This window comes from Lissotriton helveticus, chromosome 11 (genome assembly GCF_964261635.1).
Source record: "Lissotriton helveticus chromosome 11, aLisHel1.1, whole genome shotgun sequence".
NCBI classification, from domain to species: domain Eukaryota; kingdom Metazoa; phylum Chordata; class Amphibia; order Caudata; family Salamandridae; genus Lissotriton; species Lissotriton helveticus.
In genome coordinates, this window is record NC_136072.1 from 533,417,397 (window position 1) to 533,705,754 (window position 288,358).

At 45.9% G+C, this 288,358-nt stretch overlaps 2 protein-coding genes across 2 annotated transcripts; one reads left to right on the forward strand and one right to left on the reverse strand.

The window, feature by feature from the left end:
* The first annotated feature begins 45,943 nt into the window (after positions 1 to 45,943).
* On the forward strand, positions 45,944 to 175,189 carry POLB (DNA polymerase beta). Its single transcript, XM_078666218.1, has 14 exons — positions 45,944 to 46,130; positions 61,527 to 61,584; positions 88,244 to 88,310; positions 89,427 to 89,501; positions 93,806 to 93,864; positions 94,216 to 94,265; positions 103,448 to 103,499; positions 114,976 to 115,030; positions 115,244 to 115,316; positions 120,878 to 120,948; positions 134,322 to 134,408; positions 139,625 to 139,686; positions 163,386 to 163,525; positions 174,889 to 175,189. Exons 1-14 carry the CDS (start codon positions 46,070 to 46,072, stop codon positions 174,981 to 174,983), a joined length of 1,005 nt encoding a protein of 334 aa, XP_078522344.1. The 5' UTR covers positions 45,944 to 46,069; the 3' UTR covers positions 174,984 to 175,189.
* Positions 175,190 to 195,109: 19,920 nt separating this feature from the next.
* On the reverse strand, positions 195,110 to 213,655 carry DKK4 (dickkopf Wnt signaling pathway inhibitor 4). Its single transcript, XM_078665368.1, has 4 exons — positions 213,352 to 213,655; positions 206,930 to 207,080; positions 203,035 to 203,193; positions 195,110 to 196,489 (listed from the first exon to the last, which is right to left on the reverse strand). Exons 1-4 carry the CDS (start codon positions 213,460 to 213,462, stop codon positions 196,239 to 196,241), a joined length of 672 nt encoding a protein of 223 aa, XP_078521494.1. The 5' UTR covers positions 213,463 to 213,655; the 3' UTR covers positions 195,110 to 196,238.
* Positions 213,656 to 288,358: the final 74,703 nt, after the last annotated feature.

Here is a 288,358-nt window from a genome sequence, read left to right on the forward strand (position 1 = left end):
CTTGAACGAAAAGTGGAAGTCACCTATCTGGTGGACCTTGGCACTTCCAGGAGCCCCAATAGGGTTATCCATGTGAATTTCCTTAACTCCTACCATGACAGGGCTGATGGTGCCATGCTGATGGTCACTGGTGAGGATCAGGAAGAAGAGAGTGAACCTCTATCTGACCTCCTCTCCCAGAATCCAAAAGATATGTCAGTTGATGAAGTGGTCTTTTCAAACACCCTCTCTGTCCAACAGTAAACTGGCTGCAGGCAAGTCCTGGAGCAGTATGCTGAGCTCTTTTCCCTTACACCATGCCAGACTAACTGGTGTGTCCGTGATGTGGACATTGGTGACATTATTCTTGTCAAAAGTAAACAGTACGGATAGTCTGACCAAGTGAAGGAAAGCATCAGAGAAGAAGTCAGCAAGATGCTGGAGTTAGGGATGATTGAGCCCTATGAGAGGTACTGGGCCAGTCCAGTGGTCTTAGACCCCCAACCCTCACACAAGGGTGGTAAAACAGAGCTGAGGCTGTGTGTGGACTAAAGAGTTCTCAATGCTGTTACTAAGACAGATGCATACCCTATCCCAAGGGCAGATGCACTTATTGGCAGACATGGGGCAGCCCCATTTCTCAGTAATTGTACTTTAACATCTGGGTACTAGCGGATTGGTCTGACCTCAGGAACAAAAGAAAAATTATCATTCTCAACCCCATATGGGCATTATCGGTTCACTGTTATGACCTTTGGACTAAAAGTATGCCAATGCCACCTTCCAAAGGTTGGTGAACAAAGTCCTTGATGGGTTGGAGTCCTTAAGTGCAGCATATCTTGATGATATCGCTATCTATTACTCCACTTGGCAGGATCACCAGATCCACCTTGGAAAGGTCATTGATTGTCTACAGAGTGCGGTTCTCACTAGCAAGGCAAGCAAGTGCCAGGTAGGGCCTGGCTCTGTTGTATACTTGGGCCACCTTTTAAGTGGGGGCCATGTTCAACCCTTAGAACCCAAGGTCAAGACAATTGTGGACTGGGTAGCTCCAACCACCCAGATTCCAGCCATGACATTCTTTGACTTGACTGGGTAGTGCAGGAGGATTGTGAAGGGGTTTTGTACCATTGTGGCACCCTTCACAGAATTGACCTCCAAGAAAATGCCAAAGAAGGTAATTTGGACAGTGAGCTATCAAAAGGTGTTTGACACTCTGAAGGAAGCAATGTGCTCAGCAACCATTCTAAAAGCTCCACATTATTCTAAGCAGTTCATAGTGCAGCCAGATGCCTCTGGGCATGGGGCAGGAGTGGCCCTACCCCAAACCGTTGATGATGGCCATGACACCTGTTCCTTTAATTAGCAGGAGGTTACTCCTCAGAGGGCAGAGTTGGAAAGCCTTTGCTGTGGTTTGGTCCCTGAAGAAGCTGAGACCATATTTGTTTAGGACTCACTTCCTTGTTAAAACTGACCATAGACCCCTCAGATGGCTGATGCAAATGAAAGGTGAAAACCTCAAACTGTTGAGGTGGTCCAGCTCCATTCAAGGTATGGACTTTACAGCAGAGCACATACCTGGGACTGACCATGCCAATGCAGATGGCCTTTCCAGGTTTTTCAACTTAGAATGATGAAGACTCCATTGGGAAATGTTAGTCTCATTCTCCTTTTGTTTGAGGGGGTAGGAAAATACCCCTTTTTGGCATGGCCACCCCTACTATTTGCCTGATAATTGAGGTGCACTGGGTTGCTGCTAACCATGTCCACAGTGTCAAATCTCTTTCTCAAAAATGTACAATAGTTTCACCAATTGGCAACATCTTTATCACTCCCTGTAAGCCCCTGGTAAATGGTACCCCTTGCACCTAAGTCAAGGAGGCTAAAGAAGCTCCCTAAGGGCTGAAGCACGGATTTTGCCACCCTAAGAGACCCCTCACCAAACTCATGCAAATTGCTATTGCAGGCTGCATGTCTAGGGACAGACAAAAGGGAAAACACAACATGGCAGACACTGCATGCGATATAGGTAAGTCACACCTACAGCATGTCCTACAGTCCTAAGGCAGGGTGCACTATATTACATGTGTGGACTTATATGCATGAGCAGATATGTCCCTGTACTTGTCAGATCAATTACTGCCAGTACAAGTGACCAGGGAAGCCACATTAAATCCATGTGCTGGGCACTGGTCAAAAACAAGTTCCGCAACTATTTGATACCTTCACTGAAACCAACGGTGTTTGGAAACAAGCACTTCATATTATTAGGCTAACAGTGATTCCAGTGATGGATCTATTAATATATGTACCCAGAGAGCACCTTAGAGGTGCCCCCTGAAAACCTACCAACTACAAGTCTGATGGCTGACTGGTGCTATCCAGCCTGCCACAACAGACACATTTCTGACACCTAGAGATGGGGGCACTTGCTCTCAGGAGGTCAGAAACAAAGCCTGCTCGGGCAGAGGTATTTGCACCCCCTCCCACATGATGGATTGTGAATTAGTATTCCAAGGCAAGGAGGCTTCAAAGAGCCCAACACCTTTGGTATCCAAATCTGACTTCCCTCACAGGACAGGAGAGGATATCGTAACCTAAGAGCCCCTCCCCCCCCCCCCAGTCCAGGTCCCATTTGGCACCTGGACAGGTGGGAAAATTAGTAGTCCGAGAGGTGTGTTCATCTTCAGGCTAGTTCCACCCCTAAGATAGGCTACCTGAAGTGAATGCAAAATTTCAGAGTCTAACCACCTTTGTGATGGCAGATTTGGAAACTCTGGGACAGGGTTATGCCCACTTCCCACTGGAAGTTATCATATGAGGGGCATAGTGGCCCCAGGAATAAGTAGACCATTGGCTAATAACCAATAGCCCCCTAAAACCCCTAAATCTAGTATTTAGGGGAGCCCCTGACACCAGGAAATCAGATCCTGCTGACCCAAAAGAAAAAGAATGACTGAACAACCGTGAAGTGCAAGAACTGAAGACAAAGCAACTGGCTTGGCGACAATCCTGCCGGCCTGTTCACCTATTGCCGCCAATTGCACCAAACATATCTCACAATGCAAGATACTGTGCCTCCAAAGCCTGGGAGGAGTGCCAGCAAATACTTAGGAATTCCAGTGGAGCATTGGAGCTGTTCCCCTGCATCCTGCAGGCACCCAAGTAAGAAATGTGAGGACTCCAGACAGTGAAAACTCGACACCAGCCAGCACCACTGAACCCGTCGCTCCAAATTCGAGTTGAAGAGGGCCAATGGTGCCAGCGTGGCCCTCAGCTCTCCAGAGATGAAGCCAACCTTGGATTGCCCAGCTGTGAACTTCTCAACGTACCCTGCAGCCTCTGTGTGCAGGCACCCTCCACAGTGAGTGTCTCTGGAGACGAAAACCCGATGCCTCAAAGTACCTCTGCACCCGTCACCCCTGGCCTGTGGAGAAGCAGATCAGAAGTGTCCCTACATCCCTGAGCATCGCAAGACCCAAGCCACCTGTTGGTTCAGTCTGACTGGTCTCCCAGTCCAAACCTAAAGTCTCTTTTCGACCGGACCAATCACCATAGGCTAACATTGGGCTGGTGCTGCCTTTGACCCTGTACTCACCTTAAGTCCTGAAGATTTGTCTCATAAGTCGCTGTAAAGTACGTGTATGCTGTATTTGATTTTCCTCCATAGGATAACATTTCCGCCTATTAAAATTGCACTAAGTGTCGACTTTTAAAACCTAAAGGTATATCTCTTGCAAAACATACTTACCTGATTGTATTAATTCTAGCATCTAAATATATTTCAAGAGACCTGTTATTTTTATAAATTAGTGTGGATATAGAGTTCTGTGTACCATTTATTGACTAATCTGTGTATTTGCAGATGTCTAACACTCCTATCTGAGAAGCCTCAGGCTGCTCGACTACACTACCTTGGGATTGCTAAAGCAAGCCCCTGTCCACTTATAAGGGAGTACCTGCACTCTTTGCACAGTATACCTCTTTTTGGTATACTATAAAAATAGCCAGCTTCCTACACTAACAATACAGAGTATAGCATCAGCCTCTAGGCAGTTGTATCATACGGGCTGCATTTGTTGAAGGAGAGTGACATTTATTAAATACATGCATACTTGTTTCGAGCGCTGTTGGAAACAGCGCTGTAAATAATATATTTATCTTGATACATTTCTTTAGACAGTGCAGGAAAAAGGTGGCTGCACAACACAATGAATGTCCGGGCGATGGTAATGAATTTGAAGTCTGATTGAGAGACTCCAGTTTATGGATAACAGCAAAGCTGCAAAGTTTTGCCTTGGAGAAGAGAGCTAGAAGTTTGCTATAATGTAACATGTGCACTCCACACATTTCTTTCAGCAATTGTTTCAGATTGATGGGGCATAGCCCATGCTTACTAGTAGTGCTGAAGTCGTATCGCTCATTGTTTGCAATTTTCACAATTGCTGTGCAATGTTCTGGCAATGTGAATAACCTTTTGACCTGCTGATTTTTTAGGTTAGTGGTTATGTCCTAACATTACAGAGTATAGCATCAGCCTTTAGCCAGTTGTATTACTGAGTTCCATTTGTTGAAGAAGAGTGACTTTTCTTAACCCCTTCCATGCTGATGACGGCCCCCGGCCGTCATGCACTACGGTGGGCGTTTGCTGATGACGGCTGGGGGCCGTCATGAACCCGCCCACTCATTAAAAGCGCCGCACAGGCGTAGAATCGCGGCTGCGCCCAAGGGGTTAAATACATGCAAATTGTATAGTGTCTCTGTATTAATTTTTTTAAGTTAACTGACCACTAAAAGAATTCTTAACTACCCCTCAACATGTATCATTTCCTAATAGTGTGGATCCTTTTTAAAATTTAAATTCTGTGAAGTCATGCAATTTATCTAGCTTTAAGGCCGGAGTTCCTTCAGAGAACCACTGCACAGAACCTTTGACATGGGGACGGCAATGTTCATCTTCGAAGGAAGGGATGGTTCTGTTGATGTTATTCCATCTCATTGCACTTTTGGCTGAGGCATGTCCTTAAGCTATCTGTAGTTAAAGTGTGTCAGTCTTTTCTGCCACCAACCGAACTCCTTACCTCCCTATGATATGAAGTTGTAATTGGGAACATTCTGGGAAAGAGATGTGAGCAGTTAACCTGGCATATGATGTCCACTAGTTCTAGTGAGCACCTTGCACCAGTCTAATCGACCCTTATTGATGGGGGTTGTAAAGTCAACTTTATAGAAAGCTATCCTAGTGGTAGCATGAACCAGCAGTCTTCAGGCTAAGACTTCAGTAGGCGAGTTAAGCAAATTGTTTTACCATATATAATCCCTTGAATACCAAATGAAAGGACACCACACAAGGTATATATCAAATATATATGTATTTAATCTAAACAAAACCCTCTGCACTCTTTATGAGGTCAGAGGTAAAAATACAATACAAGTCACACAGTTAATACACAATAAGTTGCACAGTATACGTTATGCCCTAGGGGCCTCACTAACCATATACTAAGAAAGTGGTATAAGTACCACGTGAGAGTTAGAAAGCAGGCCTGGGGCCTGTAGAATCGCTGGGGCAACACTAAACAACCAAAGGATAGGAAGCAGGAGACCCACGGGAGCCGCGTGCAGTGTCTAAACACAGGCGCGGATTCCCATTGACTTTCTATGGAGTTCGTAAAAGTTACAAAGTTACAAGTTAAGGACACTTCCGGATGGACTAGGACGGAACCCTTTTAGACTTAGACACTAGGAGGGCCAATACCCTCGAGACTACCAGAGTACTCGTGTTACCTCACCCATGGAAGCCGGGTGCATAGTTGTCTTTTGATGTCGGGGTTCGTCGTTGTTTTCTATGGAGAGCTGCAAAGAAGTGCTGCAGGCGACCAGAGGAAAAGTGTCCGGGTGGATCCAAGGGTGGATCGGAGATGTGAAGAACCTGAAAGCAGAGGGGACAAAGTCTGGGTCACTAGCCAGTGACCAGGAAGGAACCAGGCGTTGTAGGGTGCTTTAACGTGAAGAAGGTGAGTTTGTCTCTTCAGCAACGAGGTCCAGGAGGCATTGATGATAACCAGGAGCTGGATTCGAGCTGTCCCAGAATGGATCTAGATGACTGCAGCATCGGTATCCAGATTGGATCCAACAAGCCTTGGGAACTGCAACCGCAACCCACATAAGTTGTCAAGATTGGCTCTGTTGCAGACCAGCCAGGTTTGTGGTGCTTCTTCTTTGCAAGGAAGCTGGAGCAAGCCTGGAGCAACCAGGATAACAAGTTAGATTCAAGATGGCGTCTTCAGGGGGCTCACTAGCCAATTAGCAAGGAACCGGGAAGATGCATCAAGCACAAATGTAAAGGCGAGGCCCATGGGACACTCGCAGAGTGTGGGGGCCTGAGCTTCAGTTCAAATGATGCAGGGGCTGGGGCTTCTCATACCCTAATGCACAACTTACTGAGGCTTCAGGAAAGGAGTGCAAGTAGAAAAATGCAGGATGTCCAAGATGTCTGGTCCCACGTCTCTCGTGTCCGGCCATGGGTCTTTGCTGTGGATATGGGTCGGGGTCAGAGAAATCTGGAAGTCCAGTTCTTGAGTTGCAGAGTCTTCAGGTTCCGGCGGGAGCCTTGAAACTGCAGAAAGGCAAAATTGCTGTTGGTGCATTTTTTAACAGGGTGATTACTCCTTGACCACAAGGAAGAAGTCTTCCATCTTCTAGTCAGAATAGAATGTCGTAGGTCCAAGAGTTCTGTATCAAAGTTTCGTTCCAGAATAATCTGAAGTCCTGGGGACACAGCTCCTATACTTATACTAAGGATGGGGGCTGGATTACCTGACTAGGTCCCTCCTATAGGTGGACCTGAGAAGGGGGTGGTTACACCCCTTTCCCTTTGTCCAGTTTCGCGCCAGGGCTGGGGCTGGAGTGCCCCAGCAACTGGTTTGAACCGGGCTATGCATGGAGCACCTTGTGTGCCCCAGGCAGTGTCTAGATGCATTCACTGAATGCAGCCCTCCCTGCCCCAATACACAAAACCCCTGTCTGGGGAGGTGCTGGCACCTCCCTGGACCGGAAACCTATTGTCCAGGCCACCCTTGCTGGAGTTTCCCCCAGCAACAGGAGGTCAGACTCGTGTCTGTGGCAGCAGCATCCATTTTGTGATGCTGAGGCTCTGTTTAACTTTAACGGGGTCGGGAGGAGCTTCGCGCGCAACCAAGATGGCCGCGTGAGCTTAGGGCTCCCGAGACCCTCGTAACCTCCCGCACCTATCCTGTCGTTTATCCTGTCCCTCATTGATGTCTTCGTGAAGACGAACCATGGGTGAGGCGAAACCTGCAGTCAGATTCCGAATCAGACCCCGGGAACCGGTGTTGTGGTGCTCCGAAGATTGCGGCCTACGTCTCCGTGATGCCCGGCTGTGGAGTTGGCATGGTGCCCGAGCTGTAGTTGAATAACATCGGCTCGAGGGGACAGGGACGACCGGTCCAGTTGACTTTCACTTTCGATTTGTCTTCCTGAGAGATCTTCGACTGGGAACGACCCCCCCCCCGGTGCTGAGAGCTGTTATCCTGCGTTGCACTCGAGTGTGCTCTTTCATTGCCTTGCTGGTTTTGGGAAGACACATGGCCAGTGCCCTCTGGCTGAAGCTGGGCCTCCGCTCGGGGGTCCCATGGGCCGCCATCTTTCTCTTTAGTCTAACCGCTCCAAGTCGGTCTACATCCCGTAATGGCGGGGAAACCGGAGGGGGAAAAGCAGAAATTTAAGACCACTCGGCGGGGTGGCTATACCCAGACTAACATCATGGATCGCTATGCCCAGGCTAAGGGATCTCCCGGTGGACCAGGTAGGTCGCTGGAGGACACGAGAGATCCACCGACTTCGGCAACAGAGCTGACCCTGCAGGACGTTATGGCCGCTATCGATGGGATCAAATCCTCCCTTGGGCAACAAATGGAGACTCTCGCCCACAAGCTCGATACTGTGGCGATAGATGTCAACTTGATCCGTACTGACTTGACGAAAACGAACGAGAAAGTTAAGTCGTTGGACATTAGGACTTCCAGTCTGACGGGTGATGTCGCTGACTTGCAGACGGAGGTCCGCAACTTGAGGGCCTCCAGTGACCTCTTTGCGCGTCGTCTGGAGGATTTTGAAGGAAGGGCTAGGCGGAATAATGTCCGTATCATCGGGGTTCCGGAGAAGTCGGAGGATCCGGCAGCTGACCTCTTCGTCGAAGATCTCATTGTTAGCCATCTGGCACCCAAGGGACTGATGAAGTTTTTTACGGTCGAGCGGGCCCATAGAGTTCCGGGCGGTAAACCAAAGTTGGGTGCCCCACCGCGGCCTATAATCGCAAGAATTTTTAAATTCCAAGATAGAGACGCTATCCTGCAGGCCTCACGGATGGGTGGACCTATAAAGTTTGAGAACACTACCATCAGCTTCTACCCGGACTTTACCCAATCGGTCCAGAAGCAGAGACTTGGTTTCCTAGGGGTAAAGAGAAGACTGCGTGACATGGGCCTTAAGTACGCTATGCTTTTCCCGGCCAAGTTGAGGATCGAACATGCGGAGCGGACTTATTTTTTCGATCGACCGGAGGGGGTGGCTGACTGGCTAGACACTCTGCCGAACCAGCGTGCACAGGGGGATCAGTCTGGTGGGGCGGAAGGCGGACCGATGGAACAGGAATAGACACCTGTTGTCTGGTTTCTGGGGTCTCTAGTGGGCCTCGAACTGGGGTTCGCTAATTCTGTTATGTGATTTGATGTGACATTCGGGGGGTTGCGGGGCTATTGGTGGGTCTCTTTCCTCCTCTGATTGACTTTTTGTAGCTTAGTTAGATGTGGGGGCGACAGGCACACTGCAAGTTGGGGTGGCTTTCTAGTCTCACGCAGGGGTGCAGGGTGGGGGGGTTTGTAACGGGATGTTGGTGGGGGGGATGGGGGGTTCTATTGGGGTGTGTGTTTGTTTTTCTGCAAGGCAATGTATTGTTAGACCTTCTGATCGAAGTGCTGGATTCTTACTGGGTTTGGATCGTCTTTCTCTTTCGAGATGGGGGATAGGGGGTTGAAACTGATGAGCAGGAATGTGAATGGGTTGGGGATAGGATAAAACGTGGGGTAGTACTGCAGTTGTTGAAACGTCTCTCCCCTGATGTAGTCCTTCTTCAGGAGACGCACTTGATAGGTAATACTTGTCATGCATAGGAAGGGGTATCGTTTGATCGCCCATGCTGGGTTCTCCTCTGGTTCCAGGGGGGTTGGTATCCTTATTAAGAATTCTCTCCCGCTGGAGATTGACGCCACGGTCCTCGATGATAGAGGGCGCTATGTCGCTCTTACGAGTAGGTGGGAGGGCCGGACCCTTTCCCTGGTTTCTGTGTATGTCCCCCCTGGCCTGCAGTCAACTACTTTTGCGGACTTGGGGCGGGTTATTCTTGCTCTCCCCGAGGGGTCACTGCTATTAGGTGGCGATTTTAACGCTGTGGTTTCTGGTATGGTTGATCGACATCCACCTAGGGATCTTAAGGGGGCACAGCACTGGCTTCAGGATTTCATTGACACTCTGGGCCTGGTAGATTGCTGGAGATTGTTACACCCCGCTCAGCGGCAGTACACGTTCCATTCGGGCGCTCACGGTAGCCTTTCACAGATTGATTATGTTTTGGTGCCTGCCGCACAGGCACTTTCTATTACTGAGGTTAAGCATTTGGCTCGGGGAATTTCCGATCACTCTCCGCTATGGCTTCGAATGGAGTTGAATTCAGGGACCGAGGGACGGGTAGCCCCGATTAATCCCTGGTATCTCCGGAACCCTAAAACGCGTGCTGACCTGGTAAAATCTCTTGACCAATATTTTCTGGAAAACGAGTGTTCTGTTTCGTCTGCGGTATCGCTTTGGGAGGCTTTTAAAGCCGTCCATTGGCGGCCAGGCCCTATCGTTAATTGCGGGCGTTAAGAACCGGAGGGATGAGGAGGTGGTTAAGATCGAGACGGAGATAGCGGACCTAGAGCTTGGCCTAGAGCAGGAGGTTACCCGTGCTAAGACGCATGTTCTGAGACTAAAACAGCTGGAATACAGGGCGTTGGTTACTGACGCAGCTAAGGCCATGAGTAGAGACCAACAGGGACGTCTATATGATGTGGGAGATAAAGCAGGCAAACTGATAGCATGGCTGGATAAGAATGATAGGGCTAGTCGTGTGGTGCCTGTGATTGAGACGCGAGTGGTGCTCGGGTCACCGACCCTGAAGAGATTGTTCAGTGTTTTGCGGATCACTTCCAGACAGTATACTCCTCCGTGTCGGATAGGCCGGAGGAGCACTCACATCTATTGTTGCGTGATATTGCTTTACCGCGCCTTTCTGATGTTGATAGGGAACAAATGGACGCTGCAATAACCACGGATGAGGTGGCTCTTGCGATTCGCTCCCTGCGTTCAGGGAAAGCTATGGGTCCCAACGGTCTGCCTATTGAACTTTACAAGTTGCGACCTGACAAGATGGCTCCCTATTTAAGGGACATGTTTTTGGAGTCTCGTGAGTGTGGTTCTCTCCCCCACGATCAGCGTCTTGCGACCATTGTGGTGATTCATAAGGAGGGGAAACCAAGGGATAGGTGTGCATCGTACCGGCCGATATCTCTTTTGAATGCCGAACCTAAGATCCTCGCAAAATTACTGGCTAACCGATTGATCACCGTTATTAGCGAGTAGGTAAATCCGGATCAATCCGGTTTTATCCCGCATAGAAACACTGCCCTGAATCTTAGGCGTCTGCATGGCGTTCTCGCGAGGGCTGCGACGTTGCGTGAGCCGGCCATCTTGACGTCGTTGGATGCCACGATGGCTATTGATACCGTGGAATGGCCATATTTATGGGCCGCGTTGGCTAAGTTTGGGTTTAGACCCGGTTTTATTGGCTGGGTGCGGCTTCTCTATGAGGACCCCCTTGCGCAAATTGTTGTGAATGGTCGTGTCTCTATTCCGTTTAGTCTTGGGAGAGGTACTCGTCAGGGTTGTCCCTTGTCGCCGCTCCTGTTTGCCTTAGCCCTCGAGCCCCTTGCTGCGTGGATTCGGTGGGAGCCCTCGATGAAGGGTATTCAGTGGTCCTCTGAGTTTGAAGATCGCATCTCGCTTTATGCAGATGACATCTTACTGTATCTGACCTGCCCCGGAAGTCATTGATGGTTTTGCTCGATGTTTTGACCTCTTTTGGTAGGAACTCGGGCCTGATTATTAATTGGACGAAATCCTACCTATACGTTCTTTCTGGTGACGTCCCTCTTCTGCCACGTAACTGTCCCATTCAGGTGACACAAACGGGGTTTAAATACCTCGGTATCTATGTTTCATTGGACCCCGCAACTCGGTATGAACAGAATCTTCTCCCACCCTTGCTTAGATTGAAGCAGGACGTCGCGGGTTGGCGTAAGCTTCCGCTTTCGCCGCTTGGTCGTGCGGCCCTCTTTAAAATGATGTCTCTGCCTCGTTTTCTTTATGCTCTCCAGAACACTCTTGATATAGTCCCTGCTAGCTATTTCCGTGCAGTTGAGGGTCTTCAAAGGAAGTTGATATGGGACGGTAGACCCCGTATTGCACTTGCCAAACTGACGCTCCCGTGGTATGACGGGGGTATTGCTCTCCCTGACATCAAACATTATTATTGGGCATCTCAATTGGGGGCCATTAATCATGGTATGTATGGTCCCAAATTGAACCCCGCTTTTGCTATGGATAGATGGCTGTTGCCTGGGGGTAACTACTATAGGGCACTGTATTCAAAGTCGGTGGCTAAGGCTTTGTCGAGGCCTACGAAGACGGCAGTACGTATGTGGCAGGACGCAACTAGTTCGATGGGATGGAAAGACCGCTTGACTCTAGTGACCCCGCTTTTCGGCTCGGATAAGCTTGGTAAACTGTGGAAGACCAAGGGGTTCGATAAGTGGGACCTCATCGGTATTAGTAAGGTGGGAGACCTCTGGGTCAAGGGTCAGGTGAAATCGTTTGAGATGTTAAAGACAGAGTTTGAATTGGGTGACACAGAGTACTTCCGCTATGTTCAAGTTCGCCATGCCTTGATGTCAGTTTTCCCAGTGGGGGGTGTAATTCCGGAGTCGTCCCCGCTTGAAGATAGATTGTTGGACGGTCATGTACCTGACAGTACCATCTCCCTTGTCTACAAAAAATTAATTAACGATAGGTCGGACCTCCTACTGCATCTACGGGACTTGTGAACCCGTGACGGCCTCGAGTTAGATGACGAGGACTGGCAGTCTGCGATCTCCTCTCCCAAGGAGGTCGCGATTCCAGCTCGACTCCGACTGGTACAACATAAGATCCTCCACAGGATATACGTCACGGGCCCCCGTTTGGTTTGAATGGGCTTTTTTGAGGAGGGCCTGTGCAAGCAGGGGTGTGGGCAGGTAGGAACATTTCTCCATATTATTTGGGAATGTCATGAAGTTGCTGCTTTCTGGAGAGGGGTGCATGAGGTAATGAAGGAAGTGACGGGGGTTGCTCTCTTGCCGGAGGCCAGACGCTGCTTGTTAAATGTCTGGGAACCCACGGATTATAACGCAGCCCAGACTCAGTGGGCGACCCTGGGGGCCATGATTGCCAAGCGAGAAATTGCTCAGTTGTGGGGGTCCCAGTGGCCTCCTACAGTCGAAGTATGGAAGGAAAACATGGACTGGTGTATGTTCAGGGAAAAAATTGTGTATTTGGCCCGGGGCCGTCCCCGGAAATGGTGTAGAGTGTGGGGACCTTGGAATAGTTATCGTGGGTGTGAGAAGGTGGCCTGGTATATGATGCTCACTAGTTCTAGTGATCACCCTGTACCATGCAAAGCAACCCTTGTGATGATTGGTTGTAAGTCAACCTCATAGACCAGCTATCCTAGTAGCGTGGACAAAGCAGTCTTAGGCTAAACTCTGTAAAGGCATGTGAAGCAAGCTGTTTTACCGTACACAATCCCCTTGAATACCAAATGAAAGGACACCACACAGATATATATTGAAAATATATATATATTTATTTACTACAAAATCCCCTATACTCTTTATGAGCACAAAAGCAAATGCGTTAAAACAAAACACAGTTTAAATATACAAAAGTTGCACAATATGGATGAGCCCTAGGGGCCACTTAAACCATATACTAAAATAGTGGTATAAGAACCACCAATTGGAAAGGAAATAGGCCTAGGGCCTGGGGAATCGCTGGAGCTGTTCGGGACTAACAGTGAAGAAGTCGGGAAAGGCCCGCGGGACTCGGGTGCAGCGCTTAAAGCACACGCATGCACCAATGCAATGTCAATGGTGCGTAAAAGTTATAAAGTTACTGTTTAAGGAACCTTCCGACTGACCTAGAACGGCAAAACTTTAGACCTAGGCACTAGAGGTGTGTACCAGTGTAGGAACACCGGCGTTGCTGAGTTACCTCACCCACAGGAAGCGGGTGCACAGGTGCAAAGTTGTGTCGGGTTTCGTCACGCAGGTCGATGGTGCCTGAAGATGAAGATGCTGCAGGCGGGTCGTCGAGGAGAGTTCCGGTGGATCCAAGGGTGGATCTGAAGAGGTGAAGACCTGAAAGCAGAGGGGACAATGTTCAAAGTCACTAGCCAGTGACTACCGTGGAACCAGGATGGAACCAGGCGATGTCGGGTGCAAACAGGCGAAGAGGTGTAGCTTGTCTCTGCAGCCACGTGGACACGAAGAGGTCGAGGATGTCCAGGAGTCGATCACAAGCTGTCCCACAAAGGCTCTAGCTGATGGCGGTGTCGGCAACTTGATTGGAGCAAACAGGCCTTGGCTGATGCAAGCCACGCAGGAAGTGAAGAAAGCTTGTTACTCAGACCAGCAAGGTCAGAGCGGGTGCTCCTTTTCAGGGGAGCGAGGGCCAGTCTGGCGCAACCAGACCAGTGGGGTTGTTCATAGATTTTGTCACCAAGATGGCCACCAGCCAACGGGCTAGCGACCGGGATGACGCGTCGAGTGGCAAAGTGCAAAAGGGCCCCACGCAGATCGTGGAGATGCTGGGCGGCTGATCTTTAGTGCAGATGCTGCTCGGTGGTGGGGCTTCTCAAACCCCAAAGCACAGCATGGAGGAAGCCTCGGGTGCTGCGCAGTCAGCTTTTCAGGGGTCTTTCAAGATGGCCGGTCCCACGTCTCTCGATGCCTCCATGGGTCTCTTCTTTTCAGGGACTGTGGATTGGGCTGTGAGATGTCTGGGAATTCAGGTCTTGTTGGGCTCTGGGCTCGGGCTCCAGCGGGAGGCGGCGGCAAAGCAGATGTCGAGTTGCTGGTTGGTGCCTGTATTCACAGGGTGGTCACTCCTTGGCCACAAGGGAGATTCTCTTCAGTCTTCTGTGCAGCAGAATGTCGAAGTCCAGTTTTCTTCTTAGTTTCAAGTCGAGTTCAGGATGATCTGAAGTCTTGGGACACAGCTCCTACTCTTATTCCAAATCTAGGGGCCAGATTACCTGCTAGGTCCCTCCTCTGGGTGGAACCAGGAAGGGGGGTGGTTACACCCCCTTTCCTTTGTCCATCTCCACGCCAGAACTGGGGCTTGGAAGCCCCAGCACCGGTTTGGACTGGCTTATGCACAGGGACACCTTGTGTGCCCCAGGCATGTCTCATTCTATTCAGCCCTGTCCTACCCAATACACAAAATCCTGTCTGGGGTGGTGCTAGCACCTCCCAAGGCAGGAAACCCTTTGTCCAAGCCTCCCTCGCTGGAAGGACTCCCAGCAGCAGGAGGTCAGACTTGTGTCTGTGGTGGCAGCATCCATTTTGTGATGCTGAGGCTCATGTTTAACTTTAACCGGGGTTCAGGTTATGTACATGTCGTGTCCCTCTAGAAGGGTGGAATGCTACCCCCGTCGCCAGAACTGGCGAGGGGGTAGTATTCCAATTCGTATGACACCTTACTCGACATGTTTTGATGAAGCCAAACCAAAGATAGCATTTAACCGCGAGGTTCATAATGCACTTAAGAGTATATGGTATGGCAGTATCATGGAACAGCTAAAGGACGTGGTTCCGAAAGCTGCAGACAGGCTCAGCTCATGCTAGAGCACCATCTCACATATTTCCAAGCACTCTGCCTCCAGGATTGATGAGGCCTACCATAGGAGTGACTGATAGGAACATATGTGTCCATTTTAAGTTAGGTATAGACATACTATACCTAAGTAAGAGGTGATTACACCAACTTACCCCAGCTGATTGATCAGCCAGTTGTGTCACATATGGAGGCCAGGGGTGGCATAATACATGCTGCAGCCCCTGGTAGGCCTTGGAACCACCTATGCCCTGGGTACCTAGGGTACACTGTTACAGGGGCCAATAAGGTGAACCAGTTCCAATTGTGTATGTACCTAGGGTACATGGAGTCCATTTTAAGGAGAGAGCAATTAGCCTGGGGCCCTGAATAGCAGGATACCAGGCCAACTAAGTCAAAAACCAGCTAAACACTAGGCAAAAAGTTTGGGGGTAACCATAGTCAGATATCCACCTTCCTACACAACCCCCCCAAACGAAAGGAGATAAGGCTATCCTTGACCAGGTAAGCCTATATTGCCTAAGTGGCCATATAAGGAAGTGCCAGCACTGGCTTGGTTACCCCCTGTCTCATGGTCCACTAAGCAATCCCTCACCCTAAGGGTATCTGAGGGTCTCCACCATAGGGAATCTCTACCTGTGGTGTGTCTTGGCAAAGTTAAAGGCTGATGTTGAGATGGAGTACTGAAGTGAGATGCCTCTGTAGGGCTCAGCTTCCTCCAATCACTCTCCACCATGTAGGCCTTTCTTTCTTTGACTGAGTTGCACTGTGCTCTCAGGGTCAACCTCTGGCTACCTAAAGCTGGAGGCTGGGTCCCTTTGGTTGGTTTACTGGAGGGACAGTTCAGGTGTGGGCCCTTTGGGTCCCAGGTTTGGCTGTGCCCAACAGAATCCATCTGTGGGAGGTCCCTAACTAATTTTAAGGGGGATCCCTCAGGAGTTTTTAAAGTTTTCACCTGGCTAGGGCTGCTAGCTTTGGTGCCCCTAATCTGCTGATGGGGGTGCTTTATTTGACAGGGGGCCCTTTGGGGCTCACTGTCCTTCTTGTCCTCTGCAGCCCTGGGCTGACTAAGGCAAGGTAGAGAGGGGCAGGTTACCTGCTCCAGACTGGGTACCACCAGAGAAGGGTCCACTGACATCAGAGGCTCTGTCAGGCTAGGCCTAACCACCTCTGGGGCAGTTCCTTCATCAGGGGTAAGATCAGTTCCCTGAGGAGGCTGATCCTTTCCTAAAGTCTGGTGGGAGGGAGATTGCTCTTCCTCCTCAATGCTCTCTGTTTGTGTGGAGTGATCCATTGTTTCAGGCTTCACAACACATGAATCAGTTTGAGTTTGGGCTGTGGCCATCACAGCCCCACCAACCTTTTCAGGAGGAGACTCAGTTTGGGTATGGGCTGTTACCATCACAGCCCTGCTATTCTGTCTAGGAAGGGAGTTAGCTAAAGATGGGGCTGAGACTTGCACAGCCCTACCAACCTTTTCAGGAAGGACATCTTGGATTGGGGCTGTAGCCATCACAGTCCCACTAACCTTTCCATGGAGATTTACCATTCTAGAATGGATTTCTCGTTCAACCTCAGCCCAGGCTGAGATTTCCAAATCATTCCCCAGTAGACAATCTACAGGCAAGTTTGGGGACACTGCCACTCTCTTTGGGCCAGTGACTCCTCCCCAGCTGAGATTTACCACTGCTATGGGGTGATTTTTCTGAACTCCATCAATGTTTGTCACCTGGTATGTGGCACCAGATAAAAGTTGCCTAGAGGGGACTAGATTCTCAGCCACCATGGTGATACTAGCCCCTGTGTCTCTGTAGGCCTCAACTTTCAAACCATTGATGAGGGGTTCCTGTCTATACTTGCTCAAAGTGTTTGGGTGTTGGAAGGCGATCTCAAGGGAGGGCAGGAAGTGCCCCTGACCACCCTAGGACCCCCCTCCTTAGTTACAAAGACGAGCACTGGCGGGAGACTTCTCAGGGGGAGAGTCTCGAATCTGGGATCGTACACACTACGCAAGCACCACACGACAAAGAGACACCACACCGTAGCTTCTTAAGAACGTTTCTTTATCTCGTGATTCAAGGGATCTTTATGATCGGCAAAAGGCGGGTAGTTACAAATAGAGCAGAGCTCAAAGAGTCTCGGTCAGGGTAGGGGTAGCGGGACAGTCTTACGGGATCAGAGTCAATATCGGTGAGTATCCGGCGCACAGCTCTCAATCCTCGAGCCGGGGGATACGATGCGATCTGTGGGGTCCAGCCGGACCCGGAGAGTCAGGGCGCCGCGAGTCACTCAGCAGGGCTCAGGTGTTTCAAGGTCGCAGGGGAGCCGCGAATCACTCAGCAGGGCTCAGGTGTCCAAGGTTGCAGGGGAGCCGCGAGTCACTCAGCAGGGCTCAGGTGTTCCAAGGTTGCAGGGGAGCCGCGAGTCACTCAGCAGGGCTCAGGTGTACAAGGTGGCAGGGGAGCCCGGAGTCACTCAGCAGGGCTCAGGTGTTCCAAGGTTGCAGGGGAGCCGCGAGTCACTCAGCAGGGCTAAGATGTTCCACGGTTGCAGGGGAGCCGCGAGTCACTCAGCAGGGCTCAGATGTTCCAAGGTTGCAGGGGAGCCGCGAGTCACTCAGCAGGGCTCAGATGTTCCAGCAGAAGTCCTTCTCTGCCAAGTGAGCCGCGACCACGTCAGCAGGGCTCTCATCGTTCCAGAGTCGAATCTGCCTGATAGTCCCGGAGCATCCCTAGTTATAGGACTGCTCCTCTTTGATCTCCGGAGTTCTGGTCGGCAGGGGTCTTAGCACCAGGGGGCTGCTTGTTGGGGTTTCCTGCCACGAGGCCCCTTTGATTCATTCATGTCAGGTTTGGGAGGAGTCCCAGACACACAGCAGGCGTGGAGCCAGCCCTCAGGGGGGGTCGGAGGGCCGATCGACACCCATCTGTCGAGGGGAGGTTAGAGGTGTGAGAGATACTGCTCCTCCCTCTCTTACTGATGGGAAGCGCGCTGTCCTCCAGCCAGGGTGACGCCTCTCGGCCTAGGCCGCGCTGGATCGGGCGCCATCTTAGGTGCCGGGAAGTGGGCACACAGGGCCTACGGGCCGGGGAGATGGAGGTACGGACGGGGAAGTCCGGGGACGGGTGTCGGTAACATTGAGGGAAGGGTCGGCTAGGCGGGGGGACTCAGGGGTCTGTTATGGTGTACAGCTCGGACGGGGGTTGCTACGGGTCAGGGAGGACCACGCCACGAGGCCGGGTCTAACATGCATCCCCCCCAGCTGAAAGTCGGGGAGAACTACCCATCCTCTTGGGGGTTCTCTTCGCTGAGGCGGAAGAACCTGGAGAGGCCGTCAGCGTTGGCGTGGTTGGTACCAGGGCGATGCTCCACAGTGAAATCCATCCCCTGGAGGGAGATCGACCATTGTGGCAGTTTGGGGTTCTCGCCCCTCATCTGCATCAACCACCGCAATGGTTGATGATCCGTCTGGACTCGGAAATGGGTTCCGAACAAGTAGGGCCGTAGTTTCTTTAGGGCCCAGACTACTGCGAACGCTTCTCGTTCGATGGTGCTCCACCTCTGCTCTCTGGGGAGTAGCCTCCGGCTAATGAAGGCTACAGGCTGGTCTAGACCTTTCTCATTCAGTTGGGATAGTACGGCCCCAATGCCGTGCTCCGAAGCATCAGTCTGTACCACAAACTCTTTTGAGTAGTCAGGGGCTCGTAGCACGGGGGAAGTACACATGGCTTTCTTGAGGGTGTCGAACGCCTCTTGGCAGGCTGGGGTCCACTGCACCTTCTTGGGCTGATTTTTGGACGTTAGTTCTGTGAGGGGACCTAGGAGGCTGCCGTAACTCCTGATGAACCTCCAGTAGTAGCCGGTGAGGCCGAGGAAGCCTCGTACCTCTGTTTGGGTGGTTGATGGTTCCCAGGCTAAGATGGCGTCAATCTTAGGCTGTAAAGGGGCGACATGCCCGCTCCCGACCTGGTGTCCCAGGTAGACCACCGATCCTTGCCCAATCTGGCATTTGCTAGCTTTCACTGTGAGGCCGGCCTGGCGCAGGGCCATCAGCACCCTCTGGAGGTGCCGGAGGTGCTCACTCCATTCTGAACTGAAAACCGCGATATCGTCCAGATATGCGGCACTGAACTCTTCCAGCCCGGCCAGGACTCTGTTTACCAGTCTCTGAAAGGTGGCCGGGGCATTTTTCATCCCGAAGGGCGTCACGCGAAAGCGATAGTGCCCCTCCGGGGTGGAGAAGGCGGACCGCTCCTTGGCTCCCTCTGTGAGCGCAATTTGCCAATATCCGCAGGTCAGGTCAAAGGTGCTAAGGAAATTAGCAGACCCCAGGCGGTCAATGAGCTCATCTGCGCGGGGAATAGGGTGAGCGTCGGCTCGGGTGATGGCATTGAGCCCCCGGTAGTCCACGCAGAACCTCAGTTCAGGGGCAACACCAGGGGCCGAGGCTTTCGGGACCAGCATCACTGGGCTGGCCCAGGGGCTGTCTGAGGGTTCGACCACCCCCAAGGACAACATCTTCGAGACCTCGGCCTGGATGCAGGACCGGACTCGATCGGGGACTCGGTAGGCTCGGTGTCGCACCGGCTGGCTGTCTCCGGTGTCCACATCGTGGACACACCAGTCGGTGACCTTGGGGATGAGGGAGAACAGGTCAGAGAACTGCCCCAAGAGCTGGCGGCAGTCTTCGCGTTGCTGGGGAGTGAGGGAGGAAGAGAGGTTCACTCCTTCCACGGAGCCATCTTTCTCTTTGGTGCACAGGAGGTCAGGGAGAGGCTCCGTGTCCTCTTCGGCCCCGTCATCTGTGGCCAACAGTAGGTTCAGCTTCGTCCGCATGAAGTGAGGCTTGAGGCGGTTCACGTGCAGGACCCGCAGGGGGTTCCGGGGGGACTGGACGTCCACCAAGTGCGTGACTTGGCTTTTCCGCTCTATCACCTTGAAGGGCCCCGTCCACTTATCTTGGAGGGCGCAGGGTTTTACTGGGGCCATGACCCATACCTGCTGGCCCGGCTGGAACTCGACCAGAGTGGCATTCTGGTCGTACCAGCGCTTCATTTACTCCTGGCTCGCCTACAGGTTGGCCTCGGCCAGCTCTCGGAACTTCCGAGTCTGGTTTCGGAGGGTCAGAATGTATCGGAACACCTCCTGGGGGGGGTCTCGGGGTGCTGTCTCCCAACCTTCTCGGATCAGGCTGAGGGGCCCCCGGACAGGGTGTCCGTACAGTAATTCGAACGGGCTGAACCCCAAGGATTTCTGGGGGACTTCCCGGTAGGCGAACAATAGGCAGGCGAGCAGGACGTCCCACTTACGCCGGAGGGGCTCCTCTAGGCCCATGATCATCCCCTTTAGAGTCTGGTTAAACCGCTCTACTAGGCCATTTCCTTGGGGGTGGTACGGAGTGGTGAACCGATAGGACACTCCACATTGCTGCCAAAGGGACGTCATGTACCGGGAGATAAAGTTCGTCCCGCGGTCGCTCACGACCTCTCGGGGAAATCCTACACGGGAAAAGATTCCCATCAGCGCCCGGCCCACCACGGGGGCCGTGACAGTGCATAGGGGGATGGCTTCAGGGTATCGAGTGGCATGGTCCACTAGGACGAGGATGAAGCGGTGACCTTGAGAGGTCTTGGGGTCTAGCGGCCCCACGATGTCAATTCTAACCCGCTCAAAGGGGGTACTGACGACAGGGAATGGTTGGAGGGGAGCCTTGCGCTTTCCTCCGCTTTTTCCACTAGCCTGGCATGTGGGACAGGACTTGCAGTGGGCCTCTACGTTCGCTTTCATTTTGGGCCAATAGAAGTGCGTGACCAGGCGGCTATACGTTTTGTCTTGGCCCAAGTGGCCTGCTAGTGGTACATCGTGGGCCAGGCCCAGGAGGAAGTCTCGGAAGCGTAGGGGTACCACCAGCACCCGGGCTGATCCTAGCTCCGCTGACTTCTGTTCGCTGTAAAGGAGGTCATTCTCCCAGTACAGCCAATGCGTTCCTGATTGGTCACCCGCGGTCTGGGCTTTGACCTGTTGTCGGGGTCCGATCAGGGACGGACAGGTAGCTTGCTCCCGGCAGAACTCCTCTCGGGAGGGGCCCCCCTCGTGGCACCACTGCGCCAGCTCGGGCAGATCACCCAGCTCGGTGATCTGTGCGGGGTCGGGGTGTAGGTGTTCGTTGTCGGTGACATCTTCTCCTCGTGGGGAGAGGTCGGAGGTCCTAGCTGGATCGGCCCTGCCGTCATCCACAGGGGGGAGGTTGATAGTTTCCTCCTCGACTTCCCCGTCGGGGGCAGTCGGGCGGCCATGGATCGGGTGGTGGCGCACACCCACTCGGGAAGACCCATCATCCCGAGGTGGGTCCGGTGCTCGACCTGCTGCCATGGAGAACTTTCCAGGTCGTTCCCCAGGAGGCAGTCAACAGGCTGGGAGGTCCGTACTGCTACTTTTAATTTACCTGCTACTCCTTCCCACTCAAATGGTACCAGGGCTACCGGACACAAGCTCTCAGTGTTGTCGGCTGAAATTACAGGGCACAGGACATTGGGGAGGATCTGGTCTTCTCGCACTAAATGGCTACGGACACCTGTGATGCTGGCTCCGGTGTCTCTGAGGGCCTCCACTCGGTGGCCATTCACTGTCACTATCTGGCTGTACTTCTTGGTGTTGGTGGGCAGGGTGTTCCCTGGGACCATCTCCCTATCTCCCAGGGATACTAGGGTCATGGCAGTAGGTTCCCATACCTCGGTGTCCTCAAACTCCTCCCCTAGAGCTACATTCGCTGTCTGCCTCGCCGGGGGAGTTGTGGTCGGGATACGTGGGGCCATGGGACATTGGGGATCACTGGCGTAGTGCCCGGGTTTCTGACATCTAAAACATGTGATGGTTACTCGGTGCTGTCTACCTGGGGGACCAGCAGCAGCTGGTGGGGGTGCGGGGAAACTTGGTGGTGGGTTTCTCGGGGGGCTACGCTGGGGACCGGACTGGGCGTCCCTGGGTCCTCCTGGGTTCCCCCCCCTCTCTGGCGGGGTGGTCCTTGACTGTTACGGGGGTAGTCACCTACGGGGCCCCGGTTGACCCGGGTGTTCACCCAGCGATCCGCCTCGACAGCCAGCTTCCTTGGATCTGCGAGCTTGCTGTCGAGCAGATGCTGGCGTAGCTCCACAAAGCAATTCGTGGACAAATGTTCCCACAGCATGAGGTCAGTTAGTTCTTCCATGGTGGTCACTTTGCTGCCCTTGACCCACCCTTCAAATGCTCTGCTAAAAAAAATCACGTTTTCCACCCAGGTGGTGCCAGGAATCTTTTTGCAATCCCGGAACCGCTGGCGGTACATTTCTGGGGTAAGGCCGTATCTCGTCAGGAGGGCCTCTTTCATGTGGCTGTAGGAAGTCTGCACGGAGGATGGTAGATCGAGCAGGGTGTCTCTCCCCTCGCTCAGGAATCGACCCCACAATCCGGCTCCCCAATCTTTCTGTGGGACTCGGTGGGAGGTCATGGTAACTTCGTAGGCCTTGAACCATTGCTGGATGTCGTCATTTTTGTAATATTCTTTGACCACATCTTTGGGGATGTGGACCTTCGGCTCTGCCGGGGGTCCACTCTCTCGGTTCCCCGGGGGCCGGTTCTCTTCGTTCCTCGCCTTTAGCTCGAGCTCCTTCAAGTTTCGCTCGTGCTCCAGCTGAAGTCTCTTCCCTTCATGCTCCCGCTGGAGTTTCTACTCTTCTAATTCTCCTTGTACTTTCATTTGCTCAATCGCAAGTTTCTTTTCTGCCAACTTTATTTCGCCTTCGATCTTCAGTTTTGCCATCTCCAACACGTGGTGGCAGCTTCTTTCTCGATCCGTGAGCGCTTCCGGGGATAGGCCCCCGTCTGGTACGATGCTTCGTACCTGGCCGTTGCTTTCCGTCTGGTTGCGCGGCCGCCCCTTCTGTGCGGGGGACTCGGACTCCACCCAAGCTTTCAATGCTCTCTGCATGTCTTCCTTTGTGTTGAGGCCAGTGGTAGCGATTCCTAGTTCTTTGCAGAATTCTTTCAGTTCTTTGTGCGTGTACTCCTCCAGTTGTTCTATACGGAATGCCGTACTCGCGTCGGCTTCAATGATACTCATGGTGGTTTCTTCTGTCGTCTTTGCTCGGTAGTACGTTAGTCGTGTACTGTACGATCTCTAGATTGCGGCTCGTATCCCATCGCTTGCCACCAATGTTGGAAGGCGATCTCAAGGGAGCAGGAAGTGCCCCTGACCACCCTAGGACCCCCCTCCTTAGTTACAAAGACGAACACTGGCGGGAGACTTCTCAGGGGGAGAGTCTCGAATCTGGGATCGTACACACTACGCAAGCACCACACGACAAAGAGACACCACACCGCAGCTTCTTAAGAACGCTTCTTTATCTCGTGATTCAAGGGATCTTTATGATCAGCAAAAGGCGGGTAGTTACAAATAGAGCAGAGCTCAAAGAGTCTCGGTCAGGGTAGGGGTAGCGGGACAGTCTTACGGGATCAGAGTCAATATCGGTGCGTATCCGGCGCACAGCTCTCAATCTTTGAGCCGGGGGATACGATGCGATCTGTGGGGTCCAGCCGGACCCGGAGAGTCAGGGCGCCGCGAGTCACTCAGCAGGGCTCAGGTGTTCCAAGGTCGCAGGGGAGCCGCGAGTCACTCAGCAGGGCTCAGGTGTCCAAGATTGCAGGGGAGCCGCGAGTCACTCAGCAGGGCTCAGGTGTCCAAGGTGGCAGGGGAGCCGCGAGTCACTCAGCAGGGCTCAGGTGTTCCAAGGTTGCAGGGGAGCCGCGAGTCACTCAGCAGGGCTCAGATGTTCCAAGGTTGCAGGGGAGCCGCGAGTCACTCAGCAGGGCTCAGATGTTCCACGGTTGCAGGGGAGCCGCGAGTCACTCAGCAGGGCTCAGATGTTCCAGCAGGAGTCCTTCTCTGCCAAGCGAGCCGCGACCACATCAGCAGGGCTCTCGTCGTTCCAGAGTCGAATCTGCCTGATAGTCCCGGAGCATCCCTAGTTATAGGCCACCTCCTCTTTGATCTCCGGAGTTCTGGTCGGCAGGGGTCTTAGCACCTGGGGGCCGCTTGTTGGGGTTTCCTGCCACGCGGCCCCTTTGATTCATTCATGTCAGGTTCGGGAGGAGTCACAGACACACAACAGGCGTGGAGCCAGCTCTCAGGGGGGGTCGGAGGGCCGATCGACACCCATCTCTCGAGGGGAGGTAAGAGGTGTGAGAGATACTGCTCCTCCCTCTCTTACTGACGGGAAGCGCGCTGTCCTCCAGCCAGGGTGGCGCCTCTCGGCCTAGGCCGCGCTGGATCGGGCGGCCATTTTAGGTGCCGGGAAGTGGGCACAGAGGGCCTACGGGCCGGGGAGATGGAGGTACGGACGGGGAAGTCCAGGGACGGGTGTGGGTAAAATTGAGGGAAGGGTCGGCTAGGCCGGGGGACTCAGGGGTCTGTTGTGGTGTACAGCTCGGACGGGGGTTGCTACGGGTCAGGGAGGACCGCGCCACGAGGACGGGTCTAACATTGGGCAATCAGTGAAATTGGCAAACCCCATGCCAGTTTCATAGACAAGATCAGTTGGGGACCTCGTTAGGCCAGAGTCCACCTGTGTTCCAAAAGTAAACCCACCCAATTTCTTGGGGGTGCTCCCACCACCTGGGGCACCACTGCTAACAGTGACAGGAGGTGTTGGAGCTTTACTTGGAGGTATATTTTCCTTATTACTATTCTTTGGACAACAGCTGTCTGCTTTCCAATGGCTAACCTGTTTACAGGCATGGCAGTAAGGCTTTTTCTGTGTAGAGGAAGTGTCCTGGGACCCATCCCCATCCTTGGAGTTTTGGGGCCCTGGGGAAGTCTTCTCTTTGGTTTTATCCCCACCTTTCTCTTGAGGCTTGGTAGTCTCTTTCTTTTGGTCACCACCCTGGTTCTTAGGCCTGATCCTGGTTCTGACCCATTTGTCTGCCCTCTTACCCAATTCTTGTGGAGAGGTCAGATCAGAGTCCACCAGGTGCTGATGTAGAAGCTGGTTTTGACAATTATTTAAGATTTGCTCTCTCATCATCAAATTATACAATCCTGTATAGTCTGTAACCTTACTTCCCAGCAACCAGCCCTCCAGAGCCTTAGTGGCACATTCAACAAATTCAGACCAGTCCTGAGTCTGTGTCTTCTGGGTCTCTCTGAACATTAACCTGTACTGTTCAGTGGTTAAGCCTAACCCATCTATCAGAGCACTCTTCAGGACCAGGTAGTTTCTAGAATTCCCATCACTAACTGTGAGGAGTCTGTCTATGCCTCTATCTTCAAAGGAGAGCCACAAGATTGCTGCCCACTGCTCCTGAGGGATCTGCTGTACTCTGCAGGCTCTCTCAAGTGCAGTCATCCATTTGTGGATATCATCCCCAGCTTTGTAGGGGGGCACAATCTTACTCAGGTTTCTATTGTTATAGGACCTGTCTTTATCCTTAGGGATAATGCTGCCACCAGTGGATCCTAATCCACTCTCTCTAGGCTGTCTTGCTCTAGCAAGTTTCTCTTGGGCCAGGGCAACTTCTAATTCTTGCTTCTGGATCCTAAGCTCAGCCTCTCTCATTTTGGCCTCATGTTCCTTCCTCTGAGGGGTTGTCATTCTCCTTCTGGAGTGACCATGAGAACCTCTAGAAGCATGGGAAGTGTCAGATTCACCTGAGTGATTCCTTCTCCTCCTAGACTCCTGGTTAAGTCCACTTGGGGGTCTGAGTGGGTTTGACCCTGACTCAGTCCCAAATTGGCTTAAGTTAGCCTGGCTAAGTCTCCTGACTGGCACCTGACTAAGTCTTTCATCATCAGAGTCACTTTCTTCTTCCTCCTCTTCCTCCTCCTCATCCTCAGGCGGAGTATCTCCAGTTTTCTGGTTTTCCTCATCTATCTGGACAACAGGGACAGGGGCATCAGTGTTATCATCTTCAGAGGGAGAGCCTCCTTCTCCAGACCCTTTGGGGTTAGGATTGGAGGTCTTTAGAGCTTCAGACTGGTCTAAAAGCTCTCTGAGGTGTGCTGTGGTAGGGGTTGGACCCGTCTTGAGACCTCCTAAGGGACACAGCTGCCTCATTTCTTTAAAGTTTAACATAGCAAATTTGGAAGGTGCCTTTGGAGGGTCACTCTCGACAGGGACAGGTCCAGTGGACCCCTCTGCTCCAGACATTGCTCTAGTGTGGGTGGATATGTTGCAATTTACCTACACTGGTGTTTACCTACTAAACCTATCTAGTAGTTGTAGTCAGGGTGTGCCACTCCCTATCCTCTACAACAACTAAGTTCAGTAGAACTTAAGTATACTAGTCTTGTTTTATATGTACCTAACAGGTACCTGTATGATATTTCAAATGATACTCTCAAAGATTGTAATGGTAAAACAACAGCAAGCTCAAATCCCAACCGCTGCTCACCAATGTGAGAAGTTGGCCTGGTATATGATGCTCACTAGTTCTAGTGATCACCTTGTACCATGCCAAGCAACCCTTATGATGATTGGTTGTAAGTCAACCTTATAGACCAGCTATCCTAGTAGCGTGGACAAAGCAGTCTTAGGCTAAACTCTGTAAAGGCATGTGAAGCAAGCTGTTTTACCATACACAATCCCCTTGAATACCAAATGAAAGGATACCACACAGATATATATTGAAAATATATATATATTTATTTACTACAAACTCCCCTATACTCTTTATGAGCACAGAAGCAAATGCGTTAAAACAAAACACAGTTTAAATATACAAAAGTTGCACAATATGGATGAGCCCTAGGGGCCACTTAAACCATATACTAAAATAGTGGTATAAGAACCACCAATTGGAAAGGAAATAGGCCTAGGGCCTGGGGAATCGCTGGAGCTGTTCGGGACTAACAGTGAAGAAGTCGGGAAAGGCCCGCGGGACTCGGGTGCAGAGCTTAAAGCACACGCATGCACCAATGCAATGTCAATGGTGCGTAAAAGTTATAAAGTTACTGTTTAAGGAACCTTCCGACTGACCTAGAAGGACAAAACTTTAGACCTAGGCACTAGAGGTGTGTACCAGTGTAGGAACACCGGCGTTGCTGAGTTACCTCACCCACAGGAAGCGGGTGCACAGGTGCGAAGTTGTGTCGGGTTTCGTCACGCAGGTCGATGGTGCCTGAAGATGAAGATGCTGCAGGCGGGTCGTCGAGGAGAGTTCCGGTGGATCCAAGGGTGGATCTGAAGAGGTGAAGACCTGAAAGCAGAGGGGACAATGTTCAAAGTCACTAGCCAGTGACTACCGTGGAACCAGGATGGAACCAGGCGATGTTGGGTGCAAATAGGCGAAGAGGTGTAGCTTGTCTCTGCAGCCACGTGGACACGAAGAGGTCGAGGACGTCCAGGAGTCGATCACGAGCTATCCTACAAAGGTTCTAGCTGATGGCGGTGTCGGCAACTTGATTGGAGCAAACAGGCCTTGGCTAATGCAAGCCACACAGGAAGTGAAGAAAGCTTGTTACTCGGACCAGCAAGGTCAGAGCGGGTGCTCATTTTCAGGGGAGCGAGGGCCAGTCTGGAGCAACCAGACCAGCGGGGTTGTTTGTAGATTTTGTCGCCAAGATGGCCACCAGCCAACGGGCTAGCGACCGGGATGACGCGTCGAGTGGCGAAGTGCAAAAGGGCCCCACGCAGATCGTAGAGATGCTGGGGGGCTTATCTTTGGTGCAGATGCTGCTCGGTGGTGGGGCTTCTCAAACCCCAAAGCACAGCATGGAGGGAGCCTTGGGTGCTGCGCAGTCAGCTTCTCGGGGGTCTTTCAAGATGGCCGGTCCCACGTCTCTCGATGCCTCCACGGGTCTCTTCTTTTCAGGGACTGTGGATCGGGCTGTGCCTTGTCTGGGAATCTAGGTCTTGTTGGGCTCTGGGCTCGGGCTCCGGCGGGAGTCGGCGGCAAAGCAGACGTCGAGTTGCTGGTTGGTGCCTGTATTCACAGGGTGGTCACTCCTTGGCCACAAGGGAGATTCTCTTCAGTCTTCTGTGCAGCAGAATGTCGAAGTCCAGTTTTCTTCTTAGTTTCAAGTCGAGTTCAGGATGATCTGAAGTCTTGGGACACAGCTCCTACTCTTATTCCAAATCTAGGGGCCAGTTTACCTGCTAGGTCCCTCCTCTGGGTGGGACCAGGAAGGGGGCTGGTTACACCCCCTTTCCTTTGTCCATCTCCGCGCCAGAACTGGGGCTTGGAAGCCCCAGCACCGGTTTGGACTGGCTTATGCACAGGGACACCTTGTGTGCCCCAGGCATGTCTCATTCTATTCAGCCCTGTCCTACCCAATACACAAAATCCTGTCTGGGGTGGTGCTAGCACCTCCCAAGGCAAGAAACCCTTTGTCCAAGCCTCCCTCGCTGGAAGGACTCCCAGCAGCAGGAGGTCAGACTTGTGTCTGTGGTGGCAGCATCCATTTTGTGATGCTGAGGCTCATGTTTAACTTTAACCGGGGTTCAGGTTATGTACATGTCGTGTCCCTCTAGAAGGGTGGAATGCTACCCCCGTCGCCAGAACTGGCGAGGGGGTAGTATTCCAATTCGTATGACACCTTACTCGACATGTTTTGATAAAGCCAAATCAAAGATAGCATTTAACCGCGAGGTTCATAATGCACTTAAGAGTATATGGTATGGCAGTATCATGGACCAGCTAAAGGACGTGGTTCTGAAAGCTGCAGACAGGCTCAGCTCATGCTAGAGCACCATCTCACATATTTCCAAGCACTCTGCCTCCAGGATTGATGAGGCCTACCATAGGAGTGACTGATAGGAACATATGTGTCCATTTTAAGTTAGGTATAGACATACTATACCTAAGTAAGAGGTGATTACACCAACTTACCCCAGCTGATTGATCAGCCAGTTGTGTCACATATGGAGGCCAGGCCAGGGGTGGCATAATACATGCTGCAGCCCCTGGTAGGCCTTGGAACCACCTATGCCCTGGGTACCTAGGGTACACTGTTACAGGGGCCAATAAGGTGAACCAGTTCCAATTGTGTATGTACCTAGGGTACATGGAGTCCATTTTAAGGAGAGAGCAATTAGCCTGGGGCCCTGAATAGCAGGATACCAGGCCAACTAAGTCAAAAACCAGCTAAACACTAGGCAAAAAGTTTGGGGGTAACCATAGTCAGATATCCACCTTCCTACAGTGGGGACATATGTACACTGCCTGTAGTAGATAACACTGATGTCCCACTCTCCCCCTGACCCCACATTCTGACTACTTCATTGTATGTGTATTGAGTCGGCCCCCAGCCCCCCATCCCTTTCCTTATATTGATTGCTGATTTTGTTGTAATATCTTTTCCTTCCTCGTTTGAACTGGTACTTTGTATAACGATTTTTCTGCCTTGCTTGTTTATATTTTAAATAAAAAGAAACAAAAAAAATTCTACTTTAACCGGGTAAAGCAGTAACATACATGTCTTTTCCCTCTAGAAGGGAGGAATGCTATCCCCGCCACCAGAACTGTCGAGGGGGGGTAGTATTCCAAAGTGATTGACACCTTACATGACATGTTTTGATAAAGCCAAACCAAAGTTAGCATTAACCGCGAGGATTATAATGCACTTAAGAGTATATGGTATGGCTATATCATAGAACATCTATAAGGAGATGGTTCCAAAAGCTGCAGAGGGGCTCAGCTCATGCTAGGGCACCCTCTCACATAAAACCAAGCACTCTGCCTCCAGGATTGTCGCGGCCTACCATAGGAGTGGCTTATAGGTGTATATGTGTCTATATGTAAAGGTAGATATAGGTATACTATATCTAAGTAAGGGGTGATTACACCACCTTACCCAGGCTGTGTAAACAGACCTGTGGTGTCAGTTTGGAAGGCAAACTAGGGGTGGTACAATACATGCTGCAGCCCCTGCTAGGCCTAGGGTACACCTATGCCCTGGGTACCTCAAGGTACACTATACAGGGGCTCACAAGGGTGACCCAGTAGCCAATCTGGTATGTACCTAAAGTACATGGAGTCCATTTTATAGAGAAGGCAGATAGTCTGGGGCCCTGAATAGCAGGGTCCCACGCCAACTAAGTCGAAAACCAGCAAAACACCAGGAAAAAAGTTGGGGTAATCATATAGTCAGATTCAATCTTCCTACACAACCCCCCACCCCCCAAATGAAAGGAGATAAGGCTATCCTTGTCCTTGTAAGCCTATATTGACTAAGGGGCCATATAAGGAAGTACCTGCACTAGCATGGTTACCCCCTGTCTTATGGTACACTAAGCAACCCCTCACCCTAAGGGTATCAGAGGGTCTCCACCATTGGGATTTACTTCCTATGGCGTGTTTTGGCAAAGTAAAAGGCTGGTGCTGTGATGGAGTACTGAAGTGAGGCTCCACTAATGTTGGGCTCAGCTTCCTCCAATCACGATCCACCATATATGCCTTTCTTTCCATGACTAAGTTGCACTGTGCTCTCAGGGTCAACCTTTGTCTACCTATAGCTGGAGGTTGGGTCCCTTTGGTTGGACCACTGGAGGGACAGGTCAGGTTTGGGGCCACTGAATCCCAGGGTTGCCTGTGTCCAACTGAGTCCATCTGGGGGAGTTTCTTACACAAGGGTTGAGGAATTTTCACTTGGCTAGGGCTACTAGACTGGGTGCCCCTAATCTGCTGATGGGGGGGTTCCTCTGGACAGGGGGCCCTTGGGGGTCCACTGGCCTCCCTGACCTCTGCAGCCCTGGGCTGACTGAGGCAGGGTAGAGAGGGGCAGGTTACCTGCTGCAGACTTAGTACCACCTTGGAAGGGTCCACTGACATCAGGGGCTCTGCCAGACAAGGTCTGACTACCTCTGAGGCAGTTCCTTCACAAGGGGTAGGGTCAGTTGCCTGAGGAGGCTGACCCTCACCTAATGTCTGGTGGGAGGGAGACTTTTCTTCCTCCCCAATGCTCTCCGTCTGAGTGGAGTGATCCATAGTTTCAGGCTTCACAACACAAAAATCTGTTTGGGTTTGGGTAGTGGCCATCACAGCCCTACTAACTTTTTCATGAAGGCCTATCATTTTGGAATGGTCCGGTTGCTCTACCTTAGCCCAGGCTGAGATATCAAGATCATTGCCCAGTAAACAATCTACAGGCAAGTTTGTAGACACTGCCACTCTCTTTGGGCCAGTGACACCTCCCCAGCTGAGATGTATTACTGCCATGGCATGATCTGACCTGACTCCATCAGTGTTGGTCACCTGGTATGTAAACCCAGGGAAAAGCTGTTCTGAGGGGACTAGTCTCTCAGTCACCATGGTGATGCTAGCCCCTGTGTCCCTATAGGCCACATCTGTCTGACCATTGATGTGGGGCTCCTGTCTGTACTTGCCCAAGGTATTGGGACAAGCAGTGAAGTTGGCAAACCCCATGCCATTATCGCAGACTAGAGTTGCTGTAGTAGGGGACCTGGTTAGGCCAGAGTCCACCTGAGTTCCCCAAGTAAACCCAGCCAAAGTCTTGGGGGCACTCCCACCACCTGGGGGATTACTACTAGTAGTAACAGGAGATGTTGGAGTATTACTTGGAGGAATATTTTCCTTATTGCTGGCTTTTGGGCAACTGCTGTCAGTTTGCCAGTGGACAGGTTGCTTACATACCTGGCAATAAGGTTTCTTAACATTAGAGGAAGGAGTTTGGACCCACCCCCCTCAGAGGATTTTTGGGGCCCGGTAGTGGATTTGTCCTTAGCTTTATCCCCACCTTTCTCTTGTGGTTTGGTAGAATCTTTCTTCTGGTCACCACCCTGATTTTTAGGGATGTACGTCATTACGACGCACACTTTTACAACGCGTTCCATTACAACGCGGTTGTAACAACGCAAGTCGTTACAACGACTTGCGTTGGGGGGGCGCAAATTAAAACATTTTAATTTACTATTCCAACACCAGTCCCCGTGGATAGTAGGGATGGTGTTGGGATAGTAAATTAAATGATTTACTATCCTTGAGCGCCCCCCAGCGCAATTCGTTGTAACAACTTTCGTTGTTATGACCGCGTCGTAATGGAACGGCGTTGTAATAGTTGCGTTGTAAACATCGCATACCGATTTTTAGGCCTCGCCCTGGTTCTGAGCCATTTGTCTGCCTTCTTACCTAACTCTTGGGGAGAGGTCAGATCAGAGTCCACCAGGTGCTGATGTAGAAGCTGGTTTTGACAATTATTAAGGATCTGCTCCCTCATAATCACATTATACAATCCTGTATAGTCTTCTACTTTGCTGCCCAGTAACCAGCCCTCCGGAGCCTTAGTAGCACAATCTACAAAATCAGTCCAGTCCTGAGTCTGTGTCTTCTGGGTGTCTCTGAACAGCAACCTTTACTGCTCAGTGGTTAAGCCAAACCCATCTATCAGAGCACTCTTCAGGACAGTGTAGTTGTCAGCATCCTTTTCACTAACTGTTAGGAGCTTATCTCTGCCTTTATCTGAAAAGGAGAGCCACAAGATTGCTGCCCACTGCTCCTTGGGGACCTTTTGCACTTTGCAGGCCCTTTCCAAAGCAGTTATCCACTTGTGGATGTCATCCCCAACCTGATAGGGAGGGACAATCTTGTTCACGTTCCTATGGTCATTGGACCTTTCCCTATCTCTAGGAATTATGCTGCCACCAGTGGGTTCTAACCCGCTCAATGTTTTCTCTCTCTCTCTCTCTCTCTCTCAACAGAGAGAGAGAGAGAGAGAGAGAGAGAGAGAGAGAGAGAGAGAGAGAGATAGGGTCTCTTTTGCAAGGGCAACTTCTTGCCTCTTGATCTTAAACTTGGCCTCTCTCGTCCTAGCTTTATGCTCCCTTCTCGGAGGTGAAGGCATTCTCCTCAGAGCAGAGGCATTGGACCCCACTGATGAATCAGAATGGTCAGATGCACTGGAAAGTGATCTGGGTCTTCTGTACTCACCATTAGGCCTCCTTGGGGTTCTGGATTGGATCCTTCCTTCTCCAGTCCCATGTAGTCCTAGGTTAACCTGGTTCAGTTCCCTGACCTCTACCTGGTTAGCATCCACATCATCATCAGAATCCCCTTGGTTCTCACCAGTGGGATCTTCTGTTGAGGGATGGCCCCCCTCTGTACTACCTGGGTGATTTGGGTTGTATGCCCTTTCTGCATCATACTCCACTAAAATATCTACCAAGTGGTTAAAGGTTGGACTCTGTCCTTGTCTTAGTCTTCTGACTGAACACAGACTTCTCAGTTCATGAAAAGTAAATGTGTCATACTTAGAAGGCACCCTCTGGGTTTCTTCTTGAAGAGGTCCACTAGGGCCTGCTTCCAAGGATATTTTCTAGTGAGGTGTGGTGTGTGCACCTACCTACACTAAATGGTTTCCTACTAGAACCTCTCTAGGAGTTGTAGTCAGGGTGTGCTAGGCCCTTACCACCTACAACTATTAAGTTCAGTAGAACTTATGTATATCTAAGACTTGATTTATATGTACCTACAGGTACCTTGATATGATCTTTCAGATGATATTACAAGATTATTTGGTAAAACAAATTGCACACTCTTATCCCAACTGCTGCACACCAATGTGAAAAGTTAGCCTGGCATATGATGTCCCCTAGTTCTAGTGGGCACCTTGTACCAGTCTAATCGACCCATATTGATGGTGGTTGTAGTCAACCTTATAGAAAGCTATCCTAGTGGTAGCATGAACCAGCAGTCTTCAGGCTAAGACTTCAGTAGGCGAGTTAAGCAAGTTGTTTTACCATATATAATCCCTTGAATACCAAATGAAAGGACACCACACAAGGTACATATCAAATATATATGTATTTAATCTAAACACAACCCCTCTGCACTCTTTATGAGGTCAGAGGTAAAAATACAATACAAGTCACACAGTTAATACACAATAAGTTGCACAGTATTCGTTATGCCCTAAGGGCCTCACTAACCACATTCTAAGAAAGTGGTATAAGTACCACGTAAGAGTTAGAAAGCAGGCCTGGGGCCTGTAGAATCGCTGGGGCTACACTAAACAACCAAAGGTTAGGAAGCAGGAGACACACGGGACCCGCATGCAGTGTCTAAATACAGGCGTGGGTTCCCTTTGACTTTCTATGGAGTTCGTAAAAGTTACAAAGTTACAAGTTAAGGACACTTCCAGATGGACTAGGATGGAACCCTTTTAGACTTAGACACTAGGAGGGCCAATACCCTCGAGACTACCAAAGTACTCGTGTTACCTCACCCACGGAAGCCGGGTGCATAGGTGTCTTTTGATGTCGGGTTTCGTCGTCGTTTTCTATGGAGAGCTGCAAAGAAGTGCTTCAGGCGACCAGAGGATAAGTGTCCGGGTGGATCCAAGGGTGGATCGGAGATGTGAAGAACCTTAAAGCAGAGAGGACAGAGTCTGGGTCACTAGCCAGTGACAAGGAAGGAACCATGAAGGAACCAGGCGATGTCGAGTGCTTTAAGGTGAAGAAGGTGAGTTTGTCTCTTCAGCCACGAGGTCCAGGAGGCATCGACGATGACTAGGAGCTGGATTCGAGCTATCCCACAATGGATCTAGATTACTGCAGAATTGGTATCCAGATGGGACCCAACAAACCTTGGTAACCGCAACCCACATAGGATGTCAAGATTGGCTCTGTTGCAGACCAGCAAGGTCTGTGTCACTTCTCCTTTGCAGGAAAGCTGGAGCAAGCCTGGAGCCACCAGGATCACAAGTTAGATTCAAGATGACATCTTCAGGGGGCTCACTAGCCAACAGGCAAGGAACCCGGGAAGACGCATCGATCACAAATATAAAGGCAGAGCCCACGGGACACTTGCAGATTGCGGGGGCCTGAGCTTCGGTTCAAATGATGCTTAGGCTGGGGCTTCTTGTACCCCAATGCACAACTTACTGAGGCTTCAGGAAAGGAGTGCAAGTAGCAAACTGCAGGATGTCCAAGATGTCCGGCCCCACGTCTCTCGTGTCCGCCACGGGTCTCAGCTTCGCTGTGGATGTGGGTCGGGGTCAGAGAAGTCTGGAAGTCCAGTACTTGAGTTGCAGAGTCTTCGGGTTCCGGCGGGAGCCTTGAAACTGCAGACCGGCAAAGTTGCTGTTGGTGCCTGTTTGAACAGGGTGGTCACTCCTTGACCACAAGGGAGCTGTCTTCCGTCTTCTAGTCAGAATACAATGTCGAAGGTCCAAGAGATCTGTATCAAATTTCGTTCGAGGATGATCTGAAGTCCTGGGGACACAGCTCCTATACTTATACTAAGGATGGGGGCTGGATTATCTGACTAGGTCCATCCTATGGGTGGACCTGAAAAGGGGGTGGTTACACCCCTTTCCCTTTGTCCAGTTTCGTGCCAGAGCTGGGGCTGGAGTGCCCTAGCAATTGGTTTGAACCAGGCTATGCATGGAGCACCTTGTGTGCCACAGGCAGTGTCTAGATTAGATGCATTCACTGAATGCAGCACTCACTGAATGCAGTTTCCCCCAGCAACAGGAGGTTAGACTTGTGTCTGTGGCAGCAGCATCCATTTTGTGATGCTGAGGCTCTGTTTAACTTTAACCGGGTAAAGCAGTAACATACATGTCTTTTCCCTCTAGAAGGGTGGAATGCCACCCCTGCCGCTAGAATTGGCAGGGGGGTAGTATTCCAAAGTGTTTGACACCTTACACAACATGTTTTGATGAAGCCAAACCAAAGTTAGCATTAACCGCGAGGATTATAATGCACTTAAGGGTATATGGTATGGCTATATCATAGAACAGCTATAAGGAGATGGTTCCGAAAGCTGCAGAGGGGCTCAGCTCATGCTAGGGCAACCTCTCACATAAAACCAAGCACTCTGCCTCCAGGATTGCCGAGGCCTACCATAGGAGTGGCTTATAGGTGTATATGTGTCTATATGTAAAGGTAGATATAGGTATACTATATCTAAGTAAGGGGTGATTACACCACTTTACCCAGGCTGTGTGAACAGACCTGTGGTGTCAGTTTGGAAGGCAAACCAGGGGTGCCACAATACATGCTGCAGCCCCTGTTACACCTAGGGTACACCTATGCCCTGGGTACCTATGGTAGACTATACAGGGGCTCACAAGGGTGACCCAATAACCTATCTGGTATGTACCTAATGTACATGGAGTCCATTTTATAGAGAAGGCAGAGAGTCTGGGGCCCTGAATAGCAGGATCCCAGGCCAACTAAGTCGAAAACCAGCAAAACACCAGGAAAAAAGTTGGGGTAACCATATAGTCAGATTCCACCTTCCTACAAGAGAGAGCAGGTTTCTCCATTGAGATATTATATTACTAAAGAAGACAAGTAAAACCTACCATCTTGATTCATACAAAAGTCCTATGCTAGGATCCTAGGATATAGGCAACAATTCTGAGCAACCATCCAAAGAGAGAAATGACATCCAACCTGACAATGTATAGATGTATTGGTTTGTATATTTTATTCACAGTATTTAGTTTTTTTAAATATATAAGAAAAATACATATATATATCTGTTACACAAATAGATAAAAATGCAATAATCAAGACCAGTGCACAAATTTATATTCTCCGTGCATAATCGCAAATCCCACAACACTCCGAATATCGCTTAACCAGTCATACTCATACATTCAAATCCCAGACATGCCTCATATTGCACATTCATGTTTAACCACACAAGCATATACAAGCCGCACGATGAATAGACAACTGTTGGAATAGATTTGTCATAGAAGTACAACAGGGGGCTCGAGAGAATTGGTAGGACTGTCCAGATGACACACAATCCTATAGCCCACACTTGCAACGCCAACGTGCGTTTCGTTGTATGGCCCGGCAGGGCCACACCTTCATCAGGGCAGGAAAATTTATATCACGGGGTGGGGGGCAATTCTGAAAAATAAAAACACAGAAATGTATACTTTTGCCATTTTTATGGTCTGTACAAATTCAATCAGACTTTGTCTTTAAAGGATAAACATCAGTGTTCTTCTCTCTATATATCACATTAGAAGGGTGCTCCGAAGACTCAAGTTAGAATAACCATTAAAAACACAGAGCAGTATCTCTAAAGAACAGGCCGGGAAAACAACAGCTAATTCAAAAACATAGATTGATCTCATATAAAAAAAAATTACACAGTTAAACGTGCCTTCTCCCCAGTTGTGCAAAAAAGGTTCAGAACATTCCAAAAAATTGAATATCAGTGACAAAAGTAAGCCATCACCAGAAATCATGTGAAATAGAGGCCCTATATGTAACATCTTCGTCATCAATCGTAAAACCTGGAATGACATCCAACAAGGAAAAATATCCCAAATATATAGAGGCCAAGCCACCAAGATAGTAAGGAATAAGTAGGGATATGTCGTACCAACTCAATAAATCAGGTCCACGCTATGTAGAGTTAGTTTTAGTCAGGGTAGGTTCTGGGTAACTAAAAAACATAAAACAAAACAGGCAATAGGGATCTTACTCGCCTTCAATCACAGACTGTGAATCAGTCCCCTGTTCGGGAGATGTCTAAAGCACTGTCAAGCTTACCAGCGATTGTTTCGACAGGGAGTGTCCCAAATAGATAATAGTTTAGAATTAATTAAATCCGGTTGCGGGTGTAGTATGGAAGGGCAGGGTCCAATGCACGTCACCAACGTTATGTCCTAGATAGATAAGAACAAGATTTAGGCAAGGCTCAGCATTCATATTCTGGAGAATCTCCTACGGCCCCCTAACTATTCTTATCGGAATATCCTCAGATGGGTTTCTGTTAGAAAAGGGCATGGAATTCCAGAGATGACATGCATATAAATATATAGCCTAATCGATACCCCTAAATTACATAAAGGGGGAAAGAGCATCTGAATGAACAATCCCTAAGTAGAGTCGAGGGAGGCGTCAGGTAACACTTTACATGGTGACCCACCTCATATAGACTAATGTAGTCCAACAGGGGAGAGATTCTCAAAGCGCACGGGGGGTCGAAGTCCCGATGGGCGTCAGTAATCGAAAAGACTAGATGTCAGAGCTGCTCCCAGCCTAGTACCAAAATGGCAGGGGCCTGGGGGGAGACAGAGAGATAGAAACATAAGTCTCCGAGACATACACATGTCTCATAAAGTGCCGGAACCTATTCTAGGGTATCATGGGTTCAGGATAGCCGTTTTCCACCGGGAAGCGAAATCTGGCGGCCATCTTGGAATGGATCTCCCAGGGAATCGGGTTCACTATTAAAGCATAGATGCAAACCCTTATTCGTGCGAGTTGTCATAGCGTGAAGAACCGTTCTAAACGTGATATAACTTCATCTACTTTTCACCGCAAAATATCAACAAGGTTATATAACAACATTAGATCTCAAAACACAATAACTGGGAAGATAAACTCATAGATAGACCTATACAAAACAAAAGATATAAAAACATCATTGACAGTCTCTCAAACGTGTGGAGTGGAAATAGCCCAGAATAGAAAGACTGATGGGCCATTCAACCAAAATTATGGTTAATATAGCACTGTCCAAATATACATCTATAGGGGGTCCCAGCCGGGTGCTCCTTGTCAAATTCTATAAATGTATATACGGGACAATCCCCCAGGGATTCATGGACCCAATAACAAACGGTCTAAGGTGGTCCATGGGGTATCAGAGGGATTTTTTTGAAAACATTATAGTATGGCATTGGCCCAAGGGCAATCTTCATTCAGGCCCTTTTTAACCGAATTAAGATAGAAAATCCAAAAGACTTCCCACTTTTTCCGGATAAGTGTACGGTCAGTTCCAGGGCTAGCCCGAATTCTTTCCAAGATAGACCACTTAAGATCTTGTTCTTTGTGTTTAGCCTCTATCCAGTGAGACACTGGGGGGCAGAAATCCTTCCATTGCGAATGTTGGACTTATGTTCGCCTATTCTTAGGCGACATTTTCCTCCAGTTTCGCCAACATATGATCTATTGCATGGGCATATGATGACATATATCACATGAGAAGTACAGCAGTTGGTCATTCTCCTATTGTGGGCCACCGTGATTGTGCGCTCACTGGTGGCGATGGTCTCCCCAGTCAGAGCATTGGGGCAGGCCTGGCAGTTACCACATCGATGGTTGCCAAAGATCGGGTTCAGGTTGTTGACCGCAGTTTGGTGAAGAGTCAGAGTTTCCATTAGCTTGCCTTTGACAAGAAAGTTCTTTGAATTCTTATTTCGTCTAAAGGCGAAAATGGGTTTAGGGATGATATCTTTGCTCTCACCAAGATTTAAAAGATGCAAAAAAGATTTAATGGTCTGCCTTAACTTGTGGTCCATACTCGAGTGCCGCGTAATGCAAACCAGTTTATCCAGGGTCTTCTTTTCCTCGGGTTGGAACATCGCTTCGCGGTTGGAATATCTGGCTCGTTTAAAAGAATCTTTAATTAGTTTCAGGGGGATAACCCCGGTAGGCCAGCTTTTGTTTCAAAATATCCGCTTGTGTCAAGAAATCTTTAATGCCTGAACAATTCCTGCGAATCCGGAGGAATTGGCTAAACGGTATGCTGTCCCTTTGGCAGCGCGGATGGAAGCTGCCATACTGCAACAGCGTGTTTCTGGCAGTGGGCTTGGTGTAAAGGGACACGGATAATTCACCATTCATATGTCCAATCCAAATGTCCAGGAATTCAATCCTGGTATTGCTAGCATGTTTAGTGAACCTAAGGTTGATGTCAGCTGAATTTAGCCACAGGATGTACTCATTGAGTGAGTCGTGGTCCCCCCACCAGATAAAGAAAATGTCATCGATAAAACATGACCATAGTCTGACATTCTCATAAAAGGGGGCCACCTCGTTGTATAGACATGCTACACTAGGGGCGCAGCTGGCACCCATACTCACTCCGCGGATTTGTTTGTAGATCACACTGTCAAACTCAAAGTAGTTCTCATATAGGACCACTTCAAGACATTTTAAGATGAAGGGGGCATTGCTTATGTCAGGTTTGGACATTAGGATCTCTTCAATAACCTTCATCGCTCCTTCTTGGGGAATATTGGAATATAAAGATTCCAAGTCTAGGGTGGTCAATATTTCCCTATCTTCGAAGAAAGGGATTCCTTCGATTTTCCAATAAGATGGCCCGTGTCTCTGACATAGGACTTCAATTCACTGACCAAAGGTTTTAAAAATTGGTCCACATATTGGGATAACGGTTCAGTGGCGGAGCCGATCATTGATACGATGGGTCTCAGATGTGGATCGACACTGTTTTTGTGTGTTTTCGGGACTCCATACATAATGGACATTCTTGTGAAACTGGGGGTCAAAAATTCTGCCTCCTTATCACAGATATGGCCCGTTTGAACTGCTTGCTCAACAATAGATAGAATTTGTTGTTTCAAGGTGGTCTCAGGATTTCTACCAATCCTCTGATAATAGTCAGTGGCGGATAGGAGCATATTCATTTTTTCTACATATGTTGGGGTGTCAAAAAAACCAATTCCGCCTCCTTTGTCGCAGGGCTTGATAGTTACATCCCTGTCTTCCTTGAGACTATTCAAAATGTTGTGTTCCTGTTTGGGGAGGTTGGGGGGCAGCATAGGCACATATTTAATAAGCTTTTCTATTTTCTGAAGAACCGCCTTTTCAAAAATCCCAACCTCAGGACCCAAAGTGTCAATGCTAGGGGTAAAAACCGAGGGCGGGTTCAGGCCCGATCGGTTCTTGGTGGTGTCGGTAATGGGTCTATCTACGAAAAAAAAAATTGTCTAATTTTTCGGAAGAAAAGATGTAAATCTTTAATGAATTCGAATTTGCTAAAATTTGCCGATGGAACAAACGATAAGCCTCGGGTAAGAAGATCACCGGATCCAGGATCGATCTCTTTACTGGATAGGTTGAATAGAGGTATGGTCTTTATGTTCTCCAATATTGTTGGTGCCTGGTATGAATGTACATTTGGGGCTGACCCTGACCCTTATGGTAAATCCTCTGCTGGGGGGTCCAGGTTCTTGGTTGAAAATTGCCCCGGCGATTCCCTAAAAAACGATTCTGTTGGTTATTTCTCTTAAAGGATCCCTGCCTAGCCTGAGGGTTGGAATTATAATTTTCACCGTAATTAGGGTCATATTCTTCCTGTCCTTCTCCTCTTCTGAGTCAGTGGTTTCTGGGAAGGTTGTTATCTGTTTATTACCCCATTTGGGAGTATAACCTCGAGAGGTTGAGTCATCAGAGTGGGTATAAAACCATGTGGACAGAAATGGGTAGGCACGTTCTTGGGAGAACATACGGATATCTTTTTTGAATGTTTCTGTTTTCCTTTTAAAAAGATATTCCGATAAGGAATCCAATTCAATAGCAATTTCCTCCAAAAATTTTTTGCCCAAGTCAACCACATTGCCCTCCTTAACCCCTTCCACGCTCATGACGAGCTGGGCTCGTCATGAGGTAGCCTCCTCGCACGCTCATGACGAGCCCAGCTCGTCATGTAAAGTGCGGTTTTAAAAATCTCAGCGTGCGAGCGGAATTCCGCCCGCACGCATGCGGTTAAGCTTCTCCCCCAATTCTTGGATTTCCTTATTAAGGATGGCATTGACTTCTCTAGCTGTTTCAATGATGAGCATCATCCAGTCCCTGGATCAGCGGTTGGAAATGAGGGCCCACCGCTCCAGGAACTGTCTGAGCTCAACAAAGAGACCTGGGCTATTACGGACCCTGAGTCCAATAGGTATAGTCCCTGCTTTCAGATAGTCAAGCATGAACTGCGCATAAAATTCGGTTCGCTTGGATTTCTTTTTAAGATTGAGCAGTTTGGTCCACTCACCTTCCAACCCTTTGGAGAGGGTGAATTGTTGGTTGCCATCTACTGATGCACCTATCATTTTCGCGAAATCTTCGTCACTGAACCCGAATGTTTTAATGCTTTCCATCTTTCCTAAAGTATTGTCAATGGTGCAAAAAGAAAGAAAAAAGATGATAAGGAGGGAGGAAAACACATACAAAAAATATAAAGTGAAAAGGAGAAACACGTGCAAAATGTGGAATGGTGTGGACTAAGAATATCGCTTACCACTGCCAAAAGAGTGATATCATTCATACAAACAACACTCTGTGTTCATGTATACAAGGCTCTATTCACAATGTAAAAACAATCATGCATTTATTCATTTAACTGTGGTTTCCCGGCCAGAGAACCAAAAAAAAACCCACAGCTCAGGGCTGTGAACAATAGCTAGAAAGAAGGGGACCCCCTATGGCGGATGCGGGCAGGTCAGAGGGGAAGAAACGTTACTAAAGAAGACAAGTAAAACCAGCCACCTTGATTTATACAAAGGTCCTATGCTAAGATCCTAGGATATAGGCAACAATTCTGAGCAACCATCCAAAGAGAGAAATTACATCCAACCTGACAATGTATAGATGTATTGGTTTGTATATTTTATTCACATTATTTAGTTTTTTTTAAATATATAAGAAAAAGACATATATATATATCTGTTACACGAATAGATAAAAATTCAATAATCAAGACCAGTGCACAAATTTATATTCTCAGTGCATAATCGCAAATCCCACAACACTCCGAATATCGCTTAACCAGTCATACTCATACATTCAAATCCCAGACATACCTCATATTGCACATTCATGTTCAACCACACAAGCATATACAAGCCGCACGATCAATAGACAACTGTTGGAATAGAATTGTCATGGAAGTAAAACAGGGGGCTCGAAAGAATTGGTAGGACTGTCCAGATGACACAAAATCCTATAGCCCACACTTGCAACGCCAAAGCGCGTTTCGGTGTATGGCCCGGCAGGGCCGCACCTTCATCAGGGCAGGAAAATTTATATCACGGGGTGGGGGCAATTCTGGAAAATAAAAACACAGAAATGTATACTTTTGCAGTTTTTATGGTCTGTACAAATTCAATCAGACTTTGTCTTTAAAGGATAAACATCAGTGTTCTTCTCTCTATATATCACATTAGAAGGGTGCTCCGAAGACTCAAGTTAGAATAACTGGTAAAAACACAGAGCAGTATCTCTAAAGAACAGGCCGGGAAAACAACAGGTAATTCAAAAACATAGACGGATCTCATATAAAAAATGTTTACACAGTTGAACGTGCCTTCTCCCCAGTTGTGCAAAAAAGGTTCAGAACATTCCAAAAAATTGAATATCAGTGCCAAAAGTAAGCCATCACCAGAAATCAAGTGAAATAGAGGCTCTATATGTAACATCTTCGTCATTAATCGTAAAACTTGGAATGACATCCAACAAGGAAAAATATCCCAAATATATAGAGGCCAAGCCACCAAGATAGTAAGGAATAAGTAGGGAGATGTCGTACCAACTCAATAAATCAGGTCCACGCTATATAGAGTTAGTTTTAGTCAGGGTAGGTTCTGGGTAACGAAAAAACATAAAACAAAACAGGCAATAGGGATCTCACTCGCCTTCAATCACAGACTGTGAATCAGTCCCCTGTTCGGGAGATGTCTAAAGCACTGTCAAGCTTACCAGCGATTGTTTCGACAGGGAGTGTCCCAAATAGATAATAGAGTTAATTAAATACGGCAGCGGGTGTAGTATGGAAGGGCAGGGTCCAATGCACGTCACCAACGTTATGTCCTAGATAAATAAGAACAGGATTTAGTCAAGGCTCAGCATTCATATTCTGGAGAATCTCCTATGGCCCCCTAACTATTCTTATCGGAATATCCTCAGATGGGTTTCTGTTAGAAAAGGGCATGAATTCCAGAGATGACATGCATACAAATATATAGCGTAATCGATACCCCTAAATTACACAAAGGGGGTACATTACACTGAGATACCCTTAACAGAAATGCATCTTGTTCGAAGGACGTTATTGCGCAGTGTCATTAGTTAGATAAAGCTGTCACAATGTTGAATAACTATGACAGTACTTACCTTCGTTATCCTCTCTATTTCTATGTTAAATACAGCCGGACACAGACTGTAAACAATGCATTATTCATAGGGTGCTCTTGGTGCGGTCAGCATACATGACAACCCTCCTGATTCAGGCAAGAGACTACCAATTTCTGGGCCATTCTTCCACCTCCTGATTCCTGCATGCCGAAACCCGGCTCTCAGCAGCTCCAGATGGCTGGGGCTGGTCACTTTATTTCACTGGTCCTGACGAATGCCTGTATAACTACCTTCACATAGGCAGAAACATGTTGACCTCACACTAGGGATAAAACCGGACTTTTAATTGTGATCCTTTATCCTATACCTCTGTTTTTATATATATCCAATTGGCAAAACTAATACATTTCTTTTTTGACACGATTGGGAAATTTTTAAATCACTATATTCACACTTCACGCATCAACAAAAAAAAAAGCTCCGCAGTAACCTGGCGTTGCAGCACACTAGGGTGGCATTCGGCCACTCCAGGTGGGGCCCGATGATGAAGCATGTCACCAACTAGGTTGGTGAGTGAGGGCTTTCTGAACAACCTAATGAGGGTTCTCTCACAGTTGATCCTGGACTGTGAGTGTCGCTACATGCTTGCTCTTTTTCTAATCTTCATTGGCATGACGCTCCTTAGTGTTTTTTCGATTTATCTCGAGGGGAGTAGGAGCGTTGGTTCCGTTCCTTTCCTCTATTGTTGTTACAAGTGGTCTTGTGTGACTCAGATTATGCACTGCCAGTAACCTGCTTCCGCAAATATATGTACAATATTTTTGTCATGCTTCTCTGCCTGCTGTAGCTCCTTCTCTGTGCTCCTGACGGGCCATGATACACACACATTGTAAAAAAAACAGTGTGTAGTAATAGGATGTATGACATTACAACGCATGCTTTTACCATGCATGCATTTACATCGAAAGTTTTACAACGCATGCCTTTACAACGCATAGTGTTGAGGGGTGCTGGATAGTGAATAGTTTAATTTACTATTCCAACTCCAGTCCCCGTGGATAGTAGGGAAGGTGTTGGATAGTAAATTAAATCTATTCCCTATCCTAGAGCGCCCCCCAGCGCAATGCATTGTAATGGTTTGCGTTGTAAAAGTTGCGATGTAAAAGCACTGTGTGGTAAAAGTTGCGTTGTAAAGGATGTTTCCCGTAGTAATAGTATAGCTCTTAAATCCCTGGCGATGTAGCACCCAGGACAATGTGCTGCATGGGACAAAACAGTGACTCGAGAAAATGAGTTAAAAACCCATCCCTGGCAAAACCATAATGTAATGGCTATATTGAGTATACTGTATGTGACTCGCACCTTTCACATGCAATAAGTAACAGTTGTCATTGTTCTTATTATTTTATCACATAGGTAACAAAAGAATCCCTAATAGAATATTTAAATATTGTTTAGTGCCTCTGGCATGTAGCTTCTAAGCACGTTGTGTATTACTATCAGCAGCGCTTTGTGTATTACTATCAGCATTCTCCTATCGATCTATGCATTATGATAACTGCAGAGTGTACACTTTGTTGCTGAGAACTGCAATTATGCACTCTGTCTCAGTTAGTGCTCTTCCATTTATGGTGTTTTGTAGCAGTTTTAAGACCTTAGACATTCCCGTTGCTCAAATGAATGCAATTTCTGGTATGTATGTGTTTCCCTCGTGCTTGATTTTGCTTGCGAGAAAGTGTCACTCATAGTTGTTGAAATGTCACTCATAATTACATTGAAGTTATGAAAATGTCACACATAGCAATTTGACACCTTGGCAGCTATGCATGGCACCAGAGTGACCAGACTAATAACTAAAGGCGAGAACTACTGGCTATGCCAGTGCTTGTTTTTTTTCCCTCTGGTGAACGGTGAATCTCCTGTATGTGGATTGGCGATGTAGCACACGTCAGGATCCAGCAAGCGGCGCTGTTGAGCTGCAGCTCGGCTATTTAGGCCGATCAGAGACGATTTTAGGCTCACGCGGAAACTAAAGTACAGATACTATGCATTACGTTCCGCGTGGTGACGTAAGCACGTAACGCGTCACAGCTTTGTGCGTCCTCCCAACACTGACTGTAGCTTTAACCCTATTTACAGTTAACCCTCTGTTTAGCCTACTGTAGAGTCACATTTCGGCTCAGCTGTGGTTTTTGCCGCAACAGAACGTATCCATGAGCAAGAGGAAGGCACCCGAGCAGAGTCCCAACGAGGGCATCACCGACTTTCTGACGGGTGAGATGATTTGGAGCAAGTAAAAAGGGAATGGGAAGGGTCTGCGAGGCTACATCACAAGTCTATACCACTCCTACTGATTCAGTGAGGACATCGCGGTATTGGGGACCATTACGGGAACAAATTGGGGAAAAGCGATAGTAAAGATGAACTTGTGGAGGCGATGGGATTGAAACCAACAAGGTGGGCAGAAGCAGATGTGTGAAGGAGGGGAGAACGAGGACAATAGGCGACTAGGAGCCAGAGACCGGGATGAGCATGGACGTGGCAGCTTGGGAAGCATAACAAGTGACAAGTAAGGAGAGAGAGAGAAGTCGCATGAGATCTCCCAGGAAAAGTCCAGCTAGAACATTTACTAAATTACAATGTGGCAAATGGGAGGAGGGGGGTGGAGCAAACCACGATGGAGAACTATTCAGTCCGAAGCAGTACACATTGTAGTATAATGTGGGACTAGCATAGGGTTTCCACCTTGCTCCCAACCCTAGACCGTACTCTTCAGCTTTGTTGGTCCACTGGAAACAAAAACTTACATTCCTAGATCGAGCTCTGCGCCTTAAGGCAGAAGCACAGTATGAAGTGTAAAGGTATCCTTTCTGTAGGGACGACAGGACACTGCTCTATGTTTCAAAGATTTATTTATTTCCTTGTAACGTGCTCAGAGAGCGCCGAGCCGATTATCCTCGGGCTCCAGCACTCGCGCTTCTGCCTGTGGATGCGCGCGCATCCACAAAATGGCCGGGGGGCGCGTCGCGTCATCACGCAACGTAAGTCAGCTAGAGCGCTAACATTACATATCTCCCCTTTTTTCCACCAAAGGAACAAACATGAAAACTTACAGTCTATCACTCATGTCATAGTCCTGGAACCTGGATGGTCTCACCACCGCTCTCCCCCTGCGGGTATGCCTTACCGGGGTGGCTGTGGCTTCTCTCTCCTGAGTCTCTCCACTACCTTCTCCATGGCTCAGTTCAGCAGGGCTCCCCGTCGACCTCCTTACACTCCTCTCCATTTCCATTCTGGGGGTACCTCTGCTGCCCTGCTCCTCATTCAAGTCTCCATCTTCCGCGTCCTTTTCCAAGTTGGAGAGTTCATGTCCTACATTAGGCTCCACTGTCCCTTCCATCTCCTGCTCACCTTGTCTCCACTGTAGTACTTTATTGCATCTTGCCATGCGGTCTTGAGACCATACATTGCCATCGCTTAACAAGGCAGCTCTATCATATACTTACTTGACCTGAAGGGGTCTACTGTATTTGCTGTCCCCCTTCCTTTGCATTACCGCCAACTTGACTCTCACCCATTCGTCTTCCTCTAATCCAGTGTCTCTCACATTCCTTCGTAAGTTATAGTACTTGGCATAGACAGCTTGTGCCCTCTCCAAGTTCGCCTGAACCACTGCCGGGGACCATTTGCTGGTTACTGTTTTCTCTTTCCACACTCGGTTGTCCTTCGTGAAAGGATCTCGGCCCCTCAAAATTTGGAAGGGGCTATACCCTGTTCCCGTGGGGGTGATTCTGTACGCCCAGATCATTTGCCATATTTCTTTCTCCCAGTCCTTGTCGCTCATTATCGCCGCTTGCACGGATCCCATCACCACCCGGTTAAAGCGTTCTACTAGTCCGTTACCGGCCGGGTGATATATGTATGTGTGTCTGGAGAGGATGCCATTTCTCTCCATGAATTTAGTCCATTTTTCTGAGGTGAACTGAGGACCGTTATCGCTCAAAATGGATTTGGGAATGCCTTCTCTCACGAACGTATCATCCAGAAACCTCAAAATTTTATCCGTGTCCATTACTTCTTCCACTTTCACTTCTGGCCACTTGGAGTACCTGTCTATGAGGACGCACACATACTTCTGGGTTCCTTGTCCATCCAAGATTGGGCCCAAGATATCAATAGACAGCTCTTCCCACGGGTTCTTCGGGGAGTCGAATTTTCCCAGCGCCGGTCTCAAAGGTTTAAGCGTTTTGTCCGCTCCTTGGCACTGGATGCATTCCCTGACGTATCGTTCAGCTTGCAAGTCCATGCCTGGCCACCAGTATCCCTGTTGTGTCCGTAGTTTCGTTTTTCCGATCCCCAGATGTCCTTCATGGAGTATCGCTAGTAGTCTCGGAACGATTCCTGCTGGGGGGATGACCTTGTCCCCCCTGTATACAAACACTCCCTTGTCGTCCACTGATAGTTCCTCCCTGACCTCATAGTACTTCCGTAGATTCTCGCTAAGGTGTTTCTTTTCTGGCCAGCCATTCACTATGCATTCCTTCACCTCCTTTATGACCTGATCTTCTTTGTAGGCTTCGTCCCACTCTTGGTTGCTAATGACCCTCTCTTGGTCATCCATCAAGGCTACCATTTCCTCCCCACCTTCTTTGTCTTCTTCTTCTTTCTCCATGGCTGCCGCCCTACTCAAGTAGTCTGCCACTTTATTCTGACTGCCCGGGATATATTCCACATCGTATCTGTATTCCAAAAGCTTCAAAGTCATTTTTGAAATTCTGGGTGTGGCACTGGCATGCCCACTGGAGGTGAGTACTTTCACCAGCGGTTTATGATCAGTCTTCAATTGGAAACGTGTTCCCCATAGGAATTGTCGGAATCTTGTCATTGCCCACACCACAGCCAGCATCTCCTTTTCTATGACGCTGAACTTTTTCTCGGTGTCACTCAGTGTGCGGGATGCAAAGCTCAATGTCTCCACCACTCCTTGTCCTCTGTCTTGCTTAAACACGGCACCTAGTCCCTTGTCACTGGCATCTGTCGTGAGCACTGTTCTCCCTTGGGGATCGTACCCTTGTAGGGGTATGGCGCTAACCACATCCATTTTTATGCTTTCAAACTCCCTCTGTGCTTCTTCTGTCCAACTGAACATTGTCTTTTCTCTCGTTAATTGTCTCATGTGGTGGGTTTTTGTTGCGAAATGTTGAACAAATTTACTATAGTATTCTGCCATGCCTAAAAAGGACCTGACATCTTCCTTGCTGGTGGGGGGTGGTGCATCGCAAATCGATTTCACGTTCTCAGTCTTGGGCGTGATTCCTTGCACTCCAATTTCGTGTCCTAAGTAGGTCACTGACTCCATGCCTAGGCGGCACTTTTCCCACTCTGCAGTTAGGCCCTTTTCCGCCAACACCCTCAGCACTTTGGCCAGTTTCGCGTCGTGGTCTATCCTGTCTCGTCCCATCACTAGGATATCATCCTGAAAGTACTGGATGCCGTCCATGTTTTTAAACAACTGTTGCATCAGTTTTTGAAACACCGCTGCCGCTGATGCCAGTCCAAACGGCATGCGGCGGAACTGGTAGCATCCGAAGGGGGTGATGAATGACGTCAGCCTCCTACTCTCCAGGTGTAACGCGATCTGGTGGTATGCTGAGGTTAAGTCAATAGTGGAGTACCACTTTATTCCTCTTGTTTTTGCTAACATTTCTTCAATCCGTGGCAAGGGGAATTTCTCCACTACGATGTTCTTGTTTAATTCGCGCAGGCCTACGCATAGCCTGACCTTCCCGCTGGGTTTCATCACCACCACTAGTGGTGCCAGCCATTCGGCACACGTGATTGGTTCGATTATGCCCTTTTTTTCCAACTCCTGCAATTCTACCTGCACCGCGTCTCTTACAGCAAGGGGCACATTCCTCACCTTGTGGGACACTGGTTCCGCTCCTGCTTTGAGTACAATCTTGTGCGCAAACTTGTCTAGTTTACCCACTTTGCCTCCGAACACCTTAGGGTATTCTCTCTTCCATCTGTCAGGTCTGGCCATCCTTCTGGTTCAGTGAGTAAGATCTGAACTTCACCTCCCGGGTCCAGTTTGATGCCCAGGTCACCCTGGTCCAACCATCCCAGTACCGATGGCCCTTTTTCGGAGACGTACAGCTTGCAGTACGCATTGCGTCCTCTAAATTCGAATTTTAATGGTCTAAACCCCACCATGGGTATGCGGTCTCCATTGTATGTGACAGGCCTTATGTCCAGCCGCTCTAGCTATGAGCCCAAATGTGGCTTGAATGTCTCTTTCCACACTGCCCTCTGGACTATTGTGTAGGGCGAACCCGTATCTGCCACTATGCTTATTGGTACTCCCCCAATCGTCATGTCCAGCACCGGCTTGCTCGATCTCTTGGTATCCACACATAGCACCTGGTCGTAAATGCAGAGTACCGTGTCCTCGTCCTCGTGGTTGCTCTCCTCTGGATCTTCTTGTCCTTGGTCTACATATTTTACCACGCTCCTGGCTGACTTCCTACGGCACACCTTCTCGTAATGCCCTACAATTCCGCAGAACATACATTTGGCGCGAAATGCTGGGCATTTCCTGTCGTAGGCCTCGTGCGCCGTGCTTCCACATCGGTAACAGGCCTTCTTGCTGCCTCCCATTTGTTTTCCCGGTGGGCCTGGATTTCCTTGCCACCTGTTCGGTCCTTTCTGTGGGGTTCCCTTGTACCGGCTGTCTCTTCGGGGCTCCTCCTCTTCTATTCTGTTCACCATAGGTCTGGCCAACGACTCTTTCTTCGCCGCCTCCGCGCATCGTTGTGCCAACTCCGCTTTCTTTACTATTGCCATGACTTCCTTCAGCGTGGCATCCCCACTTGCCCATAATTTGTCTTGCACGGCCTTGCTTGTGGTGTGCATCACAATTTGGTCTTTGATGAACTCATCTTGGAATGTATTGTATCTGCACGTGGATGCTAGTTTCCTTAATGCTGCCACATATTCTTCCACCGATTCCCCAGCTTCTTGCTTTGTCTGTTGAAAATTGTATTCGATCAATTGAGACACATACTGCTGGTCTATAGTGCTCATTTAATTCCTCAATTGCATGGGCATAGACATCGTCGTCGGTGTTTGCCCGCTGTTTAGGCACTAGGTTTTTGAATACTCTGAGCCCTTCCGGGCCTAGGTTGTGTAACAGTATCCGTTTCTTCCTTTTACTTGTGAATTTCTCCTCGTTTTCATCCTCTAGTACCTCAATAAAATTATCAATGTAGTCTCTCCAGTCTTCCCACCTCATGAGGGGTTCCCCTGGCTTGGGTAGGAACGGTATGGGCGCCGTTGCTGAAGACGCCTGTGCGCACATGGTTTCGCGCCTTTCAGGCGGTGAGGTCCCACTTTGGCCCTTTGGACTGCCTGGTGCGCTGTCTTCTTCTTGTTTCTTGGGTTGCAGCTGGGGACTTTTTGTCTCTTCCCCTTCGCTCTTCCCTGAGGTCGCCAGTGCTCCTGCCCCTAGGGTGTATTGTAACTGTGGGGGGTGTCCTTTGCGTTCTTACCCTTCTGCGTGCCTGTTCTGTCCTTGTCTGTGCCCTGTCTGGTTCCCTCTGTGGGTGTTGTAGGCCCTGTCACGCTCTCTGATGTCTCTCTTTTTTTCCGCTTGACTGTGGCTCTCTCAGGCACCATGTGATGGTCTGATGGTTGCACCCACTTGGGTCCGATGCTCGATGTTTCCGTTGTGTCTGTGTATTTTTTTCATCCCGACCTCGTCGCCATTGTAAAGGTATCCTTTCTGTAGGGACGACAGGACACTGCTTTATGTTTCAAAGGATTATTTATTTCCTTGTAATGTGCTCAGAGAGCGCCGAGCCGATTATCCTCTGGCTCCGGCACTCGCGCTTCTGCCTGTGGATGCGTGCGCATCCACAAAATGGCCGGGGGGCGCGTCGCGTCATCACGCAACGTAAGTCAGCTAGAGCGCTAACATTACATGAAGGGCTACTTAAAGAAGCAAGAGTATTAGTACACTGTTTTAAGATATATTTTTATTGATGATGGTATCTATAAAGTACTATCGTAGCTCCAGATTGAAGCAAAGCGCTAAACATAGCAACATAACCGGAGTAAAGAATGACCAGGAACAGTGCTTCCCAAACGTTTTAGAACCACAGCCACTTTTTAGTACGACAAACTTTTGCAACCCATCATGGACATGAGGTAGGCGTTGGTTTTTTTTTTTTTTAGGTCGAGCCTAGCAGCAGCGCACATGAGCTGCTCGCTTTGCAAGGCATGCTGTATTGGTTATGGAAAGCAAGCTCATACATGCTCCGCCCATTTCTTTAATTGGTTCCTGTTACCGTCCTTCCTAAATCGTAGCTTTTCATTGGTAAATAATCTTACTAGTCCCCCTTGGTAAAGCATTGTCTCCATTTGTGACCTTTCACTTGTGATGTTAAACGGTGTGCTTTATATTGCCAGTGAGCACTATCTTTAATGATTTTATCTTATTACACTCACGACATTGCAGCAGGCCACAGCGCCACGCTTGATAGTTTAGCAGGCGCCTACTTTTATAATTGTTTTCTTGTCAATAATTATTACTTCGCATTGTTTTTGAACAGTACGTAACGCCGCATATAATTACGGCTGACCAAGAACTAAGCAAACAGTGGTGGCCACACTGCTCGCCCAACTCTGTCAACATCTTTGCTTTTAATTTCACAACACGGGCGCCGCGATTTAGGTCGCACCACTGCGCCTACTTTTCCACTATTTGCTCCTCTTTGCTGTCCCGCACCAAACTTTAACTATTAACAACACAGGCGATGCGCTTCATATTTTAGCGGGCGCCCGTTATTATATTTGGGGGGGTGGGTAATTGATGTTACTATATATATTTTGAAACCATACTAACGCCGCATGTAATCCCGATTGACTGAGAACCAAGCAAACAATGGTGGCTGCACTCGGCTCACCCAAGTCCATGTTAACATTTCTGCTTTGGTGGGGGGGAGGAGGAGCCACACACAGCCTTCCAGTCTGCACCAATGGCTAACCATACTGCGAGGTGGGCTCTGAGCTACTCCTTCACTGTTCCTGCCGTGGGCTTTGCCAACCTAGGTCTCTGCAGGCGGCAGCAGCAATGCCCCGTCAGTCGCCTGGACTGCCTTCTCTGCCTGCTACGGAGCACGGCGTCCATGCCACCCCCACAGCACGGTCTTCAAGGGCCTCTAACCCCCAGCAGGATGCTTGTTTGTTCTTGCCTTTAGGACAACAGTAGTGGGACAAAGAGCTGTAAAAGGCAGCATTTCTGTTGCAAAAGTGCTTCTACGGACTGCTTTCAGTCCGGCAGGAATTCATCCTGTTCGCTGTTTTGTGAGGGCAATAAAAGGCTGTCTTACTGAAGCAATTTAAAGAGAAAACCAAAAAAAGTCAACAAAGGGCTAAAATACACTACTGTAACAAGGTACACATATAAAAATATTTAGTTTATTGGCACTTCACCGTCTGAGAAAAGTTGCTTCGGTTTTTGCATCTTGGGATGACTTGCTTGATGTTGTTCTTATGTCTGCTAGCTTCCCCTTTCTTTCAAGGAGGGTCCCATCTCTTCATGGAACACTTCACTGGATAATCTATTGTCCGGGCTTTGCCAAACTACCCCTGAGCAATATTACTACTCCTTCCACCACTCATAGACGTGGTAAACGACCTCTGCATGGAATACAGTGTTTTACACATTGCATGAACGTTCTTTTACATCCACGCAGCAACATTTGAAAAACAATGCAGACAACAGCAAAGCTGTAATTCTTAATTAACAGTGTCAACCGTAGACACATTAACAAACATTACCAAATGTTTGTCAACTTTGTCTTAAGTCTACTCTGGTCTCGCCTACGCAGCGCGCATGCGCTTCATATAAGGAGACCTAATGCCATCGGCACAGCTTTCCCAGCAAAGACGTGCATGTGTTGCATTGCTTGCAATGGCAACACGTGCTCGTCTGGCGATTTCCTAGCGGGAGCGCGCAGCGCCATATGGTGGCGCCATATGGTCGCACGCTCCTGCAAGGAAATCGCGCATGCCCCCTCCCCTGCTGCCGAGGCGTGCGCTTGTTATACCTCTGCCATGATTCCCCTCAGTTAGAAGAGTATTTAATGCGTTGTGCTGCCAAGTCTACCTGGTGCATACTATATAAAACCGAAAATTATTTGTGGCAACACATTCACCATAATCAAACTTCTAATGTCAAACTTTTATTCCTGATTGTGCCTCTCGTGTTTAGAAGCCTTATGTTTTTTATCACGTTTTTGTGCGTGAAAAGAATGTGTTGGCTAAGCAGCTGGAACACCCCATTGAGTGATAGCAAAATAATTTTAAAGCAAACGTTTTGGATTTTTGTAACCGCAGCGTTTGCAGTAATAACACGAAGACATGGCAGTAAAAAGAAAAACCCTTTAGGGGTATTATTTATTTGAAAGATTTGTACGCGTCTTCCCCTCACACTTGTCCATGACGATTGCTGTTAAATACGGAATTCAGAGCTCGCCTCTCTGTCCCTATGAAAAAACCCAAAACTGAGGTATTCGTTCCGACCTCCTTGGCTCTCGTAAAACATGGACTGCCGTTCCTGCAAGGCCTTCACAAGAGATCCCAAACTAATGCAGAGCGACATTATTTGTCTCAAAAGCACCTACGTTGTTTGTTGTCCTTTTTGTAAAAAGGGCCGAGCATGAGCCCTTTGTGCGGTGTGGCAGCTGAAGATTCATGGGCTCGGGGGTGACAACCCTGCCAGCGAGCTGTGGGTGTCTGCGAAGGTTGCTTTTTTTGGTTTTGTTACTCAGAATGGGGAAATCAGGTTGGTTCTGCCAGCACCCGGGTTACATTGTTTCCGTCCAGCTGTTCCTGAAGAGTCGGCTGGCCGTGGCGGCGCATGCTGGGAAGAGGGCATGAGCGTCGTCAGGGGTGGGCGTCGTCTTTTTTGAATGCCTCCCGATGGGAAACACTTCAGTGGGAGACTCAACCCATTCCCATTACTCCTCATAATGGTACACTCCTCCTCCATCATCCCTAGGTCTCTTGAGGTTAAGCCTATATTGCGTGGTCAGGAAAGCTGTGATTTTCCGTTCCTCCGCCGCTGTATCATTAATGAATTAGAAGAAAGGAGTTAGTCAGGCATTTATTTATTTATGGCAATGCATTGTTCCATGCAGAATTTAGAATCTTCTTTAGTGCTAAATTCAATTTTTGTGCACTGTATCAGTGAATTGTTTTTGAAAGTCAACGCCCGTAGATAACTTTAAAATAAAAGAGGATTTCTATTTCAGTTAGAAAACATATCTTCATTTTAATATCAAAACCCTTTTACAACATTTATACAAATTGTAAAGAAAATATGTTGCTATTACTCAGCTAAATATCAGTCATTTAATGGACCTCGGAAGGATAAACTGTTGCATTTGTATCCCAGGGATTCAAAACTGTCACCAGAAGGTTGCAGGCGTGTGTTTACAGCAGGTTCATTAATCCACTGTTTCCTTTCTTATATTATTTTTTATATGTTACGAATGTAAGTTCATACTTTGTGATGAATGGTTCTAAGAATGCTTTACTTGAGAGACGGAGAAGCCTAATAAATTATGAGGTGCACAATGGATTTGCTGATTTACACTTTGTTGTTAGTAACATTTGAAGAGGTTTAACAATGCATACTACATAATAGAACCTTGCAATGTGGAGAGCTCCATTGAACATAGTGAAATGGCTCAGAGCGGGCTAATAATATCAGGTAAAGGCATTCTCTTCCAACATTCCAATGTTTATCTTTGTATTTCTACTTTTTTAAGTTGGAAAGTTTGACCCTCAGCGGGTAGATTGTTTGATAGCATTATAGCTCTTCTGCCTCGGGTTATAACAGATAAAAGCACTCTCCTTCATTGTAGTACCTCTTCTGCTACTCAGGCCTATAACTCTGATTCTGGGCTATAGGCCTTTGCAGCTGGCCATACGTCTATAGTTTCATGACAGAAGTACCTTACACAACAGTAAATGCACTATTCATTGGTTATTAGTGTCATTCAACAATCGTACATTTTTAATGAAAAAGTCATTGGACTACATCTGCCGAGCATTATATGGCCAGGTCTAGTGCCAGCAGAAATGCTCGATTGCATAGATAGGTTCTCAGTTCTGTTTGGGATATCATCAGAGAATGTGTTTGTTGGTAAAACTCGGTGCACAAGCAGGGATGTGGAATTCCTATAGCCCGACGCCCAGAACATATTGTTTGGGGTCAAGGGCTACACGTTTTCATGTATATTTTGACCTTGGGACAAGTAGCCCCAACCCCCACAGCACAAACCCTTTGGCTGCCACTTTGCAGTACCACATTGTGGATCAGGGAAGGTCACTGTCTGCAGTTATGGTGATATTTTTGTCCATATGTTAATGCTGTTCAAACTTGTATTTATGGTTCTTGAATTGAAAGCCTTTATTATTAGGGTGAGGGCTTGAAGTAAATGTTGTAAGCTCTGACTGCACTACTGACAGTGGTTCAAGTATAAAAATCTATACACACATTTTCTAAGTTTAGCAATATGCGGCTATGTATAATGCTCCCAGAAGGCTCTCTGATTTGACGCAAATATTTGCAGATGCTTGAAAGCAAGATTGATGATTCTTTGCTTTCAAAATTAAATGTTCATAAATAAATTAAATCAGAAAAATAAACATTTTGCTAAGCTGCTGTAAAATGTCGGGTACCATTTCTTTGCAGCATCATTTAGTAACACTTGTTGATGCATGCTAGTATTTCCCAAACATATTCATATTGGAAAATCAGTGTAACCAGTTTCAGTAAGATTATGGAAAACAAAAAAAAAATAAGCATTGTCAAAGCCAGTAGGTCTGAATTGGTGGTCAGCTTTTTAGTTTTGTCAATGTGTTACTTGGTTTGGCAGGGTTTTTGTAAAAACTTATTGGTGTGGGAGTTGCCCGGCCTTCACCATTGTAACAAACATTGGCAAAAGCAGAAAATGTTTGGTCTCAAAAAGCATACACTGCCACAGTAGTTACTAGCACTGAACAAAACTACTTTGTGTGGCAATATGCTCCTTGTAAAATAGCAGTGTGCTGTCACTTACAGTGAAGCCAGCCGATACAGAGAGAGAGACAGAATTTTAATAAACACAAAAGGTCACGGTCAACACCTGACCAAATTAGGGACCCAATTATTGGAGAAAGTCTCAAAAGTGCACCCATAGTATGTCCTTGCATTAAGTGCAGCTATACAGCTTTCGTGAATTCCCAAGAATTTACAGAAGTAGGACAAGAAATAGTACTCTTAGAAAATATATTTGTGAACTGCATTTTAGCATGAGCAAATATGCACGTGTAGATTTTTTCATGTAAAAATATATTTGCTAGTTCACTTTCCCACCAACCACTTTTTACCCAACTCTGGATGAAGGTTTACATCTACCATTGTCAGGAAGTAAATTTCTAACATTTCTCAGTATGGGAAAAGATTAGAGAAGAGTTGTTGAAAACCCTTAAAACATGCAAGTTAGTAGGTTTGCACAGACTCAAAAGGGCATTATATTCCCAGAACTATTGCTTACGACTACCTTCATTCCCAGTATGCAGATCTGCGGAAACATGGCAAAATAAGGGGATTGCAAATATTCAAACATTACTATGGTATAAACTCTGGCATAATCAGATAGGCTATATCAGATCTCTGATATGAGATTGCTGCCTTAATGTGTTAACGCACTACATGGCACCAAAGGGACAAGTTGATTTTGATACAGGACAAGTAGATTTATAAAGCAGGCTGCCCCATGAACAAGAGGATAGTTTAATAAATTCCACACCCCTGCACAAGGCAGACTGCTTATGTCGGCGGGAACCTTATTTTTGGTGGCCGTCTAATTTTGTTTGTCCTGCTCAAACCTTCCACCACAAGCCAGCTCACAACATTGTGTACACTGCATTGTTCATGATATTTTTGAGTCCACTTAAACGTAACTTTTTCAGTCAGCAAATATGGATCCGAAGGACCAGCATCTGGTGACACATGCATTGTACATACATGTGACCTTTCTCATGAAGGACTGAGGGTCTGACAACCGAAAACGACACTTCAGAGGTCAAAGTGGTTAGATGAGAAATGAGCACCCTGTAGTTTGGACATTAGCCATAATAAAGGGCATTGGTTAATCCAACTCAAATTATCTTACATGAACCAGCATTTAACCTCCATCTTAAAGATTCCTCATCATTTAATTTAAAAAGTCATAAAAGTTCATGAATTTTTCTTGACTCACATTTTAACATTCATAAATAAGTAATTTCTTCCCACAACTAATGCCACGTTAGTGATAAGCTTCCAAGTCTGATTCAGCACTTGAAAGTGTAACTAGCTCCTCGTTGGGACTCACCAGCCATATAAAACAAGCATTTGCAATGCAATAGGTCTCGCATTATTAAAATTTTAGCTATTTGTGTTGCATTATTATTAGCAATGCCAATAACTCAAACTTTAATGATGCGAGACCGATTGCATTGCAAATGCTTGTTTTTCAATGCGACCGTAAATCCGTCAAGTGTGGCTAAAGGGCATCTTAATGATTGTTGCATGAGGGGAGAGAATCATCTTTTTGGCAAACAGCTTTTCGACTAATAAGGCAAGTACTGGCTCCTGTGCGCATTTTTCATGTTGAATCACATTCACGTTTTACTGTGTCTGTGGTGGTTGAATGCACCTGTTTTAGTAAATGACGGATCTACTGAATGTGGCTTGTATATACCTCGCAGGCCGCCACCTACGATTGAATGCTGTAACATGCTATTTTCGGTATTTCGAAATATGTATACACAGAAAACCTCTTACACACACTCACTCTCAGGCCATTACAAGAGGCACTCATCTGTAAATAGCACTAGGTCACACACATTTTGTTCTAGATAGAGATTTTGCTAGTTTTAAACTTGGGAGCAATTACTCAGGTAGGATTGGAAACATTACAGGACAGAATCAATAAATCCCATCTGATCTTCCACAATTTTGAAGTGAGAGGCGTGTTTGATTATGTCAAACGCAGCAGATACGTCGAGAAGAATAATGAGGCAAGGCTTTTCTTTATCCAAGATGCTCCGAAAGTAGTCTATTTTGTGTAGCATTGCTTTTTCTGTACTGCTGCCAGATTTGAAGCCTTACTTAAAGTCAAGGATGTTTTTTTTCCATTGAGTTAGTTCTTCAGTTGCTTTTCTATGCAGCTTTCAAGTATTTTTGTCTTGGGAATGATATGGTAGAGATTGGATGGAAATGATTGCGGTCGCCTGTTTTGAGGCTAGAAGTGAATTTAGGCATCATTCGTTAAGGCAGTCTGGGGCAGTCTTTTGCATTAGTGGTACACGTTCTGGACTTCGAGGTAGATTATTAGCTGTTGCAGAAGAAAGAGCAGGTTTGATCATCGATATTTTTTCTTGAAAGAAATTAGAGCATCTCATAATTTCCCTTTGTGCATGGTATGACTGTGGGTTTATAGAACTTTAATGTTACGATAAACACAGGCATCACATTCGTTTTCTTAATTTACTGTGTTCAATTTCCTTATGATATTGTTCTATATTGATAGTCATCTCTTCCTATGTTTTGTCCATTTGTTGTATTTTGAGTTCACAGTTATTTTTTTTATTTGCACTACCTCAACATTTAGTGTATTTATTTCTTCAGTAAGGTCTTGAATGATTGTGATTATTAAATCAAACGGAAACTTGTTCTGAATCCTATCTAATGTTTCTATTCTTGTAACCTTTTTAATCCTTGCATAGAGGAGGCTTTAACTGAATCCTAAGGCCCCTGGGTTACTTTTATGGTATACCAACAGAGTTACTGTATGTTGTTTTAGCATTATTGTGTGGTGTTTTCATTGTTGATCCTTGTAATTTTACCTTTCAATAGAACCAACAATTAGTCTTACCTGCCCACCAAAGACCTTCTTTATCTCGTCTAAATCTTGAGTTCTCATTTTGTAAGAAAAGGTCTGGGAGCTGAGAGTTATAGAGTGGTGGTATGGGAGAGGTGTGGCGCGGCGGCCAGGGCGACTGACGCTGGAATCTGGGGACCACGGTTCGATCCCCGGCTCCGGCGGCAGGTTAGCCCAGCACCATGTGACTCTGGGCAATAGCTCGCTTAATCTTCCCGACGGCCCCCAGCGCCTAGAGACCCTTACGGGTGATTGTGCGCTTTACAAATGTGGACTTTTACTTTATGTGGATAATTACAATAGTTTTATATTCCTTTACACTTGGTTATATTGAAATATTGTTTCATTACATAAGCTGACACTGCTCTGTTCTGTAAACACATTCGGGTCTAACATAATGCAATATTATGACTGGTATTTTCCAATTCCCTGGACAAGTGTTTCATATCAATACATCTTCATAAAGGACCGGACTTTACCTGGGTAAACGAATCCCATTTGACCAAGAATCAAAAACAAATATTTATATATACATCGAAAAATATTACAGAATAAAATTGACACCCACCAGTTCATAAAAGTGATGGTCAGGGAATCCTCCATCAGCTACTAGTCCAAAGAACCTGAACTTTCTTTTCATAGCCCCCCCCTCCTCTTCCCCCAAGCCACTGCAGTTTAAATTCTTTCTGGGGATGAATATGTACAGCGCTCGCCCCTATTTACCAATCTGTCAGTCTCACTTACTTCATTTACCATCAAACATTTATGTATCCACTATTACTGTGGTGCAAACTTTAATGAAATAATAGAAGATGAACGTAATGTGTTCCACTGCCTCTTGCTCATAACAAGCTCACCAACTCATGGACTTCCGTGTTTGGTACCAAGCCAGGCGACTTCCTACACTGTCTGCTCTCCATTTTGCTGTGTTACAGATTTGCAGTCTGGCCCATCCTTATGGTGACATGGCTGTGCACAGTGAGGATTATCTATAGCACACTACCTCGTGCTGTCTTTGTCTCACTGCTCTGGTGACTACATGCTAATACCTCTAATTGCCAACCTTACTTCTCCCCCACAAGGATTTACAAGAGCGAAGGGGGCTTCAAAGCATTTGCTGCAGCAGCTATCTCTTGTGAGCTGTTGCCTTGGTCCACTTCTTACACACTAACTAAAACTTTGGCAATAGAGTTTCATTACTACCAGAAACTGCTCCCAGGCCACATCAAGCTAAACATAACGTGTATTTGTAAAGCCCACGTTCACCCGTAGGTATCTTGGCGCTGAATAACAGAAGTTTATTGTTACCCAACTCAATGGTACTCATTTTATCGACCTCAAATGGATGAAAGGCTGAGTGGACCTGCCGGGATTTGAACCTGTGACCATGAGGTCGAACACAGGCCCGTGCACTGGATGCATTAGTCCACTGAGCCACTAGACAACTAGACCCGGCTAAACCAGTGTAAGCATTCTGTGACAGCATCCCTACTCCTCACCCCCACCCTCGGCTGCTTGGGTTCCAAGAAGGTCCTGGTTGATTGTTGCTCAGCAATGCTTGTGTGTGGTGGTGTACCAGGGTGTTGGGTCTCCTGCAGCATCCTTGTGTGTAAGGTGACATGATAAAAAGAAAGGCTCATTTTTAGCAATACCTACACCCTTCTCTTGATACATGTTTTCTGCCTTTCAGAACTTGCCAACTATGAGAGGAATGTTAATCGAGCAATCCACAAGTACAACGCATACAGGTAAGCTACTAGCTGTCTTGTAGATGAGAAGCTTCAGACATTGTTGATACATGTCCATTCTTGGGTGAATCTTCATGCCATCTCCATGTGTATTCTTTGGCTCTTACGAAGGCATTTGTGTAATGGACCAAATAAAATGTGAACTGAATGGTATGTAGCAGCTCTCTGGGCCAGTTAGTCGGTCTAACCACAGCAGTGTAGGCCTGGGTGATCATCAGCTTTATCCCCATCGCCTCTTCAACCTCATTTGTTTTCCACATGCCTTTGAGTTTGGTTATTGTGTTTTCTTTTTATTATACCTAAAAGTACTCCTCTCCAGTACTTTTCAGTTTGTCTAAGCTATTTAAGCCTACTGTAAAAATCTGGTTAAAACATAGAAAACATTTGCTCAAATATAAAGCATTCTTTGGCTCACTCGGAATAGTTTGGTCATAGAGTCAAGCGGCGCTACTTGTTAATAGATGGCAGAGATTTAAAACCAGAAACCAGCATTTCACAACAGGTGGTGTGAGTATCAGACATATTCTGCCCCTGGTTATGACTGTGGGAATTTAAGAGACAATTGCCACACCATTTTCTCGAAATGTGCTTATTATATGTTAATAGTAATCATCTATCTGTGACAGCAGATACAGTGGTATCTTATCAAATTCGCCCAACTGAGTAAAAGCCTAGACTATAAATAAGGCTGTTCAAGTCGTCAATGTGTGATTACACCATAAGGTTGGAAAAACATCCAGTGAAGATTACTAACAGTGAGTAAAGTGGCAGGAAGAAGAATATAACCTGATATTGAGCAAAGCAGGAAAAAGGGATGTGTCAACCATTTCACTGGCATCAGAATGCTAATCATGGAAGGTTTCTCAATCGAGCAAAGCAATATTTCTCATACAAACACAGAATTTCCAACTAGATATTAAGAGTAATAGACGTTGTGATAATGCGACAACACACTTCTTCGACTGCTCAGAGGAGGCGTGGAACTGGCTGGAAACCTTTGGACTTATGGCCTCGTGCCCTGCACCCGTTGGCGCGGGGAGAACGGGAGACTCGGTGAGCGGCCGCAGGCGCCACAGAAAGAGAAGTCGCCCTTCTCAGTCTAGAACAGTTGCAGACTTGGAACAAGTAATACTAGAACGACAACAAGCCCTACAAATGGCTTCCATGATGCAAGACCATGACCTGACCTCGGACCAAGTTGCAAACTCCATAAACTCTTCATGCAGCAATGCTCTTCTAGCACATGGCCGTCCAGAATGGACTCCTTGGCCCTACCAGAAGTTACTCCACAAACCACAGATGGCATTTTATGAACTGCCGATGAGGCTTGCTTCAGCGGGACTGTCAAATCCGCTAACACCTGATTCACTTTTGTATTGTTTCGTATCTGTAAAAACAACAGACCACTCGATTACAGTGGCCCCCCAACCACATTCGCCTGACCATGTCGACATATGTAGTGATAGACCCCACTCTTCAAGGCGCCCCTGACTGCTGGGTATTAGCAAATCTTCCTCATGACTAACACTAATATCATCACCTTGAATGTGAAAGGCATGCACACCCCCTTGCTCCGATAATCTTACCTCAAGCATAGGTCCACCCACATAGCCCTGCTGCAAGAGACACATCTGACACTAACCGAAGCTCAAAATACTTCGGTGACGATGGAGAGGCCAGGTATTCACCACTGATGACTACTCCTATAAAAGGGGAGTCCTGGTACGGGTAAGGGCAGAGATCCCCTTTGTGGCAGACAAAGTAACTTTGGACACTGCGGGCATGTTGTCTTAATAAAAGGTCGCCGGCTATTACTAGGGTCAGTATATGTCCTCAACACATACCAGACCGCATGCCTTCAAAAATTATCCAACACATTGTCTGGTTGGAGCTAAGTTCCATGGCTATTAGGGGCGAAAGTTTAACTCTGTTCTACATAGCACACTAGACAGCTCCTTTCTCCCACTACCACACACCCTAGCAACATCAAATGCCCAAGCATTAGGAGACTGTCTACAACAGTGGGGCTAAGTAGACATATGGCATGCCCTGAATCCTGTAACACGTGTCTACTAATTTTACTCCTTATCCCACAAACTACACATCAGAATTGACCGAATAGTGGGATCGGCCAGCCTCTTCCTTATTGATCAACTAACTATTTAGGTCGCACGCTATGAGACCACAATCCTCAATTCATGCACCTTACATGGAAGGCAGACATATCAGCCATATGCATGTGGTGCCTTCAACCCGCAGCAATGGAGGATCCACCATTGAGGGAATCATTGGGAGCAACAACAGCAGAATATTTTGAACTCAACAGCAATTCCGCAACTGATGGGTTGATTGAATGGGATGCCTTTAAAGTGACCATCAGGGGGCATAGCTTGAGATTGACTTGGAACAATCGCAAACCATTAAATGCTAGTATTCCCCACATTGAAAACACGCTCTTGAAACTTGAGACACAATCGGTAACAACTCCAGAGTGTGTCCGTTGTTTGGCGGCAGCACACTGTGAACATAGCTCATTGCTAGAGAACCTGAGATGCCTCAATTATACCTCACCGCATCCTATATCCACTCGACATCCGACCAGGAGCAGCCCCAGCACCCTGTTATTTTTTATGTAGGCCCTTACAGGGCCTCTCCACACTCAAGATGAAATCCAAGCCGAATTAACATGCCACTACACCCCTCTTTACCAGTCGACCATGAGAATTGTGGCTGACCACCTGGATGCATTCTTCTCCACAATCAGATTACCTGTCATCACGCCTGATCAGCTGGGGGAGCTTGATGAGCCAATCACACCATTTCAAATCCGTGAAGCCATCAAGGCCCTGGCGACGGGAAAGTCACTGGGACCTGGCGGCCTACCGGGCGGATACTACGAAGCCTATTGTGATGTATTCCTATAGGTTCTGAATCGATCCCCCTATTCCTGACCCTATTCTGGTTAAACAAACCAACAAGTTAACTAGCAGTCAGCCCATGAGGCAGAAAACCCCCATGATGCAGATACCGTTATCTGACGCAGCCACACTACGGCACAGGAACGTGTTATCTGATTAGGTCATAACGCTTGCGATCTAATTAGACAAGCGATATTCCTCCAGCCCCTGATAAGGCATACGGAGTTCTCATAACAAATCAAACCTATGACAACCTGGGCAAAACCCTGCGGCCATTGTTTTGATTTCACCGAGAACTTCAGCAAAAGAATGTGCTAACGAGCAAGTCGTATGACATCCTTATTGACGTATCTATGTCCATCCTTACGTCAATCTCGGCACCTTAAAGGTATAAATATTACCGATATTGCCCTATGCAAACACACGCGGTGGTGACGAGACGGAGCAGCCATACTTGCCGAAGCCCAGAGCAGAGCAGACCCCGCTGGCGCAGCCCCGCCTTCCTGACGCGCTGAGAACGAGACGCGCTGCTTTCTCCTGCCGAGAAATCCAGCACCGGCGCTTCCGGGTAGCCCTCGCAGGCAGCCTGGAATATCGAGACCAGAGAGAGAGATACCATCCCTCATTCATCCTTAATTCCAGGTACAGAACTGAATAACCCCTCGCAGAGAATTCTTTAGTTATTCACTTGGCAAAAACAAACTTAACTTAAACTGTAACTTTCTATTCCCGCCCACGTATTAGGCTTAGGTCAGGTACACGGGGTAGGCGTATTTAGAAACACCAGTTGAGTACGTTTAGTCAAATGTATATGTGTATATAATATATTTTATTCATTTTAAAACATCTTATGGCTTAGAAACCATATCAATGTTTTTACAGTATTATTTTATACTTCTGCTTTTAATGTATGCACTTTACTTAACTATAAGTATTGCAATAATATCGATCCATTTCTCTTGTATGAGAAAAGAGACTGATCAATAAATAACACCTTTTTATTGAACACGCCCGTCTCTTACTTTTCTCTACATTCTGATGAGACTAAGAATGCACGTACTGACTGAGTAAAATAAATTGCCTTTTGTTCACACGACTCTCGAGATACACTCTTGGTTAGGGGAGAGCAAAGTTGTCATGTTCTATGGTTGTCAGAAACTAAATCCCTTCTTGTCTAATCAGGGAAGTTAATTCCTTCCTGAACATTCGAGAAAGTTTCTAGTGAACTCTGAGCTAGCTGGCAAACCCAAAACTTTAAGTCTAATATCGTCAGTAGTAGACCTAGTTAACGTCTGGTCTAGGCCTTTACTATTGAAGGTATTATTCCAATGCGCAGAGCCTATTGGGATAATAGGAACTACACTACATGGCGCCCAACGCGTTTGGAAAGGGCGATAAAACTAACGTAAGACATTTAAAGTAACTCAGTCGTGCTTTCTCACTCAGATCCCTTTCTCCCATAATACTCCAAAGACGTCTGGAGTGGGTAAAAGGTTATATCCGCCAGACCTCGCAGGAGGGAACTCCTATGTATGGTTCTTGGTATAGTCAACGTTGAAGGATACACTGTTCCAAAATATTGTGCATCTAATCTTTGTTTCCATAAGAAACCTGATCTGCAAACAAACAAAATAACCATCCTGTCGGTAAAATGGTAGACAGTGATGAAGAAAGAGAGGCAGTTAGATTAGCAACTGAACTCGCAGCAGCCGATGCTACCATGCAGGAAGCAGACCAGGATATAATACTCATCCCGGTCATTAAAAGGAAATCTATAACCATAAAACTTATAGAAAATGGACTGACACCTAGAGGTGGTACAGTCATATTCGTAATTGAGGCACACGAATGTCTCCAGATGAATCATCTGGAGACAGTGGACACGAATGAATATCTTCAAGTGGAAACTGCAGACACCAGAGTTAGCAAACCTCACAAAATATACGAAATAACATTACGTATAGAGGGTGATAAGACTAGAAAAATAAGGGGACTATTTTGGGATAATCTCTCCAAGGGCTATGATATCCTTCTAGCTGAAAAAGACTGGCCACCAGAGTTTGTCAGGGATTGCCCTCATGGCGAAGAAGTAATTATGCCTGCCTTCTCAAATCATATCCCAATTCATAAAAAATACACACTTGCTAGAAAGTGGGCAGTGGCTCTAGCTCCTGCTTTATATAAAAATCACGTGGGATGGGATGAGGACTCTCCTCCTCACAAAATCCAGTTAAAATCACAACCTACTGCACAAAGGCAGTACCCAATTAAGCAAGAAGCTAAAAAACAGGTAAAAGAAATACTAGATCAGCTAGAATACCAGGGGGTGATTGAAACTTGCACCTCACAAATGAACAACCCTTTGTTTCCAGTCTCCAAACCAGACAATTCATATCGTCTAGTTTTGGATTACCGACACCTTAACACATGTTGCAAAACTTTTGCAGTGCAAAATTCGCATAGTGCTGCACTAATGAATAACATAGTGCGCAAAAAATACAAAACAACCTTAGACATCTCTAATGGATTCTTTTGTCAAAACATAGCACCAGAGAGCAGATATTTGTCTGCGTTCTCAATAAATGGCACTCAAAAACAATTCTGTCGGTTAGCCCAGGGGTACAAGAACAGCCCGGGAGTATTCTCAGCGAGAGTAACAGAATTACTACAAATATATGATGATGAAGCATTATCTTATGTCGACGACATTTACTTAACAGATGATGACTTGAAGACTCACTTGAAGAGAGTGAACACCATAATACTTGGGTTCGCAGCAGAGGGTTACAAATTCAACTTTAAAAAATCCAGAATTGCACATCTGACAGTCCTGTTCTTAGGATATGAATTATCAAGTGAAGGCAAAAGCCTGGCTGACAATTTCCTAGAGAAATGTGCCGTAATCCAAGCACCTAGAACACTAAAAAACCTACAGTCGATTCTAGGCTTCCTAAATTTCGGAAGAACATACATTGCAAATTACGCAGAAAGGGTCAAACCCCTTTATGATCTGATAAAACCAGATTTTAAAAGATATAATTGGACTCAAATACACACAGAAATTTTGAGATCCTTACAAACAGACATGCTAATTAAAACAAAATTAGAAACACGTGATAACACACGCAATCTTGTGATTCGAGTCATCCCAGGGAGATGCGGATTCACATACCTGACCTCTAATGAGGGAGAAAAGGTACCAATTGCATTCAAATCACACTTGTACACAGAAGCTGAACAGAAATTCGGCAACAAAGAAAACATTGTTCATGCAGTTCAAACCGCAATAGCTAGAGAAAAAGATCAAGCTGACGGTAGACATATCACAGTCAGAACAGCAGAATCAGCCTTTGAGGCACTAACAACACCGTGTAATTTACCAACAACAACATTGAATCCGGAATGGATACAATGGGTGAATTCAATCACAACGGACAAAGTATACTATTACTTTGATCCAGAACTAGAAGAAATGGAAAATTTAGAATATGAAAGAACATTCCCTCTGCCAATCGACATTCTGCCTTTACGACAGTACGCCTGTGTAATTTATACAGACGGACATGCTCAACCCCCCGTTTGGGGAGAACAGGCATACAACCCCACATGTGGGATTACAAAAGAAGTGTGGCGCGGAGGTAAACTAAAACCTCTATTAACAAAAACACACTCAGTAGAAACTAATTCAGAACAACAAACTGAAATACTAGCATTGAAAATGGCGCTAGATAATGCGGATCGCGAATTCCCGACACTTATAGTGTCAGATTCATATTACTGCGTCAAATCATATAATAAGGATTTGCAGACATGGATTCAGAACGGTTACAAAGATGACACAAATGCACCAATAAAGCAGAAACTGCTCTGGGAACAAATAGCTCTTTTACAAAAAGAGCTACCAAAGACTCACGTGACACACTCACTGAGTCATCAGCGTGATGGCGTTCACGTTGCAGGGAATTCATTGGCTGACACAGCCACAGCGGCAGCCACTAAATCGGCTCCCGTTGTTCGAAAAAAGCGTACATTAAAATACATTGACGGTGAAACAGTGCTGGCGGTGAAAACGTCATCAAAAGGCGACTGCTCAGCGCTACCGATCAACTATCCACTCAATTATACATACATAATCGATGCAAACTCCGTCCCTTTTGCTTGAATCCCTGGAGTGGGGGATAGAGTGATTCCAAACATGGACAGGAGAAACTTGTTAATCGCAGACGCACATATGGGCGAGGGTCTCAGACACCTCAAACTAAAAGATTCTCTGGAAGAATTACAATCACGGTACTGGTGGCCAGGCATGAGCCTGCGTCACACCATGTTTGTAAAAAACTGCCCAAACTGCAACAGAGATCGCAGTGGGGAGAGAAACAGTTTAATACCTCGTCGTTTTACTCCAGAAAAAATCAAGAGTAAAAATGAAGGCTTGCGATTAACATATACAGGCTAGTTTCCACTTATAATGTAGATCACCAGCACTCGGCTGACGTCTGGACTGTTATACAAAGATTTGCGAGTCTAAATGGCATATACGCTAAGAGCATGCTACGTTTGACCATTGTTTTCACTCTAGCCCTCCAGCCTGATGGGAAACATGGCCAAATGAGCATAGCACAGCGGGGATCTTCTCACTTCCTTCCTGAGGGATACGGGATGGTGTAAAGAAAAAACCAAGGCATAAAGCAATCTATAACGGAAAGGATATTAGGTTCGGGAGCTGGGTGGGTCAAACATCTAATAAGTGTCCAACGTAGTCTAAATAACTTGCCAAGAAATTCTCTGAAGGGATTCAGTGCGTACTAATTATTATTTGGAACTAGGATGTTGATCTCTGACATTGATAGTCAGACTTCAGTGGTGAAAGAAAAAAGCTTTGATATCAAAGACTGTTTGGCTATTTTGCAGGACTTAAACAAAACAAGAAAAGACCTGAGCAACATAAAGTTTAAACAACAGCCAACAACCACTGAAGAACCACCACCTGTCCCAGCAAGACCTGTCTGGATTCCAAAAGTCGGGGATCTAGTCAGGGAAAAGATCGCGGTAAAGAAGGAATTTGGGCCTTCTTACAGAAAAGCAGTTCCTGTCTTGTCTATCAACGGGACAAGATCAGTTGTACTACCGCCACTTGCTGGTAAAAAGGAGAACCGTGTTGTATCCATCGACCTGGTAAAACCACAATCATGTGGCCGATAACAAACAGTAGGCCAAGTGGACTCCCAATAAGTAGCCGAACACCAAGGTTTGCTACCAGTACAGAGGTCCTAACGAAGAGGCTCATCACATTCGAAAAGCCTACAGAAGAACAACAAGGACTATGCAACAATGCAATAGAACTCAGACCTCTGAAAACCCAAATAAAAACTTTTAGCAGAGACACACCAATCTACAATGAAGTACCAAGTACAAATGCAAGAAACAGTGATCCTGAACCAATTGGAACAATTGACAGAACTGCATCCGGCTACTTCATAAACTTCGATGATTCCTCTGAAGGCTTCAGTGAATCAAAGACACAGACATCATCAAAAACCTTTAAAGATAAAGCTAAAGAACTTTTGAAACAACTGAAAGAAACATATCTGATTTCTCCATGGATCGAATTTTGGGTGGGTTTTGGTGCATTTATCCTCATACTTTGGCTCATCATGGTACTTACTTTGGGACGCTTCATTGAGGGAAAATATGCTAAAATGGACACAGCAAGTCAGAAAATCAACTTGATCCTCAAACCACACACATCGTCACACGTCGAGAAAAGAGAACTTTCTTCAGTCAACTTCACAGCCAATCCTATACCGGGTGGGGTAGCATGGGACAACACAGACTATGAAATTTAGGGTCCGGTCGAAATCCTGAAATATCCACACCAAATTAAGATCTCATTGAGTGACTTTGTAAAACCAAGCTCATTTGCTGATGATTGGGACTTCGAAAGCATTAATAATATGATGTCTGACTTAGTAATGTCTGCTAAATTTACCAAACATGATTATTTGCAGGGTTCTACAAATTATGATAGTATGTACTGTTATAACCACTATGGTAACCATTTTTTACATAGATCTGCACAACCTAGAAATGTTTTAAATTATAATCAATGGGAGCATTGTGCAACCCCTCCAAAAGGGAGCTCAAGAACCGTTTACGACAAATATTCATACTTTTCAGGTTTTAACATAAGTAATGCTGAAACATTTTATTTCAAATTGTCAAATAAGACAGGGACAAAGACCATGATAACAAACACAAATTGATATATTCGGACTCATTCTTTGAAAAAATGAATACTTTTGGTTTTGATTATTGGGACAAAAATGTTGAATTGAAAAGTGTTTGGGGTACAAAAGAATGGCAAGTACAGGGTATAGAATCTTTGTTTAGAGCCTGCATGATCCCAGAACAAATGATATTTTTAAATGACACTGTTCAACAAACTACCTGTCTTGGCCTAGCCAAAATTAAAGACTTAAATAAACCGTCTATTCCAAAACCAACAATGTATAGCAATAGCTCTATAGATGAAGAGATAGACGTAAATGATGTATTAAACCAAAACAGAACACATCCAGATTGGAAACAGTGGTTGATCTGGCCCACAGATACTAATAACTGTCAAGACAGATTCCTGAACAAAACACAGGGGTTCAAAATGACCAGGCCAGACCCTAGATATCCTCAAAGACATCACCCAGGGATAATAACCACCTACAGTGTGGGCAAATTATGCCTTCAATGGCTACAAACTTCCACACTGACAGAAATTAAGCAACACCTAACTTTACTTACTGATGGTGCTGACTTGCGTGATTTCACTATGGGACCACGCAAACAGCGTCACAAGCGATTCATAGCAGCCTCTGTATATGCAGCATACAATGAGGCCTGGAAGGTTACTCAAATTGAAACAGCAGAGAGAATACGGGAAATTGACCGTATTAATTTGGAAAAATCACTTTCTGTAGTGGACAATGGGTTAATGACTCTGTCCTCCAGAATTTTTTCTTTGGACAGCTTTGTGTCTTCAGCAATCGACATATTATCGCAAGACTTACTGTTATTACAACACGGTCAGTCTCAATTGCGTTCTATTGTACAGCTTGGCTGGACGTTACAAAATCTGCGTTCAGGCTATGTGCCTTGGCGTTTAATCAACACAACGTCACTATTCCAAATCTTTAACCTTACTGATAGACAAATCAGTATGGCACAAAAGGGTGCTGATTATACAATCTTGAGCATTGAAAAACTCGAAAGATTACCAGTGACAATGTCAGAACGACCTGTCAGTGAATGGATAATACATGGGATAATAAATATTCCAATCTCAACCTTCAGGTTTCAATACTGCCAAAAATATATACAGGCTGGCATGTACGAGAAATTGGGAAAGGGGTACATCAAAACAACATGGAACCTGCCCTATTCACATGCATGTGTCAGTAATAAAGGACAGAAAGTGTTTCTTAGTGGCAATGATTGTGCGATGTCACTAAGCGGCACGCTTCTGTGTAACGGAATTAGTTTGCATGGAGCCTGTGAAGGGAATTCATACAACCTTTCATGTCACCAGCAAGGCGCACCTGCAACAGAGATAGAACCATTCTTTCAAAGACTCTATAATGGGAGTTACATTCTAATTGTAGATCGCAGATGTTGTAGTCTTATGCCCGGGACACCTTATCTCGTAACTACGACTGCGAAGGTCAAGTGCTGTGGACGCTCATTGTTCCCCAGCTCCTTTCCAGACAGGGAGGCAAGGGCATGGCCCAATTTGAAAATTACTTCTATTCGAATAGATACTTTAAGCAGAATGAAAACAGTGCTTCTTCAGACGCCTACAAGGCTCACGTCATCAAAAGAAACGTATGATCTACAAGTCGCAAGGACGACTGCAGAGATACATTCATTGTTATCAACTAATTCCCCCATACATTTCGCAGAAATCCTGAATGAAATCTTAAATATTTCTGATACCAATGGGGTCTCAAAGGTATTTAAGACAGTATTTTCGATGGCATTAACACCATTCAAAGCCATACTGGGTATTTTTCCAGATTTCGTCCATTCGATTTTTGGCGGACTTCCCCTGATCTTGGGACTAATTGCAGGAATCCTATTCTTAGTCCTTATTTTTCGTTATGGCAACCCATGTCACAGACAAAACTCTTGCGACAAGGGAAGAAACAATCCTAGCCATTGGATACCGGGACCCGATATCAAAAATCCTGGGACTCTCCCGGCTTAGAGACCTGAACATGACTTGGTTTCTATCATTTCGACCAATGTGGCAGAGATGTGTTTTACCTGTATTGAGGTGTATGCTATGCGGAGAAAAATGCGTGTTAGACACCTGTCTAACGCTACAATCGGATGCGCCAATGGATGCAGAAACATTGTTGAGCCCGATCAAGGTTCACGCTTTGTGCTGCCCTCAAAGGCTACCAATCCTGATGACGGCATTCGTGGAAGCTTCACCACTACGATTAAGGGGTAGTGAAGTTCAAGATGAAAGCAGCATCGAACAGGTACGACCTTCTGTCAGCAATGCGAATCAGAATGTCAATGGAGAAAATCATGCGCACGAATGCATGGTTACACCTTTTTCCGAGTTAGTGGAACTTTCCGAGGAAGCTGTTGACAGTTTTTTCGAAAGCCTAAATGATATGATGTTCTCACCAGAGCAGAAATAGAGACTTTTGAGCAAGCTCGCACACGGCGTTCCCTGAATTCGGCCTTCAACTTTAAAAATAAAGTCACATGAACAATTTTTACCTCCAGTTCACGGACAGCAATTTTTCAGCAGCCCCAAAATATTTTTACATATTTTTCGGGACACTATCTTCTGCTTAAAGTAAGAACTATTCTTAGAGAACTAAGGTTTCTAAATTTTAGATAGCTTATAGATATTAGCTGCCCGCTGATATGTTCATAGATATTTTATTGTGTGATGGAATGGTCTCGAACTTTTTTTCTGTATTAAGAGCCATTTCATGTGTAAATTCTCATATACCAAATAGCAATAATGTATACAAAATGCGTGATTACTTTGGCATTATTCTACAGCTTGAGTGCATACAATACAAATGACTGCAATTCTTCCGTATATTTGAAAAATTTCAAAATGCATTTATGTATTTTGGGGTGGTAAGGTATACACTATACTCTATAGTATGTTTTACTATGCATAGATTAGTAAATATGTCCATAGTTAGCGTGGAGTGGGTGTGATGTATTCCTATAGGTTCTGAATCGATCCCCCTATTCCTGACCCTATTCTGGTTAAACAAACCAACAAGTTAACTAGCAGTCAGCCCATGAGGCAGAAAACCCCCATGATGCAGATACCGTTATCTGACGCAGTCACACTACGGCACAGGAACGTGTTATCTGATTAGGTCATAACGCTTGCGATCTAATTAGACAAGCGATATTCCTCCAGCACCGGCGCTTCCGGGTAGCCCTCGCAGGCAGCCTGGAATATCGAGACCAGAGAGAGAGATACCATCCCTCATTCATCCTTAATTCCAGGTACAGAACTGAATAACCCCTCGCAGAGAATTCTTTAGTTATTCACTTGGCAAAAACAAACTTAACTTAAACTGTAACTTTCTATTCCCGCCCACGTATTAGGCTTAGGTCAGGTACACGGGGTAGGCGTATTTAGAAACACCAGTTGAGTACGTTTAGTCAAATGTATATGTGTATATAATATATTTTATTCATTTTAAAACATCTTATGGCTTAGAAACCATAGCAATGTTTTTACAGTATTATTTTATACTTCTGCTTTTAATGTATGCACTTTACTTAACTATAAGTATTGCAATAATATCGATCCATTTCTCTTGTATGAGAAAAGAGACTGATCAATAAATAACACCTTTTTATTGAACACGCCCGTCTCTTCCTTTTCTCTACATTCTGATGAGACTAAGAATGCACGTACTGACTGAGTAAAATAAATTGCCTTTTGTTCACACGACTCTCGAGATACACTCTTGGTTAGGGGAGAGCAAAGTTGTCATGTTCTATGGTTGTCAGAAACTAAATCCCTTCTTGTCTAATCAGGGAAGTTAATTCCTTCCTGAACATTCGAGAAAGTTTCTAGTGAACTCTGAGCTAGCTGGCAAACCCAAAACTTTAAGTCTAATATCGTCAGTAGTAGACCTAGTTAACGTCTGGTCTAGGCCTTTACTATTGAAGGTATTATTCCAATGCGCAGAGCCTATTGGGATAATAGGAACTACACTACACTATGCTCCGACACTGACCCCACCCCCACTTACAAGCTTTATATAATGAGGCGCTTACAGCATCCAATCTCCCTACGTCAATACATGAGGCCCTACTCATATCTCTGCCAAAACCAGACCGAGATACTACTGGTCTGGGTTCCTACCGCCCCCTTGCATCACTAAACATGGACTATAAAATAATTGCCACGGTTCTGGCTGACCGCATGGCTCCCATAGTCCCATCCCTGGTCGACTCAGACCAAAACGGGTTTGTCCCGGCCCGTAATACCTCACTATACTTGCTGCTCTTCTTCCAGGTCTCCAAATACTCGTCCCTTAAGTGGCAACACTCAGGCTGCCTGGTGCTGGACCTGGAGCAGGCCTTTGATTCTCTTGAGTGGGAATTTTACTTGCCACCTTACCTCGCAGTGGTATTGAAAGCTGTTTTCTCCAACCGCTGTATGCTGAGCCAGCAACTAGAGTAAAGACTGACTCCTACATATCTGGCCCAATTGCAGTATGTAGGGGCACCTGGCAGAGTTGCCTACTGTCCCCACTGCTTCTCTCTGTGGCTGTTGCACCACTAGCTGCTGCCATCTGAGCACACGCATGGACTGTGGTATCCCGCTGGGAGATGGGACGGATGCAATTTCACTGTATGCCGATGATATTCTCCTGTACATCTGAAACGTATGTTCGGACTCTACCAAGTTGGCTCAGACTCTAATTGACTTTGCCGCCCTTTATGGCCTGCGGGTCAACTGGACCAAGTCTTATTTATTCCTATTTACTGCAGACTTTCCTGACCTATCACTTATATTTAATGGCGTTCCTATCATGTGGCAACCTAATATGTTCAGCTACTTGGGGATTAGAATCTATCCTCAACCAATCGACCTGTTAGATGGTAATCTTGGAAGATCTAAAACAACTATCGGATCCCATCTGGCATTCTTGCAAACACACCCACTATCTGTCATGGGTCGAGTGGCATTTCTTAAGATGGTAATATTATCACGGCTATTATACTACTGCATAAACATGCTCCTCTACATTGTGCCCCCTAACTTTCATAAGTATGAGAGCACAATGAGAGAATACATCTGGAAAAATAACACTGGTTGCCGAGTGGCACTCTCTAAACTGTATTTACCTATAAACTAAGGAAGGCAGGCTGGTAGTTTGCAACGTGCAACAATATTATCTTGCCTCCCAGCTTCAATGGTGGTAAAATGGGTGGTGGGTAACTGACACTGCCAAGCTGTTACCAGCCTGGGTGCCCTCGGCGCTACTCCAACTATTTTATCCCTGCACTTGTGGGTGCCCACCGCAGCCATTGCTCCTAGGAGTCGCATACCGTTGCTATTGCAGAAGCCTGTACATCACACGTGCTACTGGTCCATATACACCAGCACTGCCTCTGTTCGGCACGCCGAGAGGCCACACCACCACCACATCGTGGAACTCTCCACCTGGCAGGCAGCAGGCATGCAAACATTAGTCAACCTCTATCGAGATGGTGCTCCAATTCCACCCCTCAGGTTCGTTCCTATTCCATGCATCACTAATAGTGGCACTGGGTGACAAATGGAGTGAAATGTCAGAGTAGAACCAGACAGACCTCACTCTCCAATACCAACATGTTATGGGATCAAGTACACACCTCAAGAAGTGGTTTGCTGCATTGTTGCGCCTCCACACAGCGGTATCACTCCTGCCCTTGAGACAGCATTGGGATTCAGATCTGGCCCGTCCCTGTACTGACAAGGAATGGGCTAACATATTAGTAAGTCCAATCCAAATCCCTCACAATGCCCTCTTTCGCCTCATCCAGTATTACCTCACCCAGAGAGTCTACCTCGCCCTCACCAAAATAAACCGATACTTCCACCGTACAGACGCCACTTGCCCCAGATGCCACATGCCAAATGTCGATCTGCTACATGTGATATGGGCCTGCCCACACCTCATCTCTTACTGGCAAGGAGTCATGACCCCGCTATCCGACTGCACTGGACGTACAGTATCAGACACATGGGAGGTATGCCTCTTGACTCTCTTCCATGGAAGTAAATGACTTAAGGTCGCTTCTTAGACCTGGGCATGCTGGTAGCAAAACGTCTAATCACTAGGAGGTGGAAATCGCCAGCGCCTCCCGTGCTGTTGGCCTGGAGGCAATCAATGTTGATATGGGCCAAAGCAGAGATCATTGCATTACACAGAGAAGACACCCTGGGGCTTCACAAGATACCTATTGCCAACAATTTATGCCCAATTTTGCATGACTTCCAAAATGAGCCACACCCGGTATTGAACCATTCAGATGGTGAGGAGAGTCTACATACCCCACAATAGCAAACACGAGTGAGGTTCGTTAAAACTAGCATGTTTTTCTCACATTACAAGCCAGGTTTAATAAAACAATCGCTTAACAATGTGCATTTTGTCACAACTGTACATCATACACAGAGCATACCTTGCACCGGAGAACATTAACAAATACTTTTGCTGCGTCAACGCTAAATGTTTACAATGCCACCTGGTGAACGCAAACCTGTTACATATGCTATGGGACGCCCTTCATTGGTCACTAACTGGCACACTCTCACCACCCAGCTCACAAAATGCACTGAGGGCACGGTGGCAAACACATGGGAGACCTGTATCTTGGGTCTGTATCCAAGATACAAACAGAACAAAGCATTGTCACGCTTCATCGACCTAGGCCTGATCACTGCCAAGCGCCTGGTCACCAGGCATTGGAAACACGCAGATCCCCCTCCCCAGGAAGCCTGGCGCCGTTCTTTCCTTAACTAGGCGCAAGCGAAAGCATAGCATTGCACCGAGAGAATGTGCTAGGCCTCCGCCAGACCCCACTCGCAACAGCCTGAGATGCCATGCTCCGAAACTTACAAAACCCCAGCCAGACACACTGCTCTCTTGCATCAGACATGCGACCTGAAACTAATAACCACTAATATTCCCAATGAGAAGGCCCTCTTGCACCTCCCCTGCGCTTTTAGTTTCATCACACACCAACACATGCGCTCCTCACCTGGGTGAAGGACTAATAACCAACACTCTAACAGCAGACGCAATCAAACAGTGAATAACCTCGCCACACAATTTGATGTGCTCTGAGACTTCGTGACCCCAACTAAATTCCCTAAACCCTCCCCTCATGCACACCTGAGCGGATTAGAGGTAATCAGCACTCAGAATACTATCCCGTCACTACATACAAGCCTCCTCCTGGTCCTGGACAGCATTCTACGTTTGCAGCCACAATCCAATCCATAACAAATGGGAAGGACCTCACATCTGTACTCCTGACATGTTGTCCCCTCGGCCATATGTCTCTTGCTCTTAGCTTAACTCATGGCTGCATATGTGCTGCTAACCCTGTTTGTACCCTTAAGAAATGCGAATAAAGAAATGTAAACAAAAAAAAACAATGTGCATGTTGTCCATACGTTTGGCGGGATATTAGGGCCAGGGAAGATCAGGGTCGGGGGGATCTCAAAGTTGGGCCATGTTATCCCTGTAATCTTTATTTTCCTTTCCTTAACCCCCTCCCCCCGGTATTATTCAGTTCGACCAAAAGGAATGTAATGCCAACATATCAAGTTGAAGCTCCTACAGTCAGCCCCTCCCATATGTGAAGGCACTTATCCTGTTCTCCTACCGAGGGGGGAAAAGTAGAAGTGGACATACGCCTATGTACTAGTGCCAGAAACAACAGTTTAATTTATTTTAATGGTAATATAAAGAGTCCGCTGTAAAACAGCATTGAATGTGAGAAAGCGAAACAAATCGGATAATGTAACTTGTGTTGACATGTAGACCCTTTGTAGGAAGGTGGCTACCTGACTATGGTTACCCCAGATTTTTTGCCTTGTGTTTAGCTGGTTTTTGACTTAGTTGACCTGGTTCCCTGCTAATCAGGGCCCCAGGCCATCTGCTCTCTCTGTAAAATGGATTCCATGTACCCTAGATACATACCACAATTGGAAATGGACTCCTTGTCAGCCCCTGTATAATGTACTATAGGTGCCCAGGGCATAGGGGCCACCAAGGCCTACCAGGGGCTGCAGCATATCTTTTGCCACCCCTGGCTGGTTCTTAAATTGACACAACTGGCTGATCACTCAGCTGGGGTAAGGTGGTGTAATCACCCCTTGCTTAGATATAGTATACCTATATCTAAACCTATATCTGGACACATATAAACCTGTGAGCCACTCCTATGGAAGGCCTCATCAATCCTGGAGGCAGAGTGCGTGGTTTAATGTGAGATGGAGCTCTAGCATGAGCTGAGCCTGTCTGCAGCTGTCGGGAACAACTCCCTAAGCTGTTTCAGGATAATGCCATACCATATACTCTTAAGTGCATTATAATCCTCGCGGTTATATAGCAACTTTGGTTTGGCTTTATCAAAACATGTCGTGTAAGGTGTCATACGATTTGGAATACTATCCCCTCGCCAGTTCTGGCGACGGGTATAGCATTCCACCCCTCTAGAGGGGTAAGACATGTTACTTTGCTTAAATGCGGTTAATTTCTAAAAGGACCATGGATCCACAAAATGGATGCCTCTGCCACAGACACGAGTCTGACCCCCTGAAGCTGACCGAAACTCAGCCAAAGGGGCCTGGACAAAGGGTTTCCTGTCACAGGGAGGTGTTACACCCCCCCAGACAGGAGATAGTGGATTGTAGCAGGGAGGTTTGAAAGAAACCAGACACTGCATGGGGAGCACAAGGCTGCCCCTTGCATAATCCGGCCAAACCGGTTCTGGGGCACTCCAGCCCTCGTGCCAGGGCGGCCTGGATCAAAGGAAGGGAGTGTATCCACCCACTTCCTGGGTCCCACCCATAGGAGGGGACCTAGCAGGTAATCCAGCCCCCAAAATTAGTATAAGACTGGGAGCAGTGCCAATGCACTTCAGATTATCCTGATGAAACATAAGAAACGAAACTCTGGACCCTTCGACATCCTACTCAACGTAGAAGACTGAAGAATCTCCCTTGTGGTCAAGGAGTGACCACCCTGTGCAAACAGGCACCATCCAGCCATCGACGTCTGCTTTGTCGCAGTTCCCGCCGGAACTCGAGCGACAGAGATCGACGAGATCAAGCTTGCCTGCCTTCTAACCGCCCGATCCACAGTCCCTGCAGAGCCGAGACCCGTGGAGGCGACCGGAAGCGTGGGGCAAGCCATCTCGGAAAGACCACGAGACGCTGACCGTGCAGCCCACGAGTGACCCTCGAAGCTGTACACCGGGGTTTGAGAAGCCCCAACCCTGAGCCACTCTTGCACCGAAGTTCAGCCCTCCACGCTCGACGAGTGCTGCGTGGGGCCCTTCTGCTTCTTTTGGCTCAACGCGTTGGCCCGGTCACTTGCCAGCTGGCTTGTGGCCCCTGTGCCGACGAAACTTGAAATTCGACTTGCGATTCTGGTTGCTCCAGATTTGCACCAGCTCCCCTGAAAAGGAGCCCCCACTTGCCTGGTTCCGTCCTGGTTCCACCCTGGTCACTGCTGAGTGACCCAGACTCTGTCCCCTCTGCTTTCAGGTACTTTTCGACTTGAGTCCACCCTTGGACTCCATCGGACACTTCTCTTTCACCCCGCCTGCAGCCCTTTCAGCTCCAAGCACCAAGAGCCTGCGTGACGAAACCCGACTCAACTTCGACCCTGTGCACCCGCTTCCTGTGGGTGAGGTAACATTGCAACGCCGGTGTTCCCACACTGGTACACACCTCTAGGGTCTGTGTCTTATGTTTTGTTCGTCTAGGTTCAGCGGAAGTGTCCTTTAACTCTAACTTTGTAACTTTTACGCACCATTGCCATTTCCCGACTTCAGCATTGCTTGTCCCGACTGCTCCCAGCGATTCCCTAGGCCCTAGGCCTAACCACTGTTCGATTGGTATCTCTTATACCACTTGTTTAGTATATGGTCTGAGTGGCCCCTCGCCCTCATCCATATTTGTGCAACTTTGTATGTTATACTGTGCTTTTGATTTAACGCTTGTGCCCCTTTATTCATAAAGAGTACTGGGGATTATTGTGAGTAATAAATACATATATTTTTATAATATATACTTGTGTGGTGTCCTTTCATTTGATATTACAGGATTGTATGTGGTAAAACAGCTCGCTTAACACGACCTCTTAAGTTAAGCCTTTAGGCTGCTTAGTCCATGCTACCCCTAGGATAGCTTGTCTAATAAGGTTGACTTACAACCAGACACCATAAGGGATTGTTTGGTCTGATAACAGGTGGTTCCAGAATTGGAAACATCACCTATTAGGCCAACTTCTCACACCCTTTCACTCTGTTACTGTTTGAACAATGACAATAAAAACTGATTTAAATAGAAACAAGCATTTACAATGCAACGGTCTCTCCTTTGCAAAAGTTAGAGCTATTGGCATTGTAAATGACATTTTCTTTATTTATGCGTTGGTTTTGAAAACAGATAAATAAATGGCATTGTCATTTACAATGGCAATAGCTGAGCATTGATGTGCGCGTGCTCACACTGCTCACTTCTCACTAGTGGAGAAGTTATGGCATGAGGTCATGCCAGGTGAGCGTTGTAGGGGAAGGGGAATCCTTTAAAGAGAGTCATTTTCTCTCAGGATTTCCCTTCTCTTTTTGAAACTAAGGAGCAGCAATATTGTCTTGGTCATTGTCTTGATGTCGCGATTATACTAAAATAAAAGAAATAGATGTTTTTTCTATTTCTTTCATGTTGGTATAATCGCGGCACCCCCGCTTTACTTGTAACATTTTAAAAGTAAAGCGCGGGTGCCGCGATCATACTAACATGAAAGACATTTCTCTTTTAGCCCCGTTCCTTTCCGACTGGGTGCCCGACTTCCTGCTGTGGTAAAAGGTTCCTTATCTTCTTTATGGGGCCATCTGGACCCATAAAGAAGATAAGAAACCTTTTATGCCAGCAGTAAGTCAAGTAAGCCAGTCTGAAAAGGACAGGACCTAAAGAGAAAGAATAACGTCACTAGGACCTCTCCTCCACTGGCTGGCCACCGTTTAGCATGAACGGTGACGCCAGCCAATGGAAAAGAGGGGCGGGGCTTAACCTCGCTAGTGAAACTCACTCTACATCATTAAATCTCACCAGCTCGACTGCGCATGTGCGCAGTCTTTTGCAGGCCGAGACCTAAAAAGAGGAAGAGACGTTGTGAATATACCAAATTGAAAATGAAATATCTATTAGCATAGAAACATCAGTTAACAAAATCACATTCATAATATGCTTGGTGAATACTTATTGAGTGTCACTGTACATGGGTGTGCACATGCAGGTAAGCGGTACAAAGAGTACATAGCACAAAGCATACACCTTTTACATAAACACATTTGACACCATTGATTAGAAATCATACCCCTGTACTTTCCGTTGTCAGATCAGCCTTGTGATCTTCCCTTAGTTTTAAGCGGAGTCCTTTTGCTGTGTTTTTTCTCAAAAAGTAGCTAAGCTTTTCTGGAGTTTGTCACCTGGAGAACGTGCCCTCTCTCACGATTGGGATACTAGAGCCGCTTGCCTATCGAAAGATTTGAACCAAGTAGCTCTGCCTCTAGCAGAGGTGAAGATACTTGGCAGCACTAAGTATGGTTCACTGCACCTTTAGTTCCATGCTGCTACAGAACAAACCCTTGTTCAACTACACACTTTTTTCAGTTGTGATTTGTTCAAATATATTTTACACATTGCTGTACACCTTTAGAGCTCTGAAAACTAATAATCGCAGCAGTGTACATACTGCCCTTCATTAAGCATGCAGAAAAGGTTAATATGTAGTCTGAACGTTAATCTTTTTTTAAAACCACAAGATTAGAAGATACCCAGTAAGTGGGGGGGCAGCGCTATTTTCCCCAGCCTGACTGTTCGCTGTGCACAGCAGCTTCCTCGGTCGGGAGGGTAGGGTTAGTGTGTTATCGGAGCTCGTGAACGCCGTGAGGGAAACTGCACAAGCGCGCCAGAGACTGTCACCTTGCCGGGCATTCAGCAAGCGCCGTGAGGGAAACGGCAGTAGTCCTTACCAGCAGACTCTATTACCCAGCGGCCACAGAGCGGGCGCCGGCCGTGACGCTGACCACGCGCCCGGAGGCGCAATAAGAACAGTGAGCACCTCCCGCCCCGCGGGACGCACGCGGGACGCGCCGGGCTAAGCCCGGGCAAAGGGCGGGCCCTCTGTGGCCCTCAGAGGCCTGAGGAGACTGGACTGGGCCAGGGACCCTATATCATTTTATCTGGACCTACACTGTATATGACTCACGTGAGACTTTATTTCCTATTGTTTTATTTATTTATTTTAATTCATGAGTAAGTAGTGGTTCTATCTGCGTTCAATATCCTACACTATAGTTATCTAGGATGTCTAAATCAAAAAGCGATAAACCAGCACAAGGTCCTGGCACCATTGATAATTACTTGGTGAAGAAAGTTAGCCAAATAAACAATGAAAGACGTGCCTCTTTAGGAAAGGGCACTGTGGTAGTGGAGTTGCCTGAATTGCCTGATTTGTCCCCCACCAGGATGACTAGAGACGCAGGGGCTAATACAAGTTGTGTCACCATAGTAGAACCACTGACGCCCATTACAGTTAGGGTGGAGGTTCACCCTGAGGTTCACCCAGATCAACATGCCCTGCTAAGTGAGGAAATAGGTGACATTAGTGAAGCTCCGCCTGTTATTAGGCCGATGCGAACTTGTAGGATAGCACATCTAAAACAGGGGGGGGAAACATAACGCTAATACTAAAAATAAGAACGGGAAAGAAGCACATAGCCCTGCCATAAATCCCTTTGTGTTTACAGGAAATAATGCCAATGGCCCTAATCTGAATTCTGATCAGTTTGCTTCTCTCATTAAAAACCTAGAAGCAAAACTCACAATGAAGATAGAGGAGCTAATTAAACCACTAACCAGCCAGATTGAGACCCTGGTCACGGAAGTGGCTAGGCTGGGCGGCCTGATATCTACACATTTGACTGTACCAATTAATGGCAGCGTGAAGGTGGGTGGAAAAGGGCGGGATGTGGTGAAAGCTAAAGACCACCAGAATACCGGAAGCATTGCCGCAGTAGCCACCACTGGGAAGGAGGCATTAAGTACATCAGCCGCCCCAGTGGCAACTGCTCTGCTGACTCAACCCATCATAGCCCCACGAAGTGGTCCACCCCCTAGACCACCCAGGCATAATCGTTTTTTGAATTTACCACCTGACTGTGCCCCGTTCGTAGCAGTTCTGACCAATGTTCCACCTTGTGGGACACATCCCGCCTCACCATATGATGAATCTCATGCATCACTAAAAAATAAGACAGTAGCATGGCTTAATAAAAATTGTGGTTTTCCCACCTCTTATTCAGAACAGATAATGGCAGTAAGGAGGGTGAATTGGGTAGGACCATCCAAAAAGATGGGAAGTGGTGATTGTATTGTGGTAAATTTTAAACATCCTCAGCATGTGGCAACTGTTCTCTTGAGAGCTTCCTCACTAGTTTATAACGAGAACAGCATCTGTGTGCGCCCACTAGGCTACTTTTATGCACATTTATGCAAACTCACACCCCAACAAAGGTTAACCAGGCGGGTGTTTGAACCACAGACGCCAGCTATGGATGCACATTTCATATATAACATCACTAATTCCTGTGGCTCTGGTAGTTTGAATGAAAATTATAACAGGATTAATAGTGTTGGACGCTACCAGCATGGGTCTAATATTAACACACAGAACAGGTATGAAGTCCTGTCTGGATTGGAGATGTGTGATTGACGGGAGGTACCTGCGGCTCAGGGCACTGGGACTTCAGGTGAACCTATACACACAGAGAACCCACAGATTAAAGCATCTGGATGTTATGTTGTTTCATGGAATATTGCAGGCCTGGCTGCCAAATTGACTGATGAAAACTGGGTTCACTACATAAAGCAATTTAAAATCATCTGCTTACAAGAAACTTGGTTGGTGGGGTGTGATCTTCATCTGGAAGGGTACAAGGCCTTCTATGTGCCAGCAACACCATCAATAAGGGGCAGGCCGAAGGGGGGACTTGTAATTATTGTTTCCATTTTATTATCATGTAAGATGCGTAGAATTGATTCACAGCACACAGGAGTGATGGGCCTAGTTTTATATGGAGAAAACTGTCGGGTTGGCTAAGTGAATTTTTACAATGCCATTTATGATAGTGCAGGCACTAATCAAATTTCTGTTTTAAATTCTTTTGTTTCAACTTTTTCGGAAGTTCTTGGTCATAATTTTATGATCATGGGAGATTTTAATGTGCACCCTTGTGGCGACCCACTGAATAAATGCCTAACAGACCTGCATTGTGAACGTATGGGAGGTCTACACATGGAACATACTGTGGAGGGTGAACTATGCAATGACCTGTTGAACAACTTTGACCTCTCATTGGCTATGTCACTTAGGGACCCGTTAAAATGCTTTGATATTCCTACTTTTAAAGGGCACGGTAGGGGCACCTTCATAGATCATATGTTAGTTTCTTTAACGATGCAGACTTTCCTAGACTCGTTTAGTATTGTTCTAAGTGAGTTCAGTGACCATAATCCTCTAATAATCTGTTTAAAAGGATCCTGGGTGAAAAAGGTACCCCAGAGCAGCAGCATAGGTAGGCTGGGTACAACAGATGGGAGGAGGCGACTCAAATGGTCAATGGTTACCCCGGATATTCTCTATAAAAATATTACTGAAAGTTGCGCAGAGGATATCAACAATTGTACTCTTGAGGGGGGAGATCCTAGGCAGGTCCTAGTCGCTTATCAAAACCTATCGGAGAAGGTGTCAAATTTACTGTCAGTCTCCAATAAGAACGTGGGGAAAGTGGGTCCTAGATGGTTTAGCCATGACTGTACTAAAGCTGCACGCAAACTTAGGTCTGCTCTGTCAACCACCCTGAGGATTCGGGAGGAGGTAAAATTGTGCAGAAAGGAATATAAGGCTGTCATTGCATTGCGTAAGGAGTCTCTGAGAAGAGAGGCCTGGGATGAATTACTTGATCCCTCCACCTTAAACTGTAGTTCCAAATTCTGGGCTCTAGTTAAAAAAACGTTCCTGGCAGAAGAACCGGGTGATGGACTAGACTGTTGTATAACCAAGGAGGAATGGGAACTTCATTTTAAAAGACTGTATTATTCAGCTGACCCGGTTATAGTTGACGACGTTCCCTATGTTAGGGGCGGTAATATCAATTTTGATAAACGCGAGGTACTGGACGCCATAGAGGGTCTTACAGCAAAGAAAGCCCCCGGACCTGACGGAATACCACCAGATCTCTATAAATCAGATCCAGGCTTTTGGGCACCCATCCTGGTAGCTGTATTTAATGCTGCTGCTTTACTGGGTTGTCCTGTGTCCTGGGGAGTGTCAACAATTGTCCCTGTCTTCAAGAAAGGAGACAAGGGCAGTCCTCTTTGCTATCGCCCAATATCATTAATAGACTCTATGGTCAAGATCATAGGGAGAATTTTACTGCAGCGTTTAACAAATTGGACAGCTGATAATAACATTCTGTCCAATTCACAATATGGTTTCTGCGAAGGTCGTTCCACTATAACGCAGTGTCTCAACCTGTTTCTCATATTGAGTAAATATACTGTTGTACAGAAGGGAGCTGTCCACCTTGCCTTCATGGATCTGTCATCGGCCTTCGACTGTGTCAACAGGGGAAGGCTGTGGCAGACCATGAGGGAGAAAGGTGTAGACAGTGGGGTTGTGGACTTTCTGGCGGATCTGCACAGTGATACCAGAGCTAACGTCAAGTTCTCAACCAGTGGGGAAACTACGGGTAATTTTAATATTAAAAAGGGTGTGCGGCAGGGTTGTATCCTGGCCCATTTCTTTTTAATTTTTACATTAACGACTTAGATGCTGCACTACAGGAGGTAAAATCAGACTGTCCTAGAGTAGGCAGGCGGGGTATTCCTGTACTTTTATACGCAGATGATGCGGTTTTAATTTCGAGAACGGAAAAGTGTCTCCAGGCACTTCTGAATGCTTTTAACAACTTTATGACTAATAGGGACCTTTTGGTCAACAATTCCAAATCCTATATAATGCATGTTGGCCGTCAATCAAAAAAGAACTTTATTTTTAAACTAGATGATGTCCTGATTCCTATCACTCATACATTCTCATACCTTGGTGTTTTATTTGACTCAAAGCTCAGCTGGGCCCCACATGTGACAAAAAAGAAAGGGGAAATGACTAGGGTAAATGCCTCTATCTTTAATTTTGCCACTAAACTAGGAAAAAAGCCAAATACTGCCATGATGAAACTGTATAATGCTAAATCGATAGCTACTGCAGTTTATGGCAGTGAGATATGGGGCTATGTAAGTGGTGAACAGCTACAGGTTACTGAAAATAATTTTTTTAAGCGTTTGCTCTGTGTCCCAGCCAGTACATCAAACCTGGCGGTACATGAAGAGCTGGGCAGTCAGTACCTATCCGATATTGTTGGGTTAAGACCACTGACATGTTGGGCAAAATTATGGCTAAATGAAGACATTCCGTTAACCCACTTGATAGTGAAAGACCTTGTATCTCAGGAATATTCAATGCGTGTGCCCTGGTTAAAATATTTGAGGTCTCATTTTCTGAAGCTTGGATTTCTGAACTTATTTGAAAACCCGAGTGAGATATTAAAGGGTGATGTGGCAGCAATTAAGCGGGCTTTTTATATGGATAGAATGGCCCAAAGAGAAGAGGTTGAGCTCATGAAACCTAACATTAGGAAATATGTCATGTTAAAATCTTGTGATACTATGGAACCTTACCTAACATGCTCCTTTACTTCTCATGAAAAATTCCTGCTGACAAGGTTCAGGTTTAATATATTTCATCATCTTTTAATTAGACCTAAGTCAGACATTTTTAATAAAATTGCAGCGCCCTGTGGCTGCGACAGGAAGTCTCCACAGGATATGCTGCATTTTATATTTTTATGTAAGCTCTATGAATACCCCCGAAAACGCTATCTTGTCACTCTTTTAAAGAAATTAAATTTTAATCAAATAAGACCTGCACTTTTGTATCTACAGCTTTTGCACAGTGATAGTGTTCTTCAGGTGATAGAATTTCTAAAATTGACTGTTAAAATGAGAAAGTGCCTAGATGAGTGATTATATACCCCTGTAGGATGTTGAATTTATCCATTTTGTTGTAAATTCTGTATTATTCGCACTTTAGTCTTGATCTTGCCTACTTACTCATTAATGTGATTTGTATTATATGTCTTTTAGTAACTGTGATTTTAACTATGAATTGTTTCATGAATTTTTGTGCTTTTATGGATTGAAATATATCCGAAATAAAGTCTTATTGAATAGTGTGTTGTATATCATAGTAGTGGCTTTTGTAATATGAGCAGTCTGCCTCTAAGCCTAACGAACACACAGAACAGATAAATGTTATTTTTATTTCTTCTCTTCTCAGGAAAGCAGCATCTGTTATTTCCAAATATCCAACTAAGATTAAAAATGGAAATGAAGCAAAGAAACTGGTGAGTTGTTTGATATAGGCTAATAGTTCTGCTATACCACAAGTAGGGTTTTCGGTTTTCAGAAGAGCTGTCTCGTTCCATTATATCGTTAAACCGCCCAGAATATCTGTGCGGACATCTGTACTATTTGAGCTTCTTTAAACAGAACTCCGATTGCAGTGTCCATCCCACCCCATCGCAAAGATGAAATGCTGCAATAATTGGTGCATTGGCACGTTCTATATTTCAGTAGAATACACGTGTGGTCTAGTATAGTTACTAGCATTTAGATTTATAAAAATGATTCCATGCTAATCTGAACATAGCGCTCGATTTATTATATGGAGGAAGTCCGTGTCCCAATAGGGAGCAGTGATGATTTGTACTTGCTCTCAGTGGTTTCTTTTCTGTTGTATTTTTCTTTTTAGATTTTAATAACCTAGTTAGTCTCCATTTTTTTCAGACCTTGTCACAATTCTGTCTTCAATATGATGAGTCACAATAAGTAAAATATTGCAGAGACGCACACAGGCTGTTTTCAACAGGGGCATTTTTTATAAACTCCCCCAAGGTTTATGGTAATCCTGCTCATCTTTACATTTTACCAGCCCATTCAGGTTTTTTCACGAGCACGTTAACAAAATATGTACCTAATGTATCTTCCTGGAATAATTTCCTCAGTATTTTTTTTTATGCCTGTGCGAAGAATGGATTAGACATTTGTCAACGTTTTTATGTGGCATCAGTTGTACTCTTAATTGCCCTTCATTATGAAGTCCTGACCACTTTACTTTAGGTTGGCTGTTTTTTCTCTAATAAACCGCTCTTATCTTTCCTATTTATAACACAGGGATGTGATGGGGAGGTGTTGGGGCTGCTGTGGGTAATCTGTGTATCGTGGGGATCAATCGAATATGTTGTGCTCATGATCTTTTACCCTAGGTGGCTCTAATATATTTGGAATGTATTTTGCTGAACAGTCGTTCAGTAGTGCTTTTCTTGGTGTATACCACTGAGACTGGGCTGCATGGTTTGCTGAGAAGAGATGCCTTTTCAGTTCTAGGTTATTTTCTTACTTGAGATACACCTGTGCACAGGAAAGTGTTTGCCCTATTTGACGTTTTGTGCTTTATTTAGGAAGGAGTTGGTGCCAAAATTGCGGAAAAGATTGATGAGTATTTAACGACTGGAAAATTGCGCAAGCTGGAAAAGGTGATTTTATTTCTCTTTATAAACCTGGCTCATAAACTCTATCACCTGCACTACAATATGTCTCCCTTGTTGCCCTTTGACTAAGCACTTGTTAGGGAAAGATCTAATATTCTTACTCTGGAGTCTCAGTGACCCCTCTGAGAGAGTCCACAGCCTCAAGGGAACCGCGCACAGCTGAGGCATGGTATGGCGCCCCTTACCAAAGCACTCCCTCTCCCCTAGTTGGAGAAGGATCCAGTAGGTAGACCTTGGGAGTCTTAGAGAATCAACCTCGTAAAGCACCCCAGCCTCTTTTCATGCTCTCTCTCTCTCTCACCCTCCCCTACCGCTTTCCCTCTTTCATTCTTTGTCTACTTCCCCAGCTCCTATCCCCTCCCCCCTTAATCTCTCGCCTTGCCTGCTATGCCCCCTAGCCCCCTGAGTAGCCCCCTGTCCCTTGTGCCCTTTAACTAAGCACTCCTTCTCCCCTTGTTGGGGAAAGATCCAACTACTTATACTCTGGAGTTTCAGTGATCCCACTGAGAGAGTCCACAGCGCTAAGGGAGCCACGAAACTGGAACAAAATCACCATCGACCAAATCTCCTCATCGCTTCTTCATAACCCCCCGGCCCACTCTTCAAACACCAACCAAGCAGCCGCTAACCTCACTCAATGGCTAACGAATAGCGCCGACAACCTAGCACCTTTGAAAAAACGTCAAACCAAACTAGGCAGCAAAAACGCCCCCTGGTTCAACGATGATCTTAAGACATCGAAGAAACTCTGTCGCTCCCTTGTGAAGGCTTGGAAAAAAGACCCAAACACCAGCACCAAGTACGCCCTCAAAAACGCCACTCGCACACACCACCAACTGATCCGGACTGCCAAGAAAGCTGCACTTAAAGACCGTCTAGACAACAACGCCCACAACAGCAAGGAACTATTCAACATCGTCAAAGAATTTACCAACCCCTCAGCCAACTCCAACGACATCACTCCCTCTCAAACCCTCTGCGACTCCCTTGCCTCGTTCTTCCACAACAAAATCGCAGACATCCACAACAGCTTCGACAACCAACACGAAGACCAAGCCACCCAACTTTCTGCCGTACCCTCACCCCCCTTAAACATCCTAACTGATTGGAACCCAATCTCCACTGAGGACACCATCCACCTGATGAACTCCATCCACTCAGGATCCCCCACAGACCCATGCCCTCACCATATCTTCAACAAAGCTGACTCCATCATAGCACCACACCTCCGAGACATCATCAACTGCTCCCTCAACTCTGCCACCTTCCCGGAAAGCTGGAAACACGCCGAACTCAGCGCCCTTCTGAAAAAACCCACAGCTGACCCCAACGAACTCAAAAACTACCGCCCCATCTCGCTCCTACCATTCCCGGCCAAAGTCATCGAGAAAGCCGTCAACAGCCAGCTCGCCGCCTTCCTCGAAACCAACAAATCCCTCGACTCCTCACAGTCCGGCTTCCGAGCAAAACACAGCACTGAGACCGCACTCATCGCAGCAACAGACGACATTCGAACCCTACTGGACAATGGAGAGACAGTCGCCCTCATCCTCCTTGACCTCTCCGCAGCCTTCGACACAGTCTGTCATAACACCCTCCTACAACGACTCAAAAACATTGGAATCCAAGGAAAAGCATTGGATTGGCTCAGCTCGTTCCTTACCGGAAGAACTCCGAGAGTCCGCCTTCCACCATTCAAGTCAGAAGCCACTGAAGTCATGTGCGGCGTGCCACAAGGATCTTCACTCAGCCCCACTCTCTTCAACGTATACATGAGCCCCCTCGCGACCATCGCACGCCAACACAACCTCAACATCATCTCCTACGCTGATGACACTCAACTGATCCTCTCACTCACCAACGACCCGAACACCGCCAAAACCAACCTACATGAAGGAATGAAAGAAGTAGCCGAGTGGATGAGACACAGCCGTCTGAAACTGAACTCAGACAAAACAGAAGTCCTTATCTTAGGCACCTCCCCTTCCGCCTGGGATGACTCTTGGTGGCCAGAGGCCCTTGGAAAAGCACCCATCCCGACAGACCACGCACGAAACCTAGGCGTCATCCTGGACTCTTCACTCTCGATGAACAGACAAGTCAACGCCTTCTCATCATCGTGCTTCAACATTCTTCGCATGCTCAAAAAAACATTTCGCTGGATCCCCACCGAAACTAGAAAAACGGTCACCCATGCTCTGGTCACGAGCCGCCTGGACTACGGTAACACCCTATACGCCGGAACCACCGCAATACTTCAGAAAAAACTCCAACGCATCCAGAACGCTTCAGCCAGACTCATACTAGACATCCCGCATAAAGACCACATTTCTAGTCACCTGAAAAACCTCCACTGGCTCCCCGTCAATAAAAGAATAACATTCCGCCTCTTAACCCACGCACACAAAGCACTTTACGAACTCGGACCCGAATGCCTCAACACACGACTCTCCTTCTACACCCCCTCCCGCCAGCTACGCTCCTCCAACCAAGCCCTTGCTGCCGTACCCCGCATCAACAAAACCACCATGGGAGGTAGATCCTTCTCCTACCTGGCAGCTAAAACCTGGAACTCACTCCCCATTCACCTTCGCCTCACTCAGAACCACCTATCATTCAGAAAGCAACTTAAAACTTGGATATTCGACAAGTAATTCCCCACCCTTCCTCAAGCGCCTTGAGACCCTCTGGGTATGTAGCGCGCTATATAAATTTTCTGACTTGACTTGACTTGACTCACAGTTGAGGCATGGTATGGCGCCCCGAGCCAAAGCACTCCCTCTCTCCTATTTGGGGAAAGATCCAGTATGTAGGCCTTGGAGTCTCAGAGACCCCTCTGAGAGAGTCCACTGTGTAAAGGGAGCCTCTCGCATCTGAGTTGGGGGAATGATACCACTTCCCCTGGGATCACAGCTTACTGGACTTTGGATGCAGCTTTTACTCGTCTACCGGTTTGTGCCCCCGTCACCCTCCCCCTTTTCTTTCATGCTGTGTCTCTCACCCTCCCCCTCCTCTTTCCCTCCTTCATTCACTGTCTACTTCCCCTGCTCCTACCCCCTCCCCCCCTGAATCGCTCCCCTTGCCTGCCTTTTCCCTTACGCATATGTCCTATTTGTCTCGACTGAACATGTAACTATATAGCTATGCTCTGATAACTGTGTAACCTTTGTAGCGATGTAACCTGCAACAATGATCTGATACTCATGTAAAGCGCTCTGATACCTCCGGGTCTAGCCAGCGCTATATAAAACCTTTCAAACAAAAAATAAAATAAATGTCTGATGTGGTGGTGGTGGTTACTTTGATGGCTACTTCAAACAGTCCAGAGTCCGTATTTTGCTCAGAACTTTTCTGTAACTATGGAAGACTTGACTCAATATGTAACAGCCCTGGTACCCCACCTCTAACACCCAGATTCCATTAGCACACGTTACTCTTTCTCACGACCCTCCATCGCCCTAATGCCACCTGGTCTCTTGTGACAGTTGCTGCCCACATGTAATCACCACAATCACTTATTATATCCCATGCCACCTTCTGCCATCCTTTGAAACCATGACGATCTCTTTTCATCCTTGATGTCATCTCTGGCCTTCCTACCGCAGTTATCGCTCAACATTCTAGACAGTATCTTTCATGTTTCCTTGTCACCCAAGATTGGCCAGTCCATATTTCATCTTTGAACTCAAGAGCTGTGATGGCATATGTAAGTTTTCAAAACCAAATCTGTGATTTGCTGATGCTCTCAATTAAATGCTATCAATGACCTAGCGAAGCCCTCCAGAGCTATAGCACTACATGCCACCCAATGAGATCTGTCACAGTTTCCTAATGATTTGATGCAGTCTTGTAAGGCATTTCTACGCAGTATTGATGAGAATTCCAGATGCGATGAAATACAATATTCCGTACATTGAAATATTTGACCATGTACTCTCTGGAAAGCAAGTGTAACTTTTTTTAAACCAATAGAGTGGCCAGTGCGATGTATTCCAAGACCATGCAGCACCTGTTTAGTGGCTGCCTGGTTTAGCTAATGTACTTCCTCTCTTCTCTGTCACACTAGCGATCATTGGCTTCATCTAACTGTTTCAAGGTGACCGTGTGGAAGCATGTGATGACCTCTGACCTATAAATATTGCAGTCCTCCCTAAGAAGCAGGGTTTTTAAATTTACCTTCTAAGGTCATAACCTGAGAAGAAATCATGGCATGACATAAAACATCAGTTAATATATTGTTTTTGATTTGCATAATGACCTGCTTTATTTAATGATTATCGTTTCTGTAGATTCGAAATGATGATACCAGTTCTTCAATCAATTTCTTGACTCGAGTGACTGGAATCGGGTAGGCATGATTTTTCTTGTCCCAGTAGTTTTCAAATTGTAAACTCGTCATGAATTAGCTGCATGCCAAAGAGTTGAGTTCTGGGCTGCTATTCTAGTTGGCTGTGTTCTTGGTTTTATACGTTGAAAGACAAGCTCTGGACTGCAGCCATGGGACCAGGAACTTTAGGTTCCCCCCAGTGTTTGTGAAATGTGTTCTAGGCTGCGACTAGAACATAGGGTTCTGTGGAAAAAAAACTGCCGTGGCACAGCGTGTACTTGACTATATAGTGGATTGCAAGCAATAAATGTATTATTTGCATGTCAATTCCGATGAGTTGTATTTTCATTAGATGTGTTCTCTTTTCTTTAGCCCTGCAGCAGCTCGCAAGTTATTTGATGAGGGAATCCGAACTTTGGAAGGTTGGTAGACAATTATAAATGTTATGTTCAAGGCATGTGTAGCTGTAGATACACATGCTTTGTGTACTTGTGCCATCAAGTGTTGGGTCCAGATGTGTGCCGGTTGTTTTTCTTCAAAGAAGTCTTTCAAGCCACAAGGCAGAGTGACGACTTCTCTTTCTGATACTGCACATGACTATCAACTCCATTGTTAGATTGCTTTCTTTCCACTGTCTGGCTCAGACATGTGCTCCCGTGCTCTGGTTCGACACCATCGTGGTGCACTTTTTCAGCTGACACTGGCTCCTTTCCTCAGTCTGTATTGTTTTCAATTGCGTTTTTCTTTTCTCTTCGTTTCGGGTCGACAATTTCTGCTTCAATCCGGTGTCTCTCCGTCAACCTCTGGCCTCGTCCTTCAGGGCCTCCTTCTGTCTGCAACCACATTCCTGCCCCAAATGTCCTCAGGGCGATGTAACAGATGCCTTTTTGCTATTTTTCCTCACTGCCACCTGAAATATCCTCAGATCGATCTCCGTCAGGTCTGTAATTTGTGTCTATCTCCTGAGCACAATAAGGTTTCTTGCGACACTTTCCGCTTCTTCTGTTAGAAGAAAACACTCTGCACCTGCTTGGCTCGACGTCTCGAGATGTCACATAGGAGCAAAGACGATACCCTGGACCTTTTCGGCCCCAAGGACATGGTGGGGGAACACCATCCACAACCGTCGGCTGCGGATGAAGAGGCTTTTTTCCCCCTGATGACAGCTCTGGCTCTTATCTGGAGAATAAAGGTCTTCCACCAGCGCCGCTGGCTGAGCAAATACCTCCCTCCTACCCCAGCCCCCTTGACACTGATTCCATGCTGACCAACCCCCTCCAAAGGGTCGTCCTGCTACTATGGAGCACCTGTACGGAGACTGTCAGGCCACCACTGCCTTCGGGCCATGGTTGGCACCCAGTACCATCTTCGAATGCTACGCCTAGCTCAGTACCAAAGAAACCAACGAGATTGACTACTTCGGCACTGGCCGCTTCTGCCTCAGAGCCGAGCCAACTATCGGATCTGTCCAGTTGAGCTGAGACCATCGCCTCCGACCAGCAAGTCCGGACACGGCTTGGTGAGCTTCGAGCCGATTCTCTATATACATCAGGAGGAGTTTGACACCTGGCATAAACAACTCATGATACAGCCCCTCAGGGGCTGGATATTCACCTGCCCCTGGGATCTGATACCCAACCGTCCAAACTGTAACAAGCCTTTAAGGATGCCTTGGACATGCCACTTTCACAGAAGCAGTGCAAGAAAGTGGACAAGGCTACAAGCCACTTGCCTGTCACTCTCCCATCACCACTACCTCATTCAGCTCTACAGCACTCAACCTCTCCACCCACTCCTCCAGGTGACCCTGCTCACTATACACCTCAAGGATTAACTAATTTGAATCTGGGGGTGACAAAGGCTGGGATACATTCTACACTCTTCCATAGGGTAATCCCTGGGACACTTATAATGCTGACCCACCAAGGGGCGCATCCCTACCTGTACCTGGCCCATCCCTCCCCTCCTGATGATTACACCTCCTACCAGGAATTTGTCCTCCGCCTAGTACTACCCCATGCTTAAAGGCATGCTACATCACACCTAGGCAGTCTTTCACACTCCTGTCCACGCCAGAGTAATTACACCTAGGGTGGACAAAAAATACAAAGCTAGCCCTTTTGGCCATCTGTGTATCCGTGGCCAGCTTCTTCTAACTCTCTAGTTGTCACTACCACCCATAAAAGGGCAAGAGGGGAGTCTCATTCCCTCGTGACTCAAAAGACTTCTTCGAAGAAAAACAACTTGCACACATCCAGGCGGAAACACTAGATGGCAGGAGCACGCACAGCACGTGAATCTACAGCACTACATGCTACAAACAGATGCTTACTGGGTAAATACAATTTTCTTTTCTGGACTTCTAACATGCACTTTAATACCTAAATCCGATCTAGTTGAAGGCAGGGTACCCAAATATCAATAGAGGGGGAAGACATTAAAGGAACAGTAGGGTCCACATAGCTGGCGTACATGCATTCAATGTAGTCAGCATGCAGGATTTTCTTAATTGCCCATACTCAAGAACATCTAAAATGTGGCTTATGATCTATTTCTCAGAACCGGTACATTTTAACTGGCAGAAAAAACGGAATAACACATGGTTAGTCAATTATTATGTTTTTTTATAGCTTCTTTTAGTGGAGTGGGAGTTATGAAATCTTCTTTCAAGAAACACTTTAAGTCTTCAATTACAAAGAAAAGTGCACACATTGTAGGGATTTTTGTGTTTAACTAGTATGTTATGTTAAATTGCTGTATATTGTGCTCTTGTGTCGGGAATTAATATATCAAACACAAGGAGATAATAGACGGAGTGCTGAAACTTTTCAGACACTCACCCCCAGTCACAGATCTGGGTTGAATTAATCATCATTCTTTAGCTCACTTCGCCACCTCAGTTCAGACCCAGCTATATGCAAATCAGTCTTGACCCTGTGCCTCTTGGAAACAGTCCAGCTCGAACTGCTAAACCAGATCTTCCCTGAACCGGAACAAGCATCCTCGGACCGGTTTCTGGGTAATACCCTTCATCAGCCAGGCTAGCTTGAATCCAGTGGCAAAGTGAGCGTCTCGGCATACCCTGCCAACTAAGGGTGAACAAAGCAAACACAAGGAGATGATGGAGGGAGTGCTGAAACTTTTCAGACACTCACCCCCAGTCACAGATCTGGGTTAAATCCTCTGCACTGGGGTGAATGTATGACATTGTTCTGCATTCTGTTCATCAATGGTTCTTTTTGCATTTGTCACCCCAAGTGGGACGAGTATTCTCAGAGGTGGGTCCCGTGCTCTCCATGCCACTAGAGTCAAACTATCCTGGCTGATGAGGGCTGAAAGCCCGAACCAGGTCCTAGAATGCTTGTTTCCATTCCAGGGAAGACCTGGCCTGGCAGTTTGGGCTGGACTGTTCTTATTGGGCGCAGGGTCAAGACTGATTTGCATATGGCTGGGTCCATACTGGGATGGCGAGCAAAAATATGATGGATTTAGGCCCAGATCTCTGTACTGGGGTGAATGTATGACATTGTTCTGCATTCTGTCCATCAATTGTTCTTTTTGGCAATTAATATATAAAAAAAAATCTTGTGTTTCCTCAAAGTAACTGTGTTAAACTAAAAATATATATATTTTAACCCCTTGAGTGCTCATGACGAGGTCAGCTAGTCATGAGCTACGGTGCTCCGGTGCTCATGACGAGCTGAGCTCGTCATGACCGCGCCCGTTACATGGAACGCTCGCATGCTGGGCTGATTCCCCTGCTGTGCTGAGCGTTCCATGGGAACGGGTGTGGCCATGACGAGCTCAGCTCGTCATGAGCACCGGAGCGCCGTAGCTCATGACGAGCTGACCTCGTCATGAGCACCGGGGCGCTGTACGTGCCCCCGCCCCCCAGCACAGCGGGGGAAACAGCCCCGCACGGAAGGGGCTAAGAGGCAAACTGTATTCTAGTTAGTGCGAAGGAAGGGTCCAAAACAGTTGCATGTTGAGCAGAACCTAGTCTACGGTTTAACTCTATGTACCAAGAACTATCTGACTTTCTCATGCTCCAGACTGTTGTGAAACCTCTCGAGTTTTCTTTAGCAGTGTGACTCCTTAATCCTGTGATTACATCCCAAACTATTTTCATATGCATGTGTAGCGAAAAAGGTTGGTTTCTGTTGCTAAAGTAACGGGTTATAATTAGGCCTCTCACTTTTCTCTTTTTTCTTATTCTTGAGATAAATACAGACTAAGCGATGTTTTTGCTATCTTATATATTTTTCGCTTTTTGAAAATAAATAGAAATTCGTCTTATTTTCTAGGAGTCCTTCAGGTGTCATTCACGACCTCCAGGACAATACCTGTGCAAAATGTACAGCCTGGTACTAGAATACTAATATTTTTCACTTGAGCATAATGCTAGATTTTATTTGGATGTTTAGGTGGCTTAACCTAGACAGGTTTCCTAGTAAAAGTCCTTATTTATAAATTAAATAAACTTGAAAATGTACTTATGAAGACTTTGTGAACGCACAAAATACATATGGATAAATACCTCTAAAATAAGGGAAAATAAATAGGGATAAGTACGGACATAAATGTTCAGAAATAAATGCAATTTAATTGGGAGCCCTAGTTATAATACTTCCTAAAGGGCTGGTTCACAAAAAGATTTGGGAAACTTCAAAATGTTACGCCTAGGATTTGCTTGCATTACTGAAATTGTTAGGATTCACAAAAATCAACAGGTTTACCTATGGAAAGCTAGGCATCATAGATTTCCGTATCTACCTGTTACCAGCTTGCTCATGTGAATTGACTGCAGTGCTTTCATTCCACATGAATGAGTATGGAGGATGTACGTCCACTACTTATGCATAAACTCTTGATCAGAAACTTGACTTTTGTAGCTGACATTAGTACGAAGGTGTGCCCAGTTGTTCCACTTTGCAGTCTGACAAGGCAATGTAGATGCTTTTTGGCAGCAGCAAATGTAACATCTTGGATGGGAATTGCTGGTTTCCATGATGTTCTTCCCTTAGAGATTTGCTCTGGCTTAGTTGGGATGCCTCACAAGATTGTTGTCTGTCAGTTTGCTGGTGGGCTATGTGGATAATCACATCAAGGGCATCGCACTGAGAGCATACATGGACAGACCAGCTTGTGCGACCTCCATCCATTTTTCCATGAGGGCCTAGCAAGACGTTCTGTACTTTTTTTTAAATCACAAGTATGTTAATTGATGTGTTCTTGTTCTAGCTGCGAAGAAGCTTTGTTATGGCCTGGACTCCTAGCTCAGTGATCCAGTGTCTGAGGCATGGTTAATTTCAGGTTTCATTACATTGTGTTTTAAAGTCAACCAAATAGGCCCTTCTTCTCTCTTACAGAAATGGAAGCTGGTAGGCAAAAGCCTGCTGTTGATTAGATCAAAACGAAGTGGGATCTGGCACAACCCATAGGTTGCCTTTGTTGCCACTCCTATTTGCTTGCTTTTTACTCAAAGGCCTTCCTTGTCCATCTTATGTTAGTCCCCTCCCGTGGGTTACATAGATCTTTGTACCATCATTTTGACGCGATAACTTGAATACTTTCACTGCTCACATTTAGGAGCTACTTTTTTTTTAGCACTTCATAAAACTGTGTGTGTTTTCCAGCTTACTCTTTTGTCTTGTTCCCCCCCCCCAAACACCTGCCCCTGTGTCCTGTTTGCTTTTTTATAGGAAACACCTGAAAACATATTTGTTTAAATCACTCGATCTCTCCTCTATCTCACTGTTTTGTCTTTTGAGGCACAGGGACACCCTGTAATGGACCAACAGTGTTTATTCATTCAGACGTTGGTGGGGATGATGCGTTCGGTTTGGGTATCCCAGCATCCCCCTTGGCTATATTTCACTGTGTGCCTTTCTTACAAAGTCTGTCATCACTTGCCTCCAATGTTTATTTTGCCTCAACTCCCATTCTCCTCTTGTCTGTCTTCACATGGCCCTTTTTTAGGTCTCGTGACCTACAATGCGCGCAAGCGCATTGAGGGAGCGAGAATTCAAGTCGGCAAAATCCTCGTCAAACCAAGGGCTTTCAGCCGCGGTTTTCCTGAAGTTCACGTGAATCACGTGAGCAAACAAGCACGCGCATTCACGGCCTGGGCTTCTCCTCCCCTAATTATTCATGGCCGGCCGCAGGCCGGCCTTACCTCCCCAGCCAGCTTCCCCCAGGACGTATCAGCACTCCTCCCACACCTTTGAAGTGAAGCTTAGCTTCACTTCAAAGGCCCCTGCTGCTTCACACCGTGTCGCATTTCTCCTCCCCCTCCCTTTCTCTGCCTTCCCTCCGTCTTATCACTTTTATCCTTTCGTTATTTTTTCTTTCCTCTCCTCTCCCACATCACCGATTTTCTTCCTTCCTTTGTTCCTTTCTTCACAATCCTTCTTTATTTTTCTTTCGTTATATTTTCTTTCCTCTCCTCCCCCACATCACCGATTTTCTTCCTTCTTTGTTCCTTTCTTCACATTCCTTCTTTATTTTTCTTTCCTTCCTTTTGTTTCTTTCTATTTTAGTTCTCAATTGTTATTCATCTCGGCTTCTTTCTTTCTCATTTTTTCTTTTCCTTTTTATTCCACCCCTCTCTCCTTCCTTTTCCATCTGCCTTACCCTGCTAGCGGGCCCCTCATCCGTCACATGCTGCCCTGTCACCCCTCTCCCCTGCCTCTGCTCCGTGTACATCTTACCCCTGCGTTCCGTCTCTCACGGCCCGTGATGCTGTGATGCGTCCCTGACTCACTCTCAGACTTCACAAAGACTGTTAGGTTTCTTTGATTATAAAGGGGATTGTTGGGGGGCGGGGTGTTTGCAGATGACAGAGAGGCCCTTACACTGCTGTCTAGTGAAATAGATGGCTTGCACGCCATGTGAAATCTCCCATTCGGCTCTGCGGTCCCTTTATAATCTTACATTTCCGATATGTGGCAGTCTTCTCTCATTCTGCCTGCATTGCTCTTATGTCTCTTGGAGTGGCGCTACTGCTACAGCAAGAGGTTTGCTTGAGGGGCAGGAACGTGGCGGGACTGGGAGATGATGCGGGCTTTACTCCTGCCTACCGAGTTTCAACAAAAATCTTTACATTTTTGGAAGATCGCCTCATTTGCTCGTGCATGTAAACGTGAATGTAATATGCATGTTTGCTAAGTGCACGTTCACCTCTGGAGCTTCTTGGCGCTGAATAACAGAGGTTTACTGTTACCCGCCGCAGTGATACTCATTTTATGTTTCATGTAAATATGTCATTTAAAAGCTATTGTATTTTTTACTGTCCCAATCACACGTACACCCCTCCGGTTTGTGTAATCTAATTCACAGCACTGCGCTGCGCCAGATATACAGGGACGTGTCTGTAGAGCTCTGTTTGTCACTGCAACAAGATCTACGCTGTGTCGGTCAGGGGGTTTGCTGCAGAGGCAGTCTTCTGAGGAACTGCCTCAGTTGTGTGATCCTGGGCAACTCGCTCTGTATCACTGCGGGCAGTCATAATTACATTAAACGCCGCCGATAACCTCCCCCGGAGCTTTCGAGCTACAGTGTCAAATTAACTGCTTGCAAAACGCCCCTCATCTCCCGGCCCCAGGTGGCTCGTGCGGAAGCGCCTGCTTGAAGCTTTACAATGCGCGATCGCTTTCCCAGTACCTTGCTTTTATCTGCTGCATACTGACCGCAGGAATACTGCAGGCAACGACTCGGAGGGCCGAGTAGACATGCCTACAGCTTTATGTTGTTTCCTTTGAACCCAAGAGGAACAACTCAACAGGGATTTATAGTGCATGAAATTGAAAAAGAATTACGTGCTCATGTGACCCACAAATATGGAACGATAGACGTGAATTGCTATGTAGAGATGACCGTCGGAGCTGGATTTAGGGACACATTTTATGGATTTAAGAACACATTTTAATCTCAAAATAACCGCGTGTCTGCATATAGTATCACATGGGTAATCTAGTTGCCGCAAATATCTGTAATTTCAGGGCATAGGTTTGCACGATGCTGAAATAGCTCAGTGGGTTAACTTGCCTGTTATAGAAAATTGCGTGTAACCTGCAGGCCACAGTTCTGTGTAAGTTAGACCTGTGGGCTAATGTATTTGTTTCAGAGATCCCTATGTGCCTGTTAAAAACAGCTGCATGTAACCTGTAAGACAAACACATGAATTCACAGTAGATTTTCACTCACTCTTTCTTGTTCCCAATCAGGTACCCAAGTAGATTAATCCATATACTTTAAGAATCTGCATTCTACCTACAGGTCACAGGATAAAATCCAGGTGGCTGTCCTCAGTCTTTCCAAAGTCAGTAAAATGAGTATCATTGAGTTGGGTAACAATAAAAATGTTTCCTTTGTTTGCCAACTTGGCAAGCTATAAGCAGAGCTTTTGTGTGGAAGACAGTTGATGTCAGCACTGCATTAATCAGTTGCTCTTCAGTAGCGTTTGCACAAAGACAAAAAGTCTTCTTCGTTGTGAAAAACACATGAATCCAGGAATGAGAACAAAACCGAAATGTTCAGGAGTATAGGCCAAATCATGTAAACAATATTGTCTGAGATGTCTGAAATTTAGTTCAGTTTTCCATTGTTTTATTTAGCACTTAGTAACGCTCACAAGGCATTGAATTGCTTTTTGACGAGTAACAGGCATCTATAGCAACCAAGATTTAGAGGCTAGCTCAAGATTAATGAGCTTTTGGTTTATACTCTTCAGATATAATCCAAATCATACCTTAGTCGAAGACTCTTGCTGTTGAAGGTCTTGCGCACTCAACAAGTTTCTACGTCATGCATTTCATTTACGATGATTTGTTATTGAAATTAATCATTTTTTGTAATGGATAGGTTAGAAATTACAGGATGGCTTCGAGTTAAAAAATTCAGTGGTTGATTAATCATATTAGGGAAGATGAAATGTCATTGCTGGTTGGAGAATTGTATTGTATTTTGTTGTATGGATAATAAAAACCTTTAGAAAAGATAAAAAAAGTGAACATGCAGACAAGCACTCGCGTTGCCAATAGGTCTCGCAGTAGGAAAGTTGGAGCTATTACAATTGCAAATAACAATGCCTTTTATTTTTGTTTTCATTTTAAAAACATAAAGGGCTTTGTCATTTACAAAACCAATAGCTCCAACTTTCCTATTACGAGACCTATTGGCAACGCCAGTGCTTGTCTGAATCTCAACCTATATAACCCATATGTTATGTCATCCAGAAACTCTGACACATTTCTGATGGTCAGGGCCTTTTCTCAAACATTGGCATTGTCTATCATGGGTAGGATTATCATATTTGTTAGAAAGTAAGAGGGCCTTTGGATGTGGTCTCATTCAGCTTGGTAGACAAGGAAAGCGCATCAGATTCTAGATTAAATGTTCAATACACTGGTGGAAGTTTTTCACATTACAATCATCATGGTTGAATACACTTTATGGTTAATTAGCCCACAAAGTTAGCATTTCCTGCATAATTAGAAGGATTTTCCATTATCCCCAAACTCTTCAATCAGGCCCTATGAATGCTGATATTAGGACATCACATAACCTATTATGCTGCTAATTTTTGTGTCCTATTTTTTTCCAGATTTGAAAAAGAACGAGCACAAGCTGAACCATCACCAGCGGATAGGTCTAAAGTATGTCTCCCCCTATCTGTTTGAGACGTTGTTGAATACAGCATAGATGTGTTCTAAGCTGCCTGCTAGTTAAATTCTGCTGTTTTTCCTGTTCTTTTTGGCTGGCATTTTGCAGACCTGCAGTCAGGAATCCACCAATGTGATAGGTTGTTAGATAAAGGCAATGCCCTGAATATCATGCCTAGTATCATCTGAGGGAATACACCCTTGAACATCACTAAAGTTCTGCAGTACCTCGGAAATCAGATCTGATGATTTTTTTGATTTTTTTACTAGCAATACATCCCCAAGTCTTGAGTTTTTCCTGCAACTAAGCCAAATAGTTATCAAAAGAAATACTTGTACACCTTCCAATTGTGTTAACGTGAATATCAGTAGGTATTTAAAGAGCAACTTGGACTGATATTTGATATTTATATTCCTATCACCAACCTTCTTTATATCTTCCTCAGCAAATTGTGGTTATATGTGTGCGCTTTTTTTGCGAATACCATAGTATAATTTAATGGCCTTTTTTTGTTCATGCAAATGTGCATTATTGTTGCAAATTGTTTTCCGGTATTAGGTTTCATTATTTTCTAAGTGTTTTAGTGTGAGAAATCGGGCTGTTGGTTTAAGGAGGTGTGAGCTCTACTCAACCAACAGCCATACTCCTTGTCAGGGTAAACCACAAAAAGTCACTAAATTAACCTGTGCTTAACCACCTTGTAGCTTGGTACAAAAGCAGTCCGGCTCAACTTAAAGGCAATGTGTAAAGTATTTATGCAGCACTTAAACAGTAATAAAGTGAAAACACAACTCAAGAAAAAATCCCACCTCAAGTTTGAAAAATAGAGTACATTTCAACAAATTATTTTGACACCAAAATCCAATCAATAGAACCGGAGATATAAGTTAAAAAAAAAATCTAAATCAAGCCCACGAACATCTAGTCTCGCGAGGCCAGGGGCACAGTTATGGTGGACAGGGGTTCCGGTTTGGCCCAGTCTCCCTTTACCTTCAAACTTGAAATCATTTTTAAAGAAAAATGTCTGAGAAGGTAAAGTTCAGTGGCATTGTTGTCTGGGAACCGTTGGACAAAGTTACTGTGAATATTTCTACATTCGGATTTGGTCATGATTACGAGTTGTTCGTAATATTCCGACCCATGCTTTAGCCTATGTTTACACATGGGTTGGAATTACAATTTTGATGGTATTTGACGCATTTATTGGCTGCGCTAAACTCAACCCACATTCAATTTCGGCAGGTCTAACCAGCAGAAAATTCTCCCCATGACGGACAATGTAACAATACAGTTTAAGACTAGTGCAAAGACTTTTAGATCGGGTTCCTCCTTAATTTCTTCCTCACAACCACGCAAACCCTATTGCCTGCTTCAATTTGTTTAACTCACTTGAAGGATGATCCAACAAACATGTTGGGAGGAGGGAGGACGTTAGGACCTTAGTCTTCCTCTTATCCCAGTTCTGTAGCCAAACTCTCTTCAGGTTTTTGTGTAACTCCATGAGAAGTGATGTTGTGCTCCTAGGGTTGAGCTCTCACTGACCCAGTGCTAGATATCACCATGACCCAAGGTGTTTTGACTTTTCCAGGGCTGTGTTCCCCTGTAAGGTGCATTCCCTGAATAGCTCCCTGCATTAAGCAACGCCTCTCCAAGTACAGGGAACGCAAAGTCAACCTTAAGACCGGGGACTGTCAATGTCCCAGGTAGAAGATCAATGTCTGTATACTCTTTAAACTGTTCGTTGCCAGCAGTCTTTCTTTGCTCAGAACCCTACACAATAAAATGTCATGTGGTAGGTCAGTGGGATAATATGCTCACTATACAAGTTCAAATTTCTCCAAAAGTGTAGAACAGTGAGCCTTCTGCATTTCAAGCTATGGGGAAACTAAAACATATGTTCCTCCTCTGCACTCTTCAAGAAAGAGGTGAAAACCATCCTTCTGGCCAAGATCTCCGGAACATGATTGGTGCTGGATCAGAGACTCTGCATTGCTTTGTATCACTGTTCACCTTGTCCTCTGGCACTATACTTCTAACTTGATGTTGTCACTACCGATATATGATACACGTTGATTCACTCTCCAGATGCCCCCACTCAGTGTTCTCGCTACACTAAGACTTGGGTATAAGCCATCCACACACCCAAGGTGCACCTGAACACCCCTGTAGTGGGATCAATGACTTGTACCGTCTTATATTACTTGTTTACCTGATTGTATATTGATATGTTTTATGTATGTTACTATTATCCCACCATGTTAGTGACTACTATACTGCTCCCATTATCTCTGTTCACTCCTACTGCCCCTACCCTGTCTTTGTGAAGCGCTCTGATATCTGTAAGGATCTTGTTCGCGCTATATAAAACTTTGAATAAATAAATAAATAAATATGCTAGGTACAGTGTTTGAACATGAGCAAATGCCAATAATCACTACATCAGGGGTCTTTGCTATCCCATAACAAGTGTGAATAGTTCACACTGACTTGCATATTTGTTATTGTATTCTGGTAGTTGTAGTCCTGCCTTTTATAGGGCATGGAAAACTGAAGGAAATCCCAGGACAGGACGAGCCATTCAGAAACTGGTATTTACCAAGGAGCTCTCAAACTAAAAATAATAATAATGATGTCTGTTTATATATCCGAGCCAAGGCCAGGTGTGCCACTTTCATGGGGAGGTTGGAGACTGCAAAGGAATTGGATGCTCAGAACACTTGGGCTATAACAGTGGCAGTGTACCCAGTGCCCTCCCCTCTGGACATTGATCGAAGGAGGACAACGGGAATACTGTGAATCCAAACAGGCTTGACTTATAGCTGTGCAGTCACTCCTCAGTACACCAGGCAGCTCATCCTTGTACTCCTCCTTCCACCCATTGACTTACTCTTGCATTTGCCAATTCACTGTACCATACACACAAACTCACCAATAAAGGAAGATGTACTTTGTAAGCCAGACCTTTTAGGCTTGCCAATGTTTGTTTGTCCATTGTGTACTTTGCTGCCAGCACCAGTACTGAGTTAATATTTCTGCTGACCAGTTTTTAAGAAGTCTCTTCAAATTAACTTTACTTCCCATGTGTGTAAAATTGTTGATAGCACTGGTATTAAGATAATATTTCTCGATGAGTTCCCAAGATACCTTATTAATCGTAATTGTATGACGCATGTTTATTGTGCTCTGTTTATATACAATGGATTTTATTAACTAAGCATATCTAATACATTTGAATTTAAACATTTATTTGTCAAAGGCACCTGATCCCTTAGTAAGCCCCGGAGACTTGTGGGAGAAGACCCCTTGCTCCACAGTGTTTTTAAAGCACCAGGCATCCAATGGTCTTTGGGTGTCAGGGCAGGAATTAAATTACTCTCCCCACAACACGCACATCTCACTACGACCACACAAACAAAACATTGTCTCTGTTAAAATTTGCAGTCCCCACGCCAGCTGGCTGAGGGAGAATATAATGTGCCTTCGTGTCTAGTGTGGTTCTACTCTTCAGAGAGCACTTAGGTGTTCTTGCAGGAAGCTGGCTCTGTATATGGTATACCACTAGGTGGCTAAACAGTGCACAGAACCCACAGATTCCCCCAGAGTTGTACAGGGCTAAATGTAAACCAAAGTGCTCTATTAGTGGTAGTGTGGGTGAGCAGCCTTAGGGGTAAAACAGGAGTGTTAGACATTTATTGCACACACATAGACCAATAACTGAGACACAACTCAAAAAGGAGATCCACTTCAATTTTATAAAAATAAGCCTTGTTTGAGTTGTGTTTTAAGACCAAGATCTTCCCTAAAAGTTAAGTACGTTTCTTAGGAAAAATACTTTAGTCTTTCAAAAGTCAACACTTAATGCAATTTTCATACAGTTCCGTGTTAACCTGTGGAGGAAAACAGCAATGCGGTTTCACGGGTAAGTACCCAACCTACAGTTCTAGTCTTCAGGGGTTAAGGTGCAGGTAAGCTCAAAGTCTGTACCACCAGAAGCACATGGGTGGCCGGGTTCAGATGTCAAATTTGAAGATAGGCCCAATGCGTTTCGATGGAGACTGGGGGTGCTTAAAGCCACACTGCTTCGCAGGTAAGTAAAGTAGAACGGTTGCAGTGGCCAAGCTTTGGGGGTTAGAGCAAGCACAGGGGGTGGGCCAAAAGGTAACACCAAACATATATCTCCAGCAGCACAGGGGCAGCATTGTGCAGGGTGCTAATACAGTGTTGGGCTTCTGAATGGAGAAACTCAGCTGGACAAACAGACTGCAGGCATTCGACCGGGGGCTGCACGGAGGAAACTAGCATCAGCAGAGGTAAATTGAGATGCTGTAGGTTGTAGGGACACCGTCTGTTCAGCTCACCAAGGCCCAGGGGCTTCGGGTGCAGGGGTGTCCTTGGATATTGAGTTTTTCTCACCGGAGCCAGTCGCAGCCTCTGGATTCAGTCTGCAGGCATCGTCATGGAGACCAGAACCTCCTCAGGTTCTGAAAGTCACACGCTGCATGACAGGCGTTGTCTCTTTTGCTGGGTCTTTGAAGCTGGAGGCAGGCTGATAGGGCTGGGGCCAAGTCAGTAGGCGCATTCAGGCTTCGCTGCACGGCATCTTCTTCGTCCTCCTTCTTAGGTTGGCAGAAACTAGTTTCCAGGTCTGGAGGACCCACCTAAATACTAAATTTAGGGGCGTTTTAAGGGAGTGTCCGTTAGAGTCAATTTTACCTGGGGTTACTACACCCTCAATTATGCCACTCTCCTGTGGGAAGGCGCATATTCCTAGTCCTAAATGAAGGGTTCTCCCCATCTTCAAGAAGGCGTGGATTGAAAGATGCGCTTCACCTTCGCCTCCCCCACCTTAGAGGTGGAGTTGGCAGAGGTAGGCACACCTCCTTTTCTTCTTAGTTTTTCCTGCTAGTTTTCACACCCAAAGTAGGTGTGTAAACCGGGGTCTGCAATCTGCTGCTAGCAGCAGAGGCTGGGGGCCGCATTACAAAGGTTGCAGGCCTTTGAAGCTTCCCTATCGAGCACTGTGCCCATCGTGAGGGAGGAGGTGTGATGCCTCCGCCCAGGATGTGCTTTATCTCTGGTCCCAGAGAGCAGAGACTCTCGACCCATGGGTCCAGAAACATTTCTGGTGGTGGCAGGCTGCCTAAAGTCTGTGACCACATCAGGATTGGTAGTTTTTCAGGGGGCACAAGTGAAGTGCCCTCTGAGTTCATGTATAATAAATACCACACTGGAATCATTGTGAGGTTATTGAGCGGAGTAATTTTGTACCAAACACTCCTGGGTTCAGAAAAATTGTCATGGTGGTGGGGAACTCGAGTTGTCAGGCTTATAACCCATGTACTCTCTATGGCTTCTCTGGCACTTACAATATCTAAGCATGGACTTCGATACTGTATACCTGTGGTATAGTGCACCCTGCCTTAGGGCTAGTATGGCCAATTGTGGATCAGTTTAAGGGAAAGAATACTAGTACTGGGAACCTGAACAGCAGGGATACAGCACTCTCCGGTCAAAGTTGCATCAAAAGCCAGGCAAAACGTGTGTGGGTGGTGGGATGGTGGTGGGGGGGGTTTGGTTACTCCAATAGAACTCTATCTTCTTAAAGTTCTCTTGAAGGCTTTTCACATTATGGAAATGCAGCAGGGTCTCGCACCATCCTGACGTACAATGCTTTATTCAGTTTCTAACAGTGGAGTGATTGCAGATCCTTGCTTTTCTACGAGAGGAAGACCAGCTGTGTGCTGTTCATCTGCAATACCTTACTATCGGTTTGCAGTCGGTAGCCTCCCTCTTGAGATTGCACGGACCAGCTCAAAGCTTATAACCCTGTTCTTTATGCATGCATACATACAAAAGTTCTTGACAATTGACTAACCCTAACTCAGCGTCTGCTTAATTCTGGTATCCTCTACTCGGAAGTGGATATTGTACCTGGGCCAAGTAAGGGGCATTGTTGCATTGTAGTATTGTATTATACTAGAATTTGTATAGTACCCCTTCCACCCAGAAGTGCTTTGGGATTTTGTTGGGGCAGTGACAACTAGACTACTCGATTCCTAGATCTTTACTAGTGGAGTGTGAGTTGGTGCTCCGTGCGAAGAGTTTTGATTTCATGCACACGTGCTGAAGAAGGCATGCTCTGATTGTTTTGCAACTAACTTATAGATACTGGTATGCCCAGAGTGCGAAATAGTTGCATAATTTGCTTGCACATGCCATCTCTTGGTGATTGGTCAAAATATTACTTTATTGAGCTTGGATGTTAGTGTGTGTGTTTATAACGCTACCTTTGTGGAAAGGGTTTTGAAGTGGTGCGAGAAAGCCTGAGGCATGTTGTGGCTAACTTGTAGAAGAGCAAAACACACAAGATGATGGACGGAATGTTGCACAATGGCAAAACATTCACACCCAGTCACAAATCTGGGTTTAATCCATCGTTATATTCCTCACCAAGCCACCCCAGTTCAGACATGGCCATATGCAAATCAGTCTTGACCCTGTGCCTCATGGGAACAGTCCAGACCGAACTGCCAAGCCATGTCTTCTCTGGAACGGATTCAAGCATCCTAGGACCGGTTTCTGGCTATCAGCCTTCATCAGCCAGGATAGCTTGACTCCAGTGGCGTAGTGAGCACGGGACCCACGTCTGGGCATACTCTTCCCACATAGGGAACTTGTAGAAGAACCATTGATATCGGAAACACTGTACATGGTAGTACATTAGGTAATTATCAGTGAAATAGTTGCAAGAAGAGGTGGCTAAAATAGTTGGTGAAGAATGAGACCGTACATTGAAATCAATTTACAGTAGTAAACTGCACGTATTTGCATTAATAATACACCATCTAAATCACAAGGATTTGAGTTTGAGTTGCACAGAATCATCCGATTGACTAATGAGATTAGGATGTTGGCGTAAGTAAGATCATCGTATTCACTTCTGTAGTTTGTCCTTCTCTTGCCTCCCGCTTAGTCACACATCTCCTTTTCTTGATGTAAGACTTGTATACTCTTTTTAGGTTTCGGCCTGGGCGTTGCAACTGCGTAGCAGTTGCTCCGCCCATGGCGAAACCTCATGATCCTACATATGGATTTTCGTTCAGCCTCTGTCTCCCATTGGCTAGCTCCATAAATGGAGGCTAGCCATTGGGAGACAGAGGCTATCAATCACGCTTTCTCGAGAAAACGCGATTCGGGGGCGTTTCTCGGGCTTTTTTAAGCCCCGCCCCTTTGTCCTGGGCCGCGCTGTCATTGGCTGCCGGCCCGGGACACCCCTGTGACGTCATTCCCCGGCCGCGCGTTACTGCTACTGGGGGCTGAGATCGAGCCTCAGCTCAATATCCTGGGGTTTGGAGCAATTTACTTAATTTTCCCATGCCTGCAAGAATGAACTACGTGATGTTTAACTGATGCCTATGGGAACCTAGCACGCAGGCCGTTATTTAGCTACTTGCGAGTATGACGGACATCTTGGAAAGGTGTTTAAAGTAAGCCGGGGCGACTGTAACTAGCAATCGCTTTGAAACAAGACGGACATTTTGAATTGTGTCCCAAAACATTATCGGATTACGAAGTTGAAACTATTTTTCTTCTCTCTTTAAGGCGTTATTAAGATGTATATATCAAAACACGATATATTGTTGCCTTTGACATATTTGGTACAAAAACATGCTACAATTTAGACTCTCTGTGGATTCGTCTCTTGTCGTCTCTGAAAAGCTCCAGATCAATGTATCTGGTTTCGTTTTGCTTTCTGTTGAAGGGATCCGCATTGTCACTTATGAAAGTCATGGTACACCTCTGCAAAAATGTGCATATTGTTCACACTGGGCAAATAAAAAACAACTTTTGAAAACGGTAATGCAAACCATCAGTAATAAGAAACGTTTAATTATATGTCCACCTGACTATGACTAATTATTTTCTGTACAGGGGCTTTCCTCTAAAAAGATAGTTCAGGAAAAGCGTTGATTTTCGGGGTTTCTCGTTGTTTTTTCCCAATAGCGATGTCCGTTCCATCATGGCGAGTTTCCTTGAGTCAAGCCATGTTACGTTAAGCGCATGTTTGGTGCTGCAGGTGCGATGCCCCTAGCGCCGAGGCTCTCAGACACTACAATCCACTCTCCGCCTTTTCAGGAAGCGGCGCGCAGAGCAGGAAGGGAGCGGCTGATAGGTACCTTCAGGCGGGAGAAACAATGTTGGGCCGCACAAGAAGAGCGAGAAAGGAAGAACAGCCTCCTTCTGCTGGTGAGTGTTTTCGGGAGAAACAGGACTAGCATTCCACCCAGAGACGTCTTCTATAGGAGTAAGAGAGGTAGGCGGATACGTGTTCAAAAACTGGTCCAGGGTGGTCCCATTCATGTAGATGATAGGGATAACCACTGACAGCATTAGAGCTAATAGGGAGAGTCGAGCAGAGGAAGTCGGTATTTCTTGGCTCTAAGAGCCCATGTATAAGATATCATAATATTTACCTTATAACATCATGTAAAATATGACCAAAGAGCCTCAGAATTGTGATAAAAAAAGTGTATTTAACACTCAGAAGCGTTTCGTAATAATGCTTCAAATAGAATGACCGATTTTAGAGGCACTGGAGCCCTCAACATTTGCACCGAGGATGGGAGTGCACACAGCCTGATGTATGCACATTCAAATCCTTTCCCAAGAGATTGACACCTGTTTTCACGTATAAAGGGTAATTACTTAGTCTGTGGCTAGACTGTTCCAAATAACAATGACGTACCCGTTATTGTAATTTCTTAATGCGTGGAAAAACAAAGCATCAATTAAACCAGATCTCGGAGACAGCAGCAGAATTTTTTAGGGTGCTGACTTGGAATAAATATCTTCTGAGTGAGTGCTAAGAAGGTAAGATCTGCTTTGGAATTAGAGAGATGAACACAGTAGTGGCACCTGTGTGAATTTTTTGTGTTATTTCAAACCATGAAAAGGTACTGTAAGCAGTGTTATTGATTACCCTACACTCCACCTTCATGGTTCAAGGTGTGAAATAGGTATAGAGAGTTACGGCACAGACGAATCCCAGGAAATAGGCTATTTAAATGTATTTAATCTGGATTATTTGAGTGAAAAAGAGAGAGATGACCCTACTAGTTCCAGGGAACAGGGTACTTAAGACAAATTAGGCCTATAGGGAAATCCCTGGAAAAGGGATTTCCCTATAGGTTTAATTAATCTGGATTATTTCCTTCATCATTGCACGATCAACATTATGACTGGTAAGTGGCCCTTTCATTATTCACGGAATCAGATTATAAAACCTCGATTGATGGGAGCTGGTTGCATCTTATATTACCGTTGATGAGTTTCTACCTTCAGTTCTGAAGAACTTAAGAGAAGTGTGCCATAGTGTAATGGTGACAATTAGTATTGTGAATGGCAAAGTAGGGCATAGTTCCTGGTGCTGGCTGGCTTGAGTGGTTGAGAGTGACTGGTATCAGTCATTCGCTCTTCAACCGCGCCGTTTTCATTTAGACATTTCTGTCCTATGTTTGGTGTGTAGGAAAATGGTCATGCAATTAAGTGAATGTTGAATAGATTTCAAGTTTTGTTGTGTGAAAGATTCATTTGTCTGATTTTATGTTGTGCATCTAGGGGTGAAGTGACAGGTTGAGTGATGGTGTGTGCATGTTGTGTTGTATTTTTTCTGTGAAGAGTTTTTTGGGTTATTCAATTGTGCTTTGTATGGCGTGATACAGCAGCGCTATAAAAACATAATTTAATAATGTGTTCATCCTAATTATCATGGTAGCGTTTCTCTGTGGCGAGTTATTCCTGGTTATGTTTTGCTAAGAGATCTCTGTATGTAAATATGCTTGGTCACTTAGGCAAATGGTATCCCTTCCATCTTCTCTTTACATCGATTTATGTGGTGACTCTGGCCACCAAGTGGAATAAGATACATCATTTGTAGATGAACATGCTGTCCTGTATGTTACACTTGGGAGGTGAATGTGGGGTATTGAGCTGTATACGAACAGGGGAATGCAGCTTGACTACTATTGTTTAGCAGTTTGTGTTCCTTTTGATTTCTTACACGAGGCAACGCCAAGCACACTACTTTGCCCATTTTTTTTAAAACTGGTTTTTGAGCTTTCAACTTTTCATTACCATAATGATGAAAATAAAACACATCAACAATCGCGTATACCAGTATAATTACAATCAATGCCAATCACAGCCAAGGGCTATTCGTCATACAGCCTAGAAATCAGCCTAGAACCACCTTCTCCATTTCTTGTTTGCCACGCATAGACCTTGAACATTCCTACTGCCCCTTATTATTACACTTTTGTTGTCTAAATGATTTAGTAATCTTCATCATAAACCGCAAGTCAATACTACAGCCCTACATTTCGTAAACAAGTTTTTTTTTAAAACACTTTTTTGGGGGTATTTTCACATACACATTGTCATTGATAACACTGTACAATATCATTTCTGTTGACATAGTCATTGAGCGTAAATTGTTACAATCATATTTACCAATATAAATGTTATTTTCTACCCTAAACTGTTCCCCCTTCCCCTGTGGCCTAGTGTAGTGTCCAGGAGACTGCAGCGTGAGGCTGTGGGGGCGGGGTGGTGGAGCTGAGGTGTTTCTCGCGGTGCTTGCTTCCCTGCCCCCTCGCTGTGCTTGCTTCCCTGCCCCCTCGCTGTGATTGCTCTCCTGAGTGTGTGTGTGGCTTTGGTTGGGTGTGTGTGACTTTGGTTGTGTGTGTGTGTGTGTGTGTGTGTGTGTGTGTGTGTGTGTGTGTGTGTGTGTGTGTGTGTGTGTGTGTGTGTGTGTGTGTGTGTGTGTGTGTGTGTGTGTGTGTGTGTGTGTGTGTGTGTGTGTGTGTGTGTGTGTGTGTGTGTGTGTGTGTGTGTGTGTGTGTGTGTGTGTGTGTGTGTGTGTGTGTGTGTGTGTGTGTGTGTGTGTGTGTGTGTGTGTGTGTGTGTGTGTGTGTGTGTGTGTGTGTGTGTGTGTGTGTGTGTGTGTGTATAGCTCTGTCGGTGTGTGTGGGTCTGTGTGTGTGGGTCTGTGTGTGTGTGGAGCTCTGTCGGTGTGTGTGGGTCTGTGTGTTTTTGTGTGGCATTTGCCAGAGATTAAACTATTGGCATTGTAAATGACAATGCCATTTATTTATCTGTTTTCAAAACCAACACATAAATACAAATTTTGTCATTTACAATGCCAATAGCTCAAACTTTTCAAAAGGCGAAACCATTGCATTGTAAATGCTTGTTTCCTTTCTCGTGGGTGCATTGGCTGTCATGAGTTCAGAGATGTAATAAGGAAAAGCATTGACCTCAATGAAAAACTCTGAATCCCTCAAATAGGAGAGTGGGGATATCTGACTGGGCGATTGTGTGTGGGCACAGGACTAGCAGCACTTCTGATCTCTTGACATCCTTCCATCCTCCTGACTGTTTCGATCATGTGATCATTTTCCTTCTCTGCAGATATTTTGAAGACTTTGAGAAGCGGATTCCAAGGACTGAGATGGTACAGATGCAGGTGAGTCGTACTATGTGGTGCATTAAACTCTGGCTCTGCTGGAGTGACTAGCTCCCCTATAGAAGGGGATGTCAAAGTGGGGCTGTTCGCTTGAGAGTGGACGTACACCCTAGTGCAGAGTAGGCATTGAGCTTGTTTGTTGATCTCTGGCATTTACCAGGGAGAGCCTTTTCCTCAGAAGCATTTATAATAATGTCTCATTTTCGGTGGCAGGAGATTGTGTTGGAACAAGTGAGAAAATTGGATTCTGAGTACGTAGCGACTGTGTGCGGCAGCTTCAGAAGAGGTAAGGAAAGATGCAGTGCACTTGTCTATGCAAATGGTGCCTCCCAGCTGTTTTCTTTCTTCCCTGAAAATGTAACGTACTGTTTAACTTCAATAGCTTTTACTGGGCGTTCTTCCATATTCAGCACTGCTGCCTTTTTGGAGGTTCTCCTTTTTGCCTCTTAATGGATGCTTCAATGCAGAGGTCCTAATCACAAAACGAGAGCAATTACTGTTTTATATAGGGTATTAATGGTGCACACTATCTGAATACAGATTGCGCTGAAATTTCTCCTAGTCACATATTCAAACTGCCAATTTCAAGGTCACAAATGGCACATGTGCATTATTTACCCAGGAAATTTGTGCCAGGTTAAATTTGAGGAAAATTACCTGGGCAAAAGTCCATGATGTTCTTGGTATGCTCCTAGATTGTAATCCTTTTTCTAGCTTCAACAGGGGTTTGCACTCAGTGCTGTATTTGGACATCTCAAACATTTGATGATCTCATTTATTTCTGTCTTAATCACAGAAAATGTTAAAAGATGCTCATTTCCCCCTCCAGCATTTTCTTTTAACAAGTAGTCTCTCTCAATCTCTCCAGGTTCCAAACCTAAAATCCTATCTTCCAAGGGGCTGATAAATTTCCCTTACGTAAGGGATGGCATTATAAAGTTTGAAGACAACTTTTCTAGGCCTCTTAACAATTTACTGCTGCACCATTCCCGTCTTTCACATTAAAGAGTAGAGTAGTAAACGACCTGAACTCCGCCCTACCCCATAAACGACCTGGACCCCGCCCTATGCCCTAAAACCCTGCAAAAAAAACTACCCGAGCCCTAAAATTCTCCCTAAAAACTACCCTGCCCTAACTTACCCTGAGCCCTAAAACTGACCCCCACCCTTGAAAATTGCCCCCCAGCCCTTAAAACTATCCTGACCACCCCATACTCCCGCCCAGGCGTTAAAACCAACCCTGTCGGCCATTAAAACGACACAACCCCCTGTGCACGTGCACCCTGAGCCCTAAAACCACCCTGCCCTTAAAACTACCCCTCGCCTCCCTTCCCCCATCCCAGACCTAAAACCCTGCCATATGCATGAACCTGTGTGATTTTTTTAAATGGAGGAACAACTTGGTCCTTAGATGTATGTAATATTTCTCTAACCTAGAAGATAGCTCTGTTGTGAAAGGGATTAAATATTTGAACTATAGACCCTGAGGATAATGTTGCTATTTTTTTACTAAATCGTTAAGAGATCTGTAGATTGATAGAGAGTTCTGTTTTCCCTAGCCTTTACAATATATGTAGCTTGAGTGGTAAGTTTTCTGTCTGAGCCTTTGTTTTATCTATTTCATCACATAAGAATAATAATAATATTAGTTTATTAGTTAATTAAAACCATAAAATCACACAGTACATAGGGTTTAAAAATACATACAAAAATGAATTAAAAAGGAGATTTATCATACAGCTAATATGGCCACTGAGCATTGCGCCGCAAGCCCTTTGCTTTCTTCAGCTTTCCTTCCTAGGTATTTTAGTCAAGATGCCAAATACAAAAATACATTGGATAAAAGTGACTAATCAGGGGGTGGCCTTTTCTCTAGTGTATAAAGTACAAGATTGCCATACAGGCGGCTAAAGTTCCCTTAAGTAGAATAATATAGGTAATTAAGTTGCGTATGAGCATGACAAAGGCAGGTATGTATGCAGTGCCGGATGGGCTATGAGTCCCACTGTAAAAGTGCAAGTGTGCAAAACTTCACATCATTAAAATACCAGAATAAACAAAGTAGTTATCTGAGCATAACGGGATAGGGAGTGGCTGATTAATGCAGACCCTAGCAGCCAATCCTTGACGATTATCTGCTCATGTTAAATTTGCGTAAGAGGCTTCTGATTTATCACGTTTTAAAATTAGACTCGGGAGCCCTCTCCGGATTACTCATCGCATAACCTGTTAGCTGATCATCCTTTTACAAATATTCAATAACTGCACTATGGCATCTCAAGAGCAATAGTAATACAAGCATGGAGAGAGATCCTGTACTCTTAAATGATCAACTTCTTACTGTACAGTAAAGAGTCAGACAAGTGCCACATAATTTAAGTTGACATATCCCAGCAATGAGTCTTTTATCTTTTCGTTTTTTTACCCTTCTCGTCTTGATTTCCTTAGGCTAACCAGCACTTTGTGCATTTATTTTAGTTTTTATCCGCATCTACATGCTACTTATACAGTTTGATATTGTATGCTTTTGTTTATTTTGACTGAAAATGCGTCTTATTCTATCAAGTAATGTTATTGTAACCCATTAATATCTAATGCTCTTAAGTGTTAATCATGTCTACTCATATGTCCAGAACTTCATTGACGTTTTTATCTGTCCTAACCTCCCTCATCCTCGTTTCCTCCCACGAAGCCCACTCTAGTGTATTCTTCACTCAGCCCTTTATTTTGGACACCTTGGTTGAAGTCTGTTAGTGACAGTACATTTTGGCAGTAACAACTCCAGGGCTGCAAATGTATGCTGAGTACCATAAGCCCTTAGGCAGAGGGATGATGCCCAGTAGGCAATGCCTGGTTGTTATCAAGATGTTCGTTAGTATATGTTTTTTTTATCTTCGTCTAGTCAGTACCTGTGTTTAGTAGTTTGTTATTGCCCCACAAGTCCATGTTAAATGAGTAAAAATGGCTTCAATCTCTTCAAACTCCTGACATTAAGAGGATCTCTCTGGATATATTCTTATTTTAAAGGGGCTCAAATATGTGCAGTGTAGGAAATTGAAGTCAATTAAAATGAAAATCATAGTACTAGATAACATAGTACTAGATAGCTATTTTGTGCACATGCTCTCCCCAGTCTACATCAGGTAGTGGCACCTCTGTTGTCTTCCCACACTTATTGTGATCGTAGCACCATTTCCTTCTGCCTTTTTTCAGCACCTTATAGATCAGACGCTAGCTTGTGAACCTGGCTTATTTTCAGCACTGCCAACATAGTTGTGGTATTGGGGACTCCCTTTCACACTTCACTTGCAGTTCTATCCAGCTTTTCATATGGAAGGCACTGCTTCGGTCACACCACAAATGCCTCCTCGCCCTCAGTGAGGGAAAGGAATTCCTTATTTGAATACAAATCCTTAAGGGTATGGCATCCTCCCGCCCTCCAACTAGCTATCAGCAAATAGTAGCTTGAACACTGAATTCGTTGTAGCCACCAGATGCTCATGCACTTGGCGAAGGGAGGTGTCCCAGGACTCCTTTTTGGGTATATCCCATGTAGATGTCTGGCTTACCATTTGAGGATATTGTATAGGCATATTCATCACCATCCCATCATCAATAGCACCAGGAGAAGTTCTTCCCCATACATTTCATGCAATAACCTTTTTTCCAATTATCTTCTTCCACACACCATTTCAAAGCATGCTGCAGCTGTGCTGCTATATTTTAGAGTTCTAAGCTGGGTAGGTGGATGCCACTCTTTTTTACTATTTTAGTATATTTAGACAAACCCAGTTGTGTTTGTTTGCCTATACCAGGGAAATTATTAAGCTATCTAAATCTCTGAAGTATGTGTGTGGACCAACCAATGTGGTTGAGTTGGATACACCAATGTCATTGGTGCCCCTTTCTGGTCTATTTTTAGATGCTATCCCATTGGCCATTATCCTCTGTCTAAGTCCTTAGATGGAAAGATCAATGACCTAACAGTATAGGTTTTTTGTCCTAAGTGTTGCATATATATGTAACATGTGAGAGCAACGCTTCTGTTTGAAGCCTGAGCCTCTACAACCTCTGTAACCTGATACATAGCACTGAAGCTAGAGCGTAGCATATGTCTACAGTTTGATTTGTACCTGTAATATATTTGCAGACACAGACACATGTACACATCTATTTATTTGTCTCAATGTGTCTATCCTGCTTTGCTTTTTAAAATTGCATCTTTGTTTTGTGAAACATAGGCTGTAGTTGTGTTCTCTGTATTCTGCCCTCTGCATGTGTTCAGCACCATAATAAAAGTTTTTTTATGATGAAACATAACCACATTTTTGTCCTAAAATATCAGCCTTCCAGTTTAGTAAATAAACATGTTTGGTGATCCAACAAATAATTTTATCATTATAGTTGCATGTTAACCACTGACATACATGGATATATTTTGCCTTGCATTCCCTTGTATAACCATCTCTTGGAAGAGATGGCCGTCTTATGACAGGAATTCCACCATAATACCAGACCGACATCAACATGCCACAGTATACTACAAATTCCCACCATTATGCAAGGGCCAGTATTATCCCACAGGTGGGCAACATCAAACCAAGAATGCTTAAATATGACAAGAATAACCAGCATTATTTATAGGCCAGCATTACACTGAGAGTGGGTAATTTCACGTTAAGAATGCAACTAATAAGCCACAAACGATTACCATTATTACAGGAGGGCCCATTGCATGCTATAACTTACACCAGCATGCCAGGGGCTTACCACCATACCAGGTATGCCCACAATATGCAAAGAATTACAACCATTAGTCCAGGTACATTATTACACCAGGAGCTGGTATCACCATGCCATAGATGCTGATAATATATCTTCATCTATACCACGTGCCTGTGCCATCATTCAGCCAATCAGTCAATCTGGATTTCTATCTTTTATCACCCGTTAGGGTCTCCAGGCAGGGGAGGGGAGGGGGGGAGCGGGGGGTGCATCTTTGCTGACTGCTCCCGGGCTATTTTTTGAACAGCCAGGTCTTCAGTCTCTTTCTGAACTAGGTGCAGATCGCAGAGGTGGCAGAGATCGTTCCAGGGTTTGGTTTGAAAGTATCATTATACTGGGGAGCAGTATCACACCAAGAATGCCCACAGTATGCCAATAAATATTATTATGCAAGGACCAGAATTTCGCCAAGAGTGGGTATCATCAAAGATGCCAAGAATTATTAATACTTTTTTAGGGCCACCCGCATGCCCACAATACCACCATTCTTCCAGGAGCTGTCCTTCATGCTCGTAATCAAAAGTTGGTACCATCATGCCACAGATGACATGACCTAGCAAGAATGTCCATCAATATGCGAGCTACTCCATCCAACAAATGATTAGAATGTGCGAACAAACAAACCATAAATGCCTAGAATGTCTCCTGTATTATCACCATTAAGCCAGGATTAGGAGTATACTTAAATGTAAAAAAAAATAGGTAAATCCGTATTTGTAAAGCGCAAACTGCTCACCTTTACGGTCTCACGGCGCTGGGGGCTGTCGTGGAAATTAAGTGAGCTATTGCTCAGTCACATGGTGCTGAGCTGAACTGTCGCCGGGGATCGAACCGTGAACCCTGTGCTCCGAAGGCAGCTGCACTGGCCGCTGCACCACCTTTTTTTACATTTACATTCCTTCATGCTTTTATTTTGTACTCCTGTGCCTTTACCATCAGTCATCTGGCATTTGCTTAATGCCCTATTACCATTTTGACTCTTACAATTCACTCGGATCCCTTTTATCTTTTTTGTTATTTATAACTAAGAGCTGCCTGCTATTTTGCTCCCTTTTGAACCAGGTGCAGAGTCGAGTGGGGATATAGACGTTCTTCTTACCCATCCGGACTTCACTTCTGAAACCATTAAACAGGTGAGCCTTCTTCCTTGCCCTAATGTGTTAAAAGTTCTGTTTCTGACTCCTTCTGTCATTGAAAACTACTGTCTAACAATCTGTTTACCTCACACAGTTTTATTGATTGTTATCTGAACTTCACTTTCTGTCACCAAAAGCTACCTGTATCAAGCTCCCTCTCATTGAGCACTCCCTCTACCTCTGTACTCCCCTGTTGTGTACTTTCGTACATCACAATGTCTCATTAAGAGTTCCGGGTCCTTGCTAATATTTCTTAAGGAGTCTGTATCATCTTGCCTAGTATTAAGGACTCGTGCCATGAAAAAAGAAAGGCTACTCGTACCCTTCTATGAGCTCTCAGCGCCTTTACCCCTGAGCCTTGGCATAGTCTGCATCTCTCTCACACTCATTTCAAGCTATCCATACCCTGGCATGGAGAGCTCTGTGTGATGCACACTGGCATCAAAAGGTCTCTATGCTCGTTCTGTCATTGCAACCTCTGTATACAGTGCCTTGGTGTTCAGAGCTGTTTTGGTTTACAACATTTGCACGCAGAGCTCTGAGTTGCATCCTGGATAGGCATCACCAGTCCAGCAAAAAAAAAAAAAATCAGTTTTGTTAGCTCACACATTTTAGGTCATTGAAGCTCATCTCTTAACTATCCTAAGCATACACATTCGCTAGGCATTCATTCATATGTGTTCCAGATATGATGGTATCAAAGAACCCAAATTGTGAGGACTTAAAGGGCCTTTTATTGGAGAGAGCAGGTAAGTAGCTTCCCCACAGTGGTGGCGGTAAGATGCTGCATGATTCTCACTGGAATTGCAATGCCCCCACACTATGTCACCACATTCTTCAAGAGGTGGTGCACTTTTGAGTGTCTCTTTACATCAGAGCACAACTTTGTCATTAAAAACAGGAAAACTTCTACTTCGCTTGCATGATTTTCATATCATTGGTGGGTTGGGGTGAGGCAATATAAAGCAGGGCTCCCCAGAAACAAACAATGGGGAGGCAGCACAGTTTCTCCAGTCCCATACAAATAGTTTTCATTCCAGCAGATCCTAAATAGAAAAGGTAAAATTCAGAATAGGATCAGTTACAAACTGGCATTGTGGTACCATTGACAGCTGAACTAACTCACAAGACTGAGCAGTTGCCCAAACTATGAATCATCTAAACTTCCTTGTGGGGATGCAGGACCCAAGTGTCTTGTTGTCACTCATCCAACACCCAGGCTCAAGAACAGCTTACCAGCCATACATTATGTTGGCAGTGGCAGGATGCTTCCTTCTTTAAAAGGGGTTCTTGGTGGTGCATGGAAGTGGGCTCACAGGGGCCATTGGCTCCTCCTAGGATCTGCTTGTCTGCCCTTGTTACTGGGAAGCTTTCCTGTTTCTGGGGAGTTGATCACTGGAAGGCTGCAGGCAGATTTTGGTAGTTTTCTATGATGTGACTATTGATGCATGCATGATAGTATCCTCAAGGTTGGTAGAGTAGCAGGGCTTCAGCAGATCTCATCTGAATTGCTCCCAGCCTATAGCGGACACATTGGTCAATGTCCAAGAAGCACTGTAACGCATAAGGTCAGGTTAATGCTTGTCTTTAGAGTTCTAGCTCAGTGGGAGCATTAGGTTTCATGGCATGTGTGGCTGTAGATACACATGTTCTGCATACTCCTGCCATTTAGTGTTGGGTCCGGTGCTGTGCAAGTTTTTTTTTTTTAAGAAGTCTTTCAGGTCACGAGTTTGGGTGACTTCTCCTCTCGGTGATACTGCGCATAGGGATTGACTCCTTTGTTAGATTGTTTTCTCTCCGCGCTCGGGTTTCGACCTGTGTTCCTCTGCTCCGTTTCTCTACTCTGTTCGATATGTCTCTTTGGTTCATTTACTGTCTTTGACAGTACTGTTTCCATCGCGCTTTCCACTTTTGCGCTGCTCTCAAATTTCATTGGTTCGGGTTTCGACCGACTAACTTTTGAGGTACCGGCTGTCTCGATCCTACTCTTGCATTCACTCATTTTCCATTGAGAATGCCTTTCTGATGGGAATGCACACCCTTGAAGCTTTCCCGCTTTGCCACGCGAAGTATCCACACGCCAACCAGCACCTCGTGTGCAACTAGTGTCTTTTGCTGGACCATCGTGAGACTAACTGTGACGCGTGTAAGTCTCTTTGGTTCAAAAAGACCTGATCGAAGGGTGCGTCAGGAGGAAATATCTTGCAGAAGCAGAGATGACACCCCTGACAGTTTTGGCGTTGAACATTCCCAGGAGGAGCCAGCTTTGGAGGAAGAACAAGGGGTCTTCTCTCTTGATGAAAGCTCCAGCTCAGACAAGGAGATCAATATGGAAATGCATAGCCATCTATCTCGTCAGCGCTTGAGTACCGTTGCCCCTGACCCAGCTCCAACATTCAAGCACGCTTCCAAACACTCACCAACAAAGGCCACCTGACTGCCACAGCCTTCGGGCCGTGGTCGGATCTGAAAGACTGCTTCGGTTGCCCTACCCTTGGGCCTGTCACCAAAATATGATACCAGGGCCCAGCCTTTCGGCATCGACCTCTTCAGACTGAGGCCAACCTTTGGGACCGAGTCGGCAACCGTCCACATCAACCTCAGTGCCAACCAAAACGCTCCTTTCCACACCGAAACCCCGCATGTCCAAAAACTATGGAGCTAAACCTTCCAATACTTCGTCGGCCTCCAGGTATCCGGTTGAACCCATTTTCGAGCAAATGGACATTCAACAGTGGAAAATCCAGATCCAGGAAGGTGCAGGATGGACACTTGCTTCTACACCAGTAAAAAGGAAGCAGTCCTTCAAAGAAGCACTGGAAAGCCCTATTCCACCCCGTCCTTCACCTCATACATCTGCAGCACATGACCCACTTGATGCTACACCTCCAGAGTCACCAGGTACAGGTGATATTGGGGGCGGGGGCTACAAGGTCCATTAGGGGATCCTGACCCATGGGATACATACAACATTGATCCCTTTGCCCCGAACGACCCAGATTTATATCCTGCTCGTCCCTCACCTCCAGAAAATGACACTTCTTACCAACAAATCATTGCCAGGGCAGCTGCATTTAACTGTGTTAAGCTTTACAAAGGTTCCTTGGAACAGGATATTTTGTTTGACAACCTATCCTCCACACATAGGGATACAGAATATTTACCCATACTTCCTGGCATGATGAGGTGTGCAGACAACATTTTTAAAGAGCCAGACCATGCCAGATTTATCACCCCACAGACCCTTGTGATTCTGTTGTTCCTCAGCTCGTAAAAGAGCAAGCTTATAGTCGGGCTACTGGAGACCTTCCACCACCTGGGGGGGAGGGGGGGGGGAGAGTATGTGGATAGATGCAGCGGGGAAAAGAGTTGCAGCACAGATAGCTATTTGCGTATTGCCACTTCTCAAGCCCTACTGGCCTGATATGATGGAGCCCATTGGGATGAAATCGAGGAACTGCTACAGTACCTCCTTGAAGAACACTGAAAAAAGGACAACAAATTATCACAGAAGGTCAGGCCATCACCAACAACTCCATCCGATGTGCACTAGATGCTGCGGATAAAGCTACTAGGGGTGTCAATATCAGCGTGCTTCTTAGACGACATGCATGGCTTAGGTGTTCTGGTTTTAAACCAGAGGTGCCAGAAGGCAGTACTCAATATATGCCTTTCGACAAACAGCACCTTTTTGGGCCACTAATAGACACGACACTAGATAAAATGTAAAAGGACACTGATAAGGCAAAAGCCATGGGAGCATCACAGACCACAGCTTCTGGAGGGTCTTTTTGTCGCTCAGGCTACGGGGTGCGTACAAGTCCACCACTTCAGACGCCTCCACTTCCCAGTAAAAATAAGGCTGGTCTGCCTATAGTAAAGGCTACTCTAGAGGTTCCTTTAAATGCAGAAACAACAAGGGACGGGGCAGGGGTGCCTCCACACATGGAGCAACACACACCGCAGTGACTACCTAAATCTTCCCCTGACAACTCCACACCTGTCGGGGGCATACTACAATTTGTCCACCCAGTCTGCGAATCCATCACCGTAGACCAATAGATACTGGACATTATCCAACATGGTTATTATCTGGTGCTCATTTCCACACCACCCAATATGCCTCCTAGCACCCACAGATTGTCAAAAGATCATCTAACACTTCTCAAGCAAGAATTTAAAGCTGTTCTTCTCAAAGGAGCTATAGAGCCTCTCCCCTTCAACAGCAGGGCCTAGGGGTATACTCTATGTATTTTCTCATTCCCAAAAAACAGACTGGTGAGTAAGACCGATCTTAGATGTCAGACCTTTTAACCAGTACATCCTCTCAGAATATTTCCATATGGTTACTCTACATGATGTTATTCAACTTCTCAGACAGGTAGATTTTATGGCTATACTAGACTTAAAGGATGCCTACTATCATATACCTTACAGCCCGCACACTGCAAATACCTCAAATTTTTCATAGCAGGAAAACATTTCCAATTAAAAACTCTACCATTCAGGTGACTACAGCACCTGGGGTGTCCATAAAATTTTTAACAGTAGTTACAGCACATCTGCGCAGACAAAACGGTGTAGGGGTGGCGGGGGGTGTCTTAGCTGTCTCAGACATATCAACATTGGCTCTTCACCACCACATTCATCTCTTGGCAGGTCGCTCCCCCACGCCGCACAGCTCCATCAGTGCGACTGTGTGCCTCTACTGCTTGACACCGCGCTGCCGCAGGTTCGAGGCATTCTCTGCATTTCTGCCTCCTGGGTATTCTTGGCTCCCACTGACCTAACTGCCTTTTTCCTTGTGCCCCCCTCGTTCTTTTTGCCTTCTGTGCCCCCTTGCCTTTGCCTTAATTCGCCCGTTGTTTTTTGCCTTCTGTGCCCCCTTTGCTTTGCCTTAATTCGCCCGCTTTACCGCCGTTGCGTCCCCTGCGGACCCTTCCCCCTGCATGCCCATGCGCCGCCTGCTCCCGCCTCCCAGCTGCTGCTCCTCCCTCCCACCTCCCCTTATATGGCGGCCTCTGCGCGGCCGCGCCGCAGGCAAGCCCGTCTGCGCCCGTCCGCGCCTGGACCGCTCCCAGCACCAGACACCCAGGCCCCCGCGACCACCACACCGCCCTCCGCCACTATGCCGCCAGCACCCCCCACGCACTCGACACCAGATGACCGCACACCTGCTTCCTGGCCTCCCCGAATCACACCAATGGACCCTTCTCCTGCTGGAGCTGCAGCTTCACCAGCCTCCGAGCCGCCAAACCGCCCGCTGTGTCAGGATGCATCCACCTCAGATGCATACTACTGAACACTCGCTCCGCATACAAACACACCGTCGAACTCTGGGACCTGCTCGACACATCCTCCCTGGACGTCGCCTTCCTGAGACGTCCAGGGAGACCTGGATGAACGCCTCCTCGGCACCAACATCGCCATGCCATCCCGTACTAATGGAGTAGGAGGTGGAATCTCCATCATCCACAAGGACACTCTCAGGGTCTCGACCAGCAACGACGACACCCTCAGCACCGCCGAACACCTGCGCTTCCAGATCCACACTGATCCCAACACCACCCTAAGAGGCACTCTCTTCTACAGACCCCCCCGAGCACAGCCCCAGTTCAGCAACTCCATCGCCGACTTCATAAACACGCACGCCCTTGCCTCCACAGACTACATCCTCTTCGGAGACCTGAACTTCCACCTCGAGAATAACAACATCAACTCCACCACCCTAATTGACAACCTCGCCAACCTAGGACTCAGACAGCTCGTCACAACGCCCACCCACTCCACCGGCCACACGCTTAACCCCATCTTCTCCGCAAACTCCCACGTTACCTTCAGCCACACCACCAAACTCCACTGGACCGACCATCGCTGCATTCACTTCACCTTCTGGAAACCCACCACACACCACCGCACTCAACAGATCTGCCACCGCAGCTGGAGCAAAGTCACCGAAGACCAGCTAATCACCACCCGAAGCCCACCCACCGACACCGCCGCCCGCAACCTCAGGCGATGGATCGACGACTGCGCCAACACTCTCGCCCCGATCAAGAAACCCTCCAACAGACACACTAACAATAAAGCCAGTTGGTTCACCGCAGACCTCCAGGCAAACCTGACGAAAACTAGAGAAGAAATGGCACCGCAAACAGACACCGGACAGCCACGCAGACCACAAGAACACCATCCGCAGACACCATCACCTCAACAGATCCTCCAAAAGAGCCTCCTTGAAGGACCGACTCAACAACAACACGCACAACAGCAAAGAGCTCTTCAACATCCTGAAGGAACTCTCCAACCCCAGCTCCAACACCAACGACATCCCACCATCGCAAAATCTGTGATATTCCCTTGCCACCTTCTTCCATCGCAAGATCGCCGACATCCACGACAGCTTCAACAACCGGACCACCCCTACAGCCACCGCCACCTCAGACCCCACAGCCACCACTCACAACGATCCCCTGCTCACCTGGACCAACATAAACAACAACGACACCATCCACATCATGAACACCATCCACTCCGGCTCTCCGTCAGACCCATGCCCACACCACATCTTCAACAAAGCTTGCTCCACCATCGCACCCCATCTCGGCAAGGCAATCAACATATCCTTCTAGACCCCGACCTTCCCGGAAAGCTGGAAGCACGCCAACATCAACGCCTTACTCAAGAAACTCAAGGCGGATCCGAGGGACCTCAAGAAATTCCGGCCCATATCCCTGCTCCCGTTCCCGGCGAAGGTCATCGAGAAGACAGACAACTGACACGCTACCTCGAGAACATCCTGGACTCGTCCCAGTCCGGGTTCCGCAGCAACCACAGTACCGAAACTGCCCTCATCACCACCACCGATGACATCAGGGCCCTGCTGGACAACAGCGAAACCGCTGCCCTCATCCTCCTGGACCTATCAGCCGCCTTCGACACGGTCTGTCACAGCACCATACGCACACGCCTCCACAACGCAGGGATCCGAGACAAGGCTCTGGAATGGACCACCTCCTTCCTCTCTGGCAGAACCCAGAGCTTCTGCCTCCCCCTTTCCGTTCCGAAGCTTCCAAGATCATCGGCGGCGTACCCCAAGGATCATCCCTCAGCCCGATATTGTTCAACGTCTACATGGCACCGCTTGCCCATGTCGCCCGACTGCACGACCACAACATCATCTCTTACGCCGATGACACCCATTTAATCCTCGCCCTCACCAAGGACCCCCACACCGCCAAAACCAACCTCCACGAAGGAATGAAGGCAGTCGCCGAGTGGATGAAGAACAGCCTCCTGAATCTGAACTCGGACAAGACGGAGGTCCTCATCCTCGGTTCCACCCCCTCAGCCTGGGACGACTCCTGGTGGTCAACCTCACTGGTAGCCTCACCGACACCCACCGACCACGCACGCAACCTGAGGTTTATCCTCGACTCAACACTCTCCATGACCAAGCAAGTCAACGCCATCTTGTCCTCCTGCTTCAACACCCTCCGCATGCTCCGCAAGATCTACAGGTGGATCCCCACCGAAACAAGAATAACGGTCATTCACGCCCTGATCAGCAGCAGGCTGGACTACAGAAACGCCCTCTACACAGGAGCCTCGGCCAGACTCCTGAAACGACTACAACGCATACAGAATGCCTCTGCTCGCCTGATCCTCGACATCCCTCGCCATATCACACCCCACCTGAGTGACCTGCACTGGCTTCCTGTCAACAAGAGAATCACCTTCAAGCTCCTCACCATGCACACAAGGCACTCCACAACACCGGAGTGGCATACCTCAACAGACAACTCACCTTCTACACCCCGAACCGCCAGCTCTGCTCTGCCGTTCGCGTCCTTGCCACCGTCCCCCGCATCCGAAGGGCGACCACTGGCGGCAGATCGTTCTCCCACCTCACCGCAAAGACCTGGAACACCCTCCCCATCCTCCTACGGCAGACCCAGGACTTGCTATCCTTCAGGAGGCTACTCAAGACCTGGCTATTCGAGCTGTAGCAGCACCCCCTACCCCCCCCCCCCCCAGCGCCTTGAGACCCTCTCGGGTGAGTAGTGCTCTTTACAAATGCTCTGATTGATTGATTGGCTGAATATCTGCCAGGAGCAGACCAGGATTTGCAGACTTCCTCAGCAGGATGCAGCAACAGACTCATGAGTGGGCACTCCACCCACAAGTCTTCCTTCTCTACTTTCAGAAGTGGGGCTTTTCCTCAAATATGCCTTTTTGCCAAAGCTGAAAACGCAAGATGCCCATAACTCCACCTCCAAGTACCCACGTCCTCTATCCAAGGACAATGCACTATGGATCAGCTGGTCAGTAATATTTGCCTACACTTTTCCACCTCTCCCTCTCATTTCCTGTCTGGTTCGTAGACGCAGGCAAACATCTCACTACGATTTGAGTAGCTCCCACTTGGACGCGTCATCCCTGGATCGCAACACTGCTGGATCTCCAAGTGGTTCTTCACGAGAAGCTCCCCAACAGACCAGACCTTCTTACTCAGAATCAAGGACAAATCAGACACCCAGATCCCAAATCTCTCAATTTAGTAATTTGGCACTTGAGGTCATAAAGTTTGGTTATCTTAATTTCCCTGAAGAATGTATGAACATTCTTCAAACAAGCACGTAAACCCACAACTAGAGCATGTTATACTGCAAAGTGGAAACTGTTTGTTTACTACTGCCAACCTAAACAAATTGACCCAATGAAAGCCACTGTGTAAGACATTATTTGCTACTTACTTAATTTACAAATGCCTTCCATTAGATTACACCTTGCCACTATGGCTGCCTATGTACAAAACAGACAGAATCCCTCACTGTTTAAAATCCTATTCATTAAGGCTATTATGGTCGGTTCCTCCAGCACCCTTTAGAAACCGTAACATTGTTTTAACCAGACTCATTGGTCCACCTTTTGAACCTCTTCATTCATGCCCCCTTCAATTTCTTTCATGGAAAGTGGCATTCGTAGTTGCCATAACTTCACTCGGACTTGTCAGTGAGCTCAAGGTTTTAACCTTAGAAGAAATATTCTTCCAAATACATAGAGACAAACTAGTTCTTCGAACTAATACTGAGTTCTCTTTTTTTTCCTAACCCTGTTTCAGTAGCATAAAGAGCTCTTCATAGTCTTGATGTAAAAAGAGGGCTCATGTTCTATTTAGATAGAACTAACACTTTCAGAAACACAAAGTAACTTTGTAGGCTTTTCTCCACCTCATTAAGGCAACCCTATATCAAAATCCGGCATTCCCCAATGGATAGTCAAATGTATTCAGACTTGCTACATAAAGGCCAAAGGAACATACCTCGAAGAAAAACATTTTACGGCCCCAGTTTTCCCTGTGAGAGCTTAGGGCTTTGAAATGTAAATAGAGTGTAAATTTCGTGTCAGAAGCACTGCTCTCTGGTAGAAGGGACTGGTTTAGAGACTTCAAGGATGGTCTGGAAGTGTGTTGATATTTCTGATGGTCTGTTTCAACCACCCTCTAAAGCAGAGGTCTTCAAACTTTTTCAGGTTGAGCCCCCAGCTGAATTTTTTAGATGTCGACCCCCCCACCCCCCCCCCACCCCCACCCCCACCACCACCACCCCCACCACCACCACCCCCACCACCACCACCACCACCTGACAGACATTTCTGGAATCTGGTAAACTACATAATTGACTGCCATCCGCATATCCCAGGCCATATCAGGCAAATAACGTTAAACAGAGTAAGAGTTTTTAGTAAACCGTAGGTTTGTGAGTGGGGGTGGTTAAATGACAGAGGCGTATCAAACAGTCCAAATCAAATGTTTCCAAGATAAATTGTGTGCAAGTTATTTTTACTAGGGTTTTACGTATGCAGTTGAGTCATAATGGGACATTATTATCTGGAGCAGCCCATTCACCTCCGAAGTAATTACCCTCAAGTCAGGTAAATACCTTTCTTTCCACAGCAAGCAAGGAAGGAAAGGCTAGCACATTTATTTTACAAGGATCTCACAGGTTGCTGACATCCCTTCCTGTGATGTCCTGTGACACCAATGCGCATTGCTTATGCTAATTAGTCCCCCCTCTTGTTTTTTAAGGCTTATGCACTGAATGGGGGTTTAGGACACGTCAGGCTTATGTTTAAAAAATAGAACTAATAAAAACTGAATGATGTTGCCTTTTTTACTCCAGAGCAATGTTGTCTGACAGACTTTGTGGTGATCAAATGAATCTTGGTCCAGCTGCACAGAGAACTGGCAGCATTGCAATGCATGTAAATACAGTGGCGGCCAACGCAGGTAAGTGCGATGGGGCGGCGGCAGGGAATAGACAATAGAATAGGTCAAATTAAATAAAGGAAACCTATTCGGTCCCCTGCCCCACTCCACTTCCTCACCGCACTTGCCTGCACCAGCCGCGACTGATGTGTGTGCCTCTAGGGAGTGGGTCTAAGCAGATAGTAGAAAAGAATGTTAGAGGCTGAAAGGGTTTATGGTGGATGCCCAAAGGCAGTGCTTAATTAATAATAATAATAATAAAAGTACAGGTGCCAAAGCTTTTATTACGTCACTACTGCCAGCACTGGCTCTTGCCAGGGCGACTGTATAGCAGGACTAACGAGTCTTGAACGAACCAACACACGCCTCCTTCTTCCTCCACCCTCTTATTTCTGCCTCTGTCTCATTCTTGCAGGTTGTTTTTTATACCTGCGTTATCCCTTTGTCGCTGTTTTCACAGCTTTCTTGCCCATTTTGTTTCACCCTATTCTGCTTTGCTCTCTCTTGCTCTTGATCAAAGTTGAATGCTAAAAAAGAATTCTTGGTTCCTAAAAAGGAGTACCGGGGGCCACCACCTGCCATCTCAGATATAAAGGGAGCGCTGCCCACATTGGAGTCAGGTCAGGAATGGACTATTTAGTAGCAGTGTTTGTAAGATCGCCCTTGGCCCCAGACCCACCCTTGGCCCAGTCGCTTATGCGCTGCAACATTAATCATGTTGTCATTTGTGTACATTGCCTTTATTTTTCTGATTGCATTACTATATAATTGTATGCTGCATAAAGTGTAGACATTATTTAATCAGGCAACAAGTGGTGCTTTACAGAGGTGATAAAGTAAGAAATAAATATAAGGCGTGAGTTGTGTACATTGCTATAAATCCTTCGTTCGACACAGGTATGGAAAGGCTGCTGAAATTTCCCATCATCAAACGCTCTCTTCTGCCTTTCCGCAAGACTGGAGAAACCCTACTTTTGAAGCGCGTTGTTGCGAGATCACTGTGAAGCATTTATTTGGGGGCAAAATATGACAGCTGCAAATTGTGCGAGGTAGCCACGCTTGGAATTCACATAACTGCACATTTGCTACCGGCACAAAATGAGCATGGCACAATTGGTGCATGTAAATGTTAAAAAAAAAAAAGGGCCACATGCTCAAAGGATGTCAACCATGTCACCCACGAATATGGCCTTCTTCAAAGTTCTTACTTTCTTTTATTTGCCATCTGAGTCTCCCAGCACCATTTCCACTTGAATTCCATTCACTTACTACAAATAAAATGGTAGTTGCTGAATTGATTACACTCTCATGTGAGGGAACCTCAGCTGCCAAACCCCACATTAGCATGAGCCAACTGCCCTTCATTTGATCCCTAAGCCATTTGTTTTCAACCTATTATAAAGAAAGATCTGCCTTAAAAGTGTGCTCTTTAAGCACAATGCATTACACAAGCATGAAAATTGCTACATTAAATGTGCACTTTTGGAATTTTTCTAGGCAAACCCTGAGTGCAAGGCATGCCCATACTTAATGTCATTTAAAGAGAAACTTTGCTTCCTTTGTGTGAAGAATCAACCATCCCAGCACAGTTGATCCAAGAACTGAAATGTTTCGCTTTCGGTTTCACAGCAGCTGAAGGATTTCAGCTCTTGGAATTAGCTTTCTTTTGAAATTACAAACGTATGGGCACGTCGTGCCCCATCGATTAGGGAACAGTGAAAGATTAGATCTTTGTTTTAAGAAAGAAGGAAAAGTTGAAAAAATAAAGGATTGCGAGCTACAAGTCAGAGAGAGCATTATGAGCAAACAGGAAAAGACCAAAAGATATTCTGATCAAGTCAACAAAACGAAAGTAAACGAGATAGAACGTGGAGACTGGGTGATAGCAAAGAAACCGTTCATGGTGGCAAAAGGAGAGTCAACCTACAGCAATCCTGTACAAGTGCAAGATGCTTCCAGAGGAGCAGTATATCTAGAAGGAAAGGGGTGGCGAAGCAAAGATGATGTGGTGAAACTAAAAAGATTTCAAGAGAAGATAATCATGAATGGAAGAGGAGCAGAGGAAGATAGTGCAAATAAGAGTATTCTAGAATGGGACGATGTTTCTGATAGACATTATTCTGCAGAAGAGGGGGAAAGTTGTAACACGTCAAATATTGGAAATATGACAGTAACCTAGACCGGAGTCACAGCAGGAGGGAGATGGACAGTGCCCCTGCAAGTGTTTCTAGACTGGGCGGTATAGTTACTCAGACCAGACTGGACAGTGACCCTACAAGTGTTCCTGGACTGGGTGGTGTAATCACTCAGACCAGAAGTGGTAGGCAAGTTAGAATGCCTAAATGTTATGATGACTTTGTTCAAGATTGTCATCTTCAATGTGTAAAGAAGGGAGATGTTGTGATTTAATAATGTTGGTCCTTATCGGCGACCTTACTCTCTGGTTATAGTGCATTATTTATGTTCATGTACTTACGTCATGCATTCCATTTTGGAATGTTAGGAATGTGTATTTAAGTGACGTCACCCCAGCGTCCCCGGCATTTTCCCTCACCTTCTCCCCACTCCACTTTTTCCCAGCTGTATTCCCTCCTGTACTTAATAAATTCTTCATCCTTTCACTTCTGTCCGTCTCATCTTTATAGCAATCTTACAGTGGAGTTCACTGAGAGGGTGTTGCGCCCCCGGGGGGAGGGAGGGGGGGGGGGGTTCGCCCCACAGATTGAAGAACTCTGCTCTAAAGCATCTGCCATTGTAGTTTAGGAAAGGACCCATTAACAGTGCTTGTTTCTCAGATAAATAAACCACTTTGTATAGATGTATTCCTCTTTGAGAACAGTTTGCCTTCCCAGCAGTATCTTGAACCATCAGGAGCTAGAACTTACACCCTTCCTTGATGCAGTTTAAGCAGCCTCCACCCGTTGTCTTCAGCCATAATTTGCCTTGGATTTTTTTGCATAGAAGGTGATGGCCCTGTTAGTGTACTACATGCGATTACATGATTCCTCTACAACTGCATAAAGTACAAATAGCTGTGTATGTATTTGTTATACATTGTGCTGTCTGTACTTTTTAATTTAATGTCCCTGATATTTTGCAGCCAAAACTTCTACATAGCGTTGTTGACCAGCTAGAGAAGTGTGGCTTCATCACAGACACTCTGTCTAAAGGAGACACTAAGTTCATGGTAAGTCTGCCGGCAACAAGTAAAGCTTATTTCTATTGGAACAGTTATATAGTGGAATCTGAAAGTGGAATGTACCTTGAAAAATGATGATTTTTCTATATGATTGTTCTTATTAACAAATTAAGTGTCAGTGGGATCTGAGTAATATAGCAAGCATGTTGACCAAACCTAAGCCAATATTTTTACCTGAACACCAACCTCTTAAAGAGAGAAACATCCTTTACGTCGCGGGCTGAGCAACGTGTGCGTTTCCCCACAAACTGAATCATGCTTGCTGTAACCATGCATATGCCTTAACCTTGCATATGTGTGGTTTATGCAGTGCATGGTCTAGATGTGGAGATTTGCACGAGGAGGAAGGATCAGGAGAGGATGCAGACTTGTATGTAGGGCTGGGGATTAGTTTTGAGGGTGAGTAATGGGAAGTTTTTAGGGTTTGCGTAGTTTTTATGGCTTAAAATTGGAGGTTTGGGTTTCCTTTCAGGGCTCTGGGGGCGGGTATTTTTAGGGCTGGGGGGTCTGAGTATTTTTTAGGGCTCAGGCTATTTTGGGGGCTAGTTTTTAAAGGTTGGGGTAGTTTTAGGGCTCAGGGTTGGGGGTGTCCGGTTGCTTTTAGAGGTCAGGGGGTCAGGGTAGTTTTTAGGGTCGGGGTAGTGTTGATGGCTATGGAGGGGTCGGGTAGTTTTTAGGGCTCAAGGGGGTCGGGTTAGTTTTTCGGGGCATGGGTTCAGGGTAGTTTGTAAGGCTCAAGGTAGGTTCAGGGTAGTGTTTAGCGCTTAGGGCGGATGGCCTTGAGTGTGAGCTTTACCACACCCCCCGTTCCCAGTCATACCTTTACCACAAAATTACATAGTAAAGGCATGTGTGGTAAAGGAATGTGTTGTTCACACGCATTTGTTTAGTCAGGGCAGTAGAGGCACGCTTGGTTTAGCCATGCCTCTATCATATAACCTCTTAAAGATGTAGGAGGTGTAAAACAAAAACAAATACTTGGGTAACGTTTTTAGAGGCTGTTCTTTACCTTCTTTCTTGAAATCTGTAAAAGGTATGTCTTGTATTCTGTTCTCAACTTTTGGTGTTATCCTCCACAGTTAAACTGTTTAGTCGATATGATTTAATACCATTTGCTAGGCATTTTGGCACACACAATGATGTTGCGATATGGGTGGACATAAGACATGAATGGGGGAGGATGTGTCCATAGGATCCTAAAAGAAATGCTTAGTTTTAATATTTCTAAAATCAAACATCAGAGACAGCAAAAATGTTCCTTTGAACTTTAAAGTCTTCAATCAATCAGGGTTGGTGAAGCGCAGCTACTCGCCCTTGAGGGTCTCAAGGTGCTAGGGGGGAGGTGTTGTGGCTCCGTTGAGTGCTGGGGTCATCCGAAGAGCCGGGTCTTGAGGTCCTTCCTGAACTGGAGCAATGTAGGGACTTACCAGAGGTGGAGGGGTAGGTCGTTCCAGGCCTTGGCTGTGAGGTAGGAGAAGGGCTTTCCTTCTGTTCTGGTCTTGTAGATGGGTGGGATGGTAGCTAAAGAGAGGTCAGCTGATCGGAGGTGTCTCTTGGGTGCATGGAAGGAGAGGCGATTGTTTAGGAATGCAGGTCCGATGTTGTGGAGGGCCTTGTATGTGTGAGCGAGGAGTGTGAAGGTTATTCTTCTTTCAATGGGGAGCCAGTGGAGGTTGCGGCGGTGTTGGGTGATATGGTTGTGACAGGGGACATCTAGGATCAGTCTGGCTGTGGTGGTCTGGACGGTCTGAAGTTTGCACAGTAGTTTCTTGTTGATTCCGGCGTAGAGGGCGTTGCTGTAGTCCAGTCTGCTACTGATGAGGGCATGCATGACCGTTTTCTGGATTCTGATGAGATCCATCTAAATGTTTTTTGGAGTATGCGGAGGGTGTTGAAGCAGACTGAGGATACTTTGTTTATCTGGTGGTACATAGGGAGTGATGAGTCAAGTATGATGCCAAGGTTTTGTGCGTGGTCTGTCAGGGTGGGGGGGGTGGAGGGGGGTTTCCAGAGCGGAAGGCCTTCCAAGGGCAGGGGACCACCAGGTGCCGTCCCACGCAGAGGCGGTGGAGCCAAGGATGAGGACTTTGTTTTCCTGTTTTGTTGAGTTTCAGGCAGCTCTTCTTCATCCAGGTGCCAACGGTTTTCATCCCTTCTTGGAAGTTATGCCTTGTGAACTTGGGTGAGGGAGAGGATGAGCTGGGTGTCATCGGCATAGGAGACTATGTTGAGCCCGTGGTTTTTGACAATGGTTGCGATGGGGACCATGTGAATTTTGAGGAGGGTGGGGCTGAGTGAGGATCCCTGGGGCACTCCACATCTGGTCTCTGTTGGTTCCGAGAGGTAGAGCGGTAGTCTGACTCTCTGGGTTCTGCCTGTGAGAAATGATCATATCCAGTCACGGGCCTTTCCGCGGATGGCAGCGTTGTGGAGTCTGGTGGCTAGTGTGCTGTGGGAGACTGTGTCAAAGGCAGCTGAAAGGTCCAGGATGATGAGCTCTGAAATTTTTCCTTGGTCTAGGAGGAAGCAGATGTCTGTGGCGGCAAGTAGGGCGGTCTCGGGCTGTGGTTGCTGAGAAATATGGATTGGGAGATGTATAGGATGTTGTTGGCTTCGGTGATGTTTGCTAGCTGGGTGTTGATGGCCTTTTCGATGACCTTGGTTGCGAATGGAAGCAAGGAGATGGGCCTGCAATACTTGAGGTCCGTCGGGTCTGCGGAGGCTTACTTCAAGAGGAGGTTGACTTCAGTGTGTTTCCAGACATCAGGGAATGTGGCGGTTTCGAGGGAGCAGTTGATTGTCCGGCGTAGTTCAGGTGCGATGGGTGTGGCAGCTCTGTGGAAGATTTGGGGTGGGCAGGGCTCTGAGGGTGCTCTGGAGTGGATGCTCTTCATTGTCTTTAGGGTGTCCTCTGTCGAGACCGGGGTCCGAGTGAGCAGTGTCTGTTGGGTGGCGTCACTGGGGGTAGGAGCTGGAGCGGTGCAGAGGTCTTGCTTGTCGAAGTTGTGGTAGATCATCTTAATCTTGAGGTGAAAAAAGGTGCTGAGTCTGTTGCAGAGGTCTTGTGAAGATGGGACGTCTGTTGTTTCGCTGCAGGGTATGGCAAATTCCTTGATGATGGACAAGAGTTCTTTGGTATTGTGGGTGTTGGTGAGTATTCTTTCTTGGAGGAATTTCTTCTTTGTGAATTTGATGAGTTGGTAGTGTGCTGTGGTGGCTGCTCTGTAGGTGGTGCATGTTTCTGGGGTTCTGTTGTTCCTCCATGTCTTTTCAAAGTCGTCGGCAGGAACGCTTGGATTCTTGGAGTGCAGGGATAACCCAGCTTGCTTTCTTGATGTGTTGTCCTGTGGCTTTCTTGAAGGGAGCAAGTGTGTTGCTGTAGTTCATGATCCAGCTGTGGAAGTTGCGAGCAGAGATGGTATCGTCTGATTTCACTGGTGGTGGGGTGCTGATGAGGGTGGAGGTGAGTTGGTCTTTGATGAATTTGTTCCAGCTTCTACGAGGGAAACTGTGGATGTGCTTGTGTACGGTGGGTTTTCTGAAGGAGAAGTGGATGCAGTACGGTTGTGTGTCCAGAGGATTTCTATGGTGTGGATGTAGGAGACACTGCTTCCTTCTGTGAAGACTGGGTCGAGTGTGTGTCTGGTTGTGTAAGTGGGAGCGGTGACCAGTTGCTTCAGTCCTATGTTGGCGAGGTTCTCTAGAAGAGTTGTGGTGTTGGAGTCATCCTGGTTGTCCAGGCCAAAGTTTAGGTCTCCAAGTAGGATGTAGTCAGTAGAGGCAAGGGTGTGGGTTACGATGAGGTCGGCGATGGTGTAGATGAAAGTATCGCGGGGAGAGGCAGTCTGTAGATGAAGGTTCCGTGGAGAGTCGTTTTAGGGTTGGTCTGGATCTGGAAGTAGAGATGTTCCATAAGGGTGCTTTTGTGAACGATGGTGAATTCTCCTCCTGGGCGGGTAGGGAGGTCTTGCAACAGGATCTTGTATCCATCGGGAATGGCTGTGGCGATGTCTGGTGCGGTGTTGGCAGTGGTCCAGGTTTCTGTGAGGCAGGTGATGTCGGCGTGTGGGTGTTGAGGACGTCTTAGATTTCTATGGCTTGCTTGTGTAGGGAGTGCATGTTGAGGAGCTTTGTGAGCTGTGATGTTCAGTGGGCTGGAGGCTGCTGCTAGGGCCCAGAGGTGGGTGAAGGTACAGCAGCAGTGTTGACAGGATGTTGGGCCTTGGGTGTTGCTTGGCATTGAAAGTTGGTAGTTGTTGCTGCATCCCGGTTTGAGAGCTTGGAGGGTGCTTGAGTCGTAGCAGAGGCGGGTCGAAGGACCAGGGTCCCTGGCGCTGGTCGCAGTCGGGTCGCGGATGGGCGTAGATGTGCTTGCCTTTAAAGTTGCCGCTGCGCAGCCGCACAGCAGCCTCCATTAAGTAGGGTTCGGGGGGAGGGCAGTCAGCTGGGGTGCGGGAGCGGGAAGGACACACAGGAAGGGGGAAGGGGCTGCTGGGGCAGCGGGGAGAAAGGGCGAGATAGGAAAAAAGAGAGAAAAGAGCAGAGAAAGCAAAGAGGGAAAAGAGAAATGAGGACACAGAGAAAAAAAGCTGATAGGTGGAACAGCAGAATAGCTGAGTGCTCTCCCACTGGACCACCAGGGATGAGGTGCAGGCAGATGTTTGCAGGTGGAGGAGGGCCTCAAACACCCAGCAAACTGTGAGGTCAGGGGGTTCAGAGGGCAGCACTTAGTGGTGGAGCTACGCAGGGAGAGCAGTCACACTGACCAGGTTAGTGGCCTAGCTCTTGACTTACATATAGTTCTATCCTGTATTCCAAGAGGGAACGTGGGTGAGATGTGAGCAAGAACAATGTTCCCTCAGAATATGTTTAGAAGGGGTATTGTGCCATGCCCCCTTGCTAACTTTTTTAAGCTGCTGAGGATATTAAAAAACCTTTGCTTGGCAGTAGGATGCAAATCATGTGAATCTTTAATGGACTAAGAAACTGCAGAAATACTGCTAAAAGCAAGTAACCTTTTCTTCTGCACCTTGTGGTCCTTGGATCTCATGCCTCTGAGCTAATAGTGCTTGTAAATGTCCAGCGCTAAGAATTGATGCCCAAGATCTGCCTGCCCCTTTTGGGTCTTCCTCCCAAACCTCAGACCCTGTGCCATGCTTTCATGTAATTGATTTAAAAACGTAACTCTGTCTCTTCCTTGCTAGGGGGTGTGCCAGCTAGAAGCAGAAAATGGAGTGAAGAATCCATATCGCAGGTTAGACATCAGGTAAAGGAATTTCTTGCTCTTTGACTTCAGCGTAAGAGGTGTGCCTGTTGCAGGATTAGTGAAGGTGTATTGTGCGGTTCTGTGCTTGTGATGTATGCGCAGGTCCTTTAGATCCTCATTATTATGTCCTGTTTTAAAAGATATATATATATATATATATATATATATATATATATATATATATATATATATATATATGTTCGAGGCATATGTGCTGCAGATGGTACATTTATGAATAGATCGCCATCTGGTGTTGGGCTCGGATGATTGCACTTGTTTTTCTCTTGGAAAAGTCTTTTGTCGTCACGAGACCGATGACTCCTCCTTTGGGTGCTAGTGCGCATGGGCATCGGCTCCATCCTTAGATTGTTTTTTTCCGCCATCGGGTTCGGATGAGGATCGAAGCGCTCCGGATCGACTTCGAGAAAAAAGTTATATTTCGGCGCGTATTCCCTTTCCAATTCGACGGTATTGTTATCGAGCGCGAGTACATTTCCATTTCGACGCGCTTCGACGTCAACAACAAAATTTCCAACTTCTACGTCGACGAGACCGGGAGGCCTATCGCGACGTAGTCCAGCCCGGAGTCCATGGAAAGGACTCCATTCAAAAAATGTCCAACGTGTGGTGCTAAGTTCCCACACAAGGACCTACACGAGGTGTGTAACCTCTGTTTATCGCCTGAACACGAATCCAGGGACTGTGAAGCCTGCGCGGCATTCTCCTCCAAGTCGACGATTAGAAACCGTCGAGCCCGAAGACACGAGGCGTCGAGAATGCAGTCAGAGGCAATCCCGGAGCTGTTCGAGGCCCAGCACCCCGAAGAGGAAGAAGAAGATGAGGACGAGTCGGGGTCGGAAGCGGGCGAGTCTGGTGTCGAAGAAATCGACGTTCATAAAACCGTGAGTGACGACGTCCCTTTACCAAAAAACCGACCCCGTTTGGTGTCGACCCCGCCTTCAAGCCCAGTCAGACAACCGAAAAAAGTTTCCGACGCCCCGCCTTCGGGCTCGGCAACGAAACCAAAACACTCGGCCTCCCACCATGTTGGATCCGAGAAGCGATCGACATCGACATCGAAGCTCCATACCAAGGAAAGCTCGCAGTCGAAACATTCCATGTCGAAACCGAAACATGCTTCGACGTCGAAGACTTCCTCGACACCGAAAAGATCGGATTCGAGCAAACTCTCGGTGCCGAAAACACAAAACACTGACAGTCAGAAGCAAAAGCACCTTTCGGAACCAAAAACTTCAGTACCGACACAGGAGCATCAGACAGATCCAAAACAAAAGACTTTGTTTATTGATCCGCAAACTGGCAAGGTGGTGACAAAACTGCCTAAAAAGAGGAAGAATGAACAGTTGGACGACAAAGCTCCTCCTCCTAAAAAGAGAACAATGAGGACAAATACAACTCCTCCCCTCTCTCCACAACCTAAAGACACACCCTCTTCTCCTCTTCCTCACACTATGCCAGCTATTCCTCCACCTTCTACACCACGGCCATCTACACCTCAAACAGATGTAGAAAGTGACACAGGGGAGGGGGAACTTCCTAGGTATAATGACGACACTGTCCCAGAAGACGCAGACCCATGGGAAGATTATAACGCAGTGTCAGATAATGATAATGACCCTGAACTGTATCCCTCAAAACCCTCACCACCTGATGATAATACAGGTTTTGCACAGTTAATTAATAGGGCAGCAAAATACCACAAGGTAGACTTACATGCGGAACCTCAAATAGAGGATTTCCTTTTAGAAACACTACCTGCTGCACAAAGAACATCAGGAACACTACCAATGCTTAAGGGTCTCCTCAATCACACATCAGACATATTCAAAGACCCTATGAGGGCTAGGGTATTAAACCCAAGAATTGATAAAAAATATAAGGGAGCCCCAAAGGACCCAATATTTATCAAAGGACAAATACCTCTGGACTCGCTAGTAGTCACAAACGCTCGTAAGAGAGCAAACACATTAACTACAGGAGAAGCTCCTCCTCCTGACAAGGAGTCCAAGTTAATAGATGCCTCTGGCAAAAGAGTAGCATCCCAAGCGGCAAACAGCTGGCGTATATAGCTAATACGCAATCGCTACTTGCACGTTATGATAGAGCTCATTATGATGAGTTAGAAAAACTCATTACACATCTCCCTAAGGAACATCAAAAAAGGGCAGATCAGCTCATACAAGAAGGGAAGATAATAACTAACACTTCCATTAAGTGCGCCTTAGACGCAGCAGACACTGCAGCAAGATCCGTAAACACCAGTATCATGTTAAGAAGACATGCATGGCTCAGAGTCTCAGGGTTCAAACAAGAGGTACAAACATCCTTATTGAACCAGCCTTTTGAGGGGAAAACACTTTTCGGCTCAGGTACAGATGAGGCGTTAGAAAAGATGAAAAAAGACACAGAAACGGCTAAGTCAATGGGAGCATTGCAACAGCCAACTCAAAGGGGTTCCTTTCGTAGGTCCACCTATAGAGGCGGATCAAAGAATACAGGCACAAGCCAGCAATCAACCTCTTTTACACCAACATCACCCAGAGGTAATTCTAGAGGCAGTTACAGAGGTAACAACAACAAAGGTAGAGGTCGCGGAAATAACAACAACCGCAACTCTCCTACCCCAAAACAGTGACTTCATACAGCTCCCCCCAGACCATATAACACCGGTCGGGGGACGTCTATCACAGTTCCTACCTGTCTGGGAAAACATCACATCAGACAGGTGGGTAAGACAAATTATCCAACATGGTTATTGCCTAGAACTCACAACTACCCCACCAAACATCCCCCCAAACAGCGTCCAATGAGTCAAGATCATCTAACATTGTTAAAACAGGAAGTACTATCACTACTACAAAAACATGCCATAGAGAAGGTTCCACAACATCAACAGGGAACAGGAGTATACTCTCTATACTTCCTAATTCCCAAAAAAGACGGGTCTCTAAGGCCAATACTAGACCTCAGCCCTTTCAATGCATACATAAATTCGGAACATTTCCACATGGTCACGCTCCAACAAGTACTTCCTTTACTGAAGAAAGGGGACTTTCTTTCTACACTGGATCTAAAAGACGCTTACTTTCATATCCCAATTCACAAAGCCCACAGGAAATACCTCCGTTTGTTGTAGAAGGACAACATTATCAGTTCAAAGTCCTTCCGTTTGGGGTCACAACAGCACCAAGGGTGTTCACAAAATGCCTAGCAGTGGTTGCAGCTCACCTAAGAAGACAACAAATACATGTCTTCCCTTACCAGGACGACTGGCTAATAAAGGCCAAGTCACAAGAAGAATGTCTTCAAAACACACAAAAGACAATTCAGTTGCTGCACCAGCTAGGGTTTACGGTGAACTACACAAAATCCCATCTGCAACCAAACAAGGTTCAACAATATCTAGGGGCTACTATAGACACAGAAAAAGCCAAAGTATACCCCAATCCAGTCAGGATTCAAACAATGCTCACATTGATTCAAAGATTTTAACCACAACACTCACTAACAGCTCGAGTGTTCATGCAGCTATTAGGGATGATGTCCTCTTGCATACTGCTAATACCATATGCCAGACTACAAGTGCGTCCTCTGCAAGAATGTTTAGCAACACAGTGGAATCAGGCTCAAGGTCAGATTACAGATCTGGTGTTGGTAGACGACCGCACACATCGCTCTCTGAAGTGGTGGAACACAACAAACATTTCCAAGGGGCAGTCGTTCCTAGAACGAATTCCACAAGTGATGCTAACAGCGGATGCATCGCTCACCAGATGGGGAGCGCATATGGAGAAATATACAGTACAGGGAAGATGGAGTGTACAGCAAAAAAGACTGCACATCAATCATCTAGAACTACTAGCAGTGTTTCTAGCATTAAAAGCCTTTCAAATGCAGATTCTCAACAAAGCTGTCCTGATCAGAACAGACAACATGACAGCAATGTATTCTATTCAAAAACAGGGGGGACGCACTCTCTCCAACTATCCAGACTAGCGCAGGAAATTTGGAGATGGGCCATTCCTCAAAACATCTATCTGTTAGCCGAACACCTACCAGGAGTTCAAAATCAGATAGCAGACATCTTAAGCAGAGAGTCAGAACAAATACACGAATGGTAACTGCACGACCAAATACTGCAGCCATTCTTCCAAAGATGGGGACAACCAGAGATGGATCTCTTTGCCACTCATCAGAACGCAAAATGCCAAAGCTTCGCATCCAGGTACCCACACCACCTGTCGCAGGGCAATGCATTATGGATAAATTGGTCCAACAAATTTGCATACGCTTTTCCCCCTCTCCCACTAATTCCATTAGTGGTTCGAAAACTGCAACAACATTCAATGACCATGATACTAGTAGCACCCACGTGGGCACGACAGCCGTGGTTCACCACGCTCCTGCAACTCTCACAGGTGCCACATCAAAAATTAAGAATCTTACCCATGCACCTTACACAGAACCATGGAGAAATAATGCACCCAGATCCCAAACAACTGAACCTAGCGATCTGGCTCCTGAGGTCTTACAATTTGGATACTTAAATTTACCTCCAAACTGTATGGAGATCATTAAGCAAGCGAGACGTCCCACCACCAGAGCATGCTATGCAGCAAAGTGGAAAAGGTTTGCTGTATACTGTAACAGTAACAACATCAACCCTCTGGACGCATCCACAAAAAATATTATTTGCTACTTACTACACTTACAGCAATGTAACCTTGCTTACACCTCCATTAGAGTACATCTTGCAGCTATAGCAGCGTACCTGCAAAACAGGCAACATCTATCCCTGTTTAGAGTGCCAGCAATTAAAGCATTCATGGAAAGCCTCAAAAGAGTAATTCCACCAAGACTACCACCTTCCCCGGTCTGGAATCTCAACATAGTACTCACCAGACTAATGGGACCACCTTTCGAACCTTTGCATAGGTGTGAAATACAATTCCTTACATGGAAGGTGGCCTTCCTTATAGCCATTACCTCCCTCAGGAGAGTGAGTGAATTACAGGCATTGACAATACAAGAACCATTCCTACAGTTACACCAGAATAAAGTGGTTCTTAGAACAAACCCGAAGTAATTTCAGCATTCCACATCAATCAATCAATGGAACTACCAGTCTTTTTCCCAAAACCACAGACGGTAGCAGAGAGGGCCCTACATACATTAGATGTCAAAAGGGCAATATTGTATTACATAGAGAGAACACAAACTTTCAGAAAAACCAAACAACTATTTGTAGCGTTTTCCCCAACACATAAGGGCAATCCTATGTCTAAAGCAGGCATTGCCAGGTGGATTGTAAAATGTATACAAATATGTTACATAAGAGCAAAGAGAACATTAACTGTTCCTCCTAGAGCTCATTCTACACGTAAACTAGGGGCATCAATGGTATTCTTAGGAAACATTCCCCTAGATGACATATGCAAAGCAGCAACTTGGTCTACACCACATACCTTCACAAAACACTACTGTGTTGATGTGCAGGCAACACAACAAGCTAGAGTGGGCCAGGCTGTACTAAAAACTTTATTTCAAACTGTTGCAACAGACACTGGTGACCACCGCTAGGGAGGTAACTGCTGTATAATCTATTCATAAATGTACCATCTGCAGCCCATATGCCTCGAACGGAATATGCTACTTACCAGTATGCATCTGTTCTTGGCATAGAGGGCTGCAGAGTGGTACATGCCCTCCCTGCCTCCCCGGAAACCTGTGTCTGTTCCAACACTATCTTATTTAGATACACTTACATGGGCATCTATTTCTGTATTCTATTATACTACTCCATCTAACCCTACTATGGCAAAACAATCTAAGGATGGAGCCGATGCCCATACGCACTAGCACCCAAAGGAGGAGTCATCGGTCTTGTGACGACAAAAGACTTCTCCAAGAGAAAAACAAGTGCAATCATCCGAGCCCAACACCAGATGGCGATCTATTAAAAAATGTACCACTCTGCAGCCCTCTATGCCAAGAACAGATGCATACTGGTAAGTAGCATATTCCTTTTCATTTCTCATTCATTTCTATGCTTTCCAGTAGCAATTCTAACGATAGGGAAGCGTATAACATGCCTCAACAGAAAAATAAAACATATGGCGGAGTAGAAGTGTGTATTACATTGATTTTGAAAAACATGTACAGTGTCTGTAGGGATACAGCGATCAAATACATTTCTCAGGTTGAAAGTGCATGATGACACCAAGAGTTATATACCATTCCTGAGTATAAGAGCAGATCTAGGCCCCAGTAGTAACTGAAACGTTCTTGGGGTAAGCTTTTTCAATCTTTACTGGGAATCGTCTTGAGTTTCTGTCAAGGAGGTAAGCCCTCTAGTGGAGTTCTGAGATTCCATCTCTTCCTCGAGGAATGATTCCACCTGTGTAGGGGTCACCAAGTATCATAAAAGTTCAGCCCTCATCCGACAACGGTTTCTCATCTGTTCATCTGTGCGCACTTCCCTCATTCGTCTTTACACGGCCAGCGGCCATTCCTAAATATTCCTCAACCATTCTTGCAGCAGCGGTCCGGCGTCCACCAGCCAATAGTTGGCTATTTTTCATTTCATTTGAAAGGCTTTATATAGCGCTGGCTAGACCCAGAGGTATCAGAGCGCTTTACATGAGTATCAGACCTTTGTTGCAGGTTACATAGTTACAAAGGTTACACAGTTATTATAGCATAGCTACATAGTTACATGTTCAGTTGAGACAAACAATAAGGGCATATGCTTAAGGGAAAAAGCAGGCAAGGGGAGAGATTCGAGGAGCAGGGGAAGTAGAGAGCGAATGAAGGAGGGAAAGAGGAGGGGGAGGGGGAGAGACACAGCATGAAAGAAGAGGTGGGAGGGTGACTGGGCACAAACCGATAGACGAGTAAAAGCTGCGTCCAAATTCCAGTAGGCTGTGATGCTTTTTTGCTAATAAAAATCCCAAGGATACAAACGTTTATTTATCTTTTTAGTCTTGGAGCCGGGGAGGGGTCAAGCCGCAGACTATGGGATAGTGAACCACTGTTGTTACAGAGACTTTCTCTTACACTGCTTGTATATGTGATTTGGAAATAACTGGCCTAGCAGAGACTGGTGCAAATTACCTGTGTTGGGTGGAAACAGGTAACTGAGCTGGGACTGGCTTCCCACTGTTTGCTGTTAACTAGCATTTTAGGAATTAGCTCCACAACACTGTTCGGCTTTCTAGCAGTAGGCGGTCTCTCAGTCTGTATGTACAATATATAATCTAACAAGTGCTCATTTGTTCTCCATCACAGTCCTGATATGCCTATGACATCCAATCTTCCTATTAGATGGGAGTGGTTTATGTGCTATTACAACAAAGGAGGCCCATGCCCAGGTCTATTACTGTAATCCCGAAAGTTCTTATGTCAAACTAGGGCTATCCAACGTATGTAGAGAGAACCTGGATACTTGATTGTACATAGAACAAAGGTTTGACTTTTCATTAAACAGATGTAGAGGACTATTGTCAGTCCAAAATATTCTTGACAGAATCTGTATTTTAATTAATCATACAATTAGTTTGACAATAATGATTGCCACGACAAATGCAAATTGATGCAATGCAATATAATACATTTTGGAAAAACAGGCCCATGAGATGTTTTAATATACTGTTATTTAAATATATGGATATGTGTGGCTCTCTCTGAATGCCTCCAAATCATGTCTTATAGAGTACAGTGAACACAACTTTGGGAGGTGGGGGGGGAGGCACTCGGAGTACCGGGAGGCACAGAGTGGTGGGTGGTAGTGAAAAGGCAGAGATTGTTGGGGATTATATATATTTTTTTAAACTTTCAGGCTTTTGTATATAATCAGGGACTATTCCAAGAGCATTTTATAAGGCCTTAAATCTGGCAAACAATTACATGTTTTTATACTGGAGCCACTGTCTGTAATGCAAGCTGAGCTGAGTTCACTGCATTTCGTTAGAGGGCTCGATGTGATGGTAAAGTCTTTATATTGATGAATCATATATACAAGTTTAAACAACTTCCACGTATGGATACAAACCTTGCCTTGATGGCAGATAATCTCTTTTCACAGACCCATACTGTGGTACTGTAAACGTGCTACCAGAGTTTATTCTGCAGGGGGGCGGGCCTACTTGTCAATTGGTCAAATTAAGCATGAAAACTTGATATCCCTGACCCCAAACAAAATGTCCTGGTTGTCACCTCTGTCAGATGGCATGAGGTGGTGGATTTAATTCAGACCGTGGAAATGAGGTTCTCCAACAAGGACAATCAGACAGTTACATCAGAAAATGTTAATTCCTAGTAAGTGTTGCGAGGCGACAAAAACTCCCAATACTGGAATACAAACAAGGACTCCTCTTGGCAATGCAAAAGGCAGTATTACGAACTGCCGCAGTAGGGAAAAAAACCAAGCTGACTGGGGGTTTTCTCAAATGCCTGCTCGCAGACAGCCCTTTTTAGACACATTAATACGATGCTTTATTACACATAGTAAGTAATAGCTGACTTGCAAATTACAATTTTAAGATGGAAAAACAATCAGACATGTGACCTCATAACCCCGAATTCCATAACCAATCTATTACACCCTCTCCAGTTCTGACAATACAATACCTACTGGCAGCGCATTCTGCCTATGACTGCATGGGTTTTCATGTAATGTGTGCTGGCAGTATTGAACGCTTAAGACCTTTGTGTGCTCAGAACTTAGTTACTTACCTGCATTTATTGTTTAATGAAGAACCTGGGTGCTCTGGACTAATTCAAGAACATATTGCCTATTCAGGCCACAATCTGTTTGGATTACATAACAAGGGACCCCTATTATCGAACCTGGGTATAAGATAGTTTTGTAAGAGACAATGGTTCATACAAAGCCACTCGGTCCTGGTACAGATAGAAATTTTCAGAGAAGCGAATCAATCGGTAATCCTGTGGCATGAGGAACTTTTTTAGAAAACCTGTATAGGACGGGACACATGTGAACTTTGTAAGGCAGTTCATTTATTTTGCAAAATGTACCATATCATTACAAGCGGATTATATACCTAGTGCTCACAATATAATGAAAAGGAAAGTGATGTGGTGGGATAAGGAAAGTGATGTGGTGGGATAAGGAAAATTTAAAAGCATACATCACATTGAAAATAAGAGCAAAAACTCCTTACATAATTAATTCAAGAAAAGGAGTTTAGTTGTAGAAGGGTCAATGGCGTTTCAATCTCAACAATTTGAGATCTTCATCAGAACAGAATTGTGAGCATGTGATATCTATAGGGTAAAGCAATGCAATGTTCAAAATCCATGAAGTGATCTGGAAATAATGTCAATATATAATGTTTAACATTTCCAGGCTCAACTAATGAGGGACAAGCTATTTAGAATTATCATGCCAATCAAGGTATAAATGAGGAAATCACACAAGACCAAAAAGTTGTAGAAATATTTGAATATTAAGAAAGGGTCTCGGCGGCATGATTAGTGCCTAATTCAACTATACATCAGTGAATCACATGAGACCAAGAAGATTTCAGCAACGTGGAAGGTGCCTGCCTCATCGGGGGTAGTGGCACCCTGGTGAACACGATTAATAAGGGTCGGCGAAACATGCAAGGGCACCAGGAGGCCTTACTGAATGACCCTAAAGTAGCGAATCAAATCTTGGGTCTAGAGATCAGCGCGGCATTGCGGGCTGATAAATCCCAATATGAAGGCACATCCTAGCAGAAAACATTGAGAAGGCCTGAGAATGACAGCTGCGACATTGGTGTCGGTATACACCATGCGATGTGAAGTCAAAACTCATTTACTTGTAGACTAAAAATAAGATAGTTCCTGGTAAAGTAATCACCGATCTCCTATGACCAGGAGATTTAAATTGGAAGATGGGCAACTAAGCCCCAATTAGGCCAGGTGCGAATGATCGCTGTGTCAATAGGCCATGAGATCTGAGGGAGGTAAACCAGAAGGTGAGTTAGATGTATGGGACATCAAATTCAAATTCAAAATAAGCTTTATTCGATTATCACAAGGATATCATAAAAGCGTACATTACATCAATCAATTTATAATTAAAAGTTAAAAAGCAAATGTAAATCCATAAAAGAAACATGCGTTTCAAGGAACAGAGGGGTTACATTTTCCATAAAAACAATACAAGTACGATAAATATTTATGCAAAACCATATGTCTCATCGTAACAGATTCCTAAATTAACGAATTTCTGAATTTTAGCAGCAATTTCAAAAAATTTCCCATAGTAAATATCACGTCCCTGTTCTCCAATTGTTGTAATCGGTCAAAAACATCTTTACAGGACCGCAGACCCCAGGTCTTCAATAATGGTCTCAATAAGGATTTTCTGTGGACTAAGTAATATTTACAAAGCAATATAAAATGAATATTGGATTGGGGGGAAATGTCATCACATGGGCAAAGGGGCAAATTTCGGGACCAGTCATTGCAGGAGGGGAAAGTAATAAGCCGAAAAAAAAGAGCCCAATCTGAGTCTAGAGAGGAGCATTCTTGAGAAGCAAGTGATGTCAGAAAAAAGGTATGATTGTAGACCCTGGGACAAGGTAATCCTTTGAAAATCCAAGACAGTTTTATGAGATTTTTGAATAGTCCATCTTTTTGCCTCTAGATGATCCATTAGGAGCTTTCTCAAAGCTTTCCGGGTAATATGCTCCAAGCTCAGAGGGTCAGTAAAATACTCTGGGCGAGCAATTTCAAAGCAAAACCTTTTAACGTATGACAACCATTTTATGTTTAGCCCCATCTAGTTTTTGACTGTCAACAATTATTTCTCGGTTAAAAGCTGTCTCTGTGGTGGTCCAAATCTTGTGCCATAAGAGAAAGGGCTCAGTCTTTATTACGTCAGAAATAAACGGTAGCCCCAGCTCTATATGGATCATATAAATAGACGTTGACTTCGGGATCCCTAGCAAGTACCTTAGGAACTGGTTTTCAACTTTCTGGATAGATGTTATAGTGTCAATTCCCCAGAGTCCAGCCCCGTAGATAGCCGTTGCTACACATTTTGCTTTATAGATGGTAATAAGCTGCTTGACAGGTCTCCCCCTATTTTGCTAGCAAAATCTCGCAAAGCCCCAGTCGCTCTAGTAAAGGCAAGCGTCCTGGCTTTTACAGCAGACTGCCAGGTGACCTTTCTATGAAAATAGATACCCAAATAAGGAAATTGTTCTACGGTATCTATTTTCTGTCCTTCAATGAATATCGGACATCAGGTTTTTTTGGTACCTTTACTGCAAGCCAGGGAAAAGGTCTTACCGATATTTACTTTCAGCCCCTTTTCTTGCATGAAGTGAGTACATTTCGTAACAGCCCTTTGCAGCCCCAACCTTGTTTGAGACAATATAGCCGCATCATCGGCATATAACAAGATTGGGACGGCATGACCCTCCACCTTAGGGTAGTCACATTCAGCCCTCCGCATATGGTCACCAACAGCGTTTATGTATAGAGAGAAGAGCAGGGGGGCTAAGATGCACCCCTGCCTCACACCTCTAGCAATGGTGAATCTAGGGGAACATTCCCCTCTCTGTCCATAACGCACCCTTGCCCCCGCATCTCTGTACAAGTCCATGATAAAGTTAAGAAATGATGAGTTCAACCCCAGTTGCTTAAGGACACTCCATAACTGGTCATGGTCGACACAGTTGAACGCAGAGCTCAAATCTATAAATGTTACAAAGAGGTTACCCTTTTTAGCCTCCACGTATTTTGACATTAGAAAGTATAAATTCAAACTCTGCTCGACTGTGCCCCTACCAGTTCGAAAGCCATATTGGAATCTAGAAAGTAGATCGTCCTCCTCTGTCCAACTTTGGATACGTTTTAAGATGATACGTCCCGCAACTTTCATTAGCGCATCAAGCAAGGAGATAGGACGGTAACAAGAGGGTACATGCCTATCTCCTTTTTTATATATGGGTACCACAATGGCCTCTGCCCAAGTTGGAATTTGACCATAAACATTTGCGCAGTTCAAGGCAGAAGTTAATAACGGGGCTCAAAAGTCTATTTCGGCCTTGAAGACATCCACTGGAATGGCGTCCTGGCCTGGGGCCTTGCCAGAAGGGCTCTCTCTGATGGCAAGTGTAACCTCGTCACATAGGAAAACAATATTAGGAGATCCATCTCTCAGGCCCATTATGGTACTATTGGAAGAAGGAGTGGGATCCACTGGAGATGTGTCAGAAAGACTAGGTTTGCTATACAGCTGTTGGAAATATGCAGCCCAAGTATCTCCATCAATTGCCAGATCTAACCTCCTCTCGGGCATTTTGACCCACGGAAGTGGGGATTTTAACAAATTTCCAGAAGGCTGTGGAATCACGGCCTTCACTAGTTGACAACAGTGTCTGCCATGCTTCCGCTTTCAAAGATTTTTTCCTACTCTTTATGGCAAGGCGATACCGAGATCTAGCCTGACGAATCTTTGATGGTAACTTTGGTGTAGATTGTAAGGCTTTCTTCAGAATTTTTAAAGCTCGCGTGCAATCTTTATCAAACCATCCTTTTGGGGTAAATTGACCTGGCTTGAACTGACGAGTGAGTAACTTTTTTAGACTTTCTTGAATTTTTAAAAACGCTTGGAGGATTTTTTGGGGGTGTTCAATCGGGGATAGACAAATGTGCACCTCATCCCACCTCAACTGCAAGAGGTTCTTAAGGAGGCTTGCGGGATCGATTTTTTTTCCCATTTTAGGGTGTAACCATTTGTCGCCCCTAATGTGATTGGTTGCTCATAAGTTATGGGATGAGAATAATGGCGAGTAATAGAAGATGGTAGGAGGATAGAAAAAGCTAAGGGATAATGGTCACCATATAAATGGTCAAGTGTATCCCAAGAGGATATCAGGGAAGCGTATGTTTTGGAAAAAAGTACAAAATCAATTATAGAATTTGTACCTCTTCCATGAAAGGAAGGTTTGAAGGGTTTCGGCGGGAAACATAAATCATTTACAAAAGCTAGATTAAAATGTGCTAAGAAATTATTTAATACCTCCCCTGTTTTAGAGTGCATAAAATGATTTGGGGTATCATCAGTTTCATTATCAGGGGTGGAAGAAAACTCACATAGTCCCTTTGGGGCATGTTGGCAGGGATAACAATTTAGATCGCCCATAAAAGCAATAACCCATTCGCCCCCGTACTGCTCTTTAATGAACACAACAGTGTTGGACAATTCATTTAATGCTTGCTCCAAACCCTGTAATGGCATGTTATTGTAGATGTTAATTATTAACAGGTTCAATGATATGCCCATTTGAAAGGCAATTATTTGATAATACTCCATGAGGAAATATTTCCGAACCCTCAAACCCCCAACTACATTAACATATATACACAACCCCCCCTATTTCTTCCTTGCTTACTTTCTGACGCCGGTGAGTGGAAGGTTTGAAAACCCAAAAAATGTACCGGGGTTTGCACCCACGTCTCCTGAAAGCATAAAACTGAGAAAGAGCTAACCACATCAAGCCAAGATGGTAAAGCTATTTTAGTAGTAATACCAGCCACATTCCAGCTAAGGATCTGGATTTCAAGGGATGTGGCTCGATTCTCGGGATGATTGTAAAATGACACTATGTTATTTGACTGATTTACACATGGTAATATAGTTAAGGAGTCCGAAGAAGCAACTCGGTTTTCTAAGCCTTTATCATCTAACTTAGTACACGGGACAATACAACCTGAGGGTACTACATTAAAGGTGGTGCCAACTGCATTCCCCTTCTCGTAGCTGTCATCAGGAGCAAAAAGTCATTCAATATCGTCCAGGCCAGAAAGTGGTGCATATTGGTTGTAACAGGGGATGTTCCACTGAGATGTTGTAGGTGGCGAACAATGACCATATCCGGGAAAGCCATGTGGAAAAGAAGAAAGAAATCTGTTTTCCATGGGTCTTGGCCTGAAGGGATAGGGGTTATAAGATGGTCTTTGATGCTGGGGGAAAGGGTAGTTATCATAGGACTGTTTAGGGCGATATATTTTACGGGGCATTAAGGCTTCAGGATAGAAGTAACTCACATCTTTAGGTGTAATCGTCCCCCTATTGTAGTCAGAAAACCAGTCCCTAATGTGTAGAATAACTCTAGAGTCTTTAAAGGTAATAATTACAATATCGCCCTCAATGTCCTTTGGGCGCACTCCAACCCAGTTTGTTCGTCGCACAGTGATAATATCACCATTTATATGGGGTGGCAATAATCTGTTTTTACATAGCCAATAGATGACTTTGTTCTTTAGACTAGTATAATTTTCAAGGGATCCTGTTGGTAAAGGTGGGACCCCTGTTAAAATGGTGACATTATTAGAAGCAGCTGGGGGTAAATCCACGTTTCTTTCGCGTGGGACTCTTGTTGATTTAAGTCCATCCTTGTTCATCACGGGAAGTGTCTTTCTATTCCCCATTCTGGCTGATTCGATAAGTGAGTTTATTTGAGAAGACTGTGACAGTGGGTTTTGGGGCTTCTTCATTGAGACGGTGGAAACCTTAGTGTTAATTGATTTCTTTTTAAATAAAGGGGTTTGCGCAGTAGTAGTATTTACTGCGGGTGTTATTTTAGCCTTATTTGACATTTTTTCTACCTCCTTTACGGTAGTTGATTTTGCTGCATCCTTTCTTAATGAAGTTTGTAGTTTAGGGCCTTCAGTAAGTATGTCCAATTGGGCACCTATACTCTTGACTCTCTCTGCTATAGGTAACAGTAAAGCTTTCAGGAGGTGTTCCATCGCATCCACAAAATCTATCAAGGATGGTGGAACGGGGGAAGAATTTTAATTAACGGAAGTAATCGAGACCCCTTCTGCAATTTTAAGTAGTTCTTTACTTAGGGAGTCTTTGGAAGGCAATAGATTACGGGCGAGGGTGGGTATTTTTCCCGAGCCTCTTCTCCTTCGTTTTTTGGGAGGTGAGCGGATAACTGCCTGTTTCTTTTTAAAAGGATTATTTACAGTTAATGATTTAGGATCCACAGGAGGAGGAGTGCATAATTGCACTTGCTGATCAACACCCAAGCCTGTTTGCGACCCGATAATACTTTGACTAGGGTGTACAAGCACCTTTGGGGTTGTGGGGGTATTAAGATCAATAATTAAATTGCTAGGGGGAGGTAGATCTAGCTGAGTGGCAACGGATGTAGACAAAATGGCATTTTTTGGGGACGAGCTAACTTGAAATATTAAAGGAATACTCTCAGTGTTAAACAGATCAGCGTCTATATTTTCCATGGAGACATGATCTATGTGTGAGACAATGGTATCCTGGGTAAGAGAGACAATTGCAGTATTTTTTAATAGCTCGATGGAAAGACGACGAGCAGCACGCTGCTCAGCTAGTGCAATGTCTCTATCGACGTCTGTAATTGCTCTGGTAAAATATTTATCTAATGGACCCAAAATGGATACACCCACCCTAGATGGATAGTCATCAACTACGGAAGTCGACATTTCTGCTGCTAGTGACTGGGATATGGTAAGGTTCTGTACAACCAGGAATAGAAGAGTAGACATTGGGGAGTATGCCAAGCCAAGCCTTGTTTGGCCTTGGAGGGCCGTAGAGGGCCCGCCCTTTGCCCGGGCTTCGCCCCGGGCTATGACCCGCGTGCGTCCCGCGATGCGCGTTTGCGGGTCTGCTTATAACGTATGAAGGGGCTTGGCACTGGGAGGGGGCGCGGCTCGGCCGGGAAGAGGAACCAGCTGTCGATGTCTCAGGAATGCTGGTCCTCGCAGTCCCGGTCACCGCGCCTCTCACCTCCTCTGCGGCCACGGAGGTTCTTAAGCTCCACAAAATAAAGGTCCCAGAAGGGCAGGGTCCTTCCCGCAGTCTTCGCTTCTCAGGGCAACAACGAAGCGTTAGGAATCAAACTCGAGCGGCTCCCGCGAAGCGGGGGCCGCGAGAAGTAATAGGCAGCAGGCAGGGGGCGCGGCACTGGGAGGGGGCGCGGCTCGGCCGGGAAGAGGAACCAGCTGTCGATGTCTCAGGAATGCTGGTCCTCGCAGTCCCGGTCACCGCGCCTCTCACCTCCTCTGCGGCCACGGAGGTTCTTAAGCTCCACAAAATAAAGGTCCCAGAAGGGCAGGGTCCTTCCCGCAGTCTTCGCTTCTCAGGGCAACAACGAAGCGTTAGGAATCAAACTCGAGCGGACATCATTAAATGGGGAAAAAAGAACACGAAGTGCACAGAACTTATTGGTGTACCGCATTAGTGGCAGAAGAAGAGGATGGGCAGGAGCTCCGTCAGTCTCAGGGATGCAACTCAGCCACGAGGACTGATTGTGTCATGCTTAAACACCTGGAAGTGAGGCCCGCGGGCAACCAACTAGACCGCTGCTGAAGGAATTAAGCATGTATGCGCAAGCTAATGCGTGCATGTTGAGAGAGTTCCTAAGGAAGTGCTTCTAGTCTGGGCGGATTGCGTCCTGGCTAATCACATGAAAGTGAGGTGCGCAGGGAAAACGACTAGACCACTGCTCGAGGAATAAAGCGTGCATGTGCAAGCTAATGCATGAATAGGGAGAGAGAGTTCCGAAAGAAGTTTTGGAAAGGAAAAATTATCTCTTCATCCCTTCACAATTGTCCATTGGGTAGACTTGAAAACTGACAGCAAAGGAAGATGAATCAAGATACACGTATAGGGGAAACATTGGAAGCAGGATAGATTTGAAGATGTAGAGGACAGGCATTGGCCTCAGGAGCAGACATATGCACAATTACACGAATATATGTTCATCAATTTATGAAAGGGACAAATGGAACAGCTGGTTAAAGATGAAAAACATTATTTACAACACATTAACCAACATTTTTAAAGCTCCAGTAGCAAGAGTGTTTATGGACTCAGGTACTGGTGCATTCAGTTGTGTATTTACAGTGACAACAAGATTGGCTGGCGGTGGGAGAAACCAGGAGATAAAAAGAATAGCATCCCATTCCTGTGTATTCAGTCCATGATTGATGGATTGGCAATTGAAGGTCCATTTACATTTCATCCTGTTCAGGATCAGTTAGTTATTGCCGTCTCTGGGCTGTGGGCATAGAATGTCAATTACTTGCCAATTGAAGTAATTTTAAGAATGTAATTTTTTCAAGGGGCTGTGATGACCTTGTAACGAATTCTGCTTTTGTGTTGGGATATTCTTGCCTTGATCTTCTGTGTGGTCTGGCCTATGTACAGCAAGTTAAAAGGGCAGCGAATGCAGTAAATAATATTACACAAATTGTAGTTCGAGAAAAAGCCGAGAGTGCTTTTGATATTGCCATACTCAAAGAATTTGGTATTTGTGGTGGAAACACAAGCTAAACAATTGCTACACTTATAATGACCAAGGACAGGTGGAAATCCCAGGTACGAGTGAATAGATGTTTCGGGTCTTTTGGGCTTGTATGCTATCACTAAATGATCTCTGATGTTGCAGCATGCTTGGTACTCCCTATGGGAGTACCAAGCACACTTAAGTGAGCGTTTTATGAGGTGTCTGGGATAGCCTCTGTCTGAGTTTTTTGGAGAGTACTTCCGATTCTCTAAAGAAATCCTCCTTGAATTTACAATTGCGGCAGACCCTCAAGAACTGGCCATAGGGGAGGCCGTGCCGTATGGCTCTGGGATGTGAACTGGTGCAATGAAGCAGGGTGTTGCATTCTGTTGGCTTACGATACAGTGTGGTATATAATTCTTCTTCTAGGGTTTTAACCCTAACATCCAAGCAATGTATTTGTTCATTGCTGAATTGGGATGTGAACTTTAGATCAGGTTGGCAGGTGTTAAGCATGAGTTGACTTTTAACTGAAAACTCTTAAGTTTCGTATTCCACTACATTCTTAAGTGAACTTTTCACCCTGCAGTAGCCCCCCCCCCCACCACACCTTTTGCCTGGTAATTGATTCAACTTTGACTGAGAGTTCACTGGGTTCCTGTTAACCAGGTCACCAGTACCAGTGTTCCTTCCCTAAACTGTACCATTGTTCCACAATTGGTACCCCTTTATGTTCCCTGTAAGTCCCTAGTAAGTGGTACCTCTGGTACCTAGGGCCTTGGAACTAAATAGAGCCCCTAAGGGCTGCACCACAAATTGTGCCACCCTCAGGGACCTCTCACCAAGCTCATGCAAACTGCCATTGCTGCGTGCTTGTCTTGGTTCAGAGAAAAACGAAGAGTCTAGATAGCACGTATCCATGCGTGCCATGCCTGCAAAACACTGCATGTGGTATTTATAGGTTAGTCACCTCTACAGCATGCCTCGCAGCCCTAAGGCAGGGTGCGCTGTACCCATGTCTGGGCATATCTGCGTAAATGGAGGTGTCCCTATGATATCTAAGCTCATCCTTGGATTGCACAAGTGCACAGGGAAGTCCTATTGAGTACATGGGCTTGACATTCATCAATGCATGTTCCTAGTTATACGACAGCTTCGCAGAACCCTAGATGTTTTCTGCCAAACATCTTGTCTTAGTAAACCCACACTGATGCCAGTGTTTGATTTATTGAGAAATGCACCCAGAGGGCACCTTACAGGTGCCTCCTGAAAACCTTTCAACTACTGGTCTCTAAACTGACTAGTCTCGACCAGCAAGCCACTGTAGACCGGTTTCTGACCTCCTGCTGTGAGAGGCTATGCTCTCAGAGGCCAGGAAAAAAGCCTGCTATGTGCAGAGGTGTTTACACTGCCTCCACACAGGAGGTGCCTCCCAGGGCGGGAAGCTTCAAAGGCCCTGACGCCTTTTTTATGTGACCCAGGCCTCTCCAGATAGTGATAATGCTCACCCCCTTGTCCTGTGTCAGGTACTGTCCGGGACTATGTGGGGAAAACAGTCAGGGACTTGGACAAGGATTGGGAACTGGGTAGAAGACTTACACAGAAAGGAGGAGTACAGTGCTGCCCAGGATCATACAGGGAGTCAGAGGAGAAAAAGGGATCCAAAGGGGAAGCCTGTACAAGTGAACAAGATGGGTAAGACTCATAAAGGAAGGGCACTCGCAAGGCAATTTAGCATTCAGACTAACTACACCCAGGACGGACGTGTAAGACATATATATAATACAACATTAACAATAAAGGGGGGTGTGGGGTAAAGCACTCAGGAGCTCCACATGGTAAGACTGAAGCTCAGTAAGTTTCTTACCCGCAATTGCTGTTACAGATACTGACTGCAAATACCCACATGTAGGATATGCATGCAAAGGCAGGGTCTGTGGAGCTTATACCTATAGTGATGTTATAAATGTAACTCAAAGACAAAACTCACAGTGAACAAGAAACACCACCTAGGTAGTCAGCTGAGCGCACGGATCCTGGCGATCAAACAGGAACGCGCAAGGCAGTAACAGCAAAGGGGTAGAACTAAACACAAGCACAATAGACAAGGAGCTAGCAAGGAGGAGTGCTTAACAGGAAAGGAAGGAAATCACAGGGCACACTTGGCAGAAAGCAGGTAACAAACATACAAGGTAACAGAAATAAGACAGCAGAATAGAAAGGCAGCAAACTAGAACTGGAACCAAGGAAATGGAAAGCAAGGCAGGGACTGGAAATGGATATACAGAAGGGGAGGCTACCAGGGTATACTAGAATAGTGCGGGTTAAGGAATCAAGAAAACAAAGTAGCATCGAAGGCAGTGCTGGAGCAGGAACAAGAAGTGAGCTAAGGCTCAGGAGTCAAGGCAGCACTGAAGACAGTGCTGGTTCAGGAACAGTGAACTACCAAAGCTTCAGGAGTCAAGGTAGCACTGCAGGCAGTGCTAGTTCAGGAACAGGGAAATTACTAGAGCTCAGGAGTCAAGGTAGCACTACAGGCAATACTGGTTCAAGGAAACAGGACATAGCTACAGCTCAGGAAACAAGGAGTCAAGAGCACTGCAAGCACTGCAAATCAGGAACAAGAAATAGCTAAGCCCAGGAAAAAAAGAATAACTATAGCTCAGGAACTCAGGAAACAAGGTACCACTGCAGGCAGTGCTAATTCAGGTACAGGGAATAGCTATAGCTCAGGAACTCAGGAAACAAGCAGTACTAATTCAGGAGAAGGGAAACTGCTACAGTTCAGGAACAAGGAATACTAAGGCTATGGGGTCAGGGTAGCACTGCAGGCAGTGCTAATTCAGGAACAGGGTAAACAGCAGCAGGTCAGGATCAAGGCATCATTAAAGCTCAGGAAACACTGGAAACAAGAATAGCAAAAGCTCAGTGAACTCTGGAACCAAGGATAGGTCTCACCGGTAAACAGCTACAATGACCAACCTTTGCTTGAAGGGAGCTGGGGCTTAAAAGAGCTCACAGTAACCACATGCAGCTGGTGTGAGCAGGCTAGCAGCAGCCAGCCACAGGTGAGCTGAATTCCTCCACCCATCCTTGGCATGCAGGGGTGGAGACAAAGCAGTGAGCAGGGAATTCTGGGTAATGGAGTTTCAGGCATGAGTTGGCTGGCTTTAAGTCTAAGCAGGCTGGCTTTCACAAAACCCGGCATGGATTGGGAATGGATGTCAATTCCCAAATAGTGTCCAAATGGCTAGAAGTCAAGATATGCATGCAGGGGAGTGTCAGGAAGCATATTAGAACACCGGAGAGTCCCACAGTTCAGCCCCCTGGTGGTGGACACGAGAACACAGGGAGCAGATCGTGACATCCTGCTCCAACTTTTGGCCTCAAGACCGGTGGGAAAATTTGCAAGATTAGGACTAGCTGATGTGGTCCCTACTTTTCAGATTCCTCCATGTTCTTTGGACAGCATTCACTTTACAAGGTCAGGATTATGCTCTCTTCCTACAGGAAGTAGTCGTATAAAAGGGTGTGGACACCTTAAAGGTAAGTATCCTATTGGCTACTACCTGTCACTTCCCTTAATGCCCCTAAATTTAGTATTTATGTGGCACCCTTGAACCCAAGAACTCAGATTCGATATATCAAGACAGGTACAGCAGAAGAGCTGTGGACTTTTTTGCGTGAAACCCTCCCTGCTCGCAGCTCCCAACAGTCACAACAGTGACTCATCCTGCAAGCTGGAGGTCTAAGACAGATTTTGGAAAAAGGGGTGGTGATGGACAGAGTTTCTGAATGATGCAGAATACTCTTACCAAGTCAAGAGATCATGGTTTTAATCCATCACCTGTTTTTTAGCTCACTGCACCATCCCAGCTCAGAACCTGGCTATATGCAAATTAGGCTGTTCCTGTCCCAGTGCATGATGGGAACAGGGCAAACCAAACTATCAAGCCAATTCTTATACTGGGAAGGAAACAAGCTTCCGGGGACCGGTTTCTGGCATCACAGCCTTCGTCGGCCCGGCTTGCTTGAATCCTGATGGTGCAATGAGCAAGGGACTCACGTCTGAGTATACCCTCCCACACATAGTGTGGATAAAATCGATTTTGGAAAAAGGGGTGGTGATGGACAGAGTTTCTGAATGATGCAGAATACTCTTACCAAGTCAAGAGATCATGGTTTTAATCCATCATCTGTTTTTTAGCTCACTGCACCATCCCAGCTCAGAACCTGGCTATATGCAAATTAGTCTGTTCCTGTCCCAGTGCATGATGGGAACAGGGCAAACCAAACTACCAAGCCAATTCTTGTACTGGGAAGGAAACAAGCTTCCGGGGACCGGTTTCTGGCATCACAGCCTTCGTCGGCCCGGCTTGCTTGAATCCTGATGGTGCAATGAGCAAGGGACTCACGTCTGAGTATACCCTCCCACACATAGTATGGATAAAATCAATTTTGGAAAAAGGGGTGGTGATGGACAAAGTTTCTGATTGATGCAGAATAATACTCATACCAAGTCAAGAGATCATGGTTTTAATCCATCACCTGTTTTTTAGCTCACTGCACCATCCCAGCTCAGAACCTGGCTATATGCAAATTAGTCTGTTCCTGTCCCAGTGCATGATGGGAACAGGGCAAACCAAACTACCAAGCCAATTCTTATACTGGGAAGGAAACAAGCTTCCGGGGACCGGTTTCTGGCATCACAGCCTTCGTCGGCCCGGCTTGCTTGAATCCTGATGGTGCAATGAGCAAGGGACTCACGTCTGAGTATACCCTCCCACACATAGTGTGGATAAAATCGATTTTGGAAAAAGGGATGGTGATGGACAGAGTTTCTGAATGATCTTATGGCGTACGGACTAGCGGTTTACGCGTTTCGAACTCCAATTATGTGTAGGGACTTGATCGCAATGGATACATCACGAGCCTTTACTTGACAAAGACATTGCGATCAAGTCCCTACACATAATCTAATGCTTAGAGGTGCCCACAAGATGTGGGAGGAAATGGGTCACGTCGAAGTGATTTGCTTGGCTCTTCTTCAGTAGGAGCATTGAGGTCCTGATGAGAACTCCCAACCAATTGGAGTTCGAAACGCGTAGACCGCTAGTCCGTACGCCATAAGATCTCTAAAAAATCATATCTTATTGTTCGTAAAATACAAATACTAAAAAACTCTTTTTTCTATGGTTTTTGTATATATGAAAAATTTTATTTAAATAGATTTTTGTCTTTTGGGTTGCTAGGCAATGTTTGAATGTGGAATGTGATGATTGAGTGGGAGCAAATGTTTTGGAATATGTACAGTTTCATGTATTAGTCATTGTATAAATTGTTTCTGTATGTAGGATGTAAAAATAGTACAAACGATATGAATTAATTGACATATGTTCTCTGAGTGATATAATAAAATTATGATTTATTCATACTAAATTAGAAGTCTTAGTCCCATGTTTGGTTTAATTCCAATGTGCTGTGATAAATAATAAGAATTGAACATAACAGTATAGGCAATTGTTCTGTTTAGCATTAGGCCGGTGGCTTGGCCTTACTGTTGGGAGCCTGTGCCCAGTAGTGTTTTTTCTGATTGAGATTCTAGGGATATGAAGGTAGTGGAGGCAACTCATATTCTTATTCTTGTTCATAAATCCTGCTCCCCATCCCCACATCTGGGTGCTACCTTATTTCCTAGCACAGCAAGTGAACATGAATTGAGATTAAGCTCTAGGGCCTGTTATAGGACACGTTTATGTTCATTTTCAATTGGATTGTATGTCACCACAGATGGAAGCTCTTCCACAAGCAGGTCTGCTGGGGAGTAACATTCAGTTGGGGCATCTATGTGAAGGGAGTATTTTTCTTTCCTTACTAAGGTCTTGCTTGGTGAAACAGTCAAGGCAGAGACTGAACAGGCTTAAACTACTATGTCCCTTGCTCCAGCCATGTTAGTTGCTGAGGTTTGGAGTTCTCACCCCTATGAACAACTTGGTGTTTAATAATTACTACAAAAGTACTACATTGACTTACTGGCTATTGTACCTCTGATTTAATTGTATGTTATTCTGATATCTAGCATTGATATTAGCTTTTAAAAATAAATCACAATGATTGCGGGGATTGTAAGTGGAAGTGGAGACTCCCGCACTACAAGTGCACTCTATATGAAAAGGAAGAGGAGTCCTGTTTATTGTAATGATTCATTCTCAGGGTGAGGACAAGGGCAGGCAGTAGCATGGTTGGAGTTTGGCAGGGGATGGTTAGGAGTCCTTTCTGCAATTTGTTGATCCCCCTCCGATGTTGTTCTTGGATGTCTGAAAGGTGTTAATGCACTTTAATATTACTTGATACTGTGTTAATGCTTTTCAAATCCTATAGGTTAATTCCCAAGGATCAGTACTACTGCGGAGTTCTTTACTTCACTGGCAGCGATATTTTTAATAAGAACATGAGAACTCATGCCCTGGAGAAGGGGTTTACCCTGAACGAGTACACCATCCGCCCAATAGGAGTCACTGGTGAGTACAGGTAGTTGAGCTTTCCACTTCAGACTCCAGATAGTCCTCTGAATTGTCTACAGCATCAACCCATTAATGAATGCCATGCAACTTTTTTGTTTTCTTTTTGTTGGTTTTTTTTTCATTTACTATTTTTTCTTCTTTGATTACTGTCCTATCGTTTTCTGGTCTACATTATACTTGCCAGCAGGCTGGTTAAATTACCTGGTTGTAGGCTCGTTGGCCACTTTAACTCGGCTAGTGTGATACCAAAACATTTCATACCCTAACACTTCACTCATTTGGCTATTTGTTATGATTACTTGATCCAATATATTAATTTGTGCTCCTTTTAGAAGTCGACTGTCAGCAGCCATTTTATCTCTATATCAGATGTTTAGATTGGGAATAAGAAATCTGTGTCACATGCCTACTATTTCCTGGACAGTCAAAGTGTGGTGACCCAGTAGCCAAGGGATTTTGTTGTGAAATTGATATGTTGGCCAAAAGAATCTAAAGTATTTTCTGACCTTGACGAAGTGACATTTTACTCCTAAAGGTAGGGCCTGCTTTCTGAACAGGGTGTTTGGAACTTCTGTACCTCCTCCACTCAATTATCTATTTGATTTGCTGTAACTGGTGGCCTGTAAATACTTTGGTTTTCCATTAGAGAGTCTTGTAGCTGGACACTCTGCTTGGAAATATTTCTCTAGGCATAAACTTAGGAACAAATGGTGTAGTCACTTCTCTACTTTACACACGTTTTAAACAAGCTTTGGCAAAGCCAATAGGTCTCACCTACACATGGTATTGGCTTGTGAATGTTTTAGCCTTAGGTCTCCCACCTTCCTTTATCTTTGTTGTAGAGCAGCATGGCTGCTGTGCAGCACAGCAGAAAGTTAAAAAAAAAAGCACCATGACACGGGCAACACTTGTCACATAGCTTTTTGAAGAATTGCTGCCAGCAGAGAGTGTGGGGCAGAAGAAATCACTGGTGGGGGTTCTGGTGATGGTTGGGGGATAGTATGTGATATGACACAGCCAGATATGTCCAGATGAATCTATGACAAAATATCGAATACAAAAATATCTACATACAAAAATATCGCAACAAAAATAACGATTACAACAATATCGACATCCTATCTCTAACAAGGTAAGTACAAAAATATCGAAAAAAATATATAGATGTCAAACATATCGTTTTTAAAATATCGTTTTTTTCATTTAAAAAAATGTAATATTTATAAAATAATACTTATAAATGTAATAAACAGTTAAAAATATATTATAATATTTAAAATTAATAAATTATGTAATAAAAACAACTAATAAAGATATAATAGATAGTATATTCTTCATTAATAATAACTCTAAAAAATAATTTTATTAACTTATAAATAAATGAAAATATAATAAATTACAAATAAATGTATATACATAAAATAATAATATAAATAACAATTAATAAAAATGTAAAACAAATTAAAAAAAGTAAGTAAATGTTGGATAGCGTAGGGGTAAACATTACTATTCCCACTCCAAAGAGTGCAACAGTAGGGAAAGTGTTGGATAGCGTAGGGGTACGAATTACTATTCCCATTCCATAGAGTGCAACAGTAGGGAAAGTGTTGGATAGCGTCGGGGTAACAATTACTATTCCAACTCCAGAGAGTGCAACAGTAGGGAAAGTGTTGGATAGCGTAGTGATAACAATTACTATTCCCACTCCAGAGAGTGCAACAGTAGGGAAAGTGTTGGATAGCTTAGGGGTAACAATTACTATTCCCATTCCATAGAGTGCAACAGTAGGGAAAGTGTTGGATAGCGTAGGGGTAACAATTACTATTCCAACTCCAGAGAGTGCAACAGTAGGGAAAGTGTTGGATAGCGTAGGGGTAACAATTACTATTCCAACTCCAGAGAGTGCAACAGTAGGGAAAGTGTTGGATAGCGTAGGGATAACAATTACTATTCCAACTCCAGAGAGTGCAACAGTAGGGAAAGTGTTGGATAGCGTAGGGGTAACAATTACTATTCCAACTCCAGAGAATGCAACAGTAGGGAAAGTGTTGGATAGCGTAGGGGTAACAATTACTATTCCCACTCCAGAGAGTGCAACAGTAGGGTAAGTGTTGGATAGCGTAGGGGTAAAAATTACTATTCCAACTCCAGAGAGTGCAACAGTAGGGAAAGTGTTGGATAGCGTAAGGGTAAAAATTACTATTCTCACTCCATAGAGTGCAACAGTAGGGAAAGTGTTGGATAGCGTAGGGGTAACAATTACGATTCCCACTCCAAAGAGTGCAACAGTAGGGAAAGTGTTGGATAGCGTAGGGGTAAAAATTACTATTCCAACTCCAGAGAGTGCAACAGTAGGGAAAGTGTTGGATAGCGTAGGGTTAAAAATTACTATTCCAACTCCAGAGAGTGCAACAGTAGGGAAATTGTTGGATAGCGTAGGGGTAACAATTACGATTCCCACTCCAAAGAGTGCAACAGTAGGGAAAGTGTTGGATAGCGTAGGGGTAAAAATTACTATTCCAACTCCAGAGAGTGCAACAGTAGGGAAAGTGTTGGATAGCGTAGGGGTAAAAATTACTATTCCAACTCCAGAGAGTGCAACAGTAGGGAAATTGTTGGATAGCGTAGAGGTAAAAATAACATACTTATAAATAAAAAAGAAAATGTAAATAATAAAAAAACGTAACAATTAAATATAAACCATTTACAAATACCAATACATAATTATTAAAAACATGATTAGCAATAAGTAATTAACTAAAAAGCAATAATAAAAATTACCATTTAATATTTAATTACCAATTAATAATTACCAATTATATAATTAACAAAATAATTAATTTAAAAAGCATTATTACTTAATTACATTTAAATTACTTCCCACCCTATTCTCCTATAAACCCACAATCCACTACAGAACATATTTATCAATGAATAAAAATTATTTACCAATTAATTAAAATTAATTACCGATTAATTAAAATTAATTTCTTTCCTTATAATTAATAATTAATTTAGTATAATTAAATCACTTCCCACCCTATTTCCCTATAAATCCACAACCCGCTACAGAACATAATTATCAATTAATCAATTACTAAATTAATACCAATTAATTAAAATTAATTACCAATTAATTAAAATTAATTTATTTATAATTCCTACTAATTAATAATTAATTTAGTATAATTAAATTACTTCCACCCTATTGCCCTATAAACCCACAACCCGCTACAGAAAATAATTATCAATTGATCAATTAATATAAATTAATTACCAATTAATTAAAATTAATTACCAATTAATTAAAATCAACTTATAATTCCTACTAATTAATAATTAATTTAGTATAATTAAATTACTTCCCACCCTATTCCCCTATAAACCCACAACCCGCTACAGTACTAAAATACAGAAATTAATTAAATTACATAAAAATAAATAAAAAACATAATAAACACATAATATACAAAAAAATAAAAATCGATATTATTAACATCGAAATTATTAACATCGATATTACTAACATCGATATTTAAAACATCGATATTACTAATATCAATATTTAAATCTATCGATATTACTTACCTTCTATATTATGTCCCTTCAATATTTAAACATCGATATTAGTGTATATCGATATTTACATTTCGATATTTTGTCTGCATACCGTCCACATCATAGCGCTTTCTTTTGTTTGTTCTGGCAGTAGGGGGGGGTGTAACATGGATAATAGAGGGAGAGCAAACGGGTGGGAGGGGCAAACAACATGGACAATTACAGAAGGAAGAAGGGGGAAGGTAGGGTGAGTAACACAGGCAACAGTTAAAGGAGGGAGAGTGTGTGTGTGTGTGTGTGTGTGTGTGTGTGTGGTGAAAAGGAACATGGGCAAAAATTGGAAGGAAGCAGGTGAGGGCAAGTAACACTTGCAAAAGGGAAGGTGGGTAAAACTGATGAGCAGAATAAGAAGAGGGGAGGTATGGGCAAGCAACATGGACAATGAAAGGTGGATGGAGGCAAGAAGACATACAGTGGAGGTGGAGAAGTGCACGAGGGAGCAAGCTGATAAAGATGCACTTTGGGTGAGTATCAAAAAAGTAGCACCTACAAAAATGAGTAATAGGAGGACACAGCTAATTCATCCATGCTCAAGGGGGAGGGACAGACACACAAGGAGGAAGTAAGCCAATGAAAATGAAGCAAGCAAATGAATGACAATGAAGCCAGCCATTGGTAAGCAATGGAGGTTCTCTAAGCCTAATATTAGTTTTTTTTAAAACAGATAGTGCATCCAGTGTCAAGGCAAGAACCAAAGCTGCGTCTGTAGCATGGCTAGCTGTAAATCACATGCTCTGCACATTCATGCGACCTAGTGGTGGGCTTGGAGCATTACAATCAATTTCCCTTTGAAGAAGCTGTTGCGGTTTTCAAAGTGACTTGTGACACCTCTCTTGAAACCATAATGCACCGGAACACAAACTCGATCTCGGTTGTGTTTTTTTGTTTTTTAACTGCCCATCCCAAGTGCATCTTCAACGTCTCCTTTACAGCGGAACATTTGAAAATAACTTTGACGTGATGGAAAAACCTGGAACACAATATATCCTAAAACCGACATAGGGCAACAGTGACCAACTTTGGCGTTGGAAGAGACTCGGACCAGGTCGGATGAGAAGGACTCGTTTTGGGGGAAGAGTATGGAGAACATCTGTTTACGTTTTATTCTTCTTACAACAGCAAGTTTTCATAGTTGAACCAGAACCAAGTCTACCCAATAACCCCAATGAAAGTATCTGATCACTTCTGCTATGGGAGCTGAGGACATCAAGGACTTCAACTCCGAAGAAGATCCAAAGAAGACTTGGGGGTCTGTTGAGTACTGCAGAAGTCCTAGGGGTGGGGAGTCTTATTTCATTGTAGCTAGATGACTGAGTTTCAATGGGACCTTTTGCGTTTGATGTCACACTGTTGCAAACAGATCAGTCATTGGCAACCAGACTCTACCATCCTCCCTCACTGAGTAATGCCCTGTCGATAATCTGGTACAGGACCTTTGCTTACACTCTACCCCTGTACCACTGATTCCACTAGTCCTAGAGATGTTCAGGGCATCTAACATGACATTGATTCTGATAGCTCCAAGGTTACCATGTCAAACTTTGTTCTTTCACTGCATGCAAATGTCATAGGACGTATGTGTCATGATATCAATACACAAGGACACACACAAATTAGAGGGGGCAGGGTATTTCACCCAAACCCAGAGGAGTTGCAACTGATGGTGTGGTACCTGAGATAGTTAAATTCAGTCACTTGCAACTTTCAAAAACTTACAATCATTAAAAAAGAAATGTATGCCTTCCATTAGAAAGTGTAATCCCCAAAAAATGAAAACCTATTCTTATGCCACAGAAATAAAAACCTGTTTATGACATTAAGGTGATTGTGAATTACCTTACTCACCTAGTAGAGTGCAAACGTGCCCCTCTCTAAGAGTTCACTTTTCACCAATTGCAGCTTTATTAAAATTACTACTCGCAAAAAGGTTTTGAAATCCATTACATTAAAAGGTTTATGAAGTGGGTGAAGACTCTATGCACATAAGGCCCCTCCACCACAATGGAAATTCAACATGTTGAAAGCAGATGTGATGAAGGCATCATTAGATCCCTTGCATTAAACATCGCTCAAATATTCTACTAGTTAGACAGTTTTCATAGTTGCAATGACATCTATGAGCAAGTAAATTGCAGATGCTCGATGTATAGCGCCTTATCCATCCATCCTTATCAATATTGACTGACTAATAAGACATTATAAATTAAACCTAGAGCACTTTCTACTTGGAAAATTAAGGGGCCATGCTAGCTTTTATAGTCATGCCTACGGGACACCTGTAAATAGGTGGCCCTCTGAGCACACCCTCATAAGATATTGCTGGGACATAGAATTATGTGAAGAGATATATATACCAGTGGGACAGAGAGTACTAAAATATTTATTCTCATCAACTCCCTCACAAACCCCTCACCGCTGGGGAGGTTAAACTGATATGTAATCTATGCACACTGTGTGAATCTACAAGAGATTTCACACCACAAAACAAACCAGTAACTTACCTGTAATAAAGATTTGGCACAATTAAGCTCTTCTAGAGTCAATGGGAACTTCCTTATAAAAGAGTAGTGAACGAAAAAGTTAAAAAAGAATTTAAGAGAGTGAACACGTAAGAAAGAGTTGTGGGCTTATGGTTGATGCCATATTCTGGCTCCGCCTATGTCGCGCTCCAACAAGAGTTGGAAAAGGTTTTTGTTTTAAGTCACTTCTAAACCCAACCACTAAATGGTGTAACGATTAAGCATGAGCACAAAATCCGTTCCGCTCGTGGATTTTGCGGATTTTCTGTAAATTCGCAATCCGCAAACTCCCGCGAATTTACCGAAAATCCGCGAGCGGCGGATCCGGGGGGCAAAAGTTCAAGCCTTCAAGCTTGAAGTTGTTGTAACTATTTTAGGATGGCGCCGGCAAGCTGCCAGCGCCATCCTAAAATAGTTACTAAGTTAGCTTCAACAGGAAGCACTAATAGATCACCTGCTTTATTTTATCTATTAGTGCTTCCTGATGACGCTAATTTAGTAACTATTTTAGGATGGCGCTGGCAGCTTGCCGGCGCCATCCTAAAATAGTTACAGGATGATGGACAGCTCACTCAAGGGACCCCTGCGCACATCGGTGCGATTGCATAGTAACACACACATGGTCGCTGGAACTAGTTGAAGCTCAAATTCAGACCACAAAAACGAGTTGGGCAGAGGGCAGAAACGAGTGGGGCAGAGGGCAGAAGACCACAAAAACGAGTTGGGCAGAGGGCAGAAGAGCACAAAAACGAGTGGGACAGAGGGCAGAAACGAGTGGGGCAGAGGGCAGAAGAACACAAAAATGAGTGGGACAGAGGGCAGAAACGAGTGGGGCAGAGGGCAGAAGACCACAAAAACGAGTTGGGCAGAGGGCAGAAGACCACAAAAACGAGTGGGGCAGAGGGCAAAAGGGCACAAACACGAGTGGGGCAGAGGGCAGAAAGGCACAAAAACGAGTGGTACAGAGGGCAGAAGGGCATAAAAAACGAGAGGGTGGCAGTGATGAACCAGAGGGCGCATCACGGTCTCGCCCAAAAAAAAAAAAACGCGAACACGCAAAGCGCCCCGCGAACATGCCAAAACGCCCCGCGAACACGCAAAGCGCCCCGCGAACACGCAAAAATATAAAAATCTGCAAATTCGCACAAATTTGCGAATTTTGTGGATCGCAAATTCGCGAATCGCGAATTCGCAAAATTCGCCCATGTTTAGTAACGATGCACACCATGTGAATCAAGGAGAGCTAAAGCTGCAAAACCATTATTACATGTAAGTAACTGGTTTCTTCAGGACCGCAGCCCCCATTGACACATTCATATGCTAGGAATGCAGAGGAGAATTAGCTTGTATTGGGAAGTATTGTATGGAAAAAGAAAAAGGTAACATCGCTATTTTGCCTTTGACTCATGAGCGTGTGTATTGGAAAATTGGCTTTGTCTTTTCCAGTAGGTATCATATGAGTTGTAGGTAGACTAGACATGCATGGGTATGCCTAGTGGATCTGGCCGTAACTTACAAAAAATAGCACTATCAAATTTCACTTTCCATGGATCTACTGTGGACTCAATCACTTATTTCTTTGGGAGCAACCCACGCATAGTGTGGATAAATTCTACAACTATGGTTTTGATTTCAGCCCAGCCTACAGAAAATGGCAGTGGGCCTTGTTGAACCTGATTGTCTATATCCAAGTGCACCAATCAAACAGCAGTTCCTATGACTTGGCATTCTTCAGAGCGGATGCTTTAGTGAGGCCTCCCTCATAGTGAAAAATATAGCGTGTCTGTGGGCCCAGATATTTGTTTCTTTGGGACTTCTGAAGGTAGAGTTAATTGACCTACCCAAATGTGCCTATGTGCTATGGCCTCCATCTGCAAATAAACAAATGAGTCCTGCTATTTCTTCGGAGGGCCTAATTGACTGTTTGCTTGACAAACAAGTCAAAACCAAACAGGAACAAAGCATTACCATTTATGTACTGATTTTGCAAGCACACCCTAAGATGTTTTTCAGACCTTCCTTATCCTCATTCACGGACTCAAAGATTGCTCAGATAATTGCATATAAAAAAATGTTTGCATGAGTTTCCACTAGATGACATCACACTTCAGTCTTTCTTAGTTGTAAGCATGTCTAAGGCAATGTTGAACCAGTATAAGTGTATCCTTGGTTCTCTTGAATGTCAATATCCAGAATTAAGTTGGTTTTCTGTTCGCTGAGGACGTCCACAGGTGCAATACCAGTCACAGCTTAAGCACACTCTAAGCCATCCGTTGGTGTATATTGGAGATTACTCGCCCTATTTGCAGCCTGGTAAGCCGCTCTGAACAAAACCAATTTCTTAATTTTTCCGATTAGTGCCCAAAAGATTAAATTTCCCTTCAATCAGTGGCAAAGGGTAATGTGTGTTTTCCATGGGTCTCTTTAGCACATGTATTTCTGATGGAGATAGATGCAAAAATAGAGGCTTCAAGTCCAATGCTGCATTATTTACTTTTAGACACTGTGTAGGTTGTAGTCCTTTGTTGCTTTGTAGACCAACCGTGTGATCATAGAGAAACCACACTAACCATATTCATTATAATTCTGCAGATTTTCATGCATAGGATTCACTGCTACAAGTTATGTTATGTTATGTTATTTTGTGACTTTCATAGCGCACGGCTACTCAGAGAGTGTCCCAGCGCTTTATTAACATCCTGAAAGCAAACATACCACACAGAGAATAAAGAAGGGGACAAAAGGGAACTCAAAATCTAAGAGGCAAACAGCCAGGTTTTTAGGCCCTTTCTAAAGGATAGCATGTTGGAGTTGCTTCGTAACGCGAAGGGCAAAGAGTTCCAAAGCTGAGGAGCCCGGAGCATAAAAGAACGACCATCCAATCGGGCCCTCCTCACACGAGGAACAATGGCAAGAAGCTGCGATTCTGATCTCAGAGATCGCGACGGACAGTATTGCTTAAACCTCCTCTGCAGGTATTTAGCCCCGGTGGAATAAAAGGCCTTATGGGCAAGAGTTAAGGTTTTAAAAACTATCCGCTGTCGGATAGGCAGCCAATAAAGTGCCTGTAATAGGCCAGAAACATGCGCTCGCCTGTGCAGACCATAAATGGCGCGAGCCGCCGCATTTTGGACCACCTGCATCCGTTGCAGGAGGTATTCGGGCAGGCCAAGATATAAGATGTTAGCATAGTCCAATCTTGAACCAATCAAGGCCTGCACCGTAATCCTCCTGTGATCCTCTGAAAGCAGCGGAAAGAACTTCCGCAACATGCGGAGAAGTCCAAAGCATGTGCCTGTAAGGGTGAGGATCTGAGGGTCAGGCCGTTGTCAATTTTGACCCCCAGATTCTTCGCTACCTGCGAAGACTGGCTCGGGGGAGACATGTCCGCCGGCCACCACATCTGCCAGTCCGGGTCGGATTGACAGCCGAAGAAGAGTACCTCCGACTTATCTGAGTTGCACTTGAGGCTGTTCAGTTGGAGCCATTTGAAAACAGCCCCAAGGCACTCACGGATACTCTCTCCGTCAAAATCCTCCCCTTTCCGGCAGGTGAAGAGCAGCTGGGTGTCATCTGCATAGGATACGATCTGGGCTCCATAGGACTCCGCCAGAGCCGCCAAAGGGGTCATAAAGATGTTAAACAGAGTCGGGCTCAATACAGAGCCCTGCGGGACTCCGACTCCCAGTGGCGGCATCTCGGCGGAAGCCGAGGAAACCCAGACCGACTGTCGGCGACCAGCTAGAAAAGATGTAAACCAGCTGAACACCGTCCCCCTCAGACCGATCTCATGAAGTCTGATGAGCAAACCCTCATGGGGGACGGTGTCGAAGGCCGCCGACAGATCGAGCATGATCAACATCGCTCTACCACCCAGATCTAGCATCTCCTTGATGGCCTCAGAAACCTCCAGCAACGCCGTCTCCGTGCTCAGATTAGGGCGGAAGCCCGACTGAGTGGAGTGAAGCAGGTCGTTGGATTCCCGAAAATTGGAAAGCACGCTATGGACATGCTTCTCCAGGGTCTTGGCTAAAGCCGGAAGAAGAGAGATCGGCCTATAATTGGCCAAGACCTCAGGAGCCAAACCGGGCTTCTTAATCAAAGGGATGACCATGGCCTGCTTCCACGCCGAAGGGACCTCACCTAGGCTAAGAGAACGATTCAGGAGAGGGTTGACCAACGGGTTAACTACCTCCGCCATCCTCGCCAAGAATTTGGCCGGGCATGGATCAAGCGGTGACCCAGATTTGAGATTGGCCAGCAGAGCCAAGGAAGAGGCCATAGGTAAAGGCGGGAAGTCTGACAGGACAGGTCCCGAGGGAATCGATGGAACAAAGCCAACATCGGGGCCAGGCAGGGCAGCCGCCTGCCGCGGTGGAAACGACTCCTGTATCGTCTTGATCTTCGCGGTAAAGAAGCAAGCCAGATCCGAGGCCCACTTCTGAATGGGAGCGGACTGGGCCACGTTCGACCGCGGGGTGATGTATTCCCTAACGATCGAGAAGATCTCTTTACAGGAGTTCGAGGCATCCTCGATCCTCCTGGCAAAATAGCTTTTCTTCTCAACCAGAATCGCTCGGTGGTAGGCTTTGACCATAGTCCTATATTCGAGCTTGGCTTCTAGATTATACTGGGCTCGCCAGGTCCTTTCAGCCACCTTGCACTGCCTGCGAGAAGCAAGCAGTGCACCCGTAAACCACGGGGCAGGTCCTAATGTTAAATTAATTTACCGATAAGCAAAGAATGGGTAAAACCCCTCTGAAACATCAGGGCCCCTAGTAATTTTAATCTATGTGGGTGCTGTCTTCTCTGATGGCAATCCCTAATGTATCCTTTAACCTTTACTATGGATATGGAGAGTGCCTTTACCGTATGACCTTTCCTTCTCCTTAGAGTTTCCGGTACAGAATATGGGCTGAGTGTCCTATTCATTCCTTCACAACTAAATAAAGGTAATTTTTTAGTTAATGCTAAATTAACCCTCTATTGGTCATCATATTTCCAAGAAACGCACTGCAGGAATGTTTGTTTCTGTCACAAATATTATCTTATAAAAATCAGGGTTACCCAAAATTGTTCCATGCTTGCTCCTGTACTGTTCTTGCATCAGAAATTGATTGACTTTGGACCACTTGGAACTTAATTTTTTCACATGCCTGTTCTAAAATGTTGTTCTAAATGAGGCTTCACCTTAGTGTAAATATTAGGTAATTGTTGTTGCAGGAATCGCTGGCGAACCGCTTCCTGTGGACAGCGAAGAAGATATTTTTGAGTATATCCAGTGGCGATATCGAGAACCAAAAGACCGAAGCGAGTGAGCGAGGAGAAGACTTAGTTTGTCTGGTTCTGGAGACTGGGATCTGGGCATCTTAGACCGTGAAGGGCGTGGTCTGAATTCTTTTTATTGCTTCCTTTTTGTAGAAAATCTGGTTGTGCATGTGATAGCTGATTGTAAATTGTGTGCATTAAAAGTAAGACCGGCTATTATTTTGCCTTTTTTATTAAAAATATTTATCTTGTGTTTATACTTCTTTGTTGCAGTTGTTATTTATTTCTAATTTTATTGGGGGCATTTACAGAACATGAACTTTTTTTTTTTTTGTTTAAGAAGTTTTTATTAAGATTTTCCAAATACAAAACAAAGGCCCTAATAAAACGTATTTTAACCTGAGTAAAATAAAACAATCAGGCATATAACACAAGATAAATTTGTAATTAGAAGAGATAAAAAAGAAAGGATAGCAGGAAAGAGAAAGAGAAAGGAGGATGAAAAGGAAGGAGGAAGAAAGAGAAAAGAAAAGAAGAATCAAAAAGATATATGGAATAATATTATGGAGAAAGAATGAAAAAGATATAACGTAAAGGAGGGTTAGAAGAAACATAAGTAGTAAAGGGAAGCCAAAGGAGATCAGATTTGATTTTTTGAGAAACAGAAGAAGAGGAAACAGTAGCAATCCTGTGTTCATCACAAATAAAATTGCACAAAGTAAGTAACGATAACTTGGAATTATCTTTCCAGGATGATAAAATTACCTTAAAAGCTAAAGCGATAAAAAGATCAAACAGTCTAGAAACAGAGGATACAATATCTATATCAGGTGATACAGATCGTAAAAAAAACATGCAGTAGTGATAAAGTAGCATTGAAGTTAAATATTGACATGCAAACATTCCAAACTGAATCCCAAAAAGATAAAACAGAAGAACACTCATACAGTTGATGTTTTAACATGCCCGTTTCACTAGAACAAGACCAACAAAGAGGAGAGGAGTTTGGTGAAAACTTACAAATGCTAACAGAAGTAATAAGAGCTCTATGATAAATAAAATACAAAGATTGAGTTATACGCGCAGCAGCAGAAACTTTAAACAACTTAGACCACAATTTCTCCCATGTTATAACAGAAAGAGAAACAGACAGATCATTTTCCCAAGCAATCTCAATGTTGGATTTAGAACTATCATGAACATTGGATAACAGTAATTTATATACAAGGGTGGCTTTAGGTCTGTGGGTTGAAAATAAAGGATATAAAGGAGTAGAAGGAGTTAAAGAAGGTGAGTCAAGTGGGAGTGAAAAAGTAGCTAAATGAGATTGTATGGCAGTAACAATGATACTGTATTCATTAGAAAAGGAATCAGGTAACTGATAATGTATTTGTAATTCATGAAAGGGGATAATAGAAAAATTATGGAGAAATTGATCAACAAAAGAGATATCCTTTTCCTTCCAATATTTGTAGTAAAAAGATTTGCCTTTATATTTAAGAAATGTATTGTACCATACATTGGAGGATAAAAAACATTGCAGAGGAGTCAAATCCTTAGAAAATGTATTATAGAGTAAAGTTTGGGAGTATTTCAAAACAGGATTTTTGGACAAAAAGGAGCAATTAAACATAAAAAAGATATGTTGAAAAGAAAAATCTTTTAATAGTGAACGTTCAAAAAGAATCCATCTAGGGACAGGAACATCCGAAAAATCATATACTAATGAAAAGGATTGTTTAATCAAAAAAGCTGAGTGATAGGCTTTAAAGTTAGGAAAGTGAACACCACCTTCAGCTTTAGGTCGAATAAATTTGTGTAGAGCAATACGTGGGTGTTTATTATTCCATACGAATTTTATACAAATAGAGTTTATTCGAGAAAAATATACATTAGGGATTTTACTAGGAAGCATAGACACAGTGTACAACACGTGGGGAGCAATCATCATTTTTATAGTATCCAATCTGCCCCACCATGAAAGATATAGGGGAGACCATATGAGGAGGAGGGATTGAAGTTTTTTCAGCAAGGCGTTAAATGTAAATTTAAGAGTATCAGTTAGGGTTGACGAAAACCAAATGCCAAGGTATTTAATTTTGGAGGGACACCAAGCAAAATTAGAGTCACTAAACATATATTGGTAGCAAATAGAATTTAAAGGTAGAACTTCTGTTTTTGATCAATTGAGTTTGTAACCGGAAATAGAGGAATAGAGTCGAACTTCATTCATAAAATGTGGACGGGAGTCAACAGGATTGGACATATAAATCAAAATATTGTCTGCATAAGTAGATATTTTAGTTTCAACAGAGGAGAGCTTAAAGCCAGTAATCCGGGAGTTAGTCCGAATACGCTCAAAGAATGGTTCAAGGCATAAGATAAATAATAAAGGAGAACGAGGGCAACCTTGCCTTGTACCTCTAGATCATGGGTACTCACAAACTTTCTCTCGGGGGCCAAATTTACAGTGTGGTTTGTGTCCGAGGGCCGCACTGGTGGGGGCGGGGTCAGTGGGGGAGGGGTCGGGGCTAGAGCAACAAAAAAAACTGTGACCATGAGGTTGAACACAGGTCCCTGCAGCGGACGCCTTCGTCCACTGAGCCACCATACCCGGCATACACACATCTCTCTCTTTCTCTCTCTCCCTATTTCTCCCTCTGTCTCACTCAGAATGTCTCACTCCCTCTTACTCCCTCTCTCTCCCTGACTCCCTCTGTCTCACTCACTCTAACTCTCTCACTCCCCCTCTCTCTCCCTCTCTCTCTCTGTCTCCATCTCTCTACTTTCCTCTCCCTCTCTGTCTCCCTCTCTCTCCTTCCCTCTCCCTCTCTGTCTCCCTCTCTCCTTCCCTCTCCCTCACTTTATCTCCCTCCTCACTCTGTCTCCCTCCTCACTCTGCCCCCCTCCTCACTCTGTCGCCCTCCTCACTCTGTCGCCCTCCTCACTCTGTCGCCCTCCTCACTCTGTCGCCCTCCTCACTCTGTCGCCCTCCTCCATCTGTCGCCCTCCCTCTGTCTGTCACCCTCCTCCCTCCCTCCTCCCTGTCTGTCACCCTCCTCCCTCCCTCTGTCTGTCACCCTCCCCCTTTCTGTCTCCCTCCCTCTCCCATTCTGTCTCCCTCCCTCTCCCTTTCTCTGTCTCCCTCCCTCTCCTTGTCTCCCGCTGTCTGTGTCCATATGTCTCCCTCTCGCTCCCTCTCTTTGTCTCCCTCTGTCTGTCTCCCCTCTTTGTCTCCCTTCCTCTGTCTCCCTCGTCCCTCTGCCTCCCTCCTCCCTCTGTCACCCTCTCTCTGTCTCCATCTGTCTTTCTCCCTCCCTCTGTCTGTCTCCCTCTCCCTCCCTCTGTCTCCCTCTCCCTCCCTCTGTCTGTCTCCCTCCCTCCCTCTGTCTGTCTCCCTCCCTCCCTCTGCCTGTCCCTCCATCTGTCTCCCTCCCTCTCCCTTTGTCTGTCTCCCTTTCCCTCCCTCCTATCCTTCCGTCCCTCGCTCTACCTCTGTCTGCCTCCCTTTCCCTCCCTCCCTCGCTCTCCCTCTGTCTGCCTCCCTTTCCCTCCCTCCCTCTCCCTCCGCCTCTTTCCCTCCCTCCCTTGCTCTCCCTCTCTCTGCCTCCCTTTCCCTCCCTCACTCTCCCTCGCTCTCCCTCTGTCTGCGTCCCTTTCCCTCCCTTCCTCCCTCGCTCTCCCTCTGTCACCCTTTCCCTCGCTCTCCCTCGCTCTCACTCCCTTTCCCTCCCTCCCTCGCTCTCCCTCCCTTTCACTCCCTCCCTCACTCTCCCTCTATTTCCCTCCCTTTCTCTCCCTCCCTCTGTCACCCTCTTCATCTCACCCTGCCTGTGTGTGCCTGGGCTGAGACAGCTTCCGGGCACACACACAGCTCCGCCCCAGCACTTCACAGGTCTTTAAGGGTGGGAGAAAGAAACACACAGCCACGGGGGGAGAGACACACAGAAAGCGAGAGAGAGGCAAAGTCTGAGAGAGGGGGTGGAGAGAAACTTGTAGGCAGAGAGAGGGAGGCAGGGAGAGACAGAGAGAGAGGGAACGAGAGAGACAGGGAGAGAGAAAGAGAGGGAGAAGGTGGAAATGTGAAGGGCTCAGGGCTGCAGATTTAGAGAAGGGGCAGGTTTGCTGTCCGTTTTTGACTACTTGACTTTGAAAAGGTCATGCCCTGAGTGACCTTGGCACCCAGTGTGGCCTTCATTGGTTGACCGACTTAATGAATGAATGAATGACTAATATTATTGCCTCCTGTGACTGACAGCTTCGCCATGAGCGCTGTGTTCATAGGGGGAGTGAGGGCTTTGTAGGTAGTCCAGCTCGACTTGAGGAGGGGGCACATCACAGGGGGCTGGGGGTATAACTGGTAGACTTCGGATAGCTTCTCCCTTAGATCTCCGGCTCACTCCAGAATAGGGTATTGTAGGTGCCGCAGCGAGGCTTCTGATGGTGGCTAGCCTCTCCCTTAGATCTCCATCTCACTCCAGAGTAGGGTGTTGTAGGTGCCGCAGCGAAGCTTCTGATGGTGGCTAGCCTCTCACTTAGATCTCCATCTCACTCCAGAGTAGGGTGTTGTTGGGGCCTCTGGTGATGGACTTCTTCTTCCGAGATCAGCAGCTGATACCACGTATACACACGATACTAAAACTTCGATATTGTGTTAGAAGGCCTTACTCGGTGCCACTGCACCTGCTGCTCGCTAGACCCACAGACAGCCTGTCTCAGACCTCCTGAGACTAAAGCGCTTCCACTGGAAGTGGGTGCACTCTAAGCGCTGTGCAAGGTGTGTCACAGACCGTAGAGGCCAGAGAGTCTCAAGAGAGCATTATGGGATTTTTAGGTTTGGGGTGGTCGGCGGGGGTTGTAGGGTAGATGGGGGTGGGGGGGCAGCGAAGGTTTTGGAAGGAGGACTATTTGGGGGAGGCCTGCTAGTCCCCTCGCCTGATGCTGGTGTCTGACCTCCTGTACCCTGGCCGGTGGGTGGGGGGCCAGGGTGGTCTGGTTTATTGCACAGTACTTCATTGTGGCTACAGTTTCCAGTGCCCCCTGGCATTTTATATACAGTTATGTGCGTATGACATTTCACGCATGCTTCTCATTCCAGGAGGCTTGTGAAATCCTTGTCCAAAGAAATGGCTTTTTCCAGAGGCGAAAGAAAGCACTTCTGAGCCTGTCTGCTCTCAGGTGCCCACACAGGCGGGCGAGATCATACCTCAGGGCTTGTCTGCTCTCAGGGCATGTTACAAAAGGAAACGTTACATGAGGCAACAGTGACAATCGTGCATGCATCAAAAGCAAACAAAATACAAGCGACGATAGTTACAAAAGGAAAAGGTAACATGACCTATAGTACTGCCCGTAGTTACACTTACCTGACGCTGAAGTATTTCCTGCTGCAGTTAAGATTCTCCTTGGCTGCGGGCTGCGAGTACGTCAACGTTGTCACCACGACACAGGAAGCTCCTTAAAAGGTCCTTTAAAAGTCAGCTGTACAAGCGCTAGTTACAGCCGACTTTTAAAGGGCCTGTGCTTCGCGCCGGCTGTGACGTCACGGAGGCTCAGGCCAATCAGAGGCAGGCATAAGCAGAGAAGATGGTCGCAGGAGCAAACGTTGTGAATACGTTTTGAATACGTATTCACAACGTATGCGCCCGGGGCCATCTTCCGCCCCGCGGGCCGTACTATGAGTACCCCTGCTCTAGATAAAGAAAATAACCTTGAAAATGGTTATTCACAAAAATACTGGCACGGGGACAGGAATACAAAAGTTTAATATAAGAAATAAAAGAGGGTCCAAAACCAAACCATTGGAGAGTTTGAAACCTAAATTGCCAATTAATACGGTCAAATGCTTTTTCAGCATCTATAGATAGGGCTGCAAGGGTATCTTTACATTTTTTGCCATGGGAAATAATGTTAGTAAACATTCAAGCATTGTCAGAAGCTAGTCTACCTTTCACAAATCCAACTTGATCAGTTTTAATCAAAAGAGGGATGACGCTATCAAGGCGGGAAGTAAGAATCTTGGCAAAAATCTTGCAATCATAATTAATCAATGATATAGAACGGTAATTTTTACAATAAGAATGGTCCTTGTCAGGTATAGGAATTATGACAATTAAGGCGTCCATAAAAGACCCAGAGGCTCTAGCATCAGCAATGAAGGAATTGAAAAGTTGTAAGAGTTTGGGGGCAAAAATTGAGTTAAAAGTGGAATAAAATTCTACAGGTAACCCATCAGGGCCAGGTGCCTTCGATTTTTTTCAAAGATTGGATGGCATTGATTACTTCCTGAATGGTAATTTCTTTCTCTAATTCGGCAAATTCATCAGGAAGAGATGGTCGTGAAGGAAGACCTGAAAAAAAAGTGTTAACATTTTGAGTGGAGGGAAATGTGTCATCAGAATAAAGAGATTGATAATATTCATGAAAGACCTCGGCAATATCTTCATCTGATGAGACTACTTTGTTATTAGATTCATTAAGAATAGGGCCAATAGTTTTACGTTCAGACTTAACTTTTAAGTAGTTTGCTAGCATCTTGCCTGCTTTGTTTTGACCTCAATGACATTTAGATTTAATCTTAAGCAGAATGTTACATGCTTCAATAGTTGCTAGTTTATTAACCCCTTCCACGCTGATGACGAGCTGGGCTCGTCATGAGGTAGCCTCCTGCTACGCTGATGACGAGCCCAGCTCGTCACGTAACATGCGCTTTTAAAAATCTCCGCGTACGAGCGGAATTCCGCCCGCACGCATGCGGTTAAGTTCAGTTTTTGCTGCAATTAAATCATGAAGGGCATCAGGAGCTCTAGAGGTAAAATATGTATGCTTTAATCCTTTAATTTTTTGTAGTTGATCCTTATATTTATTTCTTGCAATCTTCTTTTTTAATACATAGGAAATGGTAAAGGCACGGAGGGTGGCTTTAAAAGCATCCCAGTTATTAGGGACAGAGGTATCTAATGGGTTAATGAAAGTAAAGAATTCATTAATAAAAGTGGTGACATCTTTGATTAAAACTGTATCAGATAACAGGAAAGTATTAAGTTTCCAACTGCTAAATTTGGAGGAAGTAAGAGAAAAATCTAAAACAGCATAAACAGGTGCATGGTCTGAAATAAAAATGGATCCAATTTCGGATTTTTGAATAGAGGGAAGTAGGGATTTACTAACCAAAATGTAATCATACCTAGAGCGAGTATGATGCATATTTGAGAAAAAAGTGTATTCAAGTAAATCAGGGTTACAGGTTTTCCAAACATCATATAATGGACGAGAGGCAATGGCCGATTGAAAAGATTTATGAGATTTATCAGGTTGAAATTTACATTTGGGCAATCTATCGGGAAAAGGGTCTAACCAATGGTTAAAGTCACCAGCGACAATAATATTAGGGCAATCAATTGAGGCAAGAAGAATGTTGATATCATTCCAAAATTTAGGGTCAGGTGTAACAGGACCATAGATATGTAACAAAACTAACGTTTTGTTTTGTACCACAATCTTAGCCATTACCCATCGACATCATTTTGAGTAGATAAAATTTGAACTGACAAAGCTTTGTGAAACAATATAGCAACACCTCCTTTTTTGTTGAATGCAGGAACAACTTGGCCCACCCATTGTCTTTTCGACTTTAGCGATTCCACATCTGTACAATGAGTTTCTTGAAGAAAAGCAATTTGAGAATTAAGTTTAGATAAGTGTGACAGTACCTTTTGTTGCTTGACTGGATTCCCAAGATCCCGGACTTTCCACGTGACAAAATTACACAAAATGGAGGGTTGGGAGGATGGAAGACATATGGAGTAGGTACACTTCAAGGATAAGACTACAAAAAAAAACACACCATACAAAAAAGTTACATGAAGACAAATCACCATAAAAACCCACAATACTAAAATACATTAACCCTAAGACACTAACCAAGAACAATGAAGAATAAATATAAATACATAGAGACTGAAAATATACGATCAAAGAGAAAGCAAAAGAAGAAAATGAAGAAAGAGAGAGGGATAAAGCAAGAAGAGAAAGACGAACAGACAGATCAAGGCAAAACAACCAGATCTGTAAGAGAAAGAGAACACAGTGAAGAGGGAGCATGATGACGCACGGCAAAGCAGATCACAGGCATGAAAGGAAAGGATATAGTAAAAAGAGCACCTCAAATCGAGGCAGGACATAGAAAGAGAAAAAGAAAAGAAAAACAATTAATGTCCAAGTTGAGGTTAAAACCAGACAAATGAGTTAAAAGAAGCAATCCTGAAAAGCAGAAAGAGAAAAGAAAAAAAAATCAGGTGGTCGTATCCATTCCAGTTGAAGAAAAGGTATAAAGAAAAAGTTTGAGTTTTTCAGGATCATCAAAGGTGCGTGAACGCCCATCATGTGTAACTTTGCAAAGACATGGATGTAGAATTCCGTATTGAAGATTAAGAGGTCTCATCTGAGGACGCAGAGCAAGGAATTCCTTACGACGAGCATTAGTTGCATTGGAGATGTCTTGTGAGATGTAGATAGTATGACCAGACCAAATAAGACGGCGTTTGAGTTTGGCAGCTTTCAAGATAGTCATTAGTTCAGTAAACTCCAAAAAGAGCATGATGCTACCTCGAGGTCTCGTAGGATTGGTGGTAAGGCGTCCCAAACAGCACCATATTGGGACCCTCAATATTTTCCGGAAGGCCATAAAGGCGTATGTTGTTTCTACGATTTCTATTTTCAAGGTCCTCAGTGTGTAACTTCAGTTTATGAATTTCCTGTTCAAGGAGTGGGATCTTAGTAGAGATATCCTGAATGTCACTAACGAGCTGTTCCAATTCTAGTACTTTGCCTTCCATGACGATCCATCTCTCCTCTACTTGTTTTAGTTTCTCGTTTGTTGCAGACATAAATGGTTGGAGACCCCGAACTTCTTCCAAAATGGAGTCCAAAACTGGGTTTGGAGAGGAATGAATTGGAGATGGCGGGTCATTTTTGTGTCTTTTTGGTTTTGTGCCCGTTACAGAGGACCTGGCAGAATGAGAGTCATTGGCCATCGTAACAAAGACGAGAGGAGACACCCAAAAAAAAAAGAAAAAAAATAATTGTGCATGAGACTCAAACGTCCAAGAGGAATGGAGTGGGAAGTAAGTACTCTAGTAAAGTGAAGCTCAGGACGCACCAATACAGCTCTTCAGAGAAAACATCGAAGGTATCTTTAATTGATGTTAGCGTAGCAGGGACAGAGCAGCACAGAATATATATTGAAAGTATTGCAGCAATAGTATAGTGGTAATGGCATATCAAATGCAAAAAGAAGGAAACATGAGCCCAGCGACCAAAAGAGGTGGCCGCCCACATTTCCAATAAGATAAATAACGCCAAAATACCAGGGCAGGCTAGAAGCAAAGAAGGTAAAGTCTGTGCATATCCAAATCGTTGCACAAGACTAGTATGGCAAGTGCAGCACTTCCTGTAACAACAACAGCCTTCCCCACATTAGAGGCACAAAGATACAACTATTTCCACTTGATAACAGCCTGTCCAGAAACACCCTATAGATACTGCCAATATCCAGAAGTCCCTAAGAGGCATTAGTAGTGGAAAGAAAAAAAAATACTTGGTTGATGAGGAGAAGCGGGAACCGCAACCGAAAATGGTGGCCGCCCGCGCCTCCGCTGGGTATTGCCACTCAAGAACAGCCTGTCCCAAAATGTCATTAGAGAAGGTGCCAAAATACAAATATCCAGGACAGGGCAGCATTGAAGAAGATATAATTGAATTCACCGGGGCTTCATGAGGAGACGCGGGACAATGAGGAGGGCTCGACTCGAGAGGAACTTGCCTCAGACTTGGCTTCACCGAAGGAGATTGAGAACCTCTTGAATACTCCACTGTTTTTTTGCTCTGCGGTGGTAGACTTGGGTTCCTCGTCTCAGCTTTTCAGAATGCGATGATCTAGATGCTCCTTCTCCATTTACACTGACAGTAGTGTTTGAGAGGGACCACCAGAGAGGAGGGCTGGGCTTTCCTCCCTCCCTCCCTCTCCAAATGGGGTAGCTAGCCCAAGTGACTCTTTTCTCATTCTTTGTATTGCTTCTGTTGGGTACTGTGGGGCAAATTCAACTCTGTGTGAGGTACTTCGTTGTCAGCTGCTGGATCCTGTTGTATGGGCACCTATGAACCACTGAGGTTTCCTATCCCCTAGTTAGAGATTTTGGGTTAGTTAGGGCACCAGATGCTTCCTGGGGTGTAGTGTAGGATTGGGGGGGGGGGGTGATCTATTTGGGCTACTAATCTACTAATCCTGGTTTCCTTTCTTGAATGTTCTGTTTTAATAATGTTTTCCCTTCTATGGATTACATTAAGCGTTCTGCAGTGTTCTGATACATCAAGCGATACTGCCCAGCAGTAATTTTCTTATAGAAGACCCATCTACTATGTACGAACTGCCCCTTTGTGGGCCGCTTTGTCTATGACAGGGTTTACCACTCTGGTTTTACACCTAGCTCCAGAAGAGTTGCCATATTGCTGCACAGAACTCTTCCCCTAGAAGTTACAGCGCACCACACGGACACTCAGGGTTGCTATGTGGGTACTGAGGACTGTTTAGAATCTGGCCCTCCTGGCATCCAGCCCAGAGGTCTTACACCCATCAATCTGCTGCACATGCAGTGGAATCCCCATAGGCTTGGTGTGGCTACCAGAGACGGATCTTCTCTCTGTTCAATCGGAGTGCATTCTCCCGCATGGTATCTCTCATCATGTCCTGCTATTGTTGTTGTGGGGGGCTCAACCCGCTGTCTTGCACCTGGGCTGGAGATTCAATGCTTGGCACGTGCAAAGTTCTGAATGTGAAGCCGATGTCAAGAAGGAATTACGTCAGTTTTTTTAGCTCAATGTGGGCTCAGTAGCATTGCTATGGGTGGCTAGTAAGCCATCCCTGAGAGTCGATATCAAAGACTATGTTCGTTGGGCCGATGCACTCAGAGGGGCGTGTCTGACTAACTTGGAAACCCATATAATATGAGAGGAAGCTGTTCTCCGCTGCCGGGACAGTGAGCATTTCTGCATTAACCTAGTCATAGCCCATACAGAACTGCAGCAGATTTCTTTAGGGGAGGGAAGACAATGTTGGAGGGCCTCTATGCAGAGGGTATATGCCTCGGAGGATAGATCAGGTAAATTATTGTATTGGCTGGCAACCCGTGGTGTCTGACCTAGTGGTCCTGGTGATTCGGGACTCGTTGGGATGTCCTCAGAGGAACTACCCGTAATTTGTCAGACTTTTGCTGACTTCTATATGGGGTTATATTCGTGTTGTCTCCCACCTCCAGCTGAAGTCGCAAATTCCCTTCTAGATAGTATACCGCTGCAGTCTCTACCCAATGTCTTGGCCAAGGAGCTGGACCAAGCCCAGACGCTTGAGAGGGTGAGTGCTGTGGTGTTGGGGTTTCAAGCCGGAAAGACAGCCGGCACAGATGCGTATGAATGAATGAATATTACAAATGCTTTCATGAGATCCTATGCCCCCATCTCCTGAATTTTTATCCAGCTGCTTTGCAGCAGGCGTCCATTCCACCAGAACTAGATTGCACTACAATTGTTGTCCTGCCTAAAGAGGGTCTCCCTAAGGACCAGTGTTCCACCTATCCACCGAGTTCGTTGATTAACACTGACAATAAGATCTATGCAAAAGTGTTAGCTGCGTGGGTGGGCCGGGCCCTACCTCACCTGGTTCATCGGGATCAGTGTGCTTTTATGTCAAGCTGTAGCATGCGCCACTGTATTAGGAGAGTCGACGTAGCGCTGCCCCTAGTGCCCCGCGTTACCCCTCTTGCTAGTTGATTTCACAAAGGCGTTCGATACAGTGTCATGGGCCTTTATGGATGGGGTTCTTTGACAGGTTGGCCAGGGAGAGGGGTTCCGTTGTATGGTTTGGCTTTTCTACTACTCCCCGACCTCTCCGGTCCGGTTGACTGGGGTCTTGTCTCCTGCATTTCCCATCAAGTGTGTCACGCAGCAGGGGTGCCCACTGTCCCCACTGCTATTTGCTTTGGTGATAGAGCCTCTGGCGTGGCTTATACACAGACACTCCATTGAACTCTGGAACCTACTCAACACTACATCTCCGGACGTCGCCTTCCTTACAGAAACCTGGATGAACGCCTCATCAGCACCCGACATCGCCATAGCCATCCCAGACGCCTACAAGATCATCCCAAAAGATCGCACCAACCAAACAGGAGGAGGCATCGCCATCGTCCATAAAAACACCATCCACATCACGACCAGTTCCGACGATAACCTCGCAGCCGCCGAACACCTTCACTTCCAGATCCACACCGACCCCAAAACCACACTCAGAGGCACCCTCATCTACAGACCACCAGGACCCCGCACACAATTCTGCGAAAACATCACTGACTTCATCAGCCCACATGCCCTCCCCTCCGAGAACTACATTCTACTGGGAGACCTCAACTTCCACCTGGAAAAGAACAACAACAACACCACCACCACCCTCCTGGACAACCTCGCCAATCTCTGACTCAAACAACTTGTTGACACCCCCACCCACTCTGCCGGACACACGCTCGACCCTATCTTCACCTCCAGCAAGCACATCTCCTTCGATCACGCCACTGCTCTCCATTGGACGGGCCACAGCTGCGTTCACTTCAACTACAAAAAGACCACGACCCACAACCCCCAACAACCCCTTACTCGAAGCAACTGGAACAAAATCACCACCGACCAGCTTTTCACATCGCTTCACCAAAACCCTCCTGCCAAATCATCGGACCCAAACCAAGCAGCCACCAACCTCACACAATGGATCACCCACAGCGCCGACGAACTAGCACCCTTGAAAAACCATCTAATCAAGCAAGGTAGCAAAAAAGCCCCCTGATTCAACGATGACCTTAAGAAATCCAAGAAGCTCTGTCGCACGCTAGAGAAAGCCTGGAGAAAAAACCCAACCACTGACAACCTGGCCACCTTCAAGAACGCCACCCGCAAACACCACCAACTGATCCGATCCACCAAGAAATCAGCATTCAAGGATCGACTTGACAACAACACCCAAAACAGCAAGGAACTATTCAACATCGTCAAAGAATTTACCAACCCCACCGCCGGCACCAACAACATCACTCCCTCCCAAGACCTCTGCGACTCTCTATCCTCATTCTTCCACAACAAAATCGCTGACATACATAACAGCTTTCAAAACCAGTCCGAAGACCAGTCCACTCCACCCACCTCTGAACCAAAACCGCACTCTAACAACCTTTGCACCTGGAACCCAATCACCACCGAAGACACCATCCGCCTGATGAACTCCATCCACTCAGTATCGCCACCCGACCCATGTCCCCACCACATTTTCAACAAAGCAGACTCCATCATCGCACCCCTTCTCCGCAATGTCATCAACTGTTCCCTCAACTCCGCTACCTTCCCGGAAAGCTGGAAACATGCCGAACTCAGCGCCCTTCTAAAGAAACCCACAGCAGACCCCACTGAACTTAAGAACTACCGCCCCATCTCGCTCCTCCCATTCCCTGCCAAAGTCATTGAGAAAGCCGTCAATAGTCAGCTCGCCGCCTTCCTTGAATCCAACAAATCCCTCGACCCCTCACAGTCCGGCTTCCGAGCCAAACACAGCACCGAAACCGCCCTCATCGCAGCAACAGACGACATTCGAACTCTACTGGACAACGGAGAAACAGCTGCCCTCATCCTACTTGACCTCTCCGCAGCCTTCGACACAGTCTGTAATAGCACTCTCATACAACGCCTCAGCAACGTCGGAATACAAGGAAAAGCATTGGATTGGATCATCTCGTTCCTCGCCGGAAGAACCCAAAGAGTCCGCCTCCCCCCTTTCAGATCGGAGGCCACTGAAGTCATCTGCGGCGTACCACAAGGATCATCACTCAGTCCCACCCTCTTCAACGTATACATGAGTCCCCTCGCATCCATAGCGCGCCAACACAACCTCAACATCATCTCTTACGCAGACGACACCCAGCTGATCCTCTCCCTCACCAAAGACCCAAACACCGCCAAAACCAACCTACACGAAGGAATGAAAGAAGTAGTCGAGTGGATGAAGAACAGCCGTTTAAAACTAAACTCGGACAAAACGGAAGTCCTCATCCTAGGGTCATCCCGCTCTGCCTGGGACAACTCATGGTGGCCACCGGCCCTGGGAACCGCACCCATACCTACGGACCACGCACGTGACCTGGGCTTCATCCTGGACTCCTCCCTCTCGATGACCAGACAAGCCAACGCCGTCTCATCATCATGCTTCAACATCCTACGCATGCTCAAAAGAATCTTCCGTTGGATCCCCACCGAAACAAGAAAGACGGTCACCCACGCACTGGTCACCAGCCGACTGGATTACGGAAACACCCTTGACGCCGGAACCACAGCCAAACTACAGAAAAAACTCCAACGCATCCAAAACGCCTCAGCCAGACTTATATTGGACATCCCTCGACAAGCTCACATCTCTGCTCACCTGAGAGACCTCCATTGGCTCCCCGTCAACAAGAGAATAACGTTCCGTCTCCTCACCCACGCACACAAAGCCCTCTACGACCTAGGACCCGAATGCCTCAACACGCGACTGTCCTTCTACACCCCCTCCCGCCAACTACGATCGTCCAATCAAGCCCTCGCCGCGATTCCGCGCATCCATGGATCCACCATGGGAGGAAGATCCTTCTCCTACTTAGCGGCCAAGACCTGGAATTCTCTCCCCACCCACCTCCGCCTTACACAGAACCACCTCTCCTTCAGAAAGCAACTAAAAACTTGGTTATTCGATAAGTAAAGCACCCCCCCTCCCTCAAGCGCCTTGAGACCCTCTGGGTGAGTAGTGCGCTATACAAATTTCTGAACTTGAACTTCTGAACTTGAACATTGTGATACCCAGGTTTGGGGTTGGCGGTGGGGAACTGGCCTTGAAGACCTCGTAGCACTAGACGCAGATGATATGCTTCTATTCTTGAAAGATTCACAGCAACCATGGCCCCGCTGTCTGAAACTCCTCCAGCTGTATAGTGAGGCATCCGGACTTTGGGTAATGAAGGCAAGTCTTGCATAGTAGAGGTAAAGGGGGACGCTCTAGGACGGGTTTGATCTCCCAACATTTCTACTCGCCATAACCCTTTTAAGTATATAGGGATGCATGGGTCCCACCTCCCAGTTTTGGCCTGGGCCCTTAATTTCCAGGGACTGAACCGCGTCTTGATCGCGATCTCGGCCGCTGTGCCGCGCTGCCATTGAACCCCAAGGGGTGTACGGCCCTTTTTAAAATGGTGTGCCTGCTGCACTATTTGCACATGCTGGATAACTATCCCTATCCCATCCCCCATAAATCGTTCCACCCCTTGACCCTGCCCATGCCTGGAGAGGAGGCTTGGCACCTTGTCCCAGGATGTGCATTGTTTCAGACTCCCGAGAGCAACAGGCTCTCAACCCAGGGGTCCTGAAACATGTCTGGTGGTGGCAGCTGGCAGGCAGACCCTCAGCCTGGACACTAGTGTTAGGTCGTTTTTCAGTGGGCATCTCTCAGATGCCCTCTGAGTGCATTTTTCATTAAATCCCACATTGGCATTAGTATGGATTTAATGTGCTGAGAAGTTTGCTACCAAACATCCCAGTTTTCAATAAAGCCATTATGATGCTGTGGAGTTCGTGATGACAAACTCCCAGCACCATATACTTTTAATGGCATTACTGCACTTAGAATATCTAAGAATTGGCTTAGACATTGTAGGGGTACAGGGCTCATGCACCTGTAACTTCACCAGTGGTATAATGCACCCAGCTAGAGGGGTGGCTGACCTATCCAGGGCAGTGGGTTGTAGGCATGGCACACAGGGGTGTGTGCCATGTCGACTCTTCACTGTGTTCTGCACCAAAACATGCAGCCTGCAAAGGCAGAGTGTGTGTGTAAAGGTACAGGGCCTCTAAGGGTGGCACAATAAGTGCTGCAGACCTTAGAGACCTTCCCTGGCCACAGTGCCCTTGATACCTGTGTTGCCGTTTACAAGGGACTGACCTGTGGCCAGAGAGTGCCAATTGGGTTTTGTTTTTAATTCAGTTTAGGGAAAGAACATAGACCCTGGGTACCTGTTTGGCAGGAACCCAGAGCACACTCAGTCAAAGTACATCAGCAGTTTAGCAAAATGTGGGGGCAACCATGCAAAAATAGGGCATTTTTTTACAACTACCCTTTGTGATCTATTACAACCAACAACCCAGTCTGGCGTGTTAGCATCTGATTTGATTATCATGTCCAAACCTTTGCCAAAAATATCTCTCCGGTTACAGACTTCTTTGTAGGCCAACTACAAGTAGAGCTCCATTCTGGCCTAGTCTTAGAAGGATGTTCCCTTCATGTATGCTAGGCACCCGTTGAGACTGATTTGCATTTAGCTGGGTCTGAACTGGGGTAGCGAAGTGAGCTACAGAACAATGATGGATTCCACCCAGATCTGTGAAGACCTGGCTTGGCAGTTCGGGCTGGACTGTTCCCATAAGGAACAGGGTCAAGACTGATTTGCATATGGCTGGATCTGAACTGGGGTTGCAAAGTGAGCTAAATAATGATGATGGATTCAATATAGATCTGTGGCTGGGGGTGAGTGTCTGAAAAGATTCCGCGCTCCGTCCATAATTTCCTTGTATTTGCTTTAAAGTTTAAAAATGCCAACTTTCTAGAAGTGTCATTTTCAGACCTGCAATTTAAAAAACAACGTTACTAAAATAACTGTTTTTAAATTGTGAGTCCAGAGACACCAAACTAAAATTTTCTATATGTTCCCAATGGGAAATTACACTTGAAAGATGTTTCAAGGCAATCCCCATGTCAACCTATGGGAGAGATAGGCCTTGCAGTAGTGAAAAACAAATTTAGCAGTTCTTCACTACTAGGACATGTAAAACGCAAAAATACATGTCCTACCTTTTAAATACATTGCACCCTGCCATTGTGACTGCCTAGGGCCTACCTCAGGGGTGACTTACATGTAATAAAAGGGAAGATTTGGACCTGGCAAGTAACTTGCCAGGTCGAATTGGCAGCTACCCATAAATAAAAGCAATATTACTGATAAAGCACTTAAATGTTAGAACAGAGACAGGTTTTGAGTTGCTACTCACTCAAGCTTTCTTATTCATTGAAAGAGAGAGGATCCAGGATCTTATTTCAGGCTTTTTCTGCCAAATATGTAAAAGATCTGTCTCCCCTTCTAATCTTCTTGAACTAGAGGATTGAGTTGAGTTGGAGGATATCAAGCATCTGTTGGTGACATAACATTTTAATCTGGCTGTAAGATATTTCAGGCCTGACCCATAGAAAACCTTGAGCATTAACGTCAAGGATTTAAAAGAATCCATTTTTCCACAGGGAGCCAACGCAGTTGTTAGGTAAGTTGTCAAATGTATAACTGGAAGCTTAACCACCAATCAAACTGCTGCATTCTGTACCTGTTCTAAGGTAAACATTCAACTCCTTTTAAAGCTCTGACCTTCTTGCTCTCATCATATTTCAGTTGATTTCCATGTCTTTATCTGCCCTACACTAGCTCCGACTCCTTTCCGCCCTCTGTAAGACATTGAGGGGCATTTCATCAATAGAGGGCGATAATTATCGATAAGCGTGCTTAGCGCTAGGATAATTATCGCCGCCCAACTCTGAATTATATTGCGGAGATAGCGTGCTATCAGCAACACTTATCTCCACTGCGATAAAATTCAGAGCGCAAGCTGCCAACTGTGCGATTATCGCTGGAAATCCAGCGATAATCGCACTTTTGGCGATAGCTTGCTGATAGGGCTACACATACTTAGCCATGATATCCACCTTCCATAGGATATCATGGCTAAGTCAGTTTCAAAGCAGGCATAAGGAAAGTAGCGATAACAGAGGTTATCGCTACTTTTTCTGTCGCTATGCTGCTTTGCGTGAGGCTTGATAATAGGAGAAATGTCGCTTAACGACATTTCTCCCGTTATTCTGGGGAGGAACGCCCACTTTGCATCTCATTAGAGATGCAAAGCTGGGGGTTAAGGGAAAGTGCGAAGAAGCATGGATTCACGCGTTAGCGTGTCCTTGCTAATAGGGTGTTAAAATTATTGCCGTTTTTCGTCCGAAAACGGATGCTAAAGCGGCGATAATTTTAACTCCGGGCCTTGCTTATATGCCCCTGAGTTCTGTCACTCTCCTAAGTAAGTGCTCACTGGCACCTCATCACCTACCCCATTAACATCTCTTGTCCACTACTGACCCCGCCCGTTACCTTCAGACCCTCTGTTCACGCTTCCCCACACCAGTTTGTTACCCAGTCCTGATCTCCCCTTCCATATTCTTCTCTTCCTCTACCCCTTAATGCCTTCCATTGTCTTCTCGTCACACCTCCTGACCTTCCCTCCAAATGGCTCTTCTTAAGCCAGCCATCTCCCTCCAGTTCATTGTACTCTTTGCTGGGTGTTTCTTATCTTCTACATCCAAGTGACGAGCCACCAGTGTTCTCATTGCAGTAGTTGGATGAGGCACAATATCTAAAATGTTGGCCTTGACTCTATTGTCATCTGCTTCCCCATACCTACGCTCTTGGCCTACTGCTGCCTCTCACCTCTCTTCTCACCTCTGAAGCCAGACCACTCTAAGGATGCACAGACTCTGCCTCAATGACTCCAGTCTCCTAGTCACCACCCCCCATGTCTCTCCCTGTATCTTTGCCACTGCTCCTCTCTGCCCAGTCCCTATCATTGCCTCTCCTCGCACCTTGCCTCACCGACCCTAAGAGTGAGTGGGTGAGGATGGGAATGTTCCCTGCATGAAGTTCATTTTTGCCTCCTGCACTACATGCCCAAATTGTAAGAATCAGTGATCCCGAATTTTGGATTTGGCCTCGCTGTACACTATTTTTGTATGCTTCTCGAAGGCCTTGGTCTGCCATTAACTTGCAATAGGTTCTGGACATGTCCTAAACCTGGAGAGCTGCACAAATAGAGCCTTCATAGTGACAGAAGGACTATTGCTCCTGTCACGGGTTTCACTTGTGTAGCACAGTGATGGCAGGATATCTAGTTTGGTAGACGATATAGTGACCAGAACATTTTACCTTAAATACAAGCCTACTGCCTATTAATCTAAAATGTTCCTCTGCTCATGGTGAACCAGGAATGCTAGCACCAAAATCTTGAGTGCTGAGCATGTGTGTGCTAATGTGCAGTACAAGTGTATCTGAATGAGCCAGTGCGATGCAGACATGCCATGCCATGTGTGTAAAATAGTAGGGTTGCTTTCCCAGGATATCTGAAGTGTATTGCTGGCATTCCTGAGATGGGAGGGGGTATACAAAGTCACTCAAGTGAGGAAAGAATAGGCAGGCTTTCCCTTAGAAGTTGGTTAGGTCCTTTCTGATGCAAAAGGCTATTAATTTGTCTTCTTGTACTGGCATTTGATGGATGGCAGGGGGAGAAGGGTGAAGAGTGAGGGTCTGTTGTCAGTGATAAATGGTTCCTTTGAGGGGGAACCAACCTTCCTGATCTCTGTCACAATTGGTCGTATATTGCCAGGGTGCAGCCTACTCACACCCCTTTTGTATCTCCCAGGTGGATGCTCCACCTGGAAGCTGCCCTGCTGTGAACAGCATCACTCACGTTAAAGACTGGGTCAGAAAAATGGCCGGCCAGGCACACACATAGTCTCTCTGCAAAAACCATATTAAAAAGTGGGAGCTTCTGACGTACTTGTTCCATTTCAAGTTCTCTCCAACCGCGGGATGCCAGCGCCATGATCTTTAAAAAAGTGACCCACACAGTGGCTCTCTCCGATCTTCTATAATATACCTAACCCCTACTCCACTCTTTCCTCTCCTACCTCCTTCTACTTTGGCCAACATCCCTGTGGGTACCCAGAGAAAAGCATAAGATAATGTTTTCCGTGACTATCCACATATAACCTTTCCATGGCCATGCCAACTCACTCCCAGTGCCATCTCAGCCTGGCCCACTGTCCTGAATAGCCTTGGGAAGACTGTTGACCTCAGTTTTTGATCCTGCGGTCGAGTTTGTTTCACACAGATTGGAACAGTAGGCCCTCCTCTACTTCTCACCCATGAAAAATATGCGCCAAAGAAATCACTACTCCTGGTCCAGAAGCTTTTTGTTTTTTTCAAAACCTTTTATTGGAATGTACAAAAACATTTACATCTTGAAATAAGATTTAAAAGTGAAAAAATATGCTCTAGACGACGATAAGACCAACAGACCGAGGAATGATTGGTTAGGGAATCAAACCTCGTTGCAGTGCATAGTGTGGTCGGCCATGTTTGTAGGCAACTCAAAGCCGCAGTGTGCTGCAACCAAACTTTTTGAATAGCTTTATTTTTACAATACAAACGTATTGACCTCTCAGTGTTTCCTGCTAGTCTTAATAATAGAAAAAATATGTATCAAAGTGCATAAGACACAGTCCTCTTATAATTTAACTGCTTTTGTATCTTTTTTGAAAGTATCAACCTTACTTTGTAGCCATTAAAGGGGTTCCAATGTTCCAAGTAGCAAACTTGTGTTCTTTAAGCCCGGTTCCAAACATGTTTTAAAGTAATTGAATTATTCGCAGACCATCTGAAAATCCGACAAAGTTGTGTTTCCTCTAGTGGACTTTCTAGGGTAAAGTTAAGAAACTGAGACTTTTTTTTTCTAAGCAGCCCGGAGAACAAACTCTATCACTCCAACGCCAGAACTCGTGTCACATCTCAGTGGACAGAACAGGGTGGGTGATTGGGGGAAGAGATCGTGCGTGAAGTACAGGAGTATAAATGTATGGTTTACCATTTTCTACGCTCTGTAGGTAGGTGTGTAATCCTGCCTCTTATTTGGAATGGCCAGGATTTTTTTTATGACATGGCTTCTAACAGGGAATGTTTGTGTTGTAAAACATGTGGTTCTGTACGTAGACCAGTATGGTTTCTGGAAGAGGTTGAGACTAGATTACAGAAACCTCAGTGTGATGGGGGATGAGGTGAGCGGATCATAAACCTGGATTGCGCATTGGATCCTGAGCTTTCTTGAGATGGAGCATGGTTTGGGTGCTGTAGCGAATCCTCGGCCACTAGTTAGGAAGAGCCAATGTTGTTCCCATGGCGAGGGCGTGAACAACATCGTGGTAGGCAGGTCACCTCCACTAGCATTGGGTTTACGGTTCAACAGAATAATGTGGGTGAGGGGGGCTGTTGGCCTTTGGAGGACCCTTCCAATTGTCCATTGTCCTTCCCATTCCCGCTCCTCTACTGCCGTTGGCACACTCGAAGCCTTGATCTTGGTTTTCCTGCTCTACTCTGAGACCGGCAGGTTAGACCTGGACCGCAATCACAGCGCTGAAAGATCTCAGGTCTCTGAGCAGGGTCTTTGTGCTTGCGCCCTGAGCAGACTTGCCCCTCATGAAGCACCACCTTGCAGATTTTGGTCCAGAAGTGTCGCGCACAGCAGAGTCCAGTATCACAATCCTGGGTGCGCAAGCAGCTCTCTCCTTCTTGCACTTAAAAAGGAGAAAAAATCAGGACATCACCGTTAAGGTGTTGCTGCATCCAAAAAGCGGTTAAGGCAAGGTGATGGTTAACTTTCAAGCCATAGATACGTTTTCAACATGAAATGTATTTCAGCTAGGCATTATAACACAAGGGAACAAGTCCCCCCTGCACCCCCATTAACCATTTGCAGCATATTGCTTAATTTAAAAACATCCACATTGAAAATAAATATGATCATAATAAAACGAAAATAAATTCAATCATAACAAAATTCTTGTGGCGTGTCATAAGAGGTCCTTCCATTCTCTAGTTATCTTGTTACCAGTTCACTAGAGATGTTTAGACATTCTCTAGTCTCTTCCATCATCAGAATAAATTGCTCCTCAAATTGTGTAATTTCATTCACCAATAAAAGCTGCAGCAACATTCATATTGCTTTGGAACCAAAATACAGGGACTCATTTCTCTTATCCCTAGTTCGACCCAGCATTCATGGCCATTAAACAACTTCATCACTCATGTGGTCTAATATAGTCCCAGACTAACCCCAGGATCTTATTGAGAATGTTGATTGGATCAGGTACCCCACCGAATTTGATTTTTCCAGAGAAAACAGTACCTTTCTGTTCGCCTTAATGTGAAGGAAATCTCAGACTTATATTTATGTATTTATTTATAGAGGACTTTTGTATAGCGCAGCATGTCGCATTTCGGTAACTTCAGAGTGCTAACAGGTAAAAAAAACCTTTTATTTAATGGAAGGTACCCAATTAGGCCGATAGTGAGGTCCTGCAGCTAAAACACATAAAGCACTAGTCTGTACAGTGTGTGGTTTTATATGAATGAAGGTTGGTGACTATCTAGGAATAGCCAATGATGCTTGGAGACTGTTTCTGTCCACCTGGAAGCAACTTTTGTAAAGCTGGTCTGCTATATCGGTAGGCGATAAGCATAGATCACCTCTTTCTGTTGGCTTATTGGTAAGTAATAGGCATGGATCACCTCTTTCCAGTGGTATATTCGTAGGTTATAGGCATGGATCACCTCTTTCTATTGGTAGGTAATAGGCATTGGTCACCTCTTTCTATTGGTAGGTGATAGCATTGGTCACTTCTTTCTATTGGTAGGTGATAGGCAAGGATCACCTCTTTCTGTTGGCTTATTGGTAGGTAATAGGAATGGATTGCTTCTTTCTATGGGTATATTGGTCGGGGATAGGCATTGATCACCTCTTTCTATTGGTCTGTGATAGACATGGATCACCTCTTTCTATTGGTCTGTGATAGGCATGGATCACCTCTTTCCATTGGCATTTTGGTAGATAATAGGCATGGATCGCATCTTTCTATTGCTATATTGGTGGATGATAGGCATGGATCACCTCTTTAACTGTGTGGTATAAAGCAGGTCACCCACTTTGCTGAAATAGATGAGAAAAGTAGAGTACAGTGGTTGATAATGGTGTAATTAGGTACATCACATTTCATACATTAACCATTCCACTCATTTAAAGTCACACTGGCAATAACTGCTCAAACCAATTTTGCTATTCTCACATTGTGGCCTGCAAAGAAGTAGCTACTTCCCTACAATAGTAGGCCATATCACTCAACCTATTTTTTATGTAGTACGGTAGAATTGTCTGTGTATTAGAAGTATAGTTTCATTTTAGCCTGGAAAACTAGAAAAAGCCCCGGGTTGTCAGATTCTGGGCAGCTCCTTTGCAACATTTAGGTAACTGATGACCTTCCAGAATAAGTTTTTTTTTTTAGGTCGAGCAGCGTAGTCTGCTCGAGACCTTATGTTGCCCGTATCTGGGAATGTGGACAGCAATGTGCCATGCGCTTTTCCTTTCCAGTTTTCACCGCGGGAGCGCGCCTCTCAGACGCGATTGCGCAGACACGCACACACAGCCCCTGCTTTCGCTTGGCTTGCATGCAAACACGGCGCATACACACACAGCCAGCCCCCACCCCCTGCACACACACAGGCGGGCGCGCACATACACACGCTGCCGCCCCCCCTGCACACACACACATACACACAGACACGCACGCATACACACGCACGCATACACCCGCCGCAGCCCCCAGCCCCCCCCCCGGCCGCCGCCACCGCCACCGCCGCATACATACAAGCGCCCTCCCCCCCAAAGCCCCACTTACCGCCATTCTAAACTTCTGCAGCCTCCGCGGGGCTCTCCCTCGGGCATGGGAGCCCCGCGTCACCAGCACTGCTTCTCTCCGTGGGCGAGTGCGCGGGCTTCCGAAGACGGAAGTCCCGCCCCATGGAAGGTTTCGGTTTCGCGCACGTCGCCCTGCCGGACTAACCAGCTAGCACGGGCAGATTGCGCTGTAGCCTGATCCGACCCAGATCAGCCCCGAGGATTAAAGGGGTGCCTTTCGGATGCTGGCCGATGAGGCAGCGCCTTGTGGCCCTTGTGTGCTGGCACCGGGCTGGGCCCGAGAGTCGGAGGTCATCCGGTGAGAAACAGAGTAAACTGGAGCCAGGAGCTTCTGGGAGAAGAGGGCCATTTGTCCGGTCAGACACCAGAACCAAATTGCAGAGGCGCTCTCTGTAAAATTATCCAATACTTGTTTTCAGGTCTGCGAGTGGTTTGACTAACTGAGCTACCGACTGAGAGTGAGTGAGGGCATGGCGAGTAGGCTAGGGAAGCGACTGAGTAAGCGAGTGAAGGAGTGAGTGTATGGCGTGAGTGAGCGAATCAGTGATTGAGTACATGAGGTTAGTGAGCGTGTGAGCAAGTGAGCATGGGCTGAGTAAGGAAGTGAGTGGATAGCTGGAGCGAGGGCACAAGGAACAAATTGAAGGACTGAGTACTTGGATGCGCTGACCGTGGAAGTAAACACCGGGATGGTGAGACAGCCGACGCCGTGTGTGAGTGACAAAGATAGTGAGGACGTTGTTACTAAACAGAGGAGCGAGAGGCGCAAGTATCACTAAATATGAAAAGTGAACTACCTCCAGGCGCTGGCTCGTTTAACTGAACAAGAAAATAAAGCCGCAGGTTCAGGGGTGCAGGCGACAAGTAACCTCCCTTGGCGTTCTAAGGAGTGACTGCCATGCGCGGGAGTTCAGAGACGAGTCCCTCTGCTCCTCGTGCCCCGTTAGCTGGGCGTGGTCCGGCCCTTTATCACTGACATAAAAATGTTTCGTCACCTTAAAGCACCCGCAGCCGCCGAGCCTCCTCGAAGCGCCTGACCTCAGAGCGGAGACGCGGTGCAGGCAGGTCAAGTCTGCGAGACTGCTGCAGGGAGGGGCGTCGGTCTGCTCACAAGCCCTACGCCTGCCCCTGTGCTCACTTCAAAGCTGAGGCGCCTTGATGCGCCGGATGAGATCAAGGCACCTGCGTGTTTCCAGACCGTGCGAGGCGCCAACCGTGCCGCACGTGGGATCACAGCAAGTGTATGTGGGAGACACCAGCGCTATGCGGGAAAACTACAGCGACAAAGCGACATGTGCCCCATCTGTCTGCCCATCTATCTATCCACCCATCCATTCAATCCATTCATCCGCCCATTTACCCCTCTGTCCATCCATTCACACCTACATCCATACAAATGTTCATCCGTCAAGTGTTTCTGACCGTCTGTCATAGATGTATTGGTGTTCGTATTCATGCATTCATCCAGCATGCAGTCTCATTCCAGTGTTTGTCATTGTTCCGCCCAGTCTGCAATATCCACCCATGCAGCCAAACAAACCGCAGTCTAGTATGTCTGCTCAGCCATTCTGCAATTTATATCAATCCATCATTCAATCATCCATTCAACATGCTCTACCCATTCTGCCTGACCAGCTCTTCAATCAACAATATCTATCCCTCACGCCATCAGTTCATCCATCCAACCATGCGTGCAATATGTAGGATCGATCCAATGTGGTGTTCTGTAGGCAGTATGGACAATCTACCCTATCCACCCAATCAAACATCCGTCCGTCCGTCCATCCATCCATCCATCCAGCCATCAGTACATCCGTCCATCCATCCATCCGTCCGTCTTCCCGTCCGTCCATTCATCCATCCATGTATTCGTCCGTCCGTCTTTCCATCCATCCAGCCATCTATCTGTTGATCCAGTATGTAGTATCCTTCCAGACAGTTTGTCTGCTCTTTCTACAGTATCCATCTAGATGTCAATAAGCTGCACCAACAAAGCCACCACATCTGGTACCCTTTGTTCAAACTACAAAAACCATCCGCATAGCCAATAAGCAATATACATCCACTCTGTCTGCTTTCTGGCCACTCCATCTATCCATCATCCCATCCATCCATTTACTCATCCTATCCATCTATCGCCCTCACTCTATCTATAGCCCTCACTCTATCTATAGCCCTCACTCTATCTATAGCCCTCACTCTATCTATAGCCCTCACTCTATCTATCGCCCTCACTCTATCTATGTATCGCCCTCACTCTATCTATGTATCGCCCTCACTCTATCTATGTATCGCCCTCCCTCTATCTATGTATCGCCCTCACTCTATCTATGTATCGCCCTCACTCTATCTATGTATCGCCCTCACTCTATCTATCTATCGCCCTCACTCTATCTGTCTATCGCCCTCACTCTATCTATCTATCGCCCTCACTCTATCTATCGCCCTCACTATATCTATCTATCGCCCTCACTCTATCTATCGCCCTCACTCTATCTATCGCCCTCACTCTATCTATCGCCCTCACTCTATCTATCTATCGCCCTCACTCTATCTATCTATCGCCCTCACTCTATCTATCGCCCTCACTCTATCTATCAAATGGTTCAAATAAGTTCTTCAATGTTTCAAGCTTTATTACAAATGTCACAAAAAAGATGTTAATATTTCACTTCTGTTCTTGTATTTTCGTCACAATAAAATACACTGAACATAATCACAAAAGTTGTTTACAAAAGTTTAAGCTATTGCCATTACAAATTACAATAACTTTTATTTAAGTATTAATTATTAAAAAAATAAAAGCCATTGTTATTTGTAATATCAATACATCCAAGTCACGTAAATACAACACATATTGCATTACAAATGCTATAGGTGTCACATTTGCAAAAGTTAAAACTATTGCCATTGTAAATGACAAAGCTATTAATTTCGCTATTTTCAAAACCAACACATAAATAAAACAATTGTCATTCACAATACCAATAGCTCAAACTTTCCTAATGCGAGACCTATTGCATTGCAAATGCTTGTTTATATAACTTGGTCAAAGTTCAGCCAGGACTGACCACATTGCTAGTCCCTGTTTAGAGCAAGTATGTTCTGGTCATGCCATTATAGGCTAAAGTCCCTCCACCGTCTCACAATAAAGGAAAGAGCACAGTTCAAATCCTTCTGCCTCATCCACAAAATGGTCCATAGCCAATTGCCAGGCCATCTAGTCAAGTTGTTCATGCTTTACCTTCCATTAGAAGATTAAGACCTGCAAATCCCAACTTATTATTGTGCGACCTAGCCTTTAAAAGACATTTGGGGGAAGGATCCATCAAGTTCAAGGCTCATCTCTATGGAACTCTTTACAACTGATGGTAAGATTGAATGCTAAGTTTCTCAAACCCTTGAGGAAGCTAAAACTTCTCTCTCTTCAAGCCCACTTGGATAGACTACTTCCTCATACTAGCCTTCTTAATCTCCTGTCCTGGCCTGGGCCTTGCTGGTTAGAAGACTAAAATTGTCTGTTGCACTTATCCCCCTCAAGTACTCCTGACCCTTTGAACCTCACAATCAGTTTGTTAAAGTTGGGTGGGGGTATTTACTGCACGTGGTAAACTCAATTCCCCCAGGATGAGGTATTCACCACATGTGGTAAATGCTTCCTATAGCAGGTTTTTAGTAGGAAAATGTAGCATGTCAGTTTTTAACACACCAAGGGCCATATTATCAGGAACGTCGATAACATTATCGCCGCTTTAGCGGCAGGAAACTGCCGCTAAAGTGGCGATAAGGGGCTTGATAATATGCCCTTGTGAATTCCTATAGAAGCCCAGGTTCTGGTGTGAACCTGGGCTTCTATGGGAATTCACAAGGGCATATTATCAAGCCCCTTATCGCCCGTGGCGATAATGTTATCGCCGTTCTTGATAATATGGCCCCAAATCCTGCATATTTCGACTTTTTTCTGAGCCCTTTCCCTGATATATTTCGGCAGGTTTGACCTGCCCAAATTTATCAGGGGAAAACTTCAGAGGCGCGATAATGATCATACAACTTGCAATTCCAATCCCTTTGGAAACATGCTTGCGCAGGGATCAGAATTTAGCCCTAAAATCATAATGAGGGACTTTTGACTTTTCTCTTAGGCTTCATCTCCTTTGTATCAGCATCCATAATTAATGGAGTGTGTATTTTGATAATATACCTGTATTGACCAGCTGCCTGGTAACTGACCTCGAACTTACATCATTCTTCCCACAACCATGTATCTGACCCCAAAGTCCTCTATGGTTACCACAAAGTGGTTTCCAGAGCTTTTCAAAAAGCTGATATGAAATCAACTAAAAAATACCCTGTTATCCCATGTCATACCTTTAGTGGCAGCGGGTGCACTACTATCTGGTTTCTTCTTTCGTCTTTTCTCCCTGGTTGGCAGTTCAGGTATAACTTTGGTGTTGGAGATAGGACTTCCGTAGCCTTCCAGCTGCTTTTCTTGCACTGCAGCTGTGTCATCTGGCTTTGCACAAATACCTGAATTAAAATATATTAGTTAGTGTTGTTTATCACCACCTAACAACATTGTATAGCAGAGCTGTTTTTAAAACGACTTTCAGATGTTGCAGCGCAGAATCCAGGCCCTTATCATGAGGCCGCGCGGAAGGACCTGCTATGTTCTTAAATGCTTGATCAGTACCAATACAACTGTGTACGCAAATGTTGTCCTTCACTGCTGCAGTGGCTTAATCCAACATGATGCCCCCCCCATGCAGAATGTTATATGGGGTCCGTGAGTCTCCCATATAGCACAGATATTCATTGGTCTTGAGTTGAATGGGCCCCCTAAAGATCTGGAGACCTTCTGCACTGCAGGGGGTGCAGGGGCCTGCAATACACGCCTGCACCACTTCCCTTCACTGTGGCAACAAGGACGAGAACATGAACTGTGGACTCTGTGTCTTGTTTATGTACTCTGCTAGCACTCCCTGTATCAATGCCTCTTGCTTTATGTCCAGTTTTGTGCTCAGCTTGTATTCCGTATTTCAATCGCCAGCTTTGTGTCCTGTATGGGTGCTCTGCTTGTATTCTTGAATCAACGCTCTGCTTTGTGTCTTCCACCTGTGCTATGCTTATAGTCTAAATGTCAGTTTACTGATTTGAGCCCTGCATTTCATTTTTTTCTTTACTTGTTGCTCTGTTTTTTAGGTCTCGCCTTTGAGTTAGCTTTACCTTCCTTGTCAAACTACTTTTTTTTTTTTAAGATTCAAATATATGTTATACATACATGGGGGCTTTTGTTCACTAGGCCCCATCTACTGGTCTAAAAAATTGTTATTCACATTTTCTTTCTCCTTACTACCGCGGACAGTATTGGGCAATTAGTTATTCCCTTCAATTTGAGTGATTGCAAAAAGTATGTGCACATTGTTCATATCCACCTAAAATAGTTTATTTCTCTTTAGTGACAAAGCTGGCTCAAAATGCACTTTACTTATTGTTGTCTTAACTTTAAATACCTGGGACTTATTTACAAGCCTCTTGCGCCGCCAGTGCGTCACTTTTTGTGATGCACCGGCGGTGCATTTTGCTGCCTCATATTTACAAGGACACCTAAAGCCACCCTGCGTGGCTTTTCGTGTCCTTGTAAATACAGGCCCATTTCACGCAGCACTTTGTGTGCAAGGGGTGTGCCATGTGTGTTGCTGTGGGTGTTCCCACGTAATACCCTCTGGCTTCTGCCACATTCACAGATTTACAACCTTTTGTACACCTGGGAGTGCGTCAGAATGCTATGCGTCCCCAGGGGAAGTGTAGGGAGGCGCAACAAGAAGGAATGTTTTCGTTTCTACTCGTTTGTTCCTCTTTCTATGCGTGCTGCATCCTGCAGCACACATTATAAGAGGAAATCACCACTTGTGATTGTTTTTGTGCAGGAAGGTGTCCCTTCCCACACAAAAACAATCTCACCCGCAACGCAGGCATCCTTGCATCATAGCACAAGGGTGCCTCAGTTGGCACTGGGCAGCAAATTGTGCGCCAGCGCTGGGAAAAGGCAGAAATGCACCATATTGTGTTAAATACAGTCATTCCTGTCCTTTCCCTGTCACACAGAGCAGTGCAGCAAGGTGACTTGCTGAGCGAGTTCTACATAAATAAGCGCCTTTGTTTATTTGAAGCATTTTCTGATGTAAATAACATACTGTGCATACTCTTACTATCTAATATTGGTCTTGAAACATTACATATTTTTTCTTAGAAGGGGTTTTGTTTTCAAAGTGACTCATGACACGACCCCTGAAATAAACAATACACCATGACACAGACTCCATCTCAGATTGTGCTTTTTCTGCCATCTGTTGTAGGCATATTTTAGTGCTCTTTTATACAGGTGCACATCAAGAAAAGCTTTTTTAGTGCCACTGCACCAGAAAACCAAGAACTTCCAGGGTGTCATTGAGAACACCTTTGTAACACTAACCACTTTGGGATTGCGCTGAGGATCCTGAGGCCTGTTAATTTCTCAATGACTCATTTGGGGGATTTATGGAATAAATGTTGTTTACATTTCCACCACTTGCAATAGTATTTTTCTGTGGTCAGACCAGCATCGACTTTCAACCTTTGTCTACAGACGTACCACAATGAAAGCGTCTATGTGTAGCGTGCAATGCTATTTGGTACGAGAAGACCACTCAGCACCGAAGGGACATAAGTTTGGTGCACTGTACGGTCATGCAGGGCCAGATCTCTACCAAGTCTCTGTCTGGCAGAGTAACCCAAGATTGTGAATACTTCAAGACCAGTGACAATTTGGAGAGAGATTTGGGGGCGTCTGATAGCCCTGTCCCAGGAGACCAATGACCAATGATCTCCAGCCCCCAAACAAAGCCTATACCCAGGAATAATACTACAACTATAATAAACATATTTCTCCTTGTTACTTCTCACCTGAGGAGGCGTAGCAGTTTTGCCAAATTACCGCTTATGGTAAACCTGGAAATACATCAAAATCCATGGGATTGGTGTGGGAACACCCACACAACCCCCATGGGATACCTCTCTCGGAAAAAGTAACGCAATGCAGCGATTTGTTCTGTGTTGCGTTACTCTGGATTTATCAAGCCACTCAAAGCCAAGCAATGTTTCCTTGCATTGCCTGATAAATCGCATAGCAAGGGTTGCCTCAGTCTACACTTTGACGCACTTAAGTTCCCAGTTAACTAGTTAAGGATGAAAGAAAGAAACAAGCATTAATAGAAAAGGGAAAGAAGAATGAAAGGTTGAAAGGAAGGAAACATCGGAGGAAGGAAGGGTGAAAAGAAAGATATGAAGAATAATTGGATTGATGATGGATGGATGGAGAGGTGGGTGGATGGGTTAAAGGATGGCAGATTAAACGGGCAACTGAGACTTTGATGGATGGACTGGTGAAAGAATGGAAGACTAAATGAGAATCTGAGTGGATGGATGGCAAAAATTAACAATGGATGGAATAATGTCTTTACTGATGGATGTGTAAGTGAAAGGGTGAATGTATTGGTGGATGGATGGATGCATTGGCGGTGATGTGTGAATGAACAGAATAGTGAACATTGAATAATGAACGAATGGATGACAGAAGGTAAAAGTGAAATGTGATATCGGAGGGTGAATCGAAGGGTGAAAGGATGAATGTATAGATACTCCAATGGAAGAGACAAGGCAGCACTTCTAGGAAGGTACCAGTTCGCTTGCCCTTTCTTGATGCCATCAGAGCTGTGGTCCAAAGTGCGGGCTATTTATATTTTCTGGCTAATCCCTTGCTTTAGATACTGATCTACCTCCATTCTGTGGCAGAATCATCAGCCCGCTGTGTCTTTCAACATTGAGTGACACTTCTGCTCGCCTTGGCTGTATCCAACTATGGTCCCAGGTCTGCTCCTTTCGTGACAATACCATTGTCATATCTTCTTCTGCCAGTTCCCTGCTATATCCATGCCCACCTCCCTCTCCGCATCAAGCTGCTTCAGCGACAGCTCGGCCCAGCTTCATGCCAATGCCCTGCTCGGGTGACGTGCCCCTCTCTTCCAGCTGGGAGTTCCTTCTTGCAATGCCATGCCTCCCATCTCAGCCAGTGGCTCAGTGGACTACACCACAGCAACTGTCGTCTCTAACAGTGGCAGTGCCCACTTCCAGTCACACCTGTCCCTTTCTCTGGCAGGGCACTCCTCCAGCACCACGCCCACCCACATCCCCCGCCCAGTTGGGCATCCACCAAGAGTGGCCTTACCGTTCACACACTGGATACCCGGGCAGCACATGGCGCTGTTCTGGCATCGTCTCCGCAGGTGGTGGCACGTGACACAGGATGGCGCCTTCCCGTCAGAGCGTAGACATACCTGCCCGTCCCTGCAGTCCCGGTCTGCCTGACACGGGAATACCTGCGAAGAAAAAGACCTGGGTTCAGGGAACGGTTAGTACAGATAGCCCCTACCTTCACTCTGAGGATTACTCGCCTGCCTCTATCTAGGGCTCCATACAGCACTCACCCTGACTTCAGCAATATACTTACCGTCCCTGTGCCACACCTTTTTTCACTGCACTGTAACTACAAATTAATCCACCCCATTAGCCACCGCTATGGCCTTCGCTCCATTGCCAATCAATCACGCCATTTCATCCCTTGGTATGACGGGGGCATGGCGCTCCCCGATATCAGGAGGTATTATTGGGCTACCCAGCTGTCTGCCATTAACCACGCAATGTATTCCCCGGGTCGAGATCCGGCCTTTGAGATGGATAGACTCCAGCTGCCGAGAGGGGATTTTAATAGAGCGCTTTATTCCAGATCGGCCGGGCGCCATCTTACGGGCCCGTCCAGGACCGCAGTCAATGTGTGGCGCGCCGCGAATGTGAGTTTGGGATGGGAGAATCGACTGACAATGGCGACTCCGCTTTATGCTTCTGAACGTTTGGGGTGTCTCTGGTCTACTAAGGGCTTTGACCGCTGGGATATGATTGGGATATGTAAAGTGGGTGATGTATGTGTGAAGGGTAGAGTGAAGTCTTTCCAGGCCCTTAAGGCAGAATATGACTTGAGTGATAGAGAGTTTTTTCGGTATCTGCAGGTCCGGCATGCCCTGTCCTCAGTTCTGACTCCTGATGTGACCCTGCCCGAGTCCTCCCCCCTTGAGGATCGCATACTGGATGGACACCTGCCCGATAGCACTATCTCCCTTATTTACAAGAAACTGATTAATAATCGCGCTGACTTACTGGTCCGACTTAGGGAGGTTTGGGTCGGTGACGGGTTGGACTTGGATGACGAGGATTGGCAGTCGGCACTCTCTTCTCCGAAAGAGGTCGCCATCCCCGCCCGTCTTCGTTTGGTTCAACTTAAGATCCTCCACCGGGTGTATGTAACTGGTCCGCGTCTGGTAGTGATGGGTTTTTCCCCGGATGGCTTATGCAAGCGTGGTTGTGGGATGAATGCTACATTTCTGCATATTCTTTAGGAGTGCCCGGTGGTAGCAGCCTACTGGATTGATGTGCTTGCGGTGATGACTTTCGTGACTGGTATTACCCTGCGGCCTGAGGCCCGACGATGCCTGTTGAATGTGTGGGAACCCACCGACTATTCTGTGGCCCAGACCAGATGGGCGACCTTGGGATACATGGTCGCGAAGCGGGACATTGCGCAACTCTGGGGCGCATCTAGACCTCCCGACGTCTCGGTGTGGGAAGACAACATGGACTGGTCCATGTTCCGAGAGAAGACCGTATATGTCGCTAGGGGCAGACCCAGGGCGTGGACGAAGATTTGGGGTCAGTGGAACGCATATCGTGGAGATATTTGTACCCCTCCCTTGGTTGACACTCCCGATGTTACCCTATCTCCCTAGGCTGGCGTTCCCGAAATTTTTCATGCTGTTTTAGGATTTTCCTGTCCTCCCCGCTGTCCGCCCCCCCCCCCGGCCTTGCCGAGTCCCATTGATTGTGCTTTCGTCTTCCTGATTAGTGGCTTTCCCCTCCGCCTTCTGGGCTGACTTGATTACTGTGCATTAGCCTTGTTTAGAGTTCGTTGTTTTGTATGCCTAATACAGAAAATTGTTATGTCCTGTCCTATGTTTTGAGCAATAATTGGTATCTGATTTGTGCCTGGCCACTGAAGTGATCGTTTGCTTCTTATGTTGTGCATTGCTATTAGCGGCCAGCCCGTGTGGTTGTAGGCCCATCTCTGTAATTTTTATTTGATTGCTCAATAAAAGTCTTTAACCAAAAAAAAAAAAAAAAAATCACGCCATTTCACTGCCCGTCACCTTCAGCGTCAGTGAGGGCAGACAATTAGATTTTTAGGGAAAAACAACATGAGGGGCCAGATTCACAAAGGTTTACTACCAGGTTAGCGTTACCTTTGTAATGCTAACCCCACGCTAAACCTATTTGGGGATTAACAAACCAACGCTAATTGGTATTAGTGTTGAAATCTTATTTAAGGCCACTGCGACACTGGAGATTCACTTTTGTTGATGCTCCGGTGATGCACAGCACGGAGCCATATTTACAAGGCCACGCAAAGCCACCCTGCCTGTAAATATGTCTCCTTTCACGCATTACTCTGCGTGAAAGGGGCATTCCATGGGTGTTGATGTGGGTGTTCTCACGCAACATCCATGGATTCTAAGGCATTCCCAGATTAACAATGTTTTGGAAACATGGGAATGCGTCAGATTCTATTGCCTACCCAGGTAAGGTGTTGAAGTGGCGTAACGAGGAGAAATACCTTTATTCCTCCTTGTTTTTTGCTCTTTCTATGTGTGCTGCATTCTGCACCAGACATAGAAGGAGGAAAACACCACCAATGATTGTTTTTATCCTTTCCTGCACAAAAACAATCATCCCTGCAATGCAGGCACCCTTGCATCATGGTACAAGTGGGAAACATTCTTTACAACGCAACTTTTACCACGCAGTGCTTTTACATCGCAACTTTTGCAACGCAAACCATTACAACGCATTGCGCTGGGGGGCGCTCTAGGATAGGGAATAGATTTAATTTACTATCCAACACCTTCCCTACTATCCACGGGGACTGGAGTTGGAATAGTAAATTAAACTATTCACTATCCAGCACCCCAAAGCGCTCTGCGTTGTAACAGCATGCGTTGTAAAAACTGCGATGTAAAAGCATGCGTTGTAATGTCATACATCCGGTACAAGTGTGCCTGCGTTGGCGCTAGGCAGTCAATTGTGCGCAGGCACAGAGAAAAACACAGGGTTGCGTCATATTGCTGTAAATACGCCGCATCCCTGCACTTTTCTAATGACGCAGCTTGGTGCACCAAGATGGCTTGCAGCGCCGCGCTGCATCATTTTCTAGTAAATACGCCCCCAGCGGCAATTGGTATTAGTGTTGGTTTGTATGGAAAAGTAATGCAAAGCAGCGCAAAATGCTGCGTTGCATAACTTTGTGTTAAGAGGACGTTCCCATGCAAGCACCCATGATTTTTTATACTAAACCCTATCTACTAACATTAGTAGACAGGGCTTAAAGCCAAAACATTAGCGCTGCTGGAAAGCAGGTGTTAAAGGAGAAATGTTTTTATTTCTCCTTTCTATTCCTACTTCCTAGGTTTTAAACTTGTCTAGCCAGAGTATTTTGTACTTCCTTCCTAAACAAAACCTATGGTAGACTCAGGCACGTCCTTTAGCAATATGGCTCTAAGGTGTGTGCCCGGCACACAGCAGCTGAAATCAGCACCAGCCCTAAGGAGAGAGACATATTTCTGTGAATATGGTGCTCTCTCCCTGTCACGCAGCGCACGCAGCCTCTTTCGTCACTGCGCTGCGTTACGTAACACGTTCAGAATCTGAGGCAAAGTGTTCTGTTGTTGCCAATAATGGCTCGAGGAAGACACTTATCCTGGTTCCTCTTGAATTTGATCCATGGAAGCCCTTCTACATGCCCCTATACCAGGACGGTCCCTTCCTGGAGCGAAGCCCCAGGCGAGCCCCAGTCTCTCTGTTGTCCAGTGCTGTTACCTTCCTTCAAACCAAGAATAGCATTATACCCTCCTCCTGTCAAACGCCCTGATTTTCCTGCTACCACAGCTAGGCTCTTTCGTTCTTGCTGCTCCCAGACCAGGCCCTGTCCAAATCTGGTGCCTTCCTTCTGTCACATGCTCTTATTTTCATGGTACCTCAGGCTAGGTCCTTTCCCTCCCTGCTGCATCGAGACCAGTACCTTGCCTTTCTTGATGACTGTACCCTCCTGCGTACTAGCACAGACCTCTTGCTGTTCATAACAGACCCAGCCCCGCCTTCCTTTAACTAATCATATCAGCTCCTGGCGTTGTTGCTGCCCAAAGCCCAACAAGTCTAGTGCACGACAAGGCGCTTGCACCCTTTTGCCGGTGACTAGACAGCAACCTTCTTCTTGTCTCATGCATTTTCCATTTCTGCTACCCATGCCATTTCATTCCATCTGCCCCAGACTACACCATCAACTTCCTCTGCTGCCACTCCATTTCCTTCCTGCTGCCTCAGCATCATATCCCACCTCCCTTTCATCCATACATTACCCTAATTTTTGTTGTCGCTCAGGCTGCCGCCTCATTCCCTAGTGCGACGCTAGGTCACGGCTTCCCTACGGCTCCATATACCCTCACTTCACTAGAATCAGTTAACCCCTCTCTTCCACCACTCACCCCTCTCTTCCACCACTCAGCCCCTCTCTTTCACCATTCACCCCCTCTCTTCCACCACTCACCCCCTCTCTTTCACCATTCACACCCTCTCTTTAACCACTCACCCCTCTCTTTCACCATACACACTCTCTTCCAACACTCACCCCTCTCTTTTACCATTCACCCCCTCTCTTCCACCACTCACCCCTCTCTTTCACCATTCACACTCTCTCTTTCACCACTCACCCCTCTCTTTCACCACACCACCTCTCTTTCACCACTCACCCCTCTCTTTCATCACTCACCCCCTCTCTTTCACCATTCACCCTCTCTTCCACCACTCACCCCATCTTTCACCATTCATCCCCTCTCTTCCACCACTCACCACCTCCCTTTCACCATTCACCCCCTCTCTTTCACCACTCAACCCCTCTCTTTCACCACTCACCCCTCTCTTTCACCACTCACCCCCTCTCTTTCACCACTCACCCCGTCTCTTTCACCACTCACCCCCTCTCGTTCACCACTCACCCCTCTCTTCCACCACTCACCCCTCTCTTTCACCATTCACACTCTCTCTTTCACCACTCACCCCTCTCTTTCACCACACCACCTCTCTTTCACCACTCACCCCTCTCTTTCATCACTCACCCCCTCTCTTTCACCATTCACCCCCTCTCTTTCACCATTCACCCTCTCTTCCACCACTCACCCCATCTTTCACCATTCATCCCCTCTCTTCCACCACTCACCACCTCCCTTTCACCATTCACCCCCTCTCTTTCACCACTCAACCCCTCTCTTTCACCACTCACCCCTCTCTTTCACCACTCACCCCCTCTCTTTCACCACTCACCCCGTCTCTTTCACCACTCACCCCCTCTCGTTCACCACTCACCCCTCTCTTTCACCACTCACCCCTCTCTTTCACTGCTCACCCCCTCTCTTTCACCATTCACCCTCTCTCTTTCACCATTCACCCTCTATATTTCACCACTCACACCTCTCTTTCACCACTCACCCTCTCTTTCACCACTCACCCCTCTCTTTCACCACTCACCCCTCTCTTTTACCGCTCACCCCCTCTCTTTAACCACTCACCCCTCTCACCACTCACCCCCTCTCTTTCACCACTCACCCCCTGTCTTACACCACTCACCCCTCTCTTTCAACACTTACCCCTCTCTTTCACCATTCACTCGCTCTCTTTCACCACTCACCCCTCTCTTTCACCACTCACCCCCTCTCTTTCACCATTCACACCCTCTCTTCCATCACTCACCCCTTTTTTCACCACTCGCCCCCTCTCTTTCACCACTCACCCCCTCTCGTGCCCCACTCACCCCTCTCTTTCACCACTCACCCTATCTCTTTCACCACTCACCCCCTCTCTTTCACCACTCACTCCAGCTCTTTCTCCACTCACCCCTCTCGTCCCCCACTCACCCCTCTCTTTCACCACTCACCCTATCTCTTTCAACACTCACCCCCTCTCTTTCACCATTCACACCCTCTCTTCCATCACTCACCCCTCTCTTTCACCACTTGCCCCCCCTCTCTTTCACCACTCACTCCAGCTCTTTCACCACTCACCCCCTCTCTTTCTCCACTCACCCCCTCTTGTCCCCCACTCACCCCTCTTTCACCACTCACCCTATCTCTTTCACCACTCACCCCCCTCTTTCACCATTCACACCCTCTCTTCCATCACTCACCCCTCTCTTTCACCACTCGCCCCCTCTCTTTCACCACTCGCCCCCTCTCTTTCACCACTCACTCCAGCTCTTTCACCACTCACCCCCTCTCTTTCACCACTCACTCCAGCTCTTTTCACCACAGACACTTACCACTTTTTTGTCATAATCTCTTCTCTCCCATTTACAGCACAGCTCTAGCCCTCTGTTGCCCTCGAGGTCGCACGTCTCTGTTACCTCAATCTTTCACCTCTCAGTTGACACATATCCTTTGCTCTGGTGTCCCAGACCCTGCCCCAGACCCTCACCCCTCAGTTGGCGCATGCTCTTACCTTCCTATTGCCCTGCACCTCTGCCGATCCGCGGATGGTGTTGTAGTCCAAGACTAAGGCACTCAGGGGGCAGTAGAGAGATGCCAGGCCCAAAAGCAGGACGCAGACCATCCTGTAGAAAGACACGTTCGACCTTGCTAGGCAGCGCCCTCTGGTGGATCCCGTTGGAGTCGACTGAGCTTGCTAGATGGATCCTCGCTATCTATCGCAGATATGCAACAGGGGGTCCCTGGGACTGGGAGCCACAAAAAAAAGTCGCGCTAGAAGTACTCTGCAGGCACCTGTGCCCTCGTGCCGGGAGTGTGAGAGGCAGAGGTGTCCAGGATATTTATAGCCCTCTCCGCTGCTGTCAGAACCCTTTCCTCCTCCTGCTCACCTGACTCCCACCCACACACACATCAACCTCTTTTTGATCAACAGCTACAAACACGAGCTCCTAGAGGGCAGAGAGCCGCCTCATAATTACTATATCAAAGAGAGTTAAAAGGACACGGAGTGGGGGCGGGAGGGAGAGGGCAGGATGTGGGTATTAACAGACACAGCCGATCAAGAGCACTTCCTTTTAATCTGTCAGAAAGGTCTTCTATCATCCGCCTGTTTCGCCGCCAGAGGAGTCCTATTCCCCTTGAAAAGGTTTGCTGCCTTTCCGCCTGAAAAGCCCAAAACAACCCGTTAAAAGTGTGTGGAAGTTTCCGTCGGTTACAGGATGAAAGGGGCGCGTCACCTGTGCCGGTCTCCAAAGGGCCGTCCCGCACCTGAGGAGGAGAGGGGGTGCTGGGGGTCGAGGGGTGTGGCGGAGAGGAGTGGGGTTAGCGGTCAATAGTGTCGAGCTGACCCTAGTGAAACAGACATGGCTTGGGGAAGGGTGTTATAGGGCAGATTGGTGTGATAGTGATGGGGAGGGTGATGCCCAGTGGTGGAGTCACCTGTCTGCGGTGTTCGTCGGTCCCCAGACACACAGGCATGGCTGGGGAGCAGCACAGAGGGTGGCAGAGACTTGAGAAGGGGACACCTCTCTGTGTCTGCAGTACAGTGCACAAGTCGGGGATACACGTGGGTAGACAGCGTCCACCCACTATTTCCACCGAGTGGACGCCGTCCACCCTGCCAAGGAGTTGTGCCCCACTGAAATATGCTGAACTGGCCCTGGTGTAATGTTCACACACCAAGGCAGGTTCAGCAGCGCCTGCATGTTGTCTGCTTTTGTTCCGAGCAGCAAGGTGCAAGTAGTGGCAAGAGAGCTTTGTTATTTCAAACTGGAGCTGGGCAGGGGCCATCATGTCTCCTTTTGTTCAAATATCTTTGCTAGTGATCAGGAGCCTCACATCTAAATGCAATGGAGGGGAAACAAAGGCACACAGCTTGTTGTCACTTGACAGGTACTTATGAGAGGCATGGTTTTGACTTTGTTCAGACCCTGAAAATAAGAAGTATGCATCTACTGTAAAAATGTCAGATGTGTTGGTCTGTTCCAGTATTTACACAAATAACAATTTAAATATCTATATTTTGTTTTTATTTCTTTTATACCGCTACTTATCCCAATGCAGGGTGTTAGAGCGCTTTACATCACACATAGGCATTAAACATTACCAATAGATTATATTAGTGTGTAGATCTATGTACAGGATGTGTTACAAAGGACAGTGAGGGTTACAAGGTATAGGAGTCACACGTCCTTCATAGCTCACTGTACTATATTAGGATTACAATTTATGAACTGCAAGTAACAAAAGGATCTCTGTGTTTAAAGCAGTAGCACACTCACCTATCTACATAAAAGAAAAACCTGTCATCTGCATGTTACATGATTTGCTATGTGGGAGATTTATTAACCCTCTATGCTACTTTGATTCAAAACTGGAATCTCCAGCAAATGCATTAACCACCAGAGTTATTTTACCAATTATATTATTCCCTGAGATTTACGGGGCACACAAGGCTCTCTGCAGCAGGTACCTTAACCCCATAAGATATTTTGAAATGTAGACTTTGCAACCAATTAAACAGAGCAGAATTATTGCCATGTTTTTCCTTTTGTTAATTTGTTTGTGGCAGAGTTTTAAAAAAAAGTATAATTTGAGACCCAGATTTTGTGTCGGGTTGTGCCACTTTTTTGGCACATCCCGCCTCAAAATCTCATTTCTGAAATCTGGTAATGCACTCAAATGTATTCCTTATATACCTGCTAAACATATGTGTGAGGTCTTAAGATCTGATGCCACTTCCTGTGATGCCACTTCCCATGCCATGCACCATGATGTCACACTCTGTGATGTCACTTGCATACTGTCAACCTTGGTTAGTCCCCTGCTTCTTTTTTGAGGACTTGTGCCCTGGTGCAGTGCCTGACTGACCCTAGAGACACATTCACGACGCGGGGAGGAGGGGGGCATGGTGAGTAAAGGAGCAGATCTGTATCATAGTGAAGGAGGAAATGGGGTCATAGGAATGAGGAGGGCATGTGACATAAGGAAGGGGACAGGGAGGTGGCAATGAGATGGGGAGGGTTGAATGCCTGTATGGTCAAATTACCCCCAATACACTGTCATGGCCTGAAAACGAGCAAATGAGTCTGTGAGAGGCATAGAGAGGTAGGGAGTGTAGGGCAGATGGGTGTCAGAGTGGTCAAAAGGGTGGGGTCAGAGAGATGGAGAGGAGACATGAGGAGGAGTAAATCCCCCTATTGTTAGACCCCAAAGATCAGGGGTGGCTCCTCCGCTACAGATAAGAAGGGGCGCCCCACTGGACAGGTCGAAAAAGAAAATGATAATAACTCATTGTTATTATCATTGAATTTTCCCCTTGCTCAGCTGGGTAGGGGCAGAGCTGCTCTGCTCACAGACTGTCAAACTGTCAAACTGTCATGCGCACTTTGCATTTTCTCCCTGCAGGCTGCATTATACTCTGCATGGAGAACATGCCCAGCCTCCTATTCTCTGGCAGAGCGCCGAACCACGATGCTCAGACCAATTACAACGTTGTATTGCAGTGTTCTGATTGGCTATTGGGAGGCTGGGAGCCAGGTGCATCCTGCTTTTTGCCCTGAAAGCGGGGAAGAGGACTGAGCGCAGGCATCAGCGGGTGGCAGCGATTGACAGTTAAGTGTGTAGTGTTATTTTTATTTCATTCCCTTCTCCTCCCCACACCCCGATGACCTGCCTCTTCACCGCCTTCAAATACCAGCCGTCACTGCCAAAGAGACTTTCTTGTCCTGTAGAGTGTCAGAGGGTGTAAGAAGGATTGAGAGATGGGGGGTAAAACAAACTGTACAATGCCTTTTCACAGCATCAGTTACAAAATGAAATCTCACAGCAGGCAGCAAAAACTGCTGTCCACCATTACCACCAGCAGAAGACTGGGTGTAAGCGCAGACAAACATGTACAAAAGGAGGCTGTTGCTGAACATCTTGCATTTACACATAAAAGGGGCCAAACGGAATTTGTACGCACACAACAATGTACCCAGGTCCAAAAATGTTGTGTCAACTTCGAGGGTTCAGCTGATAATCAATGTTTCTGACAAGTGAAAACATTTTTCTTTTTAACCCCTTGTGCGCTCGTGACGGAACCATTCCGTCACGAGCCACGGTGGGGCTGTGCTGGTGACGGAATGGTTCCGTCACGGCCCAGCTGCCGCACCTGCGCGGTGCTGATTTTGCGAGCTTGCGCGGTGCGTTCTATTGAGCGGGCGGGGCCGTGACAGAACCATTCCGTCACAAGCACAGCGCCACCGCGGCTCGTGACGGAGTGGTTCCCTCACGAGCATGGTGGCGCCTGGCGGCCTCCCCTCCCCCCTAGCGCCACAGCAGAATTACCGCCACGGCTAAGGGGTTAAGGACGAAAATCCTCCTCACTCATCATAAGTTGGCATGCTTCATCATAGGATTCCACTTCACACCACAGCGATAATGGGGCTTGTTGTGTGTGCTGAACATCTTGCTTCCTTTTTCCCCCAAAAAAACTGTTAAACCAAAAGTAGAACCCAGCGGAAATGTTATTTCCACTGTTAGGCTTTTTTTTTTCCAGCGTAGAGTTGTGTACTAATTGAGCACCTCTCTGTTTCTTTCAAAGTTGAGGTATTAGGCATCCCACATTAATTAGAGTATGATATGTCTGTGATATGTTTAACCTACAGCATTCTTCAAGTAGGTGCATTAACCCTTTGAACTACTTTACAATTAGTGGTGTCAACGACTGGTTAAGGGTCAGTTGATTGCCCTTCACACCTGTGCAAATATGGCCTGAGTCCTTAGTTAAATGTAAGGTATGAGAAATGTAATGCTTAGCACTCTACATGCACTTAGGTGCTACTGTAAAACCATTATTTAAATCAAACTCCTTAATAAGTAGCACGCACACAAATATCAAATGTTTGGTGACCACACATTCCTGGGTTCAGGTTTCTGGCACCAGCCTTTCAATTACCCTGACATTTGCAGGCATCAGCCCTGGTTAGGATGTAGTGGGGGCAATAAGCATTTCTCAAAATGGACTGCCAAGTGATGGTTATGCCCATGCTTGGTAGTGTTAGGGTTTTGATTGACAGACTTCTCCAAGTCAATAGGACCCACCTTTGCTGCAGTGAGCTTTCGATTAAAAAAGAAGTGCATCCAATCGAACCAACTGGACTAACACACCTGAAAAACATAATTTGTGCAATGAAAACACATTCCACTTATTGTACTAGCAAAAAGGCCACTTTATTAAGACAGGTTTGTAGACTCATTCCATCAACTTACATAATGCATTATAAACCAAAGCTCACGAATACACTGGAATTCCCGTGATTTCCCCTCCCCTAAAAGTCTCAACATGTGAGCATTGCATTAACAATATATCCCTCCCCATACTCTTCCAGTTCTTTCCCTTCTTCCTCCATTCACAGCCTTTTCCTCGCATTCCCCAATCTCTCTATATCACATCCCCAGCAATCCTCTCCAAGCAAACTCCCCTGGAGTTGTTCCATAGCCCAAACGTCCTCTTCCTCTCCGCTGTAACCTCCCCCTTACCCCAAGGGATGGATACATCTGCACCAGACTTCCCATCCCCCAACATCTACCTCAGCCCAGAAAAACCTTGCGCGTCCTCTGCGACCAAGCTTATGAAAAATACGTTTTTCACCACAAATTTTTGCCCTACAAAATTTTCCCAACAATTCCCTTAGTTCCATCATGTAATAAGCCTGCCCAAATTTGGATACATGTACTACATCTGATCAAGAAAGATGCGCAATCCTAAAAGACTGGGGGGCATATTATCTAGATATGCGTTATATAACGCACATCGCACATTTCCATATCGCCGGCTATCGCTGGATTTTTTCGCCGTGTTAGCGCGTAATTATCAATGCGCAACACGTAGGCGAAATTAAATCCGGCGATAGTCGGCGATATGGAACATTAGCGCATGAAAACAAAAGTTGTTTTCACGCGCTAATGTGTGCCTTGATAATATGGGCGGGTGGATTCAGCGTTATGATCCACACCCCATGTTATCAATGCCTTAACACCTGGTCAGAGCAGGCGTTGGGAGACCTGCGATAAACGAGTTTAACGCAGGTCTTCTTCTCCCAACGCCTGCCTTGGTAATAGGGTGTTCCCACCTCCAACCACATTTTACATGTGGTTGGACGTGGGAACACCCACTTTGCATGTCATTAGCGATGTTTCTCGCTGACATGCAAAGAGGGCTTGAGGCAGGCGTTAGCATGCCCTTGTTAATAGGGCGCTGGAAGTATCGCCGCTTTCTCGGCACAATTCGCCGAAAAATCGGCGATACTTCAGCTTGCTAATATGCCCCTCGGTCCCCTATTTCTCACTTGGTAATCCGGTGGGCACAGGCTAACAAATTAGATACCTAAACTTAACCTCCATTCATGTGGCAAAATATCTCCCCCCATTATCCTCGTAAATTTAGTTTGAAAAGTAATACATTCCTGTAATGGGTATGTATTCTCTTTCCCACTCCTATTCAACCAAACCCATCTTCCCCTACCCAATTGATTAGTCTTTGAAACTTTCAACCAAATATGTAATTTGTACTTATCCTTTGATACATCATGCCCCTTCAGCCTCTGTATTCCTGTAAGCCTAGAAGCACGGAAACTCTAATAGCACCAAAACATCCATATCATGCATACACAAAAATATGAACTTCGGATTTATCATAACAACAAAAAAGTTAGAACTAATAACATTTCAAGAAAATCAAAAGTTACAGGATGTCTTAACAATTTCTTCGCACCCTGCTTTCTACTCCAACCTTAAACCAGTAGGGGTCGGCTGGGATTTCTACATAGTCTACCTCTTCTTGGTACACTATATAAAAAGCAATCTTCCTACATTGGGGGATCAGCAGTGGAGTACAAGACTTTGCATTTTCTGACACCACTTGGTCAACAGATGATTCCTCGAAGAAACCCCCAATTGACTTTAGTCAAAAATTATTTTTAAAATGTGTTTACTTTTCAATTTTTCCAAATGTTTCTAAGCTGAACTATTAGGGCCTTGTGTTAAGTCTCCCAGGCTTTGGTATTAAAATGTAAAAAAGTGTACTAGTTAGTTAGGTCTTTAAATGTCTGTTTTAGAATATTTTCAATCTTCTAAAAAGGTCCCCCCTACTTTACTAGAAATGACTTACACAGGGGATATAGTTAAGAACTCAACCTGACCCCTTATCTGCAGCTTTAAACAAAGCAGTTAAGGCTCCTCTGTAAAAACTATAATATTAAAATTGGCTCACATCCTACCAAGGTCAAGCTCCAGGACCTCTTGTCAGATTAAGACACTGCAACATATGATGATTACATTTCTAAAGGGTAGGATGAGGGCAGAAATCATAAGAATCATAATCATAATCAGAAATCATAATCAATCCTCGCTTAACTTTAGAGGGTGATTCTGTGCCTACACACATCTACCTAAAAGCTGAACCTGGAGTGCCTTCTTCTACTGAGGGTAGGTCAGGCAACTCAGGGTCAAGAGAAGGGCTAGAGGATGAAAATGTTGCTCTTGAGAGCCTGGACAGAAGAGCATCACTTGAGGCCAAAATCCTGACCATAGAAAGCAAAAGGGCTAAGATGGGTGTGAATCCATCAATGGTGGCAGCAAAGTAAATAGGGAGAAGGAGGAATCTTTTGATACCAAAATCCCCATAGGGATTGTCCCTAAATATGTTGAGGGTGACATTACCAAATGGTTTATTGCCTTTGAGAGGGCATGTAAAATGAGCAGGTTACAACAGTGACACTGGGGCTCTCTACTCTGGGAGTTGTTCTCGAGAAAGTGCAGGGATAGGCTCATGACACTGGATGAGGTAGATGCTAAGTCTTATGACCTCATGAGGGATACCCTGATAGAGGGCTTTGAAATCCCCACTGAAGAGTACCGGATTAAGTTCAGGGAGAGTCACAAAACCATGAGTCAGTCCTGGGTTATTTTTGAAGATTTGTTTGTCAAAACATGAGGTGGTTGGTTAAAAAGGAGTAATGTGCAAGACTATACTGGGCTGTAGGAAAGTAAGATCTGCTTTCATGGTCAACCCCACTTTTTGCCTGGTGTCAGTATGTTTTTGACTTAATCTGCTAAACAGGACCCCAGCATCTGTGCTTTCTCCCCTGAATTGGCTTTGGTAAGTACTTTGGTCCCTCCACAATTGGCTACTGGTGTATCCTTATAAGTCCCTAGTATATGGTACTGAGGTACACAGAGCTTAGGCACACTAGGGCTCTCACATGGGCTGCAGCATGTATTATGCCACCCATGGGAGTCCACTTAAACTGTGACTACAGGCCTGCCATTGCAGCCTGTGTGAGTTGGTGTTTGCACCTCTCATGACAGTTAAACGTTTCCTCATATCTGAGGTCACTGCACTTAAAACCTATATGTCACCTCTATGGCAGACTCTTCAGTCCTGAGGACAGGGTGCTTGGTTACAAGTGTAAGGGTACCCCTGCATGAGCAGGACATGCCCTACAAACCCCAGAGGTGATTCTCCCGGCTTTGTAAGTGTGGTCAGCCATTTTAAGATATATAGTGGACATCAGTTGTTACAAGATATCTAACTATATAATGGCTACACTGAACCTAGTCATGTTTGGTATCAAACATGTTGGAATTATACCCCAACACCGATTCCGGTGCTGAAAGTATGATCCCATGTACGGGGAGGCTCCTTAGGGAACCCTGTACTCCCAGTAACAGCCTTTCACGGTCTGCCAGCATACTAGTGCTACTGTCGACCACAGACACGGGCCGCCCTCCTGCTTCTGATCTGAGCTAGAGCAGGGGAAGATAAAACAATAGGTTTCCTGTCACAGGGAGCAGTGACCATCTCCCAGACAGGACTTAGTGTTTTGGGCTGGCGGCGCTTTTTAGCACCCCCAAACTGCTTTGAAGGGCATATTTGGTGCCCTACTTGCATACTCCAGTGTAGGCCAATTCAGGAACCCTTGGTTCCTGCTCTGATGCAAAACTGGACAAAAGACAGTGGAGTATCATTCCCTCTGCCCAGCCTCTCCTCTGGGAGGGACCCCCGCGTCGTTTCAACCCTTTCCCTGGGGTACTTAAGGGCTCCCCAGTGGGAGGGCTATTATTATATTTGTCATGGAACAAGACTCACCTCTGAAACCTAGACACTCTTTGACCATCTGTACACTTGGACCTCTTTGGACTTTGACTGAAACCGAGACTGCATCAAGGAAGACTCCTGCTGCTCCTGGTCTCGTTGGTCTTCAAGTCTTCTGCCTCGTCTGTGTCTGTGCTTCAACCAGGTTCTCCAGAAGACCTGTGGGTGTCAAGGACATCCAAAGTCATCTCCCTTGGAGTGAAGGAGTCACAGCCCTGCATCTGCAGGTAACGCAACATAGCTGACCAGTCTGCTGCTTCTGACGTCACCTGGACTTCCTGAAACCCAGCAAAACAGGTGGTGGTTCTGCAGCTCCCTAGAGGCCTGACCTGTCTTCTCAGCTATTTTTAGGACAGTATCCCTTGTAGGGGCCACTGGGACCAAAACTCTGTGTACTGCGTTGACTTGTGTTGCCAAGGCTGGTTGGCTTTGCACTCCAGAGATCTTTGAGCTACAAAAAGCACCGGCCTCCAGCACTTCATCTTCCCAAAGTCAGCATCCTCACTGCATCCTCTGCACCATGGACCTCCAGCTGCCTGAGGTCCTTTTTCGACACATGTGCATACGGCCTGTGGGTCCCCTTTAGGGCTTTCTCTTGCTTCAGTGGGCTCCCCTGCTTGTCTGCCTGCTCTGACTCTCCTGCACTTTGTATGTCCCTTGGACCTTGCTGGACTTTCTGGTGTCACTCACAAAGGACAGTCACTTCAACTATGAACTCCATAGGGCCATAAGGAATATTTTCACTTAAACACTCCCAAGACACCAAATCCTTCCACTACCTGGGATGCCTTTAAACCAGTTATTAGAGGGAAATGTATCTCATTGATGACCACCCTGTCACAACAGAAGACCTGAAATCAGTTAGCGCTTGATGCTGAACTCAAGTCAGGGGGGCAAGCCCAGAAAGATTCCGCCTCTCTGCCCTTACAAAGGAAGGTCAGAGCCTAACGGGGAAAGCTTAATACCATATGCACTAATAGGTTGAACTAACCTTACTGATCCTTAAAAACACATATGAACAGGGGAACAAGAATAACATCTGGCATGGTAGCTTCAGGTCAAACATGAAAAAGAATATGTTAGGCAGGTGTGTTTAGACTCCGGAGAGAATTTCACTACAGAAGAGGGCAAGGCCCAAGCCTTTCAAGATTTTAATAAACAATTATACACCTCTGGCTGCACTGACGAACAGGTGACCATTGATCAAAATGAGCTCTTGGAGGGCCCCATTACTAGAGACTACAAAGTTGAAGAAGCCATTGACGATCTTAAAACTTCATAAATCACCAGGGCCAGATGGGTTTATGGCCCAATTTTATAAGATATTTAGATCCGACCTGGTACTGCACTTGACTGCTCTATTTAATTACATTGCTAAATCCCGCAAGGAGACACATACAATGGGTGAATCATTGGTCTCTATTATACCAAAGCCATGGACAGATCCCTGTTTTTGTGCATCTTATGGGCCTAATGATTACTCAATCTAGATACCAAACTACAAACTAAAATATTGGCCAATAGGCGAGAAGACATCATGCCAGAATTGATCCATCCAGATGAATCCGGATTCATTAAGGGGTGACAGACTCACGACAGCCTGCGGAGGGTGGTCCACCTGGTCCAGAAGCTACTAATATACGTATCCTGGATGTTCTCTTAGCACTATATGTCAAGAAAGCTTTTGACTGGGTAGACTGGCCCTTACCTTTCCACACACTGCGACGGTTTGGCTTTGGAAAACAACTTATAAGCATGGTCTGAGCTAACTATGCCCACCCAAGTTTGGCCATGCTAATGAAAGGGTCAGCCTCTGACCCTTTTAGCCTAGAACGAGGCACAAAACAAGGATGTCCCTTATCCCCGCTTTTATTTGCCCTCAGTGTTGAGCCCTTAGCAGCCAGGGTGAGAGCAGCGCCTTTTGTCCATGGCCTCTCCTTTAGCTCAGGAGATTATGAAATGTCCATGTTTGCGGACTACGTAGTGCTCTGCTTCACATCCCTTCAGCCATCCCTGATGGTTCTGCAGGCTGCGCTTGATACCGATGAGAAGGGAGGTGGTCGGTTTCGTATTAACCTCCACAAGTCCTTCCTACTTAACTTAACACTCTCCGCGAGTGAGATGGAGGTGATAGCCTGATCTACCCCCTTTCAATGGGCCCAAAAAAAAATAACCTACTTGGGGATTATGATCACTCCGAAACTGACAAACCTCTATAAAGCAAACTATCCCCCACTCATGCAACAGGTAAAAGCCTGTCTCAAATGTGGCCCTCTATATGTGGCTTGGTCGCATTAACGCAGTAAAAATGACTGTCCGGCCGCGACTCTTGTACCTTTTTCAGGGACTCCCCGTTAAGATCAAAAGGGACTTCTTTTCCTCCCTTCACTCCTTGATCACTCGCTTTATTTGGCAAGACTGTAGAGCTCGACTTCCCTGTAATGTATTGCCACTATCTAGAGAGGCTGGTGGCATGGCCCTGCCCAACCTTGCACTATACTATAAAGTAGCCCAGCCGAGGGTCATAGCTGAATAGTCAATGAGAGTCAGACAAACAATAGCTTCACATGGCTAGGACAGTGGTTGGAAGTTATATTTGGGATGTCTTGTGGAAACCTAAATTGGACAGGCCAGCAAACGCATACCTAAGCACCCCAACCAAGACCACCCTTAAAGTCTGGGATTAAGTGAATCAATTGGCTAGATGGGTGGCATTCCCCTCCCCCTACACTCTTATACACTTTAACGCAGCCTTCACATCAGCAATGCTTCCGGGTCTTTTTGATTTGTGAAGAGAGGGCCGTTGCCTTATCATATCTGATTTATTTCATGAGTCGGACATCCTCACTTTTCAAAATTGCCAGTGAGACTTCAATCTACCAGGCATAGAAGGATACCACTATACCGAACTGAAGCATTGGGTGCCCAAGCCATAGAAAAGGCTTGTGGCCACCAGAGATCTCTACGCAATAGAAAGATTTGTACGGTGAGCTGGTAAGCCTCAGAGCAATATCTCCTTTCTCAATTCACCCCTGATCTCCACCACTCAAAGAACACAACCTAGTCATGTATACTTCTGGGAGCAGAATCTGGAGTGATTATTACTTCAGAGCAATAGCGTAAGATTTGGAGAGACATTCCCAAATTCAACCATTCACTTTGACTGAGAAACACACATTACAAAATCCTTTATGATTGGTACTTATACCCTATGAAACTTAAAAAGATTTACCCGAACACATCTGATTTATGGTGAAGGGGTTGTGGACAACTTGGAGACTTTAAAACACATTTGGTGGGACTGTCCCATCATTACACTCTACTGGGCTGCAATACTAGCTCAGATTAAAGAAGTCTTGGGGTATCCTCTTCCGACCACTCCGGAATCTGCTCTCCTGGGGCTCCAGGACGTGACTCTCTCACACAAGACCTCTAGTGATCGCTCCATTCTTTGGTCTTGCCTGGGGGAGGCTAAGACAGTCTTGGCCGTGTAATGGAAGAAACCTGATGCCCCTTCGATGTCACAATGGCACGCTTGCCTTTGGCAGTCGTTAACCATGGAATAAATGGCCAATATGCTCCTAGGCACTTGCAAAACCTTTGACTAAACCTAGGGCCCCTTGGTCCGATTTGCTTCAGCTGGCCTGCTGCTATTCACATGCCATAAGTGCGCTAGAGCTCCTCACCTTTTCTAGATCTGACATCCAAAAGGACTGATGACCACCTTCTGGACATGGAGACCTTACTGTCTCTCTTCGCCAACTCCTGAGCCTTCTGCCGCATCCAAGTCTGCACTCATGCTAGATAATTGCTTTGGGGTATGTGGAGGGTTTAAAGTGGGCAAATGACTAGTGTATATGCTCTTGTTGCATTGACGGTGATAATGCATCTGAGGGTTTTTATCCTAACTTTGAGGCCTGTATTTTGTAGACATTGTTTATGCTAATAGCATCCTTGATATGGACTCATGGTCTCCTACTTCATTGCGGCTATTGTATGATTTTGTGCATAAATAGATCAATAAAGAAAGTTTGAGAAAAAATGTTATAGTTGGAACTTAACACCTTGATGCAAAATTCAAACAGATGCCCATTAGAGCCAACAAAGACATGCAACATTTTACTTCACAGTAAGAGACAAACTAAAATTTGGAAGAGGATTATCACCCTCAAGCTGTGTGCATAAGAAGTGTAGTTCTTTGCATCTTTGCAATCCATATAAGAATGTAAGATGTAATTACTACTACTAATCATTTATTTAGCGCTTAGTAATGAACGTGTGTTACCACCAAGGAGGAGGAATAATAATTTGTTTATTTAGACCTTAGTCTTTTTAACAGATCCAACAGCTATACAAACTATAAGGATAGTAGTATATAAAAAGCAATAAAATGCTACAGTGCTAAAAACAATAGTACAAATTCCCCCTATTGCACAATCCATACTAATAGCTATTTACAATATGCGTTTTTAAGACTTCTATCCTAACATGTAGGTGTATCCCCAGTATGACCGATAGATCAATGTATAGTAAAACTATCAAAAGAGACAGTTAAAAGGGAAGGTTCTCCCTCCCCCACTAATCCAGTTCTATAAAATTTACATAAATTCATCTCTGTAAAGCATCATTCAAATTACTGTATCCTTAACTGCTAATAAATATCTTCCCAAAATACATGTTACATCAGGATACTTCATAACAAGTAAAAGGCGGGCTGCTTGACTCCTGGTCTCAACATCATATTTTATTAATATAGGCCTCAGGAAAGTCTGACACTGCACTAAAAACCACAAACAATCTAAATAAATATGAATGGCATTGCATTTCACAATTACAAATGGTATTACGATTTAAGAAAACTCTCTTGGCAGTGGAGCAGGCCAGAATTGGGCTCATACCACATCTGAATTGTAAAAGTGCCATCTTAGGGCTGCATTGGGTAAAACATCTAGGTAGGGGAAAATGTGATCATTTATCAAGGCCTATCTCAGAAAGATTACTTATCTATTTTCTTCATATCAATTTCCTTTGCCATTAATTTACTTAATATACGTAGCTCACCTTTACTCATCTTTGATATATGATTAGCATTTAGTGACATTGTCAATTTATTACATATTTCTGTGAGCATTTTCCTAAGCCTCTTGGCCCTGTTCAGTTCACTAAGCTCAATCCCTTATGACATAATGTGGAAATCTTTAAGGAGGTGCCCTGCTCAGTACGATTTCAGAATTCAATCACCTTGGCAAAGGCTACATAGCGCCAGCCTGTTAGGCCTGTTTCCATTCTAATGTCTTGGATCACAGTAGAAGGAGGTAAAGACAGACGCTTTTAAACGTCTATTCTCCTCCAAATCCCAATTGGTCTTGCCACTTACGCAGAGCACCTCAACACCATATTAGAATTGAGGGCTGATCATTGATCTGTAGGCCACTAAAACAAGACTTAGAGAGGGCCCACCATACTATGTGTTCATTTTTTTAATGCCGCACACAGATGTGAGCGCCTTTGCTTGTTGTGCTTCCATATGATCTTTCCATTTCAGTTTTTCCAGCAACACATCCCCACATTTGTATTTTTGTTGAAAACTTCAAATTCTGCTTTATCTAAAAAAAACACTTAAACTTCGGATTTCTTTTCCTGACTTCTACCACTTTTGTTGTATCCTGATTTATAAATATTTTGTTTAGATGTGTTCGGGTAAATCTTTTTAAGTTTCATAGGGTATAAGTACCAATCATAAATTAATTTGTATTGTACATGATAACCCCTCCTTGAGCATCAATTTCCATCTTCACCCAATTTTCTCTATGCATTTCTCGTAATATCATGAAAGGAAATTTCGGTATTTCATTACTTCCTAATGCCTCCTATTACAATGCACAATGCACTGAATCAAATGTGGATCAAAAATCTACAAACAAACAATATAGCCTTCCTCTTTGTTCCACAGATTTTTGAATTATACACCACAAACTGAAACAGTGGTCAATAGTTGAACCTTAACCCCCCTTGCTTCAAGGGAATTATCAATCAATCAATCAGCAGATTTGTATAGCGCGCTACTCACTCGCTAGGGTCTCAAGGCGCTGGGGGGAGGGGGGGGAGTCGCTACTGCTCGAACAGCCAGGTCTTGAGTTGTTTCCTGAAGGAGAGATGGTCCTGGGTTAGCCGTAGGTGGGTGGGGAGGGAGTTCCAAGTCTTGGCCGCCAGGTAGGAGAAGGATCTTCCTCCGGCGGTGGTTCTGCGAATTCGTGGTACGGTGGCGATACATGTTTCTTCCATCCACTCCTTCAGTAAATAAATAATCTTTACTTGAAAGTTAATTAAAATCACTAAAATAATTAAAAAATACACTTCTCAATGCCTTTAATACAATTTACAAAATAGGAGTGCACAGGATACCTTTGAAATCCCATGCCACCACAGCCCCTCATAGGCTCAAAAATCAATTTACCGGAGCTTGCCAGGATATATCAAAGTTTAGAAACAGAGATGCAGAAATCAAGTGCCTAATGCATGTTTCATCGTCTAAAAAGGCAAAATCTATATTATCAAAAATTACTGTGTAAAATCTGTTAAAAAAATAGAATAAGATCAGTGCAATTGTGCACCAATCGTTTATATAGGTGTTATAGGCGGTAAACTATCCATGATTTGTGTGAAGTTAGTCTCTCTGTTTTGCTGGACATGGAGGATCGTCAATGAATTGCATGACTGCCAACTGGTCTTTCTTTATCTGCCTGTGTTGACGTTGGTGCAGCAAATGATTCATATCCTGTTAGTGAGATGGCATCGCTGGACCAGATTTCTTGCAGGCAGATAAAATCAAAGCATGTTAAATATTCATTTACATCATTTTGCATTTTGATTTGGTTCCAGCCAGTGATGTTCCATGAGCAGAGGCTTAGTCTTAAATTCTATGAAATGTGTTGTTCTTGCCAGTTGCACTTCTTGGTCAAGGGCAGTGAGTCACTGCCCGGAGAGCTACATTTTGCATTGTGCATAGTAGCTTCCCCTAGAGTTGCTGGGAGCCAGGATCAATCTTGCTGCCCTTGATTGATGGCCTTCCTCAGACTGCAGCGACGGTTGATGTGCTTTTGCACTATGGTTTTTAGATCTTCTGCTGGTGGATTGTTAAATCTCATTGGACTAGTCCCCCTCAGGATTTAGAGTACTAGTGCTGTGAACTTGAGTGGAAACGTGCAGCACTTTGGGAGGGTCTTAACTTCCCTGTAGCTCTTGCCCCATTGTGCTTGGCAGGATTCAGTTTTCAGTTTAAGTTTATTTTATTTTTGCATAGTTAATTAAAACCAATGCAATAAAGCTATTCCAAAATTCATAAAACATCCATGTTTAAAACCAATAAAAGCCAAAAAGTGAAAAATTCATTACACTTTAAAATGATAGTTCAATTGTGCTGATTAGAGACAAACATTAATTCGTTAGATGCTGGAAAGTGCGTATCTCAGTTTCCCCTTGCTCTCGCACAGCTTAACCATTTGTTGTGTTTTCCACTTGGATTCTGCTTGTTGCAAAATGTGTCCCTCTGCTGCTGGTGGTCATCCTTGATAAGGTTCCGCTAGGTCCTTTTGCCCGTATACTGGTCAGCTTGGGTCGGTGGGTTTTGTAGAACATTTTTCGATATTTTTGGCATTCTCCATTCAGCCTCCATCAGAAATTTTACAAATCTGCAATTTAGTTTGGTATTTGACGGGTTTATGCAGGCCAGCACCGCTTGCCTTCTGGTGCGGATGCCTTTCTGCTTAAATGGTTCTTTCAGGAACTGTTGCCGTGCTTGGTGCAACTCTTCACATAGACAGATTACGTGAAGGATGTCGCCATTGTTGATGTTACACAGCCTGCAAGTATTTTGTCGATTTGTCCTCAGCCATGGTGGTAGGTGCTCAGTACATGGAGGAATCCCCAGTGTGTACCATAAAAAGTTCATTTTCATGGCTTTGGGATAGCCCTGATTGAAGTATGTTTGTGGAGTTAGTAATTTGTACGAGTTGAGGGTCATCCATGCGTGAGATCTTTTTGAGAAACTCGCCTTGTCCTCTAGTAAGGAGAGTAATTTTACATTTTTCCAGACAATTGTTTTGAAGTTGGGGTGACCGAGTTGTGCATCCCAGAGATCAGAGAGTTTGGTGGCTTCCAAGGCTAGCTGAAGATGGTTTCTTGCCTCAGAGAAATCCCTGTGTTCTATGTTGAGCCACAGCAGATAGTTTAGCGTGTTTGTAGTAGCGCTTCTTATCTTGTGCCAACAGATGATATATGCCCCGTACCTGGCTAAAACTTGTTTGTGAAGGCCAACCTTCAGCCTTATTTGAGCCGATGATGTATAAAGCGGGAGGCAGAACATAGTGCTATAAGCTTTTTTTTTTTGATTTCAAGAGTTTTTATTAAGAAAATTTCCATTACAGTACAGTAGTGATGCTAGGGCAGTACATTGATTCTTGGCGCCTTCTTGGTTACATTAGGCTTACTGCTGCAGAGGCTAGTTTCAGCTGTGGTTATGTAGAGCCCCAAGAAGAGGGTGGGTGGCTTTAACCTGCATACTATCCAGGTCTTTGTGCTTGGCAGGAGAATGATATAGTTTAGTCATCAATTTAAAGATGTCAGGCTTTGTTTCAGGTTTCACTGGGAAACCTCCCCAATTGTAAAAAGTCTAATTTTGGTCTAAGATGGTAAGAGCTGCGTACTTAGATTCCACTGTCAGTTCTGTAGACTCATTCACCTCTCCTTCTTTTTTTTCCAGCAGAAATTCAACGTTACTTATTACTTGTGCAGATAGTGGTAAGTTGAGTAAAGTTCCTAAAAGCTTGGAAATATTCCTATGATTTAAGTAATCTTGTGGGCATTGTGAGTGATATAGTGGTTTGAGTGGGATTTCTGCACGTTGGTTTTTATCTGTCTCCTCTTGTGGCGAGGCCACTCCATGGATCGGAGGAGAATACTTATCTGGATAGGCAGGAGAGTCTGGTTTTAGAGGGGTCGATAGTGTGTTTGTTAGATAATGGAAAAGCCTGCCTGACAAGTAATTTGTGTCCGTTAGGTTGGAATTGTAGGCGTCTGAAGCGAGGCTGTTTGTACTACTAGATTGCCTACTGTTTTGCTTAGTTGTGGGCTCTCTTGGTTGTAGGCTTTTTTATCAAGAGTGCAGGAAAATGCACTTTTTGAAATGCCCACTCCCCACTTTTTTCCCTAGTACTGATGCTTGTTGACCTAAAGTGCACTGGGTTCCGGCTAACCAGGCCCCCAGTGCCAGTGCTCCTTCCCTTAAAGCAAGGTAAATGTCTAATTGTAACACAATTGGCAAGGACATTAGCACCGCTGTAAGTCCCTGGCAAATGGTACCCCTAGTACCCAGGGCATGGGTACTAAGGAGGGTCCCTCTGGGCTGCAGCATGTATTATGCCACCAAAAGGGACCCACACAAAAACTGCATGCAGACTGCCATCGCAGGAAGGGTGAAATAGTGTAAACCATTTTGAAAAGAGGACTTGGCACATTCACTGTGTGTCAAGCCAATGTATACTGCATATACTGTATGTAAGTCACCCCTTCAGCAGGACTTAGAGCCCTAAGTCAAGGTGTATTATATTATATGTGAGAGCCCATCTGCATGAGCAGATAGGCCCCTGTGTTGTCTAGTTCTATTCTTATAAATTGTAAGTGTTCAGGCAGCCATCTTAAGGACATGTACAGGGCACCGCTCATTACGAGTTACCCAGCAGTATAATGGCTGAACTGAAACCAATGGTGTTTGGTATCAAACACCTCATCTTAATAAATCGGTACTGATGCCAGTACTGGATTTATTATGACATGCACCCAGAGGGCACCTTAGAGGTGCCCCCTGAAAACCTATTAGTCCTCTAGTGTCCAGGCTGACTGATATCACCCAGCTTGCCACCACAGGGGAGTTTCTGACACCTTGTAGGTGAGAGCCTGCACTGTCTGATGTCAGAAGCAATGCCTTCACACCTCCTCCAACAGGAAGGCTAGTGTCTTAGCATGTCAAGGCAAAGGCTTCAAAGCCTCTGCCACCTTAGCTATGCAACAACAGCTTCCCCCCAGACCCGGGGCATGCCACCCCCTGCCCTGAGGCCCATTTGGCACCAGAGCAGGCAAGAAATGAGTTAATCAAAAGGCATGTCACACTTTCAGCCTAAGCAAACACAAGGAGGGGATGGACAGAGTGCTGAAACTTATCAGACACTCACCCCCAGTCACAGATCTGGGTTGAATCCATCATCATTCGCTTTTTTAGTCCCACCCTCCAGCGGTAGATACAAACGTCTTGTATAAAGAACATGTCACCCCATGGCTCCCAGCCACTTGCCCCAAAGCCTCCGGTATTTCTTCGGACACCCTTGTGCCTCGTACATAGGTTTTTCTTGTGCCGCACACCAATTCACCTGCCCTTCACCATTTCTCTGAGCTAGGCAGTCGGGAAGTTTCCAGGAGGCAGCAATGTCCCTCTTAGCCACAACCATGGCCGTGTTGTGGAATTCCTTCTCATTCCTGGTCCCGTCTAGTCTGTCTGTGATCCCGAGAAGGGAATGACGTGAGTCATGGGGAACCTCCCACCCCAGGACCTCGGATAGTTCACATTCAATCTCTCCCCAGAACTGAGTCAGTCGGGGGCACGCCCACACCATGTGGTGGAAATCGGCCGTGTCTTGACCGCATCTCGTACATGCGGCGGATGGGGAAAAGCCGGCTCGGTGTAGGCGCTGCGGGGTTAGGTAAGCTGTGTGTATGTAGTATAATTGGATCAGTTGGAGCTTAGCCGATGTGTTGACCAACTTGGGCGACATGAGGGCGTCACGCCAGTCCTCCTCGTCCAGAAGACCCACCCACTCCTCTCATTGGCCCCTGAGACTGTCTAGTGAGGTCAGGGTGTTGTTGACCAAAGTCTTGTAGATGCTAGAGATGCCCCCCTTCCCCAAATCGCCCAGCATGGTCTGAGCCTCGGGGGACTGTACTCAGGGATCCTGGTGCTGTCTTGTATGTGTATGTGAATGGCGTGTCATAATTGTAAGTATTTGTAAAATTGCGATGGGTGCAAGGAGTATCTGGACTGGAGGTCCTTAAAGGAGCGCATGTGGCCACTTGCCCACATGTTGCCAAGTCGGGAGATCCCAATAAGATCCCATGTTCTGAACCCCCATAGTCCACTGACCTCCCCGAGCCAGGTGCCGTGCCATAGAGGCGTGTGTTGAGTGAGCTTGTATGTCCATTTGGTATGTCGAGGGCCGCCTGCCAGGCTAAGAGTACCGAGCGCGAGACATCGGGCAGGGTGGACGGAAGAGATGCCCCGAACATCAGGGATTGGATCTTGGGTAGGCCAAGCGCACTGACCTCCAACCTATAGGCAGGGTCGGACAAACCCCGTTGAACCAGTTGTGTATACTCAGTAGACGGGTTGCCAAGTAGTAGAGGTACAAATGTGTCATCCCCATGCCCCGATCGAATGATGGAATCTGACAAGTCTTGAGCGCCAGCTGGGCCCTTCCTCCTCCCCCCCACAGGAATTTAGTAGCCATAGTGTCCAGCTCCTAAAACCACACCAGTGGAAAGCAGAAGGGGGTATGTTGGAGAATGTAGAGGAATCTGGGAAGGATCATCATTTTCACTAAGGCGTCCCTCCCCAAGTGGTTCAAGGGCAGTGTCTGCCATCTGTGGAGATCCTCCTTAGGTTTCCTTAGGAGCGGGGCAACGTTAAGGGACCAACCCAATTCCGGAAGGAGAGCTACCCAGATGCCAAGATACTTAAAGGACTGATGCCAAAGCGGTATCGTGGACTGCCAGTCGTAACATTCTCTGGATAGGTGGAGCGGGACCACCACCGACTTGTTAGGGTTCATTCGGAGGCCAGAGGCCTGTCCGAAGGAACTCAGGATCTGGAGACAACGGGGACCTGACTGGGCGGGATCGGTTAGGAAGAGCAGGACATCGTCGTGTAAAGAGCGATCTTTTCCACTTCAGAATTGGGCCATTCCCATCCCCACACGAGGCTCGCGGACCGGATCAAAGTCGCTAGGGGCTCCATCGCCAAGGCGAAGAGAAGGGGCGAGAGGGGTCATCCCTGTCTCGTTCCCCTTTGAATGGGGAAGGCATCAGAAAGAGCCCCATTAACCAAGACTCACGCTTAAGGCTGGGTCTATAGAACACCAACTAGCCGACGGAAATGGGGGCCGAAGCCCATTGCCACCAGTACATCATCTAAGTATGTCCAGTCCACGGAATCAAATGCCTTCTTGAAATCTATCAGAAGGAGCGCCAAGTAAGGGGAGAGCACCTGGTGGTGAGCCAGAGCCAGGTGAAGCCGCCGGAGACAGTGTCTGGTGCCTCGCTGGGGCATGAAACCGCACTGGTCCAGGCGGACCAATGTTGTAAGATAGGGCTTCAGCTGTTGAGCGAGAATTGCGGCAAAGACCTTAACGTCCATGTTAATAAGAGAGACGGGACGATAGTCTGCACAGTGGGAAGATGGCAGTTGTGACTTTGTGATGACCACGATGGTAGCCATATCCGTCTTGGGTGGAAAGGATCCTTTATCCTAGGCCTCGGCATACAGCTCTGCCAAGATAGGCACGAGGGCTTCGCGGTACGCTGCGTAATATTCCTGGGGACGGCCGTCTGGGCCCGGAGTCTCACCCGAGGAGGTGTGGGTGATAGCCTCATTGATCTTGTCGTGTTAAATTGGGCGGTCAAGGTCAGCTAGGGCAGTAGAGTCGGGTTGAGGGGGGTGGGCACCCGCTGATCCCAGCAGCCCGTGGAGAGACCCCGTCGGGGTTCGCTTGGTGTAGAGCTGACGGTAGAAGGCGGTGAATGTGCCGGCCATAGCCACTGGGGATTGTAGTGTCGACCCCTCTTGGTCCAGTATCTCTGGAATAATACGGTTCACTCTGGGATATGTGGCAAGCCTATGTAGGATTGTGCCGTTCTTGTCTCCCCAACCATAGACTCTGGCCACATACGATCTCCACAAGAGTTTGGCGGCCTCCAGGGAGAGATGCTTGATTTCATTCCGAATATTCATAAGGCACCGCTTGTGATCAGCATCGTCATCCGCGGAGGGGGAGTGCTCGAGACGTAGAGCCTGAGCCTCTAATGAGGTGATCTGTGACAGCTGGGCCTGTCGTTGCCGTTGGACGTGGTCTTTGGCATATCCACGATTAGTGGCCTTACCTGCCTCGCACATGGTACCCGAAGAGGGGACCGACTCCACATTGGCGTCAAAGTAGTACCGCAGCTCCTGTCCCACCGCCTTCTTGAAGCCCTTGTCTTGAAGAAACCAGGATTTCAGCCGCCACATTGGGCGTGAGTAGGGGGGAGCCGCATACGAAGGAGCAGCAGGGAATGGTCAGAGATACCTCTCGGGAGTATGCAGACATCCTGAATTGAGGAGCAGTCCGTGGACGGAAGAAAAATGGCATCTATATGTGCCTGCGTGTGATGTGCGGCAGAGGTGTGTGTGAATTGTTTAGTGTGTGGGTGCTAGATCCGCCACGCATCGCAAAGGCCAAGAGATTCAGCCCAGCGTGTCAACTGTTTCACTTGCACCAGCCTGGAGTTGGATGGAGGGCCTGTCGTGTCGAGAAGCGGGGTGGAGACCGTGTTAAAGTCGCCCCCAATAATGGTGGATTCCAGAGGGAGGGTTGGCAACAGGGCGGTGAACTGTTTTAAAATCATAGCGAGCATTGAAGGGGGTGAGTACAAGGACACCAGGTTAAGGGGAGTGTCCCAATGTGTACCACAAATGATTACAAATGTGCCCTGTGGGTCATAAATAACTTGTGTAAGCACAAAGGGAAGGGTGCGTTTTAGTGTTACAGCCACACCACGAGAGCCTCGGGCGAAGCCCGAGTGCCAAACTCTATCATAGCCGTAAGGGGCAGTGGTTACCTAGCAGGTGCGTCTCTTGAAGCAGAAGTATTTCTATATTGAGGCGCTGTGCATAGCGCAGTACAGCTGTTTTGTGGCGGTCTAATAGGCCATTAACGTTCCAGGATAAAATATGGAGGGCTACCTTCGGAGTTGGTGCGCCAATCATGGGGGCTGGAAGTCGCTATTGCAGCCCATCGGACCCTGGAGAGTCGACGGCAGATGCTGGGCCCAGAGCAGTCATGACAGCGCGCTGGTGGGAAGGACCATGTGTATTGTGCCCCCTTAGAGGTGGGTCTCAGTGTCGTGTGAATGGTGGTGTAACAAAACCATAAAGAACCATAATAAACCTCAGGAGCAAACAGGCTCGGCCCCCAGCAACAAAGAAGAAAAAAAACCACTCCCAAACTCACCCTCCTCCCCTTCCCCCCACCCTATACTTCGAGAACGGAAGCATCTGTCGACCCCCCATTTAACTGAACCAAACGAAAACACTCGGGTTGGTTGCGTGGAGGACCCCTCCAGAAGAACAGATATGCATGTATCGGCGTTGAACAGTGTGAACAGTGTGAATGAACATGTGGACATACCAACAGTCAGATGCCCCCCGGTGAGGGGCTCTCCCCCCGATGGTGGACATACGTCAGAGTCTGACTTCATTATCTTTAAAGGGTGGGCGTGTGGGAAAGATCCGAGTCCACCTGGGCCAATGGTAGGGACGAGCTCGCCAAGTTCTCAACAGAGCGGTGCCTATGGCGTGGTGGGGACTCCGATTGGCTGGAAGTGTCATGAGGATCTGAAGCTGTCTCGCGTAAGAACCTGAGTGCTGTTGCCTGTAGTTGGTGCCCCCTGCGCGACCGCGTGCGGTGCTGGCGCCGGCGTCCCGGCGACCCCCGCCCCTGGGCTGTGACTCCATGTGATCCAGGGACGTATTGTGCCGCTGGCGGAGGGGGCGCTCCTCTGTCAGCCATGTCCAGGCCGCCTGGGGTGATTCAAAGAATTGAGTCTTGTTTTGAAAAATGACCCGGAGGGGTGCTGGGAATTGGAGCTGGTACTGTAGGCCCAAGGCGCAGGGCTTTTTCTTTACTTCAGTGGAGGAGCGCCGGTAGTCTTGGACCTCCCTGGTGTAGTCCGGGAATATCATGATAACGTGGTTCTGAAACTTAAGGGTACCAGCCACCGGGCCGCCCACAGGATGGCGTCGAGGTCCTTGAAGTTGAGAACTCTTAGGTTAATGGGGCCGGGTGCGGCACCGGGAGGAGGACTGGGTGCCAAGGATCTGTGGGCCCTCTCCACCACAAACCACATCGACAGGGCATCGCCAGGCATCCATGACCTAAACCCGTTTTCAATGAAGGTGGTGGCTTGGCCCACCTCCACCCCTTCGGGGAACCCCATCAGGCCTGTGGAGCTCCTTGGTGTGAGTGCGGAGATGAGCCACCTGTTATTTGAGTTGTGTAATGTCGTCCTCGGCCGTGGATATACGGGATTCAGCTTCTGATAGCCGCGTGGTGGCGTTGCGAAGATCTTGTCTGAGTAGAGATACATCTATCTTAATTTCTCCAATCTTTCCCTCCACGGATTCCTGGGAGGCCCTGATAGCCTGGAGGATAGTGTCCCCCTCGCATCCCCCCCTGGGGTCTCCTGTTTCGGAGGTGGTGGACCAATCAATTTTGGTTTGCGTGGAGGCCGGTGTAGGCTTGGGGCCCCTGTCTCTCCGTATGGCCGGTGGTAGCTCTTGGTGTCACTGTAGCAGTAGGGAACCCGGGGGGACGGGAGGCCGGTGCGGGGCCCGAGGATCCACAGAGGCGAAGGCCACCCCCGAGACAGACAGGAGCCGCCCAATCTGAACGGCCGAACACTCTCAGGGGCCCCGCTGGAGGAGGTCAATCCTTCCGAGATCAGCGTGCCGAGAACGCTCTCCGCCAACCGAGAAGATGGCCGACATTGTCCGATAGGGTCAGGCCCCACCTGCCCCTACGATCGCTGTCAGTTCCCAAGGAAACTAGGTAACCCAAAGCAGGGATGGGTGGGCTCCGCAAAAGTCCCTAAGAAGAAACGCAAAGGATTGAGGGGGGCCCACAGCCCAACAGCGCAGCCAAACCTATCCCCAGAGGCTGAAAGCGGGGAGAAATGCCTAAAAGCACCGCCCCAGGGGCTCCCAGGCAGGAGGGGGGCCCGGCACCCCCACCTCCACGGATCTTGCCTCAAGCCCCGCCACCCAGGATAGCACAGTCAGGTCCCTGATTCAGTCTCTTTAGATATAGCAGATCGCTGTCAGGTGCTAGGGAAACCAGGCTCTCCAAAGCCGGGGCGGGTGGGCATTGCAAAAGTCCCCAAGAAGAAATGCAAAGGGGGTGGGCCACAGCCCAACAGTGCAGCCAATCTTCTCCCAAGAAGCTGAAAGCGGGGAAGAACGCCTCCAGTCACCACCACAGGGGCTCCCAGGCAGCGGGGGGCTCAGCGCCCCCACACCCACAGATCCAGCCTCAAGGATAGCACAGTCAGGTCCTTGATTTGGTCCCCTGATATATAGCAGGGATGCAGAGGGCCCCGCCGGGCACAGTGCTCCACAAACAGCCGGAGGACGCCGAGTTTTCCAGCACCACCCGATATGGTGGCTGAAAAGTCCCCCCGCCTAGGGCCTGACCCACCGCTGACCAAACGTGCCAGCACCGGCCCCCAAAGCGACCGGGATCCGGCATCTGCCGCCCGAGAGCACTGGCACTGAACACACCCAAAGGTCTAGTAGATAGGGGGGGCCACCCCGTCAAGGCCCACCTGCAAGGGAGCATCCGTCACCACCCGGTAAGATGGCCGAGTATTCAGACACAGCTATATTTAAATCAGTCTTGACCCTGTGCCTCATGGGAACAGTCCAACCCGAACTGCCAAGCCAGGTCTTCCCTGAACCGGAAATAAGCATCCTGGGACTGGCTTCTGGGTAACACCCTTTATCAGCCAGGCTAGTTTGAATCCAGGGGCAAAGTGAGTAAGGGACCCACATCTGAGCATACCCTGCCAACTCAGGGCAAACAAAGCAAACACAAGGAGATGATGGACAGAGTGCTGAAACTTTTCAGACACACCCCCAGTCACTTTCAGGCTAGGCACACCCCTAAGGTGGGCCACCTGAAGTGTACAGTCAAGGAAGGGTTTCACCATTTTGAAATTGGTGAAACTAGAAACTCTAGTCAGATTTATGTCCACTCTCCCCAGGAAGTGGTAATATAGGGGGTGTTGTCACCCCAGGGGTAAGTAGCCCATTGGCTGTTACGCTACACTCCCCTAAATTCTATATTTAGGGGTCCCTCTGACACCAGGATTCAGATTCATCTACTGGGAACTGAAGGAAGGACAAACAAAATGCAGAAGTCGTGGGATCAGAAGTCCTGCACCAAAACTGGTACTACACCTGGCTGTTTGTACCATGACTACCACAAAGACCGACTCGTCCAGAAGCTAAACAGCTTCCCTAAACCCTTGACTTGCTGTTCTTACCTTCAACAACCAAGCATCATCTCTCTTGGGGTGGAGGAGCCATCCCCATGAATCTTCAGGCACCGACTGCATCGACCCAATACTTCCTCTTGCTGGCCATTGGGCTAACGGAGGGAGCAACTCACCAGGAAGAGGTTATCATTAGTCCAAGAGGCGAGCCCCATTGCTTTCACCAAGTCTTGAGACACTAAGCCCTCCCAGAGCCTCTCAGCATCAATACCCTGGGTACTGTAGCCCTTGCACTACCAAGGCTTGTTGCATGTCCAGTCCAGACACCACCAATGCCAACACTGCCCTGCCATCAAGGGACTTGAGGATCCATGAGATCTTCATCAAGATTGGCCCAGATGTCCTGTTTTCTGTCCTTCTCCAAGTCATCAAAGCCAAGTGAGAGCCTCTAACTACAGCGACCCGCTGGATGTAGCAACTCTGCACCCGAGTCCCCCGGCCCGGGTTAACATTAACCAGCTGTGTCCCTGTGCTCCAGAGACCCTCAAGAGCCAAGCCCTCCCTTTGAGTTCTGCCGGACTTGTCCCCAAGTTCCCATTTGCCGCCTTACTTTTTGAGGTACTTTTGGTATTGACTTTACTGTATAGTGCTCGAGGTTACCAACACAGCCAGCACCTCTGCACCCAGACTCACCAGGGCAGGTAAAACCGAACTCCTGGTGGTTTCTTGGACCTTGACCCCTAATCACCTTAAGTCCTAAAAGGCACCCTCATGAACAGCACACGAGTTCATGTATGCAGTGTATGTTTCTCCCATCGGATAACATTACCGCGTTGCGAGGCTCATACCGTAAAACAGTAGTTCAACTGTATTTTTCAATTTCTACAAAAATCTATCTTACCTGATTCTGATGATCTTGGTGTCTAAAAATGTCTAAAAATCTGTGTCATATTTCTGAATTAGTCTTGAATTTCTTCTTGAGTGTGAGTCTCATTTATTGACTCTGTGTGTACAAGAAATGCTTAACACTACCTTCTGATAAGACTAATCTGTTCAACCACACCACCACAAATAGAGCACTAGGGATTATTAATTTAAGCCCTGTAAAACAATAAGGGTCGTCTGTACTTTTTGCATGGTGTGCCCTTACATTGGCACTACCACATAAAAACTACATAAAAAATGTCTACAACGAGTAAGCTGGAAGACCTACTAATTGCCGGCGTGCTAGTTTCTTCCAATTGATCACTGTGATGTGCGCTTGGCGGAGATGCTATTTTTGTAGATGGCACATTCTTGCTGGTGTTTGCGATTGAGGATACTGCTTCAAACATGTAGCTGGAAGGGCCAAAGGTATCTGTTTTTTAGGCTGGTATCACCTGATCCTCTAGAGGTGCCATGAAATGAAGAGCAGTTATCTGAGGCACAGGTTGAATGCTAGCATCAGTGAAATCAGAGTGCTAAATGTTTGATGGATGACAGTGGCACCCTGGGTTGGAAGTACTGGGGAATTGGACGCACCTGTATAGCCACAAAAAAAATCTTAAAATAGAGGTGTACAACTTGTATAGAAGCCAAAGTTTTGCAACCAATTGACATTGCTGAATAAATAAAGTACAATATGTCATACCAAACATCTAAAATAAGTAATAACAGAGTAACACTTTAACAGGGAAGAGGGAAAACTCTAATGCAGAGAGTAGGGCTTAGTTATATTGCTATTCATTGCTATTTGCAGATACGACCAATATTAAATGATACAACAATAGGTTTGAGTAAGTTCATTCATGCAGATCTTGCTCTAATAACCCACATCCACCCCAGAAACTTCGCAAATGTTGCCATTTTAGGTACATTTGGGTCTGATCTCAGAATCCTCAGTGCAGTCCAGCTACCGCAAGTCCCTAAAAGCCTACAAAGAGGTTTGATCCATTCCTTGACAAGCAAAAACCATGTGGCCACTAGTTTCTTTGTAAGACTTACAGGTAGGGCACAGTAGGCCACCATTTAGGGTCCATTTGCTGGAAAAGGTTTTTAAAGGAAGTGTACTGGCCCTAAATTGTAAGTAAAGCTTACTGTCCAAGGGATGGTGAAAGGGTTCCAGTATAGCTCCAAGAGGCTGTTTGACTTGAAGTCTAAAAATTTCCCACTTAAAGATGAGTTGACAACCAAACTAACAACCGATTGTCTAACGTGTTTTTTAGCCAGAAGTGTTTTTTTAGGGACATCGCAGTGATGGATTTGGCAGGTCGAGGATTGTCCCAAAGTGTATGTAAGCCAATGGATGTCAATGATTTTTTTGATCTGGCGAAGCCATGGAATTTTATTATATGTATCCGCCTCTAACCCGTCCATTAGTGTCGCCCTGTATGGTGCCAGTTCAGGTTGAGACCAGAGCCTTCTCCAAAACAGTAAAGGTCAAAGTTTGGCCTTCTCTATTATTGAATTCCTGTCCATGTGAAGCATCAGTGGAAGCAGAGGAGTGCTAACTGGGAGGCCAGTCAGGCTTCTTAGATATTTATTCTCATAGCTTGCAAGAGAGGTTAAATCAGAAAAGCCCCACAATTCAGAGCCATAAAGTGTGGAACCGCTATAGCATCATATATGTGTAACTGTGGAGTGATGGGTTTTGAGTAAGAAGAGCTACGCTCTCTAAGTATGGCACCAGCAATCTGTTTATATTTAAGAAATGAGATGTCCACCTGAGATTTCCAAGCAAGGGTTGAGGATAAAGTAACACCTAGGTAGGTAAAGACATCTACCCTCTCTAACTGGGTAACCCCACTCTCTAACCCCAGCTCAAATCTGCCCTTAAACGTTTTACATTTCTGGAGATTCATGAACTTAGTGTTTTTTTGTTTGTTTTTTGTTTTTTTATGGATCAGTCTTTTTTTTTTTTTTTTTTTTTTGATTTCGAGAATTTTATTGATAAAGAAGTGATATATAGTAGAAGGATCAGAATACAATTCAAGTGATACATTAATGTAAGAGAACTATACAATCAGGGGCTAAGCTTGAGAAATAATCCATGTAAATGCATATAAAATGAAAAGTAGCCAGTTATACAGTATAGGATCCAATTAGGGAAAAGCTACTAGCCAGGAACTAAACAAACGTATCACTATCAAATATGGGGATGGGAACAAGGGAGGAAATAGCATAAAAGAAAAGAGGAAAGAAGAGAGAAAGCAATAGAAGGGTGAAAGGGAGTAGAGGACAGGAAAGAGAAGAGAAAGAAGAAGAAAAGGGAAGAAAAAGAGGAAGGATTCCCACAGGACTAACCAACCAAGAAAATTATAACACAACACCTAGACAGACATATCAAAAGGAAACTGAGGAACCAACCCTTTTGAGGACAACTCCATATAATCATCCAAAGCTTTCCAAACCCCACTAGAAATAGAAGGAGAGAAGTGAGCTTGATCAACCGACGTGTGAGCACTGCGTAAAAAGGAAACCCAGGCCCACCATGTATGATAGGAAACCAAAGAGAAGGATTTCCATTCCATAAGAATGATTTTCACAGCAATAGAGAGGAGAAGATCCAACAATTGTAATTCCAGTGGATCCAATGGGAGAGGAATAGGGGCAGCCAGTGGGCCCAATAAAATTAAAGGGAAAGAAAGTTGGAACTGAATACCAAAAATAAGAGAGAGATGTTTATGGATGAGGTCCCAAAAAGGCTGAAGCAACGAGCAACCAAAGAACATATGGTGAAAATCGCCTGGCAACAAACCACAACTCCAGCATAGGTTATCATCCTTAAGATTCAGCGAGTGAAGACGCACAGGCGTCCAATGAAGGAGATTGATAGAGAAAAACTTAGATTGCATTAAAGATGGTGCAATTTTATTACGAAGAGAGAGTTTACCAATTAATTGCCAAGTCTCCGAGGAGATATGATCTGTAATAGCAGGATCAAAGTGATGTAACCATTTTTGCTGCGCAACCGTCTGTGCAGGTAGAGAAGCAGATGACAAAAATTTATAAATTTTAGAAGCGACGTGACCAGATTTGATCCAAATATGAAAAAGTGAGATGATAGAAGAAGTAGGATGAAGACGGACTTTAGCAAAGGCCACTTTAATTTTTAGAAAAGTATAAAAATCAAGATTTGTCAAAGAATGTCTTTGAGCCAAGGTGGAAAAAGGTAATGGTTGATCAGAAGCATCATACAGATGCTTAACAAGCGAGATCCCTTTATCTACCCAGTAGGCCATAAGGTTGGGAGTAATGTTGAGTTTAATTTTGGAATTTCGCCAGATAGATGACCACCTAGTTTTGTGTAAAGGAATTGCCACCTTCTTGTCTACTTTCCTGACCGCAGCAATTGTATCAATAATGATAGACCGAGAAAACAGGATATGTAAACTAGATGTCGTGCAAAAAGAAGCAGTAGGCAAAGGGGATGCTAATTCTTGTTCTATGAGCAACCAAGAGGGAACATGAAGAGATGGAGGAGAAAACCATAAAGCTCCTTGAGAGGCCAGAAAGGCAGTTTGGTATTTTTCCCAATCAGGAAAATTGCAGCCCCCCATAACGCAAGGACGACGCAAAAATTTGTAGGCAAGTCTAGCACGTTTGTCATTCCACAGAAATTTAGAAGTCAGACCATCGATTTCACGAAAAAAAGGAATCTGATAATTTAACCGGAAGCATGGATGAAACAAAATTAATAATCGGTGTGATCATCATTTTGAGAGTCTGGAGGCGACCCCACCATGAAATATGTTTCGGAGACCATGTATCCAAAAGACGACGGACTTTAAGGAGAGTCTGGGATTCATTATAGGCAGTGGTAGCATAGAGAGTAGAACAGAAATAAATCCCTAAGTATTTCAGATGTGTAGATTGCCACTTAAAGCCCGCTGAGCCAATATGAGAGGGGAAACAATAGGCATTCAAAGGGAACATTTCCGTCTTATCTTTATTTAGGGTATACCCTGAAACCGATGAAAAGAGGGAAATGATATTTGAAAGAGCAGGGATTGCCAAAGCAATATCATCAGAAAATATGAGAACATCATCCGCGTACGCAGCAGTTTTAATACAGTGAGGCCCGAAACAAAAACCTTTAATATCCGGGTATAACTCAATCAGTCGAAGAAGAGGGTCAATAGATAGTAAAAATAAAAGTGGGGATAAAGGACACCCCTGTCTAGTGCCCTGACGAAGATTAAAAAACGACGATGTAGCACCATTAACTCTAATGTTAGCTTTAGGTTGAGAATATAAGGACATTATCATATTAATGAAAGAGTCACCAAGATTGTGCGCGCATAAAACAGCACGAAGAAATGGCCAAGAGACCTTGTCGAAGGCCTTTTCCGCATCAAGGGCCAAGGCCGCGGCAGGGAGTTGAGATCTTTTGGCAGCACCAAGAACATGACAAAAAGTGCGTATATTGTCACGCGCAAGACGGCCTTTCACAAAACCAGTTTGGGAGGGATGAACAAGATGAGGGATAAAGGATTCTAATCTTTTGGCCAGAATTTTAGCAAAAATTTTAGCTTCCATGTTAAGGAGAAAAATAGGACGGAAGTTTTTAGGATCCGAATGATCTTTCCCTTCTTTCGGGATCACTACTATAGTAGCTTCAGCAGCCGTACCAGAAACAGATCCATTCTTAACAAAAGAGTCAAAGAGAGATTGTAATTTGGGAACAAGCGTAGAGAGAAAAGTTTTATAAAATAAAATTGGATAACCATCAGGGCCTGGAGCCTTGCCAGAACGAGTAGCTTTAATTGCGGAAATAATTTCTTCGGGGGAAATAGGCTTGTTTAGAAAAGTACGATCATCATCAGAGACCGACTGAATCGGAACCGAAGTTAAAAAAGCCTGACACCGGTCGAAAGTGGAAACATTAGAAGGAGTGTACAGTTTATCATAATAGTCACGAAAAACTTCAAGTATTTCCCCTGTTTGAATTTTTTTAGAACCTGTGTGGTCAGTAATAGAAGAGATTTGTGAGTACTTAAAAGAAAAATCCTGAAATTTTAAGGTAGCAGCCAAAATCTTCCCAGCACGATTTTTTAACAACAACTTCTTGGATTTCTGTGCCTGTACTCCAATATGAGCTCTTTTAGTAACAATGGTATTATATTTGTATTTTAGTTGTTTTATTAGCTGTAAACAAGATGAATCTTTAGATTGTCTAAAGGTGGCTTCCAGAGTTTTAATTTGAGATGATAAATCTGTAAGCTCCTTTTTAATATCCGAATTTCGTTTGGACATACACTTAATCACTTGGCCACGGAAAGTGCATTTAAATGAGTCCCATAGAACGACTGGGGAAGAGACAGAGCCTTCATTCTCATGAAAAAAAATGTCTATAGCTTTAGAAAATTCTTCAACCTGAGAAGCATCTTGTAAAACTTCGGTATTTAATCTCCATGAACGACCGCGCCCTTTAGGGGCAAAGGAAGACCGTGTAAAGGTGACCGCCGCATGATCGGAAATCAAAATAGGATGTATAAGCGGAGAAGAGGAAGACGAAACAAGCGAAGAGTGAACCAGGAGATAGTCAATACGAGAGAAAGAAGAATGAGGCGAGGAGAAGAAAGAAAAATCACTACCAGTAGGGTTATGAAGTCGCCATAAATCTTGAAGATGAGTAAAGGAGCACATGTTAAGCATTTGTTTGTGAGATTTAGGAGGACGAAACTGAAATGCAGAGTTCCTGTCTAAAAGAGGGTCCATTGGTAAATTAAAATCTTCGCCTACAATAAGATTGCCAGAATGCGGGGTGTCATTTAATTTTTTGGTAACCAACTTCCAAAAGGCCGGATCATCAACATTAGGCGCATAGATATTCATCACATACAGTTCATGTTGACCATCCGACAACTTAGACAACAGCCAACGACCCTGAGAATCATGATCAGAAGATAATATAGATAAACCAGAATTTTTTGAAACTAATGTAATGACCCCATTTCGTTTACCAGAGGCATCAGAACAGCAAACATCCGAAACCCATTCCTTCTTCAAAAACAACGCCTCTCTGTTAGAGACCTTGGTCTCTTGAAAAAGAACTAGGTCAGAAGACAGAGATTTACAGTAATCTAAGACTTTCGACCTCTTCACCGGATGATTCAATCCCTTAACATTAAGGGATAAAACATTTAAACCCGGCATGGAAAAACAGAAGAACAAAAAAAAATAAAAAAAAAAATGACATGGATGACAGAAAAAGAAGCAACCTTACATAAACAAGGAACAAATCTTCAGTCCTAGGAACCACGGAGGGAGAATCCATGTGGGGGATCCAAGAGAAAGAGGAGGAAAGAAGAGAAGAAAAGAGAAGAGAAAGGAGGGAGAGAGGAAGCAGGAGGGGAGGCCTAAAAAAGACCAACATCATACTAGGGAGAACGTGGAAAAGGCGAGTACGGGTCCCGTACAGTGAGGAAAAGTAATTGATCACAATAGCCCCAAAAAATAGCAAGCTGATAGCAGTAAAATATGAACTGGTAACAGACAAAATTAGCAACGCAAAGCTGCATAACTATGTGAGTAGGCATAACGTAACTTAAGCAAATTGTATAGACACATTTAGTCATCAATGTAATATCAGAGACATAGCAATAATAGGTCAAACTAGCAGAGAAACTGATTAGAAAAACAAAAATCAGAGGCAACTCATGAACAATAGATGAGTGTATAACGCGCAATATGCACATCCTAAAAGTAAAAACATAGCTAATGAACAAACTATACCTGTATATGATAACAATATATAATTGAAGTAGAAGAAATCGGAACCTACAAATAAGTAGGAAATAAAGGAAGAAAGACAATATCATGGATAAAAAAGTAAAAGATAGAAAATGACAGATATGAGAAAGAATAAGTAGCTAGTAAGAGAGAAACGTCGAGAAAAGAGAAAAGAGACTTGAAATAAATAATGACAGAAAGTAAGAGCAAGAAGAGCAGAATACAATCTGAATAGCCTGACTTTGGAAAGAAGGAGAGAGCAGAAAGCAGTAAGGGTCCAAAAGAACAGCAAAAGTCTATCAAATAACCTTGGAATTAAGATCAACATATAGCGATAACATGAACAGGCATAATGTACCTAAGCAGAATGTATAATTACATTTAGTTATTAGTCTAATATCAATAGATATAGTAATACCAATTATTATTATCAGAGAAAACTGATTAGAAAAACAAAAGCCTGAGGTAACTCATGAACAATAGATGAATGCATGGCAAACAAAAATGCATAACCTAAATATATAGTAATGAACAAACTATAACTGTATATGTGAAGAATATATAGTTGAAGTAGAGAAAAAACCGGAACATATAACTATGGAGGAAAGAAAGGAAGAAAGATAGTAAAATAGATAGAGAAGAGAAAGACAGAAAAAAGACAGAAATGAGAAAAAATAAGGTAACTAGTAAGAGATAAGCGTCTAGAAAAGAGAAAAATAGCTTGGACTCAACAACGACAGAAAATAAGAGCAAGAAAAGCAGGATGCAAGCTAAAGAGTATTACTCTGGAACAAAAGGAGAGAACAGGAAGCAGTGTGAACACCAGAAGAAAGAAAGAGTCTAACAAACAACCTTGGAAGTCAATAACAACATATAAGCTGAACATGAGAGAGGAGAGACCCAGGCATGCAAAAGAGTACAACCAAACGAAAGAAAAAGACAAATCAAGTGCCCGAGGCACCAGAAGACTGCGAAGTCGCTTTCTGAATCTCCATCTCTATCTCCAATTGGTTGTCCAGAAATGTAGATAAATCGGCCGGTTCTTCGAAAATTCTTGAACGACCTTTATAAGTAATGCGGAACTTTGATGGACCAGAAAACGAAAAGGGAATGTCCATTTCAGAAAGACGCTTCCGAAGATTGAGGAAGCCCTTCCTCCTTATAACCGTATCTCTGGCAAAGTCCTGAGAAATTGAGATTCGCTGACCGTTCCAGATGACTTGTTTAGCTTTGCGCATATGAGAGAGAATCTGTTCAGTATACTGATGTCGCAATGGCTTAAAAATAACTGCTCTTGGCTGGGTTGCCGATTTAAACCGAAACGTTGGAACACGATGTGCTCTTTCTATCTCAAATTCTCTGAGGAATGAGATTTGTAAGGTGTCCGGAATCCACTGAGATAAGAACTCTATCATAGATGAAGATGATTTCTTTGAATCTTCCGGCAGGCCAAAAATGCGTAGGTTAGACCTACGGTTGCGATCTTCCTGCTCAGTGAGATCTCTTCGCAATGCCGCCATTGAGCGCTCCATGTGGTTGATGGATCTGGAGTGTTTCTGCATACCATCCTCTGCAGAACTGATTCGTGGTTCCGTGGCAGATACACGAAGAGAGAGGGCTTTAAAGTCATTCCTGATAGCCGACACCTCCACTTGCAGCAAATCCGTATTAGTTTTTGTTGACTGCGCAATATCATGCACCTCATTAAGGCGCATTAAAATGGTGTCCAGCGTGGAGGTAGTGTCTGTCTGAGCAGATTCAGGCGTAGGAGACACAGACTTAAGTCTCTTCAGTGACGTGCCAACCTCTTTAGAGTCTTTGTTACTCGTGGAGCGGCCCATACTTGTAGTCATGAAGGAGTAATCACAAAGAAAAAAATATGTAGCCACTTGAAGGAAAGAGAAGAGCAAAAACTGCGCAGACTACAGTCCAAAATGAGAAAAATAGCACACTGAGCTCAATGGGCGCTAATAAGATAATAGCGGCGGACTTATATGCAGGGCAGACAGGTAGCTAAAGAATGATAGAGCTACAAATAATTCAGGAGGGCACAGCACGGAGTTTGCAGGAAAAAAAAACCCACACCTGAATGAGATACCTGAGCTTAGAGAAAAATAGCGCGTAGGCACCTTAATTCCCAGCCAAGCAGCAAGAAAATAGCAGAAAAAAGGAAAAAATGTTACCAATTGCAGGCATCATAGAAGAAACACCCTCGGCAGCCACCACGACCTGAAACATTGTAGCACAAGCGGCATTCCTGAGGAGAAATGTCAACTGCGTCAGGAGCAGGAAATGGCGTCCGTCTGTGAGGAAAACGAGCGTCAGGCAGAAAGCATGCAGCTGGTGACCAAGATAGCAGGAAACCTCGTAAATCAGCTCCCTTCACATTCCGCTGTTGAATGCTGCCTTTTCCGCTCACAGGGGCAGTCGGGGAAAGGAGAAATCAGCCCGACGGGAGAACTCGCCTCGGAGCTCAAGCGCAGTCCGCCATGCTGAAGCGGCGCGCAAGCCACGCCCCCCTCATGAACTTAGTGTTTTGTGAGTTAATCTAAAATCCCCTGGTGTTGCAAAAGTCTTCAAAGTGAAGTTACACTTGCTGAAGACCACTGGGGCTTTTAGAGATCAAGAGAGTGTTGTCAGCAAACAATAAAATAGGTGTTTTTAGTGTCAGCTAACGTTGGAGCATCTGTGGGAAGACACGAAAGATGTTGTACAATATAATTTAATAATAAAGTAAATAAAGTGGGGGCCAATACGCAACGTTGGCGGAACCCTTTTGGAATGGCAAATCATTCCGTTAACTCTCCCTGTTGACCCCAGTGAACCTGCGTGTAGTTATCCTCATGCCTAAATATGAGGATAGTCAGGAGAGCTAAAGGCATGCCCATACAAGAAAGGACATGCTACAATTTCTTGCTGGGGATCAGGTCAAAGGCTGATTTTATATCAATGAAAGCAACATATACTCTGCCTCTGTTGATCACAGCAGTCTTCCAGAAAAGAAGGTAAAAGCAGAAGACATGGCCTGTAGCGCTTACTCTCCTGCGGAATCCAGTCTGGAAGGGGGACAAGATATTATTGTTGTCAATCCAGCCCTGTATTCTACCCAATAAGAGGCACACAGAGATTTTCTGTACACAGTCAATTAAACTAATTGGCCTATAGTAGTTGCATGACAGGGCTTTATCACCTTTCATGTGTATCTGTATGACTTCAGCTCCCTTCCAGGATTCTGGGATCCAAGCTCCCCCTGCAATGGCATTGGCCAGAAAAAGAAGATACCAAGACCACTTCTCTCTATAGTGCAAAAAAAACTCTGCAGGTATGCCATCCGGGCCCGAGGCCCTGCCTCGGGTTACTGCATCCAAGGCAAGGGTGACTTCTGCCAATTTAAAAGTGAGCTCTGGCAGTGTAATGGGATCATCTAGGGAGAGGACGGTTGCTGGACCATCTGTTAGTGGAATGACCTTGGATGGTAGGTACAAAGCTGAGAAATATTTTACCCAAACAGAAGGAGCCACATAAGTGGGTGGGGTAGACAATGACCCTCTCTGCCCCATTTAACTAAGTCCCACAATTTGATAGAATCTTCAGAAAGGCAGGCCGCTTTCAGATCCTGCCTTCTCCCATCATCCCAGTCCCTTTTTGCGCAGAGCTGCGCCATTTTGTAAGCCTTCCTGGCTGTGTGCATGTGGGGAATTTCCATAGATTTCAATGCTTCGCCTAGCTGGCGACGTAGGCACCCGCACTCACTATTATACAAAGTTTTCATTTTAGTTAGGCGATTCTGGAATTTGCTGGCCAGAATAGTGAAGTAGGTTGGTATTTTTAAAAAATCATCTATGGCCTCTATCCCTCTATCACTTGCAGTGCTTTTGTACATTCAGCTAGGATTAACTGTAGCTCATCTCCAATTGCAGTTGGACAGTCAGGGATCTCTATTAACGGTGACCATTTAAGACGACGCGTGTCGTTCGAGAGATAAATCTCTCTAATGCTTGCTGAAAATTGGTGTTGATTTACAGTCCTTGGGCAAAATGATTTCATAATAAGACACAATAGATTGTGGTCACTTTTGTCCCTCTGGTTGACAGTCATGTCACTAAGGCATGGTCATAGATGTAAGTCAATTAGGATTTATTCGATGCAGCTTGAATAAGGTGTATTATTAAAAGTACTTGCCCCCTTCCTATCAATGCAGTACTTCCATTCGCCAAACATAGCCCATGTTCAAATGTGAGTGATTTTAACTGAAGGGCTGTTTGTGTCTATTTGCGAATTGGCGGTAAATCATGCTGCGGTGCACTCCAGGTCGCGTCATCATCCACCCCAAAAGGAACATCGTTATGTCTACGGTTTCTAAGGTGGAATTAAAATCACCTGCTAATTAGGTGCGCTTCCCCTCGATGTTCCTCCAGAAGTTCCTCTAGACAGGTGATAGTTTCCGACCTTAAATCTCCCTTGACCCCTCTAGCATAAACATTGTATATGTCAATATAGTTGGAATTACCTAATCTGATGCGAACAGCGTGAATGTTGGAGCAACCAGTGTGCAGTTGTTTGACAGTAAAATCCAAGTTTAATCTAATCCGTATCACTAAACCACTCGCCGGTCGCTCTACTGGTCCACGTGTGGCAGGGATCAAGAAGTTAAGATACCCTAATTTGAAGACCAGCTCCAGGGCCCAGGTTTCCTGTAATAAACATATGTCTTTTGACTCTGTATGAGCATTCCAGTCGTTGGAGGTATTTTTCTAATTTATGCCAGCCAAATTCTACCATATACTGGGCCACATTCTACGATATAATGGAAACTGGTTCGAAGGACTGAGGAGTAGCAGGAAGGGGTTGAGGATTAACCGTTATCCTGGCCTCGCATTTAGGAGATAATGGGCCATATGTATCAAGATACCCATTTGCGATTCCCAAATAGCGATTTTTAAGAAATCGCTATTTGAGAATCGCAAATGGGTATGTATGTACAAAATTGCATTTTTTTTGTGATTTCTTAGAATTCCTTAATTGCGATTAGCAAATTGCGTATAGCAATTAAGGAATACTTTCCCATTCATTTCTATGGGCTAGGAGGCCCATAGGAATGAATGGGAAGTTATTCTCAATTTGCGATTCGCAATTTGCGAATCGCAAATTGAGAATAATTTCAAGGGTGCAGGGGTGTTCAAAGGACACCCTGCTGCACCCCTGAAATATGCATGGGTGCACATGTGGCGCACATACATGCCCTAAGGACATGCGTCACATGGCACTTTGAAAAATGCAAACATTTGCATTTTTCAAGGAATTCGCAACTTACCACCAACTAGAAGTTGGTGGTAATTTGCGATTCCTTAAGGGTATTTTGCAATTTTTTTTGCTACATACATTGCATTTAAGGAATCGCTAAATTTGCGATTCCTTATTTTGCACCAGTTTTGTTTAATACATTCCATTTAGCAAATTCGCATTCGCAAAGGCCGAAATTCTGCAAATTTCGGCCTTTGCGAATGCGAATTTACATGATACATATGGCCCGTTGAAGAGGACAACCCCTCAAAGTGTCCAATGAGGGCAACAGAAGGATAAGCATACTGTGAAGGTGCAAAGGTGTTAGAAGGGGAGTTAGTCACATATTGGGCACTATCATCCAGTGAACGAAGTTCAACTATCAGAGGGGAATTTGTGATGTAATTTAACTGTCACTCTACTACCCCCAGGAAGAGTCTCATGAGTGGTGGGAAGAGGGGGTATGCCCATTTGAGGATTGATTCTGGTCCTGGCATATGTACTTGAAATTAATAGTTGTGTAGTGAGGGTAGATGTCCTTATGTCGAATGCCACTGAGGCATCCGCTAGGTTCCTCCTAGGGAGAATGAAGTCAATAATGTCATAGTTGGTACCAATTTGTGGCTCCCTAGTTGCACCCAAAATGTCCTCTCTTATAAGGGAGTGACAGCCTCTCACTTTATGAATCCAATGTATGGATTTGTTTAAGAGTGAGTACTCACTTTCTTTGTTAGAAATCTGGCCAAGTTTAGGAACATTGGTCATGAATATTGAGCACTGGCTATGTGGAGCTGGGGTAGCCCTCTGTGAGCTACCATTTAAAGGCCATTATGTCGATTACCATTTTGCAATCAGCAGCCTGCCTAGATACAGGTGAAATGTCAGTGGGTCGAAAAGAGCGTTTGTTCATATGTGGGTTAGAGGTCCCCCGCTCACCCTTCTCTTTCAACTTCCCCTGCAAATTAGGCGCAAGCCTATGCTCTTTAGTCAAACATGAGTAGCCAAGCTCGTGAAGTTTGCTAACTTGATTTGAAACCTTTCCCTCTGAACTAGATTTAGTGAGCATGACAGTAGTAGAAGTGGCATTTTTAGCAGGAGTTAATTCATTTAGAAGGGTAGGCAAATTATGAACCGTTGATTTAACTTCCCCTACCACATGTTTAAGTTCTGTAATTTGGTGTGTGGTGGGGGCGGGGGGGGGCGGCTGTAATTCGTCCTCTGCAACTAAGGTGTTAGATTGTGTCAGGCTAGGATTATTGAGTGACGAGTGTGATGGAAGAGTCTGTGTTTATACTTCAAGGGGGAGGAATCTGTTGCTGCATGGGATCGAAATTTACAGTATATGGGTAGTCGTATTTAACACACTCAACTCTTTTGTTAGCCCTGTATCAGATAAATCTGAGGCTGTGGTTGGTGCCTTGTGTTGTGTTTCCTTTGATTGGCCTTTAAAGGAATGTACAATGCTTGGCGCACCCCGCTTACCCTTAGGGCCTGGTCGAGCATTTGTTTTAAGATCACGCGGGTGGTTTGCCTTAGGGATAACGCCCAGGTTAACATGGGAGGCTACAGCATTAGTGTTGGTTGTGTCAGGTCTATCTCCCCCTGAGGGTAGTGCAACCCAGCTAATAAGTATCTCTACTTCCTCAATTAACAAATCAATCTATCTAAGAATACAGGGGCATATTACCAACAAGTAGTGATATTTATCGCTAAATAGGCTTAGCGACGATTTTTTTATCGCTGCCTGTCGCTGCATATGTTATCGGAGAAAACATGCTATTAGCAACGTTTTTCTCCATTGTGCTACAATATCCAGCGATAGCGGCGAAATGCGTGAATATCGCTGAGAATACAGCGATATTCACGCATTAGCGACAAAATGCTCTTAGCCATGTTATCCACCTCCCATTGGATAACATCACTAAGAACAGGTCTGAGCAGGCGTTAGTTTTGGGCGATAGCGGGAATATTTCCATCGCTACGCCTGCCTTGCTAATAGGCGATAGCGACGTTAGCGACTGCTTTCAGTCGCTAACAGGTTGGGTACGCCCACTTTGCATGTCATTAGCAATAAATATCGCTGACATGCAAAGCGGGCCCCAAACCGCTCGCTATCGCCTAAAAGCTGTCGCTAACATCAGTTAGCGACAGCTTGCTAATAGAGCGATAGAATTATCGCCGCTTAGCGTCCGAAAACGGCAGCTAAACCGGCGATAATTGCCTATCGCCACCCTTGGTAATATGCCCCACAGTTATCAGGTTTGCTGGAACTCTTGAGATGTTTGGCAGTGCCCTGTACTAGATCTAAAGCATTAGCTTTACCCATTTTGTTAAACACTTAGGGCCAGATGTAGGTAGCCAAATACCGGTCGGTAACGGCCGAATTCGGCCGTTACCGACCGGTATTTGGCTTTTGAGATGTAGGTGCCTGAAAACAGGCAATTTCGGTAATTTTACCGAATCTGTAAATATAGCGGTCGGTAAATTTACCGACCGGTATTTTTACAGAATCGGTAAAATCGAGATGTAGGTGGGACTCTTCTGAGTCCCACTAGCCCTACAAAATCTGTATTTTACCATCAAATACAAGTTGATGGTAAAATACCGATTCAGGTGTGCATGCACATGTGTGCATGCACACCTGTGCCATATGACAGGCAGACCTTGCCTTAGGGCAGGTATGCCTGCCACATGGCACCTGAACCCGTTTTGGGGGTGCTAGAGGGTGTCAAAGTGACACCCCCTGCACCCTTGTGTAATTCGGTATTTACCGATTCGGTAAATACCGACTGGTAAATGCCCAATCATTCCTATGGGCTTCAAAGCCCATAGGAATGAATGGGCATTTACCGGTCGGTATTTACCGAATCGGTAAATACCGAATTTTACCGATTCGGTAAATGCACATCTGTATTTACCTACATCTCGGTACTTATATTTTACCACTTCTTAAATACCGAATCGGTATGATTCGGTATTTAAGAGGTGGTAAAATAATTTTACCTACATCTGGCCCTTAATAAACTGGTTTGGAAGAATACAAGGAAAATGCACAGTATTGTTAAAGTCTACTAAAAATCGCAGGAAAAAGTATTAGCAGCGAGGGAAAAAACAAGGAAATACACCATATTTTAAAATACTTTAAAAAAAGAAATAGAGCGTGTGCAAGGAAAAAGCATTAACAGAGAAGAGTGGACATTTTGCCAACAGGATTGCACAAAAGACTAGTAAGTCAGGAGAAGGCAGCCTCAGTTCAAAGACCTCTATGGAGACTAACACGTGGTGTCTAATCTGTGAATACAAACGATCCGGACTGCTGGCAGAGGCGATGCTTTTGGTCCCACACGTGGATTCGGCGCCTTGCCTGTTGCAAATCTTTGTTTTGTTATAACTGCTTTGCTATTATGTCGTAAATGCTAAGAAGACTGAATTAAAAGGCCTGGCCAACATCAATAAATACTCACTATGATACCTCCGTAGCCCAAGGAGTTTATGTATTAGCTAATACTATATCATTGTACGATTTATCACCCGCCTAAAATGGAATGTTGTTGGAAAATCAATAAAAAAGCATGTTAAAAAATACTGCGTTAAAATCTGTGTCCAGAGTGACGTGTTCTTGGAGATGAATATTTCTGTTTACTTTTCATGAGCAGGCAGCAGCAGTTTTCTTTTTCTTGCCTTACCCGTGCTGCCGCCTCATCTAAGCGCGACTCTCGCCTTTAATCATTAATCATTGATCAATAAGTAAGTTCTAGAGCACCTCTTAAAGTTCTTTCTTCTCATGGTTGCTGTTTTAAGCATGCTTATCATATGAGGAAAACATACCAGCTTAAGGTGGTTTTCTTAACTTTGTATGTTGGCCAGGATATTAAAATACTGGTCAGGACGATTAAAAAAAGGGCCTGGTGGCAACCCTATTTAAGGCTGGCTATGGTCCTTATACAAGGGGCTGGCATGGTTAGAACTGGTGGGTTGGGTGGCTATTTATGGTGTTTGAATGCACTGGTGAGGGCAGGCTGCTCAGATTGGCAAAGGGGCTACTAGGGGGAATTGACAGTTCCAGGTTGGTTCTGATGGGTGTTTATGGAACTATACTAGACTGGGCAGGGTCACACTGGTTCTGGTTGATGAAATTGGGGCTAGAAAGACCTTGAACTGATTTGACTTGCTCTGATGGATGTAAACGGGGTTGGAGCGTATTGAGGCGGGTACATCTGGATGTGTACAGGATTTGAACACACTGGGTGGCACTCACTGTTTCTGATACTGTTAATGGAGTTAGGATTGGCAGGGTTAGGTCATGCTTCTTATAATGGGTGTTAATGGTGTTAGAATGGACTATGTAGTCAGGCTAGTGATTCTAATTTCTCAAAAAGTGTTAATTCGTGATATTTAGCTTTTTATATGGACTTTATTGCTTTGTTTTGCAGGTGAGAAAGTGTCACTCAAAGTGTCATACATTACGTAGTAGAATGTCACTTAAGCAATCTGAAAACTTGGCAGCGACAGTTGACTGTAGTAACTCTGGGTAATTATGATATTTTTGTAGCAGGCTGCTGAGATTATCCGCACTGGGGTCTCTAACATCCTGTTTGGTACAGTCAGGTCCCACAGTGTGCTTCCATTTCTCGTGCTTTGCAGCAGTTTTAAGATCTTTTATAGAGTTTCTTATTGCTTAAATGGGTGTAATTACTGGTATGTATATGTTTCCCTCGTCTTCATTACTTGATTTTGCTCTTCAGAAAGTGTCACTCATAATTACACTGAAGTTATGAGATTGCACTGAAGTTATGAGAATGTCACACATGTCAAAAATAGGTAGGTTGAGGGTGCACAGCTGGTTGATGTGGGTTTTTATCAAAGTTCTGAATAGTTGGGTGCTCTCACAGGTAGCGTCTCCGTCCGGTGGCGCTTATATAAAGATAAGTAGTGCACGCATAAATTGCAAATGCATCCCTGTAAGGGAGGCACACCTTAGGGTTCATAAAAAGACTCCAAGTTTAGTCCATGAATCTATTCTTGTTTATTTGTTCATAGTCATGCAGAAAGTTAATGATATTCAAAGCATATCACAAGTAAATGATTTCGGATTCAGTATTTAATAAATTCCATCCAATGGAAACTTCGATGCATTTCGGACAAGAACAGTCCTTTATCAAGGAGTTCTGAAACGAAGAAGAGATAACGCGCTGTCAGGCTAATATAAAATTAACGTCAAGAAAAATGACATGGGTATGGTGTGCTCGTGGTTAAAGAATAAAAAAGGTGGTTGGATTACCGTTTTCCTAACCTCCTTTTTTAGAGATAAAAGGGGAAGAAAGGTTTGCATTCATATAGCACTTGCTACCCCCTATGGGTGTTGAAGCGCTTTTCTGGCAAGTAGAACACCACTCTGGAGCCCATAAAGGATTAGTATTGAAAATTAGTATAGTAAAATATGAAGTAATTTGAGTAGTGTATATGTTATTCAGTTATTTGGGTAGAGAAGGGTATGTGGCGGGATAGAAGAGGGAAAGAGGTTTGTATTTATATAGCGCTTGCTACCCCTGATGGGGTTTTGAAGCGCAAGTATCACGCTACTCTGGAACCCATCAGGATTAGTGTTGAATTAGTATGGTGAAACATGAGAGTAATTTTAGTGGTGGATATGTTAGTCAGTTATTTGGATTGAGAAGGGTTGGGGAAGGGTAGAAAAGGAAAAAGGTTTGCATTTATATAGCACTTGTAACCCTGATGGGGTGTTGAAACTTTATATTGGCAAGTAGCACGCCACTCTGGAACCGCTAAATGGGTACAGGAGGAGCGGCAGGAGGGGTTTCTGGGACTTGTAGTCCCCTGTGGTCATGGTACGCAATGGCTCATCCCCAACAGTGATGCCCCCAACGATGATGGCAGCAGGATGAGGTGAAAGAGATTTCCCGACAGCAAGTTGTGGCCAGCAGCAGCCCAGTCGAAGTTCAAAGGTAGCCCCCGTCAAGCAGGACTTCAGCACGCTTAAGTAGCACTAAATGTGTACAGGTTGAGCTGCATGAAGGGTTTCTGGAACATGTAGTCCCCTGCAGTCGTGGTTCGCGATGAATTGCCCCCACAGGGATGCCCCCAACGATGATGGCAGCAGGATGAGGTGAAAGAGATTTCCCGACAGCAAGTTGTGGCCAGCAGCAGCCCAGTCGAAGTTCTAAGGTAGCCCCCTTATTCAGAAGCTCTAAAATGGTCAACATGATTCTCCCGCCCGATGGCTTTGATTTCTTTGCCATTGAGGGGGAAATTTTGTGGAACAATGGATAGAGCCTCTGTCTCTCAACCTCTTGGGGTTCTACTTTGATTGCACATGCAGGAATTCATCTTGGGTTTTTTTTTTTACGTAAGGGACTTTTTCTTGACAGAGTTTCCTATTTAACCGGGCCTCCATTTTTCCCAGAAAGGAGCCACCATCTTCTTCTGAAGTTGGCTGCGACAGCAGGATGTCTACATTGTTATCCTAGAGATGTTGAATTATCTTACAAATCCTGGTATGTAGATACTTCTGCCTTTGTTTGTGAGCTAAAGGCCTGTGGACCGGGGCATGCTGCTGTTCCTATGGGTTGTGATTTGTTAAAAAGCACGTCTACCCTGGGCTCCAATGTTCTCTGCAAACCCAGAACTCCACGTTCTCAAAGATTCTGGACTCTTTCTCCAATACTATACCAGCTGCACACTGGGTACCGGCCTTTACCAGTCACAAGGTCCCTTTCCCACCACCCGCCAGCTCCCCAGCTGAGGTAGACACAATGAGAGCAATAGCTAGCCCCAGTGTTACTTACCCTCCTTGGGTCACGCAGCACAAGAGCAGGCAGCACAAGCACGAGAGGGCCCAGCCGGGTGAAGTAGTTGAGTAAAGATGAGGCCGATCAATCACCAAAGCCTAAGTTAATACCCTTTGCATGCTGCCCTCAAGTGCGAGGGAGAAGGCCTGGAGCCACTTCCTGGTTATGCTTCCTGTGTGTCGGATTTCCTGGTATCAGACAAGTCAAGTGGTACACACGCCGATGGTCTGCAAACAGGCACTGTGGATGGGCACTGTTGTGTCGGGGGCCTTAATGGCCAGTGTGTCAGTACCCTCGGCCACGCTGCAGTAGCCGTGCCTTTACACGTGGTGGGGGCGGGGCCTATGAGAAATCACTCAATCAATCAATCAGGAGTTTGTTAAAGCGCGACTACTCACCCGTAAGGGTCTCAAGGCGCTAGGGGTGGGGGGGGGTAGGGGGGGTGCAGGTTCCATTCCATCAAGGAGGGGGTCTGTCGAAGAGCCAGGTTTTGAGGTTTCTTGCGAAGATGGGGAGCGATGTTGTCTGTCTGAGGTGGAGCGGAAGGGCGTTCCATGCTTTGGCCGCGAGGAAGGAGAAGGAGCGGCCTCCCGATCTGGTCTTTCTGGTGCGGGGGACCACGGCGTAGGAAAGCTGGGCTGATCGTAGAGTCCTTTGGGGTGCGTGGAATTTGAGTCGGCTGTTCAGGTATGCTGGTCTGGTGCCGTGGAGGGCCTTGTGTGCGTGGGTGAGCATCTTAAAGGTGATTCTCGCCTCGACGGGGAGCCAGTGGAGTGTGCGCAGGTGCTGGGAGATGTGGCAGTGTTTTGGCAGGTTGAGGACCAGTCTTGCGGCGGCGTTCTGGATGTTCTGTAGCTTGCGGATGAGGTTTTTGTTTATTCCGGCGTAGAGTGCGTTGCCGTAGTCGAGTCTGCTGGTGACCAGGGCGTGAGTGACTGTCTTTCGGTGTTCGAGGGGGATCCATTTGAAGGTCTTACGAAGGAGGCGGAGGGTGTGGAAGCAGGAAGATGAGACAGAGTTGATCTGGCGGTCCATTTTGAGCTCGGAGTCCAGGATGATTCCCAGGTTGCGTGCGTGGTCTGTGGGGGTTGGCGGGCTTCCGAGGGCGGTGGGCCACCAGGTGTCGCTCCAGGCATCGGGGTTTGGGCCCATGATGAGTACTTCTGTTTTGTTGGTGTTTAGTTGTAGGCAGCTGTTTTTCATCCATTTGGCGACGGCTTCCATGCCTTCTCGAAAGTTGTGTCTGGCGGTGTTGGGCTCGTTGGATAGGGAGAGGATGAGCTGGGTGTCGTCTGCATATGACACGATGTTGAGTCCGTAGGTTCTGACGATGGGGGCAAGTGGAGCCATGTAGACGTTGAAGAGCGTCGGGCTGAGGGAGGAGCCCTGGGGGACTCCGCAGGTGATAGGTGTGGGGTCCGAGAGGAAAGGGGGGAGTCTGACCCGCTGCGTCCTGCCGGAGAGGAAGGAGCAGATCCAGTCGAGGGCCTTGTCCTGGATTCCTGCATCATAGAGTCTGCGTATTAGGGTGCGGTGGGAGACTGTGTCGAACGCCGCTGATAGGTCCAGGAGGATGAGGGCTACTGTTTCTCCTTTGTCCAGTAAGGTGCGGATGTCGTCTGTTGCGGCGAGGAGGGCGGTTTCCGTACTGTGGTTTTTTCTGAAGCCGGATTGGGAGGAGTCGAGGATGTTGTTTGTTTGTATAAGCTTTATTCGAGACAATTCTCATAAAAGCACATTAAATCAGAATATATACAAAATACATAATACAGAATAAGAAATCCATTAAACACAGTACGCTCATACAAGATCACAGATAAAACAATAAAATGCCTAATACATAAAAACTAAAAAAGGAATACCTCATTACATACGACCCCCCAAGAACCGTCGTCTTATCGCCCACGCCCAACCCATGTATTTGGCGACACCCATAACTATTGAATCCTGCTGTGTTGTGCATAGGATTCTTAGAGCCACTGAACTTTCGCGTGTCCCCAAATTTTTACAAACCGGCGAGAGCCATTTCCTCCTTGGATTCGCGTAGGCTTCGCATGAAAAGAGAAAATGGCCAAGGCTCTCCTCAGCATTTTCGCAGGCAGGACATAGACTATTGGTGGGTCTGTGCCAGCCAGATGTCAATTTCTTGAGTGGGATAGATCCTGATCTCAGCTGGAAGACAAGTTTCCTGTCCATTGGTACCGTAACATTGTCCCAATAGTTTTCCAAGACAGGTAAAATTTTGGTCTCCAGGAAACGGCCAGACATAGAATCTGCCCTATTGTCATTCAGCATCTTGCCACCCACCCAATCCCAATATTGATTTTTAAGAGCTTCTTTACTTGGGAAGGTTTCTCCCTCGGGGTTGTTCCAAAGATTTGAGAACCCTAGATTTTCCAACATGGTCTTCAGGTGTTTTAACCATTTTATTTTGTGGAAGATGTCTTCCCTGATTATCCACAAAAAGCTCTCAGCGTACTGCCTTATTTCCGGAGTCGTCCAGAGGCGCCTCCAGTAAAGGACTGGACGCAGTCGAGCTCTGTCGATAATCGTGCGTCTGCCAAGCTCCAGGAACAATGGGGTTAGGGGGGTGCTCTGGGGGAGTCCTGTAATACCACGCATGAACTTGTTCTCGGAAGTCTGAAGAGCCGTCAGACCATTCCAAGCCCATAGTTCTGCGCCGTATAGGGTGGCACCCAAAACCTTCGCATCATACACCGCCAAAGCGGGTTTTATAGGTTTTGTTTTTGATTTACGGTGTTCCCCCCTTAGGGCCCCCGATAACTGCTGGTGCTTTAGGACTACTTTGTTGACGTGATGCGTCCAGCCTGTCCCCCCTGCAATCTGCACTCCCAAATATGTAAATTCCTTGACTATATCGAGCCTGCTGTTATTTAGGGTAATTTTAGGATCGCTTCTGCGTCCAGCAGAGAAGGCCATTAGTTTGGTTTTTCCTACATTTACCTCTAGCCCATGCTCCAAGCAAAAAGCATCAAAGATGCCTAATGCACGTTGTAGCCCCATAGGAGTCTTTGACAAAATAAGAGTGTCGTCAGCGAACATCAGGATCGGGACCCTGGTGTTCGCTAACGATGGGGCATCAACACTAGCCCTCAACATTCTCTCGACTATCCCGTTAATGAATAACGAGAAAAGTAAAGGGGCCATGGAACATCCCTGCCTAACACCCCTTTCAACAGGAAAGTCCACCGTTGTCTCGCTACTTCCTCCCCATTGGACTCTGGCATAGTTGGATTCGTGCAGTTGCATGATTAAGGTTAGCAGTTCTGCAGGAATCCCCAGCTTTTGGAGCACCGACCATAGTTTGTGCCTGGGGACTAGATCGAACGCAGCCCGTAGATCAACGAACGCGACATACAGGCTGCCCCTCCCCAGCTCTACGGTCTTCCACCGCAATATTATGAAGCGAAAGACCTGGTCGATGGTACTGGTAGCACGCCTAAATCCCGCCTGATATGGCGAGAGGGCACTGTTATCTTCTACCCAGTCCATCAGCTGGTTGGTTACCATTCTCCCGACTATCTTCTGCACGGTGGCTATTAAGCTTATAGGCCTGTAATTAGCAGGCGATGAGCGGTCGCCCTTCTTGTGGACGGGGATAATGGTTGCACATTTCCAGATATCTGGAACCACTGCCCCCTTTGCTAATGCGTTTGCTACAAGGAGGATGTATCTCGCCCATCTGGCCACATCGTGTTTAAAAATATCAGGGGGGATACCGTCCGGGCCTGGCGCCCTCCCGCTTTTCGCGGAACTAATGGCAGTTACCACTTCGCTAAGGGAAAACAGATCTTCGGTTGCGTAGACCGGAGTTATTTCATCAGCTGTCACAGACTTATTACTTTCCGCGTACTGGGGCCCAAAATAGTCAACCCAGGCTTCCACTGGTACATTATTGTCGGGTTTTGCAGGGCCCGCGCCACTACCCCACTTAATAATTTTCCAAAATAACATTGGGTCTTTATTATCAGAGGCTTCTTTTAATTGGGCCCAGTGGTCTTCGTCCCATTTCTTTTTTGCACAATATATGGCTGCTTTATACAATTTCCTGTTCTTTCTTACTGCTGCAAGATCCCTATTCCTTATCGCATGCCCCAAGTCTAGACGTGCTGCTCTACAATGGTTATCGAACCACCTACCCACTTCTTTAGTTTTCTTCCCTTTTCTTTGCTTTATAAAAAAACATGGTCTTAAGGCGGAGAATAACTTATTGTGGATATCTGTGATAACATTGTCCCCAGGAGCTACTAGGGCCACTGCTTCAATCGCAGAAATAGCATAATCTACCATATTAATTATGTATGTCATAGTGACTTCGTTTGCTGTCACCTTGGGCCATTTTAACCTTCGCTCATCGTTACTTAACAGAGGAGTTTCGTTATGTGTCTCGTTACGATTTCTTGAACCTACATTCCACCACTTATGTGACACACATAGGGGGTTGTGATCACTTTCAACCCGGGGCCTGATTACCATGTCAACAACCCCACTCCACAGCTGGAGACTACACAGTATATAGTCAATTCGGCTCCTATTAATACCATTATCAAAGGTAAAACTGCCCTCCTTATCCCCGGGTGTCCTACCATTGAGGGCTCTTAGACCGTATTCCAAACATATTCCATTTAATAGGAGAATCTCTTTAGTCCATCGCTTCACAGGTTGTAAATTTAAGGAAGGTACTCCCCATAAATTGTCCTCTTCGCACTCGATAAGGGCATTTGTACAGGTCAAGGGTTCAAAGGTTCTGTTTAGGTCCCCGGCAACTATCTTTAAGTTACCCTGGGAATTAACCTCCATAACATCGGACAACAACTCAATTGTAGATGGATTGACATCTTTACCACCTCTCACATAGACATTGTATAAATCTATTGGAGCACCATTTACAACTGAGATTCTAAGGGCTTGTAAATCACAATTTCCCTTATCTAGGATTTTTATGTCAATAAACAAACCCTGTCTAACCCACACAGTTAGGCCACCCTTTGGCCTCCCTCTTCCCCCTTTTGTGGCAGGTATATAGTAATTCAAGTAACCTAAGCAAAATAATGGATCACAAGCCCAGGTTTCTTGAAAACAACAAATGTTAAAACCACTTATAAAATCCACCCAAAGTTGGGAGTCCAGCTTGCTAGCCAATCCGGCGATATTCCAAGACAAAAAGGTACCAATATCTACATTTGTCCCATCCATAGATTTAGCAATTGAAGATTCATGGGGCGACATCGATATCCCCGTTAGGTTTGCCAGCCTTTCTGGGTTATCTACTGTGACCACAGCTAAATCATCTGTTACAGGGTTTAAGACATTTGGTTTTGTTGTTACTAGTCTAGAACCACATTCATCGACTACACACCCGGCCTCATTGCTATTCTCCTTAATGTCTGTAGCAATGATGTTACCACAGACATCTCCTAGCTCCTCTACTTCTTTTATGATTCCACCTATTTTGTCAGTACCAGTATGTCAATAGCCCCACCCTGAGCCCTGCCATCCTACATAGGGATTATTGTGTGTGTGTGGGGTACAATTGAAACTGACATGAGGAGGTGGTAAAGAAGTCGCTGGCCATTGCGCCTTTGGGGGGGCTATTGGCTCGTTGAGTAAGCTTGTGGTTACACTTGTTGATCTGGGGTAAAAAAAGGTGAGATCCACAATACCAATACCGCCCTTATTTGTTCCCCATCCTTGCCTTGTTATCCATCCCACCACCCTAGGATCTTGAAAATTAACCACTATACAGTCTCCCCCCAGGGTTTTAGATGTGTAACCCATCCAGTCTATTCTCCTTGCCCCTATTATTAACCCATCAATGTCACCCGGCAGGGGACGATTTTCTTTTAACCAGTGCATGGTCTTATTTTTAAGCATCTGGAAATTTTCCCTTTGCCCTGGGGGTAAAGATGGTACGTTGATGAGAACTGCCACATAGGGGAAGGAGTCTGGAGTAAGATTGATAGGGGGTTTTCTATAAGGTGGCTTTTGTAAGGGCGTTGGGATAGGTTTGGGAACTTGTAGAGGAGGTTGGGGGACTGGTTTCAGCACCTGTTTATTATTAGCAAGGGGTGCTGTTGTGGCTTTAACAGCCGACTGGTTAACACTGTCCCTATTTCCTACCCCCGTGGTGTTAGGAGGTATGCATGTATTGGTAATTGTGCTCACAAGAGCTGGAACTTTACCCACTTGTTGGCACGAAGTAGCCACAACGTTTACAACGGCCAGTTGGTTTTGTGGCCGGGGTAAGGGAGACTGTACAGGATGTGTTAAGTTGGACTGCGATGATTCAGAACCTGAAGTAGCTTTCTCAGCCCTAACTAGGGGTTTTGTGGTGACTTTAGCTGAGGGTTTATTTTGTTTGGAAGGTATAGGTGAGCCATTTCTTGTATTTCTACCCTTATCCTGTGTATGGGGGTTATTTACAACCTGAGAATTTGAGCTTGTTTCCGACCTACTCTTTTTAATCAGGGATTTAGTAGAATAGAAATTGTCTAAAGTTGATTGCTCAAAGTGGTTTAACCTATCTATGAGATTTGCAATTCTATCCTCAATGGGAATAAGTACCAGTCTAAACATTTTTTCCAATTCTGGAAGCACATTCGCGAATAGTACATTATTACCAATACTTGATTCTTTTGGAACAGAACATGAATTGTCCACTTTATCTTGTATATCCTGTGAAGTAGGAATAGTTGACGTTACACGTCCTGTTCTTTGCGCTGGTTCTTTGACTGGATTCCCACTGGTCACAAGTTTATGTAACTTCCTGATTTTTGGTAGTGGTTGGACCATTTTTTTACACCTTTTGACAAAAACTGGACATTTCCTTTTGGCCCCAGTTTTAGAGTTAAACGAAACCACGTGAGGGCCCGCATCTGTATGCGATAGTAAGTCAAATGTACTACCACTGGTGTTATTTAAAACTGCAACAACAGTCTCAGTTGATTTATCCCCCGAGGCCTCAGAGTCTCTGTTTGTAACCGGGATGCTCACTGATGATAGAGGGGTTACCAAAGTGGGATAGACTACATTTGGAAACTTGTCCGTAGAGTTCTTAAGTATTTCGATAGAAAGCCTGCGCTCGGCACGCTTCTCTGCCAAAGTTAGTTCCTTATCTATTACAAGTGAGCGATTAAAAAAGAATTTATCTAAAGGACCGATGGCCAAGGGGCCAGACTCTGTGGGAAGAGACGTTAAATGGCTGGCTACAGGACTTGTATTTGCAGCAGTTGCCATAGTAGTAACAAAACAGTACAAGGGAAGCTATGTCACTTACTATGGAGATGAAGATGGAGTTTCACACTGACCAGGGGTTGTGGCCCAGCCCGGCCTCCTTCGGCCCCGGACGGCCACAGACGGTCCCGCCCTTGTCCCGGGCTTCTCCCGGCGCGCTCCCGCACGCTCCCGCGTAGCGGGGGTGGCTCCTTCCTTAAGAGTCAGCACTATCGGTACGTGATAGGCGGTGGGGCGTGGCCAGCGGGGAGAGCAGCCCAGGTGTTGCAGGTTGGGCGCGCAGGGGCTCCTGGATACTGGAGTCCCTGCCTGTGCTCGCAGCCCCGCTGGTCGACTTGCCTTTCCCCGCGCTCCTCCTCGGCAAACAGCAGGCAAACAGCAGACAAACAGCAGTCACCAGCAGCAGATGGCGCGCTGCGGGACCCGCGAAGCGGGTCCGGCGAGGTGCTGGTCGGCTCGTGGAGAAGGTCCGTTTCCCACAAAGGGCAGGCGAGAGACCACGCTCCTTCACAATCCGCAGAGGGTAGAGCAATCCGGGTAGGTATCAGCAGAAAGCAGCTTCCAAGGGTCCCACAGGGGCGAGAGTGAAGCCCAGTTTTCACTCAGTTGGCGGGGGGCGTGGCCAGCGGGGAGAGCAGCCCAGGTGTTGCAGGTTGGGCGCGCAGGGGCTCCTGGATACTGGAGTCCCTGCCTGTGCTCGCAGCCCCGCTGGTCGACTTGCCTTTCCCCGCGCTCCTCCTCGGCAAACAGCAGGCAAACAGCAGACAAACAGCAGTCACCAGCAGCAGATGGCGCGCTGCGGGACCCGCGAAGCGGGTCCGGCGAGGTGCTGGTCGGCTCGTGGAGAAGGTCCGTTTCCCACAAAGGGCAGGCGAGAGACCACGCTCCTTCACAATCCGCAGAGGGTAGAGCAATCCGGGTAGGTATCAGCAGAAAGCAGCTTCCAAGGGTCCCACAGGGGCGAGAGTGAAGCCCAGTTTTCACTCAGTTGGCGGGGGGCGTGGCCAGCGGGGAGAGCAGCCCAGGTGTTGCAGGTTGGGCGCGCAGGGGCTCCTGGATACTGGAGTCCCTGCCTGTGCTCGCAGCCCCGCTGGTCGACTTGCCTTTCCCCGCGCTCCTCCTCGGCAAACAGCAGGCAAACAGCAGACAAACAGCAGTCACCAGCAGCAGATGGCGCGCTGCGGGACCCGCGAAGCGGGTCCGGCGAGGTGCTGGTCGGCTCGTGGAGAAGGTCCGTTTCCCACAAAGGGCAGGCGAGAGACCACGCTCCTTCACAATCCGCAGAGGGTAGAGCAATCCGGGTAGGTATCAGCAGAAAGCAGCTTCCAAGGGTCCTGGATTCCTGCATCATAGAGTCTGCGTATTAGGGTGCGGTGGGAGACTGTGTCGAACGCCGCTGATAGGTCCAGGAGGATGAGGGCTACTGTTTCTCCTTTGTCCAGTAAGGTGCGGATGTCGTCTGTTGCGGCGAGGAGGGCGGTTTCCGTACTGTGGTTTTTTCTGAAGCCGGATTGGGAGGAGTCGAGGATGTTGTGTTCTTCAATGAATGTGGCGAGTTGGCTGTTGATGGCTTTCTCGATGACTTTCGCTGGGAACGGGAGCAGGGAGATGGGTCTGTAGTTTTTGAGGTCGGTGGGGTCCGCTGAGGGTTTCTTTAGGAGCGGGTTGACCTCGGCGTGTTTCCAGTCGTCGGGGAACGAGGCGGTCGCCAGGGAGCGGTTGATGGTTTGGCGGAGCATGGGTGCGATGGTGTTGGCGGCTCTGTTGAAGATGTGGTGGGGGCAGGGGTCCATGGGGGCCCCTGAGTGGATTGACTTCATTGTCTTCAGTGTGTCTTCGGTGGTGAGGGCTGTCCAGTCATCAATCGCTGGTTTCCGGGTGTCGGGGGTGGTTGGTGAGGGTTCAGTGTGTTGGTTGTCTTCGTCGAAGTTGTCGTAGATGCTCTTGATTTTGTGGTGGAAAAAGATGCTGAGTTTGTCGCAGAGGTCTTGTGAGGGAGGGATGTTGGTAGACTCGCTGGTGGGTTGGGCGAACTCCTTGATGATGCTGAAGAGTTCCTTGCTGTTGTGTGCGTGGGTGGAGATTCTGTCTTCAATCGCTTTTTTCTTCGTTTCTCTGATGAGTTGATGGAATCACTCAGAGTGAGACAGTGGTAGTGATGATAGTGGGTCCCGGCTTCTCTAAAGCCCCCACGTGTCTGGCCACACTTATTAACGGTGCCCCAATGTGACACAGGGTTGTACCATTCACACCTGCTTAGTGTGGAACAACTTAATAACACACCCGCGGTTACACTCCGCAGGCTGTTGACCCCTGCACCAGTTATGTACTACATTCCTCCTTTATTTTGAAATCGCTGTAAACATAACTTGAACACCATCAGTACAGTTTTGATGCGTTGGTTTTGAAGTCATAAATCAGCAACCAGCATGACAACAGTTCAGTGAAGAACAAGTATAGAAAACTTAAAGCTACCTAGAGCTCCAGGACAGCTGCTTACACAGCATGATCTCTCAGATGGGAGGAGGGCACAGGATTGCTTCTCAAACCATACTTTGTGTGGGTGTCATGACTCACCAGCCCAGCGGGAGACCCACAGCTCGCTCCCTCAGCTGAGCCCTCCGGGGTCATAACACAGGCCCCCGCATCACCCGCAGTGTGGAGGGGCACCTGAGCTGCAGGGGCCCCCCTCAGCACAGTACGCAGGCCTGAGCGCTCCCGATTAAATCCAGAGCGGGGCCCCTCCGTGTACATTGCAAGGGGGCCCCTTAAATGTTCGTTACGCCACTGGAGCCGTCACCCTGGACGTTCTCGACTACACCCTCCCTCACAAACTCGGGAGAACTCATCGACGGCCCTTCTGATACAGAGGTCTCTTGGATGTCCCCCAAGTCAGCATCAGTCACGTCAACATGAGGTCTTGGAGGGCATGACGAGTAGAATCGTTTGAACTAAGAAATGTTCCATCACACTTCTTCCTTGTCTCATTGAGCACTCACTTTGGGGCCATGAACATGAGTGATGGTCCACAGATGGCGTTCAAAGGGTAGTCGGAATTTACTGCCTGGGAATCGGTCCTTCACTAAGACTAAATTGCCTACCTTGAGGTGGGATAATTTGGTGGCGCTAACTGGTTCGAGTGTTGGCAACTCGATGTTTGGTCCGGACACGTTGATCATCCACTGGGTTTGGGAACCAATCCGGGTGATGAGGGATCGAGTCTTGCACCACCTGCCCGATGGGCAGGTGTGCGGAAGCTTGCCCTGTGGTGGAGTGAGGCGTTTGGTGGTACTCACGGAGAAAAGAGTAGATGACCTACTTGTAGGGCTCTTGATAGGCATGAGCGATCCTAATGACTTTGTTTAAAGTCCTCCTCAAGCGTTCCACCTCCCCGTTGGCTTGCGTGCAACAAGGGGTAACCTTCTTGTGGGTGTTGTTTAATGACTTGAGGTATTCCTTTACTTCTTATCCATGAAATGGTGGGCCATTGTCAGTTCTCAGCTCCTTGAGCAGACCACGAGTGGCCATGGTTTTCTCCAGTTTAGGTACTACCTTATGAGCTCCATGAGAGGCAATAATTTCGACCTTCGGGTATTTGGAATAATCATCAATAATAACCATTGCATACCTCCCATCTGGCAGACTTTCAAAATCAAGGTTCACGCACATCCATGGCTGCTGGGGTAAATTCTCGGTTATCACGGGTGCAGGAAAAGGGGGTCCTTCTGTGGCCTGGCACCATGGGTAGGATTGTACCAGGGTTTCCACATGCTCATACATGAGCGGGAACCACACTTTTGAGGGCAGATGATTCTTGGTTTTGACCATTTCTTGGTGGCCACCGTGGGCGAGTTGCACAACCTAATTCATGAAACTTGTGGAGATTACAAGACGATGCTCACACAAAAGACAACCATCAGGGTCAGCAGCCAGTTTATGACATACATGGTATAATCTTTCCAGAATGTGTTGTGCCTCTGAGGTTTGCTGGTCCCAATTATCTTTAAACTGATGCCACTGGCCGCTCCGGATGGATTCCAGCGCTCTCTGCAGGCACTCATACAGCAGTGGCTTGTCATATCCTTTCCACTGAGACTGGCAGTGGGCTGGAGCAATCGGCAATGTACCGCACATATTCTTTGGTTTCATTGGCTTATTTCTCTCCTTCAGGGGTGGCAGCTGGAGAATGCCTTGACAGGTAGTCTGCAGGGTTGTTGGTGCCAGGGTGACATTCTACCTGGCAATCGTAGTCCTGGAGTTGAGGCATTCATGTTTCAATTTCAGGCGGCGGTTCTGACGCGGTCCCTCCAAAAAGTGGAAAGGGGGGGTTTGTGTTCAGTAAACAGTTGGCCACAATCATACAGATGGAAGTGATAGCACCCCAAGTGTACTGCAATTGCTTCCTTCTCAATTTACGAGTACCATTGCTCAATCTCGGTTAGGGAAATGCTACTGGTGTCTTCTCACCATTCTCAGGCCGCTGCATCAGCACCACTCCTAGTCCCTTCGGACCAATGGTGGTTTCCTTCTGGGGATCAAAGTACATAAGCGTGATGTTGGTTGAGATGGCAGCTTTGGTTGCCTGCAAGGCTCATTCTTGTTCTTCTCCCCAGTGCCACAAGGTTGCCGACTTGGTTAGCTCTCGAAGAGATTGCATCAAAGTAGTCAGATCCTTTATATAGCGGCCACAATAACTGAACATGCACAGAAAGCTACGAACTTCAGACACAGTGGCTGGTGGGGCTGCCTCTTTTACATCACATACCTTTTCAGGGTCAGGCACTATAGCTTCAGAGGAGAAAGTGTATCTGAAAAAGTAATTGTTGCTTGCGGAACTCACATTTGCTTTAGTGGAGACAGAGTACTGAATCTCGTTTCTGCTGGAGGACACTCCGTAGATGGACATTGTGCTCTGGGATGGACTTTGTATACAATAAAATGTTGTCACTGGCATTCACGACTCCAGGCAGGCCTACCAGTGTTTCTCGTATCGTGTTCTGAAACACTTTGGCAGCATTTGAAATGCAAAAATTAAGTCTTCGGTAGCGCCACAGACCCACGTGGGTTGAGAAAGTATTAATGTACCTTGACTCCTCTGCCAAGGTGAGTTGATGGTAGCCAGATCTGAGGTCTGCCTTGAAAACCAGCACCCTACACTCAACTATCCTCTCAGGTTGTCGATGGTGGGGCTAAGGTGACATTCCCTTTTTATAGCCACTTTGGGGAGCCTCATGTGTACGCATATGTGTACCTCCATGGGTTATTTTGCCTTTCTGGCCACCACAATGGGAGTACACCAATGTGGTGGGCCAAGGTACCTTCTCTGTTATCCTGACCGCTTCCAGCTTCTCCAGCTCTTTCTTCATGTGAGGCCTCAGATGGAAGGCAATTCTCCAGGGTTGCAGTGCTACTGGTTGCATGAATCGGTCGATATGGAGTTTTATTTATTTTCCTTTCAAGCACCCGATGCCTTCAAACGCTTCAGGGGATTCTGCCAAGATGTGTGAAACCCCTTCCTTGTGAACTCCAAAAATGAACGTGACGATTCTGAGTGCTTCTGCAGTGTGGCACACCAGCAGCATGTCATAGCCTTCCTCGGTAACATAGACAAGTGATTCCAGGGATTGAGGTCCATGAGTGATGAAGGTTTCGAATTTCCCTCTAATGAGGAGAGGTTTACTCTGCCCATACGCAAATACTTTGATAGCTATTTTTTAGGGTCGGTGGAAGTTGTAGCATCTGGTAGGCTTCTGCTGATAGTAGGATGATGGATGCCCTGGTGTCCACAGTAGCTAGCATGTCCTGTCTTTGGCATTGAGGAAAGTGGTGTTGAAATTGCACAGCAGTCCCTATTGTCAAAACAGAGTGAACAGTGTCCTCTGCGTCTTCATCATCAAATATGTCGCTGTCCTGTTTGTGTGTTTCGTACACCACATTGTCAGTGGGGCGGGGCACCTTCTGTTTGCTTTAGCGACACACTTTAGCGAAGTGATTATATTTTTTGCGCCTTGCCCACTTCTTGTCTTTTGCGGGGCAGTCAGTTGGGCGGTGCATGAGGCCGCCGCCGCACTCATAGGGTAGTTGTGATGACCCTCCTGCTTTGGGCTTCCTTGATGTTGGTGTAGGCGTGATGGCATTACCAGACTCAAACTTTATGGTCTTTTATAAGGCAGCTTTCATGTGAGAAGTGCAGGCTTTGGATTGTACCTTGGTCCTATTCATGGTCAAAATGTCTGCAAAGGACTTGCCTGATTCTTGTAGGAATTAGTTTGTGGAATTTTGCTGACATGCACCCTTGAATTATCTGAACCCATATTTCTTCCCCTTCATTGGCGAATCCACACATGCTTGTCAATTCCTTCAGTCTGGTGTAAAACATGTGAATGGACTCCTCCACCGGTTGTCTGGCCTGGTGAAGGATACATCTTTCATAGTTCTGGTTAGCCATGGGTTCAACCTACGCTTTGAGTGCAATTATGAAGGTCTCATATGTTTTTGGGGTCGCTTCCGTGAGTTCCTTAGAGCTCCTGTGAATGGCTTTGCCTCTCAGGTGTAGTATCATCAAACACTTCAGTTGCTTCAAAATATAGCTCCACTCTCTCCACCCAGTCTCTCCACATGGGTGCGTGCACAGATGGGGCACCTTCTATGATGAATGGCTCAATGGGTGGAATGTTCACCATGAAAATTATATTAATGTGCACTTCCCTGAGGTGTGAGTGATTGGTGACAGGGCAGACTGGGGCTCTCTCTCCTCTCTGGGGTGTGACAACACTAGAGAACGCCTTGGCTGCTGGAGACTCTATGGCTGGAGGTAAACACTGGCAATGGACCCTTGGCTGCTGGGAACCACACAGTGAAGCAGCTTGTATGAGGCATGTGGGGTTTGACTGGCCTCTCCTTCATGCAGATGTGTGTGTGTAGGCCTCGGGATGCACCGGTATGCATCAGATGGGCACTTGGGCTGTAGCTCACACAGTGCATGCACCTCCTGTGTCTAGATGAGTGGGAGCGTGCCAGCTCTTTCCAGCAGTGCTACTTCCGCATGGTCTATGTGGCCTAGTACCTACAAAACTGAACACACCATGGTGTTGCAGTGCAAAGCAGGCACGATTCTCGGTGCATCACTCATAGTGTTACACCGTCCGGCAGAGGTCAGGCTACGTGCTATCCTGTGTGTAGACAGTCCTGCGTGGCACGAGAACCCCCACTCCCCAGGGAGTGCACAGCTGCTGAACACTGGTTCACACAACCGACAGATGACTCAGACGGAGGGCACGACCACTCTTGTTGCCAATTGTTCTGTCGGGGCCTTAATGACTGAATGGTCAGTACGGCTTCGCTATGCTGCGGTAGTCGGGCCTACACGTTATGGCGCCTACCACAAATCACTCAGAGACACTGGTTGTGATGTTAGTGGGACCCGGCTTAAGTGGTCTCTATGAGAGTACCATGGCGCCACTAAAAAATTTAAATGAATACATAAAATATGGGTTGCGGTTCGCAGAGGGATTGGCGTCCATCAGAGGCCAAAAGCCATGCACAGCAGGGTGTTTGACACATGCTGCCAGAGGTTTGGCACAGGGCCATCTTGCTGTGCGCAGGCTATGGGAGTGACCGCTCACACGGGATGGATACAGGGCCTAGCAGGAGGCCAGGCCTTTTGGCCAACCCCACACTGTGCATGGTTCATGCCTGTGCGAAGTGTTGATTGGACACCTGGGCGAATTAGGCATAGTGGAAATGAAGCTTAAACAGCAGTACTGCAGGGCCGTGATACTGCAAAAACATAATAAAATAAAATAATAATAAAATGTGGGTTGGGGTCTGCAGGGGGTTGGGCGCAGGACGTGTCCGATGGCCCTGTGACAAACCCTACGCTGCAAACAACTGAATGCCATGTGCTGTGGGGGGATAGCCACCCACGGCAGGTTGGACACAGGATGTGGCAGAGGCTATATTCTTCTACCAACCTCCCACTGCGCACGGCCTTTGGCCTGAGGCCTGGCCCTGCTTCCAACCCCCACAGCACATGGAAGAAAGCCATGCTCAGCAAGGGAGTTTGTTGAATATGGGTTTAAAACACATAAATTCACTGGAAAAAAACGCCTAGGTTAATGAGATGTTTTCGGTAGGTATGGTATTAAGATCTCAGCTTACATTAAAAAAAATCTGAAATTCACAGAAACAACCAAAGGTTAACGTAACGTTATAATTAGGTGCTGAAATAACAGCAAAGTGATTTCAAAAATATGCTTTGTGTCTTGCATGTGGTGAAAGGTTACGCCTATTAGCAGGACAGAGGTGATAAGAATCTTGGGTCTAGATGTACCTCGCTGGATAACTTCCAGTATGAAAAGCGTATAGCAAACTGTCAAATCCATTGAATGAAGTCACCAGTAATGTAAATAATTATGTAATTTAACGGTACCTATTGGAGCAAGGTCAAGACTGATTTGTACACAGCTGGGTCCAAACTGAGGTGACATGGTGTGCAAAATAACAATTGACTGGGATGCGACCCTGAGTAGTTAAAACAGTTGTACACAGATTGAAAACTGTACTCAATGAGCCTTTCCTTTATATATGGGGTTGATTGTTCATGTGAACTATACTAGCTGTAAAGTGTATGGTATAGGGTCAATGTTGCACATAATGCATGCCTTCTACGACTAAGGGAAATGTATCTGTGATGGCAGTAATGATGGCTGATATTCTCCTTACCTATTTTATACTTACTGTCAGGCCTATAATGCCATAATAATTTATAGAGCAATATGTGGGAAAATGAAGGTTGGTTTATGACACCAGTGATGTCATCAGTGATGTAATCAATGATGTCATTTGAGATGTCATCAGTGATGTCATAAATGATGTCAATAAACATGTCATCGGTGATAACATATGTGAGGGCATAAGCAGTGGATGGCGGAGGCGCAACTTATTGTTAGTGCTGCTAACTATAACTGGTGAAATTCTGAGTTTTTTTGTTCCAAATGTTAATATTGTCATTGACAAATGCATTGAACTGTAACGTTACTTTAACCTTTGTTTTTTTCAGTGAGAAAGCAAAGGTTTAAGGTTAGTTATAGTTAGAAAAATGTAATTTGTTATTCTATACAAAACCAACTTAAACCATACAAACCTTAGAAATTCAAAAGTTATAGTCATGATTTCAAAAATATGCTTTGTGTCTTGCATGTGGTGAAAGGTTACGCCTATTAGCAGGACAGAGGTGATAAGAATCTTGGGTCTAGATGTACCTCGCTGGATAACTTCCAGTATGAAAAGCGTATAGCAAACTGTCAAATCCATTGAATGAAGTCACCAGTAATGTAAATAATTATGTAATTTAACGGTACCTATTGGAGCAAGGTCAAGACTGATTTGTACACAGCTGGGTCCAAACTGAGGTGACATGGTGTGCAAAATAACAATTGACTGGGATGCGACCCTGAGTAATTACCAGCATCTGAGATTAATTCAGTTATTCAGACCTTATCTTTTTGTATACTTTAGTGTGCCGCCCCAAGTGGGATGAGTATGCAAGACGTGGGTCCCGAGCACACTATGCCACTGGAACCAAGCTGTACTTGGTTGATCAGCTCATAACTAGAGCAAAACTGGTCTTGGATTGCTTGTGTTCTGGTTCAGTGAGGACCCGGCTTGGTAGTTCGGTCTGGACTGTTCCCATAGGAGCAGGGTCAAGACTAATTTGCATATAGCTGGATCCAAACCGAGGTGGCATGGTGTACAAAACAGCGTGGGCTGGAAGGTGGCTCCAAGTAATTACCAGTGGCTGAGATTAATTCAAATATGCCATCTATCACTTTCTGTATACTTTAATGTTATCAATGATGTTAGAGATGATGTAATGAGTGATGTAATACGTGGGGTAATTAGCAGCGCATGGGTGCTGGCGGAAGGTGGCACTTTTCCTTTGCTTCCCACCCGGACGAGAGCATCATTATTTTACTGCTCCCACCGGGCAGGGGCATAGTTCAATTCCCTGCCTGGTAGAGTGCAGGGAACCACAGTGTCCAGGGGGTGGGCACCGTGGGACACCCCACGATTCGGGCTCTGGGAATGGGGACCCAGGGGCCTGAGCAAGCTCCCTTTAAAAAAAATCAGCCTTGGGGATGGGATCCTCAGGGCTCTAGAGTGGGTCATGGAGGGCGGCAGCATGCCCCTCCCCATTACATAAGCCCTGGGGGATAGGGTCCCCAGGGCTTCATAGAGATTTGAGGAGGGGGTCACATGCCCCCTCATCAAAATATAGTGCTGTGTTGCCCCCCTGGGTCCTGGCCCACCACTGGGGGTAATTTTTATAAGCACGGAGGTCTGCACTTTAAAAAAAATGATGCTGCAAATGTACGGATCCACAGCAACTTAAATTAGAATTAAAAAATATATATGTCTTTGGCCCAAGAGGAGTCCCTCTGGGACCCCCTCCACCAGGCCTAGGGGTCAGGGTATCCATAACTAGCTTTCTTATATCATTTTTTAACATTTTTCCTAGGACTTGAAACTAATTCCTGCATACTCAGGAGGCTGCCATCACATCGTTGTTGATGTGGTGGCAGCCTAGCAGATCTCATCTCAAGATTTGTCGGCTCAGCTGATTTTCCCCACCCTTAATTTCTTAAAGACTACTGAACAGAATTACATCAAATCAGCAAATGCACACTTCCTGGACAAAGTTCTAGCTTTCTGCCAAATTTTGTGTAACTCTGTTCAGCAGTTTTGCTGTATCGCTGTATAATTTTCCTATGAAAAAACTAATGGAGAAAACTCATTTTGGGACACCCCCCTTTTTCTTAGCCCCCACAGGATGGATCACCCCGAAACTTTAAAGAAGACATTCAGGTTGAAGAGACCTTTTTGGGGGGAAGTATCGTGAAGATTTGGCAAATAATGCATTAGCAAACCAAAAAATGCTTTTTCTATAGAAACACGATCCCTCCTTAACAGTGAAGGTCACTACTGGGTGGCATTTTCCATAGACTTCTTTAAGATGAGCACATCAAAAGCTGCTGAACGGAATTACACCAAATTAGTCAGGAAGTTAGATCTTGGTCCGCAGACTGTGCTTTTTGTGATTTGGTGTAAATCCATTCAGTAGTTTTTAAGAAATTTCAAGTAAAAAATAATAATAGGCAGTTGGCTCCACAAGAGTCTCAAGAGTCTCTCGCAGGAGCGCCAGTTTAAAAATAGAGCATTCTGATTGGCCCAGGGAGCTTTATTTCCCTTTGGGCCATCTTGCTCTAATAGGTGTCAGACTCCCGCAACAGCCAGCGCTCTGATTGGATGCCAGCGGCATAAGAAAAATGTTGCTGGCAGCCATTACAGGATTCCGGGTCTTAGTCCCCTGTCCTGAAGTTATAAACACATAAACGTGCATAGAGGCAGGGTAGGGATACACTGACCCTTTAAGTCCCATGGGTGGTTCTCAGAAGGACCCTCCTGGACTAGAAAAGAAAAAGAAATAGCGAAAAATGCTGCAATCCCATGAGACTCTCATGCGATCAGAAAAAAAAGACGGCCGGCCCGCATTTATAAAGTATGAACCCCAGGGAACCCACCCCGGGGCTGTATTCATAAGGCGGAGGGGGCTACATGACCCCCCTCCCAGAGTCTCCAGAGGCATAAGGAGGTTCTGTGAGTTTCAGGGGTTTGATACAGATAAATGCTGTCCATAGTAGTGAATTTGGTTTGGAACTGATATTCACTATTTTTAGGAACTTGCCCTTCTGTGAACAGTTGTACACAGATTGAAAACTGTACTCAATGAGCCTTTCCTTTATATATGGGGTTGATTGTTCATGTGAACTATACTAGCTGTAAAGTGTATGGTATAGGGTCAATGTTGCACATAATGCATGCCTTCTACGACTAAGGGAAATGTATCTGTGATGGCAGTAATGATGGCTGATATTCTCCTTACCTATTTTATACTTACTGTCAGGCCTATAATGCCATAATAATTTATAGAGCAATATGTGGGAAAATGAAGGTTGGTTTATGACACCAGTGATGTCATCAGTGATGTAATCAATGATGTCATTTGAGATGTCATCAGTGATGTCATAAATGATGTCAATAAACATGTCATCGGTGATAACATATGTGAGGGCATAAGCAGTGGATGGCGGAGGCGCAACTTATTGTTAGTGCTGCTAACTATAACTGGTGAAATTCTGAGTTTTTTTGTTCCAAATGTTAATATTGTCATTGACAAATGCATTGAACTGTAACGTTACTTTAACCTTTGTTTTTTTCAGTGAGAAAGCAAAGGTTTAAGGTTAGTTATGGTTAGAAAAATGTAATTTGTTATTCTATACAAAACCAACTTAAACCATACAAACCTTAGAAATTCAAAAGTTATAGTCATAACTTACAGTTATAATTTGCCCACCCAAAACTCACTATAACTTGCGCACCTCCTTATACAGTGGTATGAGCTCGCTAACCAGACTAATTTAGCTATAACTCGGCCCTCTACCATGCAAAAATCTGACTTTGTGGGAGTCTTTCTATCTATCTATCTATCTATCTATCTATCTATCTATCTATCTATCTATCTACATATATGTAGGTATAGCTATCTATACATATACAATAAAGTCAGATTTATTTAAGCAAACACTTTTGCAGTGAAAGGTTGTTGAATAAATTAATGTGTGTGTCAAAGTGCACTGGTGGTGGTTGGGAGGCACAGTGGGGCCATCTGAAGTAACTTCAATGGATCCCTGTGCACAGGTGGATTGCATTTAGATTTCTGTGTGTCGACCCCAAAGCTGTTTATGGACTTATCCCTTCGTTTTTAGGACAGAGTCTGAATTCATACCTGTCAGGGTTATCCCTCAAGTCCTCTTCTTCCTTTCCGTTACCTCTCCCCTGACTCAAGAAAGCCAGTGTGGGTGGCAGATCCTTTACTCTCCTTGCACCTATGGTTATGAATTCATTTTCTCTAAACCTGTACCTTACAGTCACCTGGCTTTTCATAAATCTAGTAAGACACCAATGTTTCATTTATGATCCCTTTCCTGTAAAAGTGCTAAGGAATACGCCCTGTTGTCTAGCAGCAGGATACCTTTTAAGAAGTTGATATCACTTTACAAATGTTGCTCATTCATTCATTCATTCAAAATTGACTTTGATCTCTGTTGTGTAATATTGTATCTTGTCACAACCTTCACACCACCTAGTACACAGAAGGCATCTCACTCACCAAGGGTCATTACAAACCACTAGAATGACCATGGTACAACAACTACGACAACGACAGAGACACATACAGATCAGTTCTCTGGATCTACCGCCAGCGACTCAAAACTATCAGGTGTGCAGCCCTCACAGAATGAATCCAAAACAGCTCCAACACCTTGAAAGTAATCTTCCCAATAATGAAGGAATTTATATCCATGCTACCAGCACCACGACCCTCACCACTTCCCAGGAGTTCTACTGCACTCACTCTCTCACTACCTTACCAACAAAATTAATAAGATCTACAACAACTTTTCCCCCCAACAGGACCTCTCCACTCTCAAAATCTTACACACAGATGACAAGAAAATCATCCAGAACTGTCACCTTCGCTAAAGGTCTGAACCCCATCTGCACAAGCCTGACACTCATTCTCAACACCACCCTCTCAACCGCTACCTTCCCGGATTCCTAGAAACATGCAGCCAACCTACCTTTCCTGAAGAAACCTTTGGTGGACCCCAGGATATGGGCCGATTACAGACCGATTTCTGTACTCCTCTATCCTGCCACAGTTCTAGAAAAACTCATCAACACCAAAATGGCTGACCATTTCAACACCAACCACTTCCTGGATCCATTTCAGTCCAGTTTCAGACCCAACCGCAGTACTGAGGCTGCCCTCATCACTGTCACCAACAACATCTACCTCATCATGGTCCATGGACGAAGGGAGAATACAGCGCCACTCACCCTACTCAACCTATCAGCAGCATTCAACACTGACTCCCACCTCAACATCATCCAATGCCTCCATGAGACAAGATTCCGTGGAACAACACTATTTGATCAGAGCCTTCCTCCCTGCATGTACCCAAAAAGCCAGTTTTGTTTTATTTATGTCCTCTGCCTCCAACTTGATCTGCAGTGTTCCTCAAGGCTCCTTGCTAAGCCCCATACTTTTCAACAACTACTTAATCCCACTCACCCATATTACCAGTGCAAATGGGCTGAACATCATCTCATATGCCATTAAAACTCAGCTCATCTTCTCCCTTTCAAATGATACTTCGAATACCCAAACAAACTTTGCATGTCCAAGATAAGGGACTGGATGAGGCCCAATTGCTTAAAACTCAACAGTGACAAAACAAAAGTGGTCATGTTCATAAAAGACATTCCCCTCTGGTCCTTGTTTTGGGGGCGCTTCAAACTAGGACAGACACAAACCCATCCAACTTTACTGTATGCCTATAGCCACATAAAGAGACTAGAGGGATGTGTTTAGAATAAATACATATATTTTATATATATATACCTGGCGTGGTTCTCCTTTCATTTGGTCACTCATGAGATTATAGACTTGTAAAACAAGCTGCTTTTCATTCCTTCAAGACTTAGCCTGAAGGCTGCTCTCCACAGCTACCACCAGGATAGCTTTCTATATAGGTTGTCTTTAAACCTACCATCAATAAGGGTCGTTTGGACTGGTGCAAGGTGCCCACTAGAATAGTGGACAGCATATGCCAGGCCAACTTCTCACATTGGTGTGCAGCGTGTGGGATTCCAGCTTGCGATTGTTTGACCAGATAATCTCAAGTGTGTGATCATTTGAAAACCACTAAAGGTACCAGAGGTACATATAATACACGCTTAAATACAGTAAGTTCTACTGAACTTAGAGTTGTGTGTCGAGGGCTTAAGCACACCCTTTCTATAACTTGAGAGAGGTTTAGTAGGTAAACAACTAGAGTAGGTAGAGCATACACCACACGTCACTAGTTATGTCTTTAGGGGCAGGAACCAGTGTGTCCTTGCCAGATGTCAGTATGTTACAGACATCTTAGTATGATACATTCCCTTTTCTAGAGTTAAGGGCTCTGTGTACTATGAGGAAACTAAAGACACAAAAGAATGCAACCACCCAACATCTCAGAGAGGTGTTAGTTCAGGATGACCTTAGGAAGGCTGCAGAGCCTGAGAGGGTAGCCAGTGGGGTGGATGCAACTGAATTGGAAGAGGCCAGTGGTACCAATCCACAGGACTCAGACTCTGAAGTTGAACAGGGAGGTGACAATGACCTAGACCTGGACAATCCAGCTCCAAATGGAGATGAAGAAGGCCAAAGTGGCCCTGTCTTTGTCCCTCCAGGAAGAGTTGGGGTTTGCCTAGAAGGCCAAATTCTCCCTCAGTGGAATCTAACCATTCTGACACATCAGTAGGGTCCTTTGTTTCTTCTCATAGGAGGGACACCTCCCAGGAGAAGAGAAGGAACCAGCTAAAGTTTGAAGAAGCCCAGCTGGAGATAAGGAGACAAAGAGTAACCTTAGAAAGGGAGTCCCTAGATCTTGAAAGAGAAATAAAAAAGACTGGACTAGAGTCCCATGGTGGCAGCAATGTCCCTAGAGGTAGGGATAGGTCTTCCCTAAAAGAGTGGGGATGACATCCACAAATGGATAACTGCACTGGGGAGGGCCTGCAAAGTACATAAGGTATCCCAGGAGCAGTGGGCAGCAATCTTGTGGCTCTCCTTTGCATACAAAGGTAGAGGCAAGCTCCTCACTGTCAGAGAAGAGGATGCTGACAATTACAAAGTCCTGAAGAGTGCACTGGTAGATGGGTTTGGCCTAACCACTGAGCAGTATAGGATACAGTTCAGAGATACCCAAAAAGGACAGACACAAGACTGGGTTGACTTTGTTGATTGCGCTACTGATGGAGCAAGGATTCACACGTAACGCGACTTGCTTGTGTTCAGTCCTCTCGACATAACGTTAATAAACTAACCAACATGTTTGTAAATGTAAATGTAGGTGTACTTATATAGCGCAAACCTGTCACCCAAAGGGAATCCTGGCGCTTGCTTAGGGAACCCGTCCTGGTATTCCCCTGTGAGAAACCCCGGCAGGGTGTCCACAAGGTGAAAGCCAGGCATCCCACCGCGAGGGGCCGTAGTGGAGATTAAGCAAGCTATTGCCCAGAGTTGCAGAGTGTGACCCCGTGATTCGAGTAGGCACCAGAGCGAGAATTGTCAAGTCCGTGGAATTTTGAGCCCGAGACCCGCCGAGGTGGGGAATCGAACCCTGGTCCACAGTCGATCTCAGCTTCCGGGTCTGCCGCATCTAACCACTGAGCCACGCTTCTCCACTGTTTGTATTACTAATATCGCATTAAAAAACATCTGAGGGAAGCTTGCATATGTGCTTTTATTAACTATAATCCGCTTGCATTAAAATGGCTGCTGCTACGCGGGATTTTCTACTGCGCATGCGTCTGTCATACTCACGTGACATGATATACTCTTTGCTTTGGAGGGAAACTTTCGCTTCTGCGCACTTGAATTAAAATGGCTGATCTGTGTTACAGCATGCATGAAGCTTGCAATGCTGCTTTTGCTAAGCTGTTCGTTCTGCTTAACCTTAACCCTTTCCGTGCTGATGACGGAACCGCTCGGTCATCAGCCGCGGTGGCGCTGTGCTGATGACGGAGCGGTTCCATCATGGCCCGCCCGGCGCGCCTGCGCGGCGCTGATTTTGCGCATGCGCGGCGCGTTCTATTATGCGGGCAGGGCCATGACGGAACCGCTCCGTCATGAGCACAGCTCAACCGTGGCTGGTGACGGAGCGGTTCCGTCACCAGCATGGGCGCACCGTGCGCCCCCCCCGCCCCCTTAGCGCTGCGGCGGAATAGCCGCCGCAGCGATGAGGTTAACGCAATAATTAAATATAAAGTAATGGGAATAGAGTAGAGATAAGTGGTATACAGTGCATTCTTTTATTCTGTGTTCCTAAACTGTTTCTTTTCTATTCTTACATGTAAATCAATTTTGGGCCTGATGCCTGTCGCTGAACTCCATATTGAAACCTTTGAGCCTGCGCACTAGAGACTAAAATCCATCGAGTCATGGCATTGAAAGAGTGCCAGGGACAGTCTTGACCAAGATGCGCCTGGGACCTCTCCTCCTGAACTTTACGAAGGAAACAGAATTCTAAAATGAACTAAAATGTAACAAATAATAGAACATTAATTGTTGGGTGGAATAAAGATGTCATGTGAAAATAAAATTGATGGGTGGGAACGAAAATTTAAATATGAGATGCAGAAAGTTTCAATTTGGTATGGTGTAATGACCTCTCCTCATTCCTTGTCCTATCAAAATTGGGGATCCTTACACTTGCAACATTGGGGAGTGGTACACTGACCTGGAAAATAGTATAACTAGGGTAGGTTTAGCTAGTTAATTTGTCCGACTTGTCCGAATAGCTGACCTGTCACTGACCAAACACACTCAATAGCTGACCAAGAGCAGAGGGCTGCGAAGCACTCTGTCAGAAGACAGAGTGCTCTAATCAGGGTTCTGGGAAGCTGAAGTGCTGGCGAAGCACTTTGTCTAGGAGATCGATAACCCAATCAGGGTTTTGGCTGTTAGCTGGAGAGAGGGAGTAGCGCAGGCGTTGAAACTTAACTGCGGGTGCCAGTCTTGACCTTTGGTGGTCCTGTCCTGATCTAATTCGGCTTTAGCTGTCCTGATTCTAATCTGCACCTGCTAGCCTACTGGCGACTGCAACGTTCGGGGTTCAGTCCTTTAAACTGACCTATGGCCAGGGTTAGTTCTTCACACCATTCTAGGTAAATATAAAATCCATGTGGGTTCGTCATTGATATGTTCCTTCTCTTTACCCTTCCTACTGTTAAAGTTTGACATGTTCCCTTTTTACCCTCCCTTTTGTTAAATGCCTAAACATTTTGATCGTATTTCATGTTCCTTTTCTTTACCCTTCCTATTGCTAAATGATTGAAATTAGCTTAATACATCTTTTGCATAGTTACATTTTGATTCTGATCTTCATAATTGAAAGTCTTTTGGTGTTTAATCTTTGGATCATGACCATTTGAGAAACTTAGATAAAGAGTTTAAAACTTTCCAGAGTCTTTGGTTATTATATGAGTGCAAATGTATTTTTCCTATTATTCTAACACCCTTGATCCCTTAGGACTTTAGGTACCGGTGACGTGAATTGGTAAGTCAAGGTATAGAAAGGTCAAAAGGTCCTAAATGTATAAAATACACTGATAGTAGAGCGAAGGTTACCTGCTTCATTTGTGAAGTTTATTGATTATGGGCCCAGGTGAGTATTTTTGGTAAAAGACTAGGCGCTCCATCACTACCAAGGCTCTGAAGTGTGGGTTACTGGGCAGTAAAGTGTGTGATTATACAGGATTGTATAACTTGATCATGAGGGAGCAGATCCTTAATAACTGTCAGAGTCAGCTGTTGCATCAGCACCTGGTAGACTCTGATCTGACCTCTCCCCAAGAATTGGGAAGGAAGGCAGACAAATGGGTCAGAACCAGGGTAAAGCAGAAGGTACAGAACCAAGGTGGTAACCAGAAGAAGCAAGATCCTAATAAGGGTGGGGAGAAGGGTAAATACCAGACGTCTTCACAAGGTCCCCAAAACTCTTCTACTGGTGGGGATTCCCAATCATACAAGAAAAGTAAAGGCCAAAAGAAACCATGGTGTAAAGTCTGTAAACAAAATAGCCATTGGACTAGTGATTGCACCAAGAAGGATGCAACTCCAACCACCATTGCCCCTAAGGCAACTGCCCCCCCTAATTCAGCTCCATGTGGTGGTACTCAGCAGAAGGGTGTAGTAGAGTTAACCCTGGGTACTGAGATGGGCTCTGGCCTAGTCAGGGTTCCAACTCAGGCTGTGTTAGTCTGTGATGGAGGCATGGTTATGTCCTCCTCTGTAAGTCCCAGTAATCAGAGCAAGTACAGACAACAGCTTTTAATAAATGGAAAAGAGGGTTTGGCCTACATGGACACAGGAGCAAGTGTCACCATGGTGACACAAGACCTTGTGGACCCTGGACAGATCATACTTGATGAACTTTACCAAGTGACCAATGCTAGCAATATCAGGACCAACCATGCCCTGGCAGTTGTTAATTTCTCCTGGGGAGGGGTAACTGGCCTCAAGAAGGTTGTGGTAAGTGCAGACCTCCCTGTTGAATGCTTGCTTGGAAATGATTTAGAGACTTCAGGTTGGTCTGAAGTGGAGTTTTGGACTCATGCAGAAATGTTAGGGATCTCAGCGCATGTGTTTGCTGTGACTAGGTCACAGGTCAAAAAGCCTTACACTGAACAGGCCCTGGATTCTGGAAGAATGGACCAGGTGCCTTCCAAGAAAAGGAGCAGTAGAGTTAAGGAAGTGCCTTCCCCCCTGACTCAGAGTGATGATCAGTCTCTTGAGGGAGATGATTGTGCTCCTTAAGAAGGAACTGTCCCAGAGGAGCTTGAGCCTGATCAGGTTGAGTTCTTGGGGACAGGGGGCCCGTCAAGGGCAGGTCTGAGTCAGGAGCAGCTGAGCTGCCCTTCTCTTGAACCCATCAGACAGCAAGCTGCTGCTGAGGCTGCTGGGAATGCTAGTGGCACCCATAAGATTTATTGGGATGATGGACTCCTGTACCCAGAGAGTAGAGACCCCAAGCCTGGGGCAGCCAGGAGGTTGGTTATACCTTTGAAGTTCAGGGGCTTCCTATTGACACTAGCCCATGATATTCCTTTAGCAGGACACCTGGGCCAGAACAAGACTTCGGACAGAATTGTCCCTCACTTTCACTGGCCCCACATGTCTGAAGACACAAAGGAGTTTTGTCTCTCCTGTGTCACCTTTCAAGACAGTGGCAAAGCAGGTAGCACCACAACGCCCCCCCGATGCCACTACCTGCGGTGGGGGTCACTTTTGAGAGAGTGGGGATTGACAATGTTGGACTAATGGATCCTCAGACAGCATCTGGGCACAGGTTTATCCAAGTGGTGGTGGACCATGCCACTAGGTACCCAGAAGCTATACCCCTTAAGACCACTACAGCATCTGTTGTGGCAAGAGCCCTCTTGGAAGTGTTCTCAAGAGTGGGTTTCCCTAAGGAGGTAGTATCTGACAGAGATGCAAACTTTATGTCTAGTTACTTGACTGCAATGTGGAAGGAGTGTGGAGTGAATTACAAAATCACCACACCCTATCACCCACAATGCAATAGTTTAGTTGAAATGTTCAACAAAACCTTAAAGGGTATGGTCAAGGGTCTCCCAGAAAAGCTTAGGCGGAGATGGGACATCCTGCTACCTTGACTGTTATTTGCATACAGGGAAGTTCCTCAGAAGGGGGTTGGCTACAGCCCTTTTGAACTTCTCTTTGGGCATCCTGTAAGAGGCCCATTGTGTCTGGTGAAGGAGGGATGGGAGTTACCTCTCAAACCCACTAAACAGGACATAGTGGACTATGTATTTGGTCTCCACTACAGGATGGCTGAGTATATGAAAAAGGCAACTAAAAACCTTGAGGCTAGCCAGGAATTACAGAAAGCCTGGCATGGCCAAAAGGCTGTACTGACCGTTTACCAACCAGGACAGAAAGTGTGGATGTTGGAGCCTGTGGCCCCAGCAGCTCTCCAAGACAAGTGGAGTGGACCCCACACTATTGTTGAACAGAAGAGAGAGGTTACCTATTTGGTAGATCTTGGAACTCCCAGGGGCACCCATAGGGTGCTTCATGTCAACAGACTGAACCCATATGTTGACAGGGCAGACATGGGCTTGTTCATGGCTACTGATGAGGGACATGAGGAATAGCGCGACCCTCTCCCAGACCTGCTCTCCCAGAACCCTCATGATGGGTTAGTAGATGGTGTAGCCTTGGCAGGCAGCCTCACTGACCAGCAGCAAACTGATTGCAGACAAGTTCTCGATCAGTTCAGACATATGTTTTCTCTGACTCCAAGTCAGACTACCTGGTGCACTCACGAGTGGACACTGGGGACAGTCTGCCTGTTAAAAATATGATTTACAGGCAACCTGATCATGTCAGGGACTGTATCAGGACTGAAATCCAGAAAATGTTGGATTTGAGAGTTATTGAACCCTCAGATAGCCCTTAGGCTAGTCCAGTGGTCTTGGTACCAAAACCTCACACCCAGGGTGGTAAGAGAGAGATGAGGTTTTGTGTTGACTACAGAGGTCTTAATGCAGTCACTAGGACAGATGCCCATCCAATCCTAAGTGCAGATGAGCTTATAGATATGTTGGCATCAGCCAAATTTCTGAGCACATTTGATCTTACAGCTGGCTACTGGCAGATCAGACCAGCTGATTATGCAAAGCCAAAGACAGCATTCCCAACCCCTGGTGGGCACTATCAATTTGTGGTAATACCCTTTGGTCTGAAGAATGCACCTGCCACTTTTCAAAGGTTGGTGAATAAAGTCCTAACAGGCCTGGACGACTATAGTGCAGCATGTCTAGATGAAATTGCTGTCTTTAGCTCCACCTGGGAGGATCACCTGGTCCACCTGAGAAATGTTTTGGAGGCCCTGCAAAAGGCAGGCCTAACTATCAAGGCTACTAAGTGCCAGATAGGGCAGAGACAGGTTGTGTACTTGGACCACCTTGTAGGTGGAGGCCAGGTTCAACCATTGCAGAGCAAAATCCAAACCATAATGGAATGGGTTGCTCCAACTACACAGACTCAGGTCAGAGCTTTCTTGGGCCTGACTGGGTACTACATGAGATTTGTCAAGGGGTATGGTTCCATAGTAACACCCCTGAATGACTTAACTTCTAAAAGAATGCCTAAGAAAGTTCAGTGGACAATAAGCTGTCAAAAGGTATTTGATGACCTGAAGCAGGCCATGTGCACTGCACCAATTCTGCAAAGTCCTAACTACTCCAAAGAATTTATTGTCCAAACAGATGCA

What these genes read in the sequence shown, in the direction of transcription:
- DKK4 (XM_078665368.1), bottom strand. Translation starts at nt 213,462, where the DNA reads ATGGTCTGCGTCCTGCTTTTGGGCCTGGCATCTCTCTACTGCCCCCTG. An exon ending in AGGTGCAGGGCAATAGGAAG is followed by an intron (nt 207,081 to 213,351) that starts GTAAGAGCATGC and finishes TTTTCTTCGCAG; the next exon opens with GTATTCCCGTGTCAGGCAGA. An exon ending in TGCACCCGCTGCCACTAAAG is followed by an intron (nt 196,490 to 203,034) that starts GTATGACATGGG and finishes CTCCTTTTTAAG; the next exon opens with TGCAAGAAGGAGAGAGCTGC.
- POLB (XM_078666218.1), top strand. Translation starts at nt 46,070, where the DNA reads ATGAGCAAGAGGAAGGCACCCGAGCAGAGTCCCAACGAGGGCATCACC. An exon ending in GGGAATCCGAACTTTGGAAG is followed by an intron (nt 94,266 to 103,447) that starts GTTGGTAGACAA and finishes ATTTTTTTCCAG; the next exon opens with ATTTGAAAAAGAACGAGCAC. An exon ending in TATCGCAGGTTAGACATCAG is followed by an intron (nt 139,687 to 163,385) that starts GTAAAGGAATTT and finishes CAAATCCTATAG; the next exon opens with GTTAATTCCCAAGGATCAGT.